Source organism: Electrophorus electricus, chromosome 4 (genome assembly GCF_041902795.1).
Source record: "Electrophorus electricus isolate QZ-2024a chromosome 4, ASM4190279v1, whole genome shotgun sequence".
NCBI lineage: Eukaryota > Metazoa > Chordata > Actinopteri > Gymnotiformes > Gymnotidae > Electrophorus > Electrophorus electricus.
The window spans coordinates 27622257-27889753 of NC_137500.1; the positions used below are offsets into that span (position 1 = coordinate 27622257).

Here is a 267497-nt window from a genome sequence, read left to right on the forward strand (position 1 = left end):
ACAGGGCCCTGGAAAGCACAGCCACAAATGCGTCTTCATATGTCTGCTTGCATTAGGTTCATGTGAGCGTTTTGTAATACGTTTTGAACGTGCGACGCACTGCTGTCTCTGATCCCACTATAACGCCACCAATGTTTCTATAAATCGCACATTTTGCAAAGTGAAAAAGAGTCCGGGATTTTTGGAATATGTATGAGGAAGAAAATGAAAGAAAATGACCGATTTAGTGCGTGGATGAGCAAAACCCATAATGGATGACATAATGGCCTCGGTCATGCGACGCCATACACGTAGTTAAAATTTACACCAACAGAGGGCGCTGTGACATAACGAGTGAGGGGTCTTTCAGTGTAGCCAGTGTTTCTAATGGGGACCATGGAGTTTTCACTCTAGAGTCTTTTCCCTGGAAAGTACTGAACTTTACAGCAGTAACTCTCAGTTTATGTTTTCATGATTATCCAATTTACAAGATGAAAATGACAGTTGTACGCATAATGGAAACTGAGTTCAGCCCTACAAATTGCACTAAATGATAGTTAAGGTCTGTAAATTGGGGATACTCAATCACACACAAACACACACATGCAAACAAAACACACACAAACACACTTCACCCCATAAAAGGTGCATAACCAACGCATTCTTTATCACCGGTGCATCTTACTTTCCTGCTCATTGTGTCATTATAACGTAACCACAGTGAACTGCACAGAGCGACAATGCAGACGTCTGATCAGGTGCCACATGTCAAACAACCATTAAAACCTGCACACAGGGAGATGACACGGATGCTCGCAGGTCATAGAATGCAGGACCGCATTCCATATAAGGAACAGAGAGGAGCCTGAGCTCAGAGTGGTGGCAAGAGATCAGCGTGGTAGGGATCTTCGGACCGCTCGCCGTCCACGTCAGGGAAAATTCAGCGCTCTGCGGAGTGTGACAACAGCAAGCCAGCAGGGCTGGGTGAGGCTGCCGCTGCAGGACAGCCACAAGTCCAGGACACGCAGGAGTGGGAGAGCGATAAAGACAGACGCAGAGGTGCGCATGACAGCATAGATTCGGAGGTGAAAGAGAAGACAAGTGTGGTCATGCCATCTAATGGACAGTTCCCAACTCTGGTTGTAACGCAGACCAACAAGCCGTTATCAGAAACGATAGTTAACCATCTCTCTCCCCGCTGGGAAATTCCACGCATCTTTTAAAATGTCTTTCAGTGTGGCTTATATTTCCGTGGTAGAACATTCCATATATGTTCTCACAGGTGCAAAGCATGTCACCCTTCAGCTGCTGGGAAGGCCTCGGGGTTACAAACAGAAGGCATCAAATACTTCACAAGTTCCCCATGACAGCAGGCACAGAACACACAGCATGCGAGAAATTCACGAAATGCCATAAAATGGCATGAGAGGAATTGGTAAGAAAAAAACAAACAAACAAACAAAAAAAAAAACACACAAAATGTCTTGCTTGCAAACAAATCTGCAAAGTACCTGTGGCAAAGTGCTACCACCAGCCGAGAGCTACTGAAAACACATGCAGCACTTGAGAAGAAGTGAAATTCCACAGGGTGCCTTAATAGATTCATTAGGAATGACAGATCTCTGCCCATCACTAAGCTCTGAATGAATGCTACAAGTATTGGAGGGAAACGTCCACTCGGTCAGTTCTTGTAGAGTAGGCATCCTCCGCAATGCTGCACCTGAGTGGACACGGTTCTGTTGCTGTTTGTTCTGGATGTTGTACCTCACTGATGTGTTTTTTTTTCTTTTTATATTTTGTATGCTAGCCTTGGCATTTCTGTGGTTATCAGTGGCATTTGCTTGTGTGGGTATTTTCAGATTTGGGTTCATGTTTTGTGCATGTTTTCTGGGGGATTTTTGTTTGATTGTTTCTAATGTAAATAAGTCACGTGGCTATGCAAAAAAACAGCTACCACAGTTGTACATTTGCGCGCACACACACACACACACACACACACACACACACACACACAGAGTATCAGGGCTGGAACGCTCTTTGATAATGTGGGTGTGTACATACGAGTGTGTATGAGTTCTAAAAGCTGTCCATTGTTGATTAGGCACAGGGTTTAAACACGTGAAACACTGTGGTCATGTGGCACATGCTGTTCAGTTAGAGCTGGGGGGTGGGGAGCTAAAGCCGTGTACAATAAGGATAATCTAGTACATAGCACAGGCAAGGTCTATTAGAGCTATTATTTATTTATTTATTTTAACTTTTGTACACACACACGGTAAAAAATGAAATGCCCAGTCATCAAGACATGGTCTAAATTTTAAGATTCAGTAGTAATTTTTGTTGTATATTTTGTCCACCTTGGTTTCACGAGGCCTCCTAAAGCGGGATGTAGCTGGTCTAGTTTCGGCATCCTGGAGAAGTGTGCTGTCGTGTGACATGAGACCAGCATCTGGAGGGCTAATGGACACTGGCCTTTGGAAGCTTTTCAGCTGTTGTGGAATAGGACAGGTGCGATCTCCGGTTTCACACCACATCGTGCACCCAGCCCTCGTCTGGCAGTGTGTTCAGGCCACCTTTGGAACATCAGCACAGGACACTACTGCAGTGCTGACTCATGATATCGAATGAGCCAAGAATGAGACGAGAGAGAGGGAGAGGGTTCTTTGTTCACCAGGACTACCACTGACGTGCGCTTTGACCTCTGCAGAATGAGAGGCTCAGCCCAACCCTGCGTGCTCGTCAGAAAAAAAAAATAAAAAATCACCAAGACACTGACCGTGTGTCCTGGGCACAAGGACGCCTTTGTGTCTCTGCCTACGTAGTGGTGATGTACATCCCTGCTAACACAAAAGCCCTGCTACGTTGGGTCCATGTGACACGGCGCTCCTCCACGAGGTGCACCACACACGCCTGCGGGGGCGTGGCGTGCCCACAGGTGGAGGCGGCATTGGATGGGTGCGCTTTACAGAACGGCCTTCTCCTCAACAACCGCAGCGGGCCGGGAGTATGCAGACCCAGTGCATTCTATCCCATCATATCACTCTGAGTGTGACTTTGGTCACCTTGCTGGGAAACCAAAGAGGTTTTGCATCTGAAATGTTTCACATTCCAGGCAGGTGTACCACGAGGTCCATCTAGAATTCTCTACTTTTCACTAATCTCTTCATCTGTCACTTCATCATCAATATTTAGCATCTGCATATTATTTATTTATTTGTTTATTTAGCTCTTGTGTCAGGGAGGAGATGAAGGTGTTGGTTGGTAATATTAGAACATGTCAAACATTCTCAGCTCCCTCAGTGTCGTTACTATCTGTGGTGTGGCATATGTGCTGATATGATAGAACGCAAGAGGCTTGTGAGAAGCACGAGAGTAATTCAAAAGAAGAAGTCGCTACGTGAACACAGCTAAGAATAGTGCAGGTGCTGTCAAACAGGTGGGGGTGAATAAGCAGTTAAGCTAAAGAAGCGGTCTTAGAAACGGGCATGCTATCGTGGTTTCTATTTTAGTATACCAAACAGCATATACGGGCATGCCACGTGGCTAAAAGCAAATGACTGACTATTTGTCTCAACTGCTTGAGGGCTGTTCAGAGTTGTGGCAGCTGAACAATGTCTTTGAAGTGGGCTCAGTGGGACAAGCCTGTATTCTCACATTAGGCTTAGTGTAATCATAGCACACACACACACACACAGACCTGATTTCTTATTGGGTCACACTGGCTGAGAGGCTCTTTGTTTTAAATGTATGTCATGTCCTGTTCTGGCTTTATTTGTTTTTTTCATTGAACAAGGCCAAAAATAAGCCCAATCATTCTTTAATGATTGTCCACGATAACCAGCACAAAAACAAAGACAAACAAATCCACTGGATACGCTGCATTAAATATATGAGAATGTTTTTTGTCTGACTGACCTGCTTTGAGTCTATGAGTCAACAAAGGCTTGAAAAGAATAATGAATGATAATGAGCTGTCAAGGGCAACATGACTACTATCACAGCCTTCGTTGTCACAACAATGATGACAACAAACAACAACATCATCATCATCATCATCATCAGAGAGAGAGAGAGAGAGAGAGAGAGAGAGAAACCTCAAGCCCTGCTTGTGTGGGCCTGCCCCAGACAGCCCTTGTCTTGGCACGTGTCCCAGTTCCTTACCTTTCTTTGTCTGGGTCTTCTCCATCCTCCCCTCCTTGCCTTCCTTCTCCTCCCTCTCCTTCCATCGCCGTACTTGCTCCTCTCTCATCTTCAGGAAGAGGACCTTCTTCTGTTCCTCATTCAGGGCCTCCAGCACATCCGGGTCGATGTACATGTCAGTCAGGATCTGCTGCAGCATGCTGGGAGGTGCGTGCGGCGGGGCACGTTCCTGACCACCGATGGGAAATGGAGGTGGTGTTCCGTGGGGTACGACCAAAAATTCAGCTTCCAGGCCGCGTGCAGTTCACTTCCTCTGGGTCTCCTTCTCCTTCCGGGGTAAAGCTACCTCTGGCCTCCTGTAGTTTGTCCTCCCGCAGGCGTCGTCTGGATTGTGTTGACTCTGCTCATTCCTCTCACACTGGGACCACACGTCTGTCCTCTGATGTGTCTGTGTGTGTGTGTGTGTCTGTGTGAGAGAGCGCAGGTGTGAACGAATGGAGCCATTACAACATCTGTTACTACTGTGTACAGCCTGTCCTCTCTGAGTTTCACTCTGAAAGAAACAGTTTAACCAACACGGCTAACCTTAACAAAAGACACACAACTAGCCTACATGCCACCAGTTAGGACTATAGTGTTCCCACCAATCAAACAAATCTTCTAATAGGTGCCTATTCGCTCCTGTTCACTGTTAACCACTAAAGAAATGTTTTTCATTCCTAAGATCTTTTTAAATCAGTAATTGCCAACCTCTCATTTTAACTAACTGTGCAGACAAACACTGAATGGGGGTGATACTACTGTAGTGCTAGCGTGGAGTTCACCAACAGCATTTACACAGTGACCACCCCTCTCGTTTCAGGTTATTGGGAAGCCCTTTGTTTCCAAAGCAGGGGAAACTGCTTTGCTGGTTGGAGTGTTCCGTTCATGCGACCCTGGCTGCCTCGTCTAACTGTGCGTGTGTGCGTGTGTTGACAAAGACGGATTGTAGCAGCCGAGCCGGGTGTGTGGCCCCTGCCCAAGCCTCACAGCTGCGTCTGCTGACTTTCAGAATGAACCCCGCTCTTCTGTCTCTCCCTCACTTTATATACTCATCCCTCGTGATTATCCGCCCGTCCATCCATCCATCCATCTGTCCATCCAACAGCTATTTTCATAGACTGCCCTCTTTCTGCTTGTCAGGTCAGCGCACTATAAATATAACTTTTCATACTGTTTCCCACTGTCAGTATTTCTGCTGTTCTGTTTCTGTCTCTCTTCGCTGTTGGTCACCCACACCAGAGGAGCCGTCTCCATGCCTCTCCACTCCAGAGAGCGTGCTCTCCACGAGCTCGCCTGCAAAGCTACCGCAACCGCAGTGACGTTTTGGGTTTACTCTGACGTTATCTTAACACTTCAGCGTGACAATCCTGTACCTGCACACAGAAAAGCTCTGACTTGAAGCTAAGCAAGAAGGAGCTTGATGAGGAACCATTACACAAGGATTAGGAAACGTTAAGAAACGCTCTGACTGTAATCCCTTTGCCAACATTCAGACACGTTCATGTCAGAAAGACAATGGACGTACCCGTTATAAAACTTTTACACAACGATTGACAGAAGAGACATAAAGTTGCCTGGAAAAGGAGTGAAAAAAGTAAAAGGAGACAAGGACAGCAGTGATCAAAGCATCGAACACAGCCAAAACAAACTTATCTCTTCCCAAACGGAGACCTGACAGGATTAGCGGTGCAAAGGGAAAGAAACAAACAAAGAGAAAGTCATGCACGAGAAAGAAAACCTGTTCATATAACAAAGTGTTCTCTGAGGGCTAGACAGCAAGGAGTGTAAACACATACTCACATTTTAAGTAAAAGATGCAGAGTCAACGGGAGCAAAGTTTGTCAGAGGACTCGCAAACGTGTGCGCGCCTCTCTCTCCCTTTGTATGTGGTTGGGTGGCGTGACATCATCGCATTCCTCTTTGTTTCACACACCCGCCCCCCACCCCTCTCTCCCTCTCTCCCTCTCTCCCTCGCTCTCTCTCTCTCTCTCACAAATACTTTTCTTTGGCACCTCACAAATTCTCCTCATATTACGTTGCATTTATTTCACCACTCTGCTCTCTTGGCAACCCCGAACCCCAGCCGTGTGCTCCTCGGCACAGGGAGCAAAGGGAGCTCTTTGGGCAAACTGAAATTCAAATAGCATTACCCTGAATTCAAATAGCATTACCCTTCCCCAAAGCCAGCATCTCTGTTAATCAGGCTGAATGGGTGTTAATGCTTCATGTGTGGATGTGTGAGTGGGGGGAGTGGCCTGGGGGTGGAGAATCAAACCTGTGGGCGGAGCAGGGGCATGGAGCAGGGGCATGAATCTGGTTTACCTAGGTCACGTGGGCCCATCTTTATCTAGTCTCTAGCAGTCTGAGTGCTCACCTCACCCCTGCTCGCTTAATCACTTAGTGTGTGAAAGGCAAAAGTTAATTGTAATGGCAGTGTTAGCTCAGTGGTTAACTTACTGGACTAATAATCAGAAGGTTCCCAGTTTAAGTCCCACCACTGCCAATTTGCCACTGTTGGGCCCCTGAGCAAGACCTTTAACCATAATTGTAAGTTGCTTTGGATGAAAGTGTCCTTTAAATGTAATGGATGCCACATCCGAACTAGCAAGTATTTAACGTACATTAGACCTCTTAAAACATGTCTGTGTGATTAGTTAGGGTTACAGGGATCAGTAGTATGTTATAGAGTAAGTGGGAAATAAAGAATGAAGAGACTTTTGAAAGTGATGACATAACATAAGAGATACTAACAATGATTCAGAAATACATGAGGGTGGGAATGTCCAGGATTTGGATGTGAGATATCCATCACAGTGGAAGTGAGTGAAGTGTTTTGATGAAAAAAACAAAAAGGGTAAAGACCAGGAGATTCAGTTACATATTAAAGGGCTTTCCTGTTCCTTCCCGAAAAACACACCAGATCCAATTAATCAGCGGAGCTGATTCTGTTCTGAGCAGGAACAAAACTGTGCAGGCAGGTAAATTCTTACGATGAAGGCAGGTGAGAATCTGCAAGATAGATCAAATTAATGGCTAAAAAGACTGTTAATATATGCTGTGGTGTTTGAAATGCGCCAAGGACGTGTCAGAGAGGTTTAGCAGAGAGGAAAATACCTGTTTGGCCTGACATGCCAGCTCAGAGCTAGTTGTTGTGTCGTCACTCGGTGACTTTACTGTAAACGGGGCCCCGCCTCTTTTTCAATCTCAGTTTGTTTTGTATGCTTTAAGAGACTTGCACGCCCAGTCTGTGGCCGACACACTCATTTTAATAGATAACACGTTGCTTTTCTATGTAACAGTAAAAGTAAACACAAGGCTGTGTAGTTTATATATGCTAAAAAAAATTCCAGAGGAAAGCGTTTCCTTGAGGTGTTTCCAATGAGTGCTAAATTAAATCCTTCCTTGTATACTTAGTGTAGGAGTTTATCTGCTGTCACGTCCTCAGCCCTTCATCGCGGCTCAGTTTCACACAACAGGATTGCTGGTAGCCAGCATGTTCTTTCTTTCTTTCTTTCTTTCTTTCTTTCTTTATTTATTTATTTATTTATTTTGGGTAGTGGACCTCTCTTCATTCAGAGGTGATGTGTGTAAAAACCACACCCACGCTTCTGTTCCTGATAAAAGTGTAGCAGCCCAATACCCACAGCCGTAACTCCACCATGTCAGTGTTGCTGCTGGTGTTAGAATGGGCCTCCACCTGAACAGGAACCAGTCAGGACTCCTCCTGCAGTCAGAAGCTGACCAGTTCAGAACAGGGTCGAGAGTGGCTGACAAATTGGGCCTGGAAACAGGTCCCAGTCTGTGATTGTACACCTATAAAATGTACTTGTGTGATGGGTGTACCTGATGGCTAAAGTGGCCAGGTAAGCGGGAGAGTCATTTACATTAAAACCGTATCAGTATTACACCTTGTTAGTCTGCTGTGTGACATGGGTGACTGGTACAGGACACACACTGTTGAGCGTATTCTGAAACAACAGGAAGTGGGCTTGTTTACATGTTTAGCATTGTCTGAGTAACAGGCAGAGTGATCGTGTGACTAGTCTTTACTGTTTTTGTGATTGCACTTTTTTTTTGTTTTTAGCACGCACACACACAAACTCTCTGAGGATGGTTACCTAGAGTGTTGCAAGACGGGTGTTTCATGGAATTTTGAGATTGCTGTTACACAATACATTTTGCTCATTGTTCAGTAAACCCTACAGCACTGACTGTTTTGAATGTATGTTTTTCCACACCAGACCACAGCCCTGAAAAACCCACACTAAACATTTATTTTGGTACAATATCAAAGTGGTGTGGACACACACCTGTGTAGCCTTTAAGGTCTGCATTAAGGTCTGGTCTAATTGGTCTGGTCTCACTGTGACATAACCAAGACTTAATGCTGGTCAGGTCATTTTGTATTAAAAGTAAGACATATTGAAACACAAAGCATCATGGGACACCAGTGCTTCAAGGTCACCTTCATATCAGGGTGCATAGTAGTTGTACAAAGTAGTTGTATTTGTATGTTTGACTGCTCATAAAAGTCAATTTTTTTCCCATTAACAACAGTCGTGAGTCAAGGCAGCTTGGCCTTCGGGGACGGTAACACAGTAGAGATACGTCATATTAGCACTCCACAATAAAGTGTCTTAGTTCTGATCCTAGACCAGGACCCCCTCCCCCAAAGTTTCAGGCATGCCTGTGACGCACTGTTGCGTCACTGAGAAGGGGGGACTTTCTGAACTGAACTGATAATTTCAGTTTAACAAAACCATCTTACCTGAGGGCAAATTTTGCAACAAGTGATGGCTTTCAGAGGAAGAGTCACTCTCAACGTAGACTATAAATAGTTTTATTTAAATAGGACAGAGAATGTCCCTTTCTGTGGTATATAGGTGTAGACACAAGCATATGTACCAACACTAAACATAGCATTGACATGTCAGTGTGTTTTGGTTCAGCTACAAAACAGAAGACTTTTGTCCAGAGTTGCTCATTTGAACCCCTGCTACCTTTTGTTAAGTTGATTTATTTTGATTTATTTAACTGTGTGATCACATTAAATCAGTTTTTCCAACTTCAAAAGGGATTGAGCTCTGTTGTCTCCTGTCCCCAGAGTTCTTTATTATTTGAAAAAATCTCCCCAGTATGTGCAGGGGTAAGATATCATTCATAGGGCAGGTGACCTGTGGAAACAAACGTAATACCATACGCAGAACTCTGACTCATACGGGATGTTTTCACCGCCTTCATTCTCCTGTCTTCTGTAACTCATCCTCACCTAAAAGCTTTTACTGAGACTCTGACTCATTTGATATAGATCCATTTATTTACTGTGATTAATTAACTGAGCAATCTTTTGCTTAATTCAGTGAATTAGATTGTGTTGTATACCAAATACACAGCAATGAATTTCAGCATAGTAGCAATGATTGATAATCTGTAGATTACAATTTACAAATGAACAATTTTTGTAGTTGCATTTTGTATTGTTTATTGTTTTAGAGAAATAAAATACAAAATTGTACACACAGTCTGCTATGGTCAAACTGGATATTTTCTTTCAGTTACATTGTTTATATGTAAAAAGTACATGTGAATACTGTAAAATGGTTAAGAAAGAGCTAAAGTGATCACTGCTACTATGCTGAAATTCACCCAGTCCACCTAATGCTTCAACTACTCACACAGAAAAATAGCCAAGTTTGTTGGCCTTAGACAAAATTCTAAGCAATAAATGTCTAAATAAAACTGTTTAATTCTAAGCCTTTAAATGTAATACTCTTTGTAGCTCAGACACAAATACATTTGTATTTGGCCTTTATCATTTGTATAACTTGTAGTTGAGCTGATCTTAAATAACAAATTCACCCATTTTCTGTCCATGCACGGTGAGACCAAGACAGACTGTAGCACAGTCTCTTGAGTCATGTTTTGGCCCACAGATGGGAAGCCACTCCTGTTGACAAAAGGGTAGTGTCACTGATACTTAAAAAAAAAGAGAATTACTGGGAATTACTTAGGAATTATTTGTTAGGCCTGTTTATAATAATAATAATAATTATTATTATTATAAATAATAATAATAACAACAATAACAACAACAACAACAATAATAATAAAATAGTAATTGTAATTATTAACAATACATTCTTAATTTAAATATTAATTAAATTATTGCTTTTACTTACTAAAATATTATTTTACTATAATAAGTATAATAAATTAATGTAATAATAATTATTATTTAAAAATAATAATAATTTAATAAAAATAATTTATTTTATTTTTCACAATGTGCCATGAGAACCATTCTTGTTAATTACTATAAATAGATGACAGGAAAGAACAGAATATTGTGACAAAATTGTGAGGTAAGTAAGCGTTGTCTCCTAAATAATAACATGAAATGAATCAAAAAGCTCATGTTGAATAGCTCATGGATGCCACCTGCTGGTTCAATTTTAAAGTGTAATTCACACACGTCAATAAACACATCAGTACTAGAATTCTATGAAAAGTAACACAGTTGTGACAAGTAAAATTGTGTCTGGTTCTGATCCTAAAGTGACATGGGCACTTTACTGTCCTACATGGTATGACATGGGCACTTTACTGTCCTACATGGTATGACATGGGCACTTTACTGTCCTACATTGTATGACATAGGCACTTTACTGGGCTACATGGTATGACATAGGCACTTTACTGTCCTACATTGTATGACATAGGCAGTCTACTGTCCTACATTGTATGACATAGGCACTTTACTGGGCTACATGGTATGACATAGGCACTTTACTGTCCTACATTGTATGACATAGGCACTTTACTGGGCTACATGGTATGACATAGGCACTTTACTGGGCTACATGGTATGACATGGGCACTTTACTGGGCTACATGGTATGACATGGGCACTTTACTGTCCTACATGGTATGACATGGGCACTTTACTGTCCTACATGGTATGACATGGGCACTTTACTGTCCTACATTGTATGACATAGGCACTTTACTGGGCTACATGGTATGACATAGGCACTTTACTGTCCTACATTGTATGACATAGGAACTCTACTGTCCTACATTGTATGACATAGGCACTTTACTGGGCTACATGGTATGACATAGGCACTTTACTGTCCTACATTGTATGACATAGGCACTCTACTGTCCTACATTGTATGACATAGGCACTTTACTGGGCTACATGGTATGACATAGGCACTTTACTGGGCTACATGGTATGACATAGGCACTTTACTGGGCTACATGGTATGACATAGGCACTTTACTGGGCTACATGGTATGACATGGTATGACACTTTTCTGTGCTGGCTGCGAAAACAGACAGCAAGAGTATCTAAGGCACCTGCTGCTCACAGCAACCTCCAGTTTACCAAAATCCACTGCATTGCTCAATCTGTGACCTTTCCGTACCCTTGGGATTAATAGTGTCATGTGATATAACAAGTGTTATACTCACACAGTTTTTCTTTGTAGTTAAGAGTTCTGGTTGCAAAGCCACTGCCAAGCCTTCAGTTGCTTTAGAGTCAGCTAGTTAATGCACTCTTCACATTGCTTAATGCTATGGTACAAAAGTATTGGGTTCATTTGAAAATGGCCAGTCCATGTTTGCTGTAAGATCTGTTGGTATGTATATTAAATGCTATATAGTTTGTTTTAGTTTGTTTTAAAGAGACACAAATAATGCGCTTGTAAGATGTGATACATATATTATTGAGCGATTTGATTAACATCTAATGTCAGTAGCATAAGCTATGTAGTGCAGGAGCTAGTTAGTGAGCTAACAGTCAAACATAGTTAGAACCTGAGTAATATATCCTTAATTAGCTAATATATTTGTGGATTTCAGCAATATATGGACATGAGGGAGGTCTCGCCCTGCCTGCGGGTATAAAAAACATGGCTGTGCTTCAATCGTCAGTAGACATTCACTTTTTATGCCCTCAACATACTGATGTGGACTTGGCCAGATTTGTCTTTGACTTACTTACAAATGTCCATATAAGGACACATCCTGTTGGATCAACCTCCACCACATGTCATTATCCAAGGAAATACGGTCACTTTAGTACTATTGCTTAACTCACTAATCTCTAATCTTGCAGATTTAGCTGCCTATTCATGTTATCTTTGCTAACATCACTGCTTCCTTCCTGGATTTCCCAGGCTAATTTCAGCCCACCCACCTGTGTTTACCACTATTAGTAATTAGCTTCTATTGGCATGTCTAAACCCTTTAACCCTTTTGTTCTCTGTGAACCAGCAATCATGGATCTGTCTGGCTGCTTATGGTGATACTTGTCCCTTTTGCGTCATTTGCTTGGTAGTAAAACACAGACAGGAAACTATTGCTTTACTGGAATACTTCAGCAATTGCCTTGCTTTACCTATCAAGGCTCTGTGCCATAGACTTAAAGTAGCTGCCTCCCAAATCTTTGACTCTGATCAGCACGGCTACTGTGGGGGACACTACAGTAACTTCACAGTTTAGACAGGCTCAGATATGCTGACCAAGCTGATCCCTGCCTCACTTCTGGACAGAATGAAGAGTCTATGAGGTTATCCTGCTTTGGTCAGCATGGTGACTTGCTGGTTAGCATGTTATCCTCTCAGCACTAAGGTCTCAGGTTGGTGTCCCCTTCTGAGTGGAGTTTCCTTGTTCTCCCAATGTCCGTGGGGGTTTCCTCCAGGGTCTCCAGGTTTCTCCCACTGTCCAAAAACATGGTCGTTAGCCTGTTGGATCAACCTCCACCAGATGTTTGTCCTGGTGTGAGTGTGTGTGAATGACTGTGTGTCTGTATGCCCAGTGATGGATGGCGCTCTGTCCTGGGTGATATCCTCCTTCCCCTTGCCTATGCCCAATATCCCCAGGGAAGCTGTAGTTTCTGGCTGAGAGTATGTTGTGTGTGATTGGCTGTTGCTTCTCACCGGTGTGTGTTGATTAAATGTAAAAGCGGAATGTTGATTATAAAGCATCCATAGGCATGAGAAAGATACTATTAAGGTGTGTCAATAATTCACAGTTTTTACTATTCTCCTTAAGGTTGGTGAACGACTTGTTGCTCATCTCAACATTGACTCGCCAGCTCTGTTAAACTCTGCTGACCAGGAGAGGTGAAGGTAAACTAGGCCCTCCCTCTGCTGTGGGAAATAGCTCTTTCCTGTCCTCCCTGCATGTGCAAAAACACATAAAACACCACTAGAGTGACCCACTCTACATGAAGCACAACCTCTTTGGTTTGAAAGTAAAAGGTTAGGAGCTCCCAGGTCTGCTGGCACCACCCAAGCCTGTCCTTCCTATGAAAATGGATTGTTTCCTTGCCCCTATTTAACAACCCCCCTGCAGAGCCTGCTCCCTTGTGGGGAGAATCTCGTCGCTCTGATTGGCCTACCAGGCTGTGCATACGAAGGACAAGAGCAAGCAGCTGGAAAAGGGGCCAGTCCTGCAATTGCTCCATGACACTCTGTGTTGTGAATGAACCCGCATGTATAAAGTGAGTGTTCACTGACTGTCCAAAGGTGCATGATGTACAAGGCACAACCTGCACCTAACTGTTAATCAGAGTGTTTGTCTATAACACCTCTTGTACAAGCAATTTCATCACCACTTCACTGCGATATTTATTTATTCATACTACAATAATTTTGTACTTCTGCTGCTCAGACTGCCTTCTGTACTCCCTTACGTATATTGTAGTCTACTCACTGCTGTTTGTGTAAAATTGTAATTTAAACTGTAATGCCATTCTACCAACCATTTAATTTTGTAAATGTATGTTCTGATGCTTTGGGAAGGCTGTCAGAGAAACGTTGTTATACACACATATAATGACAATAAAGACTCTTACCTGCTTACAGATGTGTCCTTTGGTTCAATCTCTCAGGTCTGCCAGACAGTGAGAAAAGGTCACACTGCAGATGCCCCTGTGGATCTGGGTCAGATGTCCCTGTGGATCTGGGTCAGCAGCCCCTGTGGGTCTGGGTTAGATGCCCCTGTGGATCTGGGTCATACTTTCTTTTGTCCAGTTGTAGCTCTCATGCAGTAGAACAAAGATGATGAGACACTGATATTTTGCCTGCCTAGACATGCAATGCCATATCCACTGCCTCCCACACACACAAGCCCCTCCTACATGGGGCTTAACCAGCTCCTCCCACACAGACTTTACCAGCTCCCACACGTAGAGCACAATGTGGCTCTGGCATGTCTAAGCTTTGCATCAAGAGCCAAAGCTAGCAGCCTAACTCTTCACTCAAGCCCTGGGTAAAGGTCCTTTGACCAGGGCTGTAAGAACACATGTGCAGCAACACAGGCAGGTGTGGGCACTCCAAATAGCATGTTTATGCATTATAGTGACCAAGCCAAGACTCACTGTTACTAATTTGTCATTCACAATATAAAGCACAGTGGTAGTGTTATTTTAAAATGCAAAACAAAAGTACTAATGGATTTTCAGTAGCTGCGACCCACACTGTCTGCATGACTGTGATGACACTCAGGATGCTGTTACAAGACACTGTTCTGAAAAGTGCACAAGCAGTAGCACCACACCATTGGCACAACACCACTCCACATTTCCACTAAAGACTAAAGTCCAGAATGATTTTGATGTGAAAAACCAGCTGCTGGGAGTGATAGTGTTCTCAGCAACTCCTCATGTTGCCACCAGCTTTGTCACTAGGTGGCAGTGTTGCACCTCATATGGGCTCTAGTATTTACGGCCCCCCTCCTGACTTCACTGGAAGGCATTCAGACCACAAACAAGCCTGTTAAACCATGCCAGCCCCCTACTGGGTGCTCAAAACGACAGCCAACGGTTACAAGTTCCAGTTCGATGCAACCTCACACCCCCCTCTCCTATGTGTAGGTGAAGTTATTTTCTCTCAGACTGAGGAGAGCTCTGCTCAAGGTGGAGGAAATATCCTCTTTTGGAAAAAGGAGTGATTCAGATGGCTTCCATTCCAGGTACAGGCAGCTAGTAGAGCTGTTCACCTCTTGTGTAAACACCCACTCTCCTCTTTTCTTCTCACTACAGGACAGAGGTGACCCCTTTGACATAGACAAACTAGAACAGATTACATCTCCTGCTCTGCAAGAACAGAAACAAGAAGAGGCCTCACATCCTTTCAAACAATATAAAATTGGGCTTGGGTGCAGTACATCTTATAAACACTCAATAGGCTGCTATTTGAATCTGTGATCAAAGGTATTCAATCTATTTCTTATCTTGAACTTCCTTGCTTGAGTGTCCTGGCTTTGTGTAGAAGACAGAAGGAATCAATGGTAGCAAAACTGTTATGCATGAGTGAAAGACTGACAGTTATTTGACCAAGTATGTTACCTGAGTCTCGTTGGAATGTACACACGTCTGAAATGTAATGTACTAACAAGGCTGGACAAGTACCCAAGACTAATTAAGAAGTATTTTAAATAGAACTACAACATTAAAATACAAAAGATAAAATGAAGAATAGAGAAAAATACACATATGTGAATATATGTTTGGGTATAAGGAAAGAACATAACAAAACATAACAAACAAAATTTACAGCCTATTATAGAATCATTTGAACATTTTTACAGTTTTGCATTAGTGTGCAGAGGTGGTATAGCCACAGCTTGGGCAACAGTACTGGGGCTTTGGAGATTCAGTTTAGAGTACAAGGTGTTTACTGCAGTTAATGAGCACCGTAGCTCTAGGGAAAAACCTTTTTAGCATGTCTGGTTGTGCTGATTTTCACTACCAGCAGGCAGTGGCTGGAAGTGACTAAACTCCAGGGAGAGAGGGCCCAGCTGTAGCCTCGGCAATGTGTTTCGTGACACTGCTGTTGCACTTGCTGAGTCCTGTTTGTCAGGAAATCCATGATCCACTGGCAGATGTGATATGGACCTGACAGTCTGGATAGTTTGACCTTAAAGAGCTCTGGCACTATGGTGTTTAAAGCTGAGCAGAATTCCCTAAACAGAACTGGAACGTCCCTGGACTATCAGAATGCTGGAGCTCTGAGTGCAGGGCTAGGCCGACTGCATCATCAGCAGATCTGTTTGCTCTGTATGCCAACTGCAGGAGATGCAGCAGAGGGTTAATCCTATCCTGCAGGTGGGTGTTCAAAAACATTCTTTACTACATCTAGACTTGTAATATTTGTCTTTTGAGGAAATGGCATGATGGTGGAAGATGTTTGCTGTCCATGCTGTAAAAATCAATGACATGCATGCAGAGAATAAAATATGACACAAATTTATGGCCAAAGTGACAGACAATGGGAACAATATTGCTAAGGCTTTCCCTGCAAGACATGATTTGACATGAAATGAGAAGGTGGCATCAGATGGATGATGGAATAAGGTTCCCAGATATGTATCTGCAGAGATACGATGAGGAATTTAATTTTTTTCATTACCCCACATCATAGACAAACTCAACCTGATCACCACCAGAGTGGTGGGAGGAAGCCATGTTGGAGAGTGCACAGAGCACAATGGGAAAGTATGTTTCTGTAGGAATGCAATATGAAAAACGTACTGTTCCATGCATCACAAGATGGTGTTCAATAGGCTTCAGCCTACTGATCTATTGATCTTCTTCAGGGGGAGAAAAGGTGCAAACTTGGGTTTCTCGTTTTTAATGTACATTATCCTGTGTGAGCCCCCCAGATGTAAGAGGACAAAACTGTGATTTTCATCAAGAGTGACAAGCTTGTTGATGTTCTCCCCTCTAAAAAGTGTCCCATGTGCTCCTATTGGGTGTTTACAGTTGGTCTTCTCACACAGGATGTGCCAGGCACTGCCTTTACTGTGTAACATATGCTTGTGAAGAGGGTAGGGCCCCCAAAGCACTGGACTGGTGGTCCTGTCTGTCATGCAGGACTTGGTGCAATTGAATGCTTCTACAGTTCAGGCACAGGTGTAGATGGACCTTTTCACTCAGTGTTTCAAAGAACTGGGGGTACGGCACTATTAACCCATCTTTAATTTATGTTATGTCTTTCCAGTGCTCAATTTCATTTAACAATATATACAGAACAGGAAACTACAAACATGGGATTACAGCTAACTAGTAGGACATTGGCTAATTGGCAGGTCATCCAGCTCATCTTCATTCCGAAGTGTCTCAGTGCTTTTTTGGCTGTTTGGCCTAATGTTATAGCTATCAATGAGCTATCACAATTAGCCACATGTCAGAAAAACTGATACAACCTCCTATCCAAATGACTTTACTTCACAACTGTTTGTATATCTGTTTGTCAGACACTAATCCATTTCCTCTGAGAATAGGTGACTTGCAGTGCAATTTAGTGACAGTGATGGGGTGACGTGACAAATTTTGGTTTTGCTCAGTTTTATGCAAAGTAAGTATAACTGTGAAGTAACATTCCAATTGATTTGTGTATGTAAATTATTTCAATGAATCATATTGGTATAAATTGTTTATTGTCTATAGATGCTAAGCTTATATTGTTGACACCCAAAATCTTTAAGACCCCATAATTATGGTTTGACTGTGTTGAGAATAATGTATATTTTTATGCAGAGATAAATCAAAAAGAAAACAGTGGATAAGAGTGCCAGAGACAGTCTCTGATGAATGCAGCTAAGCAGTCTGATAGCTAACTCGATAAGTCAAAGTTGCCTTTATTAGGTCTAGAAGTGAAAGTTTTGCATTTACAGAAGTGGGTAGACGCTCATCAGTACAACAGGAAGTGTGGTTCCTGGGAAACAATCCCATGGTCCTTGAGTTGCCACACCTTGTTCAATCCACAGGACGTAAACATGAGCATGGGACAGTGTTATCTCAGTGGTTAACATAATTAGCAACGTCAGAAGGTTGCCAATTCAAATCCCACTACCACCAGGTTGCCACTGTTGGGCCCCTGAGCAAGACCCTTAACCTTCAATTACTCAAGTTGTTTTCAGTCATAATTGTAAATCAGCATCAGCTAAATGGTGTAAATGTAATGAACTCTGACCACTGGATTAAGGAGCCAGCTCTCTGCCAGAGCCCCCATTTAACCTTCCTAGGTGACGGTCTCTGTCACGCACTTAAATCTTCTTAAACATTCTGGCACTAACGTAAGCTCATACAGGCCATAGCTGAGTGGTAACCAACACACGCTGGCTTGACTTCGACGGTTAGTTACCCAGTTACCATTTTACAGTTAGTTAGCCGCCAGCTAACTAGAAGAAAGTGAAAGAAGTGGTTTTCATACTGGAACACAGGCTGGAAACCCTTAATTTTCAGACCAAACTAAAGTGCTCTGGAGTCCAACAGCCACGGTATAGTGTCATCTCTCAAATATTTGGTTAAAGTAACTGCCAATTTAATCTGAAGTGCAATTCGAAGAAAAGTGGCCAACAGCTAGCAAAAGAATACAAAAAGAAGCAAGTCCAGTATCTGCTATTTTCGTGGATATGCTACTTGGTTATAAAAGACAGATCACAAAGATCTGAAAAGTCTTTCTGAGACGGTTGTAAAACATCAGAGCAGCTTCAAGTGAGTCCTCGACTTTGCTGAGTGCTGATCCGTGCATTGGCCATATTGTTGTGCTGGATCGATTATTATAACGTAGATGGTGACGAGAGTCATGGTCTGGAATATAGCTGCTGCTGCTGCTGCTCGCTCGCTCTCTCTCTCTCTCTCTCTCTCTCTCTCTCTCTCTCTGCGTATGTGTACGAGACCTGCTAGAAGGACACAGAATGATACATGGCTTCATAAAACACTTCTAATGACAACGTGTCGTCCTTCAATCAGGAAGCATGACATGCTAGGTTAGCTAACACACATCAGTAGCAAGAGAGCACTGGTTTTCCGGGTGTGTAATCCATGTATTGATATGGTTGGTTGCCTACCATTTATTTAAATATAAAAACGCCACTGCACACGACTGTGATTAATTTCTTTTTGTGTAGAAATCACCTGTCAGATTTCTGAGCTGCTGGGAGACGTGGGAGTTCAGGCTGATTATAAATGAATGAATGAATGAATGAATGAATGAATGAATGAATTATTTATTTATTTATTTATTTATTTATTTATTTATCTATCTGGGAGGGGTAATAACAGGGTCAGTTGTACTGTCAGCGACAATTTAAATGAAAGCACTTGAAAATTCATTCCATTTAATCATTGTCTAATTTGTCTCTGACACAACATATGCAATGCTGGGAAACTCAAATAAAACTAAATCACTTTTATTATGACATCACTTTAACACAGGTGTGAAGGTGAGTGGCAAGCCTGGTGCTTAGTCCCTCGCAGTATGTAAATATGCAATATATGCCAACAAAGTACAGATTAGATGCATATTAACATTTTTTTCAATGATTTATTTCCAATTCAAAAAGATACAATTATCAAATCATGCAATATTAATACAAATTGTTCAATGAGCAGATTCAATACTCATAAATAAACAAATAACACAAGTAAACACCTCTACAGACACAGTCAACATTATCTGTCCCCATACCACATCCAAACACTGCAGATTCCTCACAAATAGAGACTACAATTACTTAAAAATAACTAAAAACCACACATCTTTAATTAAAATACAAAGGCTAACCTAAAATAAGGAACCCCCTCCAATTTATCCTCCAACCCCAAAAAACCTCTAAAACCCATGTTATTAAAAACAAAACAAAACAGGATTTCTCTTTGGGGGGGTTCCTCCTTCTTCCCCTCTGGAGAGTACAGGCATATAACCAAGGGGCCCCGAACCCTTGGAGGACAAAATCCTTTTCTAGAGATCCTTCAGAGTATCAGCCGGCTGATATGCATATTATCATATTTTATTCAAACTTTATTCCATTAATTTCAACAAAAACACATACATCACTTACTCCACACAAAGAAACTGCCTTTCAAATTTTTAAAACACACCAAAACCATTAAATAATCAAACTACAAATAATACATCAAAATCTTACAACTTAAAATATTAAAACACTAATAATACTAAAATACTAGAAAAAACGCCCCTCCCTATTTTGGCTAAAAAACTTCATCAAATACAAAATGTCTGCAGGATTTTAAAAGCATGAAATACACCAAACCCATAAAATCATTTAAAATTGCTAAAACAAGAACCCCCCTCTTATTTATCCCTCATGCCTACAAACCCGTGTTGTTCTAAAAGACAACTTCTGTCCTCTTCCCTGACTTCCTTGCTTTCTTCCCCTCGCTATCCTCCATAGTATCCAAGTCAATCACCAAGGGGGAGATAGACGGGAAACTCCCCGTACTGTTTGGCTTGGGAGTAGAGGATGGGGGGCCTCTGGGCACCGCCTCCTCCATCTGGCAAGCCCTCCTCGCCTTGGCTACAAGTGGACAGTCCCCGGGGGTCTTTCGGCCAGTCCTCACACACTTCCACAAGACTGCTGCCGGGGCCACCTTCTCCGCTTGGGACTGCCCGGACTCCGAAGAACCATTTTCCTGAAAGGAAGAAGACTGGACAGTTGAGGGAGTCGTTTCCGTCCCCCCCCCACCTCCCAGGGTTGCTGCCTCCTCCTCCGGTCTCGCCTGTCCTGCCCCTTCCTCCAGCCGTGGGCTCTCTGGAACCACCTCAGGGGCCGCGGCTCCTCCGCTTCCGCCCCTAACCACCGCGGCAGCATAAGTCCTCCCTTGGTTAGGGCAGGAGCGGGCCAAATGCCCCTCGCCGCAGCATTCCTGGCACCTGCAGGGACCCTTACAGTCCCATGTCATATGTCCTCTGTCCAGGCAGTTCAAACACATCATGTCCAGGTAGTCCTCTGTCTTATGCCCGTGGCCCCGGCAGCTACTGCAGAAGACCGGCTGGTCCCTATAAAAAAGATACCCCCCGGTTACCGCCAAGAATGAATGGGCTGGGGGGTGCACCCACCCCCTTACCCTCCTCCTTAAAAGTCACTTGGAATTGGCGGTGCCCATTCCAAACTCCCAGCTCATCACGGACCATCCTCTCCCCTGGATGTACGACACCAAACTGCTGGAGGAACCTGCGGATAAGATCTGTAGGCACGTGGGGATTAAACATGTGGGTGGTCGCCATATGCCGGTTCCCATCCCACAGAGGTTCCACTATGTAGTGATTGCTCACGGGGTGGCGTTGGAGCTCCACCCTCCGCTCCAGGACCCGACGGTAGATCTCCGTGGAGGAAACCGTGACGTTGTAGAACCCCAGGGGCCCATTCCGCTAGGCACAAATGAGGTCCCCCGGCATCAGCCCCAGAGCACCGAAAAGGGCCTCCAGTATGAACGGGACCCTCTCTGTAAAGGGGGTCCTGTCCTCCGGGTTCCCCCAGTGGAACCTGGCCGTATTGAGCAGGCCTCCACCTCCTGCTCCCAAGCCAGCTCCCACCGAGGTAGTCCCCTCGGGCTCCGAGGCCTCCATCTGTTCTCCTCCAACCATAGGATCCGGACCGGAGATCCTCCACAGGACCTCAAACCCGATGACGCCGCTGAGATCTTGTGGCTTCTCCAGGGGCTGCTTCTTCTGGCCTGGACGAGCTGGGCCTAAAAACAAAGAGAATAAGAACAAAATCCCACCAAATAAAATCAAGCTTGTGGTATCAAAAATGACACCACACTTGAGCTTAGCCAAAAGGCTGAGAAACAATATTATATATTATTATAATATTATATTATATTATATATTATATTAACATATACCTTATTTCACTTTATTTTTTCAAAAAAGCTATAAATATATAAGTTGTGGAATCCAGTTCTGGTAAGTAAAGTGCAGAGTGGGGGTGTGAATTGTATAAAGAGATAATGATGATGACTCAGGAGAGATGTGTGAGTGATGGTGTCATGGACCAACGAATGCTAGGGTCATGGGTCAATAGAGGTTGTTCAGTGATGTCATAATAAAAGTGATTAAGTTTTATTTGAAGCCTGCTGGACTGGGACAGAAGATTTTATGCCTTCATATTTCTTCATCCAGTAGCTGTGAACCATGTCAGGGTCTGGAGCTGTCCAGCTTTTCATGCTTCAGACCCTCTCTTCACTTCAGAGGGCAGCCAGAACTGGTAATCTGTGCTTGACAGTATCCAAGGCCTCAGGTATAAACAGGAATGGACAGGTATGGACATATATGTAATTATTAAAATATATAATATATTACAATATATAAATAGTATATACCTAAACAATATATACAGTATATACCTAAACAATATATTATATTGTTGAGATATTATTGCTTTTGGCTTTTTCCCATGCATTATTGTTTTTTATACCATTCATTTGATTATGACTATAGCTTCCCCCAAAAATGATAGTCATTTTCATCGCTTCTCGGCCTTTTGGCTAAGATCAAGTGTAGTATATGTTCTTATCAGTTCGGATTTTACAAACAGATTTTACGCTTGTGGAGAACGCTGCTGCGCTTGGGCTTTTTAATAGCTTTTAGTGAGGCCAAGGGTGATCTTATGTGCAGATCTAGGACGCTTGCCCTCTGGTTCCGCATGTGATCCCTTGGTCTCTTTTATTGTTTTATTTGATTTTTAGCATTTTATGGTGTTTTTTGTTTGTTTTAGCCCCAGCTCATCCTGACGACGAGGACAATGACAACAACGAGGCCAGCAGGGGGAGGACCTCCAAGGACAGAGGAAGCTGCCGGCGTGGGGGACCAGCACCAGCTCCAGCTCCAGCTCCGGGACCAGCCAGCGATGGCAATGGGGTGGCTCCTTGCTGCACAGTGCAGGCAGCAGAGGCCCCGGCAGAGACCCTGACAGTCAGCAGGACCTCCCTGGCGGGACCGGGTCTGAGAGCAGGCGGAGGCCTGCTCAACACGGCCCGGTTCCGCTGGAGGAACCCGGAGGAGGGGGCCCGCTTTACAGAGCAGGTCCCCATCATATGGGAGGTCCTGTTCGACTGCTTCGGGCTCCACCCCGGGGCCCTCATTTGTGCTCAGCGCAATGGTGGGCAGCACTACTTTGTTGTGACAATGGCGAGTGATGCCGCCTACAGGAGGGTCCTGGAGCTGGAGGAGAAATTGAGGGACCATCCGCTGGGGAAGTACTATGTACTTGAGCCCTTGTGGGACGGAGACCGGCAGATGGTCACCATTCACTTCTTCAACCACCACGTCTCAGCAGCAGAAGTGAGACAATTCATGGCCAGATATGGGGATGTCCTCCCAGGAGAGTGTATGGTCCGGGATGAGCTGGGGATTTGGAACGGGTGTCGCCAGCTTTTAATGACATTTAAAAAGGACAACAACGGCGATGTACCCCCCGGGTGTACCCCCCGCCTACTTCTCGGTGGCGGGGAATAGGGCGTACCTGTTCTTTAGGGGGCAGCCTGCTTTCTGCGGTTTGTAGGAATTGCTGGGGGCCGGGGCACCTGGCCAAAGACTGCAAGAACCCTCACTGGTGCAGGGCATGCGAGGGGGAGGGACATTTGGCGCACTCCTGCCCCGGACAGGCAAGATCCTATGCCACATTATTGGCAGGGGGCGGGAGTGCGGCCCTGAACGCCAGGAAGTTCGGGGGGGAGGAACTGGAGTCTGTTGAAGAGATAACCCCCCCGGAGCAAGTAGAAGAAGACCTTCCCCCACCCGCGGCCCTTATGACGTCATCACAGGCGGAGGCCAGGACCCCGGCCCTGAGCCAAACCCCTCGGCCTTCGGAGGCTTTTTTCCCAAAAGTGGAAGAAAGGTAAAGCCTACTGGAGCATGGGTGGCGTTCATTCTTCAGGCATGGGAATCTTGTTGGGGGACCACGCCTTTGAGAAGGTAAGACCCTTCATTATCATTCAAGGGACGGCGATGGGGATGGACGCCACCTGGAAAGGCCAACACCTGAGGGCAATATGTGCCTATGCTCCGGTAGAGGCCTCTGCCCGAATTGCTTTTTTTGATGCACTGGCCCCGTTCTGTGTCATAAACAGACACCTTTTTATAGCAGGTGACTTTAACGTTTTTTTGGAAGGGTGTGTGGATGTCAGCTGTAAACATTTCCGAAAGCTGCTTCGCGAATTCAGCCTTACGGACTGTTTTAAGAAGTGCAACCCCGGAGATCCGGGCCACACCTGGCATAACAGTCGAGGAGCATCAAGCCACCTAGATTACATCTTGGCGTCGCCCTCCGTGGCTTTTAAAAAGGTCTCCTTGACTCCACGATGGTACTCTGACCACTCGGTGGTAGAGGCCAGTGCTTCCATTAATGCACCTGCAGTAGGCAGGGGTTATTGGAAGCTTAACATGCAGGTCTTGGAGGAAGCAGAGTTCTAATCTATTTTTAAAGACCACTTTGTGGCCTGGTGAGGCTGCAAAGATGGTTATCCCTCTCCATCGGTTTGGTGGAAGCACGTGAAAGAGTGGGTTCGTGCTCTAACCATCCATTATTGCCGCCGGCGCAAGGCCGAAAGGCTGGGTCGAGTCCGGGAGTTGGAGAGGCAACTTAAACCACAATACGCTGGTTGGAATAACAGAAGGGAGCTTGACCTCGACAGAGTGCAGGCCCTTAGAGCGGAGCTCAGGGCTCTGCACGAGGGGTCGGCGGCAGCTCTCCTGTTCAATGCCAGATTGCAGCTGGCTGAGGAAAACGAGCGCTGCACGGCTTCCTTTTTTCAAAAGGTCCTACAGGCTTGTGAAGAGCGATGTTTTACATTGCTCAAAGACTTGGACCCAGCCCAGATGATGGGGATTGCACATGATTTTTATTGTAAACTTTTTAACAAAAGATGCACAGACAATGAAGTAGGGGAGCAGTTTTTGACCAATTTTAATGTTTGCCTTCCGAGCATCATCTGGGACAGCTTAGAGGCCCCCGTTACTCTGGCAGAATTGATGGGGGTACTTGGCAAGATGTAAGGTCCCTGGCCTGGATGGACTCCCGGTAGAGTTTTACTCTACCTTTTGGGATGCCCTAGGGCCAGAGAGAGTGGAGGTAGCCGAGGATGTGCACCAGCAGGGTCTGCTCACTGAGAGCATGCGGTCCGGGGCACTCTCTTTTGTATAAGAAGGGCGATCCTACAGATCTCGCCAACTGGATGCCCCTGACTATGCTTTGCGTTGATGTAAAAATCTTTGCAAAGGCCCTGACCGAACGTCTGAAATGAGCCATGTCACTCTTGGTTCACGGCGACCAGACCTGTGGGGTCCCAGGGAGATCGGCAACCTGAAACCTCCATTTAATCAGGGATGCCATCTCCTGGGTTGAGGACAGAAATGTCCCTCTGGCGCTTGTGAGCTTAGACCAGGAGAAGGCGTTTGACCAGGTGGACCACAGCTTCCTGGAGAGGGTGTTGATGAAGCTAGGGTTTGGGCCCTTTTTCTTAAGGTGGTTTAAGACATTGTACGCTGGGGTGGGAAGCCGTGTCTCCATCAACGGCTACCTCAGCGAACTAGTCCTGCAAGTGAGTGGAGTTAGACAGGGATGTCCTCTTTCTCCCCTCCTCTACGCGCTTTACATCGAACCACTTGCGGCCGCCATAATGGCCCACCCGGAAATAGATGGTCTCCCCCTCCAGGGGGGCAGAGGTGCTGTGGTAAAGCTGGCCCAGTACACTACGTTGTTCGTGTGCTCGGACCAGTCGCTCAGGCACGCCTTGGACATAGTGCGGGCGTTCAGAGAAGCCTCCGGTGCCACACTAAACCTCGGCAAGTCGGTTGCCAAGTATTTCGGCTGCTGGAGGTATAGGAGGGCGAGCCCACCAGCGACGGGCCCTTGAAAATCTTGGGGGTCCACTTCACATCTGAAGGGGCTGCCCGGGTAAACTGGGAAGAGCGTCTTGCTCTTGCCTGTAAAAAGTTGGGGCTGTGGAAGTCCAGGTCCCTGTCCTTCCTAGGCAAAGTATTAGCATTGAAAGTCGATGTGCTTCCCTCACTGCTCTACTTGGCCCATGTGTATCCTATGCCTCGCGCTATGTAGCGAGGCTTAACCAAAGACGTTTTCAATCTCGTCTGGGGGGGGCAAGTATGATTATGTTAAGAGGGAAGTTATGTACCTGGGAAAGGACAAGGGTGGGAGGGATGCCCCTGAATTCCCTCTCAAGCTAGACTACCTGTTCTTCGCACAGCTCTGTGCGCGGTTGGCTGCTCCCCTCGAGCACCCCCATCAGTATTTTATTCAGTTGTGGCTGTCCTGGCCATTGCGTAAAGTGATAAGCACGTGGTCTAACTCCGGCCCCAAGACTGAGATGCTGCTGGAGCACTATGACCATATGGTGAGATGGAGCAAGTCGCTTCCAGCGGGTATGCGGCCCGAGTCCCTTACCAAGCACAGGTTACTGTATCAGACTATGCTTGAGGCACAGGGGACTTGCACGGTTGTGGGCCTGGATGAGGACACTTGGTCCAGAGTACAGCTGAAAGGTTTAGACAACCGGCTGCAGGACCTGAATTGGCGGTGTGTTCACGGAAAGCTGCCAGTCAGGGATGTCCTGTACAGGCATGGGCTCACCAGACACCTGCACTGCCCAAGGCCCAACTGTGCCGGGGAAGAAACTCTCCGGCATGTGTTTTGGGACTGAGGGTATGCACGGGATGTCTGGAGTAAGGTAGCCGACCTGTGCAGGGCATTAGACCCGCAGTTTCAATTGACCTTTGAGAAGGTCATATGGGGGTGGCCCCAGGACACCAGGCCATCCTTCGCGCCCCGGATATGGGAGCTGGTAAGCATTTCCAAAAAAGAACTATGGAATGCGAGGACCAGCCTCATCCAAAAAGGAACGCACCTGGATACCTGGGGATTACATAAAAAGGTATGTGCGGATTTGAAATTTAGGATGGAGCATGACGTCATCCGGTGGGGCTACCACGCGGCGAAGGAGAGGTGGAAGGGCCTCTTTGAGCTGTAGGCCCCCCGGAGTCTTTATAGGCTTTTAGTTGAAAAAAGGTTTTAAACTTAGCTGAGACTCTGCTCCAGCCGGTGGTCTGTTAGGTGGTTTTTAACCACCATGGTAGAATTAGCTAGATAGAACATTGTTTTAGGTATACTTGTATGTCCTGTTTTTTAGTAATAAGTGTGTGTACTTATGTTTAAAAACAAGCACTGTACTAACAGTACTAAAACATTTCTAGCACTTATTTTTATTGTATGGGTTTTTAGTGTGTGTGTTATCCGTTTTATTAACATTGGGCATATTTTTAGCTTAGACATTGTTTTATTTCTACCATGGTGGTAGTATCTTAGAATCTTAGGACTGTTCTTATTGTCTGTCTTTTATGGAGAGGCCGTTTTAACAGTTTTATTGTTTTACTCGGTTGCCCAGGCGCAGCCGGGCCGAGGAGCGATCTTTTATGGGACATTTTACCACGGTCTTTTATACGAACTTTTTAGTATATGCCCCCCGTGTAATTGGTACACGGGGGGCTGTGGTATATTAATGTCCTGGACTTTTAAATATTGTATTTTATGTGGATTGATGACTTTTATTATTATTAATGTTTTATTTGTATTGTATGATTTATTGAATAAAATAAATCCGAAGCGTGATCATTGCTGGTTGAAAACTTTACCCAATACCCCACTTGGATGACTTGAAAAATAGTCAGCCATGGCAATTTTTGCTAGTCTCTTTGGAGACTTGTCAAATTGTGAAAGTCGTTATTGTTACTGATTTGTTTTTTGTTTGGAAAGTCATAGTGTTATTGTTGGTTGTTCTTCTGTTTATTGCTTTCTTGTGTTTGTGCTGGTGAGATTTTGTTTGTTTTTATAATTCACTGTCCACTGTGTTGGGTGCACAGTCTATGCAAGTTTACAATCCCATTATATTTCTTGAGCAGTTTAGTTGATTCTTTTTTTGTTTTGTTGAGGTAATTTGGGAATGATGGTATCTTAATGGCAAGTGTCTCCTTTCTGTCTGCTGGCTTCTTGAGCTATTATTTACCCTGGCAAATGCCTGTACTCACTTGTATGGGCAGCATGCACATGATGTTCCATATTTCATTCCTCCTGTACTCATTGTTCCCTCCTTGACTCCGCCTTTACAGTGCTATAATTTCCATGATCCTTTTTGCTGTTGCCCATGCATTATTGTTTTTTTATGCCATTAGTTTGATCATGACTATAGCTTCCCCCCAAAATGATATTTATACATTTGATGTTTTTTGGCTACTTGAACATACAGCAATTCATTTGTGCATGATGTCAAAACAGATTCCATTCATGAGTTTCTCTGTGCGGATCCTATGTACTTTTCCTTCTGGATTGCTGTCTTATTCTTTCGCAGAGGCAATATCGTAGCTTATGAGGTTTATCCGAAGCGTGATCATTGCTGTTTGAAAACTTTACCCAATACCCTGCTTGGCTGACTTGAAAAATAGTCAGCCATGGCAATTTTTGCTAGTCTCCTTGGAGACTTGTCAAATTGTGAAAGTCATTATTGTTACTGATTTGTTTTTTGTTTGGAAAGTCATAGTGTTATTGTTGGTTGTTTTTCTGTTTATTGCTTTCTTCTGTTTGTGCTGGTGAGATTTTGTTTGTTTTTATAATTCACTGTCCACTGTGTTGGGTGCACAGTCTATGCAAGTTTACAATCCCATTATATTTCTTGAGCAGTTTAGTTGATTCTTTTTTTGTTTTGTTGAGGTAATTTGGGAATGATGGTATCTTAATGGCAAGTGACTCCTGTCTGTCTGCTGGCTTCTTGAGCTATTATTTACCCTGGCAAATGCCTGTACACACTTGTATGGGCAGCATGCACATGATGTTCCATATTTCATTCCTCCTGTACTCATTGTTCCCTCCTTGACTCCGCCTTTACAGTGCTATAATTCCCATGATCCTTTTTGCTGTTGCCCATGCATTATTGTTTTTTTATGCCATTAGTTTGATCATGACTATAGCTTCCCCCCAAAATGATATTTATACATTTGATGTTTTTTGGCTGCTTGAACATACAGCAATTCATTTGTGCATGATGTCAAAACAGATTCCATTCATGAGTTTCTCTGTGCAGATCCTATGTACTTTTCCTTCTGGATTGCTGTCTTATTCTTTCGCAGAGGCAATATCGTAGCTTATGAGGTTTATCCGAAGCGTGATCATTGCTGTTTGAAAACTTTACCCAATACCCTGCTTGGATGACTTGAAAAATAGTCAGCCATGGCAATTTTTGCTAGTCTCTTTGGAGACTTGTCAAATTGTGAAAGTCATTATTGTTACTGATTTGTTTTTTGTTTGGAAAGTCATAGTGTTATTGTTGGTTGTTCTTCTGTTTATTGCTTTCTTCTGTTTGTGCTGGTGAGATTTTGTTTGTTTTTATAATTCACTGTCCACTGTGTTTGGTGCACAGTCTATGCAAGTTTACAATCCCATTATATTTCTTGAGCAGTTTAGTTGATTCTTTTTTTGTTTTGTTGAGGTAATTTGGGAATGATGGTATCTTAATGGCAAGTGTCTCCTTTCTGTCTGCTGGCTTCTTGAGCTATTATTTACCCTGGCAAATGCCTGTACTCACTTGTATGAGCAGCATCCACATGATGTTCCATATTTCATTCCTCCTGCACTCATTGTTCCCTACTTTGACTCCGCCTTTACAGTGCTATAATTCCCATGATCCTTTTTGCTGTTGCCCATGCATTATTGTTTTTTTATGCCATTAGTTTGATCATGACTATAGCTTCCCCCCAAAATGATATTTATACATTTGATGTTTTTTGGCTACTTGAACATACAGCAATTCATTTGTGCATGATGTCAAAACAGATTCCATTCATGAGTTTCTCTGTGCAGATCCTATCTACTTTTCCTTCTGGATTGCTGTCTTATTCCTTCGTAGAGGCAATATCGTAGCTTATGAGGTTTATCCGAAGCGTGATCATTGCTGGTTGAAAACTTTACCCAATACCCCGCTTGGATGACTTGAAACATAGTCAGCCATGGCAATTTTTGCTAGTCTCTTTGGAGACTTGTCAAATTGTGAAAGTCGTTATTGTTACTGATTTGTTTTTTGTTTGGAAAGTCATAGTGTTATTGTTGGTTGTTCTTCTGTTTATTGCTTTCTTGTGTTTGTGCTGGTGAGATTTTGTTTGTTTTTATAATTCACTGTCCACTGTGTTGGGTGCACAGTCTATGCAAGTTTACAATCCCATTATATTTCTTGAGCAGTTTAGTTGATTCTTTTTTTGTTTTGTTGAGGTAATTTGGGAATGATGGTATCTTAATGGCAAGTGTCTCCTTTCTGTCTGCTGGCTTCTTGAGCTATTATTTACCCTGGCAAATGCCTGTACTCACTTGTATGGGCAGCATGCACATGATGTTCCATATTTCATTCCTCCTGTACTCATTGTTCCCTCCTTGACTCCGCCTTTACAGTGCTATAATTTCCATGATCCTTTTTGCTGTTGCCCATGCATTATTGTTTTTTTATGCCATTAGTTTGATCATGACTATAGCTTCCCCCCAAAATGATATTTATACATTTGATGTTTTTTGGCTACTTGAACATACAGCAATTCATTTGTGCATGATGTCAAAACAGATTCCATTCATGAGTTTCTCTGTGCGGATCCTATGTACTTTTCCTTCTGGATTGCTGTCTTATTCTTTCGCAGAGGCAATATCGTAGCTTATGAGGTTTATCCGAAGCGTGATCATTGCTGTTTGAAAACTTTACCCAATACCCTGCTTGGATGACTTGAAAAATAGTCAGCCATGGCAATTTTTGCTAGTCTCCTTGGAGACTTGTCAAATTGTGAAAGTCATTATTGTTACTGATTTGTTTTTTGTTTGGAAAGTCATAGTGTTATTGTTGGTTGTTTTTCTGTTTATTGCTTTCTTCTGTTTGTGCTGGTGAGATTTTGTTTGTTTTTATAATTCACTGTCCACTGTGTTGGGTGCACAGTCTATGCAAGTTTACAATCCCATTATATTTCTTGAGCAGTTTAGTTGATTCTTTTTTTGTTTTGTTGAGGTAATTTGGGAATGATGGTATCTTAATGGCAAGTGACTCCTGTCTGTCTGCTGGCTTCTTGAGCTATTATTTACCCTGGCAAATGCCTGTACACACTTGTATGGGCAGCATGCACATGATGTTCCATATTTCATTCCTCCTGTACTCATTGTTCCCTCCTTGACTCCGCCTTTACAGTGCTATAATTCCCATGATCCTTTTTGCTGTTGCCCATGCATTATTGTTTTTTTATGCCATTAGTTTGATCATGACTATAGCTTCCCCCCAAAATGATATTTATACATTTGATGTTTTTTGGCTACTTGAACATACAGCAATTCATTTGTGCATGATGTCAAAACAGATTCCATTCATGAGTTTCTCTGTGCGGATCCTATGTACTTTTCCTTCTGGATTGCTGTCTTATTCTTTCGCAGAGGCAATATCGTAGCTTATGAGGTTTATCCGAAGCGTGATCATTGCTGTTTGAAAACTTTACCCAATACCCTGCTTGGATGACTTGAAAAATAGTCAGCCATGGCAATTTTTGCTAGTCTCTTTGGAGACTTGTCAAATTGTGAAAGTCATTATTGTTACTGATTTGTTTTTTGTTTGGAAAGTCATAGTGTTATTGTTGGTTGTTCTTCTGTTTATTGCTTTCTTCTGTTTGTGCTGGTGAGATTTTGTTTGTTTTTATAATTCACTGTCCACTGTGTTTGGTGCACAGTCTATGCAAGTTTATAGTCCCATTATATTTCCTGAGCAGTTTAGTTGATTCTTTTTTGTTTTGTTGAGACAATATCGGAATGATGGTATCTTAATGGCAAGTGACTCCTTTCTGTCTGCTGGCTTCTTGAGCTATTATTTACCCTGGCAAATGCCTGTACTCACTTGTATGAGCAGCATCCACATGATGTTCCATATTTCATTCCTCCTGTACTCATTGTTCCCTACTTGACTCCGCCTTTACAGTGCTATAATTCCCATGATCCTTTTTGCTGTTGCCCATGCATTATTGTTTTTTTATGCCATTAGTTTGATCATGACTATAGCTTCCCCCCAAAATGATATTTATACATTTGATGTTTTTTGGCTGCTTGAACATACAGCAATTCATTTGTGCATGATGTCAAAACAGATTCCATTCATGAGTTTCTCTGTGCAGATCCTATGTACTTTTCCTTCTGGATTGCTGTCTTATTCTTTCGCAGAGGCAATATCGTAGCTTATGAGGTTTATCCGAAGCGTGATCATTGCTGTTTGAAAACTTTACCCAATACCCTGCTTGGATGACTTGAAAAATAGTCAGCCATGGCAATTTTTGCTAGTCTCCTTGGAGACTTGTCAAATTGTGAAAGTCATTATTGTTACTGATTTGTTTTTTGTTTGGAAAGTCATAGTGTTATTGTTGGTTGTTCTTCTGTTTATTGCTTTCTTCTGTTTGTGCTGGTGAGATTTTGTTTGTTTTTATAATTCACTGTCCACTGTGTTTGGTGCACTGTCTATGCAAGTTTAAAATCCCATTATATTTCTTGAGCAGTTTAGTTGATTCTTTTTTTGTTTTGTTGAGGTAATTTGGGAATGATGGTATCTTAATGGCAAGTGTCTCCTTTCTGTCTGCTGGCTTCTTGAGCTATTATTTACCCTGGCAAATGCCTGTACTCACTTGTATGAGCAGCATCCACATGATTTTCCATATTTCATTCCTCCTGCACTCATTGTTCCCTACTTTGACTCCGCCTTTACAGTGCTATAATTCCCATGATCCTTTTTGCTGTTGCCCATGCATTATTGTTTTTTTATGCCATTAGTTTGATCATGACTATAGCTTCCCCCCAAAATGATATTTATACATTTGATGTTTTTTGGCTACTTGAACATACAGCAATTCATTTGTGCATGATGTCAAAACAGATTCCATTCATGAGTTTCTCTGTGCAGATCCTATCTACTTTTCCTTCTGGATTGCTGTCTTATTCTTTCGTAGAGGCAATATCGTAGCTTATGAGGTTTATCCGAAGCGTGATCATTGCTGGTTGAAAACTTTACCCAATACCCCGCTTGGATGACTTGAAACATAGTCAGCCATGGCAATTTTTGCTAGTCTCTTTGGAGACTTGTCAAATTGTGAAAGTCGTTATTGTTACTGATTTGTTTTTTGTTTGGAAAGTCATAGTGTTATTGTTGGTTGTTCTTCTGTTTATTGCTTTCTTGTGTTTGTGCTGGTGAGATTTTGTTTGTTTTTATAATTCACTGTCCACTGTGTTGGGTGCACAGTCTATGCAAGTTTACAATCCCATTATATTTCTTGAGCAGTTTAGTTGATTCTTTTTTTGTTTTGTTGAGGTAATTTGGGAATGATGGTATCTTAATGGCAAGTGTCTCCTTTCTGTCTGCTGGCTTCTTGAGCTATTATTTACCCTGGCAAATGCCTGTACTCACTTGTATGGGCAGCATGCACATGATGTTCCATATTTCATTCCTCCTGTACTCATTGTTCCCTCCTTGACTCCGCCTTTACAGTGCTATAATTCCCATGATCCTTTTTGCTGTTGCCCATGCATTATTGTTTTTTTATGCCATTAGTTTGATCATGACTATAGCTTCCCCCCAAAATGATATTTATACATTTGATGTTTTTTGGCTACTTGAACATACAGCAATTCATTTGTGCATGATGTCAAAACAGATTCCATTCATGAGTTTCTCTGTGCGGATCCTATGTACTTTTCCTTCTGGATTGCTGTCTTATTCTTTCGCAGAGGCAATATCGTAGCTTATGAGGTTTATCCGAAGCGTGATCATTGCTGTTTGAAAACTTTACCCAATACCCTGCTTGGATGACTTGAAAAATAGTCAGCCATGGCAATTTTTGCTAGTCTCCTTGGAGACTTGTCAAATTGTGAAAGTCATTATTGTTACTGATTTGTTTTTTGTTTGGAAAGTCATAGTGTTATTGTTGGTTGTTTTTCTGTTTATTGCTTTCTTCTGTTTGTGCTGGTGAGATTTTGTTTGTTTTTATAATTCACTGTCCACTGTGTTGGGTGCACAGTCTATGCAAGTTTACAATCCCATTATATTTCTTGAGCAGTTTAGTTGATTCTTTTTTTGTTTTGTTGAGATAATATGGGAATGATGGTATCTTAATGGCAAGTGACTCCTTTCTGTCTGCTGGCTTCTTGAGCTATTATTTACCCTGGCAAATGCCTGTACTCACTTGTATGAGCAGCATCCACATGATGTTCCATATTTCATTCCTCCTGTACTCATTGTTCCCTCCTTGACTCCGCCTTTATAATGCTATAATTCCCATGATCCTTTTTGCTGTTGCCCATGCATTATTGTTTTTTTATGCCATTAGTTTGATCATGACTATAGCTTCCCCCCAAAATGATATTTATACATTTGATGTTTTTTGGCTACTTGAACATACAGCAATTCATTTGTGCATGATGTCAAAACAAATTCAATTCTTGAGTTTCTCTGTGCAGATCCTATGTACTTTTCCTTCTGGATTGCTGCCTTATTCTTTCGCAGAGGCAATATCGTAGCTTATGAGGTTTATCCGAAGCGTGATCATTGCTGGTTGAAAACTTTACGCAATACCCCGCTTGGATGACTTGGAAAATAGTCAGCCATGGCAATTTTTGCTAGTCTCTTTGGAGACTTGTCAAATTGTGAAAGTCATTATTGTTACTGATTTGTTTTTTGTTTGGAAAGTCATAGTGTTATTGTTGGTTGTTCTTTTGTTTATTGCTTTCTTATGTTTGTGCTGGAGAGATTTTGTTTGTTTTTATAATTCACTGTCCACTGTGTTGGGTGCACAGTCTATGCAAGTTTACAATCCCATTATATTTCTTGAGCAGTTTAGTTGATTCTTTTTTTGTTTTGTTGAGATAATATGGGAATGATGGTATCTTAATGGCAAGTGACTCCTTTCTGTCTGCTGGCTTCTTGAGCTATTATTTACCCTGGCAAATGCCTGTACTCACTTGTATGGGCAGCATCCACATGATGTTCCATATTTCATTCCTCCTGCACTCATTGTTCCCTACTTTGACTCCGCCTTTACAGTGCTATAATTCCCATGATCCTTTTTGCTGTTGCCCATGCATTATTGTTTTTTTATGCCATTAGTTTGATCATGACTATAGCTTCCCCCCAAAATGATATTTATACATTTGATGTTTTTTGGCTACTTGAACATACAGCAATTCATTTGTGCATGATGTCAAAACAGATTCCATTCATGAGTTTCTCTGTGCGGATCCTATGTACTTTTCCTTCTGGATTGCTGTCTTATTCTTTCGTAGAGGCAATATCGTAGCTTATGAGGTTTATCCGAAGTGTGATCATTGCTGGTTGAAAACTTTACCCAATACCCCGCTTGGATGACTTGAAACATAGTCAGCCATGGCAATTTTTGCTAGTCTCTTTGGAGACTTGTCAAATTGTGAAAGTCGTTATTGTTACTGATTTGTTTTTTGTTTGGAAAGTCATAGTGTTATTGTTGGTTGTTCTTCTGTTTATTGCTTTCTTGTGTTTGTGCTGGTGAGATTTTGTTTGTTTTTATAATTCACTGTCCACTGTGTTGGGTGCACAGTCTATGCAAGTTTACAATCCCATTATATTTCTTGAGCAGTTTAGTTGATTCTTTTTTTGTTTTGTTGAGGTAATTTGGGAATGATGGTATCTTAATGGCAAGTGTCTCCTTTCTGTCTGCTGGCTTCTTGAGCTATTATTTACCCTGGCAAATGCCTGTACTCACTTGTATGGGCAGCATGCACATGATGTTCCATATTTCATTCCTCCTGTACTCATTGTTCCCTCCTTGACTCCGCCTTTACAGTGCTATAATTTCCATGATCCTTTTTGCTGTTGCCCATGCATTATTGTTTTTTTATGCCATTAGTTTGATCATGACTATAGCTTCCCCCCAAAATGATATTTATACATTTGATGTTTTTTGGCTACTTGAACATACAGCAATTCATTTGTGCATGATGTCAAAACAGATTCCATTCATGAGTTTCTCTGTGCGGATCCTATGTACTTTTCCTTCTGGATTGCTGTCTTATTCTTTCGCAGAGGCAATATCGTAGCTTATGAGGTTTATCCGAAGCGTGATCATTGCTGGTTGAAAACTTTACCCAATACCCCGCTTGGATGACTTGGAAAATAGTCAGCCATGGCAATTTTTGCTAGTCTCTTTGGAGACTTGTCAAATTGTGAAAGTCATTATTGTTACTGATTTGTTTTTTGTTTGGAAAGTCATAGTGTTATTGTTGGTTGTTCTTCTGTTTATTGCTTTCTTATGTTTGTGCTGGAGAGATTTTGTTTGTTTTTATAATTCACTGTCCACTGTGTTGGGTGCACAGTCTATGCAAGTTTACAATCCCATTATATTTGTTGAGCAGTTTAGTTGATTCTTTTTTTGTTTTGTTGAGATAATATGGGAATGATGGTATCTTAATGGCAAGTGACTCCTGTCTGTCTGCTGGCTTCTTGAGCTATTATTTACCCTGGCAAATGCCTGTACTCACTTGTATGGGCAGCATGCACATGATGTTCCATATTTCATTCCTCCTGTACTCATTGTTCCCTACTTGACTCCGCCTTTACAGTGCTATAATTCCTATGATCCTTTTTGCTGTTGCCCATGCATTATTGTTTTTTTATGCCATTAGTTTGATCATGACTATAGCTTCCCCCCAAAATGATATTTATACATTTGATGTTTTTTGGCTACTTGAACATACAGCAATTCATTTGTGCATGATGTCAAAACAGATTCCATTCATGAGTTTCTCTGTGCAGATCCTATGTACTTTTCCTTCTGGATTGCTGTCTTATTCTTTTGCAGAGGCAATATCGTACCTTATGAGGTTTATCCGAAGCATGATCATTGCTGGTTGAAAACTTTACCCAATACCCTGCTTGGATGACTTGAAAAATAGTCAGCCATGGCAATTTTTGCTAGTCTCTTTGGAGACTTGTCAAATTGTGAAAGTCATTATTGTTACTGATTTGTTTTTTGTTTGGAAAGTCATAGTGTTATTGTTGGTTGTTCTTCTGTTTATTGCTTTCTTGTGTTTGTGCTGGTGAGATTTTGTTTGTTTTTATAATTCACTGTCCACTGTGTTGGGTGCACAGTCTATGCAAGTTTACAATCCCATTATATTTCTTGAGCAGTTTAGTTGATTCTTTTTTTGTTTTGTTGAGGTAATTTGGGAATGATGGTATCTTAATGGCAAGTGTCTCCTTTCTGTCTGCTGGCTTCTTGAGCTATTATTTACCCTGGCAAATGCCTGTACTCACTTGTATGGGCAGCATGCACATGATGTTCCATATTTCATTCCTCCTGTACTCATTGTTCCCTCCTTGACTCCGCCTTTACAGTGCTATAATTTCCATGATCCTTTTTGCTGTTGCCCATGCATTATTGTTTTTTTATGCCATTAGTTTGATCATGACTATAGCTTCCCCCCAAAATGATATTTATACATTTGATGTTTTTTGGCTACTTGAACATACAGCAATTCATTTGTGCATGATGTCAAAACAGATTCCATTCATGAGTTTCTCTGTGCGGATCCTATGTACTTTTCCTTCTGGTTTGCTGTCTTATTCTTTCGCAGAGGCAATATCGTAGCTTATGAGGTTTATCCGAAGCGTGATCATTGCTGTTTGAAAACTTTACCCAATACCCTGCTTGGATGACTTGAAAAATAGTCAGCCATGGCAATTTTTGCTAGTCTCCTTGGAGACTTGTCAAATTGTGAAAGTCATTATTGTTACTGATTTGTTTTTTGTTTGGAAAGTCATAGTGTTATTGTTGGTTGTTTTTCTGTTTATTGCTTTCTTCTGTTTGTGCTGGTGAGATTTTGTTTGTTTTTATAATTCACTGTCCACTGTGTTGGGTGCACAGTCTATGCAAGTTTACAATCCCATTATATTTCTTGAGCAGTTTAGTTGATTCTTTTTTTGTTTTGTTGAGATAATATGGGAATGATGGTATCTTAATGGCAAGTGACTCCTTTCTGTCTGCTGGCTTCTTGAGCTATTATTTACCCTGGCAAATGCCTGTACTCACTTGTATGAGCAGCATCCACATGATGTTCCATATTTCATTCCTCCTGTACTCATTGTTCCCTCCTTGACTCCGCCTTTATAATGCTATAATTCCCATGATCCTTTTTGCTGTTGCCCATGCATTATTGTTTTTTTATGCCATTAGTTTGATCATGACTATAGCTTCCCCCCAAAATGATATTTATACATTTGATGTTTTTTGGCTACTTGAACATACAGCAATTCATTTGTGCATGATGTCAAAACAAATTCAATTCTTGAGTTTCTCTGTGCAGATCCTATGTACTTTTCCTTCTGGATTGCTGCCTTATTCTTTCGCAGAGGCAATATCGTAGCTTATGAGGTTTATCCGAAGCGTGATCATTGCTGGTTGAAAACTTTACCCAATACCCCGCTTGGATGACTTGGAAAATAGTCAGCCATGGCAATTTTTGCTAGTCTCTTTGGAGACTTGTCAAATTGTGAAAGTCATTATTGTTACTGATTTGTTTTTTGTTTGGAAAGTCATAGTGTTATTGTTGGTTGTTCTTCTGTTTATTGCTTTCTTATGTTTGTGCTGGAGAGATTTTGTTTGTTTTTATAATTCACTGTCCACTGTGTTGGGTGCACAGTCTATGCAAGTTTACAATCCCATTATATTTCTTGAGCAGGTTAGTTGATTCTTTTTTTGTTTTGTTGAGATAATATGGGAATGATGGTATCTTAATGGCAAGTGACTCCTGTCTGTCTGCTGGCTTCTTGAGCTATTATTTACCCTGGCAAATGCCTGTACTCACTTGTATGGGCAGCATGCACATGATGTTCCATATTTCATTCCTCCTGTACTCATTGTTCCCTACTTGACTCCGCCTTTACAGTGCTATAATTCCTATGATCCTTTTTGCTGTTGCCCATGCATTATTGTTTTTTTATGCCATTAGTTTGATCATGACTATAGCTTCCCCCCAAAATGATATTTATACATTTGATGTTTTTTGGCTACTTGAACATACAGCAATTCATTTGTGCATGATGTCAAAACAGATTCCATTCATGAGTTTCTCTGTGCAGATCCTATGTACTTTTCCTTCTGGATTGCTGTCTTATTCTTTTGCAGAGGCAATATCGTACCTTATGAGGTTTATCCGAAGCATGATCATTGCTGGTTGAAAACTTTACCCAATACCCTGCTTGGATGACTTGAAAAATAGTCAGCCATGGCAATTTTTGCTAGTCTCTTTGGAGACTTGTCAAATTGTGAAAGTCATTATTGTTACTGATTTGTTTTTTGTTTGGAAAGTCATAGTGTTATTGTTGGTTGTTCTTCTGTTTATTGCTTTCTTATGTTTGTGCTGGAGAGATTTTGTTTGTTTTTATAATTCACTGTCCACTGTGTTGGGTGCACAGTCTATGCAAGTTTACAATCCCATTATATTTCTTGAGCAGTTTAGTTGATTCTTTTTTTGTTTTGTTGAGATAATATGGGAATGATGGTATCTTAATGGCAAGTGACTCCTTTCTGTCTGCTGGCTTCTTGAGCTATTATTTACCCTGGCAAATGCCTGTACTCACTTGTATGGGCAGCATGCACATGATGTTCCATATTTCATTCCTCCTGTACTCATTGTTCCCTCCTTGACTCCGCCTTTACAGTGCTATAATTCCCATGATCCTTTTTGCTGTTGCCCATGCATTATTGTTTTTTTATGCCATTAGTTTGATCATGACTATAGCTTCCCCCCAAAATGATATTTATACATTTGATGTTTTTTGGCTACTTGAACATACAGCAATTCATTTGTGCATGATGTCAAAAAAGATTCCATTCATGAGTTTCTCTGTGCAGATCCTATGTACTTTTCCTTCTGAATTGCTGTCTTATTTTTTCGCAGAGGCAATATCGTATCTTATGAGGTTTATCCGAAGCGTGATCATTGCTGGTTGAAAACTTTACCCAATACCCCGCTTGGATGACTTGGAAAATAGTCAGCCATGGCAATTTTTGCTAGTCTCTTTGGAGACTTGTCAAATTGTGAAAGTCATTATTGTTACTGATTTGTTTTTTGTTTGGAAAGTCATAGTGTTATTGTTGGTTGTTCTTCTGTTTATTGCTTTCTTGTGTTTGTGCTGGTGAGATTTTGTTTGTTTTTATAATTCACTGTCCACTGTGTTGGGTGCACAGTCTATGCAAGTTTACAATCCCATTATATTTCTTGAGCAGTTTAGTTGATTCTTTTTTTGTTTTGTTGAGGTAATTTGGGAATGATGGTATCTTAATGGCAAGTGTCTCCTTTCTGTCTGCTGGCTTCTTGAGCTATTATTTACCCTGGCAAATGCCTGTACTCACTTGTATGGGCAGCATGCACATGATGTTCCATATTTCATTCCTCCTGTACTCATTGTTCCCTCCTTGACTCCGCCTTTACAGTGCTATAATTTCCATGATCCTTTTTGCTGTTGCCCATGCATTATTGTTTTTTTATGCCATTAGTTTGATCATGACTATAGCTTCCCCCCAAAATGATATTTATACATTTGATGTTTTTTGGCTACTTGAACATACAGCAATTCATTTGTGCATGATGTCAAAACAGATTCCATTCATGAGTTTCTCTGTGCGGATCCTATGTACTTTTCCTTCTGGATTGCTGTCTTATTCTTTCGCAGAGGCAATATCGTAGCTTATGAGGTTTATCCGAAGCGTGATCATTGCTGTTTGAAAACTTTACCCAATACCCTGCTTGGATGACTTGAAAAATAGTCAGCCATGGCAATTTTTGCTAGTCTCCTTGGAGACTTGTCAAATTGTGAAAGTCATTATTGTTACTGATTTGTTTTTTGTTTGGAAAGTCATAGTGTTATTGTTGGTTGTTTTTCTGTTTATTGCTTTCTTCTGTTTGTGCTGGTGAGATTTTGTTTGTTTTTATAATTCACTGTCCACTGTGTTGGGTGCACAGTCTATGCAAGTTTACAATCCCATTATATTTCTTGAGCAGTTTAGTTGATTCTTTTTTTGTTTTGTTGAGATAATATGGGAATGATGGTATCTTAATGGCAAGTGACTCCTTTCTGTCTGCTGCCTTCTTGAGCTATTATTTACCCTGGCAAATGCCTGTACTCACTTGTATGAGCAGCATCCACATGATGTTCCATATTTCATTCCTCCTGTACTCATTGTTCCCTCCTTGACTCCGCCTTTATAATGCTATAATTCCCATGATCCTTTTTGCTGTTGCCCATGCATTATTGTTTTTTTATGCCATTAGTTTGATCATGACTATAGCTTCCCCCCAAAATGATATTTATACATTTGATGTTTTTTGGCTACTTGAACATACAGCAATTCATTTGTGCATGATGTCAAAACAAATTCAATTCTTGAGTTTCTCTGTGCAGATCCTATGTACTTTTCCTTCTGGATTGCTGCCTTATTTTTTCGCAGAGGCAATATCGTAGCTTATGAGGTTTATCCGAAGCGTGATCATTGCTGGTTGAAAACTTTACCCAATACCCCGCTTGGATGACTTGGAAAATAGTCAGCCATGGCAATTTTTGCTAGTCTCTTTGGAGACTTGTCAAATTGTGAAAGTCATTATTGTTACTGATTTGTTTTTTTTTTGGAAAGTCATAGTGTTATTGTTGGTTGTTCTTCTGTTTATTGCTTTCTTATGTTTGTGCTGGAGAGATTTTGTTTGTTTTTATAATTCACTGTCCACTGTGTTGGGTGCACAGTCTATGCAAGTTTACAATCCCATTATATTTCTTGAGCAGTTTAGTTGATTCTTTTTTTGTTTTGTTGAGATAATATGGGAATGATGGTATCTTAATGGCAAGTGACTCCTGTCTGTCTGCTGGCTTCTTGAGCTATTATTTACCCTGGCAAATGCCTGTACTCACTTGTATGGGCAGCATGCACATGATGTTCCATATTTCATTCCTCCTGTACTCATTGTTCCCTACTTGACTCTGCCTTTACAGTGCTATAATTCCTATGATCCTTTTTGCTGTTGCCCATGCATTATTGTTTTTTTATGCCATTAGTTTGATCATGACTATAGCTTCCCCCCAAAATGATATTTATACATTTGATGTTTTTTGGCTACTTGAACATACAGCAATTCATTTGTGCATGATGTCAAAACAGATTCCATTCATGAGTTTCTCTGTGCAGATCCTATGTACTTTTCCTTCTGGATTGCTGTCTTATTCTTTTGCAGAGGCAATATCGTACCTTATGAGGTTTATCCGAAGCATGATCATTGCTGGTTGAAAACTTTACCCAATACCCTGCTTGGATGACTTGAAAAATAGTCAGCCATGGCAATTTTTGCTAGTCTCTTTGGAGACTTGTCAAATTGTGAAAGTCATTATTGTTACTGATTTGTTTTTTGTTTGGAAAGTCATAGTGTTATTGTTGGTTGTTCTTCTGTTTATTGCTTTCTTATGTTTGTGCTGGAGAGATTTTGTTTGTTTTTATAATTCACTGTCCACTGTGTTGGGTGCACAGTCTATGCAAGTTTACAATCCCATTATATTTCTTGAGCAGTTTAGTTGATTCTTTTTTTGTTTTGTTGAGATAATATGGGAATGATGGTATCTTAATGGCAAGTGACTCCTTTCTGTCTGCTGGCTTCTTGAGCTATTATTTACCCTGGCAAATGCCTGTACTCACTTGTATGGGCAGCATGCACATGATGTTCCATATTTCATTCCTCCTGTACTCATTGTTCCCTCCTTGACTCCGCCTTTACAGTGCTATAATTCCCATGATCCTTTTTGCTGTTGCCCATGCATTATTGTTTTTTTATGCCATTAGTTTGATCATGACTATAGCTTCCCCCCAAAATGATATTTATACATTTGATGTTTTTTGGCTACTTGAACATACAGCAATTCATTTGTGCATGATGTCAAAACAGATTCCATTCTTGAGTTTCTCTGTGCAGATCCTATGTACTTTTCCTTCTGGATTGCTGTCTTATTCTTTTGCAGATGCAATATCGTACCTTATGAGGTTTATCCGAAGCATGATCATTGCTGGTTGAAAACTTTACCCAATACCCCGCTTGGATGACTTGAAAAATAGTCAGCTATGGCGATTTTTGCTAGTCTCTTTGGAGACTTGTCGAATTGTGAAAGTCATTATTGTTACTGATTTGTTTTTTGTTTGGAAAGTGATAGTGTTATTGTTGGTTGTTCTTCTGTTTAATGCTTTCTTCTGTTTGTGCTGGAGAGATTTTGTTTGTTTTTATAATTCACTGTCCACTGAGTTGGCTGCACAGTCTATGCAAGTTTACAATCCCATTATATTTCTTGAGCAGTTTAGTTGATTCTTTTTTTGTTTTGTTGAGGTAATTTGGGAATGATGGTATCTTAATGGCAAGTGACTCCTGTCTGTCTGCTGGTTTCTTGAGCTATTATTTACCCTGGCAAATGCCTGTACACACTTGTATGGGCAGCATGCACATGATGTTCCATATTTCATTCCTCCTGTACTCATTGTTCCCTCCTTGACTCCGCCTTTATAATGCTATAATTCCCATGATCCTTTTTGCTGTTGCCCATGCATTATTGTTTTTTTATGCCATTAGTTTGATCATGACTATAGCTTCCCCCCAAAATGATATTTATACATTTGATGTTTTTTGGTTACTTGAACATACAGCAATTCATTTGTGCATGATGTCAAAACAGATTCCATTCATGAGTTTCTCTGTGCAGATCCTATGTACTTTTCCTTCTGGATTGTTGTCTTATTCTTTCGCAGAGGCAATATCGTAGCTTATGAGGTTTATCCGAAGCGTGATCATTGCTGGTTGAAAACTTTACCCAATACCCTGCTTGGATGACTTGAAAAATAGTCAGCCATGGCAATTTTTGCTAGTCTCTTTGGAGACTTGTCAAATTGTGAAAGTCATTATTGTTACTGATTTGTTTTTTGTTTGGAAAGTGATAGTGTTATTGTTGGTTGTTCTTCTGTTTATTGCTTTCTTCTGTTTGTGCTGGAGAGATTTTGTTTGTTTTTATAATTCACTGTCCACTGAGTTGGCTGCACAGTCTATGCAAGTTTACAATCCCATTATATTTCTTGAGCAGTTTAGTTGATTCTTTTTTTGTTTTGTTGAGGTAATTTGGGAATGATGGTATCTTAATGGCAAGTGACTCCTGTCTGTCTGCTGGCTTCTTGAGCTATTATTTACCCTGGCAAATGCCTGTACTCACTTGTATGGGCAGCATGCACATGATGTTCCATATTTCATTCCTCCTGTACTCATTGTTCCCTACTTGACTCCGCCTTTACAGTGCTATAATTCCCATGATCCTTTTTGCTGTTGCCCATGCATTATTGTTTTTTTATGCCATTAGTTTGATCATGACTATAGCTTCCCCCCAAAATGATATTTATACATTTGATGTTTTTTGGTTACTTGAACATACAGCAATTCATTTGTGCATGATGTCAAAACAGATTCCATTCATGAGTTTCTCTGTGCAGATCCTATGTACTTTTCCTTCTGGATTGTTGTCTTATTCTTTCGCAGAGGCAATATCGTAGCTTATGAGGTTTATCCGAAGCGTGATCATTGCTGGTTGAAAACTTTACCCAATACCCTGCTTGGATGACTTGAAAAATAGTCAGCCATGGCAATTTTTGCTAGTCTCTTTGGAGACTTGTCAAATTGTGAAAGTCATTATTGTTACTGATTTGTTTTTTGTTTGGAAAGTCATAGTGTTTTTGTTGGTTGTTCTTCTGTTTATTGCTTTCTTATGTTTGTGCTGGAGAGATTTTGTTTGTTTTTATAATTCACTGTCCACTGTGTTGAGTGCACAGTCTATGCAAGTTTACAATCCCATTATATTTCTTGAGCAGTTTAGTTGATTCTTTTTTTGTTTTGTTGAGATAATATGGGAATGATGGTATCTTAATGGCAAGTGACTCCTGTCTGTCTGCTGGCTTCTTGAGCTATTATTTACCCTGGCAAATGCCTGTACTCACTTGTATGGGCAGCATGCACATGATGTTCCATATTTCATTCCTCCTGTACTCATTGTTCCCTCCTTGACTCCGCCTTTACAGTGCTATAATTCCCATGATCCTTTTTGCTGTTGCCCATGCATTATTGTTTTTTTATGCCATTAGTTTGATCATGACTATAGCTTCCCCCCAAAATGATATTTATACATTTGATGTTTTTTGGCTACTTGAACATACAGCAATTCATTTGTGCATGATGTCAAAACAGATTCCATTCATGAGTTTCTCTGTGCAGATCCTATGTACTTTTCCTTCTGGATTGCTGTCTTATTCTTTCGCAGAGGCAATATCGTAGCTTATGAGGTTTATCCGAAGCGTGATCATTGCTGGTTGAAAACTTTACCCAATACCCCGCTTGGATGACTTGAAAAATAGTCAGCCATGGCAATTTTTGCTAGTCTCTTTGGAGACCTGTCAAATTGTGAAAGTCATTATTGTTACTGATTTGTTTTTTGTTTGGAAAGTCATAGTGTTATTGTTGGTTGTTCTTCTGTTTATTGCTTTCTTATGTTTGTGCTGGAGAGATTTTGTTTGTTTTTATAATTCACTGTCCACTGTGTTGGGTGCACAGTCTATGCAAGTTTACAATCCCATTATATTTCTTGAGCAGTTTAGTTGATTCTTTTTTTGTTTTGTTGAGATAATATGGGAATGATGGTATCTTAATGGCAAGTGACTCCTTTCTGTCTGCTGGCTTCTTGAGCTATTATTTACCCTGGCAAATGCCTGTACTCACTTGTATGGGCAGCATGCACATGATGTTCCATATTTCATTCCTCCTGTACTCATTGTTCCCTCCTTGACTCCGCCTTTACAGTGCTATAATTTCCATGATCCTTTTTGCTGTTGCCCATGCATTATTGTTTTTTTATGCCATTAGTTTGATCATGACTATAGCTTCCCCCCAAAATGATATTTATACATTTGATGTTTTTTGGCTACTTGAACATACAGCAATTCATTTGTGCATGATGTCAAAACAGATTCCATTCATGAGTTTCTCTGTGCGGATCCTATGTACTTTTCCTTCTGGATTGCTGTCTTATTCTTTCGCAGAGGCAATATCGTAGCTTATGAGGTTTATCCGAAGCGTGATCATTGCTGTTTGAAAACTTTACCCAATACCCTGCTTGGATGACTTGAAAAATAGTCAGCCATGGCAATTTTTGCTAGTCTCCTTGGAGACTTGTCAAATTGTGAAAGTCATTATTGTTACTGATTTGTTTTTTGTTTGGAAAGTCATAGTGTTATTGTTGGTTGTTTTTCTGTTTATTGCTTTCTTCTGTTTGTGCTGGTGAGATTTTGTTTGTTTTTATAATTCACTGTCCACTGTGTTGGGTGCACAGTCTATGCAAGTTTACAATCCCATTATATTTCTTGAGCAGTTTAGTTGATTCTTTTTTTGTTTTGTTGAGATAATATGGGAATGATGGTATCTTAATGGCAAGTGACTCCTTTCTGTCTGCTGGCTTCTTGAGCTATTATTTACCCTGGCAAATGCCTGTACTCACTTGTATGAGCAGCATCCACATGATGTTCCATATTTCATTCCTCCTGTACTCATTGTTCCCTCCTTGACTCCGCCTTTATAATGCTATAATTCCCATGATCCTTTTTGCTGTTGCCCATGCATTATTGTTTTTTTATGCCATTAGTTTGATCATGACTATAGCTTCCCCCCAAAATGATATTTATACATTTGATGTTTTTTGGCTACTTGAACATACAGCAATTCATTTGTGCATGATGTCAAAACAAATTCAATTCTTGAGTTTCTCTGTGCAGATCCTATGTACTTTTCCTTCTGGATTGCTGCCTTATTCTTTCGCAGAGGCAATATCGTAGCTTATGAGGTTTATCCGAAGCGTGATCATTGCTGGTTGAAAACTTTACCCAATACCCCGCTTGGATGACTTGGAAAATAGTCAGCCATGGCAATTTTTGCTAGTCTCTTTGGAGACTTGTCAAATTGTGAAAGTCATTATTGTTACTGATTTGTTTTTTGTTTGGAAAGTCATAGTGTTATTGTTGGTTGTTCTTCTGTTTATTGCTTTCTTATGTTTGTGCTGGAGAGATTTTGTTTGTTTTTATAATTCACTGTCCACTGTGTTGGGTGCACAGTCTATGCAAGTTTACAATCCCATTATATTTCTTGAGCAGTTTAGTTGATTCTTTTTTTGTTTTGTTGAGATAATATGGGAATGATGGTATCTTAATGGCAAGTGACTCCTGTCTGTCTGCTGGCTTCTTGAGCTATTATTTACCCTGGCAAATGCCTGTACTCACTTGTATGGGCAGCATACACATGATGTTCCATATTTCATTCCTCCTGTACTCATTGTTCCCTACTTGACTCCGCCTTTACAGTGCTATAATTCCTATGATCCTTTTTGCTGTTGCCCATGCATTATTGTTTTTTTTATGCCATTAGTTTGATCATGACTATAGCTTCCCCCCAAAATGATATTTATACATTTGATGTTTTTTGGCTACTTGAACATACAGCAATTCATTTGTGCATGATGTCAAAACAGATTCCATTCATGAGTTTCTCTGTGCAGATCCTATGTACTTTTCCTTCTGGATTGCTGTCTTATTCTTTTGCAGAGGCAATATCGTACCTTATGAGGTTTATCCGAAGCATGATCATTGCTGGTTGAAAACTTTACCCAATACCCTGCTTGGATGACTTGAAAAATAGTCAGCCATGGCAATTTTTGCTAGTCTCTTTGGAGGCTTGTCAAATTGTGAAAGTCATTATTGTTACTGATTTGTTTTTTGTTTGGAAAGTCATAGTGTTATTGTTGGTTGTTCTTCTGTTTATTGCTTTCTTATGTTTGTGCTGGAGAGATTTTGTTTGTTTTTATAATTCACTGTCCACTGTGTTGGGTGCACAGTCTATGCAAGTTTACAATCCCATTATATTTCTTGAGCAGTTTAGTTGATTCTTTTTTTGTTTTGTTGAGATAATATGGGAATGATGGTATCTTAATGGCAAGTGACTCCTTTCTGTCTGCTGGCTTCTTGAGCTATTATTTACCCTGGCAAATGCCTGTACTCACTTGTATGGGCAGCATGCACATGATGTTCCATATTTCATTCCTCCTGTACTCATTGTTCCCTCCTTGACTCCGCCTTTACAGTGCTATAATTCCCATGATCCTTTTTGCTGTTGCCCATGCATTATTGTTTTTTTATGCCATTAGTTTGATCATGACTATAGCTTCCCCCCAAAATGATATTTATACATTTGATGTTTTTTGGCTACTTGAACATACAGCAATTCATTTGTGCATGATGTCAAAACAGATTCCATTCTTGAGTTTCTCTGTGCAGATCCTATGTACTTTTCCTTCTGGATTGCTGTCTTATTTTTTTGCAGAGGCAATATCGTACCTTATGAGGTTTATCCGAAGCATGATCATTGCTGGTTGAAAACTTTACCCAATACCCTGCTTGGATGACTTGAAAAATAGTCAGCCATGGCGATTTTTGCTAGTCTCTTTGGAGACTTGTCGAATTGTGAAAGTCATTATTGTTACTGATTTGTTTTTTGTTTGGAAAGTGATAGTGTTATTGTTGGTTGTTCTTCTGTTTAATGCTTTCTTCTGTTTGTGCTGGAGAGATTTTGTTTGTTTTTATAATTCACTGTCCACTGAGTTGGCTGCACAGTCTATGCAAGTTTACAATCCCATTATATTTCTTGAGCAGTTTAGTTGATTCTTTTTTTGTTTTGTTGAGGTAATTTGGGAATGATGGTATCTTAATGGCAAGTGACTCCTGTCTGTCTGCTGGTTTCTTGAGCTATTATTTACCCTGGCAAATGCCTGTACACACTTGTATGGGCAGCATGCACATGATGTTCCATATTTCATTCCTCCTGTACTCATTGTTCCCTCCTTGACTCCGCCTTTACAGTGCTATAATTCCCATGATCCTTTTTGCTGTTGCCCATGCATTATTGTTTTTTTATGCCATTAGTTTGATCATGACTATAGCTTCCCCCCAAAATGATATTTATACATTTGATGTTTTTTGGCTACTTGAACATACAGCAATTCATTTGTGCATGATGTCAAAAAAGATTCCATTCATGAGTTTCTCTGTGCAGATCCTATGTACTTTTCCTTCTGAATTGCTGTCTTATTTTTTCGCAGAGGCAATATCGTAGCTTATGAGGTTTATCCGAAGCGTGATCATTGCTGGTTGAAAACTTTACCCAATACCCCGCTTGGATGACTTGGAAAATAGTCAGCCATGGCAATTTTTGCTAGTCTCTTTGGAGACTTGTCAAATTGTGAAAGTCATTATTGTTACTGATTTGTTTTTTGTTTGGAAAGTCATAGTGTTATTGTTGGTTGTTCTTCTGTTTATTGCTTTCTTGTGTTTGTGCTGGTGAGATTTTGTTTGTTTTTATAATTCACTGTCCACTGTGTTGGGTGCACAGTCTATGCAAGTTTACAATCCCATTATATTTCTTGAGCAGTTTAGTTGATTCTTTTTTTGTTTTGTTGAGGTAATTTGGGAATGATGGTATCTTAATGGCAAGTGTCTCCTTTCTGTCTGCTGGCTTCTTGAGCTATTATTTACCCTGGCAAATGCCTGTACTCACTTGTATGGGCAGCATGCACATGATGTTCCATATTTCATTCCTCCTGTACTCATTGTTCCCTACTTGACTCTGCCTTTACAGTGCTATAATTCCTATGATCCTTTTTGCTGTTGCCCATGCATTATTGTTTTTTTATGCCATTAGTTTGATCATGACTATAGCTTCCCCCCAAAATGATATTTATACATTTGATGTTTTTTGGCTACTTGAACATACAGCAATTCATTTGTGCATGATGTCAAAACAGATTCCATTCATGAGTTTCTCTGTGCAGATCCTATGTACTTTTCCTTCTGGATTGCTGTCTTATTCTTTTGCAGAGGCAATATCGTACCTTATGAGGTTTATCCGAAGCATGATCATTGCTGGTTGAAAACTTTACCCAATACCCTGCTTGGATGACTTGAAAAATAGTCAGCCATGGCAATTTTTGCTAGTCTCTTTGGAGACTTGTCAAATTGTGAAAGTCATTATTGTTACTGATTTGTTTTTTGTTTGGAAAGTCATAGTGTTATTGTTGGTTGTTCTTCTGTTTATTGCTTTCTTATGTTTGTGCTGGAGAGATTTTGTTTGTTTTTATAATTCACTGTCCACTGTGTTGGGTGCACAGTCTATGCAAGTTTACAATCCCATTATATTTCTTGAGCAGTTTAGTTGATTCTTTTTTTGTTTTGTTGAGATAATATGGGAATGATGGTATCTTAATGGCAAGTGACTCCTTTCTGTCTGCTGGCTTCTTGAGCTATTATTTACCCTGGCAAATGCCTGTACTCACTTGTATGGGCAGCATGCACATGATGTTCCATATTTCATTCCTCCTGTACTCATTGTTCCCTCCTTGACTCCGCCTTTACAGTGCTATAATTCCCATGATCCTTTTTGCTGTTGCCCATGCATTATTGTTTTTTTATGCCATTAGTTTGATCATGACTATAGCTTCCCCCCAAAATGATATTTATACATTTGATGTTTTTTGGCTACTTGAACATACAGCAATTCATTTGTGCATGATGTCAAAACAGATTCCATTCTTGAGTTTCTCTGTGCAGATCCTATGTACTTTTCCTTCTGGATTGCTGTCTTATTCTTTTGCAGATGCAATATCGTACCTTATGAGGTTTATCCGAAGCATGATCATTGCTGGTTGAAAACTTTACCCAATACCCCGCTTGGATGACTTGAAAAATAGTCAGCCATGGCGATTTTTGCTAGTCTCTTTGGAGACTTGTCGAATTGTGAAAGTCATTATTGTTACTGATTTGTTTTTTGTTTGGAAAGTGATAGTGTTATTGTTGGTTGTTCTTCTATTTAATGCTTTCTTCTGTTTGTGCTGGAGAGATTTTGTTTGTTTTTATAATTCACTGTCCACTGAGTTGGCTGCACAGTCTATGCAAGTTTACAATCCCATTATATTTCTTGAGCAGTTTAGTTGATTCTTTTTTTGTTTTGTTGAGGTAATTTGGGAATGATGGTATCTTAATGGCAAGTGACTCCTGTCTGTCTGCTGGTTTCTTGAGCTATTATTTACCCTGGCAAATGCCTGTACACACTTGTATGGGCAGCATGCACATGATGTTCCATATTTCATTCCTCCTGTACTCATTGTTCCCTCCTTGACTCCGCCTTTACAGTGCTATAATTCCCATGATCCTTTTTGCTGTTGCCCATGCATTATTGTTTTTTTATGCCATTAGTTTGATCATGACTATAGCTTCCCCCCAAAATGATATTTATACATTTGATGTTTTTTGGCTACTTGAACATACAGCAATTCATTTGTGCATGATGTCAAAAAAGATTCCATTCATGAGTTTCTCTGTGCAGATCCTATGTACTTTTCCTTCTGAATTGATGTCTTATTTTTTTGCAGAGGCAATATCGTAGCTTATGAGGTTTATCCGAAGCGTGATCATTGCTGGTTGAAAACTTTACCCAATACCCCGCTTGGATGACTTGGAAAATAGTCAGCCATGGCAATTTTTGCTAGTCTCTTTGGAGACTTGTCAAATTGTGAAAGTCATTATTGTTACTGATTTGTTTTTTGTTTGGAAAGTCATAGTGTTATTGTTGGTTGTTCTTCTGTTTATTGCTTTCTTATGCTTGTGCTGGAGAGATTTTGTTTGTTTTTATAATTCACTGTCCACTGTGTTGGGTGCACAGTCTATGCAAGTTTACAATCCCATTATATTTCTTGAGCAGTTTAGTTGATTCTTTTTTTGTTTTGTTGAGATAATATGGGAATGATGGTATCTTAATGGCAAGTGACTCCTGTCTGTCTGCTGGCTTCTTGAGCTATTATTTACCCTGGCAAATGCCTGTACTCACTTGTATGGGCAGCATGCACATGATGTTCCATATTTCATTCCTCCTGTACTCATTGTTCCCTACTTGACTCCGCCTTTACAGTGCTATAATTCCTATGATCCTTTTTGCTGTTGCCCATGCATTATTGTTTTTTTATGCCATTAGTTTGATCATGACTATAGCTTCCCCCCAAAATGATATTTATACATTTGATGTTTTTTGGCTACTTGAACATACAGCAATTCATTTGTGCATGATGTCAAAACAGATTCCATTCATGAGTTTCTCTGTGCAGATCCTATGTACTTTTCCTTCTGGATTGCTGTCTTATTCTTTTGCAGAGGCAATATCGTACCTTATGAGGTTTATCCGAAGCATGATCATTGCTGGTTGAAAACTTTACCCAATACCCTGCTTGGATGACTTGAAAAATAGTCAGCCATGGCAATTTTTGCTAGTCTCTTTGGAGACTTGTCAAATTGTGAAAGTCATTATTGTTACTGATTTGTTTTTTGTTTGGAAAGTGATAGTGTTATTGTTGGTTGTTCTTCTGTTTATTGCTTTCTTCTGTTTGTGCTGGAGAGATTTTGTTTGTTTTTATAATTCACTGTCCACTGAGTTGGCTGCACAGTCTATGCAAGTTTACAATCCCATTATATTTCTTGAGCAGTTTAGTTGATTCTTTTTTTGTTTTGTTGAGGTAATTTGGGAATGATGGTATCTTAATGGCAAGTGACTCCTGTCTGTCTGCTGGCTTCTTGAGCTATTATTTACCCTGGCAAATGCCTGTACTCACTTGTATGGGCAGCATGCACATGATGTTCCATATTTCATTCCTCCTGTACTCATTGTTCCCTACTTGACTCCGCCTTTACAGTGCTATAATTCCCATGATCCTTTTTGCTGTTGCCCATGCATTATTGTTTTTTTATGCCATTAGTTTGATCATGACTATAGCTTCCCCCCAAAATGATATTTATACATTTGATGTTTTTTGGTTACTTGAACATACAGCAATTCATTTGTGCATGATGTCAAAACAGATTCCATTCATGAGTTTCTCTGTGCAGATCCTATGTACTTTTCCTTCTGGATTGTTGTCTTATTCTTTCGCAGAGGCAATATCGTAGCTTATGAGGTTTATCCGAAGCGTGATCATTGCTGGTTGAAAACTTTACCCAATACCCTGCTTGGATGACTTGAAAAATAGTCAGCCATGGCAATTTTTGCTAGTCTCTTTGGAGACTTGTCAAATTGTGAAAGTCATTATTGTTACTGATTTGTTTTTTGTTTGGAAAGTCATAGTGTTTTTGTTGGTTGTTCTTCTGTTTATTGCTTTCTTATGTTTGTGCTGGAGAGATTTTGTTTGTTTTTATAATTCACTGTCCACTGTGTTGAGTGCACAGTCTATGCAAGTTTACAATCCCATTATATTTCTTGAGCAGTTTAGTTGATTCTTTTTTTGTTTTGTTGAGATAATATGGGAATGATGGTATCTTAATGGCAAGTGACTCCTGTCTGTCTGCTGGCTTCTTGAGCTATTATTTACCCTGGCAAATGCCTGTACTCACTTGTATGGGCAGCATGCACATGATGTTCCATATTTCATTCCTCCTGTACTCATTGTTCCCTCCTTGACTCCGCCTTTACAGTGCTATAATTCCCATGATCCTTTTTGCTGTTGCCCATGCATTATTGTTTTTTTATGCCATTAGTTTGATCATGACTATAGCTTCCCCCCAAAATGATATTTATACATTTGATGTTTTTTGGCTACTTGAACATACAGCAATTCATTTGTGCATGATGTCAAAACAGATTCCATTCATGAGTTTCTCTGTGCAGATCCTATGTACTTTTCCTTCTGGATTGCTGTCTTATTCTTTCGCAGAGGCAATATCGTAGCTTATGAGGTTTATCCGAAGCGTGATCATTGCTGGTTGAAAACTTTACCCAATACCCCGCTTGGATGACTTGAAAAATAGTCAGCCATGGCAATTTTTGCTAGTCTCTTTGGAGACCTGTCAAATTGTGAAAGTCATTATTGTTACTGATTTGTTTTTTGTTTGGAAAGTCATAGTGTTATTGTTGGTTGTTCTTCTGTTTATTGCTTTCTTATGTTTGTGCTGGAGAGATTTTGTTTGTTTTTATAATTCACTGTCCACTGTGTTGGGTGCACAGTCTATGCAAGTTTACAATCCCATTATATTTCTTGAGCAGTTTAGTTGATTCTTTTTTTGTTTTGTTGAGATAATATGGGAATGATGGTATCTTAATGGCAAGTGACTCCTTTCTGTCTGCTGGCTTCTTGAGCTATTATTTACCCTGGCAAATGCCTGTACTCACTTGTATGGGCAGCATGCACATGATGTTCCATATTTCATTCCTCCTGTACTCATTTTTCCCTCCTTGACTCCGCCTTTACAGTGCTATAATTTCCATGATCCTTTTTGCTGTTGCCCATGCATTATTGTTTTTTTATGCCATTAGTTTGATCATGACTATAGCTTCCCCCCAAAATGATATTTATACATTTGATGTTTTTTGGCTACTTGAACATACAGCAATTCATTTGTGCATGATGTCAAAACAGATTCCATTCATGAGTTTCTCTGTGCAGATCCTATGTACTGTTCCTTCTGGATTGCTGTTTTATTCTTTCGCAGAGGCAATATCGTAGCTTATGAGGTTTATCCGAAGCGTGATCATTGCTGTTTGAAAACTTTACCCAATACTCTGCTTGGATAACTTGAAAAATAGTCAGCCATGGCAATTTTTGCTAGTCTATCTGGAGACTTGTCAAATTGTGAAAATCATTATTGTTACTGGTTTGTTTTTTGTTTGGAAAGTCATAGTGTTATTGTTGGTTGTTTTTCTGTTTATTGCTTTCTTCTGTTTGTGCTGGTGAGATTTTGTTTGTTTTTATAATTCACTGTCCACTGTGTTTGGTGCACAGTCTATGCAAGTTTACAATCCCATTATATTTCTTGAGCAGTTTAGTTGATTCTTTTTTTGTTTTGTTGAGGTAATATGGGAATGATGGTATCTTAATGGCAAGTGACTCCTTTCTGTCTGCTGGATTCTTGAGCTATTATTTACCCTGGCAAATGCCTGTACTCACTTGTATGAGCAGCATCCACATGATGTTCCATATTTCATTCCTCCTGTACTCATTGTTCCCTACTTGACTCCGCCTTTACAGTGCTATAATTCCCATGATCCTTTTTGCTGTTGCCCATGCATTATTGTTTTTTTATGCCATTAGTTTGATCATGACTATAGCTTCCCCCCAAAATGATATTTATACATTTGATGTTTTTTGGCTACTTGAACATACAGCAATTCATTTGTGCATGATGTCAAAACAAATTCAATTCTTGAGTTTCTCTGTGCAGATCCTATGTACTTTTCCTTCTGGATTGCTGCCTTATTCTTTCGCAGAGGCAATATCGTAGCTTATGAGGTTTATCCGAAGCGTGATCATTGCTGGTTGAAAACTTTACCCAATACCCCGCTTGGATGACTTGGAAAATAGTCAGCCATGGCAATTTTTGCTAGTCTCTTTGGAGACTTGTCAAATTGTGAAAGTCATTATTGTTACTGATTTGTTTTTTGTTTGGAAAGTCATAGTGTTATTGTTGGTTGTTCTTCTGTTTATTGCTTTCTTATGTTTGTGCTGGAGAGATTTTGTTTGTTTTTATAATTCACTGTCCACTGTGTTGGGTGCACAGTCTATGCAAGTTTACAATCCCATTATATTTCTTGAGCAGTTTAGTTGATTCTTTTTTTGTTTTGTTGAGATAATATGGGAATGATGGTATCTTAATGGCAAGTGACTCCTGTCTGTCTGCTGGCTTCTTGAGCTATTATTTACCCTGGCAAATGCCTGTACTCACTTGTATGGGCAGCATACACATGATGTTCCATATTTCATTCCTCCTGTACTCATTGTTCCCTACTTGACTCCGCCTTTACAGTGCTATAATTCCTATGATCCTTTTTGCTGTTGCCCATGCATTATTGTTTTTTTATGCCATTAGTTTGATCATGACTATAGCTTCCCCCCAAAATGATATTTATACATTTGATGTTTTTTGGCTACTTGAACATACAGCAATTCATTTGTGCATGATGTCAAAACAGATTCCATTCATGAGTTTCTCTGTGCAGATCCTATGTACTTTTCCTTCTGGATTGCTGTCTTATTCTTTTGCAGAGGCAATATCGTACCTTATGAGGTTTATCCGAAGCATGATCATTGCTGGTTGAAAACTTTACCCAATACCCTGCTTGGATGACTTGAAAAATAGTCAGCCATGGCAATTTTTGCTAGTCTCTTTGGAGACTTGTCAAATTGTGAAAGTCATTATTGTTACTGATTTGTTTTTTGTTTGGAAAGTCATAGTGTTATTGTTGGTTGTTCTTCTGTTTATTGCTTTCTTATGTTTGTGCTGGAGAGATTTTGTTTGTTTTTATAATTCACTGTCCACTGTGTTGGGTGCACAGTCTATGCAAGTTTACAATCCCATTATATTTCTTGAGCAGTTTAGTTGATTCTTTTTTTGTTTTGTTGAGATAATATGGGAATGATGGTATCTTAATGGCAAGTGACTCCTTTCTGTCTGCTGGCTTCTTGAGCTATTATTTACCCTGGCAAATGCCTGTACTCACTTGTATGGGCAGCATGCACATGATGTTCCATATTTCATTCCTCCTGTACTCATTGTTCCCTCCTTGACTCCGCCTTTACAGTGCTATAATTCCCATGATCCTTTTTGCTGTTGCCCATGCATTATTGTTTTTTTATGCCATTAGTTTGATCATGACTATAGCTTCCCCCCAAAATGATATTTATACATTTGATGTTTTTTGGCTACTTGAACATACAGCAATTCATTTGTGCATGATGTCAAAACAGATTCCATTCTTGAGTTTCTCTGTGCAGATCCTATGTACTTTTCCTTCTGGATTGCTGTCTTATTTTTTTGCAGAGGCAATATCGTACCTTATGAGGTTTATCCGAAGCATGATCATTGCTGGTTGAAAACTTTACCCAATACCCTGCTTGGATGACTTGAAAAATAGTCAGCCATGGCGATTTTTGCTAGTCTCTTTGGAGACTTGTCGAATTGTGAAAGTCATTATTGTTACTGATTTGTTTTTTGTTTGGAAAGTGATAGTGTTATTGTTGGTTGTTCTTCTGTTTAATGCTTTCTTCTGTTTGTGCTGGAGAGATTTTGTTTGTTTTTATAATTCACTGTCCACTGAGTTGGCTGCACAGTCTATGCAAGTTTACAATCCCATTATATTTCTTGAGCAGTTTAGTTGATTCTTTTTTTGTTTTGTTGAGGTAATTTGGGAATGATGGTATCTTAATGGCAAGTGACTCCTGTCTGTCTGCTGGTTTCTTGAGCTATTATTTACCCTGGCAAATGCCTGTACACACTTGTATGGGCAGCATGCACATGATGTTCCATATTTCATTCCTCCTGTACTCATTGTTCCCTCCTTGACTCCGCCTTTACAGTGCTATAATTCCCATGATCCTTTTTGCTGTTGCCCATGCATTATTGTTTTTTTATGCCATTAGTTTGATCATGACTATAGCTTCCCCCCAAAATGATATTTATACATTTGATGTTTTTTGGCTACTTGAACATACAGCAATTCATTTGTGCATGATGTCAAAAAAGATTCCATTCATGAGTTTCTCTGTGCAGATCCTATGTACTTTTCCTTCTGAATTGCTGTCTTATTTTTTCGCAGAGGCAATATCGTAGCTTATGAGGTTTATCCGAAGCGTGATCATTGCTGGTTGAAAACTTTACCCAATACCCCGCTTGGATGACTTGGAAAATAGTCAGCCATGGCAATTTTTGCTAGTCTCTTTGGAGACTTGTCAAATTGTGAAAGTCATTATTGTTACTGATTTGTTTTTTGTTTGGAAAGTCATAGTGTTATTGTTGGTTGTTCTTCTGTTTATTGCTTTCTTGTGTTTGTGCTGGTGAGATTTTGTTTGTTTTTATAATTCACTGTCCACTGTGTTGGGTGCACAGTCTATGCAAGTTTACAATCCCATTATATTTCTTGAGCAGTTTAGTTGATTCTTTTTTTGTTTTGTTGAGGTAATTTGGGAATGATGGTATCTTAATGGCAAGTGTCTCCTTTCTGTCTGCTGGCTTCTTGAGCTATTATTTACCCTGGCAAATGCCTGTACTCACTTGTATGGGCAGCATGCACATGATGTTCCATATTTCATTCCTCCTGTACTCATTGTTCCCTCCTTGACTCCGCCTTTACAGTGCTATAATTTCCATGATCCTTTTTGCTGTTGCCCATGCATTATTGTTTTTTTATGCCATTAGTTTGATCATGACTATAGCTTCCCCCCAAAATGATATTTATACATTTGATGTTTTTTGGCTACTTGAACATACAGCAATTCATTTGTGCATGATGTCAAAACAGATTCCATTCATGAGTTTCTCTGTGCGGATCCTATGTACTTTTCCTTCTGGATTGCTGTCTTATTCTTTCGCAGAGGCAATATCGTAGCTTATGAGGTTTATCCGAAGCGTGATCATTGCTGTTTGAAAACTTTACCCAATACCCTGCTTGGATGACTTGAAAAATAGTCAGCCATGGCAATTTTTGCTAGTCTCCTTGGAGACTTGTCAAATTGTGAAAGTCATTATTGTTACTGATTTGTTTTTTGTTTGGAAAGTCATAGTGTTATTGTTGGTTGTTTTTCTGTTTATTGCTTTCTTCTGTTTGTGCTGGTGAGATTTTGTTTGTTTTTATAATTCACTGTCCACTGTGTTGGGTGCACAGTCTATGCAAGTTTACAATCCCATTATATTTCTTGAGCAGTTTAGTTGATTCTTTTTTTGTTTTGTTGAGATAATATGGGAATGATGGTATCTTAATGGCAAGTGACTCCTTTCTGTCTGCTGGCTTCTTGAGCTATTATTTACCCTGGCAAATGCCTGTACTCACTTGTATGAGCAGCATCCACATGATGTTCCATATTTCATTCCTCCTGTACTCATTGTTCCCTCCTTGACTCCGCCTTTATAATGCTATAATTCCCATGATCCTTTTTGCTGTTGCCCATGCATTATTGTTTTTTTATGCCATTAGTTTGATCATGACTATAGCTTCCCCCCAAAATGATATTTATACATTTGATGTTTTTTGGCTACTTGAACATACAGCAATTCATTTGTGCATGATGTCAAAACAAATTCAATTCTTGAGTTTCTCTGTGCAGATCCTATGTACTTTTCCTTCTGGATTGCTGCCTTATTCTTTCGCAGAGGCAATATCGTAGCTTATGAGGTTTATCCGAAGCGTGATCATTGCTGGTTGAAAACTTTACCCAATACCCCGCTTGGATGACTTGGAAAATAGTCAGCCATGGCAATTTTTGCTAGTCTCTTTGGAGACTTGTCAAATTGTGAAAGTCATTATTGTTACTGATTTGTTTTTTGTTTGGAAAGTCATAGTGTTATTGTTGGTTGTTCTTCTGTTTATTGCTTTCTTATGTTTGTGCTGGAGAGATTTTGTTTGTTTTTATAATTCACTGTCCACTGTGTTGGGTGCACAGTCTATGCAAGTTTACAATCCCATTATATTTCTTGAGCAGTTTAGTTGATTCTTTTTTTGTTTTGTTGAGATAATATGGGAATGATGGTATCTTAATGGCAAGTGACTCCTGTCTGTCTGCTGGCTTCTTGAGCTATTATTTACCCTGGCAAATGCCTGTACTCACTTGTATGGGCAGCATGCACATGATGTTCCATATTTCATTCCTCCTGTACTCATTGTTCCCTACTTGACTCCGCCTTTACAGTGCTATAATTCCTATGATCCTTTTTGCTGTTGCCCATGCATTATTGTTTTTTTATGCCATTAGTTTGATCATGACTATAGCTTCCCCCCAAAATGATATTTATACATTTGATGTTTTTTGGCTACTTGAACATACAGCAATTCATTTGTGCATGATGTCAAAACAGATTCCATTCATGAGTTTCTCTGTGCAGATCCTATGTACTTTTCCTTCTGGATTGCTGTCTTATTCTTTTGCAGAGGCAATATCGTACCTTATGAGGTTTATCCGAAGCATGATCATTGCTGGTTGAAAACTTTACCCAATACCCTGCTTGGATGACTTGAAAAATAGTCAGCCATGGCAATTTTTGCTAGTCTCTTTGGAGACTTGTCAAATTGTGAAAGTCATTATTGTTACTGATTTGTTTTTTGTTTGGAAAGTCATAGTGTTATTGTTGGTTGTTCTTCTGTTTATTGCTTTCTTATGTTTGTGCTGGAGAGATTTTGTTTGTTTTTATAATTCACTGTCCACTGTGTTGGGTGCACAGTCTATGCAAGTTTACAATCCCATTATATTTCTTGAGCAGTTTAGTTGATTCTTTTTTTGTTTTGTTGAGATAATATGGGAATGATGGTATCTTAATGGCAAGTGACTCCTTTCTGTCTGCTGGCTTCTTGAGCTATTATTTACCCTGGCAAATGCCTGTACTCACTTGTATGGGCAGCATGCACATGATGTTCCATATTTCATTCCTCCTGTACTCATTGTTCCCTCCTTGACTCCGCCTTTACAGTGCTATAATTCCCATGATCCTTTTTGCTGTTGCCCATGCATTATTGTTTTTTTATGCCATTAGTTTGATCATGACTATAGCTTCCCCCCAAAATGATATTTATACATTTGATGTTTTTTGGCTACTTGAACATACAGCAATTCATTTGTGCATGATGTCAAAACAGATTCCATTCTTGAGTTTCTCTGTGCAGATCCTATGTACTTTTCCTTCTGGATTGCTGTCTTATTCTTTTGCAGAGGCAATATCGTACCTTATGAGGTTTATTCGAAGCATGATCATTGCTGGTTGAAAACTTTACCCAATACCCCGCTTGGATGACTTGAAAAATAGTCAGCCATGGCGATTTTTGCTAGTCTCTTTGGAGACTTGTCGAATTGTGAAAGTCATTATTGTTACTGATTTGTTTTTTGTTTGGAAAGTGATATTGTTATTGTTGGTTGTTCTTCTGTTTATTGCTTTCTTCTGTTTGTGCTGGAGAGATTTTGTTTGTTTTTATAATTCACTGTCCACTGTGTTGAGTGCACAGTCTATGCAAGTTTACAATCCCATTATATTTCTTGAGCAGTTTAGTTGATTCTTTTTTTGTTTTGTTGAGATAATATGGGAATGATGGTATCTTAATGGCAAGTGACTCCTGTCTGTCTGCTGGCTTCTTGAGCTATTATTTACCCTGGCAAATGCCTGTACTCACTTGTATGGGCAGCATGCACATGATGTTCCATATTTCATTCCTCCTGTACTCATTGTTCCCTCCTTGACTCCGCCTTTACAGTGCTATAATTTCCATGATCCTTTTTGCTGTTGCCCATGCATTATTGTTTTTTTATGCCATTAGTTTGATCATGACTATAGCTTCCCCCCAAAATGATATTTATACATTTGATGTTTTTTGGCTACTTGAACATACAGCAATTCATTTGTGCATGATGTCAAAACAGATTCCATTCATGTGTTTCTCTGTGCAGATCCTATGTACTTTTCCTTCTGGATTGCTGCCTTATTCTTTCGCAGAGGCAATATCGTAGCTTATGAGGTTTATCCGAAGCGTGATCATTGCTGGTTGAAAACTTTACCCAATACCCCGCTTGGATGACTTGGAAAATAGTCAGCCATGGCAATTTTTGCTAGTCTCTTTGGAGACTTGTCAAATTGTGAAAGTCATTATTGTTACTGATTTGTTTTTTGTTTGGAAAGTCATAGTGTTATTGTTGGTTGTTCTTCTGTTTATTGCTTTCTTATGTTTGTGCTGGAGAGATTTTGTTTGTTTTTATAATTCACTGTCCACTGTGTTGGGTGCACAGTCTATGCAAGTTTACAATCCCATTATATTTCTTGAGCAGTTTAGTTGATTCTTTTTTTGTTTTGTTGAGATAATATGGGAATGATGGTATCTTAATGGCAAGTGACTCCTGTCTGTCTGCTGGCTTCTTGAGCTATTATTTACCCTGGCAAATGCCTGTACTCACTTGTATGGGCAGCATGCACATGATGTTCCATATTTCATTCCTCCTGTACTCATTGTTCCCTACTTGACTCCGCCTTTACAGTGCTATAATTCCTATGATCCTTTTTGCTGTTGCCCATGCATTATTGTTTTTTTATGCCATTAGTTTGATCATGACTATAGCTTCCCCCCAAAATGATATTTATACATTTGATGTTTTTTGGCTACTTGAACATACAGCAATTCATTTGTGCATGATGTCAAAACAGATTCCATTCATGAGTTTCTCTGTGCAGATCCTATGTACTTTTCCTTCTGGATTGCTGTCTTATTCTTTTGCAGAGGCAATATCGTACCTTATGAGGTTTATCCGAAGCATGATCATTGCTGGTTGAAAACTTTACCCAATACCCTGCTTGGATGACTTGAAAAATAGTCAGCCATGGCAATTTTTGCTAGTCTCTTTGGAGACTTGTCAAATTGTGAAAGTCATTATTGTTACTGATTTGTTTTTTGTTTGGAAAGTCATAGTGTTATTGTTGGTTGTTCTTCTGTTTATTGCTTTCTTATGTTTGTGCTGGAGAGATTTTGTTTGTTTTTATAATTCACTGTCCACTGTGTTGGGTGCACAGTCTATGCAAGTTTACAATCCCATTATATTTCTTGAGCAGTTTAGTTGATTCTTTTTTTGTTTTGTTGAGATAATATGGGAATGATGGTATCTTAATGGCAAGTGACTCCTTTCTGTCTGCTGGCTTCTTGAGCTATTATTTACCCTGGCAAATGCCTGTACTCACTTGTATGGGCAGCATGCACATGATGTTCCATATTTCATTCCTCCTGTACTCATTGTTCCCTCCTTGACTCCGCCTTTACAGTGCTATAATTCCCATGATCCTTTTTGCTGTTGCCCATGCATTATTGTTTTTTTATGCCATTAGTTTGATCATGACTATAGCTTCCCCCCAAAATGATATTTATACATTTGATGTTTTTTGGCTACTTGAACATACAGCAATTCATTTGTGCATGATGTCAAAACAGATTCCATTCTTGAGTTTCTCTGTGCAGATCCTATGTACTTTTCCTTCTGGATTGCTGTCTTATTCTTTTGCAGAGGCAATATCGTACCTTATGAGGTTTATCCGAAGCATGATCATTGCTGGTTGAAAACTTTACCCAATACCCCGCTTGGATGACTTGAAAAATAGTCAGCCATGGCGATTTTTGCTAGTCTCTTTGGAGACTTGTCGAATTGTGAAAGTCATTATTGTTACTGATTTGTTTTTTGTTTGGAAAGTGATATTGTTATTGTTGGTTGTTCTTCTGTTTATTGCTTTCTTCTGTTTGTGCTGGAGAGATTTTGTTTGTTTTTATAATTCACTGTCCACTGTGTTGAGTGCACAGTCTATGCAAGTTTACAATCCCATTATATTTCTTGAGCAGTTTAGTTGATTCTTTTTTTGTTTTGTTGAGATAATATGGGAATGATGGTATCTTAATGGCAAGTGACTCCTGTCTGTCTGCTGGCTTCTTGAGCTATTATTTACCCTGGCAAATGCCTGTACTCACTTGTATGGGCAGCATGCACATGATGTTCCATATTTCATTCCTCCTGTACTCATTGTTCCCTCCTTGACTCCGCCTTTACAGTGCTATAATTTCCATGATCCTTTTTGCTGTTGCCCATGCATTATTGTTTTTTTATGCCATTAGTTTGATCATGACTATAGCTTCCCCCCAAAATGATATTTATACATTTGATGTTTTTTGGCTACTTGAACATACAGCAATTCATTTGTGCATGATGTCAAAACAGATTCCATTCATGTGTTTCTCTGTGCAGATCCTATGTACTTTTCCTTCTGGATTGCTGTCTTATTCTTTCGCAGAGGCAATATCGTAGCTTATGAGGTTTATCCGAAGCGTGATCATTGCTGTTTGAAAACTTTACCCAATACCCTGCTTGGATGACTTGAAAAATAGTCAGCCATGGCAATTTTTGCTAGTCTCCTTGGAGACTTGTCAAATTGTGAAAGTCATTATTGTTACTGATTTGTTTTTTGTTTGGAAAGTCATAGTGTTATTGTTGGTTGTTCTTCTGTTTATTGCTTTCTTATGTTTGTGCTGGAGAGATTTTGTTTGTTTTTATAATTCACTGTCCACTGTGTTGGGTGCACAGTCTATGCAAGTTTACAATCCCATTATATTTCTTGAGCAGTTTAGTTGATTCTTTTTTTGTTTTGTTGAGATAATATGGGAATGATGGTATCTTAAGGGCAAGTGACTCCTTTCTGTCTGCTGGCTTCTTGAGCTATTATTTACCCTGGCAAATGCCTGTACTCACTTGTATGGGCAGCATGCACATGATGTTCCATATTTCATTCCTCCTGTACTCATTGTTCCCTACTTGACTCCGCCTTTACAGTGCTATAATTCCTATGATCCTTTTTGCTGTTGCCCATGCATTATTGTTTTTTTATGCCATTAGTTTGATCATGACTATAGCTTCCCCCCAAAATGATATTTATACATTTGATGTTTTTTGGCTACTTGAACATACAGCAATTCATTTGTGCATGATGTCAAAACAGATTCCATTCATGAGTTTCTCTGTGCAGATCCTATGTACTTTTCCTTCTGGATTGCTGTCTTATTCTTTTGCAGAGGCAATATCGTACCTTATGAGGTTTATCCGAAGCATGATCATTGCTGGTTGAAAACTTTACCCAATACCCTGCTTGGATGACTTGAAAAATAGTCAGCCATGGCGATTTTTGCTAGTCTCTTTGGAGACTTGTCAAATTGTGAAAGTCATTATTGTTACTGATTTGTTTTTTGTTTGGAAAGTGATAGTGTTATTGTTGGTTGTTCTTCTGTTTATTGCTTTCTTCTGTTTGTGCTGGAGAGATTTTGTTTGTTTTTATAATTCACTGTCCACTGAGTTGGCTGCACAGTCTATGCAAGTTTACAATCCCATTATATTTCTTGAGCAGTTTAGTTGATTCTTTTTTTGTTTTGTTGAGGTAATTTGGGAATGATGGTATCTTAATGGCAAGTGACTCCTGTCTGTCTGCTGGCTTCTTGAGCTATTATTTACCCTGGCAAATGCCTGTACTCACTTGTATGGGCAGCATGCACATGATGTTCCATATTTCATTCCTCCTGTACTCATTGTTCCCTCCTTGACTCCGCCTTTACAGTGCTATAATTCCCATGATCCTTTTTGCTGTTGCCCATGCATTATTGTTTTTTTATGCCATTAGTTTGATCATGACTATAGCTTCCCCCCAAAATGATATTTATACATTTGATGTTTTTTGGCTACTTGAACATACAGCAATTCATTTGTGCATGATGTCAAAACAGATTCCATTCATGTGTTTCTCTGTGCAGATCCTATGTACTTTTCCTTCTGGATTGCTGTCTTATTCTTTCGTAGAGGCAATATCGTAGCTTATGAGGTTTATCCGAAGCGTGATCATTGCTGGTTGAAAACTTTACCCAATACCCTGCTTGGATGACTTGAAAAATAGTCAGTCGTGGCAATTTTTGCTAGTCTCTTTGGAGACTTGTCAAATTGTGAAAGTTGTTATTGTTACTGATTTGTTTTTTGTTTGGAAAGTCATAGTGTTATTGTTGGTTGTTCTTCTGTTTATTGCTTTCTTGTGTTTGTGCTGGTGAGATTTTGTTTGTTTTTATAATTCACTGTCCACTGTGTTGGGTGCACAGTCTATGCAAGTTTACAATCCCATTATATTTCTTGAGCAGTTTAGTTGATTCTTTTTTTGTTTTGTTGAGGTAATTTGGGAATGATGGTATCTTAATGGCAAGTGTCTCCTTTCTGTCTGCTGGCTTCTTGAGCTATTATTTACCCTGGCAAATGCCTGTACTCACTTGTATGGGCAGCATGCACATGATGTTCCATATTTCATTCCTCCTGTACTCATTGTTCCCTCCTTGACTCCGCCTTTACAGTGCTATAATTTCCATGATCCTTTTTGCTGTTGCCCATGCATTATTGTTTTTTTATGCCATTAGTTTGATCATGACTATAGCTTCCCCCCAAAATGATATTTATACATTTGATGTTTTTTGGCTACTTGAACATACAGCAATTCATTTGTGCATGATGTCAAAACAGATTCCATTCATGAGTTTCTCTGTGCGGATCCTATGTACTTTTCCTTCTGGATTGCTGTCTTATTCTTTCGCAGAGGCAATATCGTAGCTTATGAGGTTTATCCGAAGCGTGATCATTGCTGTTTGAAAACTTTACCCAATACCCTGCTTGGATGACTTGAAAAATAGTCAGCCATGGCAATTTTTGCTAGTCTCCTTGGAGACTTGTCAAATTGTGAAAGTCATTATTGTTACTGATTTGTTTTTTGTTTGGAAAGTCATAGTGTTATTGTCGGTTGTTCTTCTGTTTATTGCTTTCTTCTGTTTGTGCTGGTGAGATTTTGTTTGTTTTTATAATTCACTGTCCACTGTGTTTGGTGCACTGTCTATGCAAGTTTAAAATCCCATTATATTTCTTGAGCAGTTTAGTTGATTCTTTTTTTGTTTTGTTGAGGTAATTTGGGAATGATGGTATCTTAATGGCAAGTGTCTCCTTTCTGTCTGCTGGCTTCTTGAGCTATTATTTACCCTGGCAAATGCCTGTACTCACTTGTATGAGCAGCATCCACATGATTTTCCATATTTCATTCCTCCTGCACTCATTGTTCCCTACTTTGACTCCGCCTTTACAGTGCTATAATTCCCATGATCCTTTTTGCTGTTGCCCATGCATTATTGTTTTTTTATGCCATTAGTTTGATCATGACTATAGCTTCCCCCCAAAATGATATTTATACATTTGATGTTTTTTGGCTACTTGAACATACAGCAATTCATTTGTGCATGATGTCAAAACAGATTCCATTCATGAGTTTCTCTGTGCAGATCCTATCTACTTTTCCTTCTGGATTGCTGTCTTATTCTTTCGTAGAGGCAATATCGTAGCTTATGAGGTTTATCCGAAGCGTGATCATTGCTGGTTGAAAACTTTACCCAATACCCCGCTTGGATGACTTGAAACATAGTCAGCCATGGCAATTTTTGCTAGTCTCTTTGGAGACTTGTCAAATTGTGAAAGTCGTTATTGTTACTGATTTGTTTTTTGTTTGGAAAGTCATAGTGTTATTGTTGGTTGTTCTTCTGTTTATTGCTTTCTTGTGTTTGTGCTGGTGAGATTTTGTTTGTTTTTATAATTCACTGTCCACTGTGTTGGGTGCACAGTCTATGCAAGTTTACAATCCCATTATATTTCTTGAGCAGTTTAGTTGATTCTTTTTTTGTTTTGTTGAGGTAATTTGGGAATGATGGTATCTTAATGGCAAGTGTCTCCTTTCTGTCTGCTGGCTTCTTGAGCTATTATTTACCCTGGCAAATGCCTGTACTCACTTGTATGGGCAGCATGCACATGATGTTCCATATTTCATTCCTCCTGTACTCATTGTTCCCTCCTTGACTCCGCCTTTACAGTGCTATAATTTCCATGATCCTTTTTGCTGTTGCCCATGCATTATTGTTTTTTTATGCCATTAGTTTGATCATGACTATAGCTTCCCCCCAAAATGATATTTATACATTTGATGTTTTTTGGCTACTTGAACATACAGCAATTCATTTGTGCATGATGTCAAAACAGATTCCATTCATGAGTTTCTCTGTGCGGATCCTATGTACTTTTCCTTCTGGATTGCTGTCTTATTCTTTCGCAGAGGCAATATCGTAGCTTATGAGGTTTATCCGAAGCGTGATCATTGCTGTTTGAAAACTTTACCCAATACCCTGCTTGGATGACTTGAAAAATAGTCAGCCATGGCAATTTTTGCTAGTCTCCTTGGAGACTTGTCAAATTGTGAAAGTCATTATTGTTACTGATTTGTTTTTTGTTTGGAAAGTCATAGTGTTATTGTTGGTTGTTTTTCTGTTTATTGCTTTCTTCTGTTTGTGCTGGTGAGATTTTGTTTGTTTTTATAATTCACTGTCCACTGTGTTGGGTGCACAGTCTATGCAAGTTTACAATCCCATTATATTTCTTGAGCAGTTTAGTTGATTCTTTTTTTGTTTTGTTGAGATAATATGGGAATGATGGTATCTTAATGGCAAGTGACTCCTTTCTGTCTGCTGGCTTCTTGAGCTATTATTTACCCTGGCAAATGCCTGTACTCACTTGTATGAGCAGCATCCACATGATGTTCCATATTTCATTCCTCCTGTACTCATTGTTCCCTCCTTGACTCCGCCTTTATAATGCTATAATTCCCATGATCCTTTTTGCTGTTGCCCATGCATTATTGTTTTTTTATGCCATTAGTTTGATCATGACTATAGCTTCCCCCCAAAATGATATTTATACATTTGATGTTTTTTGGCTACTTGAACATACAGCAATTCATTTGTGCATGATGTCAAAACAAATTCAATTCTTGAGTTTCTCTGTGCAGATCCTATGTACTTTTCCTTCTGGATTGCTGCCTTATTCTTTCGCAGAGGCAATATCGTAGCTTATGAGGTTTATCCGAAGCGTGATCATTGCTGGTTGAAAACTTTACCCAATACCCCGCTTGGATGACTTGGAAAATAGTCAGCCATGGCAATTTTTGCTAGTCTCTTTGGAGACTTGTCAAATTGTGAAAGTCATTATTGTTACTGATTTGTTTTTTGTTTGGAAAGTCATAGTGTTATTGTTGGTTGTTCTTCTGTTTATTGCTTTCTTATGTTTGTGCTGGAGAGATTTTGTTTGTTTTTATAATTCACTGTCCACTGTGTTGGGTGCACAGTCTATGCAAGTTTACAATCCCATTATATTTCTTGAGCAGTTTAGTTGATTCTTTTTTTGTTTTGTTGAGATAATATGGGAATGATGGTATCTTAATGGCAAGTGACTCCTTTCTGTCTGCTGGCTTCTTGAGCTATTATTTACCCTGGCAAATGCCTGTACTCACTTGTATGGGCAGCATCCACATGATGTTCCATATTTCATTCCTCCTGCACTCATTGTTCCCTACTTTGACTCCGCCTTTACAGTGCTATAATTCCCATGATCCTTTTTGCTGTTGCCCATGCATTATTGTTTTTTTATGCCATTAGTTTGATCATGACTATAGCTTCCCCCCAAAATGATATTTATACATTTGATGTTTTTTGGCTACTTGAACATACAGCAATTCATTTGTGCATGATGTCAAAACAGATTCCATTCATGAGTTTCTCTGTGCGGATCCTATGTACTTTTCCTTCTGGATTGCTGTCTTATTCTTTCGTAGAGGCAATATCGTAGCTTAGGAGGTTTATCCGAAGCGTGATCATTGCTGGTTGAAAACTTTACCCAATACCCCGCTTGGATGACTTGAAACATAGTCAGCCATGGCAATTTTTGCTAGTCTCTTTGGAGACTTGTCAAATTGTGAAAGTCGTTATTGTTACTGATTTGTTTTTTGTTTGGAAAGTCATAGTGTTATTGTTGGTTGTTCTTCTGTTTATTGCTTTCTTGTGTTTGTGCTGGTGAGATTTTGTTTGTTTTTATAATTCACTGTCCACTGTGTTGGGTGCACAGTCTATGCAAGTTTACAATCCCATTATATTTCTTGAGCAGTTTAGTTGATTCTTTTTTTGTTTTGTTGAGGTAATTTGGGAATGATGGTATCTTAATGGCAAGTGTCTCCTTTCTGTCTGCTGGCTTCTTGAGCTATTATTTACCCTGGCAAATGCCTGTACTCACTTGTATGGGCAGCATGCACATGATGTTCCATATTTCATTCCTCCTGTACTCATTGTTCCCTCCTTGACTCCGCCTTTACAGTGCTATAATTTCCATGATCCTTTTTGCTGTTGCCCATGCATTATTGTTTTTTTATGCCATTAGTTTGATCATGACTATAGCTTCCCCCCAAAATGATATTTATACATTTGATGTTTTTTGGCTACTTGAACATACAGCAATTCATTTGTGCATGATGTCAAAACAAATTCAATTCTTGAGTTTCTCTGTGCAGATCCTATGTACTTTTCCTTCTGGATTGCTGCCTTATTCTTTCGCAGAGGCAATATCGTAGCTTATGAGGTTTATCCGAAGCGTGATCATTGCTGGTTGAAAACTTTACCCAATACCCCGCTTGGATGACTTGGAAAATAGTCAGCCATGGCAATTTTTGCTAGTCTCTTTGGAGAATTGTCAAATTGTGAAAGTCATTATTGTTACTGATTTGTTTTTTGTTTGGAAAGTCATAGTGTTATTGTTGGTTGTTCTTCTGTTTATTGCTTTCTTATGTTTGTGCTGGAGAGATTTTGTTTGTTTTTATAATTCACTGTCCACTGAGTTGGCTGCACAGTCTATGCAAGTTTACAATCCCATTATATTTCTTGAGCAGTTTAGTTGATTCTTTTTTTGTTTTGTTGAGGTAATTTGGGAATGATGGTATCTTAATGGCAAGTGACTCCTGTCTGTCTGCTGGTTTCTTGAGCTATTATTTACCCTGGCAAATGCCTGTACACACTTGTATGGGCAGCATGCACATGATGTTCCATATTTCATTCCTCCTGTACTCATTGTTCCCTCCTTGACTCCGCCTTTACAGTGCTATAATTCCCATGATCCTTTTTGCTGTTGCCCATGCATTATTGTTTTTTTATGCCATTAGTTTGATCATGACTATAGCTTCCCCCCAAAATTATATTTATACATTTGATGTTTTTTGGCTACTTGAACATACAGCAATTCATTTGTGCATGATGTCAAAAAAGATTCCATTCATGAGTTTCTCTGTGCAGATCCTATGTACTTTTCCTTCTGAATTGCTGTCTTATTTTTTCGCAGAGGCAATATCGTAGCTTATGAGGTTTATCCGAAGCGTGATCATTGCTGGTTGAAAACTTTACCCAATACCCCGCTTGGATGACTTGGAAAATAGTCAGCCATGGCAATTTTTGCTAGTCTCTTTGGAGACTTGTCAAATTGTGAAAGTCATTATTGTTACTGATTTGTTTTTTGTTTGGAAAGTCATAGTGTTATTGTTGGTTGTTCTTCTGTTTATTGCTTTCTTGTGTTTGTGCTGGTGAGATTTTGTTTGTTTTTATAATTCACTGTCCACTGTGTTGGGTGCACAGTCTATGCAAGTTTACAATCCCATTATATTTCTTGAGCAGTTTAGTTGATTCTTTTTTTGTTTTGTTGAGGTAATTTGGGAATGATGGTATCTTAATGGCAAGTGTCTCCTTTCTGTCTGCTGGCTTCTTGAGCTATTATTTACCCTGGCAAATGCCTGTACTCACTTGTATGGGCAGCATGCACATGATGTTCCATATTTCATTCCTCCTGTACTCATTGTTCCCTCCTTGACTCCGCCTTTACAGTGCTATAATTTCCATGATCCTTTTTGCTGTTGCCCATGCATTATTGTTTTTTTATGCCATTAGTTTGATCATGACTATAGCTTCCCCCCAAAATGATATTTATACATTTGATGTTTTTTGGCTACTTGAACATACAGCAATTCATTTGTGCATGATGTCAAAACAGATTCCATTCATGAGTTTCTCTGTGCGGATCCTATGTACTTTTCCTTCTGGATTGCTGTCTTATTCTTTCGCAGAGGCAATATCGTAGCTTATGAGGTTTATCCGAAGCGTGATCATTGCTGTTTGAAAACTTTACCCAATACCCTGCTTGGATGACTTGAAAAATAGTCAGCCATGGCAATTTTTGCTAGTCTCCTTGGAGACTTGTCAAATTGTGAAAGTCATTATTGTTACTGATTTGTTTTTTGTTTGGAAAGTCATAGTGTTATTGTTGGTTGTTTTTCTGTTTATTGCTTTCTTCTGTTTGTGCTGGTGAGATTTTGTTTGTTTTTATAATTCACTGTCCACTGTGTTGGGTGCACAGTCTATGCAAGTTTACAATCCCATTATATTTCTTGAGCAGTTTAGTTGATTCTTTTTTTGTTTTGTTGAGATAATATGGGAATGATGGTATCTTAATGGCAAGTGACTCCTTTCTGTCTGCTGGCTTCTTGAGCTATTATTTACCCTGGCAAATGCCTGTACTCACTTGTATGAGCAGCATCCACATGATGTTCCATATTTCATTCCTCCTGTACTCATTGTTCCCTCCTTGACTCCGCCTTTATAATGCTATAATTCCCATGATCCTTTTTGCTGTTGCCCATGCATTATTGTTTTTTTATGCCATTAGTTTGATCATGACTATAGCTTCCCCCCAAAATGATATTTATACATTTGATGTTTTTTGGCTACTTGAACATACAGCAATTCATTTGTGCATGATGTCAAAACAAATTCAATTCTTGAGTTTCTCTGTGCAGATCCTATGTACTTTTCCTTCTGGATTGCTGCCTTATTCTTTCGCAGAGGCAATATCGTAGCTTATGAGGTTTATCCGAAGCGTGATCATTGCTGGTTGAAAACTTTACCCAATACCCCGCTTGGATGACTTGGAAAATAGTCAGCCATGGCAATTTTTGCTAGTCTCTTTGGAGACTTGTCAAATTGTGAAAGTCATTATTGTTACTGATTTGTTTTTTGTTTGGAAAGTCATAGTGTTATTGTTGGTTGTTCTTCTGTTTATTGCTTTCTTATGTTTGTGCTGGAGAGATTTTGTTTGTTTTTATAATTCACTGTCCACTGTGTTGGGTGCACAGTCTATGCAAGTTTACAATCCCATTATATTTCTTGAGCAGTTTAGTTGATTCTTTTTTTGTTTTGTTGAGATAATATGGGAATGATGGTATCTTAATGGCAAGTGACTCCTGTCTGTCTGCTGGCTTCTTGAGCTATTATTTACCCTGGCAAATGCCTGTACTCACTTGTATGGGCAGCATGCACATGATGTTCCATATTTCATTCCTCCTGTACTCATTGTTCCCTACTTGACTCCGCCTTTACAGTGCTATAATTCCTATGATCCTTTTTGCTGTTGCCCATGCATTATTGTTTTTTTATGCCATTAGTTTGATCATGACTATAGCTTCCCCCCAAAATGATATTTATACATTTGATGTTTTTTGGCTACTTGAACATACAGCAATTCATTTGTGCATGATGTCAAAACAGATTCCATTCATGAGTTTCTCTGTGCAGATCCTATGTACTTTTCCTTCTGGATTGCTGTCTTATTCTTTTGCAGAGGCAATATCGTACCTTATGAGGTTTATCCGAAGCATGATCATTGCTGGTTGAAAACTTTACCCAATACCCTGCTTGGATGACTTGAAAAATAGTCAGCCATGGCAATTTTTGCTAGTCTCTTTGGAGACTTGTCAAATTGTGAAAGTCATTATTGTTACTGATTTGTTTTTTGTTTGGAAAGTCATAGTGTTATTGTTGGTTGTTCTTCTGTTTATTGCTTTCTTATGTTTGTGCTGGAGAGATTTTGTTTGTTTTTATAATTCACTGTCCACTGTGTTGGGTGCACAGTCTATGCAAGTTTACAATCCCATTATATTTCTTGAGCAGTTTAGTTGATTCTTTTTTTGTTTTGTTGAGATAATATGGGAATGATGGTATCTTAATGGCAAGTGACTCCTTTCTGTCTGCTGGCTTCTTGAGCTATTATTTACCCTGGCAAATGCCTGTACTCACTTGTATGGGCAGCATGCACATGATGTTCCATATTTCATTCCTCCTGTACTCATTGTTCCCTCCTTGACTCCGCCTTTACAGTGCTATAATTCCCATGATCCTTTTTGCTGTTGCCCATGCATTATTGTTTTTTTATGCCATTAGTTTGATCATGACTATAGCTTCCCCCCAAAATGATATTTATACATTTGATGTTTTTTGGCTACTTGAACATACAGCAATTCATTTGTGCATGATGTCAAAACAGATTCCATTCTTGAGTTTCTCTGTGCAGATCCTATGTACTTTTCCTTCTGGATTGCTGTCTTATTCTTTTGCAGAGGCAATATCGTACCTTATGAGGTTTATTCGAAGCATGATCATTGCTGGTTGAAAACTTTACCCAATACCCCGCTTGGATGACTTGAAAAATAGTCAGCCATGGCGATTTTTGCTAGTCTCTTTGGAGACTTGTCGAATTGTGAAAGTCATTATTGTTACTGATTTGTTTTTTGTTTGGAAAGTGATATTGTTATTGTTGGTTGTTCTTCTGTTTATTGCTTTCTTCTGTTTGTGCTGGAGAGATTTTGTTTGTTTTTATAATTCACTGTCCACTGTGTTGAGTGCACAGTCTATGCAAGTTTACAATCCCATTATATTTCTTGAGCAGTTTAGTTGATTCTTTTTTTGTTTTGTTGAGATAATATGGGAATGATGGTATCTTAATGGCAAGTGACTCCTGTCTGTCTGCTGGCTTCTTGAGCTATTATTTACCCTGGCAAATGCCTGTACTCACTTGTATGGGCAGCATGCACATGATGTTCCATATTTCATTCCTCCTGTACTCATTGTTCCCTCCTTGACTCCGCCTTTACAGTGCTATAATTTCCATGATCCTTTTTGCTGTTGCCCATGCATTATTGTTTTTTTATGCCATTAGTTTGATCATGACTATAGCTTCCCCCCAAAATGATATTTATACATTTGATGTTTTTTGGCTACTTGAACATACAGCAATTCATTTGTGCATGATGTCAAAACAGATTCCATTCATGTGTTTCTCTGTGCAGATCCTATGTACTTTTCCTTCTGGATTGCTGCCTTATTCTTTCGCAGAGGCAATATCGTAGCTTATGAGGTTTATCCGAAGCGTGATCATTGCTGGTTGAAAACTTTACCCAATACCCCGCTTGGATGACTTGGAAAATAGTCAGCCATGGCAATTTTTGCTAGTCTCTTTGGAGACTTGTCAAATTGTGAAAGTCATTATTGTTACTGATTTGTTTTTTGTTTGGAAAGTCATAGTGTTATTGTTGGTTGTTCTTCTGTTTATTGCTTTCTTATGTTTGTGCTGGAGAGATTTTGTTTGTTTTTATAATTCACTGTCCACTGTGTTGGGTGCACAGTCTATGCAAGTTTACAATCCCATTATATTTCTTGAGCAGTTTAGTTGATTCTTTTTTTGTTTTGTTGAGATAATATGGGAATGATGGTATCTTAATGGCAAGTGACTCCTGTCTGTCTGCTGGCTTCTTGAGCTATTATTTACCCTGGCAAATGCCTGTACTCACTTGTATGGGCAGCATGCACATGATGTTCCATATTTCATTCCTCCTGTACTCATTGTTCCCTACTTGACTCCGCCTTTACAGTGCTATAATTCCTATGATCCTTTTTGCTGTTGCCCATGCATTATTGTTTTTTTATGCCATTAGTTTGATCATGACTATAGCTTCCCCCCAAAATGATATTTATACATTTGATGTTTTTTGGCTACTTGAACATACAGCAATTCATTTGTGCATGATGTCAAAACAGATTCCATTCATGAGTTTCTCTGTGCAGATCCTATGTACTTTTCCTTCTGGATTACTGTCTTATTCTTTTGCAGAGGCAATATCGTACCTTATGAGGTTTATCCGAAGCATGATCATTGCTGGTTGAAAACTTTACCCAATACCCTGCTTGGATGACTTGAAAAATAGTCAGCCATGGCAATTTTTGCTAGTCTCTTTGGAGACTTGTCAAATTGTGAAAGTCATTATTGTTACTGATTTGTTTTTTGTTTGGAAAGTCATAGTGTTATTGTTGGTTGTTCTTCTGTTTATTGCTTTCTTATGTTTGTGCTGGAGAGATTTTGTTTGTTTTTATAATTCACTGTCCACTGTGTTGGGTGCACAGTCTATGCAAGTTTACAATCCCATTATATTTCTTGAGCAGTTTAGTTGATTCTTTTTTTGTTTTGTTGAGATAATATGGGAATGATGGTATCTTAATGGCAAGTGACTCCTTTCTGTCTGCTGGCTTCTTGAGCTATTATTTACCCTGGCAAATGCCTGTACTCACTTGTATGGGCAGCATGCACATGATGTTCCATATTTCATTCCTCCTGTACTCATTGTTCCCTCCTTGACTCCGCCTTTACAGTGCTATAATTCCCATGATCCTTTTTGCTGTTGCCCATGCATTATTGTTTTTTTATGCCATTAGTTTGATCATGACTATAGCTTCCCCCCAAAATGATATTTATACATTTGATGTTTTTTGGCTACTTGAACATACAGCAATTCATTTGTGCATGATGTCAAAACAGATTCCATTCTTGAGTTTCTCTGTGCAGATCCTATGTACTTTTCCTTCTGGATTGCTGTCTTATTCTTTTGCAGAGGCAATATCGTACCTTATGAGGTTTATCCGAAGCATGATCATTGCTGGTTGAAAACTTTACCCAATACCCCGCTTGGATGACTTGAAAAATAGTCAGCCATGGCGATTTTTGCTAGTCTCTTTGGAGACTTGTCGAATTGTGAAAGTCATTATTGTTACTGATTTGTTTTTTGTTTGGAAAGTGATATTGTTATTGTTGGTTGTTCTGTTTATTGCTTTCTTCTGTTTGTGCTGGAGAGATTTTGTTTGTTTTTATAATTCACTGTCCACTGTGTTGAGTGCACAGTCTATGCAAGTTTACAATCCCATTATATTTCTTGAGCAGTTTAGTTGATTCTTTTTTTGTTTTGTTGAGATAATATGGGAATGATGGTATCTTAATGGCAAGTGACTCCTGTCTGTCTGCTGGCTTCTTGAGCTATTATTTACCCTGGCAAATGCCTGTACTCACTTGTATGGGCAGCATGCACATGATGTTCCATATTTCATTCCTCCTGTACTCATTGTTCCCTCCTTGACTCCGCCTTTACAGTGCTATAATTTCCATGATCCTTTTTGCTGTTGCCCATGCATTATTGTTTTTTTATGCCATTAGTTTGATCATGACTATAGCTTCCCCCCAAAATGATATTTATACATTTGATGTTTTTTGGCTACTTGAACATACAGCAATTCATTTGTGCATGATGTCAAAACAGATTCCATTCATGTGTTTCTCTGTGCAGATCCTATGTACTTTTCCTTCTGGATTGCTGTCTTATTCTTTCGCAGAGGCAATATCGTAGCTTATGAGGTTTATCCGAAGCGTGATCATTGCTGTTTGAAAACTTTACCCAATACCCTGCTTGGATGACTTGAAAAATAGTCAGCCATGGCAATTTTTGCTAGTCTCCTTGGAGACTTGTCAAATTGTGAAAGTCATTATTGTTACTGATTTGTTTTTTGTTTGGAAAGTCATAGTGTTATTGTTGGTTGTTCTTCTGTTTATTGCTTTCTTCTGTTTGTGCTGGAGAGATTTTGTTTGTTTTTATAATTCACTGTCCACTGAGTTGGCTGCACAGTCTATGCAAGTTTACAATCCCATTATATTTCTTGAGCAGTTTAGTTGATTCTTTTTTTGTTTTGTTGAGGTAATTTGGGAATGATGGTATCTTAATGGCAAGTGACTCCTGTCTGTCTGCTGGCTTCTTGAGCTATTATTTACCCTGGCAAATGCCTGTACTCACTTGTATGGGCAGCATGCACATGATGTTCCATATTTCATTCCTCCTGTACTCATTGTTCCCTCCTTGACTCCGCCTTTACAGTGCTATAATTTCCATGATCCTTTTTGCTGTTGCCCATGCATTATTGTTTTTTTATGCCATTAGTTTGATCATGACTATAGCTTCCCCCCAAAATGATATTTATACATTTGATGTTTTTTGGCTACTTGAACATACAGCAATTCATTTGTGCATGATGTCAAAACAGATTCCATTCATGAGTTTCTCTGTGCGGATCCTATGTACTTTTCCTTCTGGATTGCTGTCTTATTCTTTCGCAGAGGCAATATCGTAGCTTATGAGGTTTATCCGAAGCGTGATCATTGCTGTTTGAAAACTTTACCCAATACCCTGCTTGGATGACTTGAAAAATAGTCAGCCATGGCAATTTTTGCTAGTCTCCTTGGAGACTTGTCAAATTGTGAAAGTCATTATTGTTACTGATTTGTTTTTTGTTTGGAAAGTCATAGTGTTATTGTCGGTTGTTCTTCTGTTTATTGCTTTCTTCTGTTTGTGCTGGTGAGATTTTGTTTGTTTTTATAATTCACTGTCCACTGTGTTTGGTGCACTGTCTATGCAAGTTTAAAATCCCATTATATTTCTTGAGCAGTTTAGTTGATTCTTTTTTTGTTTTGTTGAGGTAATTTGGGAATGATGGTATCTTAATGGCAAGTGTCTCCTTTCTGTCTGCTGGCTTCTTGAGCTATTATTTACCCTGGCAAATGCCTGTACTCACTTGTATGAGCAGCATCCACATGATTTTCCATATTTCATTCCTCCTGCACTCATTGTTCCCTACTTTGACTCCGCCTTTACAGTGCTATAATTCCCATGATCCTTTTTGCTGTTGCCCATGCATTATTGTTTTTTTATGCCATTAGTTTGATCATGACTATAGCTTCCCCCCAAAATGATATTTATACATTTGATGTTTTTTGGCTACTTGAACATACAGCAATTCATTTGTGCATGATGTCAAAACAGATTCCATTCATGAGTTTCTCTGTGCAGATCCTATCTACTTTTCCTTCTGGATTGCTGTCTTATTCTTTCGTAGAGGCAATATCGTAGCTTATGAGGTTTATCCGAAGCGTGATCATTGCTGGTTGAAAACTTTACCCAATACCCCGCTTGGATGACTTGAAACATAGTCAGCCATGGCAATTTTTGCTAGTCTCTTTGGAGACTTGTCAAATTGTGAAAGTCGTTATTGTTACTGATTTGTTTTTTGTTTGGAAAGTCATAGTGTTATTGTTGGTTGTTCTTCTGTTTATTGCTTTCTTGTGTTTGTGCTGGTGAGATTTTGTTTGTTTTTATAATTCACTGTCCACTGTGTTGGGTGCACAGTCTATGCAAGTTTACAATCCCATTATATTTCTTGAGCAGTTTAGTTGATTCTTTTTTTGTTTTGTTGAGGTAATTTGGGAATGATGGTATCTTAATGGCAAGTGTCTCCTTTCTGTCTGCTGGCTTCTTGAGCTATTATTTACCCTGGCAAATGCCTGTACTCACTTGTATGGGCAGCATGCACATGATGTTCCATATTTCATTCCTCCTGTACTCATTGTTCCCTCCTTGACTCCGCCTTTACAGTGCTATAATTTCCATGATCCTTTTTGCTGTTGCCCATGCATTATTGTTTTTTTATGCCATTAGTTTGATCATGACTATAGCTTCCCCCCAAAATGATATTTATACATTTGATGTTTTTTGGCTACTTGAACATACAGCAATTCATTTGTGCATGATGTCAAAACAGATTCCATTCATGAGTTTCTCTGTGCGGATCCTATGTACTTTTCCTTCTGGATTGCTGTCTTATTCTTTCGCAGAGGCAATATCGTAGCTTATGAGGTTTATCCGAAGCGTGATCATTGCTGTTTGAAAACTTTACCCAATACCCTGCTTGGATGACTTGAAAAATAGTCAGCCATGGCAATTTTTGCTAGTCTCCTTGGAGACTTGTCAAATTGTGAAAGTCATTATTGTTACTGATTTGTTTTTTGTTTGGAAAGTCATAGTGTTATTGTTGGTTGTTTTTCTGTTTATTGCTTTCTTCTGTTTGTGCTGGTGAGATTTTGTTTGTTTTTATAATTCACTGTCCACTGTGTTGGGTGCACAGTCTATGCAAGTTTACAATCCCATTATATTTCTTGAGCAGTTTAGTTGATTCTTTTTTTGTTTTGTTGAGATAATATGGGAATGATGGTATCTTAATGGCAAGTGACTCCTTTCTGTCTGCTGGCTTCTTGAGCTATTATTTACCCTGGCAAATGCCTGTACTCACTTGTATGAGCAGCATCCACATGATGTTCCATATTTCATTCCTCCTGTACTCATTGTTCCCTCCTTGACTCCGCCTTTATAATGCTATAATTCCCATGATCCTTTTTGCTGTTGCCCATGCATTATTGTTTTTTTATGCCATTAGTTTGATCATGACTATAGCTTCCCCCCAAAATGATATTTATACATTTGATGTTTTTTGGCTACTTGAACATACAGCAATTCATTTGTGCATGATGTCAAAACAAATTCAATTCTTGAGTTTCTCTGTGCAGATCCTATGTACTTTTCCTTCTGGATTGCTGCCTTATTCTTTCGCAGAGGCAATATCGTAGCTTATGAGGTTTATCCGAAGCGTGATCATTGCTGGTTGAAAACTTTACCCAATACCCCGCTTGGATGACTTGGAAAATAGTCAGCCATGGCAATTTTTGCTAGTCTCTTTGGAGACTTGTCAAATTGTGAAAGTCATTATTGTTACTGATTTGTTTTTTGTTTGGAAAGTCATAGTGTTATTGTTGGTTGTTCTTCTGTTTATTGCTTTCTTATGTTTGTGCTGGAGAGATTTTGTTTGTTTTTATAATTCACTGTCCACTGTGTTGGGTGCACAGTCTATGCAAGTTTACAATCCCATTATATTTCTTGAGCAGTTTAGTTGATTCTTTTTTTGTTTTGTTGAGATAATATGGGAATGATGGTATCTTAATGGCAAGTGACTCCTTTCTGTCTGCTGGCTTCTTGAGCTATTATTTACCCTGGCAAATGCCTGTACTCACTTGTATGGGCAGCATCCACATGATGTTCCATATTTCATTCCTCCTGCACTCATTGTTCCCTACTTTGACTCCGCCTTTACAGTGCTATAATTCCCATGATCCTTTTTGCTGTTGCCCATGCATTATTGTTTTTTTATGCCATTAGTTTGATCATGACTATAGCTTCCCCCCAAAATGATATTTATACATTTGATGTTTTTTGGCTACTTGAACATACAGCAATTCATTTGTGCATGATGTCAAAACAGATTCCATTCATGAGTTTCTCTGTGCGGATCCTATGTACTTTTCCTTCTGGATTGCTGTCTTATTCTTTCGTAGAGGCAATATCGTAGCTTATGAGGTTTATCCGAAGCGTGATCATTGCTGGTTGAAAACTTTACCCAATACCCCGCTTGGATGACTTGAAACATAGTCAGCCATGGCAATTTTTGCTAGTCTCTTTGGAGACTTGTCAAATTGTGAAAGTCGTTATTGTTACTGATTTGTTTTTTGTTTGGAAAGTCATAGTGTTATTGTTGGTTGTTCTTCTGTTTATTGCTTTCTTGTGTTTGTGCTGGTGAGATTTTGTTTGTTTTTATAATTCACTGTCCACTGTGTTGGGTGCACAGTCTATGCAAGTTTACAATCCCATTATATTTCTTGAGCAGTTTAGTTGATTCTTTTTTTGTTTTGTTGAGGTAATTTGGGAATGATGGTATCTTAATGGCAAGTGTCTCCTTTCTGTCTGCTGGCTTCTTGAGCTATTATTTACCCTGGCAAATGCCTGTACTCACTTGTATGGGCAGCATGCACATGATGTTCCATATTTCATTCCTCCTGTACTCATTGTTCCCTCCTTGACTCCGCCTTTACAGTGCTATAATTTCCATGATCCTTTTTGCTGTTGCCCATGCATTATTGTTTTTTTATGCCATTAGTTTGATCATGACTATAGCTTCCCCCCAAAATGATATTTATACATTTGATGTTTTTTGGCTACTTGAACATACAGCAATTCATTTGTGCATGATGTCAAAACAAATTCAATTCTTGAGTTTCTCTGTGCAGATCCTATGTACTTTTCCTTCTGGATTGCTGCCTTATTCTTTCGCAGAGGCAATATCGTAGCTTATGAGGTTTATCCGAAGCGTGATCATTGCTGGTTGAAAACTTTACCCAATACCCCGCTTGGATGACTTGGAAAATAGTCAGCCATGGCAATTTTTGCTAGTCTCTTTGGAGACTTGTCAAATTGTGAAAGTCATTATTGTTACTGATTTGTTTTTTGTTTGGAAAGTCATAGTGTTATTGTTGGTTGTTCTTCTGTTTATTGCTTTCTTATGTTTGTGCTGGAGAGATTTTGTTTGTTTTTATAATTCACTGTCCACTGTGTTGGGTGCACAGTCTATGCAAGTTTACAATCCCATTATATTTCTTGAGCAGTTTAGTTGATTCTTTTTTTGTTTTGTTGAGATAATATGGGAATGATGGTATCTTAATGGCAAGTGACTCCTTTCTGTCTGCTGGCTTCTTGAGCTATTATTTACCCTGGCAAATGCCTGTACTCACTTGTATGGGCAGCATCCACATGATGTTCCATATTTCATTCCTCCTGCACTCATTGTTCCCTACTTTGACTCCGCCTTTACAGTGCTATAATTCCCATGATCCTTTTTGCTGTTGCCCATGCATTATTGTTTTTTTATGCCATTAGTTTGATCATGACTATAGCTTCCCCCCAAAATGATATTTATACATTTGATGTTTTTTGGCTACTTGAACATACAGCAATTCATTTGTGCATGATGTCAAAACAGATTCCATTCATGAGTTTCTCTGTGCGGATCCTATGTACTTTTCCTTCTGGATTGCTGTCTTATTCTTTCGTAGAGGCAATATCGTAGCTTATGAGGTTTATCCGAAGCGTGATCATTGCTGGTTGAAAACTTTACCCAATACCCCGCTTGGATGACTTGAAACATAGTCAGCCATGGCAATTTTTGCTAGTCTCTTTGGAGACTTGTCAAATTGTGAAAGTCGTTATTGTTACTGATTTGTTTTTTGTTTGGAAAGTCATAGTGTTATTGTTGGTTGTTCTTCTGTTTATTGCTTTCTTGTGTTTGTGCTGGTGAGATTTTGTTTGTTTTTATAATTCACTGTCCACTGTGTTGGGTGCACAGTCTATGCAAGTTTACAATCCCATTATATTTCTTGAGCAGTTTAGTTGATTCTTTTTTTGTTTTGTTGAGGTAATTTGGGAATGATGGTATCTTAATGGCAAGTGTCTCCTTTCTGTCTGCTGGCTTCTTGAGCTATTATTTACCCTGGCAAATGCCTGTACTCACTTGTATGGGCAGCATGCACATGATGTTCCATATTTCATTCCTCCTGTACTCATTGTTCCCTCCTTGACTCCGCCTTTACAGTGCTATAATTTCCATGATCCTTTTTGCTGTTGCCCATGCATTATTGTTTTTTTATGCCATTAGTTTGATCATGACTATAGCTTCCCCCCAAAATGATATTTATACATTTGATGTTTTTTGGCTACTTGAACATACAGCAATTCATTTGTGCATGATGTCAAAACAGATTCCATTCATGAGTTTCTCTGTGCGGATCCTATGTACTTTTCCTTCTGGATTGCTGTCTTATTCTTTCGCAGAGGCAATATCGTAGCTTATGAGGTTTATCCGAAGCGTGATCATTGCTGTTTGAAAACTTTACCCAATACCCTGCTTGGATGACTTGAAAAATAGTCAGCCATGGCAATTTTTGCTAGTCTCCTTGGAGACTTGTCAAATTGTGAAAGTCATTATTGTTACTGATTTGTTTTTTGTTTGGAAAGTCATAGTGTTATTGTTGGTTGTTTTTCTGTTTATTGCTTTCTTCTGTTTGTGCTGGTGAGATTTTGTTTGTTTTTATAATTCACTGTCCACTGTGTTGGGTGCACAGTCTATGCAAGTTTACAATCCCATTATATTTCTTGAGCAGTTTAGTTGATTCTTTTTTTGTTTTGTTGAGGTAATTTGGGAATGATGGTATCTTAATGGCAAGTGACTCCTGTCTGTCTGCTGGCTTCTTGAGCTATTATTTACCCTGGCAAATGCCTGTACTCACTTGTATGGGCAGCATGCACATGATGTTCCATATTTCATTCCTCCTGTACTCATTGTTCCCTCCTTGACTCCGCCTTTACAGTGCTATAATTTCCATGATCCTTTTTGCTGTTGCCCATGCATTATTGTTTTTTTATGCCATTAGTTTGATCATGACTATAGCTTCCCCCCAAAATGATATTTATACATTTGATGTTTTTTGGCTACTTGAACATACAGCAATTCATTTGTGCATGATGTCAAAACAGATTCCATTCATGAGTTTCTCTGTGCGGATCCTATGTACTTTTCCTTCTGGATTGCTGTCTTATTCTTTCGCAGAGGCAATATCGTAGCTTATGAGGTTTATCCGAAGCGTGATCATTGCTGTTTGAAAACTTTACCCAATACCCTGCTTGGATGACTTGAAAAATAGTCAGCCATGGCAATTTTTGCTAGTCTCCTTGGAGACTTGTCAAATTGTGAAAGTCGTTATTGTTACTGATTTGTTTTTTGTTTGGAAAGTCATAGTGTTATTGTTGGTTGTTTTTCTGTTTATTGCTTTCTTCTGTTTGTGCTGGTGAGATTTTGTTTGTTTTTATAATTCACTGTCCACTGTGTTGGGTGCACAGTCTATGCAAGTTTACAATCCCATTATATTTCTTGAGCAGTTTAGTTGATTCTTTTTTTGTTTTGTTGAGGTAATTTGGGAATGATGGTATCTTAATGGCAAGTGACTCCTGTCTGTCTGCTGGCTTCTTGAGCTATTATTTACCCTGGCAAATGCCTGTACTCACTTGTATGGGCAGCATGCACATGATGTTCCATATTTCATTCCTCCTGTACTCATTGTTCCCTCCTTGACTCCGCCTTTACAGTGCTATAATTTCCATGATCCTTTTTGCTGTTGCCCATGCATTATTGTTTTTTTATGCCATTAGTTTGATCATGACTATAGCTTCCCCCCAAAATGATATTTATACATTTGATGTTTTTTGGCTACTTGAACATACAGCAATTCATTTGTGCATGATGTCAAAACAGATTCCATTCATGAGTTTCTCTGTGCGGATCCTATGTACTTTTCCTTCTGGATTGCTGTCTTATTCTTTCGCAGAGGCAATATCGTAGCTTATGAGGTTTATCCGAAGCGTGATCATTGCTGTTTGAAAACTTTACCCAATACCCTGCTTGGATGACTTGAAAAATAGTCAGCCATGGCAATTTTTGCTAGTCTCCTTGGAGACTTGTCAAATTGTGAAAGTCGTTATTGTTACTGATTTGTTTTTTGTTTGGAAAGTCATAGTGTTATTGTTGGTTGTTTTTCTGTTTATTGCTTTCTTCTGTTTGTGCTGGTGAGATTTTGTTTGTTTTTATAATTCACTGTCCACTGTGTTGGGTGCACAGTCTATGCAAGTTTACAATCCCATTATATTTCTTGAGCAGTTTAGTTGATTCTTTTTTTGTTTTGTTGAGATAATATGGGAATGATGGTATCTTAATGGCAAGTGACTCCTTTCTGTCTGCTGGCTTCTTGAGCTATTATTTACCCTGGCAAATGCCTGTACTCACTTGTATGAGCAGCATCCACATGATGTTCCATATTTCATTCCTCCTGTACTCATTGTTCCCTCCTTGACTCCGCCTTTATAATGCTATAATTCCCATGATCCTTTTTGCTGTTGCCCATGCATTATTGTTTTTTTATGCCATTAGTTTGATTATGACTATAGCTTCCCCCCAAAATGATATTTATACATTTGATGTTTTTTGGCTACTTGAACATACAGCAATTCATTTGTGCATGATGTCAAAACAGATTCCATTCATGAGTTTCTCTGTGCAGATCCTATGTACTTTTCCTTCTGGATTGCTGTCTTATTCTTTTGCAGAGGCAATATCGTACCTTATGAGGTTTATCCGAAGCATGATCATTGCTGGTTGAAAACTTTACCCAATACCCTGCTTGGATGACTTGAAAAATAGTCAGCCATGGCAATTTTTGCTAGTCTCTTTGGAGACTTGTCAAATTGTGAAAGTCATTATTGTTACTGATTTGTTTTTTGTTTGGAAAGTGATAGTGTTATTGTTGGTTGTTCTTCTGTTTATTGCTTTCTTCTGTTTGTGCTGGAGAGATTTTGTTTGTTTTTATAATTCACTGTCCACTGAGTTGGCTGCACAGTCTATGCAAGTTTACAATCCCATTATATTTCTTGAGCAGTTTAGTTGATTCTTTTTTTGTTTTGTTGAGGTAATATGGGAATGATGGTATCTTAATGGCAAGTGACTCCTTTCTGTCTGCTGGCTTCTTGAGCTATTATTTACCCTGGCAAATGCCTGTACTCACTTGTATGAGCAGCATCCACATGATGTTCCATATTTCATTCCTCCTGTACTCATTGTTCCCTACTTGACTCCGCCTTTACAGTGCTATAATTCCCATGATCCTTTTTGCTGTTGCCCAAGCATTATTGTTTTTTTATGCCATTAGTTTGATCATGACTATAGCTTCCCCCCAAAATGATATTTATACATTTGATGTTTTTTGGCTACTTGAACATACAGCAATTCATTTGTGCATGATGTCAAAACAGATTCCATTCATGAGTTTCTCTGTGCAGATGCTATGTACTTTTCCTTCTGAATAGTTGTCTTATTCTTTCGCAGAGGCAATATCGTAGCTTATGAGGTTTATCCGAAGCGTGATCATTGCTGGTTGAAAACTTTACCCAATACCCCGCTTGGATGACTTGAAAAATAGTCAGCCATGGCAATTTTTGCTAGTCTCTTTGGAGACTTGTCAAATTGTGAAAGTCATTATTGTTACTGATTTGTTTTTTGTTTGGAAAGTCATAGTGTTATTGTTGGTTGTTCTTCTGTTTATTGCTTTTTTCTGTTTGTGCTGGTGAGATTTTGTTTGTTTTTATAATTCACTGTCCACTGTGTTTGGTGCACAGTCTATGCAAGTTTACAATCCCATTATATTTCTTGAGCAGTTTAGTTGATTCTTTTTTTGTTTTGTTGAGATAATATGGGAATGATGGTATCTTAATGGCAAGTGACTCCTGTCTGTCTGCTGGCTTCTTGAGCTATTATTTACCCTGGCAAATGCCTGTACTCACTTGTATGGGCAGCATGCACATGATGTTCCATATTTCATTCCTCCTGTACTCATTGTTCCCTACTTGACTCCGCCTTTACAGTGCTATAATTCCTATGATCCTTTTTGCTGTTGCCCATGCATTATTGTTTTTTTATGCCATTAGTTTGATCATGACTATAGCTTCCCCCCAAAATGATATTTATACATTTGATGTTTTTTGGCTACTTGAACATACAGCAATTCATTTGTGCATGATGTCAAAACAGATTCCATTCATGAGTTTCTCTGTGCAGATCCTATGTACTTTTCCTTCTGGATTGCTGTCTTATTCTTTTGCAGAGGCAATATCGTACCTTATGAGGTTTATCCGAAGCATGATCATTGCTAGTTGAAAACTTTACCCAATACCCTGCTTGGATGACTTGAAAAATAGTCAGCCATGGCAATTTTTGCTAGTCTCTTTGGAGACTTGTCAAATTGTGAAAGTCATTATTGTTACTGATTTGTTTTTTGTTTGGAAAGTGATAGTGTTATTGTTGGTTGTTCTTCTGTTTATTGCTTTCTTCTGTTTGTGCTGGAGAGATTTTGTTTGTTTTTATAATTCACTGTCCACTGAGTTGGCTGCACAGTCTATGCAAGTTTACAATCCCATTATATTTCTTGAGCAGTTTAGTTGATTCTTTTTTTGTTTTGTTGAGGTAATTTGGGAATGATGGTATCTTAATGGCAAGTGACTCCTGTCTGTCTGCTGGCTTCTTGAGCTATTATTTACCCTGGCAATTGCCTGTACTCACTTGTATGGGCAGCATGCACATGATGTTCCATATTTCATTCCTCCTGTACTCATTGTTCCCTACTTGACTCCGCCTTTACAGTGCTATAATTCCCATGATCCTTTTTGCTGTTGCCCATGCATTATTGTTTTTTTATGCCATTAGTTTGATCATGACTATAGCTTCCCCCCAAAATGATATTTATACATTTGATGTTTTTTGGTTACTTGAACATACAGCAATTCATTTGTGCATGATGTCAAAACAGATTCCATTCATGAGTTTCTCTGTGCAGATCCTATGTACTTTTCCTTCTGGATTGTTGTCTTATTCTTTCGCAGAGGCAATATCGTAGCTTATGAGGTTTATCCGAAGCGTGATCATTGCTGGTTGAAAACTTTACCCAATACCCTGCTTGGATGACTTGAAAAATACTCAGCCATGGCAATTTTTGCTAGTCTCTTTGGAGATTTGTCAAATTGTGAAAGTCATTATTGTTACTGATTTGTTTTTTGTTTGGAAAGTCATAGTGTTTTTGTTGGTTGTTCTTCTGTTTATTGCTTTCTTATGTTTGTGCTGGAGAGATTTTGTTTGTTTTTATAATTCACTGTCCACTGTGTTGAGTGCACAGTCTATGCAAGTTTACAATCCCATTATATTTCTTGAGCAGTTTAGTTGATTCTTTTTTTGTTTTGTTGAGATAATATGGGAATGATGGTATCTTAATGGCAAGTGACTCCTTTCTGTCTGCTGGCTTCTTGAGCTATTATTTACCCTGGCAAATGCCTGTACTCACTTGTATGGGCAGCATGCACATGATGTTCCATATTTCATTCCTCCTGTACTCATTGTTCCCTCCTTGACTCCGCCTTTACAGTGCTATAATTTCCATGATCCTTTTTGCTGTTGCCCATGCATTATTGTTTTTTTATGCCATTAGTTTGATCATGACTATAGCTTCCCCCCAAAATGATATTTATACATTTGATGTTTTTTGGCTACTTGAACATACAGCAATTCATTTGTGCATGATGTCAAAACAGATTCCATTCATGAGTTTCTCTGTGCGGATCCTATGTACTTTTCCTTCTGGATTGCTGTCTTATTCTTTCGCAGAGGCAATATCGTAGCTTATGAGGTTTATCCGAAGCGTGATCATTGCTGTTTGAAAACATTACCCAATACCCTGCTTGGATGACTTGAAAAATAGTCAGCCATGGCAATTTTTGCTAGTCTCCTTGGAGACTTGTCAAATTGTGAAAGTCATTATTGTTACTGATTTGTTTTTTGTTTGGAAAGTCATAGTGTTATTGTTGGTTGTTTTTCTGTTTATTGCTTTCTTCTGTTTGTGCTGGTGAGATTTTGTTTGTTTTTATAATTCACTGTCCACTGTGTTGGGTGCACAGTCTATGCAAGTTTACAATCCCATTATATTTCTTGAGCAGTTTAGTTGATTCTTTTTTTGTTTTGTTGAGGTAATTTGGGAATGATGGTATCTTAATGGCAAGTGACTCCTGTCTGTCTGCTGGCTTCTTGAGCTATTATTTACCCTGGCAAATGCCTGTACACACTTGTATGGGCAGCATGCACATGATGTTCCATATTTCATTCCTCCTGTACTCATTGTTCCCTCCTTGACTCCGCCTTTACAGTGCTATAATTCCCATGATCCTTTTTGCTGTTGCCCATGCATTATTGTTTTTTTATGCCATTAGTTTGATCATGACTATAGCTTCCCCCCAAAATGATATTTATACATTTGATGTTTTTTGGCTACTTGAACATACAGCAATTCATTTGTGCATGATGTCAAAACAGATTCCATTCATGAGTTTCTCTGTGCAGATCCTATGTACTTTTCCTTCTGGATTGCTGTCTTATTCCTTCGCAGAGGCAATATCGTAGCTTATGAGGTTTATCCGAAGCGTGATCATTGCTGGTTGAAAACTTTACCCAATACCCTGCTTGGATGACTTGAAAAATAGTCAGCCATGGCAATTTTTGCTAGTCTCCTTGGAGACTTGTCAAATTGTGAAAGTCATTATTGTTACTGATTTGTTTTTTGTTTGGAAAGTCATAGTGTTATTGTTGGTTGTTCTTCTGTTTATTGCTTTCTTATGTTTGTGCTGGAGAGATTTTGTTTGTTTTTATAATTCACTGTCCACTGTGTTGAGTGCACAGTCTATGCAAGTTTACAATCCCATTATATTTCTTGAGCAGTTTAGTTGATTCTTTTTTTGTTTTGTTGAGATAATATGGGAATGATGGTATCTTAATGGCAAGTGACTCCTGTCTGTCTGCTGGCTTCTTGAGCTATTATTTACCCTGGCAAATGCCTGTACTCACTTGTATGGGCAGCATGCACATGATGTTCCATATTTCATTCCTCCTGTACTCATTGTTCCCTCCTTGACTCCGCCTTTACAGTGCTATAATTCCCATGATCCTTTTTGCTGTTGCCCATGCATTATTGTTTTTTTATGCCATTAGTTTGATCATGACTATAGCTTCCCCCCAAAATGATATTTATACATTTGATGTTTTTTGGCTACTTGAACATACAGCAATTCATTTGTGCATGATGTCAAAACAGATTCCATTCATGAGTTTCTCTGTGCAGATCCTATGTACTTTTCCTTCTGGATTGCTGCCTTATTCTTTCGCAGAGGCAATATCGTAGCTTATGAGGGTTATCCGAAGCGTGATCATTGCTGGTTGAAAACTTTACCCAATACCCCGCTTGGATGACTTGAAAAATAGTCAGCCATGGCAATTTTTGCTAGTCTCTTTGGAGACCTGTCAAATTGTGAAAGTCATTATTGTTACTGATTTGTTTTTTGTTTGGAAAGTCATAGTGTTATTGTTGGTTGTTCTTCTGTTTATTGCTTTCTTATGTTTGTGCTGGAGAGATTTTGTTTGTTTTTATAATTCACTGTCCACTGTGTTGGGTGCACAGTCTATGCAAGTTTACAATCCCATTATATTTCTTGAGCAGTTTAGTTGATTCTTTTTTTGTTTTGTTGAGATAATATGGGAATGATGGTATCTTAATGGCAAGTGACTCCTTTCTGTCTGCTGGCTTCTTGAGCTATTATTTACCCTGGCAAATGCCTGTACTCACTTGTATGGGCAGCATGCACATGATGTTCCATATTTCATTCCTCCTGTACTCATTGTTCCCTCCTTGACTCCGCCTTTACAGTGCTATAATTTCCATGATCCTTTTTGCTGTTGCCCATGCATTATTGTTTTTTTATGCCATTAGTTTGATCATGACTATAGCTTCCCCCCAAAATGATATTTATACATTTGATGTTTTTTGGCTACTTGAACATACAGCAATTCATTTGTGCATGATGTCAAAACAGATTCCATTCATGAGTTTCTCTGTGCGGATCCTATGTACTTTTCCTTCTGGATTGCTGTCTTATTCTTTCGCAGAGGCAATATCGTAGCTTATGAGGTTTATCCGAAGCGTGATCATTGCTGTTTGAAAACTTTACCCAATACCCTGCTTGGATGACTTGAAAAATAGTCAGCCATGGCAATTTTTGCTAGTCTCCTTGGAGACTTGTCAAATTGTGAAAGTCATTATTGTTACTGATTTGTTTTTTGTTTGGAAAGTCATAGTGTTATTGTTGGTTGTTTTTCTGTTTATTGCTTTCTTCTGTTTGTGCTGGTGAGATTTTGTTTGTTTTTATAATTCACTGTCCACTGTGTTGGGTGCACAGTCTATGCAAGTTTACAATCCCATTATATTTCTTGAGCAGTTTAGTTGATTCTTTTTTTGTTTTGTTGAGGTAATTTGGGAATGATGGTATCTTAATGGCAAGTGACTCCTGTCTGTCTGCTGGCTTCTTGAGCTATTATTTACCCTGGCAAATGCCTGTACACACTTGTATGGGCAGCATGCACATGATGTTCCATATTTCATTCCTCCTGTACTCATTGTTCCCTCCTTGACTCCGCCTTTACAGTGCTATAATTCCCATGATCCTTTTTGCTGTTGCCCATGCATTATTGTTTTTTTATGCCATTAGTTTGATCATGACTATAGCTTCCCCCCAAAATGATATTTATACATTTGATGTTTTTTGGCTACTTGAACATACAGCAATTCATTTGTGCATGATGTCAAAACAGATTCCATTCATGAGTTTCTCTGTGCAGATCCTATGTACTTTTCCTTCTGGATTGCTGTCTTATTCTTTCGCAGAGGCAATATCGTAGCTTATGAGGTTTATCCGAAGCGTGATCATTGCTGGTTGAAAACTTTACCCAATACCCTGCTTGGATGACTTGAAAAATAGTCAGCCATGGCAATTTTTGCTAGTCTCTTTGGAGACTTGTCAAATTGTGAAAGTCATTATTATTACTGATTTGTTTTTTGTTTGGAAAGTCATAGTGTTATTGTTGGTTGTTCTTCTGTTTATTGCTTTCTTATGTTTGTGCTGGAGAGATTTTGTTTGTTTTTATAATTCACTGTCCACTGTGTTGAGTGCACAGTCTATGCAAGTTTACAATCCCATTATATTTCTTGAGCAGTTTAGTTGATTCTTTTTTTGTTTTGTTGAGATAATATGGGAATGATGGTATCTTAATGGCAAGTGACTCCTGTCTGTCTGCTGGCTTCTTGAGCTATTATTTACCCTGGCAAATGCCTGTACTCACTTGTATGGGCAGCATGCACATGATGTTCCATATTTCATTCCTCCTGTACTCATTGTTCCCTCCTTGACTCCGCCTTTACAGTGCTATAATTTCCATGATCCTTTTTGCTGTTGCCCATGCATTATTGTTTTTTTATGCCATTAGTTTGATCATGACTATAGCTTCCCCCCAAAATGATATTTATACATTTGATGTTTTTTGGCTACTTGAACATACAGCAATTCATTTGTGCATGATGTCAAAACAGATTCCATTCATGAGTTTCTCTGTGCAGATCCTATGTACTTTTCCTTCTGGATTGCTGTCTTATTCTTTCGCAGAGGCAATATCGTAGCTTATGAGGTTTATCCGAAGCGTGATCATTGCTGTTTGAAAACTTTACCCAATACCCTGCTTGGATGACTTGAAAAATAGTCAGCCATGGCAATTTTTGCTAGTCTCCTTGGAGACTTGTCAAATTGTGAAAGTCATTATTGTTACTGATTTGTTTTTTGTTTGGAAAGTCATAGTGTTATTGTTGGTTGTTCTTCTGTTTATTGCTTTCTTATGTTTGTGCTGGAGAGATTTTGTTTGTTTTTATAATTCACTGTCCACTGTGTTGAGTGCACAGTCTATGCAAGTTTACAATCCCATTATATTTCTTGAGCAGTTTAGTTGATTCTTTTTTTGTTTTGTTGAGGTAATTTGGGAATGATGGTATCTTAATGGCAAGTGACTCCTGTCTGTCTGCTGGCTTCTTGAGCTATTATTTACCCTGGCAAATGCCTGTACTCACTTGTATGGGCAGCATGCACATGATGTTCCATATTTCATTCCTCCTGTACTCATTGTTCCCTCCTTGACTCCGCCTTTACAGTGCTATAATTTCCATGATCCTTTTTGCTGTTGCCCATGCATTATTGTTTTTTTATGCCATTAGTTTGATCATGACTATAGCTTCCCCCCAAAATGATATTTATACATTTGATGTTTTTTGGCTACTTGAACATACAGCAATTCATTTGTGCATGATGTCAAAACAGATTCCATTCATGAGTTTCTCTGTGCGGATCCTATGTACTTTTCCTTCTGGATTGCTGTCTTATTCTTTCGCAGAGGCAATATCGTAGCTTATGAGGTTTATCCGAAGCGTGATCATTGCTGTTTGAAAACTTTACCCAATACCCTGCTTGGATGACTTGAAAAATAGTCAGCCATGGCAATTTTTGCTAGTCTCCTTGGAGACTTGTCAAATTGTGAAAGTCGTTATTGTTACTGATTTGTTTTTTGTTTGGAAAGTCATAGTGTTATTGTTGGTTGTTTTTCTGTTTATTGCTTTCTTCTGTTTGTGCTGGTGAGATTTTGTTTGTTTTTATAATTCACTGTCCACTGTGTTGGGTGCACAGTCTATGCAAGTTTACAATCCCATTATATTTCTTGAGCAGTTTAGTTGATTCTTTTTTTGTTTTGTTGAGATAATATGGGAATGATGGTATCTTAATGGCAAGTGACTCCTTTCTGTCTGCTGGCTTCTTGAGCTATTATTTACCCTGGCAAATGCCTGTACTCACTTGTATGAGCAGCATCCACATGATGTTCCATATTTCATTCCTCCTGTACTCATTGTTCCCTCCTTGACTCCGCCTTTATAATGCTATAATTCCCATGATCCTTTTTGCTGTTGCCCATGCATTATTGTTTTTTTATGCCATTAGTTTGATCATGACTATAGCTTCCCCCCAAAATGATATTTATACATTTGATGTTTTTTGGCTACTTGAACATACAGCAATTCATTTGTGCATGATGTCAAAACAGATTCCATTCATGAGTTTCTCTGTGCAGATCCTATGTACTTTTCCTTCTGGATTGCTGTCTTATTCTTTTGCAGAGGCAATATCGTACCTTATGAGGTTTATCCGAAGCATGATCATTGCTGGTTGAAAACTTTACCCAATACCCTGCTTGGATGACTTGAAAAATAGTCAGCCATGGCAATTTTTGCTAGTCTCTTTGGAGACTTGTCAAATTGTGAAAGTCATTATTGTTACTGATTTGTTTTTTGTTTGGAAAGTGATAGTGTTATTGTTGGTTGTTCTTCTGTTTATTGCTTTCTTCTGTTTGTGCTGGAGAGATTTTGTTTGTTTTTATAATTCACTGTCCACTGAGTTGGCTGCACAGTCTATGCAAGTTTACAATCCCATTATATTTCTTGAGCAGTTTAGTTGATTCTTTTTTTGTTTTGTTGAGGTAATTTGGGAATGATGGTATCTTAATGGCAAGTGACTCCTGTCTGTCTGCTGGCTTCTTGAGCTATTATTTACCCTGGCAAATGCCTGTACTCACTTGTATGGGCAGCATGCACATGATGTTCCATATTTCATTCCTCCTGTACTCATTGTTCCCTACTTGACTCCGCCTTTACAGTGCTATAATTCCCATGATCCTTTTTGCTGTTGCCCATGCATTATTGTTTTTTTATGCCATTAGTTTGATCATGACTATAGCTTCCCCCCAAAATGATATTGATACATTTGATGTTTTTTGGCTACTTGAACATACAGCAATTCATTTGTGCATGATGTCAAAACAGATTCCATTCATGAGTTTCTCTGTGCAGATCCTATGTACTTTTCCTTCTGGATTGCTGTCTTATTCTTTCGCAGAGGCAATATCGTAGCTTATGAGGTTTATCCGAAGCGTGATCATTGCTGGTTGAAAACTTTACCCAATACCCCGCTTGGATGACTTGTAAAATAGTCAGCCATGGCAATTTTTGCTAGTCTCTTTGGAGACTTGTCAAATTGTGAAAGTCATTACTGTTACTGATTTGTTTTTTGTTTGGAAAGTCATAGTGTTATTGTTGGTTGTTCTTCTGTTTATTGCTTTCTTATGTTTGTGCTGGAGAGATTTTGTTTGTTTTTATAATTCACTGTCCACTGTGTTGAGTGCACAGTCTATGCAAGTTTACAATCCCATTATATTTCTTGAGCAGTTTAGTTGATTCTTTTTTTGTTTTGTTGAGATAATATGGGAATGATGGTATCTTAATGGCAAGTGACTCCTGTCTGTCTGCTGGCTTCTTGAGCTATTATTTACCCTGGCAAATGCCTGTACTCACTTGTATGGGCAGCATGCACATGATGTTCCATATTTCATTCCTCCTGTACTCATTGTTCCCTACTTGACTCCGCCTTTACAGTGCTATAATTCCTATGATCCTTTTTGCTGTTGCCCATGCATTATTGTTTTTTTATGCCATTAGTTTGATCATGACTATAGCTTCCCCCCAAAATGATATTTATACATTTGATGTTTTTTGGCTACTTGAACATACAGCAATTCATTTGTGCATGATGTCAAAACAGATTCCATTCATGAGTTTCTCTGTGCAGATCCTATGTACTTTTCCTTCTGGATTGCTGTCTTATTCTTTTGCAGAGGCAATATCGTACCTTATGAGGTTTATCCGAAGCATGATCATTGCTGGTTGAAAACTTTACCCAATACCCTGCTTGGATGACTTGAAAAATAGTCAGCCATGGCAATTTTTGCTAGTCTCTTTGGAGACTTGTCAAATTGTGAAAGTCATTATTGTTACTGATTTGTTTTTTGTTTGGAAAGTGATAGTGTTATTGTTGGTTGTTCTTCTGTTTATTGCTTTCTTCTGTTTGTGCTGGAGAGATTTTGTTTGTTTTTATAATTCACTGTCCACTGAGTTGGCTGCACAGTCTATGCAAGTTTACAATCCCATTATATTTCTTGAGCAGTTTAGTTGATTCTTTTTTTGTTTTGTTGAGGTAATTTGGGAATGATGGTATCTTAATGGCAAGTGACTCCTGTCTGTCTGCTGGCTTCTTGAGCTATTATTTACCCTGGCAATTGCCTGTACTCACTTGTATGGGCAGCATGCACATGATGTTCCATATTTCATTCCTCCTGTACTCATTGTTCCCTACTTGACTCCGCCTTTACAGTGCTATAATTCCCATGATCCTTTTTGCTGTTGCCCATGCATTATTGTTTTTTTATGCCATTAGTTTGATCATGACTATAGCTTCCCCCCAAAATGATATTTATACATTTGATGTTTTTTGGTTACTTGAACATACAGCAATTCATTTGTGCATGATGTCAAAACAGATTCCATTCATGAGTTTCTCTGTGCAGATCCTATGTACTTTTCCTTCTGGATTGTTGTCTTATTCTTTCGCAGAGGTAATATCGTAGCTTATGAGGTTTATCCGAAGCGTGATCATTGCTGGTTGAAAACTTTACCCAATACCCTGCTTGGATGACTTGAAAAATAGTCAGCCATGGCAATTTTTGCTAGTCTCTTTGGAGACTTGTCAAATTGTGAAAGTCATTATTGTTACTGATTTGTTTTTTGTTTGGAAAGTCATAGTGTTTTTGTTGGTTGTTCTTCTGTTTATTGCTTTCTTATGTTTGTGCTGGAGAGATTTTGTTTGTTTTTATAATTCACTGTCCACTGTGTTGAGTGCACAGTCTATGCAAGTTTACAATCCCATTATATTTCTTGAGCAGTTTAGTTGATTCTTTTTTTGTTTTGTTGAGATAATATGGGAATGATGGTATCTTAATGGCAAGTGACTCCTGTCTGTCTGCTGGCTTCTTGAGCTATTATTTACCCTGGCAAATGCCTGTACTCACTTGTATGGGCAGCATGCACATGATGTTCCATATTTCATTCCTCCTGTACTCATTGTTCCCTCCTTGACTCCGCCTTTACAGTGCTATAATTCCCATGATCCTTTTTGCTGTTGCCCATGCATTATTGTTTTTTTATGCCATTAGTTTGATCATGACTATAGCTTCCCCCCAAAATGATATTTATACATTTGATGTTTTTTGGCTACTTGAACATACAGCAATTCATTTGTGCATGATGTCAAAACAGATTCCATTCATGAGTTTCTCTGTGCAGATCCTATGTACTTTTCCTTCTGGATTGCTGTCTTATTCTTTCGCAGAGGCAATATCGTAGCTTATGAGGTTTATCCGAAGCGTGATCATTGCTGGTTGAAAACTTTACCCAATACCCCGCTTGGATGACTTGAAAAATAGTCAGCCATGGCAATTTTTGCTAGTCTCTTTGGAGACCTGTCAAATTGTGAAAGTCATTATTGTTACTGATTTGTTTTTTGTTTGGAAAGTCATAGTGTTATTGTTGGTTGTTCTTCTGTTTATTGCTTTCTTATGTTTGTGCTGGAGAGATTTTGTTTGTTTTTATAATTCACTGTCCACTGTGTTGGGTGCACAGTCTATGCAAGTTTACAATCCCATTATATTTCTTGAGCAGTTTAGTTGATTCTTTTTTTGTTTTGTTGAGATAATATGGGAATGATGGTATCTTAATGGCAAGTGACTCCTTTCTGTCTGCTGGCTTCTTGAGCTATTATTTACCCTGGCAAATGCCTGTACTCACTTGTATGGGCAGCATGCACATGATGTTCCATATTTCATTCCTCCTGTACTCATTGTTCCCTCCTTGACTCCGCCTTTACAGTGCTATAATTTCCATGATCCTTTTTGCTGTTGCCCATGCATTATTGTTTTTTTATGCCATTAGTTTGATCATGACTATAGCTTCCCCCCAAAATGATATTTATACATTTGATGTTTTTTGGCTACTTGAACATACAGCAATTCATTTGTGCATGATGTCAAAACAGATTCCATTCATGAGTTTCTCTGTGCGGATCCTATGTACTTTTCCTTCTGGATTGCTGTCTTATTCTTTCGCAGAGGCAATATCGTAGCTTATGAGGTTTATCCGAAGCGTGATCATTGCTGTTTGAAAACTTTACCCAATACCCTGCTTGGATGACTTGAAAAATAGTCAGCCATGGCAATTTTTGCTAGTCTCCTTGGAGACTTGTCAAATTGTGAAAGTCATTATTGTTACTGATTTGTTTTTTGTTTGGAAAGTCATAGTGTTATTGTTGGTTGTTTTTCTGTTTATTGCTTTCTTCTGTTTGTGCTGGTGAGATTTTGTTTGTTTTTATAATTCACTGTCCACTGTGTTGGGTGCACAGTCTATGCAAGTTTACAATCCCATTATATTTCTTGAGCAGTTTAGTTGATTCTTTTTTTGTTTTGTTGAGGTAATTTGGGAATGATGGTATCTTAATGGCAAGTGACTCCTGTCTGTCTGCTGGCTTCTTGAGCTATTATTTACCCTGGCAAATGCCTGTACACACTTGTATGGGCAGCATGCACATGATGTTCCATATTTCATTCCTCCTGTACTCATTGTTCCTTCCTTGACTCCGCCTTTACAGTGCTATAATTCCCATGATCCTTTTTGCTGTTGCCCATGCATTATTGTTTTTTTATGCCATTAGTTTGATCATGACTATAGCTTCCCCCCAAAATGATATTTATACATTTGATGTTTTTTGGCTACTTGAACATACAGCAATTCATTTGTGCATGATGTCAAAACAGATTCCATTCATGAGTTTCTCTGTGCAGATCCTATGTACTTTTCCTTCTGGATTGCTGTCTTATTCTTTCGCAGAGGCAATATCGTAGCTTATGAGGTTTATCCGAAGCGTGATCATTGCTGGTTGAAAACTTTACCCAATACCCCGCTTGGATGACTTGAAAAATAGTCAGCCATGGCAATTTTTGCTAGTCTCTTTGGAGACCTGTCAAATTGTGAAAGTCATTATTGTTACTGATTTGTTTTTTGTTTGGAAAGTCATAGTGTTATTGTTGGTTGTTCTTCTGTTTATTGCTTTCTTATGTTTGTGCTGGAGAGATTTTGTTTGTTTTTATAATTCACTGTCCACTGTGTTGGGTGCACAGTCTATGCAAGTTTACAATCCCATTATATTTCTTGAGCAGTTTAGTTGATTCTTTTTTTGTTTTGTTGAGATAATATGGGAATGATGGTATCTTAATGGCAAGTGACTCCTTTCTGTCTGCTGGCTTCTTGAGCTATTATTTACCCTGGCAAATGCCTGTACTCACTTGTATGGGCAGCATGCACATGATGTTCCATATTTCATTCCTCCTGTACTCATTGTTCCCTCCTTGACTCCGCCTTTACAGTGCTATAATTTCCATGATCCTTTTTGCTGTTGCCCATGCATTATTGTTTTTTTATGCCATTAGTTTGATCATGACTATAGCTTCCCCCCAAAATGATATTTATACATTTGATGTTTTTTGGCTACTTGAACATACAGCAATTCATTTGTGCATGATGTCAAAACAGATTCCATTCATGAGTTTCTCTGTGCGGATCCTATGTACTTTTCCTTCTGGATTGCTGTCTTATTCTTTCGCAGAGGCAATATCGTAGCTTATGAGGTTTATCCGAAGCGTGATCATTGCTGTTTGAAAACTTTACCCAATACCCTGCTTGGATGACTTGAAAAATAGTCAGCCATGGCAATTTTTGCTAGTCTCTTTGGAGACTTGTCAAATTGTGAAAGTCATTATTGTTACTGATTTGTTTTTTGTTTGGAAAGTCATAGTGTTTTTGTTGGTTGTTCTTCTGTTTATTGCTTTCTTATGTTTGTGCTGGAGAGATTTTGTTTGTTTTTATAATTCACTGTCCACTGTGTTTGGTGCACAGTCTATGCAAGTTTATAATCCCAATATATTTCCTGAGCAGTTTAGTTGATTCTTTTTTGTTTTGTTGAGACAATATCGGAATGATGGTATCTTAATGGCAAGTGACTCCTTTCTGTCTGCTGGCTTCTTGAGCTATTATTTACCCTGGCAAATGCCTGTACTCACTTGTATGAGCAGCATCCACATGATGTTCCATATTTCATTCCTCCTGTACTCATTGTTCCCTACTTGACTCCGCCTTTACAGTGCTATAATTCCCATGATCCTTTTTGCTGTTGCCCATGCATTATTGTTTTTTTATGCCATTAGTTTGATCATGACTATAGCTTCCCCCCAAAATGATATTTATACATTTGATGTTTTTTGGCTACTTGAACATACAGCAATTCATTTGTGCATGATGTCAAAACAGATTCCATTCATGAGTTTCTCTGTGCGGATCCTATGTACTTTTCCTTCTGGATTGCTGTCTTATTCTTTCGCAGAGGCAATATCGTAGCTTATGAGGTTTATCCGAAGCGTGATCATTGCTGTTTGAAAACATTACCCAATACCCTGCTTGGATGACTTGAAAAATAGTCAGCCATGGCAATTTTTGCTAGTCTCCTTGGAGACTTGTCAAATTGTGAAAGTCATTATTGTTACTGATTTGTTTTTTGTTTGGAAAGTCATAGTGTTATTGTTGGTTGTTTTTCTGTTTATTGCTTTCTTCTGTTTGTGCTGGTGAGATTTTGTTTGTTTTTATAATTCACTGTCCACTGTGTTGGGTGCACAGTCTATGCAAGTTTACAATCCCATTATATTTCTTGAGCAGTTTAGTTGATTCTTTTTTTGTTTTGTTGAGGTAATTTGGGAATGATGGTATCTTAATGGCAAGTGACTCCTGTCTGTCTGCTGGCTTCTTGAGCTATTATTTACCCTGGCAAATGCCTGTACACACTTGTATGGGCAGCATGCACATGATGTTCCATATTTCATTCCTCCTGTACTCATTGTTCCCTCCTTGACTCCGCCTTTACAGTGCTATAATTCCCATGATCCTTTTTGCTGTTGCCCATGCATTATTGTTTTTTTATGCCATTAGTTTGATCATGACTATAGCTTCCCCCCAAAATGATATTTATACATTTGATGTTTTTTGGCTACTTGAACATACAGCAATTCATTTGTGCATGATGTCAAAACAGATTCCATTCATGAGTTTCTCTGTGCAGATCCTATGTACTTTTCCTTCTGGATTGCTGTCTTATTCCTTCGCAGAGGCAATATCGTAGCTTATGAGGTTTATCCGAAGCGTGATCATTGCTGGTTGAAAACTTTACCCAATACCCTGCTTGGATGACTTGAAAAATAGTCAGCCATGGCAATTTTTGCTAGTCTCCTTGGAGACTTGTCAAATTGTGAAAGTCATTATTGTTACTGATTTGTTTTTTGTTTGGAAAGTCATAGTGTTATTGTTGGTTGTTCTTCTGTTTATTGCTTTCTTATGTTTGTGCTGGAGAGATTTTGTTTGTTTTTATAATTCACTGTCCACTGTGTTGAGTGCACAGTCTATGCAAGTTTACAATCCCATTATATTTCTTGAGCAGTTTAGTTGATTCTTTTTTTGTTTTGTTGAGATAATATGGGAATGATGGTATCTTAATGGCAAGTGACTCCTGTCTGTCTGCTGGCTTCTTGAGCTATTATTTACCCTGGCAAATGCCTGTACTCACTTGTATGGGCAGCATGCACATGATGTTCCATATTTCATTCCTCCTGTACTCATTGTTCCCTCCTTGACTCCGCCTTTACAGTGCTATAATTCCCATGATCCTTTTTGCTGTTGCCCATGCATTATTGTTTTTTTATGCCATTAGTTTGATCATGACTATAGCTTCCCCCCAAAATGATATTTATACATTTGATGTTTTTTGGCTACTTGAACATACAGCAATTCATTTGTGCATGATGTCAAAACAGATTCCATTCATGAGTTTCTCTGTGCAGATCCTATGTACTTTTCCTTCTGGATTGCTGCCTTATTCTTTCGCAGAGGCAATATCGTAGCTTATGAGGGTTATCCGAAGCGTGATCATTGCTGGTTGAAAACTTTACCCAATACCCCGCTTGGATGACTTGAAAAATAGTCAGCCATGGCAATTTTTGCTAGTCTCTTTGGAGACCTGTCAAATTGTGAAAGTCATTATTGTTACTGATTTGTTTTTTGTTTGGAAAGTCATAGTGTTATTGTTGGTTGTTCTTCTGTTTATTGCTTTCTTATGTTTGTGCTGGAGAGATTTTGTTTGTTTTTATAATTCACTGTCCACTGTGTTGGGTGCACAGTCTATGCAAGTTTACAATCCCATTATATTTCTTGAGCAGTTTAGTTGATTCTTTTTTTGTTTTGTTGAGATAATATGGGAATGATGGTATCTTAATGGCAAGTGACTCCTTTCTGTCTGCTGGCTTCTTGAGCTATTATTTACCCTGGCAAATGCCTGTACTCACTTGTATGGGCAGCATGCACATGATGTTCCATATTTCATTCCTCCTGTACTCATTGTTCCCTCCTTGACTCCGCCTTTACAGTGCTATAATTTCCATGATCCTTTTTGCTGTTGCCCATGCATTATTGTTTTTTTATGCCATTAGTTTGATCATGACTATAGCTTCCCCCCAAAATGATATTTATACATTTGATGTTTTTTGGCTACTTGAACATACAGCAATTCATTTGTGCATGATGTCAAAACAGATTCCATTCATGAGTTTCTCTGTGCGGATCCTATGTACTTTTCCTTCTGGATTGCTGTCTTATTCTTTCGCAGAGGCAATATCGTAGCTTATGAGGTTTATCCGAAGCGTGATCATTGCTGTTTGAAAACTTTACCCAATACCCTGCTTGGATGACTTGAAAAATAGTCAGCCATGGCAATTTTTGCTAGTCTCCTTGGAGACTTGTCAAATTGTGAAAGTCATTATTGTTACTGATTTGTTTTTTGTTTGGAAAGTCATAGTGTTATTGTTGGTTGTTTTTCTGTTTATTGCTTTCTTCTGTTTGTGCTGGTGAGATTTTGTTTGTTTTTATAATTCACTGTCCACTGTGTTGGGTGCACAGTCTATGCAAGTTTACAATCCCATTATATTTCTTGAGCAGTTTAGTTGATTCTTTTTTTGTTTTGTTGAGGTAATTTGGGAATGATGGTATCTTAATGGCAAGTGACTCCTGTCTGTCTGCTGGCTTCTTGAGCTATTATTTACCCTGGCAAATGCCTGTACTCACTTGTATGGGCAGCATGCACATGATGTTCCATATTTCATTCCTCCTGTACTCATTGTTCCCTCCTTGACTCCGCCTTTACAGTGCTATAATTTCCATGATCCTTTTTGCTGTTGCCCATGCATTATTGTTTTTTTATGCCATTAGTTTGATCATGACTATAGCTTCCCCCCAAAATGATATTTATACATTTGATGTTTTTTGGCTACTTGAACATACAGCAATTCATTTGTGCATGATGTCAAAACAGATTCCATTCATGAGTTTCTCTGTGCGGATCCTATGTACTTTTCCTTCTGGATTGCTGTCTTATTCTTTCGCAGAGGCAATATCGTAGCCTATGAGGTTTATCCGAAGCGTGATCATTGCTGTTTGAAAACTTTACCCAATACCCTGCTTGGATGACTTGAAAAATAGTCAGCCATGGCAATTTTTGCTAGTCTCCTTGGAGACTTGTCAAATTGTGAAAGTCATTATTGTTACTGATTTGTTTTTTGTTTGGAAAGTCATAGTGTTATTGTTGGTTGTTTTTCTGTTTATTGCTTTCTTCTGTTTGTGCTGGTGAGATTTTGTTTGTTTTTATAATTCACTGTCCACTGTGTTGGGTGCACAGTCTATGCAAGTTTACAATCCCATTATATTTCTTGAGCAGTTTAGTTGATTCTTTTTTTGTTTTGTTGAGGTAATTTGGGAATGATGGTATCTTAATGGCAAGTGACTCCTGTCTGTCTGCTGGCTTCTTGAGCTATTATTTACCCTGGCAAATGCCTGTACACACTTGTATGGGCAGCATGCACATGATGTTCCATATTTCATTCCTCCTGTACTCATTGTTCCCTCCTTGACTCCGCCTTTACAGTGCTATAATTCCCATGATCCTTTTTGCTGTTGCCCATGCATTATTGTTTTTTTATGCCATTAGTTTGATCATGACTATAGCTTCCCCCCAAAATGATATTTATACATTTGATGTTTTTTGGCTACTTGAACATACAGCAATTCATTTGTGCATGATGTCAAAACAGATTCCATTCATGAGTTTCTCTGTGCAGATCCTATGTACTTTTCCTTCTGGATTGCTGTCTTATTCTTTCGCAGAGGCAATATCGTAGCTTATGAGGTTTATCCGAAGCGTGATCATTGCTGGTTGAAAACTTTACCCAATACCCTGCTTGGATGACTTGAAAAATAGTCAGCCATGGCAATTTTTGCTAGTCTCTTTGGAGACTTGTCAAATTGTGAAAGTCATTATTATTACTGATTTGTTTTTTGTTTGGAAAGTCATAGTGTTATTGTTGGTTGTTCTTCTGTTTATTGCTTTCTTATGTTTGTGCTGGAGAGATTTTGTTTGTTTTTATAATTCACTGTCCACTGTGTTGAGTGCACAGTCTATGCAAGTTTACAATCCCATTATATTTCTTGAGCAGTTTAGTTGATTCTTTTTTTGTTTTGTTGAGATAATATGGGAATGATGGTATCTTAATGGCAAGTGACTCCTGTCTGTCTGCTGGCTTCTTGAGCTATTATTTACCCTGGCAAATGCCTGTACTCACTTGTATGGGCAGCATGCACATGATGTTCCATATTTCATTCCTCCTGTACTCATTGTTCCCTCCTTGACTCCGCCTTTACAGTGCTATAATTCCCATGATCCTTTTTGCTGTTGCCCATGCATTATTGTTTTTTTATGCCATTAGTTTGATCATGACTATAGCTTCCCCCCAAAATGATATTTATACATTTGATGTTTTTTGGCTACTTGAACATACAGCAATTCATTTGTGCATGATGTCAAAACAGATTCCATTCATGAGTTTCTCTGTGCAGATCCTATGTACTTTTCCTTCTGGATTGCTGTCTTATTCTTTCGCAGAGGCAATATCGTAGCTTATGAGGTTTATCCGAAGCGTGATCATTGCTGTTTGAAAACTTTACCCAATACCCTGCTTGGATGACTTGAAAAATAGTCAGCCATGGCAATTTTTGCTAGTCTCCTTGGAGACTTGTCAAATTGTGAAAGTCATTATTGTTACTGATTTGTTTTTTGTTTGGAAAGTCATAGTGTTATTGTTGGTTGTTTTTCTGTTTATTGCTTTCTTCTGTTTGTGCTGGTGAGATTTTGTTTGTTTTTATAATTCACTGTCCACTGTGTTGGGTGCACAGTCTATGCAAGTTTACAATCCCATTATATTTCTTGAGCAGTTTAGTTGATTCTTTTTTTGTTTTGTTGAGGTAATTTGGGAATGATGGTATCTTAATGGCAAGTGACTCCTGTCTGTCTGCTGGCTTCTTGAGCTATTATTTACCCTGGCAAATGCCTGTACTCACTTGTATGGGCAGCATGCACATGATGTTCCATATTTCATTCCTCCTGTACTCATTGTTCCCTCCTTGACTCCGCCTTTACAGTGCTATAATTTCCATGATCCTTTTTGCTGTTGCCCATGCATTATTGTTTTTTTATGCCATTAGTTTGATCATGACTATAGCTTCCCCCCAAAATGATATTTATACATTTGATGTTTTTTGGCTACTTGAACATACAGCAATTCATTTGTGCATGATGTCAAAACAGATTCCATTCATGAGTTTCTCTGTGCGGATCCTATGTACTTTTCCTTCTGGATTGCTGTCTTATTCTTTCGCAGAGGCAATATCGTAGCTTATGAGGTTTATCCGAAGCGTGATCATTGCTGTTTGAAAACTTTACCCAATACCCTGCTTGGATGACTTGAAAAATAGTCAGCCATGGCAATTTTTGCTAGTCTCCTTGGAGACTTGTCAAATTGTGAAAGTCGTTATTGTTACTGATTTGTTTTTTGTTTGGAAAGTCATAGTGTTATTGTTGGTTGTTTTTCTGTTTATTGCTTTCTTCTGTTTGTGCTGGTGAGATTTTGTTTGTTTTTATAATTCACTGTCCACTGTGTTGGGTGCACAGTCTATGCAAGTTTACAATCCCATTATATTTCTTGAGCAGTTTAGTTGATTCTTTTTTTGTTTTGTTGAGATAATATGGGAATGATGGTATCTTAATGGCAAGTGACTCCTTTCTGTCTGCTGGCTTCTTGAGCTATTATTTACCCTGGCAAATGCCTGTACTCACTTGTATGAGCAGCATCCACATGATGTTCCATATTTCATTCCTCCTGTACTCATTGTTCCCTCCTTGACTCCGCCTTTATAATGCTATAATTCCCATGATCCTTTTTGCTGTTGCCCATGCATTATTGTTTTTTTATGCCATTAGTTTGATCATGACTATAGCTTCCCCCCAAAATGATATTTATACATTTGATGTTTTTTGGCTACTTGAACATACAGCAATTCATTTGTGCATGATGTCAAAACAGATTCCATTCATGAGTTTCTCTGTGCAGATCCTATGTACTTTTCCTTCTGGATTGCTGTCTTATTCTTTTGCAGAGGCAATATCGTACCTTATGAGGTTTATCCGAAGCATGATCATTGCTGGTTGAAAACTTTACCCAATACCCTGCTTGGATGACTTGAAAAATAGTCAGCCATGGCAATTTTTGCTAGTCTCTTTGGAGACTTGTCAAATTGTGAAAGTCATTATTGTTACTGATTTGTTTTTTGTTTGGAAAGTGATAGTGTTATTGTTGGTTGTTCTTCTGTTTATTGCTTTCTTCTGTTTGTGCTGGAGAGATTTTGTTTGTTTTTATAATTCACTGTCCACTGAGTTGGCTGCACAGTCTATGCAAGTTTACAATCCCATTATATTTCTTGAGCAGTTTAGTTGATTCTTTTTTTGTTTTGTTGAGGTAATTTGGGAATGATGGTATCTTAATGGCAAGTGACTCCTGTCTGTCTGCTGGCTTCTTGAGCTATTATTTACCCTGGCAAATGCCTGTACTCACTTGTATGGGCAGCATGCACATGATGTTCCATATTTCATTCCTCCTGTACTCATTGTTCCCTACTTGACTCCGCCTTTACAGTGCTATAATTCCCATGATCCTTTTTGCTGTTGCCCATGCATTATTGTTTTTTTATGCCATTAGTTTGATCATGACTATAGCTTCCCCCCAAAATGATATTGATACATTTGATGTTTTTTGGCTACTTGAACATACAGCAATTCATTTGTGCATGATGTCAAAACAGATTCCATTCATGAGTTTCTCTGTGCAGATCCTATGTACTTTTCCTTCTGGATTGCTGTCTTATTCTTTCGCAGAGGCAATATCGTAGCTTATGAGGTTTATCCGAAGCGTGATCATTGCTGGTTGAAAACTTTACCCAATACCCCGCTTGGATGACTTGTAAAATAGTCAGCCATGGCAATTTTTGCTAGTCTCTTTGGAGACTTGTCAAATTGTGAAAGTCATTATTGTTACTGATTTGTTTTTTGTTTGGAAAGTCATAGTGTTATTGTTGGTTGTTCTTCTGTTTATTGCTTTCTTATGTTTGTGCTGGAGAGATTTTGTTTGTTTTTATAATTCACTGTCCACTGTGTTGAGTGCACAGTCTATGCAAGTTTACAATCCCATTATATTTCTTGAGCAGTTTAGTTGATTCTTTTTTTGTTTTGTTGAGATAATATGGGAATGATGGTATCTTAATGGCAAGTGACTCCTGTCTGTCTGCTGGCTTCTTGAGCTATTATTTACCCTGGCAAATGCCTGTACTCACTTGTATGGGCAGCATGCACATGATGTTCCATATTTCATTCCTCCTGTACTCATTGTTCCCTACTTGACTCCGCCTTTACAGTGCTATAATTCCTATGATCCTTTTTGCTGTTGCCCATGCATTATTGTTTTTTTATGCCATTAGTTTGATCATGACTATAGCTTCCCCCCAAAATGATATTTATACATTTGATGTTTTTTGGCTACTTGAACATACAGCAATTCATTTGTGCATGATGTCAAAACAGATTCCATTCATGAGTTTCTCTGTGCAGATCCTATGTACTTTTCCTTCTGGATTGCTGTCTTATTCTTTTGCAGAGGCAATATCGTACCTTATGAGGTTTATCCGAAGCATGATCATTGCTGGTTGAAAACTTTACCCAATACCCTGCTTGGATGACTTGAAAAATAGTCAGCCATGGCAATTTTTGCTAGTCTCTTTGGAGACTTGTCAAATTGTGAAAGTCATTATTGTTACTGATTTGTTTTTTGTTTGGAAAGTGATAGTGTTATTGTTGGTTGTTCTTCTGTTTATTGCTTTCTTCTGTTTGTGCTGGAGAGATTTTGTTTGTTTTTATAATTCACTGTCCACTGAGTTGGCTGCACAGTCTATGCAAGTTTACAATCCCATTATATTTCTTGAGCAGTTTAGTTGATTCTTTTTTTGTTTTGTTGAGGTAATTTGGGAATGATGGTATCTTAATGGCAAGTGACTCCTGTCTGTCTGCTGGCTTCTTGAGCTATTATTTACCCTGGCAATTGCCTGTACTCACTTGTATGGGCAGCATGCACATGATGTTCCATATTTCATTCCTCCTGTACTCATTGTTCCCTACTTGACTCCGCCTTTACAGTGCTATAATTCCCATGATCCTTTTTGCTGTTGCCCATGCATTATTGTTTTTTTATGCCATTAGTTTGATCATGACTATAGCTTCCCCCCAAAATGATATTTATACATTTGATGTTTTTTGGTTACTTGAACATACAGCAATTCATTTGTGCATGATGTCAAAACAGATTCCATTCATGAGTTTCTCTGTGCAGATCCTATGTACTTTTCCTTCTGGATTGTTGTCTTATTCTTTCGCAGAGGTAATATCGTAGCTTATGAGGTTTATCCGAAGCGTGATCATTGCTGGTTGAAAACTTTACCCAATACCCTGCTTGGATGACTTGAAAAATAGTCAGCCATGGCAATTTTTGCTAGTCTCTTTGGAGACTTGTCAAATTGTGAAAGTCATTATTGTTACTGATTTGTTTTTTGTTTGGAAAGTCATAGTGTTTTTGTTGGTTGTTCTTCTGTTTATTGCTTTCTTATGTTTGTGCTGGAGAGATTTTGTTTGTTTTTATAATTCACTGTCCACTGTGTTGAGTGCACAGTCTATGCAAGTTTACAATCCCATTATATTTCTTGAGCAGTTTAGTTGATTCTTTTTTTGTTTTGTTGAGATAATATGGGAATGATGGTATCTTAATGGCAAGTGACTCCTGTCTGTCTGCTGGCTTCTTGAGCTATTATTTACCCTGGCAAATGCCTGTACTCACTTGTATGGGCAGCATGCACATGATGTTCCATATTTCATTCCTCCTGTACTCATTGTTCCCTCCTTGACTCCGCCTTTACAGTGCTATAATTCCCATGATCCTTTTTGCTGTTGCCCATGCATTATTGTTTTTTTATGCCATTAGTTTGATCATGACTATAGCTTCCCCCCAAAATGATATTTATACATTTGATGTTTTTTGGCTACTTGAACATACAGCAATTCATTTGTGCATGATGTCAAAACAGATTCCATTCATGAGTTTCTCTGTGCAGATCCTATGTACTTTTCCTTCTGGATTGCTGTCTTATTCTTTCGCAGAGGCAATATCGTAGCTTATGAGGTTTATCCGAAGCGTGATCATTGCTGGTTGAAAACTTTACCCAATACCCCGCTTGGATGACTTGAAAAATAGTCAGCCATGGCAATTTTTGCTAGTCTCTTTGGAGACCTGTCAAATTGTGAAAGTCATTATTGTTACTGATTTGTTTTTTGTTTGGAAAGTCATAGTGTTATTGTTGGTTGTTCTTCTGTTTATTGCTTTCTTATGTTTGTGCTGGAGAGATTTTGTTTGTTTTTATAATTCACTGTCCACTGTGTTGGGTGCACAGTCTATGCAAGTTTACAATCCCATTATATTTCTTGAGCAGTTTAGTTGATTCTTTTTTTGTTTTGTTGAGATAATATGGGAATGATGGTATCTTAATGGCAAGTGACTCCTTTCTGTCTGCTGGCTTCTTGAGCTATTATTTACCCTGGCAAATGCCTGTACTCACTTGTATGGGCAGCATGCACATGATGTTCCATATTTCATTCCTCCTGTACTCATTGTTCCCTCCTTGACTCCGCCTTTACAGTGCTATAATTTCCATGATCCTTTTTGCTGTTGCCCATGCATTATTGTTTTTTCATGCCATTAGTTTGATCATGACTATAGCTTCCCCCCAAAATGATATTTATACATTTGATGTTTTTTGGCTACTTGAACATACAGCAATTCATTTGTGCATGATGTCAAAACAGATTCCATTCATGAGTTTCTCTGTGCGGATCCTATGTACTTTTCCTTCTGGATTGCTGTCTTATTCTTTCGCAGAGGCAATATCGTAGCTTATGAGGTTTATCCGAAGCGTGATCATTGCTGTTTGAAAACTTTACCCAATACCCTGCTTGGATGACTTGAAAAATAGTCAGCCATGGCAATTTTTGCTAGTCTCCTTGGAGACTTGTCAAATTGTGAAAGTCATTATTGTTACTGATTTGTTTTTTGTTTGGAAAGTCATAGTGTTATTGTTGGTTGTTTTTCTGTTTATTGCTTTCTTCTGTTTGTGCTGGTGAGATTTTGTTTGTTTTTATAATTCACTGTCCACTGTGTTGGGTGCACAGTCTATGCAAGTTTACAATCCCATTATATTTCTTGAGCAGTTTAGTTGATTCTTTTTTTGTTTTGTTGAGGTAATTTGGGAATGATGGTATCTTAATGGCAAGTGACTCCTGTCTGTCTGCTGGCTTCTTGAGCTATTATTTACCCTGGCAAATGCCTGTACACACTTGTATGGGCAGCATGCACATGATGTTCCATATTTCATTCCTCCTGTACTCATTGTTCCTTCCTTGACTCCGCCTTTACAGTGCTATAATTCCCATGATCCTTTTTGCTGTTGCCCATGCATTATTGTTTTTTTATGCCATTAGTTTGATCATGACTATAGCTTCCCCCCAAAATGATATTTATACATTTGATGTTTTTTGGCTACTTGAACATACAGCAATTCATTTGTGCATGATGTCAAAACAGATTCCATTCATGAGTTTCTCTGTGCAGATCCTATGTACTTTTCCTTCTGGATTGCTGTCTTATTCTTTCGCAGAGGCAATATCGTAGCTTATGAGGTTTATCCGAAGCGTGATCATTGCTGGTTGAAAACTTTACCCAATACCCCGCTTGGATGACTTGAAAAATAGTCAGCCATGGCAATTTTTGCTAGTCTCTTTGGAGACCTGTCAAATTGTGAAAGTCATTATTGTTACTGATTTGTTTTTTGTTTGGAAAGTCATAGTGTTATTGTTGGTTGTTCTTCTGTTTATTGCTTTCTTATGTTTGTGCTGGAGAGATTTTGTTTGTTTTTATAATTCACTGTCCACTGTGTTGGGTGCACAGTCTATGCAAGTTTACAATCCCATTATATTTCTTGAGCAGTTTAGTTGATTCTTTTTTTGTTTTGTTGAGATAATATGGGAATGATGGTATCTTAATGGCAAGTGACTCCTTTCTGTCTGCTGGCTTCTTGAGCTATTATTTACCCTGGCAAATGCCTGTACTCACTTGTATGGGCAGCATGCACATGATGTTCCATATTTCATTCCTCCTGTACTCATTGTTCCCTCCTTGACTCCGCCTTTACAGTGCTATAATTTCCATGATCCTTTTTGCTGTTGCCCATGCATTATTGTTTTTTTATGCCATTAGTTTGATCATGACTATAGCTTCCCCCCAAAATGATATTTATACATTTGATGTTTTTTGGCTACTTGAACATACAGCAATTCATTTGTGCATGATGTCAAAACAGATTCCATTCATGAGTTTCTCTGTGCGGATCCTATGTACTTTTCCTTCTGGATTGCTGTCTTATTCTTTCGCAGAGGCAATATCGTAGCTTATGAGGTTTATCCGAAGCGTGATCATTGCTGTTTGAAAACTTTACCCAATACCCTGCTTGGATGACTTGAAAAATAGTCAGCCATGGCAATTTTTGCTAGTCTCCTTGGAGACTTGTCAAATTGTGAAAGTCATTATTGTTACTGATTTGTTTTTTGTTTGGAAAGTCATAGTGTTATTGTTGGTTGTTTTTCTGTTTATTGCTTTCTTCTGTTTGTGCTGGTGAGATTTTGTTTGTTTTTATAATTCACTGTCCACTGTGTTGGGTGCACAGTCTATGCAAGTTTACAATCCCATTATATTTCTTGAGCAGTTTAGTTGATTCTTTTTTTGTTTTGTTGAGGTAATTTGGGAATGATGGTATCTTAATGGCAAGTGACTCCTGTCTGTCTGCTGGCTTCTTGAGCTATTATTTACCCTGGCAAATGCCTGTACACACTTGTATGGGCAGCATGCACATGATGTTCCATATTTCATTCCTCCTGTACTCATTGTTCCTTCCTTGACTCCGCCTTTACAGTGCTATAATTCCCATGATCCTTTTTGCTGTTGCCCATGCATTATTGTTTTTTTATGCCATTAGTTTGATCATGACTATAGCTTCCCCCCAAAATGATATTTATACATTTGATGTTTTTTGGCTACTTGAACATACAGCAATTCATTTGTGCATGATGTCAAAACAGATTCCATTCATGAGTTTCTCTGTGCAGATCCTATGTACTTTTCCTTCTGGATTGCTGTCTTATTCTTTCGCAGAGGCAATATCGTAGCTTATGAGGTTTATCCGAAGCGTGATCATTGCTGGTTGAAAACTTTACCCAATACCCTGCTTGGATGACTTGAAAAATAGTCAGCCATGGCAATTTTTGCTAGTCTCCTTGGAGACTTGTCAAATTGTGAAAGTCATTATTGTTACTGATTTGTTTTTTGTTTGGAAAGTCATAGTGTTATTGTTGGTTGTTCTTCTGTTTATTGCTTTCTTATGTTTGTGCTGGAGAGATTTTGTTTGTTTTTATAATTCACTGTCCACTGTGTTGAGTGCACAGTCTATGCAAGTTTACAATCCCATTATATTTCTTGAGCAGTTTAGTTGATTCTTTTTTTGTTTTGTTGAGATAATATGGGAATGATGGTATCTTAATGGCAAGTGACTCCTGTCTGTCTGCTGGCTTCTTGAGCTATTATTTACCCTGGCAAATGCCTGTACTCACTTGTATGGGCAGCATGCACATGATGTTCCATATTTCATTCCTCCTGTACTCATTGTTCCCTCCTTGACTCCGCCTTTACAGTGCTATAATTCCCATGATCCTTTTTGCTGTTGCCCATGCATTATTGTTTTTTTATGCCATTAGTTTGATCATGACTATAGCTTCCCCCCAAAATGATATTTATACATTTGATGTTTTTTGGCTACTTGAACATACAGCAATTCATTTGTGCATGATGTCAAAACAGATTCCATTCATGAGTTTCTCTGTGCGGATCCTATGTACTTTTCCTTCTGGATTGCTGTCTTATTCTTTCGCAGAGGCAATATCGTAGCTTATGAGGTTTATCCGAAGCGTGATCATTGCTGTTTGAAAACTTTACCCAATACCCTGCTTGGATGACTTGAAAAATAGTCAGCCATGGCAATTTTTGCTAGTCTCCTTGGAGACTTGTCAAATTGTGAAAGTCATTATTGTTACTGATTTGTTTTTTGTTTGGAAAGTCATAGTGTTATTGTTGGTTGTTTTTCTGTTTATTGCTTTCTTCTGTTTGTGCTGGTGAGATTTTGTTTGTTTTTATAATTCACTGTCCACTGTGTTGGGTGCACAGTCTATGCAAGTTTACAATCCCATTATATTTCTTGAGCAGTTTAGTTGATTCTTTTTTTGTTTTGTTGAGGTAATTTGGGAATGATGGTATCTTAATGGCAAGTGACTCCTGTCTGTCTGCTGGCTTCTTGAGCTATTATTTACCCTGGCAAATGCCTGTACTCACTTGTATGGGCAGCATGCACATGATGTTCCATATTTCATTCCTCCTGTACTCATTGTTCCCTCCTTGACTCCGCCTTTACAGTGCTATAATTTCCATGATCCTTTTTGCTGTTGCCCATGCATTATTGTTTTTTTATGCCATTAGTTTGATCATGACTATAGCTTCCCCCCAAAATGATATTTATACATTTGATGTTTTTTGGCTACTTGAACATACAGCAATTCATTTGTGCATGATGTCAAAACAGATTCCATTCATGAGTTTCTCTGTGCGGATCCTATGTACTTTTCCTTCTGGATTGCTGTCTTATTCTTTCGCAGAGGCAATATCTTAGCTTATGAGGTTTATCCGAAGCGTGATCATTGCTGTTTGAAAACTTTACCCAATACCCTGCTTGGATGACTTGAAAAATAGTCAGCCATGGCAATTTTTGCTAGTCTCCTTGGAGACTTGTCAAATTGTGAAAGTCATTATTGTTACTGATTTGTTTTTTGTTTGGAAAGTCATAGTGTTATTGTTGGTTGTTTTTCTGTTTATTGCTTTCTTCTGTTTGTGCTGGTGAGATTTTGTTTGTTTTTATAATTCACTGTCCACTGTGTTGGGTGCACAGTCTATGCAAGTTTACAATCCCATTATATTTCTTGAGCAGTTTAGTTGATTCTTTTTTTGTTTTGTTGAGGTAATTTGGGAATGATGGTATCTTAATGGCAAGTGACTCCTGTCTGTCTGCTGGCTTCTTGAGCTATTATTTACCCTGGCAAATGCCTGTACACACTTGTATGGGCAGCATGCACATGATGTTCCATATTTCATTCCTCCTGTACTCATTGTTCCCTACTTGACTCCGCCTTTACAGTGCTATAATTCCTATGATCCTTTTTGCTGTTGCCCATGCATTATTGTTTTTTTATGCCATTAGTTTGATCATGACTATAGCTTCCCCCCAAAATGATATTTATACATTTGATGTTTTTTGGCTACTTGAACATACAGCAATTCATTTGTGCATGATGTCAAAACAGATTCCATTCATGAGTTTCTCTGTGCAGATCCTATGTACTTTTCCTTCTGGATTGCTGTCTTATTCTTTTGCAGAGGCAATATCGTACCTTATGAGGTTTATCCGAAGCATGATCATTGCTGGTTGAAAACTTTACCCAATACCCTGCTTGGATGACTTGAAAAATAGTCAGCCATGGCAATTTTTGCTAGTCTCTTTGGAGACTTGTCAAATTGTGAAAGTCATTATTGTTACTGATTTGTTTTTTGTTTGGAAAGTGATAGTGTTATTGTTGGTTGTTCTTCTGTTTATTGCTTTCTTCTGTTTGTGCTGGAGAGATTTTGTTTGTTTTTATAATTCACTGTCCACTGAGTTGGCTGCACAGTCTATGCAAGTTTACAATCCCATTATATTTCTTGAGCAGTTTAGTTGATTCTTTTTTTGTTTTGTTGAGGTAATTTGGGAATGATGGTATCTTAATGGCAAGTGACTCCTGTCTGTCTGCTGGCTTCTTGAGCTATTATTTACCCTGGCAATTGCCTGTACTCACTTGTATGGGCAGCATGCACATGATGTTCCATATTTCATTCCTCCTGTACTCATTGTTCCCTACTTGACTCCGCCTTTACAGTGCTATAATTCCCATGATCCTTTTTGCTGTTGCCCATGCATTATTGTTTTTTTATGCCATTAGTTTGATCATGACTATAGCTTCCCCCCAAAATGATATTTATACATTTGATGTTTTTTGGTTACTTGAACATACAGCAATTCATTTGTGCATGATGTCAAAACAGATTCCATTCATGAGTTTCTCTGTGCAGATCCTATGTACTTTTCCTTCTGGATTGTTGTCTTATTCTTTCGCAGAGGTAATATCGTAGCTTATGAGGTTTATCCGAAGCGTGATCATTGCTGGTTGAAAACTTTACCCAATACCCTGCTTGGATGACTTGAAAAATAGTCAGCCATGGCAATTTTTGCTAGTCTCTTTGGAGACTTGTCAAATTGTGAAAGTCATTATTGTTACTGATTTGTTTTTTGTTTGGAAAGTCATAGTGTTTTTGTTGGTTGTTCTTCTGTTTATTGCTTTCTTATGTTTGTGCTGGAGAGATTTTGTTTGTTTTTATAATTCACTGTCCACTGTGTTGAGTGCACAGTCTATGCAAGTTTACAATCCCATTATATTTCTTGAGCAGTTTAGTTGATTCTTTTTTTGTTTTGTTGAGATAATATGGGAATGATGGTATCTTAATGGCAAGTGACTCCTGTCTGTCTGCTGGCTTCTTGAGCTATTATTTACCCTGGCAAATGCCTGTACTCACTTGTATGGGCAGCATGCACATGATGTTCCATATTTCATTCCTCCTGTACTCATTGTTCCCTCCTTGACTCCGCCTTTACAGTGCTATAATTCCCATGATCCTTTTTGCTGTTGCCCATGCATTATTGTTTTTTTATGCCATTAGTTTGATCATGACTATAGCTTCCCCCCAAAATGATATTTATACATTTGATGTTTTTTGGCTACTTGAACATACAGCAATTCATTTGTGCATGATGTCAAAACAGATTCCATTCATGAGTTTCTCTGTGCAGATCCTATGTACTTTTCCTTCTGGATTGCTGTCTTATTCTTTCGCAGAGGCAATATCGTAGCTTATGAGGTTTATCCGAAGCGTGATCATTGCTGGTTGAAAACTTTACCCAATACCCAGCTTGGATGACTTGAAAAATAGTCAGCCATGGCAATTTTTGCTAGTCTCTTTGGAGACCTGTCAAATTGTGAAAGTCATTATTGTTACTGATTTGTTTTTTGTTTGGAAAGTCATAGTGTTATTGTTGGTTGTTCTTCTGTTTATTGCTTTCTTATGTTTGTGCTGGAGAGATTTTGTTTGTTTTTATAATTCACTGTCCACTGTGTTGGGTGCACAGTCTATGCAAGTTTACAATCCCATTATATTTCTTGAGCAGTTTAGTTGATTCTTTTTTTGTTTTGTTGAGATAATATGGGAATGATGGTATCTTAATGGCAAGTGACTCCTTTCTGTCTGCTGGCTTCTTGAGCTATTATTTACCCTGGCAAATGCCTGTACTCACTTGTATGGGCAGCATGCACATGATGTTCCATATTTCATTCCTCCTGTACTCATTGTTCCCTCCTTGACTCCGCCTTTACAGTGCTATAATTTCCATGATCCTTTTTGCTGTTGCCCATGCATTATTGTTTTTTTATGCCATTAGTTTGATCATGACTATAGCTTCCCCCCAAAATGATATTTATACATTTGATGTTTTTTGGCTACTTGAACATACAGCAATTCATTTGTGCATGATGTCAAAACAGATTCCATTCATGAGTTTCTCTGTGCGGATCCTATGTACTTTTCCTTCTGGATTGCTGTCTTATTCTTTCGCAGAGGCAATATCGTAGCTTATGAGGTTTATCCGAAGCGTGATCATTGCTGTTTGAAAACTTTACCCAATACCCTGCTTGGATGACTTGAAAAATAGTCAGCCATGGCAATTTTTGCTAGTCTCCTTGGAGACTTGTCAAATTGTGAAAGTCATTATTGTTACTGATTTGTTTTTTGTTTGGAAAGTCATAGTGTTATTGTTGGTTGTTTTTCTGTTTATTGCTTTCTTCTGTTTGTGCTGGTGAGATTTTGTTTGTTTTTATAATTCACTGTCCACTGTGTTGGGTGCACAGTCTATGCAAGTTTACAATCCCATTATATTTCTTGAGCAGTTTAGTTGATTCTTTTTTTGTTTTGTTGAGGTAATTTGGGAATGATGGTATCTTAATGGCAAGTGACTCCTGTCTGTCTGCTGGCTTCTTGAGCTATTATTTACCCTGGCAAATGCCTGTACACACTTGTATGGGCAGCATGCACATGATGTTCCATATTTCATTCCTCCTGTACTCATTGTTCCTTCCTTGACTCCGCCTTTACAGTGCTATAATTCCCATGATCCTTTTTGCTGTTGCCCATGCATTATTGTTTTTTTATGCCATTAGTTTGATCATGACTATAGCTTCCCCCCAAAATGATATTTATACATTTGATGTTTTTTGGCTACTTGAACATACAGCAATTCATTTGTGCATGATGTCAAAACAGATTCCATTCATGAGTTTCTCTGTGCAGATCCTATGTACTTTTCCTTCTGGATTGCTGTCTTATTCTTTCGCAGAGGCAATATCGTAGCTTATGAGGTTTATCCGAAGCGTGATCATTGCTGGTTGAAAACTTTACCCAATACCCTGCTTGGATGACTTGAAAAATAGTCAGCCATGGCAATTTTTGCTAGTCTCCTTGGAGACTTGTCAAATTGTGAAAGTCATTATTGTTACTGATTTGTTTTTTGTTTGGAAAGTCATAGTGTTATTGTTGGTTGTTCTTCTGTTTATTGCTTTCTTATGATTGTGCTGGAGAGATTTTGTTTGTTTTTATAATTCACTGTCCACTGTGTTGAGTGCACAGTCTATGCAAGTTTACAATCCCATTATATTTCTTGAGCAGTTTAGTTGATTCTTTTTTTGTTTTGTTGAGATAATATGGGAATGATGGTATCTTAATGGCAAGTGACTCCTGTCTGTCTGCTGGCTTCTTGAGCTATTATTTACCCTGGCAAATGCCTGTACTCACTTGTATGGGCAGCATGCACATGATGTTCCATATTTCATTCCTCCTGTACTCATTGTTCCCTCCTTGACTCCGCCTTTACAGTGCTATAATTCCCATGATCCTTTTTGCTGTTGCCCATGCATTATTGTTTTTTTATGCCATTAGTTTGATCATGACTATAGCTTCCCCCCAAAATGATATTTATACATTTGATGTTTTTTGGCTACTTGAACATACAGCAATTCATTTGTGCATGATGTCAAAACAGATTCCATTCATGAGTTTCTCTGTGCAGATCCTATGTACTTTTCCTTCTGGATTGCTGTCTTATTCTTTCGCAGAGGCAATATCGTAGCTTATGAGGTTTATCCGAAGCGTGATCATTGCTGGTTGAAAACTTTACCCAATACCCCGCTTGGATGACTTGAAAAATAGTCAGCCATGGCAATTTTTGCTAGTCTCTTTGGAGACCTGTCAAATTGTGAAAGTCATTATTGTTACTGATTTGTTTTTTGTTTGGAAAGTCATAGTGTTATTGTTGGTTGTTCTTCTGTTTATTGCTTTCTTATGTTTGTGCTGGAGAGATTTTGTTTGTTTTTATAATTCACTGTCCACTGTGTTGGGTGCACAGTCTATGCAAGTTTACAATCCCATTATATTTCTTGAGCAGTTTAGTTGATTCTTTTTTTGTTTTGTTGAGATAATATGGGAATGATGGTATCTTAATGGCAAGTGATTCCTTTCTGTCTGCTGGCTTCTTGAGCTATTATTTACCCTGGCAAATGCCTGTACTCACTTGTATGGGCAGCATGCACATGATGTTCCATATTTCATTCCTCCTGTACTCATTGTTCCCTCCTTGACTCCGCCTTTACAGTGCTATAATTCCTATGATCCTTTTTGCTGTTGCCCATGCATTATTGTTTTTTTATGCCATTAGTTTGATCATGACTATAGCTTCCCCCCAAAATGATATTTATACATTTGATGTTTTTTGGCTACTTGAACATACAGCAATTCATTTGTGCATGATGTCAAAACAGATTCCATTCATGAGTTTCTCTGTGCAGATCCTATGTACTTTTCCTTCTGGATTGCTGTCTTATTCTTTTGCAGAGGCAATATCGTACCTTATGAGGTTTATCCGAAGCATGATCATTGCTGGTTGAAAACTTTACCCAATACCCTGCTTGGATGACTTGAAAAATAGTCAGCCGTGGCAATTTTTGCTAGTCTCTTTGGAGACTTGTCAAATTGTGAAAGTCATTATTGTTACTGATTTGTTTTTTGTTTGGAAAGTGATAGTGTTATTGTTGGTTGTTCTTCTGTTTATTGCTTTCTTCTGTTTGTGCTGGAGAGATTTTGTTTGTTTTTATAATTCACTGTCCACTGAGTTGGCTGCACAGTCTATGCAAGTTTACAATCCCATTATATTTCTTGAGCAGTTTAGTTGATTCTTTTTTTGTTTTGTTGAGGTAATTTGGGAATGATGGTATCTTAATGGCAAGTGACTCCTGTCTGTCTGCTGGCTTCTTGAGCTATTATTTACCCTGGCAAATGCCTGTACTCACTTGTATGGGCAGCATGCACATGATGTTCCATATTTCATTCCTCCTGTACTCATTGTTCCCTACTTGACTCCGCCTTTACAGTGCTATAATTCCCATGATCCTTTTTGCTGTTGCCCATGCATTATTGTTTTTTTATGCCATTAGTTTGATCATGACTATAGCTTCCCCCCAAAATGATATTTATACATTTGATGTTTTTTGGTTACTTGAACATACAGCAATTCATTTGTGCATGATGTCAAAACAGATTCCATTCATGAGTTTCTCTGTGCAGATCCTATGTACTTTTCCTTCTGGATTGTTGTCTTATTCTTTCGCAGAGGCAATATCGTAGCTTATGAGGTTTATCCGAAGCGTGATCATTGCTGGTTGAAAACTTTACCCAATACCCCGGTTGGATGACTTGAAAAATAGTCAGCCTTGGCAATTTTTGCTAGTCTCTTTGGAGACTTGTCAAATTGTGAAAGTCATTATTGTTACTGATTTGTTTTTTGTTTGGAAAGTGATAGTGTTATTGTTGGTTGTTCTTCTGTTTATTGCTTTCTTCTGTTTGTGCTGGAGAGATTTTGTTTGTTTTTATAATTCACTGTCCACTGAGTTGGCTGCACAGTCTATGCAAGTTTACAATCCCATTATATTTCTTGAGCAGTTTAGTTGATTCTTTTTTTGTTTTGTTGAGGTAATTTGGGAATGATGGTATCTTAATGGCAAGTGACTCCTGTCTGTCTGCTGGCTTCTTGAGCTATTATTTACCCTGGCAAATGCCTGTACTCACTTGTATGGGCAGCATGCACATGATGTTCCATATTTCATTCCTCCTGTACTCATTGTTCCCTACTTGACTCCGCCTTTACAGTGCTATAATTCCCATGATCCTTTTTGCTGTTGCCCATGCATTATTGTTTTTTTATGCCATTAGTTTGATCATGACTATAGCTTCCCCCCAAAATGATATTTATACATTTGATGTTTTTTGGTTACTTGAACATACAGCAATTCATTTGTGCATGATGTCAAAACAGATTCCATTCATGAGTTTCTCTGTGCAGATCCTATGTACTTTTCCTTCTGGATTGTTGTCTTATTTCTTCGCAGAGGCAATATCGTAGCTTATGAGGTTTATCCGAAGCGTGATCATTGCTGGTTGAAAACTTTACCCAATACCCTGCTTGGATGACTTGAAAAATAGTCAGCCATGGCAATTTTTGCTAGTCTCTTTGGAGACTTGTCAAATTGTGAAAGTCATTATTGTTACTGATTTGTTTTTTGTTTGGAAAGTCATAGTGTTATTGTTGGTTGTTCTTCTGTTTATTGCTTTCTTATGTTTGTGCTGGAGAGATTTTGTTTGTTTTTATAATTCACTGTCCACTGTGTTGAGTGCACAGTCTATGCAAGTTTACAATCCCATTATATTTCTTGAGCAGTTTAGTTGATTCTTTTTTTGTTTTGTTGAGATAATATGGGAATGATGGTATCTTAATGGCAAGTGACTCCTGTCTGTCTGCTGGCTTCTTGAGCTATTATTTACCCTGGCAAATGCCTGTACTCACTTGTATGGGCAGCATGCACATGATGTTCCATATTTCATTCCTCCTGTACTCATTGTTCCCTCCTTGACTCCGCCTTTACAGTGCTATAATTCCCATGATCCTTTTTGCTGTTGCCCATGCATTATTGTTTTTTTATGCCATTAGTTTGATCATGACTATAGCTTCCCCCCAAAATGATATTGATACATTTGATGTTTTTTGGCTACTTGAACATACAGCAATTCATTTGTGCATGATGTCAAAACAGATTCCATTCATGAGTTTCTCTGTGCAGATCCTATGTACTTTTCCTTCTGGATTGCTGTCTTATTCTTTCGCAGAGGCAATATCGTAGCTTATGAGGTTTATCCGAAGCGTGATCATTGCTGGTTGAAAACTTTACCCAATACCCCGCTTGGATGACTTGTAAAATAGTCAGCCATGGCAATTTTTGCTAGTCTCTTTGGAGACTTGTCAAATTGTGAAAGTCATTATTGTTACTGATTTGTTTTTTGTTTGGAAAGTCATAGTGTTATTGTTGGTTGTTTTTCTGTTTATTGCTTTCTTGTGTTTGTGCTGGTGAGATTTTGTTTGTTTTTATAATTCACTGTCCACTGTGTTGGGTGCACAGTCTATGCAAGTTTACAATCCCATTATATTTCTTGAGCAGTTTAGTTGATTCTTTTTTTGTTTTGTTGAGGTAATTTGGGAATGATGGTATCTTAATGGCAAGTGACTCCTGTCTGTCTGCTGGCTTCTTGAGCTATTATTTACCCTGGCAAATGCCTGTACACACTTGTATGGGCAGCATGCACATGATGTTCCATATTTCATTCCTCCTGTACTCATTGTTCCCTCCTTGACTCCGCCTTTACAGTGCTATAATTCCCATGATCCTTTTTGCTGTTGCCCATGCATTATTGTTTTTTTATGCCATTAGTTTGATCATGACTATAGCTTCCCCCCAAAATGATATTTATACATTTGATGTTTTTTGGCTACTTGAACATACAGCAATTCATTTGTGCATGATGTCAAAACAGATTCCATTCATGAGTTTCTCTGTGCGGATCCTATGTACTTTTCCTTCTGGATTGCTGTCTTATTCTTTCGCAGAGGCAATATCGTAGCTTATGAGGTTTATCCGAAGCGTGATCATTGCTGTTTGAAAACTTTACCCAATACCCTGCTTGGATGACTTGAAAAATAGTCAGCCATGGCAATTTTTGCTAGTCTCCTTGGAGACTTGTCAAATTGTGAAAGTCGTTATTGTTACTGATTTGTTTTTTGTTTGGAAAGTCATAGTGTTATTGTTGGTTGTTTTTCTGTTTATTGCTTTCTTCTGTTTGTGCTGGTGAGATTTTGTTTGTTTTTATAATTCACTGTCCACTGTGTTGGGTGCACAGTCTATGCAAGTTTACAATCCCATTATATTTCTTGAGCAGTTTAGTTGATTCTTTTTTTGTTTTGTTGAGATAATATGGGAATGATGGTATCTTAATGGCAAGTGACTCCTTTCTGTCTGCTGGCTTCTTGAGCTATTATTTACCCTGGCAAATGCCTGTACTCACTTGTATGAGCAGCATCCACATGATGTTCCATATTTCATTCCTCCTGTACTCATTGTTCCCTCCTTGACTCCGCCTTTATAATGCTATAATTCCCATGATCCTTTTTGCTGTTGCCCATGCATTATTGTTTTTTTATGCCATTAGTTTGATCATGACTATAGCTTCCCCCCAAAATGATATTTATACATTTGATGTTTTTTGGCTACTTGAACATACAGCAATTCATTTGTGCATGATGTCAAAACAGATTCCATTCATGAGTTTCTCTGTGCAGATCCTATGTACTTTTCCTTCTGGATTGCTGTCTTATTCTTTTGCAGAGGCAATATCGTACCTTATGAGGTTTATCCGAAGCATGATCATTGCTGGTTGAAAACTTTACCCAATACCCTGCTTGGATGACTTGAAAAATAGTCAGCCATGGCAATTTTTGCTAGTCTCTTTGGAGACTTGTCAAATTGTGAAAGTCATTATTGTTACTGATTTGTTTTTTGTTTGGAAAGTGATAGTGTTATTGTTGGTTGTTCTTCTGTTTATTGCTTTCTTCTGTTTGTGCTGGAGAGATTTTGTTTGTTTTTATAATTCACTGTCCACTGAGTTGGCTGCACAGTCTATGCAAGTTTACAATCCCATTATATTTCTTGAGCAGTTTAGTTGATTCTTTTTTTGTTTTGTTGAGGTAATTTGGGAATGATGGTATCTTAATGGCAAGTGACTCCTGTCTGTCTGCTGGCTTCTTGAGCTATTATTTACCCTGGCAAATGCCTGTACTCACTTGTATGGGCAGCATGCACATGATGTTCCATATTTCATTCCTCCTGTACTCATTGTTCCCTACTTGACTCCGCCTTTACAGTGCTATAATTCCCATGATCCTTTTTGCTGTTGCCCATGCATTATTGTTTTTTTATGCCATTAGTTTGATCATGACTATAGCTTCCCCCCAAAATGATATTGATACATTTGATGTTTTTTGGCTACTTGAACATACAGCAATTCATTTGTGCATGATGTCAAAACAGATTCCATTCATGAGTTTCTCTGTGCAGATCCTATGTACTTTTCCTTCTGGATTGCTGTCTTATTCTTTCGCAGAGGCAATATCGTAGCTTATGAGGTTTATCCGAAGCGTGATCATTGCTGGTTGAAAACTTTACCCAATACCCCGCTTGGATGACTTGTAAAATAGTCAGCCATGGCAATTTTTGCTAGTCTCTTTGGAGACTTGTCAAATTGTGAAAGTCATTATTGTTACTGATTTGTTTTTTGTTTGGAAAGTCATAGTGTTATTGTTGGTTGTTCTTCTGTTTATTGCTTTCTTATGTTTGTGCTGGAGAGATTTTGTTTGTTTTTATAATTCACTGTCCACTGTGTTGAGTGCACAGTCTATGCAAGTTTACAATCCCATTATATTTCTTGAGCAGTTTAGTTGATTCTTTTTTTGTTTTGTTGAGATAATATGGGAATGATGGTATCTTAATGGCAAGTGACTCCTGTCTGTCTGCTGGCTTCTTGAGCTATTATTTACCCTGGCAAATGCCTGTACTCACTTGTATGGGCAGCATGCACATGATGTTCCATATTTCATTCCTCCTGTACTCATTGTTCCCTACTTGACTCCGCCTTTACAGTGCTATAATTCCTATGATCCTTTTTGCTGTTGCCCATGCATTATTGTTTTTTTATGCCATTAGTTTGATCATGACTATAGCTTCCCCCCAAAATGATATTTATACATTTGATGTTTTTTGGCTACTTGAACATACAGCAATTCATTTGTGCATGATGTCAAAACAGATTCCATTCATGAGTTTCTCTGTGCAGATCCTATGTACTTTTCCTTCTGGATTGCTGTCTTATTCTTTTGCAGAGGCAATATCGTACCTTATGAGGTTTATCCGAAGCATGATCATTGCTGGTTGAAAACTTTACCCAATACCCTGCTTGGATGACTTGAAAAATAGTCAGCCATGGCAATTTTTGCTAGTCTCTTTGGAGACTTGTCAAATTGTGAAAGTCATTATTGTTACTGATTTGTTTTTTGTTTGGAAAGTGATAGTGTTATTGTTGGTTGTTCTTCTGTTTATTGCTTTCTTCTGTTTGTGCTGGAGAGATTTTGTTTGTTTTTATAATTCACTGTCCACTGAGTTGGCTGCACAGTCTATGCAAGTTTACAATCCCATTATATTTCTTGAGCAGTTTAGTTGATTCTTTTTTTGTTTTGTTGAGGTAATTTGGGAATGATGGTATCTTAATGGCAAGTGACTCCTGTCTGTCTGCTGGCTTCTTGAGCTATTATTTACCCTGGCAATTGCCTGTACTCACTTGTATGGGCAGCATGCACATGATGTTCCATATTTCATTCCTCCTGTACTCATTGTTCCCTACTTGACTCCGCCTTTACAGTGCTATAATTCCCATGATCCTTTTTGCTGTTGCCCATGCATTATTGTTTTTTTATGCCATTAGTTTGATCATGACTATAGCTTCCCCCCAAAATGATATTTATACATTTGATGTTTTTTGGTTACTTGAACATACAGCAATTCATTTGTGCATGATGTCAAAACAGATTCCATTCATGAGTTTCTCTGTGCAGATCCTATGTACTTTTCCTTCTGGATTGTTGTCTTATTCTTTCGCAGAGGTAATATCGTAGCTTATGAGGTTTATCCGAAGCGTGATCATTGCTGGTTGAAAACTTTACCCAATACCCTGCTTGGATGACTTGAAAAATAGTCAGCCATGGCAATTTTTGCTAGTCTCTTTGGAGACTTGTCAAATTGTGAAAGTCATTATTGTTACTGATTTGTTTTTTGTTTGGAAAGTCATAGTGTTTTTGTTGGTTGTTCTTCTGTTTATTGCTTTCTTATGTTTGTGCTGGAGAGATTTTGTTTGTTTTTATAATTCACTGTCCACTGTGTTGAGTGCACAGTCTATGCAAGTTTACAATCCCATTATATTTCTTGAGCAGTTTAGTTGATTCTTTTTTTGTTTTGTTGAGATAATATGGGAATGATGGTATCTTAATGGCAAGTGACTCCTGTCTGTCTGCTGGCTTCTTGAGCTATTATTTACCCTGGCAAATGCCTGTACTCACTTGTATGGGCAGCATGCACATGATGTTCCATATTTCATTCCTCCTGTACTCATTGTTCCCTCCTTGACTCCGCCTTTACAGTGCTATAATTCCCATGATCCTTTTTGCTGTTGCCCATGCATTATTGTTTTTTTATGCCATTAGTTTGATCATGACTATAGCTTCCCCCCAAAATGATATTTATACATTTGATGTTTTTTGGCTACTTGAACATACAGCAATTCATTTGTGCATGATGTCAAAACAGATTCCATTCATGAGTTTCTCTGTGCAGATCCTATGTACTTTTCCTTCTGGATTGCTGTCTTATTCTTTCGTAGAGGCAATATCGTAGCTTATGAGGTTTATCCGAAGCGTGATCATTGCTGGTTGAAAACTTTACCCAATACCCCGCTTGGATGACTTGAAAAATAGTCAGCCATGGCAATTTTTGCTAGTCTCTTTGGAGACCTGTCAAATTGTGAAAGTCATTATTGTTACTGATTTGTTTTTTGTTTGGAAAGTCATAGTGTTATTGTTGGTTGTTCTTCTGTTTATTGCTTTCTTATGTTTGTGCTGGAGAGATTTTGTTTGTTTTTATAATTCACTGTCCACTGTGTTGGGTGCACAGTCTATGCAAGTTTACAATCCCATTATATTTCTTGAGCAGTTTAGTTGATTCTTTTTTTGTTTTGTTGAGATAATATGGGAATGATGGTATCTTAATGGCAAGTGACTCCTTTCTGTCTGCTGGCTTCTTGAGCTATTATTTACCCTGGCAAATGCCTGTACTCACTTGTATGGGCAGCATGCACATGATGTTCCATATTTCATTCCTCCTGTACTCATTGTTCCCTCCTTGACTCCGCCTTTACAGTGCTATAATTTCCATGATCCTTTTTGCTGTTGCCCATGCATTATTGTTTTTTTATGCCATTAGTTTGATCATGACTATAGCTTCCCCCCAAAATGATATTTATACATTTGATGTTTTTTGGCTACTTGAACATACAGCAATTCATTTGTGCATGATGTCAAAACAGATTCCATTCATGAGTTTCTCTGTGCGGATCCTATGTACTTTTCCTTCTGGATTGCTGTCTTATTCTTTCGCAGAGGCAATATCGTAGCTTATGAGGTTTATCCGAAGCGTGATCATTGCTGTTTGAAAACTTTACCCAATACCCTGCTTGGATGACTTGAAAAATAGTCAGCCATGGCAATTTTTGCTAGTCTCCTTGGAGACTTGTCAAATTGTGAAAGTCATTATTGTTACTGATTTGTTTTTTGTTTGGAAAGTCATAGTGTTATTGTTGGTTGTTTTTCTGTTTATTGCTTTCTTCTGTTTGTGCTGGTGAGATTTTGTTTGTTTTTATAATTCACTGTCCACTGTGTTGGGTGCACAGTCTATGCAAGTTTACAATCCCATTATATTTCTTGAGCAGTTTAGTTGATTCTTTTTTTGTTTTGTTGAGGTAATTTGGGAATGATGGTATCTTAATGGCAAGTGACTCCTGTCTGTCTGCTGGCTTCTTGAGCTATTATTTACCCTGGCAAATGCCTGTACACACTTGTATGGGCAGCATGCACATGATGTTCCATATTTCATTCCTCCTGTACTCATTGTTCCTTCCTTGACTCCGCCTTTACAGTGCTATAATTCCCATGATCCTTTTTGCTGTTGCCCATGCATTATTGTTTTTTTATGCCATTAGTTTGATCATGACTATAGCTTCCCCCCAAAATGATATTTATACATTTGATGTTTTTTGGCTACTTGAACATACAGCAATTCATTTGTGCATGATGTCAAAACAGATTCCATTCATGAGTTTCTCTGTGCAGATCCTATGTACTTTTCCTTCTGGATTGCTGTCTTATTCTTTCGCAGAGGCAATATCGTAGCTTATGAGGTTTATCCGAAGCGTGATCATTGCTGGTTGAAAACTTTACCCAATACCCCGCTTGGATGACTTGAAAAATAGTCAGCCATGGCAATTTTTGCTAGTCTCTTTGGAGACCTGTCAAATTGTGAAAGTCATTATTGTTACTGATTTGTTTTTTGTTTGGAAAGTCATAGTGTTATTGTTGGTTGTTCTTCTGTTTATTGCTTTCTTATGTTTGTGCTGGAGAGATTTTGTTTGTTTTTATAATTCACTGTCCACTGTGTTGGGTGCACAGTCTATGCAAGTTTACAATCCCATTATATTTCTTGAGCAGTTTAGTTGATTCTTTTTTTGTTTTGTTGAGATAATATGGGAATGATGGTATCTTAATGGCAAGTGACTCCTTTCTGTCTGCTGGCTTCTTGAGCTATTATTTACCCTGGCAAATGCCTGTACTCACTTGTATGGGCAGCATGCACATGATGTTCCATATTTCATTCCTCCTGTACTCATTGTTCCCTCCTTGACTCCGCCTTTACAGTGCTATAATTTCCATGATCCTTTTTGCTGTTGCCCATGCATTATTGTTTTTTTATGCCATTAGTTTGATCATGACTATAGCTTCCCCCCAAAATGATATTTATACATTTGATGTTTTTTGGCTACTTGAACATACAGCAATTCATTTGTGCATGATGTCAAAACAGATTCCATTCATGAGTTTCTCTGTGCGGATCCTATGTACTTTTCCTTCTGGATTGCTGTCTTATTCTTTCGCAGAGGCAATATCGTAGCTTATGAGGTTTATCCGAAGCGTGATCATTGCTGTTTGAAAACTTTACCCAATACCCTGCTTGGATGACTTGAAAAATAGTCAGCCATGGCAATTTTTGCTAGTCTCCTTGGAGACTTGTCAAATTGTGAAAGTCATTATTGTTACTGATTTGTTTTTTGTTTGGAAAGTCATAGTGTTATTGTTGGTTGTTTTTCTGTTTATTGCTTTCTTCTGTTTGTGCTGGTGAGATTTTGTTTGTTTTTATAATTCACTGTCCACTGTGTTGGGTGCACAGTCTATGCAAGTTTACAATCCCATTATATTTCTTGAGCAGTTTAGTTGATTCTTTTTTTGTTTTGTTGAGGTAATTTGGGAATGATGGTATCTTAATGGCAAGTGACTCCTGTCTGTCTGCTGGCTTCTTGAGCTATTATTTACCCTGGCAAATGCCTGTACACACTTGTATGGGCAGCATGCACATGATGTTCCATATTTCATTCCTCCTGTACTCATTGTTCCTTCCTTGACTCCGCCTTTACAGTGCTATAATTCCCATGATCCTTTTTGCTGTTGCCCATGCATTATTGTTTTTTTATGCCATTAGTTTGATCATGACTATAGCTTCCCCCCAAAATGATATTTATACATTTGATGTTTTTTGGCTACTTGAACATACAGCAATTCATTTGTGCATGATGTCAAAACAGATTCCATTCATGAGTTTCTCTGTGCAGATCCTATGTACTTTTCCTTCTGGATTGCTGTCTTATTCTTTCGCAGAGGCAATATCGTAGCTTATGAGGTTTATCCGAAGCGTGATCATTGCTGGTTGAAAACTTTACCCAATACCCTGCTTGGATGACTTGAAAAATAGTCAGCCATGGCAATTTTTGCTAGTCTCCTTGGAGACTTGTCAAATTGTGAAAGTCATTATTGTTACTGATTTGTTTTTTGTTTGGAAAGTCATAGTGTTATTGTTGGTTGTTCTTCTGTTTATTGCTTTCTTATGTTTGTGCTGGAGAGATTTTGTTTGTTTTTATAATTCACTGTCCACTGTGTTGAGTGCACAGTCTATGCAAGTTTACAATCCCATTATATTTCTTGAGCAGTTTAGTTGATTCTTTTTTTGTTTTGTTGAGATAATATGGGAATGATGGTATCTTAATGGCAAGTGACTCCTGTCTGTCTGCTGGCTTCTTGAGCTATTATTTACCCTGGCAAATGCCTGTACTCACTTGTATGGGCAGCATGCACATGATGTTCCATATTTCATTCCTCCTGTACTCATTGTTCCCTCCTTGACTCCGCCTTTACAGTGCTATAATTCCCATGATCCTTTTTGCTGTTGCCCATGCATTATTGTTTTTTTATGCCATTAGTTTGATCATGACTATAGCTTCCCCCCAAAATGATATTTATACATTTGATGTTTTTTGGCTACTTGAACATACAGCAATTCATTTGTGCATGATGTCAAAACAGATTCCATTCATGAGTTTCTCTGTGCAGATCCTATGTACTTTTCCTTCTGGATTGCTGTCTTATTCTTTCGCAGAGGCAATATCGTAGCTTATGAGGTTTATCCGAAGCGTGATCATTGCTGGTTGAAAACTTTACCCAATACCCCGCTTGGATGACTTGAAAAATAGTCAGCCATGGCAATTTTTGCTAGTCTCTTTGGAGACCTGTCAAATTGTGAAAGTCATTATTGTTACTGATTTGTTTTTTGTTTGGAAAGTCATAGTGTTATTGTTGGTTGTTCTTCTGTTTATTGCTTTCTTATGTTTGTGCTGGAGAGATTTTGTTTGTTTTTATAATTCACTGTCCACTGTGTTGGGTGCACAGTCTATGCAAGTTTACAATCCCGTTATATTTCTTGAGCAGTTTAGTTGATTCTTTTTTTGTTTTGTTGAGATAATATGGGAATGATGGTATCTTAATGGCAAGTGACTCCTTTCTGTCTGCTGGCTTCTTGAGCTATTATTTACCCTGGCAAATGCCTGTACTCACTTGTATGGGCAGCATGCACATGATGTTCCATATTTCATTCCTCCTGTACTCATTGTTCCCTCCTTGACTCCGCCTTTACAGTGCTATAATTTCCATGATCCTTTTTGCTGTTGCCCATGCATTATTGTTTTTTTATGCCATTAGTTTGATCATGACTATAGCTTCCCCCCAAAATGATATTTATACATTTGATGTTTTTTGGCTACTTGAACATACAGCAATTCATTTGTGCATGATGTCAAAACAGATTCCATTCATGAGTTTCTCTGTGCGGATCCTATGTACTTTTCCTTCTGGATTGCTGTCTTATTCTTTCGCAGAGGCAATATCGTAGCTTATGAGGTTTATCCGAAGCGTGATCATTGCTGTTTGAAAACTTTACCCAATACCCTGCTTGGATGACTTGAAAAATAGTCAGCCATGGCAATTTTTGCTAGTCTCCTTGGAGACTTGTCAAATTGTGAAAGTCATTATTGTTACTGATTTGTTTTTTGTTTGGAAAGTCATAGTGTTATTGTTGGTTGTTTTTCTGTTTATTGCTTTCTTCTGTTTGTGCTGGTGAGATTTTGTTTGTTTTTATAATTCACTGTCCACTGTGTTGGGTGCACAGTCTATGCAAGTTTACAATCCCATTATATTTCTTGAGCAGTTTAGTTGATTCTTTTTTTGTTTTGTTGAGGTAATTTGGGAATGATGGTATCTTAATGGCAAGTGACTCCTGTCTGTCTGCTGGCTTCTTGAGCTATTATTTACCCTGGCAAATGCCTGTACTCACTTGTATGGGCAGCATGCACATGATGTTCCATATTTCATTCCTCCTGTACTCATTGTTCCCTCCTTGACTCCGCCTTTACAGTGCTATAATTTCCATGATCCTTTTTGCTGTTGCCCATGCATTATTGTTTTTTTATGCCATTAGTTTGATCATGACTATAGCTTCCCCCCAAAATGATATTTATACATTTGATGTTTTTTGGCTACTTGAACATACAGCAATTCATTTGTGCATGATGTCAAAACAGATTCCATTCATGAGTTTCTCTGTGCGGATCCTATGTACTTTTCCTTCTGGATTGCTGTCTTATTCTTTCGCAGAGGCAATATCTTAGCTTATGAGGTTTATCCGAAGCGTGATCATTGCTGTTTGAAAACTTTACCCAATACCCTGCTTGGATGACTTGAAAAATAGTCAGCCATGGCAATTTTTGCTAGTCTCCTTGGAGACTTGTCAAATTGTGAAAGTCATTATTGTTACTGATTTGTTTTTTGTTTGGAAAGTCATAGTGTTATTGTTGGTTGTTTTTCTGTTTATTGCTTTCTTCTGTTTGTGCTGGTGAGATTTTGTTTGTTTTTATAATTCACTGTCCACTGTGTTGGGTGCACAGTCTATGCAAGTTTACAATCCCATTATATTTCTTGAGCAGTTTAGTTGATTCTTTTTTTGTTTTGTTGAGGTAATTTGGGAATGATGGTATCTTAATGGCAAGTGACTCCTGTCTGTCTGCTGGCTTCTTGAGCTATTATTTACCCTGGCAAATGCCTGTACACACTTGTATGGGCAGCATGCACATGATGTTCCATATTTCATTCCTCCTGTACTCATTGTTCCCTACTTGACTCCGCCTTTACAGTGCTATAATTCCTATGATCCTTTTTGCTGTTGCCCATGCATTATTGTTTTTTTATGCCATTAGTTTGATCATGACTATAGCTTCCCCCCAAAATGATATTTATACATTTGATGTTTTTTGGCTACTTGAACATACAGCAATTCATTTGTGCATGATGTCAAAACAGATTCCATTCATGAGTTTCTCTGTGCAGATCCTATGTACTTTTCCTTCTGGATTGCTGTCTTATTCTTTTGCAGAGGCAATATCGTACCTTATGAGGTTTATCCGAAGCATGATCATTGCTGGTTGAAAACTTTACCCAATACCCTGCTTGGATGACTTGAAAAATAGTCAGCCATGGCAATTTTTGCTAGTCTCTTTGGAGACTTGTCAAATTGTGAAAGTCATTATTGTTACTGATTTGTTTTTTGTTTGGAAAGTGATAGTGTTATTGTTGGTTGTTCTTCTGTTTATTGCTTTCTTCTGTTTGTGCTGGAGAGATTTTGTTTGTTTTTATAATTCACTGTCCACTGAGTTGGCTGCACAGTCTATGCAAGTTTACAATCCCATTATATTTCTTGAGCAGTTTAGTTGATTCTTTTTTTGTTTTGTTGAGGTAATTTGGGAATGATGGTATCTTAATGGCAAGTGACTCCTGTCTGTCTGCTGGCTTCTTGAGCTATTATTTACCCTGGCAATTGCCTGTACTCACTTGTATGGGCAGCATGCACATGATGTTCCATATTTCATTCCTCCTGTACTCATTGTTCCCTACTTGACTCCGCCTTTACAGTGCTATAATTCCCATGATCCTTTTTGCTGTTGCCCATGCATTATTGTTTTTTTATGCCATTAGTTTGATCATGACTATAGCTTCCCCCCAAAATGATATTTATACATTTGATGTTTTTTGGTTACTTGAACATACAGCAATTCATTTGTGCATGATGTCAAAACAGATTCCATTCATGAGTTTCTCTGTGCAGATCCTATGTACTTTTCCTTCTGGATTGTTGTCTTATTCTTTCGCAGAGGTAATATCGTAGCTTATGAGGTTTATCCGAAGCGTGATCATTGCTGGTTGAAAACTTTACCCAATACCCTGCTTGGATGACTTGAAAAATAGTCAGCCATGGCAATTTTTGCTAGTCTCTTTGGAGACTTGTCAAATTGTGAAAGTCATTATTGTTACTGATTTGTTTTTTGTTTGGAAAGTCATAGTGTTTTTGTTGGTTGTTCTTCTGTTTATTGCTTTCTTATGTTTGTGCTGGAGAGATTTTGTTTGTTTTTATAATTCACTGTCCACTGTGTTGAGTGCACAGTCTATGCAAGTTTACAATCCCATTATATTTCTTGAGCAGTTTAGTTGATTCTTTTTTTGTTTTGTTGAGATAATATGGGAATGATGGTATCTTAATGGCAAGTGACTCCTGTCTGTCTGCTGGCTTCTTGAGCTATTATTTACCCTGGCAAATGCCTGTACTCACTTGTATGGGCAGCATGCACATGATGTTCCATATTTCATTCCTCCTGTACTCATTGTTCCCTCCTTGACTCCGCCTTTACAGTGCTATAATTCCCATGATCCTTTTTGCTGTTGCCCATGCATTATTGTTTTTTTATGCCATTAGTTTGATCATGACTATAGCTTCCCCCCAAAATGATATTTATACATTTGATGTTTTTTGGCTACTTGAACATACAGCAATTCATTTGTGCATGATGTCAAAACAGATTCCATTCATGAGTTTCTCTGTGCAGATCCTATGTACTTTTCCTTCTGGATTGCTGTCTTATTCTTTCGCAGAGGCAATATCGTAGCTTATGAGGTTTATCCGAAGCGTGATCATTGCTGGTTGAAAACTTTACCCAATACCCAGCTTGGATGACTTGAAAAATAGTCAGCCATGGCAATTTTTGCTAGTCTCTTTGGAGACCTGTCAAATTGTGAAAGTCATTATTGTTACTGATTTGTTTTTTGTTTGGAAAGTCATAGTGTTATTGTTGGTTGTTCTTCTGTTTATTGCTTTCTTATGTTTGTGCTGGAGAGATTTTGTTTGTTTTTATAATTCACTGTCCACTGTGTTGGGTGCACAGTCTATGCAAGTTTACAATCCCATTATATTTCTTGAGCAGTTTAGTTGATTCTTTTTTTGTTTTGTTGAGATAATATGGGAATGATGGTATCTTAATGGCAAGTGACTCCTTTCTGTCTGCTGGCTTCTTGAGCTATTATTTACCCTGGCAAATGCCTGTACTCACTTGTATGGGCAGCATGCACATGATGTTCCATATTTCATTCCTCCTGTACTCATTGTTCCCTCCTTGACTCCGCCTTTACAGTGCTATAATTTCCATGATCCTTTTTGCTGTTGCCCATGCATTATTGTTTTTTTATGCCATTAGTTTGATCATGACTATAGCTTCCCCCCAAAATGATATTTATACATTTGATGTTTTTTGGCTACTTGAACATACAGCAATTCATTTGTGCATGATGTCAAAACAGATTCCATTCATGAGTTTCTCTGTGCGGATCCTATGTACTTTTCCTTCTGGATTGCTGTCTTATTCTTTCGCAGAGGCAATATCGTAGCTTATGAGGTTTATCCGAAGCGTGATCATTGCTGTTTGAAAACTTTACCCAATACCCTGCTTGGATGACTTGAAAAATAGTCAGCCATGGCAATTTTTGCTAGTCTCCTTGGAGACTTGTCAAATTGTGAAAGTCATTATTGTTACTGATTTGTTTTTTGTTTGGAAAGTCATAGTGTTATTGTTGGTTGTTTTTCTGTTTATTGCTTTCTTCTGTTTGTGCTGGTGAGATTTTGTTTGTTTTTATAATTCACTGTCCACTGTGTTGGGTGCACAGTCTATGCAAGTTTACAATCCCATTATATTTCTTGAGCAGTTTAGTTGATTCTTTTTTTGTTTTGTTGAGGTAATTTGGGAATGATGGTATCTTAATGGCAAGTGACTCCTGTCTGTCTGCTGGCTTCTTGAGCTATTATTTACCCTGGCAAATGCCTGTACACACTTGTATGGGCAGCATGCACATGATGTTCCATATTTCATTCCTCCTGTACTCATTGTTCCTTCCTTGACTCCGCCTTTACAGTGCTATAATTCCCATGATCCTTTTTGCTGTTGCCCATGCATTATTGTTTTTTTATGCCATTAGTTTGATCATGACTATAGCTTCCCCCCAAAATGATATTTATACATTTGATGTTTTTTGGCTACTTGAACATACAGCAATTCATTTGTGCATGATGTCAAAACAGATTCCATTCATGAGTTTCTCTGTGCAGATCCTATGTACTTTTCCTTCTGGATTGCTGTCTTATTCTTTCGCAGAGGCAATATCGTAGCTTATGAGGTTTATCCGAAGCGTGATCATTGCTGGTTGAAAACTTTACCCAATACCCTGCTTGGATGACTTGAAAAATAGTCAGCCATGGCAATTTTTGCTAGTCTCCTTGGAGACTTGTCAAATTGTGAAAGTCATTATTGTTACTGATTTGTTTTTTGTTTGGAAAGTCATAGTGTTATTGTTGGTTGTTCTTCTGTTTATTGCTTTCTTATGTTTGTGCTGGAGAGATTTTGTTTGTTTTTATAATTCACTGTCCACTGTGTTGGGTGCACAGTCTATGCAAGTTTACAATCCCATTATATTTCTTGAGCAGTTTAGTTGATTCTTTTTTTGTTTTGTTGAGATAATATGGGAATGATGGTATCTTAATGGCAAGTGATTCCTTTCTGTCTGCTGGCTTCTTGAGCTATTATTTACCCTGGCAAATGCCTGTACTCACTTGTATGGGCAGCATGCACATGATGTTCCATATTTCATTCCTCCTGTACTCATTGTTCCCTCCTTGACTCCGCCTTTACAGTGCTATAATTCCTATGATCCTTTTTGCTGTTGCCCATGCATTATTGTTTTTTTATGCCATTAGTTTGATCATGACTATAGCTTCCCCCCAAAATGATATTTATACATTTGATGTTTTTTGGCTACTTGAACATACAGCAATTCATTTGTGCATGATGTCAAAACAGATTCCATTCATGAGTTTCTCTGTGCAGATCCTATGTACTTTTCCTTCTGGATTGCTGTCTTATTCTTTTGCAGAGGCAATATCGTACCTTATGAGGTTTATCCGAAGCATGATCATTGCTGGTTGAAAACTTTACCCAATACCCTGCTTGGATGACTTGAAAAATAGTCAGCCGTGGCAATTTTTGCTAGTCTCTTTGGAGACTTGTCAAATTGTGAAAGTCATTATTGTTACTGATTTGTTTTTTGTTTGGAAAGTGATAGTGTTATTGTTGGTTGTTCTTCTGTTTATTGCTTTCTTCTGTTTGTGCTGGAGAGATTTTGTTTGTTTTTATAATTCACTGTCCACTGAGTTGGCTGCACAGTCTATGCAAGTTTACAATCCCATTATATTTCTTGAGCAGTTTAGTTGATTCTTTTTTTGTTTTGTTGAGGTAATTTGGGAATGATGGTATCTTAATGGCAAGTGACTCCTGTCTGTCTGCTGGCTTCTTGAGCTATTATTTACCCTGGCAAATGCCTGTACTCACTTGTATGGGCAGCATGCACATGATGTTCCATATTTCATTCCTCCTGTACTCATTGTTCCCTACTTGACTCCGCCTTTACAGTGCTATAATTCCCATGATCCTTTTTGCTGTTGCCCATGCATTATTGTTTTTTTATGCCATTAGTTTGATCATGACTATAGCTTCCCCCCAAAATGATATTTATACATTTGATGTTTTTTGGTTACTTGAACATACAGCAATTCATTTGTGCATGATGTCAAAACAGATTCCATTCATGAGTTTCTCTGTGCAGATCCTATGTACTTTTCCTTCTGGATTGTTGTCTTATTCTTTCGCAGAGGCAATATCGTAGCTTATGAGGTTTATCCGAAGCGTGATCATTGCTGGTTGAAAACTTTACCCAATACCCCGGTTGGATGACTTGAAAAATAGTCAGCCTTGGCAATTTTTGCTAGTCTCTTTGGAGACTTGTCAAATTGTGAAAGTCATTATTGTTACTGATTTGTTTTTTGTTTGGAAAGTGATAGTGTTATTGTTGGTTGTTCTTCTGTTTATTGCTTTCTTCTGTTTGTGCTGGAGAGATTTTGTTTGTTTTTATAATTCACTGTCCACTGAGTTGGCTGCACAGTCTATGCAAGTTTACAATCCCATTATATTTCTTGAGCAGTTTAGTTGATTCTTTTTTTGTTTTGTTGAGGTAATTTGGGAATGATGGTATCTTAATGGCAAGTGACTCCTGTCTGTCTGCTGGCTTCTTGAGCTATTATTTACCCTGGCAAATGCCTGTACTCACTTGTATGGGCAGCATGCACATGATGTTCCATATTTCATTCCTCCTGTACTCATTGTTCCCTACTTGACTCCGCCTTTACAGTGCTATAATTCCCATGATCCTTTTTGCTGTTGCCCATGCATTATTGTTTTTTTATGCCATTAGTTTGATCATGACTATAGCTTCCCCCCAAAATGATATTTATACATTTGATGTTTTTTGGTTACTTGAACATACAGCAATTCATTTGTGCATGATGTCAAAACAGATTCCATTCATGAGTTTCTCTGTGCAGATCCTATGTACTTTTCCTTCTGGATTGTTGTCTTATTTCTTCGCAGAGGCAATATCGTAGCTTATGAGGTTTATCCGAAGCGTGATCATTGCTGGTTGAAAACTTTACCCAATACCCTGCTTGGATGACTTGAAAAATAGTCAGCCATGGCAATTTTTGCTAGTCTCTTTGGAGACTTGTCAAATTGTGAAAGTCATTATTGTTACTGATTTGTTTTTTGTTTGGAAAGTCATAGTGTTATTGTTGGTTGTTCTTCTGTTTATTGCTTTCTTATGTTTGTGCTGGAGAGATTTTGTTTGTTTTTATAATTCACTGTCCACTGTGTTGAGTGCACAGTCTATGCAAGTTTACAATCCCATTATATTTCTTGAGCAGTTTAGTTGATTCTTTTTTTGTTTTGTTGAGATAATATGGGAATGATGGTATCTTAATGGCAAGTGACTCCTGTCTGTCTGCTGGCTTCTTGAGCTATTATTTACCCTGGCAAATGCCTGTACTCACTTGTATGGGCAGCATGCACATGATGTTCCATATTTCATTCCTCCTGTACTCATTGTTCCCTCCTTGACTCCGCCTTTACAGTGCTATAATTCCCATGATCCTTTTTGCTGTTGCCCATGCATTATTGTTTTTTTATGCCATTAGTTTGATCATGACTATAGCTTCCCCCCAAAATGATATTTATACATTTGATGTTTTTTGGCTACTTGAACATACAGCAATTCATTTGTGCATGATGTCAAAACAGATTCCATTCATGAGTTTCTCTGTGCAGATCCTATGTACTTTTCCTTCTGGATTGCTGTCTTATTCTTTCGCAGAGGCAATATCGTAGCTTATGAGGTTTATCCGAAGCGTGATCATTGCTGGTTGAAAACTTTACCCAATACCCCGCTTGGATGACTTGAAAAATAGTCAGCCATGGCAATTTTTGCTAGTCTCTTTGGAGACTTGTCAAATTGTGAAAGTCATTATTGTTACTGATTTGTTTTTTGTTTGGAAAGTCATAGTGTTATTGTTGGTTGTTCTTCTGTTTATTGCTTTCTTATGTTTGTGCTGGAGAGATTTTGTTTGTTTTTATAATTCACTGTCCACTGTGTTGGGTGCACAGTCTATGCAAGTTTACAATCCCATTATATTTCTTGAGCAGTTTAGTTGATTCTTTTTTTGTTTTGTTGAGATAATATGGGAATGATGGTATCTTAATGGCAAGTGACTCCTTTCTGTCTGCTGGCTTCTTGAGCTATTATTTACCCTGGCAAATGCCTGTACTCACTTGTATGGGCAGCATGCACATGATGTTCCATATTTCATTCCTCCTGTACTCATTGTTCCCTCCTTGACTCCGCCTTTACAGTGCTATAATTCCCATGATCCTTTTTGCTGTTGCCCATGCATTATTGTTTTTTTATGCCATTAGTTTGATCATGACTATAGCTTCCCCCCAAAATGATATTGATACATTTGATGTTTTTTGGCTACTTGAACATACAGCAATTCATTTGTGCATGATGTCAAAACAGATTCCATTCATGAGTTTCTCTGTGCAGATCCTATGTACTTTTCCTTCTGGATTGCTGTCTTATTCTTTCGCAGAGGCAATATCGTAGCTTATGAGGTTTATCCGAAGCGTGATCATTGCTGGTTGAAAACTTTACCCAATACCCCGCTTGGATGACTTGTAAAATAGTCAGCCATGGCAATTTTTGCTAGTCTCTTTGGAGACTTGTCAAATTGTGAAAGTCATTATTGTTACTGATTTGTTTTTTGTTTGGAAAGTCATAGTGTTATTGTTGGTTGTTTTTCTGTTTATTGCTTTCTTGTGTTTGTGCTGGTGAGATTTTGTTTGTTTTTATAATTCACTGTCCACTGTGTTGGGTGCACAGTCTATGCAAGTTTACAATCCCATTATATTTCTTGAGCAGTTTAGTTGATTCTTTTTTTGTTTTGTTGAGGTAATTTGGGAATGATGGTATCTTAATGGCAAGTGACTCCTGTCTGTCTGCTGGCTTCTTGAGCTATTATTTACCCTGGCAAATGCCTGTACACACTTGTATGGGCAGCATGCACATGATGTTCCATATTTCATTCCTCCTGTACTCATTGTTCCCTCCTTGACTCCGCCTTTACAGTGCTATAATTCCCATGATCCTTTTTGCTGTTGCCCATGCATTATTGTTTTTTTATGCCATTAGTTTGATCATGACTATAGCTTCCCCCCAAAATGATATTTATACATTTGATGTTTTTTGGCTACTTGAACATACAGCAATTCATTTGTGCATGATGTCAAAACAGATTCCATTCATGAGTTTCTCTGTGCAGATCCTATGTACTTTTCCTTCTGGATTGCTGTCTTATTTTTTCTCAGAGGCAATATCGTAGCTTATGAGGTTTATCCGAAGCGTGATCATTGCTGTTTGAAAACTTTACCCAATACCCTGCTTGGATGACTTGAAAAATAGTCAGCCATGGCAATTTTTGCTAGTCTCCTTGGAGACTTGTCAAATTGTGAAAGTCGTTATTGTTACTGATTTGTTTTTTGTTTGGAAAGTCATAGTGTTATTGTTGGTTGTTTTTCTGTTTATTGCTTTCTTCTGTTTGTGCTGGTGAGATTTTGTTTGTTTTTATAATTCACTGTCCACTGAGTTGGGTGCACAGTCTATGCAAGTTTACAATCCCATTATATTTCTTGAGCAGTTTAGTTGATTCTTTTTTTGTTTTGTTGAGATAATATGGGAATGATGGTATCTTAATGGCAAGTGACTCCTTTCTGTCTGCTGGCTTCTTGAGCTATTATTTACCCTGGCAAATGCCTGTACTCACTTGTATGGGCAGCATGCACATGATGTTCCATATTTCATTCCTCCTGTACTCATTGTTCCCTACTTGACTCCGCCTTTACAGTGCTATAATTCCTATGATCCTTTTTGCTGTTGCCCATGCATTATTGTTTTTTTATGCCATTAGTTTGATCATGACTATAGCTTCCCCCCAAAATGATATTTATACATTTGATGTTTTTTGGCTACTTGAACATACAGCAATTCATTTGTGCATGATGTCAAAACAGATTCCATTCATGAGTTTCTCTGTGCAGATCCTATGTACTTTTCCTTCTGGATTGCTGTCTTATTCTTTTGCAGAGGCAATATCGTACCTTATGAGGTTTATCCGAAGCATGATCATTGCTGGTTGAAAACTTTACCCAATACCCCGCTTGGATGACTTGAAAAATAGTCAGCCATGGCGATTTTTGCTAGTCTCTTTGGAGACTTGTCGAATTGTGAAAGTCATTATTGTTACTGATTTGTTTTTTGTTTGGAAAGTCATAGTGTTATTGTTGGTTGTTTTTCTGTTTATTGCTTTCTTCTGTTTGTGCTGGTGAGATTTTGTTTGTTTTTATAATTCACTGTCCACTGTGTTGGGTGCACAGTCTATGCAAGTTTACAATCCCATTATATTTCTTGAGCAGTTTAGTTGATTCTTTTTTTGTTTTGTTGAGATAATATGGGAATGATGGTATCTTAATGGCAAGTGACTCCTTTCTGTCTGCTGGCTTCTTGAGCTATTATTTACCCTGGCAAATGCCTGTACTCACTTGTATGAGCAGCATCCACATGATGTTCCATATTTCATTCCTCCTGTACTCATTGTTCCCTCCTTGACTCCGCCTTTATAATGCTATAATTCCCATGATCCTTTTTGCTGTTGCCCATGCATTATTGTTTTTTTTATGCCATTAGTTTGATCATGACTATAGCTTCCCCCCAAAATGATATTTATACATTTGATGTTTTTTGGCTACTTGAACATACAGCAATTCATTTGTGCATGATGTCAAAACAGATTCCATTCATGAGTTTCTCTGTGCAGATCCTATGTACTTTTCCTTCTGGATTGCTGTCTTATTCTTTTGTAGAGGCAATATCGTAGCTTATGAGGGTTGTCCGAAGCATGATCATTGCTGGTTGAAAACTTTACCCAATACCCCGCTTGGATGACTTGAAAAATAGTCAGCCATGGCAATTTTTGCTAGTCTCTTTGGAGACCTGTCAAATTGTGAAAGTCATTATTGTTACTGATTTGTTTTTTGTTTGGAAAGTCATAGTGTTATTGTTGGTTGTTCTTCTGTTTATTGCTTTCTTATGTTTGTGCTGGAGAGATTTTGTTTGTTTTTATAATTCACTGTCCACTGTGTTGGGTGCACAGTCTATGCAAGTTTACAATCCCATTATATTTCTTGAGCAGTTTAGTTGATTCTTTTTTTGTTTTGTTGAGATAATATGGGAATGATGGTATCTTAATGGCAAGTGATTCCTTTCTGTCTGCTGGCTTCTTGAGCTATTATTTACCCTGGCAAATGCCTGTACTCACTTGTATGGGCAGCATGCACATGATGTTCCATATTTCATTCCTCCTGTACTCATTGTTCCCTCCTTGACTCCGCCTTTACAGTGCTATAATTCCTATGATCCTTTTTGCTGTTGCCCATGCATTATTGTTTTTTTATGCCATTAGTTTGATCATGACTATAGCTTCCCCCCAAAATGATATTTATACATTTGATGTTTTTTGGCTACTTGAACATACAGCAATTCATTTGTGCATGATGTCAAAACAGATTCCATTCATGAGTTTCTCTGTGCAGATCCTATGTACTTTTCCTTCTGGATTGCTGTCTTATTCTTTTGCAGAGGCAATATCGTACCTTATGAGGTTTATCCGAAGCATGATCATTGCTGGTTGAAAACTTTACCCAATACTCTGCTTGGATGACTTGAAAAATAGTCAGCCGTGGCAATTTTTGCTAGTCTCTTTGGAGACTTGTCAAATTGTGAAAGTCATTATTGTTACTGATTTGTTTTTTGTTTGGAAAGTGATAGTGTTATTGTTGGTTGTTCTTCTGTTTATTGCTTTCTTCTGTTTGTGCTGGAGAGATTTTGTTTGTTTTTATAATTCACTGTCCACTGAGTTGGCTGCACAGTCTATGCAAGTTTACAATCCCATTATATTTCTTGAGCAGTTTAGTTGATTCTTTTTTTGTTTTGTTGAGGTAATTTGGGAATGATGGTATCTTAATGGCAAGTGACTCCTGTCTGTCTGCTGGCTTCTTGAGCTATTATTTACCCTGGCAAATGCCTGTACTCACTTGTATGGGCAGCATGCACATGATGTTCCATATTTCATTCCTCCTGTACTCATTGTTCCCTACTTGACTCCGCCTTTACAGTGCTATAATTCCCATGATCCTTTTTGCTGTTGCCCATGCATTATTGTTTTTTTATGCCATTAGTTTGATCATGACTATAGCTTCCCCCCAAAATGATATTTATACATTTGATGTTTTTTGGTTACTTGAACATACAGCAATTCATTTGTGCATGATGTCAAAACAGATTCCATTCATGAGTTTCTCTGTGCAGATCCTATGTACTTTTCCTTCTGGATTGTTGTCTTATTCTTTCGCAGAGGCAATATCGTAGCTTATGAGGTTTATCCGAAGCGTGATCATTGCTGGTTGAAAACTTTACCCAATACCCCGGTTGGATGACTTGAAAAATAGTCAGCCTTGGCAATTTTTGCTAGTCTCTTTGGAGACTTGTCAAATTGTGAAAGTCATTATTGTTACTGATTTGTTTTTTGTTTGGAAAGTGATAGTGTTATTGTTGGTTGTTCTTCTGTTTATTGCTTTCTTCTGTTTGTGCTGGAGAGATTTTGTTTGTTTTTATAATTCACTGTCCACTGAGTTGGCTGCACAGTCTATGCAAGTTTACAATCCCATTATATTTCTTGAGCAGTTTAGTTGATTCTTTTTTTGTTTTGTTGAGGTAATTTGGGAATGATGGTATCTTAATGGCAAGTGACTCCTGTCTGTCTGCTGGCTTCTTGAGCTATTATTTACCCTGGCAAATGCCTGTACTCACTTGTATGGGCAGCATGCACATGATGTTCCATATTTCATTCCTCCTGTACTCATTGTTCCCTACTTGACTCCGCCTTTACAGTGCTATAATTCCCATGATCCTTTTTGCTGTTGCCCATGCATTATTGTTTTTTTATGCCATTAGTTTGATCATGACTATAGCTTCCCCCCAAAATGATATTTATACATTTGATGTTTTTTGGTTACTTGAACATACAGCAATTCATTTGTGCATGATGTCAAAACAGATTCCATTCATGAGTTTCTCTGTGCAGATCCTATGTACTTTTCCTTCTGGATTGTTGTCTTATTTCTTCGCAGAGGCAATATCGTAGCTTATGAGGTTTATCCGAAGCGTGATCATTGCTGGTTGAAAACTTTACCCAATACCCTGCTTGGATGACTTGAAAAATAGTCAGCCATGGCAATTTTTGCTAGTCTCTTTGGAGACTTGTCAAATTGTGAAAGTCATTATTGTTACTGATTTGTTTTTTGTTTGGAAAGTCATAGTGTTATTGTTGGTTGTTCTTCTGTTTATTGCTTTCTTATGTTTGTGCTGGAGAGATTTTGTTTGTTTTTATAATTCACTGTCCACTGTGTTGAGTGCACAGTCTATGCAAGTTTACAATCCCATTATATTTCTTGAGCAGTTTAGTTGATTCTTTTTTTGTTTTGTTGAGATAATATGGGAATGATGGTATCTTAATGGCAAGTGACTCCTGTCTGTCTGCTGGCTTCTTGAGCTATTATTTACCCTGGCAAATGCCTGTACTCACTTGTATGGGCAGCATGCACATGATGTTCCATATTTCATTCCTCCTGTACTCATTGTTCCCTCCTTGACTCCGCCTTTACAGTGCTATAATTCCCATGATCCTTTTTGCTGTTGCCCATGCATTATTGTTTTTTTATGCCATTAGTTTGATCATGACTATAGCTTCCCCCCAAAATGATATTTATACATTTGATGTTTTTTGGCTACTTGAACATACAGCAATTCATTTGTGCATGATGTCAAAACAGATTCCATTCATGAGTTTCTCTGTGCAGATCCTATGTACTTTTCCTTCTGGATTGCTGTCTTATTCTTTCGCAGAGGCAATATCGTAGCTTATGAGGTTTATCCGAAGCGTGATCATTGCTGGTTGAAAACTTTACCCAATACCCCGCTTGGATGACTTGAAAAATAGTCAGCCATGGCAATTTTTGCTAGTCTCTTTGGAGACTTGTCAAATTGTGAAAGTCATTATTGTTACTGATTTGTTTTTTGTTTGGAAAGTCATAGTGTTATTGTTGGTTGTTCTTCTGTTTATTGCTTTCTTATGTTTGTGCTGGAGAGATTTTGTTTGTTTTTATAATTCACTGTCCACTGTGTTGGGTGCACAGTCTATGCAAGTTTACAATCCCATTATATTTCTTGAGCAGTTTAGTTGATTCTTTTTTTGTTTTGTTGAGATAATATGGGAATGATGGTATCTTAATGGCAAGTGACTCCTTTCTGTCTGCTGGCTTCTTGAGCTATTATTTACCCTGGCAAATGCCTGTACTCACTTGTATGGGCAGCATGCACATGATGTTCCATATTTCATTCCTCCTGTACTCATTGTTCCCTCCTTGACTCCGCCTTTACAGTGCTATAATTCCCATGATCCTTTTTGCTGTTGCCCATGCATTATTGTTTTTTTATGCCATTAGTTTGATCATGACTATAGCTTCCCCCCAAAATGATATTGATACATTTGATGTTTTTTGGCTACTTGAACATACAGCAATTCATTTGTGCATGATGTCAAAACAGATTCCATTCATGAGTTTCTCTGTGCAGATCCTATGTACTTTTCCTTCTGGATTGCTGTCTTATTCTTTCGCAGAGGCAATATCGTAGCTTATGAGGTTTATCCGAAGCGTGATCATTGCTGGTTGAAAACTTTACCCAATACCCCGCTTGGATGACTTGTAAAATAGTCAGCCATGGCAATTTTTGCTAGTCTCTTTGGAGACTTGTCAAATTGTGAAAGTCATTATTGTTACTGATTTGTTTTTTGTTTGGAAAGTCATAGTGTTATTGTTGGTTGTTTTTCTGTTTATTGCTTTCTTGTGTTTGTGCTGGTGAGATTTTGTTTGTTTTTATAATTCACTGTCCACTGTGTTGGGTGCACAGTCTATGCAAGTTTACAATCCCATTATATTTCTTGAGCAGTTTAGTTGATTCTTTTTTTGTTTTGTTGAGGTAATTTGGGAATGATGGTATCTTAATGGCAAGTGACTCCTGTCTGTCTGCTGGCTTCTTGAGCTATTATTTACCCTGGCAAATGCCTGTACACACTTGTATGGGCAGCATGCACATGATGTTCCATATTTCATTCCTCCTGTACTCATTGTTCCCTCCTTGACTCCGCCTTTACAGTGCTATAATTCCCATGATCCTTTTTGCTGTTGCCCATGCATTATTGTTTTTTTATGCCATTAGTTTGATCATGACTATAGCTTCCCCCCAAAATGATATTTATACATTTGATGTTTTTTGGCTACTTGAACATACAGCAATTCATTTGTGCATGATGTCAAAACAGATTCCATTCATGAGTTTCTCTGTGCAGATCCTATGTACTTTTCCTTCTGGATTGCTGTCTTATTTTTTCTCAGAGGCAATATCGTAGCTTATGAGGTTTATCCGAAGCGTGATCATTGCTGTTTGAAAACTTTACCCAATACCCTGCTTGGATGACTTGAAAAATAGTCAGCCATGGCAATTTTTGCTAGTCTCCTTGGAGACTTGTCAAATTGTGAAAGTCATTATTGTTACTGATTTGTTTTTTGTTTGGAAAGTCATAGTGTTATTGTTGGTTGTTTTTCTGTTTATTGCTTTCTTCTGTTTGTGCTGGTGAGATTTTGTTTGTTTTTATAATTCACTGTCCACTGAGTTGGGTGCACAGTCTATGCAAGTTTACAATCCCATTATATTTCTTGAGCAGTTTAGTTGATTCTTTTTTTGTTTTGTTGAGATAATATGGGAATGATGGTATCTTAATGGCAAGTGACTCCTTTCTGTCTGCTGGCTTCTTGAGCTATTATTTACCCTGGCAAATGCCTGTACTCACTTGTATGGGCAGCATGCACATGATGTTCCATATTTCATTCCTCCTGTACTCATTGTTCCCTACTTGACTCCGCCTTTACAGTGCTATAATTCCTATGATCCTTTTTGCTGTTGCCCATGCATTATTGTTTTTTTATGCCATTAGTTTGATCATGACTATAGCTTCCCCCCAAAATGATATTTATACATTTGATGTTTTTTGGCTACTTGAACATACAGCAATTCATTTGTGCATGATGTCAAAACAGATTCCATTCATGAGTTTCTCTGTGCAGATCCTATGTACTTTTCCTTCTGGATTGCTGTCTTGTTCTTTTGCAGAGGCAATATCGTACCTTATGAGGTTTATCCGAAGCATGATCATTGCTGGTTGAAAACTTTACCCAATACCCCGCTTGGATGACTTGAAAAATAGTCAGCCATGGCGATTTTTGCTAGTCTCTTTGGAGACTTGTCGAATTGTGAAAGTCATTATTGTTACTGATTTGTTTTTTGTTTGGAAAGTCATAGTGTTATTGTTGGTTGTTTTTCTGTTTATTGCTTTCTTCTGTTTGTGCTGGTGAGATTTTGTTTGTTTTTATAATTCACTGTCCACTGTGTTGGGTGCACAGTCTATGCAAGTTTACAATCCCATTATATTTCTTGAGCAGTTTAGTTGATTCTTTTTTTGTTTTGTTGAGATAATATGGGAATGATGGTATCTTAATGGCAAGTGACTCCTTTCTGTCTGCTGGCTTCTTGAGCTATTATTTACCCTGGCAAATGCCTGTACTCACTTGTATGAGCAGCATCCACATGATGTTCCATATTTCATTCCTCCTGTACTCATTGTTCCCTCCTTGACTCCGCCTTTATAATGCTATAATTCCCATGATCCTTTTTGCTGTTGCCCATGCATTATTGTTTTTTTTATGCCATTAGTTTGATCATGACTATAGCTTCCCCCCAAAATGATATTTATACATTTGATGTTTTTTGGCTACTTGAACATACAGCAATTCATTTGTGCATGATGTCAAAACAGATTCCATTCATGAGTTTCTCTGTGCAGATCCTATGTACTTTTCCTTCTGGATTGCTGTCTTATTCTTTTGTAGAGGCAATATCGTAGCTTATGAGGGTTGTCCGAAGCATGATCATTGCTGGTTGAAAACTTTACCCAATACCCCGCTTGGATGACTTGAAAAATAGTCAGCCATGGCAATTTTTGCTAGTCTCTTTGGAGACCTGTCAAATTGTGAAAGTCGTTATTGTTACTGATTTGTTTTTTGTTTGGAAAGTCATAGTGTTATTGTTGGTTGTTCTTCTGTTTATTGCTTTCTTGTGTTTGTGCTGGTGAGATTTTGTTTTTTTTTATAATTCACTGTCCACTGTGTTGGGTGCACAGTCTATGCAAGTTTACAATCCCATTATATTTCTTGAGCAGTTTAGTTGATTCTTTTTTTGTTTTGTTGAGGTAATTTGGGAATGATGGTATCTTAATGGCAAGTGTCTCCTTTCTGTCTGCTGGCTTCTTGAGCTATTATTTACCCTGGCAAATGCCTGTACTCACTTGTATGAGCAGCATCCACATGATGTTCCATATTTCATTCCTCCTGTACTCATTGTTCCCTACTTGACTCCGCCTTTACAGTGCTATAATTCCCATGATCCTTTTTGCTGTTGCCCATGCATTATTGTTTTTTTATGCCATTAGTTTGATCATGACTATAGCTTCCCCCCAAAATGATATTTATACATTTGATGTTTTTTGGCTACTTGAACATACAGCAATTCATTTGTGCATGATGTCAAAACAGATTCCATTCATGAGTTTCTCTGTGCAGATTCTATGTACTTTTCCTTCTGGATAGCTGTCTTATTCTTTTGCAGAGGCAATATCGTAGCTTATGAGGTTTATCCGAAGCGTGATCATTGCTGTTTGAAAACTTTACCCAATATCCTGCTTGGATGACTTGAAAAATAGTCAGCCATGGCAATTTTTGCTAGTCTCTTTGGAGACTTGTCAAATTGTGAAAGTCATTATTGTTACTGATTTGTTTTGTGTTTGGAAAGTCATAGTGTTATTGTTGGTTGTTCTTCTGTTTATTGCTTTCTTCTGTTTGTGCTGGTGAGATTTTGTTTGTTTTTATAATTCACTGTCCACTGAGTTGGCTGCACAGTCTATGCAAGTTTACAATCCCATTATATTTCTTGAGTAGTTTAGTTGATTCTTTTTTTGTTTTGTTGAGGTAATTTGGGAATGATGGTATCTTAATGGCAAGTGACTCCTGTCTGTCTGCTGGCTTCTTGAGCTATTATTTACCCTGGCAAATGCCTGTACTCACTTGTATTGGCAGCATGCACATGATGTTCCATATTTCATTCCTCCTGTACTCATTGTTCCCTCCTTGACTCCGCCTTTACAGTGCTATAATTCCCATGATCCTTTTTGCTGTTGCCCATGCATTATTGTTTTTTTATGCCATTAGTTTGATCATGACTATAGCTTCCCCCCAAAATGATATTTATACATTTGATGTTTTTTGGCTACTTGAACATACAGCAATTCATTTGTGCATGATGTCAAAACAGATTCCATTCATGAGTTTCTCTGTGCGGATCCTATGTACTTTTCCTTCTGGATTGCTGTCTTATTGTTTCGCAGAGGCAATATCGTAGCTTATGAGGTTTATCCGAAGCATGATCATTGCTGGTTGAAAACTTTACCCAATATCCTGCTTGGATGACTTGAAAAATAGTCAGCCATGGCAATTTTTGCTAGTCTCTTTGGAGACTTGTCAAATTGTGAAAGTCCTTATTGTTACTGTTTTGTTTTTTGTTTGGAAAGTCATAGTGTTATTGTTGGTTTTTCTTCTGTTTGTGCTGGTGAGATTTTGTTTGTTTTTATAATTCACTGTCCACTGTGTTTGGTGTACAGTCTATGCAAGTTTACAATCCCATTATATTTCTTGAGCAGTTTAGTTGATTCTTTTTTGTTTTGTTGAGATAATATGGGAATGATTTTATCTTAATGGCAAGTGACTCCTTTCTGTCTGCTGGCTTCTTGAGCTATTATTTACCCTGGCAAATGCCTGTACTCACTTGTATGAGCAGCATCCACATGATGTTCCATATTTCATTCCTCCTGTACTCATTGTTCCCTACTTGACTCTGCCTTTACAGTGCTATAATTCCCATGATCCTTTTTGCTGTTGCCCATGCATTATTGTTTTTTTATGCCATTAGTTTGATCATGACTATAGCTTCCCCCCAAAATGATATTTATACTTTTGATGTTTTTTGGCTACTTGAACATACAGCAATTCATTTGTGCATGATGTCAAAACAGATTCCATTCATGAGTTTCTCTGTGCAGATCCTATGTACTTTTCCTTTTGGATTGCTGTCTTATTCTTTCGCAGAGGCAATATCATATCTTATGAGGTTTATCATGATCATTGCATGTCATCCTTTCGCCCCCGGCGGCACGTACTTCGTTTCCAATGTTGTTCCAATCTGTTCCAAATAGTTCTAAAAGGCCCGCGTGGTCTCATTGGCCAGTTCCAAATTCTTCTGCAAAGTCATCAGAACACCATTGTCCTGTTCCAATATTATTCGCGATTTGTCATTGGCTCTCCCGTTGCCGGCTCGTCACACTCTCACACTTCTATCTGCTGTCGCTTCTCACGGCGTGCGGTAAGTATCGCTAAGGAGCTAAGGGTTTTTCCCTTCCATTCGTTTTTCAAACGTTTCACACAGTCATTTTCTTTAACTGGCTTTTATTCACCGTCTAACTACCTCGGGAATGTACTGTAAAAGTGACATTTCATGGGCCAGATTAGCGCCCGCTTTATGTGCGAAAATACCGTGTGGTTTATGTGCGAAATACCGGGTGGTTTATGTGCGAAATACCGGGTGTCCGACCATCTGTCTGGCTAGATGGCATTAAAATGACTGAGTGATGAAATGTGACCAGGTAGTTTGCATGCTCGTCTGGAGTGAGTGGTACTTTACAACTCCAGATCGACCGTGTGTGTTGCTGTATTGTATGTATTGCGGACGCGCAGCGTAGTACCGCGTTCATCGTAAGTGTTCATTCACTAAGCCAACCGCGACCGTTTTGTCGGCCTTATTCTGTACGTGACACTGATGTGTGTGTCTTCTTCTTCTTTCTACAGTTTGGGTATTAAATAGCGATTCAAGTAAGTAGCCTGTCAAAGTTTTGCTCGCGCGCGCGGCATTGTCTTTTGTCTCCGCAGACTTACGAGATCGCAGCGCGCGTGCGTGCGCACGACGCTTATGTCTTTTCCTCTCCTGTCTCCTTTTGGCCAGAATGGATTACAAGCCCACATTCAGGCGAGAGACCTCCGGCGAGCTCACCCTCCAGCCTTCGCCCGTGGCCGTGGAGCAGTCCGACGCCTACAAGCGGCGGCCGGCCCCGTCTCGGGCTTGGAGCGCCGAGAGGGTGAGGGAGGAGGCCAAGGAGCACGGTCCAGTTCGGGCAGTACCGGGGTCAGGTATTCAAATGGCTGCTGATGCACGATGTGGGATATGCCGTCATGGTGTTGGCGGCCCATCAACGGGAGCGCGAGGGTGGCGCCACTTCCATCTACCCTGCCATGGCGAACAAGGATGCCCTGGTCCAGTACGCGAGCCTCTTCCCCGACGTGACGAGAGCCGTCGGGGAGCGCCGGACCAGGGACGGGTCCTCCTCTCCTGGTCGGTAGGACCAGTGTCTCGTGGGCTTCGGGTGAACACCAGAGCGTCTCGTACAGGGACCTGTACGAGGGTAAGGACAGGGAGAAGAGGAGGTATGTAATGTAGTCATGCAGGACAAATGCAGCAGCGTTGGAACGTGGAAGGTTTTGCGGCGTGACAGGTGCGTTTTTTTTAAATCCAGCTACGTCCAGTGGATCCGGCGGCAGGAGGTGAGTCCTGGGAGCAAGATGGAGGCGCTGCAAAAGTACATCCAGCACAGAGACGCGAAGGAGAGCGGCCGTCCGCAGACACGCTCCGCGACCGCCTCCCCGTCTGTGCCTGCTCGGGCCCCAGCGCCCAATCTTTCAGGTGCGTGCGTGTGGATGGCCGAGTCATTGAGTGCCTTTGAACGTGCCTCCTCCCTTCCGGTGCCTGAAATAGCCCCTTGTGTCCGTACGCAGGTGTCTCTGGACGTCAGAGTTCCACAGCCAGCTGCTCCGCGTCGGAAGGCTCAGGTGCGCGGCCGGCGTCGGAAGGGTCCTGTGTTCGGCTGCTGTCCGTGGAACTCGCACGGCCGGAGACGGCACAGGAGCCTTCTGATGTGGAACTGGACACTGAAGGTGAGTTGTCCTACCGAATGGACTGAGTGAACTACACAGGTATAAAATTGAAGCTCTGTCTTGTTGTTTGTCTTGACTGTAACTTTTTTTGTTGTTTTGCATTGTAATGCAGCTATAATGGGAAGGACTTGGAAGCTGTAAGGTAGGTGATGCGAGACGATGGCGTTAGAATAGTCTCTGTTTCACCCTGCATGGTCATTAATTCATTCTTCACTTAATCATTAAATCACTAAAAGCATGTTAAACTGTGCTCTTCATGTTCGTTGGCTAAAACGGTGTCATCTTCTTCATTTCATCTGCTTATTTCCTTAACATAGCTGCACATAACGGCCTAGATTTGCTTGACGCTGCTGTCATCGTCGAGGGGCGGGTCTGAGAGCGGCTCACGCTTCGGTAGCACTCGATGCTTTTAGGTTTCGGTAGCGTTAGATACCTTCGCCCGACGCCTTCTTCCACAGCAGACTGTTCCTGTGGATGCCCTACCGCATGTGGGCATTCAAGCTGCTGTGCATGCAGCCCGAGTGCCGTCGGCTGGGCCATAAGCTGACGGCCTGCGGGCTGTACAAGACCGTCCAGAGGGTCTTGGACTTCAGTGATTGGTACTTCATGGCCACTGAGTACCTGGAGTGCCGCCGCTGTAAGAAGAAGGTGGCGGGCTGGTCACAGGACATATTGGAGCAGCTGGACCCCGTCCATCGGGAGAAGTTCCCAGCGGTCCTGACCTACAGGTGTGTGTGTGTGTGTGTGTGTGAGAGAGAGAGAGAGAGAGCACGAGATTTTGTGATGGAATAATGTGTGACCTGCTGGTTGATCTGTGATTGTGTTGACGTTCTTTAGGCTGTCCTGCGACAAGGAGGTCGTTTGCCTGATGTGGGATCGCACTCTGGGGAACAGTCTGACCTCGCTGTACAGGCACCTGTGCGTCAGGCACAGACAGCAGTGGCTGGCCAAGTCCTCCGAGTACCTCTCTGTGCTCAAGAAGCTTCTGGCCCCGGGCACCGACCCCAACACCATCACCCACCAGCTGCCCCCGATGGTGCCGGTGCCCACTCCAAAATGGCTGCTCACAGTGTACGTGCAGGACGTGCTGTCACGGCTCGAGGAGATGAAGGCCAGGGTCACCTCCACCTACGGAGCCATTTTGAAGATGGACTCCACAAAGAAGGTAAGCTTGGGCACAACCTGCACGCACGCGCGCCGCTGAACAGTAACCTCTACAATATGCTTGATTGTCACGTGTGCGACGTGCGTCGTGTGCCCTTTGTTCCTTTAGGTGACCAAGAAACTTGCCGGCGCCGCTGCCAGCACGGCTGCCAGCACGGCGGCATGGGCTACAAACATGGGGAGCGAGTTTGGGCAGGTCCTCATCAGTGTCCTCACGGCAGCGGAGGGCGAGGGCCTACTGCCCATGTGCATCAAGCTGATGGAGCAGTACCGGCGAGCCGGAGAGGCCCCTCCCCAGCTCCTCTAGGTGGCCTGTGACTGCTGTTCCAGCGTGGGCAAGGGCAAGGCCGCTGCCATGTTCCACGAGTGGGACCAGCTGGTTGTCAGGCTGGACGTGTGGCACTTCCTGCGACGGTTCGCGGCGGGTGTCACCACGGACAGTCACCAGCTGTACAGCCTCTTCACGGGCCGCCTCTCCTTCTGCGTCTTCGAGTGGGACGCCGAGGATGTGGCCCGTCTACAGGAGGCCAGGCAGCCGGAGCTCGGGGAGGCACCGCGGTCCAGAGGCCGCTTGACTGACGCCGGGTATTCCGGCAGACCCACGGCCAAGGAGCTGGCTCGGCACTGTCGGCGCCACACGCGTGGGGCCCAGGAGACCGAGCTGCTCGTCCAGGAGCTGCTGGAAGACTACATGGATGTGACGGACACCATGGGCATCAGCCTTCTGGACCGCGAGAAGATGGAGGACATCTGGCAGACCCAGAGGCGCCACCTCCACTGCATTCTGGACCCTCCTGGTGTTCAGCTGTACAGGAGGGTGGGGCAGGTGACCGGGGGAGGGGTCGTCCTGCCTGTGTATCGCTGCGCACGCGGTTCCACGTCCCTGGAGTTGTTCCACCTGCACCTGAACCGCTTCGTACCTGGTAAGTTCCTCTCTTGCGCTCGCTCTCTGTATGCATGTCAGCACTGTTTACTAAAAGCCTCCTTTCCTCGACTGCTGCAGGTACAAGTGCGAGTGCCCTGCACTTCCAAGCGTACCTGCTTGAAGGGATGGTGAGGTGGAACGAGGACCGTGCGGCAGCGGCAGTGGAGGGAAGCGATCCTACTCAGGTTTGCTACAGCGGCCAGTTGCAGCACTGCGCCAACCAGCTGAGCCAGCAACTCCTTGGGCTCCAGCTGGCTGAGGATTACACTAGGCCTGGAGAGTATACAGGTAATCCCCCCCCCCCCACCTCTCATATTCTCGCTCTCACTCACACACACACACACTTAACCCTTTTTTCCCTTTGTGATGTATTAAACACTTGTATAGGTGAGCTCATCGGGGTGGAATATCTGTACTCTCAGACCGGCGTAGTGCTGCAGGAAGACCTCGGCAGGGATCCAGACGTTCCAGATGGGATCAGCGATGAGGACCTTCCAGAGCTGGAGGACGAGGGCTTCGAGGACGTGGACGTGGGATTCGATGAGTTTGCGGACCCCACTTGCTCCGAGCACAGTCTCGAACCACTGCCACCTCTCCATCGCGCAGCGGTGGAACCTCGTACTCCAGCTGCCTCGTCGCGGACCCGGCCGGACCCGGCCGAGTCCTCGGCGTCCGGGATGACCAAGGAGACTGTCCCTGACTGCCAGGTTGCTACCCAGACTCAGGCTTTGTGTGGGGATGAGGAGGATGTAAGTACACTGTAGTTCTTTCTGTTCACTTTGTATTTACATGTACAGCGCAACACAAGTCCTAAGCACTCCAAAAAAAGGTGTTCAACCATATGAGAGCAGTAAACGTTTGTGTGCTTCAGTCCAAAAGTGTATGTTTCTTTCCTTTATTTCTAGGAGAGCCTGGGACCTGATGGTGTTCCAGGCTACCATCACGTAGTAAACCTGGCCGACAGTCTGGTGGACCTGCGTCACCAGGCCTTTGTGACACAGCAGAGGGTAGACAGCATCGTCGCTCTCTGGGACAAACTGCCAGAGAGTGACAAGGGCGGCGTTGCCTACCCACCACGTCACAGAGACCGACTTATCAAGGGACGGTTTAAAAGCAGCTACTCTAAGACCTCTGTTGTAGCTGGAACAGAGAGTCGAGCGGTAAGCGCACTCTCCATAAACCAATGAGTTTCCTTAGCTGTGTGAATAATTGATTCTGTCGGTCTGTGTGTGCTTTTGTATCTTCACAGCTGCTTCCTTGGACAAGGCAGCGGGCCTACTCAGTGGCCCAGCGTCAGCTGCCTGGTGGAGGCCGTGTGCCTGGCGCTTTGTCAGACCGTCGCTGGCGTCAGGATGAACAGGTGGGCTGCCGTCATGAGGGACGTAGTCCTTGGCAGCCACGGCCTCATGACCCGGACCCGTATTCAACTTTTTGAGTTGAATCAGCGGACACTGACCCAGTGGTGAGTTTAGGGGGTTTTATATTGACCTCATTGGCACTGTGGACTAGACAAGGCTGAGTACTAATAGGCTGTGCTGCTGTTTTTGTTACAGGTGCAACGCCAAGAAGAAAAAGCAGGAACAGGATGTTCTGCACCTGAGCAGTGGCCAGTCCAGCACTCCCATGGTGGCCCTGGAACCTCTCCCTCCCGCGCTGAGTAAGCTCCCGGAGCGTCCGACTCATGGGCACCCTGCCTTTGACTTTAACATACAGGAGGATGCGTCTGGGCAGGCTTCTCAGCGCGTCCGAGGCCAACCTCCTCTTCCTCCTGGTGAGACCCCGACGAGCTCCGGTCTGGAAGGCGACGCTGCTTCTGCCACCGTCGCCACTCCTGCTGCCCCTGCCAGGCCCAAAGTGCCCCAGATTATGGCGTGGCATTGGAAGAAAAAGGCAGAGGCCGAGGCTGCCGCTGCTGCCGCCGCCACTGCGGATGGACAGGCCGTCCCCACGAAGCGATGCAAGCACGAACACTATGCCTGCAAGCAGTGTGGCCAACCTAGAATTAAAGAGTTTGGCCATAGCAGGTTTCGTGGGGTGCACTTCTGCGCTGCGGCAGCGGGGAAGACCGTGGAGCAGTGGATGGAAGAGATGAAGAGAGGAGATGCTGGACAGGGTCAGTGATCTGCTGACCACCCCACTCACCCCATTGTTTATACTTGTACATAGTTTTATATGTATTCCTGCTTTAATTATTTATTCTGTGTGTATATTTATTCCTATTTTAATTATTTATTCTGTGTGTTGTTCATAATCATTTGTACTTCACAAAGTGAACGATTTATTGTGCATTCTGTTGCTCATTAACGAAGTGAATGGACACCGATTGAAACTACTTTAAGAAAGTGAATAACTTTTTGGTAATGAGACACAATCTCACAAATGATGCACTTGCTTTGATTGATATTATTTATTTCATGAACAATAAACAACTATTCAAACAGTTCGGTTTCTTGTGTAGATATGATTCGGTTCAAATAACTTTATTGAACTTTATTAATCTTATTCTTACATATAGAAGATATTGAAAAGCCAGTCTAACAGCATGAAACACAGCTACTTGACATGCATGCTCAACTGCACATGGCTACTTAATATGCGAAACAACAGCCGGCCCTCTGTTGCCATAGTCCCGCCTCCTTGCCAGAGAGGTCACAGAGGTCACCTGGCCAGGAATTTGGACAGATTCTGGGTTCTGGGTGAACCGTGGGTCCGGGAAGGCCAGGGACGGCACGGATGGGGTCAGGCGCCTCCGGAAGGGCCAAGGGGAGGGCCGAAGCGGCTCTGGAGGGGCCCTGGACTGGCCACAGAGAAGATTGGCCCCCAACCTGCGAAAAGGGGCCATGCTAATCTTCTCTGTATCGATCCAATTTTAGTATATGTGCTGCCGTAACGAGCACAAGTAAGGAAATGGGCTCGTCCGGGATGATCATTGCTGGTTGAAATCTTTACCACATATCCTGCTTGGATGACTTGAAAAATAGTCAGTTCTGTGCACGGTTGTTTTATACGTCAATGTTTTATACATTTGTGGTTGTTCTGGGCATTACGTAAATTGCTGAGTTCGTGGTCCAACTCCGGTCCCACGGACGAGAAGCTGCTGGAGCACTCTGATCATTTGTTTGGATGGAGCAAGTCCCTCCTGGTGCGTCTACAACCCGAGACCCTTGTCCAGCATAGGGTTTTATATACATCAGTGCTTGAAAGACAGGGGACTCGCATGGCTGTGGGCCTGGACGAGGACACATGGTCCCGAGCACAACCGAAAGGATTAGACAACCGGCTGCAGGATCTGAATTGGCAGTGCATGCATGGCAGGCTGCCAGTCAGGGATGTTCTGTACAGGCACAGGCTCACTAGACACCCGCGTTGCCCACAGCCCGACTGCGCTGGGGAAGAAACCCTCAGGCATGTTTTCTGGGATTATGGGTATGCGCGGGAGGTCTGGAGTAAGGTAGTCGGCCTGTGCGGGGCATTGGACCAGCAGTTTACTTTGACTTATGAGAAGGTCATACGGGGGTGGCCCCAGGATACCAGGCCTTCCTTCGCATCCCGGATATGGGAGCTGGTCAGCATCGCCAAAAAACAGCTTTGGAATGCGAGGACCAGTCTCATCCAAAAAGGCGTGCACCTGGATACCTGGGGATTCTATAAGAAAGTCTTTGCGGACTTGAAATTCAGGATAGAGCATGATGTCATTCGGTGGGGCTACCACGTGGCGAAGGAGAGGTGGAAGGGCCTCTTCGAGCTGTAGGGCACCCGAGGTTTTTAGGGTTTTAGTTGAAAAAGGTTTTAAAATTTAGCTGAGACTCTGCTTCATCCGGTGGTTCCCACGAACCACCACTTATTATTGTTTCATCCACTATGATAGAGCCACATAATGAAACATTGTTTTAAGGGAAAGTTGTAGGTCCAGTTTTTACTAATAAGTGTTTGATTTATGTATTTTATATTTTAAACTAACATTATTAACACTTTTTTATCATGGGTTTTTATTGTTTTATTACTGCATGGTCCTTTTAATTAACAATGGATTTACTGTTTAAACTTAGGCTCTGTTTTAACTCTATCATGGTGGTAATATCTTAGTATTTTAGTGTTTTAGTAGTATTTTATATTTTGTCTTTTATGGAGAGACCGTTTTAATGTCTTAATGTTGTGTTGTTCGTTTGCCCAGGTGCAGTGGGCCAAGAGTGATCTTTTAATGGACATTTTATCACAGACACTTTTTACAGACTTTAAAATACCCCATGTAATTGTTACAAGGGGATACCATGATATTTTATTTGTCCTGGATTTTTAATGAATTTTTATGAATGATGTTCAAGTTCAAGTTCGGTTTATTCCTCACATACATAGTCATACACAGTATAACGCGCAGTGAAATGGTGGAGAGTGCTCTGTCCAAACTGAGAAAGAGAAACAGGGGTGCATGATGTTGTATTTTATGTCAGATTTATGAATAAATAAATCGCAAAAAAATAAAAATAAAATTGAGGCATGATCAAAGTATGAATCGCTTTTCAGCCTATTGGCTAAAGTCAAGTGTAGTATCATTTTTGATACTGTAATTTTGATTTTTTTGGAGAGATTTTATTGCATGATTTTAATTGTTCTTATCCTTTGTGTTTTAGGCCCAGCTCGTCCGGACCAGAAGCAGCAGCCCCTGCAGCACCTACAACACCTCGGTGGTGTCGCTGGGCTGGAGGCCCTTCGGAGTATCTCTGGTCTGGACCTTGCAGTTGGAGGAGAGCAGATGGCGGATGGTGGACTCCCGATGGTAGACTTAGGAGCCCTGAGCTGGCCGTTGGGGCCTCAGCGGAGGCCTCGGAGCCCGAGGGGACCACCTCAGCGGGACCTGGTTCGGGAGCCGGTGGTGGCGGCCTGCTCAATACGGCCAAGTTCCGCTGGGGGAACCTGAAGGATGGGACCCTCTTTACGGTAGAGGGTCCCGTTCATGTGGGAAGTCCTTTTTGGGTCTCTGGGGCTGACGCCGGGAGACCTCAATTGTGCCTAGTGGAATGGGCCCCTGGGGTTCTATGACATCATGCTTTCCTCCACGGAGATCTACCATCGGGTCCTGGAGTGGAGGGTGGAGCTCCATCGCCACCCCGTGGGCAAAAACTACATGGTGGAACCTCTGTGGGATGGGAACTAGCGAATGGTGACCACCCACATGTTTAATCCCAATGTGCCCACGGATCTTATCAGCAGGTTTCTCCAGCAGTTTGACGCAGTATATCCAGGGGAGAGGATGGTCCGCGACGAGCTGGGAATATGGAACGGGTGCCGCCAGTTTTAAAGGACTTTTAAGGAGGATGGCAAGGGGGGGGGTGGGCAGAGGCCTCCAAAGGTGCCAGCAGTGCCACGGCGAGGGACATCTTGCCTGCTCCTGACCAAACCAAGCAAGGACCTATGCTGCTGCAGTGGTTAGGGGCAGGAGCGGAGGAGCCGTGGCCTTTGAGGGAGTTTCAGAGAGCCTGTGGAAGAATGGGGAGACTGGGCCGATGATGCAGAAGGAGAAGGCAGCAACTGCTGGCGAGGAGGAGGCGATGGAGTCGTTCTCCTCCATGGTCCAGTCTTCTGCGCACCAGAGAAGCAGATCTTCGGAATCCGGGCAGTCCCAGACTACAGAGGAGGTGGCCCAGGCGGTGGTCCGCAAGGTGAGGACTGGCTGGAGAACCCCCGGGACCATCAGCGAGTTACCAAGGCAAGGATGGCAAGCTGGATGGAGGAGGTGGCACCCAGAGGCCCCCCCTTCCTCTCCCCCCAGGCATGACAGTACAGGGAGTTTCCCGTCTCTCTCACCTTTGGTCATCAACTTGGACACTATTGAGGATACTGGGGAGGAGGCTGTGAGGGAACCCGGCAGGAGAACTGAGGTTTTTTTTAAATAACACGGGTTTCCGCAAGTTTATAGGCCTGGGGGAGAAATTGGAGGGAGGTTTTAATAATCTTAAATGATTTTATTTGGTGTTTTACATGCTTTTAAAATCCCGCAGTTATTTGATTATTGGATGAATGTTTTAGCCAAATTGGGAGGGGTGTATTTTTATTTTAATATTTCAGTGTTTTAGTATGTTTTCAAAGTTTGAAAGACAGTTGCTTTATGTGGTTTATGTGATGTATGTGTTTGATAAAGTTTTATTGTATGGAATTTTATTGGAAAAAAATTTTTTTTGTTAGTCTCTTGGAGACTTGTCAAGTTGTGATAGTCATTGTTTTTATTGGTTTGTTTCTTGTTATGGCCACCTGTATATCTGCATTCTGTGTTCCAGGTTTTGCCTCTTCCTCTCTGGTGTCCCCATCCTGATCCACACCAGGTTTTCCAGTAAGCAGAGGAACAAAATAAAAGGAAGAGGAAGCGACAAAAGCTTTGGCTTGAGGACTCATTGGAGTTGTTGATTTTGACTTGTTGCATTTTGAGTTTGTTAGACTTTAGATTTGCCCCTTGATTTACAGTTTGTTTTTGGTTGATTGCTGGATAATATATGGTTCTTGTATCTTGTATGTATTGTCCTGTATATAGTTTCACACTGTTGGTAGGGAGTGGCTGCCATTTTGTTTGGGTGTGGGTTTATCTTTGTTCTAACAGTGTAGTCAGTGTAAGTTTCTTTTTGTTAGCTTAGTCAGTTGTTGTTTTGTTTCTAGTGTGGTTTTGATTGTTGTGTTGGCCTTGGTCACTCCTGACTCGATTGCGCCAGTTTATTGACTTTAAACACCAAAACTTGTAAATACACTAGATCTTTGCTGTCAGCTTTGTCTGGTTATTCATCCCATTACTCATTTCTACTGTTGTACTACTCAAAACCCCATGTTACGGCCTCCCAGCCTAGACAGGGTCGTAACATAATTCGGGGCTCATCCTTTGTTCTTTTTTCTTTGCCCCTTTTGTGTGTTTTGGTGGGGTTTTTTTCTGTGTTGGTTGGTGGTTTTCTCTTGTGGGTGAGGTGGCTGTGTGTGTTGTGTGCAGTTTGGGTTTTTCCATGGTGTGTTGGGAGCATTTTTGTTAGGATGGCAAGTTTTGATTTATTCTTTGTCCTACCCTGGAGCAGTTTGACATGTGTAGAAAGGCAGACCTGTTAATACTAGCGGATTTCTTTGATGTTGTGGTGACCCGTTCATCCACAAAACTGGAAATCAAGGAAGTCTTAGAGGCCTGCTTGGTACAAGAGGGAATTTTGCCAGAACGAGGTGTTCCTGTTGGTGTTGTGGTGAACCTGACACAGGGCATGTCAATAGTGGAAACCAGAGATGACTCTCTGGTCAGCTCAGGCATAGAGCCTCAGGTCATCCAGTTTTCTGGTGGTGACCCAATGCTGGCTTTGAAACTAAAGGAAGCGTAGCTGGAAATCAAGAGGCAGGAGTGTGAGACAGAGCTACTGAGGGTGCAAGCCTTACAGCTTGAGGTTGAAAAGGCAGATAAGGAGGCAGTGATCCAGAGGCAGAGCATGGGTCCAGAGGGTCCTATTCCTCGTCCCCGGAAGTTCTACTCCCCTATGCCAGATGGCTTGGCTAACGGCAGTACCCCGGTACCAAAACCACGCCTGCCAAGATTTCCCACTACTTCTGTATCCGCTACACCGGTGGCACATGGATTTTTATGTCAGCCGGAAGATAGGTTTGGTACCAGCGTTTTGGGATGATGAGGTAGACGCATTTTTCTATGTTTGAACGTAATGCCACAGCATTAAATTGGCCTATGGATCTTTGGCCACTCATGCTCCAGTGCAAGTTAGTGGGAAAAGCGCAAGAGGTTTGCTCATCGTTAACTTTAGAGCAGAGCTTTAACTATGATGTTGTGAAGGCCGCAATACTGTGTGCTCATGAATTGGTGCCAGAAGCCTATAGGCAGAATTTCTAGCATTTGATAAAATCCCCCAACCAGACACAGAGTTTGCAAGGGAGAAAACTTGTTTATTTGAGAAGTGGTGTAGTGCAAGTAGTGTGAAAACATTTAACCAGCTAAAAGAACTGATGTTACTTGAAGAGTTTAAAAATCGTCTCCCAGAAACAATTGTTGTTGTTTACTTGAATGAGCAGAACGCGAGCACAGTGACGTCTGCTGCTACTATGGTGGATGCATTTGTTCTAACTCACAAAACTGAGTTTGCTCTGCGTACCTATGCAACTACAAATTTGCCTAGTCCTAGTCCCTGCAAAACCCTGAAACCACCACAAACACCTGTTTCCTCTCTCACAGTGGAAACAAGGGAGTGTTTCTATTGTCATGAAAAAGGGCACATCATTGCATCTTGTCTGGCCCTACAGCACAAAGCAACAAGCAGTTAAGAAAATAAATGCGATGAATGTTCTACCCTCAGATACAATTGAATGTGTAGAACCTGCTTTTCAGCCCTTTATTTTCCAAGGTTCTGTCTCTCTCACTGATGATGATGATGATGAGGGGCAATGGCCAATCACAGGATTAAGGGATACTGGTGCTGCTGTATCCCTGATATTGGGAAATGTGTTGCCATTGTTGTCGTCAGACACATACAGAGGTAATGATGTGTTGGTGCAGGCTGTAGGACTAAGTATTATGAGGCTCCCTGTACATAGTCTGTGCCTACGCTCAAGTGTGTATTCAGGGCCAGCTAAAGTGGCAGTACAATCTGAACTGCCCGTCCGTGGTGTATCATTCATTTTAGGTAATGACATAGCTGGTGGTATGGTGTTCTCTGTGCCTGAGGTAATAGAGAATCCTGTGGAGATTAGTGAGTCTGCACAAGAGGCATTAGGCACATTTCCTTCTTGTGTTTTGACCCATGCTCAGGCACGTGGTGTGGTTCCCCTGAAAGGAACATTCATGTCTGATGTGCCAGTAGGTGGTGATGCACCTGTGTTTGCAGCGGCTAAAGAAAAAGTTGGGCCGATTGTTCCTGATCCTGAGATGCCAGATCTCATGTCACAAAAGGAGCTGGCTGTGGCTCAGAGAGCAGACAGCACCCTTTTACGTCGCTTCACCCTCACAGATAAACAAGGAGAAAAAGCTACAGGATATATGAGTATTACCTTAAAAACGAAGTGTTAATGCAAAAATGGTCTTCAACTGACCCTAGTGAAGAGTGGAACACAGTGACGCAAATAGTGGTACCAGCTAAATATTGTGCCCATATTTTGTTTTTAGCACATGATCACCCCTTGTCAGGTCATTTGGGTGTGCGAAAGACCACACCGCGGATTTGGAGACATTTCTTTTGGCTGTCAATCCGAAACGACGTAATGAATTACTGTCGGTCTTGTAATACATGCCAACTGGTTGGTAAACCAAACCAGGTTATTCCCCCTGCACCTTTGGTTCCAATTCCTGTGGTGGGCAAACCCTTTGAATGAGTTCTCATAGATTGTGTAGGTCCCCTGCCAAAGACACGGGCAGGACATCGTTATTTGTTGACGTTAATGTGCACCATCACTAGGTACCCAGAAGTGAGCCCCCTTCGTTCACTTAAATCTAAAGCTGTGATTAAAGCATTGATTAAGTTCTGTACTACCTTTGGCCTACCTAAATGTATCCAATCTGACAGAGGGACTAATTTAATCTCAAACCTATTCACCCAACCAACATGTGAGTTAAATATCCAACACCACTTCTCCAGTGCATATCACCCTGAGTCTCAGGGTGCATTGGAAAGGTTTTCATCAGACTTTCAAAAATATGCTGAGGTTGTACTGTGCTGAGTATGATAAAGATTGGGATGAAGGTGTTCCTCTGCTCCTTTTTGCTATCCATGACACAGTTCAAGAGCCTTTGGGGTTCAGCCCTAATGCATTACTTTTTGGACGCACAATGTGTGGTCCATTGACGGTTTTAAATGTCCAGTGGTTGTCACCCAGTCCCCAAAATAGTGTCCTCCTTTATGATTTTGCTGCCAAATGACATAATCGATTGCACTTTGTTCTACAACTAGCTAAACACAACCTTAATGATTCTCAGGCAGCTATGAAAGCAATTTATGACTGAAAAGCTGTTGGTCGTTCATTTGAGGTTGGTGACAAGGTATTAGCCCTTTTGCCTATGTCAGGAGCTTCCTTAAGTGCACGCTTTGCAGGTCCCTATGTGATACAGAAAAGATTGTCCCCCACTCAATTATGTTTTGGCTACCCCTGATCGTAGACGAAAGACACGTATGTGTCATATCAATTTGCTAAAGCGCTATTTGGATCGAGATGTGGTTTCCTCATCATCATCAATCCCTCATACCCTGGCTACGGTTACGGTTGCTGCTGAGTATTCCCCTGAACAAGACGGGTTACACCTGGCTCGCAGCTGTCTACCATGTGCACATGTACCCAATTCAGAAGCCCTACAATGTCTCCCAGAGAAGCTGTCAGACTTGTCACCCTCAGCTAGGAATGACCTCCTTCCTCTGATTGAGAGATACCCATCACTATTTTCTGATACCTTTTTGTGTACTCCTGTTGTTCAGCATGATATAGATGTAGGCTCACACCCTCTGATTAAACAATATCCCTATTGGGTAAACCCCCTGTAAACATGCTTTGTTGGAACAGGAAACAACATATCTGCTTGATAATAGTTTAGCCATCCATAGTAATATCCCTTGTTGTTCCCCCTGTCTTCTGGTTCCGAAACCTGAAGGAACCTTTCGCTTTTGCACAGATTATCGTAAAGTGAATGATATTACAGTACAGGATTCATTCCCCATGCCTCGTATGGAGGACTGTGTTGAAAGAATAGGATCTGCTAATTTCATGAGTAAGCTCGACCTCCTAAAGGGTTATTGGCAAGTGCTGCTTAGTCCTCATGCCTCAGACATTTCAACGTTTGCCACCCCTGATAAATTCCTGCAGTACACGGTTATGCCTTTTGGTCTCAAAAATGCACCTTCAACCATTCAGCGACTTATGAATATTGTGTTAGGTGATGTCCCGAATTGTGAAGCCTACCTGGATGATGTAGTTGTTTATATGCATACGTGGAATCAACACCTGCAAACATTAGAAATGCTTTTTGAAAAGTTGCAGGATGCTTCGCTTGTTTTGAATCTAGACAAATGCGGTTTCTACTGTTGTACTACTCAAAACCTCATGTTACGGCCTCCCAGCCTAGACAGGGTCGTAACACTTGCTTGGAAGGTCATAGCATTATTGCCGATTGTTCTTTTATTGTATTGCATTGTGTTTTTAGTGCATCCTTGCGTTTTTCTTTGAGGTGAGATTTTGCCTGTGCTTTTATAATTCAGTGTCCAATATGTCTGTTGCAATTTGGCACACTGTGTATGGAAGTGTACAATCCCATTAGATGTATATCTTGTAATGAAAGTTTGTCATTGGACATATTCACATATATGGGAAAGGGTGGAGTTAAAAGTTGTGCTGCAGCCAGCCACTAGATGTCATCAGGCATATAGCTAATGGCCTCACTTTTCAATCTCTGTCATCCAGTCCACTATATAGTCTATATACAGTCTATGGAATGATTTCACATAGTGATGGTAGAGACATGCAACAAAACAAAAAATCTGGGTGCTATGGTAACTGAGACACCAGAGTGGAGAACCATTATACCATTACATTATCACCTAGGATCAGTGTAGTGAACACAATTAACTTGCCATTTAGTATCAATGCAGTCATGAGCTTTCTTTCCAAATGTTCTTATATAAATATTTCATGTTTATAGTTTTAACCATATTGAATTCAATTTGTATAAAGTTTTCTTTTTTTACTCTTTTTCTGTGTTTTTTGAGTAGACTGAAACTAACAGTAATCGTCATATTTTAGTCTCTTTCTATTTACAATAAATTAAACTTCTATTGAACACCCAGTGTTCTTGTTGCTTACCGATGGTCCTGATTTGGGTGAGATTTCCACAGTGGCAGAGTCTGAGTTTCCCTTGCTTAGCCTACACGGGCACAACTGGCCACTTATATGTATGTATCTTCTGTTTCTTTACTGCCAAGTTCTGCCAGGTAGCTTATGAAAGTAGTATGGTTGGTAAGTACACACTTTAAAAGCTTCCTTACTAAATTACCATTAGGGATAGTTAATACATTTTAAGGGGTTGATACAAAGAGGCATAAGTCCAGCACAACTAGTGGAATTAGTCCAATTCACATGATTTACATAATTCATAATCAGTGTTCATAATCAGTTTAGGAATTTATTTATGCTCAGTTGTTTGAGTTTATGTTCAGTTGATTAAGCAGGTTTTTACAATGCTCTAGTGACAGCTTTTCTAACTGAATACATGCATGTTAAAGTTATGTTACATTCATTTACATGTATCTTTTATTACATGTGAACTGATGATGTCTTCAAGGCAGCAAATGTACAACTTTGCACAATCATGGACAAAAAGGTGTTTTTTATTTTAAATTTAAAAATGTAATCTGATGAATGCAAAGTCATGCAAAAACTATACATTGGTTATGTAAAAACTACATATCATATTACTTTTAAAGATTTCAAAGTCATAGAATTTATCCTATTACAGATGGCTACATTTTAAATCTTTATGTGAAGTATGTTATGTATAAGTGTGGGTGTGTGGGTATAGTTATGGTTGATCAGACGAATTGTTACTTGCCTGCAAGAAAAAAAAATCGTTCTTAGTAGATTATATACTACACAGAACCATAATTAGCATGGCAAAAATCTATAAATATTACCTGCCTTTTTAATGTATAGTTTTACAATACCAAAATAATTATGAGTTAATTTGGTTACCTGCAAGCAAAACATTGTCCTTAAAGTATCCTGGATTGGAAACATTTCCAGGTGGCTTATACTGACCAACTACAAAGACAGTGTTTTCATCAGTGGCTAAGCCAACCCCGACTTCTTGACTTGATTTCCATACAACCTGGGTGAAGTGTCCTGCAAATTATATTGTGTTAGTTTTCTGCACATTAAGATGTCTTTAATACATTCTGCACTTTCACTGAATTATCATCTTTAAACTGAGATATTGTTTGTGAAGAAGGGATAATGAAACATAAACTCCTTTAGGTTGAATAGCATAATCTATTCAGTGACGATTACTAAAATCAATTCTACCTGTGTTTGGCTGAAATCCTGGTTTGCTGAAGTTGTAGTCTTTAATCTCACTGTACCACTTATCCACAGGCTCGTTTCCTAATGTGAGAACCCCCCCCCCCCCCAAAAAAAAGAAAGAAAATGCAGCAAAATGAAAGGTTGTTCAGAAGCAGTCATGCAGAAGAGGTTATTGACTTATAACTGAAGTAAAAAATGCAATGATGTTTGTGAGGAAGGTTTTGCTGGTTTGTTACAGCTCTCACAGTATATCCTTCAACTTGTGGTCCAAAGCCCCAACACACCCTGTCATAACTATCCCAGGCATGTGTGTCCCAGCCTGTCAATACTATAATTACCATCCACTGAAGTTCTTGAGGAAAACCTTTTTCATAATGTACTTCTATTAAAGGAATGTTCCAGTGGGTTTGGTTTAAGAAGTACAGAGTGCACAGCACAAAACTCCTCCCATAGACTTACAAAGCATAATTCCAAGAATGTAAAATACGTTTAGAATCTCTAATATACGACCAACACAGCAATTTACGTTGAGACCTGATGAAGAAAAGGGTTTGGATACATTTTATATTATATAGGTATTATTTTACTGAACTTGTTTAAATGTTGAAGTTGCTGATGTGTTTCTGCATGTTATTTCTTTATAATTTGTGCAATCCTGGAATTATGCCCTATGGAAGTCTATGGGAGGTCATTTATTAACTAGAACCATTTTAAACTACCATGAATGCTGAATACATTTATTTAGGTTTAAAGATGGAGAATTCCTTTAATGTTTATTTACTAAGAGGTCAATATACAATCAAGCAATTAATATGTACACTTCTATTGGTGATGTTCATTACGCTGCATGTAATGTAGTGCTTTAAAGTCTAGACCTACCTGTGCATTTCTTTGGAGTGGAGCTCCAGGCGTAGAAGAGATTTTCTCCATTGTCAGTGTTACTGTGCTGCAAGGCTTTAGTAGACAGTAAGTGATCAGCCCAAGCCTGGGCTGAGACACACAGCTCCTGATTCAAGGTCAAAGCTGGAGCTCCATGTTTCTTCCTGTACTCATTATGGATGGCAAGGAATTTATTCTTAAAGGCCTCATCTGTTTGGAGAGAAATAAATGCCATCAGTCTTGAATAACAAATGTTTCAGAAAGTCTTGAATGTTAACTATAAAAAATAAAGAGCACAATTGACTTAGCAAAAATTACTATGACAGTATATTAACCTGCCATGACTGTCAGTTCAGTGATGCTGCAAAAAAAAGAGATATAAACAAATAACATTGATCAATTTTTTCTCTTCATTAATGCATTCAGTTACATATGACACTGAAAGAAGATCAATATTATTGATAGTATGGCAACTTACCGTCTCTCCGGTCTTAGGCTTGCCTACTACTGCTGGCTTTAAGGATCAGCACGGCATATATATATATATATATATATATATATATACCATATATGTTTCCACCTCTCCTCATAGGCTTTTAAAGGTGGAGACTTTGATGGTCCTGGTTTAGATTGGATCTTAAAACTGGTCCCTCCAGTTCAAGGTCATCAACAGATCTTCTTTCATAAGATATAATGATGTCTGTTTTAATTGAGACATAGAGAAAATCATCCATTTCATATGACTGAAAGTATAAAAGAATATAGTTTTTTCTTTGTTGTGTTATATTGACAATTAGATTCAGACTACTTATTTAGCGTTGTCTGAGAATATACTCCTCTCTTGCTAGTATGACATATCTCACAACTTCTGCTATTAAGTAGTGTTAATTCTTAATATTTTGTATTATATATTTTTACACAAATGATATATTACACATATATTAATAAAACTCAATAAAAGTACAATTAAGGAAAATAATTTCAAATAGTATCTTTTAGCCATGTTCAAATAGGCATAATAATTATTATTATTATTTAAATCACTAATGCTACATATTGGCTACCTGCCAGAAATCCTATATGGAGGTTATGTAGGAATCAGATCTCATTACAGTTTTTTGAGACTCACAATAACTTCTCAAAAAGAAGTTATTTTTGAGAGGAAAAAAAACAACCAAGCAATTAAAAATGTTCTATTAGTACTGATGGGGCTGGTGTTAAATTAATATTGGTCTTCCAAGTTCTTGAGTTTCTTTGCTCTGCTTCAAATCTGAACATGGTCGATGCATGCTTTTGCCATTTTCATTTTTCCCCGTTTTCCACATTTTTAAAGTTTACTTGTGCTGACTACAACAAAATACATTTTCCTAATAATTACACTAATATGTACAATTGGCAAGTTTTCAGTACCCTATTTGTAAAAAGGTCAGCATTCACCATTTGTAAATAGAATATTCTCCATCATTTCATTATTAGTTTGCTCTTATGTCCTTTTCCTGACATGTGAAATACGCTTGTATTATGAATTGAAGCTCATTGGCATTTGTAGCTCATTGTCATGACATTACAAAGGTTTGTTTCTCCAGGATTTGGCATTAATCCTGGGCATTAACTCTTTGTGCGTCACTGAGGTTTGTGATTTTTGGTTGACAACAACAGAGCAAAACACTAACGGTCTGCTGGTGCCTGAGGAGAAATTTACCACACGAGGTAGATAGCCTTAGCAGGACTACCTCCATAGTTTTCACCAGAGACAGCAATTCAGAATATCAACAATTCATAATTCTTGTTGAAAATGTCACTGACATATCATCTAAGGACCAAAGTAGTATCATCCTTGTACTAACCAAATTATATGTACATTTTGTAACTAGCAATGTATAAGTATAAGCGAACATTCCAGGAACCCTTAAAAGCAGTACTGAAATATTTACAACAGACCTTTATAGAACCTGCAAACATCTATACAAATTAGCAGGCAATATGTCTTAGATTAAATAGGATTCCTAGTCTGGTATACTTGTTGTGAGTATATGGTAGGAGTAACTGTCACACTGTCACAGAAATGCTGATGAATGGAATATGCAATTGGTGGTGACTGGGTGTTTTAATTGTCAAACCAGTCACTTTATGAGCCAGTCTGTGGTGGTAGTAGTAAAACTTAGACCAACTGTGAAGGCATGTGGTTCTTATTGGAGTCCCATATTGTTATTTTCTTACTCACATGGGAGTGTGTCTTCAGGTTCACAGTCAAAGATGAATCTGGTCCTACCTCAGATTAAACAAAGAACCTCATATTTCATGCATGTCAGTGCTTTCTGCTGTGTCTTAAGTAGGTTGGTGTGTTGAAATGTCCTTTGTGTTGGTAGTCAGCTGATGGAAAACACACTTCAATGACAGACCATGTAAAATGGTCAGACATTTGTGATCCCAAGAATTAGTGGTTGTGCAAGTAGAACATATCTTCAGACAAACAGCTAAGATAGACTTAATGATGCAATCAACAACACAGTAGGCAATGGTCCAGCTTTACTTTTCTTAAAACAGTTTTTTCCTATGCAAAATGCAATATGCAATATACATGTGGTTTCTAATGAAGAACCACTTAACACAAATTTTTCATTTTTCTGGCAGTTGTATATTATTGTGTTCAGACAGAACTAAATGTATTTATAGTTATTCTGCTTCCCTGGTTCATTGACCCCAGTCTCATAAAGGCCATGGCAGATGACCTGTGTGGTAGCTAATATAAACAATATGGAGGGCCACAGCGTAATAAAGCTTCATGACATCTGGTGAGTTTAACAAGGGCCATTCACTGTGAACCTTTCTTCCCATGAGATTATGAACAGTCTGTGAGCATGTTTCTTTGGTATAAAGCTGGAGGAGGAGGTGAGATAAATATGTTCCTTTCAAATTCACAGATAGAATTCTAGAAAATAGATAAATTAGATACAAACATTTTTTTAAGGATTAAGATTTTTTTTTTTTCAAAAGTAAACCTTCAATGTAAACATAAATGAATGTAGGTATAAACCCTTATAAAATGCAAGCCTGAGGCGAAAGCGGACAGAAAAAACTCCCTTGGCAGAATATGCCAAGAATCTTGGGAGTCCAAGACTCACCCAGACCGTCTCCTCCCTGGGTGACACTGGGTAGCAGTGGGTATTTGTTCATAAACAAATAAATCATAACAGAGAGAGACATGTAGTCACTCCATATAATATGATGGTCCAGTTATACTAAATTATAATAATATGTGGAGTCCAGATGGTTTGCTAATTTACAAGCAAATACCATTGACAATAGTGGATGTTATGTGAGGTAGAGCAGGTCCAGGATGAAGGATGACAGCAATCACCCAGACCCAGAATAAGGAGCAAAACAAGAAATGCCAGGTAGGTCCAGAAAGGCGGAACCAGAGCGAGGCACCATTCAAGAATCCTGTACTGGCATGACTTCAGACGGGTTCATAGAGAGTAGAGCAGGAATGTGGACTTTCAAACGTTTGTAGGGTGTTTGTTCAATTACGGATCAATATAAGTAATACTAATCACCTGGACATGCAAAGTATAATGCAAAATTATACATAATTACAACCTATTACAATAATCCAGCTTTTATATGCATGTTGATGTTTTATATGTTTATATTTATTCATATGAGCTATATTAATAAATACCTAATCTTGATCTTTTTATGATCCATCTGTTCCATCCTTTTGTGCACTAAAAATGCATATATAAAATAAATATTAATATGAATCATAAATGATAGATTATACATATATTTGAGCAGATAATTTTTATTCCACCATTGCTCTGTAACTCATAAACCAATTCTGGAGGATTAATGGAGGATTCTGGGATATATTACGAACTGCCTGGTGATTTGACTAAAGTCAAGTGAGGTCCTCTGAAAATGTTATATAAATATTAGTGGCCAACCCTGACTTTTATTGTGTCACATGGCACTTAATTGGTCTGCTGAAAGACAGACAAAAATATTTGGGGTGGCCTAAGAAAGCCATCATCATTATGTTACATAACACATACAGGGCTAAGGCAAAGTTTGTTGCCTGAGACATTTTATGTTCAATGACCAAAGCAAAGAAACATAGCAAGTGCTTCCAAATACATTAAGAAATAGAAATTCTATGAAGTGTTATGATTTTGTTTTTTTAAATTTGTGGTTTCTAGTCTCTGTTTTCCTTCAAATGCTTTTCTGGCTTCCACCCCACACCCCCAGTGTAATCTATATAATCTCATGTGGGTGTACCTTAACCCTGTCATAATAAGCATGCATTGTGCAATTTCATCACAGTGCTGCCCAAAACACAGAATACTGTTCCCAGCCTATAGACAGAACAAAACAAAAGTGCTAAACCATCTGCTGTTATAATAAACGTGTTTCATCACAATGGGATAGATTAAACTGAGCTTCCACTATTTTCAATGAATGAATGATATTAAAAGAGAGATTTGAAACATAATTTAGAGTATCACATCAATTAACCAAGGGTTTTAGAGAGTTACAACACAACATGTTGACTGATGTTTTGATAAACACTAATGCCTGTCATTTAGAAAGAAGCTTTGCTACATATTTATATGTTATGTTATTAAGAGATATGATGATAAACCTCATCTAAATGATATAGGGAGAATTAAGAATATCAAATTTAACTAAACACACTGGAGCGTCTGTTCAAAACAACTCAGAGGCTTGAGGCATCTTTGGCAATTGTTCGCATTTTTGGAATTTCCATCTTTAGAAATTGTCAAGATTTGTCTTTTCTCACTATGGACAATCCGGAAATACTGTGAAATAGCCCATAACAAAGCAGTGAATGGCAGCTTTATGAACTGACGCTTTAACTGCACAGCTACCGGGATTGGCCATGTTTACCTGTGTAGGTTTCTGTTTCTTTCCACTGTGCAAAGTTGCTTTCACTGAGCAGCTGCTTTTGTAATGCTCCACTTCTGAGACACTTATCTGTTCCTGACGGTGTCCCTTAAAACATCACCAAATTCAGAATGCTCTGACAGCTTCTTAAAACTGCCATGAAATATCACAATATCTCCTTCCTCCTGATTCCTTCTGTGTAACCGGACTATTGCCAGCATTTATGGTGAAAATAATGGGAGACAATATCACCATCTGCATACATTGTTCCATCAGGCTGTGCAGCAGGCTGAAGGTTTTAGGTCTCATAACACTGAGGAAAGTCAACAGTCTTATGTTTCAGTGCTATATGTCTAGATACTCAAATCTTTTATTTGCAGCTGTTGTCATGTCCTGTTATATTATTGTCATGTCCTGTTGCCATTTCCTGTTATATTATTGTCATGTCCTGTTGTCATGTCCTGTTATATTATTGTCATGTCCTGTTGTCAGGTCCTGTTATATTATTGTCATGTCCTGTTGCCATGTCCTGTTACATTATTGTCATGTCCTGTTGTCATGTCCTGTTATATTATTGTCATATCCTGTTGTCATGTCCTGTTATATTATTGTCATGTCCTGTTGTCATGTCCTGTTATATTATTGTCATGTCCTGTTGTCATGTCCTGTTATATTATTGTCATGTTAAATGTCATGGGAAATCTTTTTAGTGATTGCATTGCTTGTGTTCTACTGCTCCTCTCCCTGTGTACAAGGACATCACTGTCAGCCATACTCCACTGTTCAACACACTTGTCACTGGGACCAGTGAAGCCAGCCATTTTTAACACCAGCGCTGCACTTCAGACACTCAGATTGCAAAGTCCAAAAGTTCACAACTGCACTTCTTTTACACTGTTGCCCAAGTCCACCGACTGCATTCCAATACTGACAATACATAAATGTTTATTGGCATTTACTGGCAAATCCTGGCTATATCATAGCAGGAAAAAAAAACAACATATCTGAAAATTATTTTCCTCTCTGCAGTTACAGTAATACTGAAGAGTCAAAATACATCACAAAAATAAATGTTTGGGATTATAGTGCTAATATTAGCTGTTAGTTTTTGTCACTTTTTATGCATAACAGTATGTCATATGATGGCAGAAACCACATACGTCTACTTGAGGTTGTTCAAAGCTTAAAGATAATCCATTTTGAAATTCTTGCTAATTTTTACAATTTTTTTTATTTAGAAATTTTTGCTAATCAGACTCCATCGTTTCCCTTCAATCCCACCCCCTCCATGCACAGCCTTTTACACACCTTAAATCAGTCTTGCTAGTGAATAAGGTGACTTGGCTTTGGAAAGGCTTTGAGCTGGGACAGAAGTAGAGCTACACCTTATTTATCACCTTACCGGTGCTCAAGAGTGCGTTATATATATATATATATAAAAGAAACGAAACGAAACGAAACGAAACGAAATCTGGTGCATAGAACAAGACACAACAGCTGCTTATTAGTCAAAACTATAATCACCATACTGATTAACACTTACTGATTACAACACTGAAAATGTTTGAAAATGACCAGTAAGATAAGATTTTTAATGTTTTTTTAATATATTATATACTATGTTTATATATATATATATATATATATATATATATATATGCGCTCTGGACATAATTGCAGACTGCCATCACATGCACCATGCTGCAAAAAAAATGCAGAGCGCTTTTTGTACATCTACACACAGATCCTCAGTGGTCTCCAGATCAGGTAAAGAACTGTGCACATATACACATCTAATGCATTACTCATTAACATTTTTAGAATGACACATGAACACTACTATTGTCCTACAAGTGAAGTCATGTTTTTAGCTTTGTTGAGTGATGTACCTGAAGAAAGTGTGTCAGTACATCCCTGTTTGTGTACCATCGCTCTCTCTCTCTGCATATGCCATGAGTGTCATGACAAAAGGAATGATGCCTGCATATAACACCTTCAGCTAAGAGGACAGTGAGCCCTACGGGGACCCACTTGAGGAGCTCTTTAGACAGCACACCGTGAACGGGAAGTCACAACAGGGGATTACATCTCTGCATTAGTACCTTATCAAGAAAGGTAGTATGTTCTTCTCAGTACCAAGCGTTGAGTACATTATAGTTATAAAACATTCCAAAAATGCTGTCAGTTTAAATTAAATAATAAACAGAGTGATGCTATGAATCTTGGTAACTTGTCATTACATTAAGTACATTAAGTGCTTGAGCAGTTTATCATTACCGTATAACACAACATGACTTCAGTTCAGAACTGTGTCTCTGTCAAAAAAGAGCTACCTGTCAAAGAAAGTTTTCCTTCTATTGTAAATTAAGTTTATTTGACAAAATTCTTAGAGTGGTCAAATCATGTACAAGATTGCTGTGTTGTGGCCTGTGTTTACACCAGTCAGGTAACTGATGAAAAGTGCTTGTGTGCCCAGAGTGCTTCACACTTATAGCTGTCAGTGGAATCAATCTAGATGTTAATCACTATAGCATCCTATTAGGTATAATCAAACAACTAACATGATATGCAAATTGTAGATAAAAATACTGGAGGAGATTCTAACATGGAGGGAACTTATAAAACTGACATGTCATAGTTGCCAAAAAAATTGCTGTAAAAAGGACAAAGAGTGACAAAAAAATATACCTCTGTCATTAAATCTATTCATATATACTTCTATAGGAATGATACGTTTTTATTATAGGTTTCAGTGGATCCTTTAATAAATGCATATTCAATAAATCCATCAATATTGTGTTCAGTAAATAACAATAAATATCAATAATAATATCAATAAACCCTTCAATGACTTATTTATGATTTTAAAAAAGTATTTGTTATTATTTATAAATGGATTTGGAAATATACATTTGGATTTATTGTAGGATTTATCTTATTAGACTTGTTATATAATAACAGATTTATTGACATTTTTTTCTAAAATTTTTTTATTGTTTATATTATTATTAACTTTTCTTTTTATGGATGATCAGAGTCCTTATTTGGGCATTTTGACTCAGAGACATTTTACCTCCACATTTCAATCACTGTCATTCTGTCCCTTCATTGTTGGATCAACATGATTTTTTGAATGGCCCTTATCATGGAAAATAATTTCCCTCATCCTGCAGTCCTTATGGAATCTAAGATGCAGATAACTATTTCTTAGATGTAACGATAACTCATTTACATATCTTTGTCTATTCAGCCTACAGCAGTTTAGCCCTGCCCCCTCAGGTGCGTTCCAGCCATTCTCAGGTGTGTTCCTGTAAAAATTAATGACTGTTTTTGGTATGGAAAGCCATGGAAACCTAAGTAGACATCTTGGAAAAATGTCATAATAAAATAAAAATGTAAAATTCAGATTTATTCACAAAGTGATTTACCAGGCACATGTAATAGTTTGAATAGTAATGGCATAAGCAATTGTAACATTGGGAGTTACCAGATACAGCTGTTGAATTATTATTATAATTAATCATACTGCAGTAGGATAAATTCAAATTTTTTCTGTAAATTGTAGTATATTGTAAATCCATAACTTGGTAGGTGTAGTTATGGCTGATCAGGCTCTTTATTTGTCTGCAGAATAAAGAAAAACATATTAGAATATTAGAAATTTGGTTAATTTAACTGTTACATACCACATCGAAGCAATGAACACTAAAATTACAAATGTGTACGACAATAACAAAAAAAAAAATCAGGCCGTTTCTTTTGGTTACCTGCAGGCAATACATTGTCTTCGTAGTATCCTGCATTAGTTATATTGCTAGGCGGCTTGTACTGACCAACCACAAAGACAGTGTTTCCATCAGTGGCTATGCCAACCCTGACTTCTTGACTTGATTTCCATAAAATCTGGGTGAAGTGTCCTGCAAATGTTTTGTGCATAGCAAAAGGTTTTTAAAAACCTGAAAAAACTAAGATATTTTTTACAGAAGGAGGACAAATAACATCATGTTAAATTAAATTAAATTTTCTTTCACTTGTGCAGTGTAGTCATTCCTATAGTGAGTTGTAAAATCCGCACCTGCTTTGGGCTGAAATCCAGGTTTACTGAAGTCATAGCCTTTAATCTCAATGTACCACTTATCCACAGGTTCATTTCCTATTGCATGTATTAAAAAGAAATTTTAAAGCATGAGAAAATGCTGTTTGCTCATGATACTGAATGGTCAGTAATGTATTGTTGAAAAATGTCAGGATTGGCCCCTCCTAGTGTCCTGTCTCCATGGTTACACTGTCTCATGTCTTTGTTTTGCTTTACTCTCCTGTTTTGGTTCAGTTCTCTAATTTGGTTTTCTCCACCCCTCATGAGTTTCACCTGTGTCTTGTTTAGCCCTCATTAGCACATGGATTTATTCCTATGTTCCTCCATCTGGTCGCTGTTGTCCTAGCTCTATTTGTTTTGCACAGCCTGTTCTTTGGACTAGTCTGTTTTCTGTTCTTTATTTTAGTTTGCTTGTTTGTTGTTTTTGTGTTTTACTTTCTGATTCATCATGTATACTGGATTTCTTTGTGTTGGTAAATTGATTCTGGACTGTGACTATGACCATGATGTGGGATTTGCCCTTAAGAAATCTCGCTCTGCTCACCCTTTGCGTCCCCCTCCCGTTCACTCTGCATTAAAAAAGCAAAAGATGTAGAGAAAAATCATAGTTGTACAGAAGAGAGCTTTCTGATCTAAACATACAGTAATGTTTGCGAGGAAGGATTGGCTGGCTTGTTCCAGTGTCTTAACAATGATATTTTCAGCATGTGGTCAAAAGCATGAAAATTATAAAACATTGTCAATGAAAGATTAAACATTATTTCACACACTTCCTTAGTGATGTTTGTTGTTCAGCATGTAATGTAGTGCTTTAAAATCTAGACCTACCTGTGCATTTCTTCGGAGTGGAGCTCCGGGCGTAGAAAAGGTTTTCTCCATTGTTAGTGTTACTGTGCTGCAAGGCTTTAGACACACAGCTGAGACACACAGCTCCTGATTCAGGGTCAAAGCCGGAGCTCCATGTTTTTTCCTGTACTCGTTATGGCTGGCAAGGAATTTATTCTTAAAGGCCTCATCTGTTTGGAGAGAAATAAGCTTGAGTAACAAAATAAATCTCAAGATTCATGCCAGTATAAAAAAGGGAACACTCTGTTTAACAAGAATGCAACTTGACCCCCCCATAACATCCATTATTCTTCATAGATAATATAAGAATAAAGTCGAAGAATGAGGCAAATCAATATCACAGTTCACTTACCTGATGTTATGCTGCAAAAAGTGAGGTATAAACAGATTATTTATTGGTAAACGGATTAGTTTTTTTTGTTTGTTTTTTTTGCTCTTCATTAATACATTCAGTTGATTATTACAAGCCGTATAGCACCTTACCTCGTCTCTTCTCGTAGCCTTGACTCTGGACCCCTGCAGTCTTTTCTTTTAACACACCTTCTGTTGGCTTGACATTACAGCACAGTGTGTTTATATATATATATATATTTGCCAACTTTCTTCCTATGAGCTTAAAGGTGGAGCCTGATATTCTCCAGCCTCCTGAGTAGAACATATCTTAAAACTGGTTCCTCTAGTCAACTATTCTTTCCTTACAAAAGATAAGACACAAGTATGCCAATGTAAGAGATAAAGATTCTGACTCCTTTGACGTAATTCACCAGGAAACAGAGAACAATGTGCCATTAGCTGTGTTGTTGGTCGACCAAGTATTCTGAGAATTCCATCCTCTCTTCCCATTGTGTAATGTTCCATACCTTGTGTTGTTAAGTGGTATTAGTTCCTAACATTACATTTAATTTCTGTTTAACATTTTAAAGATCAAATTCCCAAACTTCCGTTAATTGTAGTCACACGTGCAAATATAATAAAAGTGACCAAAAACTCTCAGCACTCTTTTTGTCTATTTTGCTGAAATAATGAAAAAATTCTAATATGTTGCTTGCCCAAGAACCCCAAATGTAATTGATCAACCAAAAGAGATATTTGGTGTCCTTCAGTTTTTTAATAAGAAAACATGGAAAGCTTATACACACCAATCAGTGTCATAACACACTTTAAAATGGAATAAAAACAAGTGCATAATTTGAGTCTTATGGCAGCTAATACTACTGTGTTGAGTTCTACACCCTCATAAACCACATACGCAAGCCCACAGTGTTCTTTTTTCTGAATCTTTCTGCTAATTCTAACTAACAAGTGTCCAGCGAAAGCCCTGCACCAGTGTCTTTCTCATTTCCAGCCTTGATGTTGTCCGTTTGTGAGAATTTTGAAGGGTACAATAGCTGAGTGCTCAGACATCTTTTCCTCCATCTTTCTGTTTAACCTCAGCAGATAAGCTCCCAGTGCAAGGCCCACTCTTCCACATCTTTCTCATGTCCTGCCATTTTTCGTCCTTTCATTCACTGCAAAATGCAGATGTCCATGCACCACTTCTGAGTACACATGGTGATGTAATGTATAAAAGGTTCCGCACAAAGCATGTACGCTGTGAAGGAAATTAGGAACTTACAGAGAGAACTGCAATATGCAGTGCCAGAAAATGTTGATCAGCTACCACAAAGTCAGAGTGGGCTGGCGTACATTTCCAGGATCTGACTGTACTAGTGCTGTGTGGTATGGAGTCTATACTTGTATACTGGCATTGGCTTAACAGAGTTGTTTTTTAACTTTAAAGTTTTCATTAATGGTATCTGGAGTAACATGACCCACACATTCACATTTACACAGAAGGAACAAAAGTAAAATTCCCACGAAGCTGAACTTGTTACATCGTAAACAGAGCCCTCCATTAGATGAAGGCTGATTGCATGGCTGGCTGGACAAGAGCGTTCCATAACTCTGCTTCAGGTTTCAAACATATTTGGTGCCTCCTTGTAAATGAAGGAGTAAACAAGGCCTTGCTCATGCTTCAAGAATTTACAGATGCACATTCCAGAGAGCAGAATGCTGGTGGTTTTCCAGAGAAGCACATTCCAGGGTGCAGAATGTTTTATCTCGAGATAATGCTCATGCTCATCGATGATGTTCGGAAGATAGTGCCAGAAGCAGAACGCGTACCTCACTGTAAGGAACAACACTCAGGAGTGCCGTGGATGCCGACCCTGATTTCCAATAAGACCTGGCATCATTTGTTGAGCCAACTCCAAAACAAGAGTTATAGTGAAGTGTAGTAGGTCAAGAACAGAGTAGCAGATGAAGTTGTAAGTCCAAAGCGTACATCCTGTACAGAGAAGGAACCAAGCACACCACAGGGAGAGGCTGCACATGGAACACCAGATGTGTTAACCGAAGTGGAAGAAGACTTGGGGAAGCTGTTTATTCATTTAGTTTACAAAATACTGACGTAATAGATGTTGTTGTTCTGGCCCATAAGCTTCTTCTAACAGAATGCCATGTTTAAAATGGCACATGCTGCCAATATCTGCACTAAGGAAGGATCTTTGATTGTGCTGTGACCTGTATTTTGTGAACTCCTTTATTTTTGTTATTACCCATGGCATATCATTTACTTTGATGTTTTACAGACCTTTTACTTTGATCTTTTACAAGCTCTTTTACAAGCTCTTTTACAGATCGTTTTCAGTTTAGAGGTGTGAATATTCTACATTCCAGGCTGAAAGCTGTCTCACCGGCTGGTGTACAGGGATAGTGCAGAGAGCACAGGAACAGACACAAAGGACTCGGCTAGCTCCTGGAAAACGCTGACCTCTATTGTAGCATCTTAATTTCTCTGTGTTGTGTTTTCATCTATATAATTTTTTTCTTTTATGTATTATTTTTTATTTGTATTTTATCATTGTACTTCTATCTGATTGTCATTCTAAAGCACTTTATAAATTTGTTTTACTAAATATGCTATATAAACAAAATGTGTTATTGTTGTTTTGTATTGTTTTATGTTAATCAGGGCTAATTCAGTCAGTCCATGATAGTATTTTCACATTATAATTTCATGTACAGTTAGGATAGATATTGTAAATATAGAAGTATTGGCTATGTTTATTCGACAGCAAGCATAGCCACTGTTATGGGACTGTGGGGTCCAGGCTGGTGGTGGAACCACAGAAAGTTCTCTTTTCTCTGAGATGTGTACCACAAAGTCCACGGGTCCGGATAGTCCCAAGCTGTGCCTATTACTCTGCTTCGGAGGAAATTTGTCCGGCTGACAATAATGGTTTTACACCTGTAGCTTTAACTTCATGACATGACCATATTCACAGGACTGAAGTGAGTTGAGGGGTGGCTTGGTGTTTAAGGTGTTGAACTAGTAATCAGAAGACCCACCACTGCCAAGTTGCCACTGTTGGGCCCCTGAGCAAGATCCTTAACCCTCAATTACTCAAGTTATACACAGTCACAATTGTAAGTTGCTCTGGATAAAAGCTTCTGCTAAATTCCTATAAATGTGAAGTACTCAGAGAGGGTAGAGATGTTTAATACCATCACCCATCTTCTGAAGCACCTATAAGAGACCAAAGCTTACGTACATTCACTTTGTTTAATTTTAGCTCCCAACTGAATACTCCTTAAGGCGCTTTATCAGTGAAGAAACTGGAATTGATCAGTGAAAATCCTTTTTATTATTAAATGGTATCTTTCTTTTTAACTAATCATAGCACCATTCAAAATATAACAACACTCCTTTTGTCCCTGAATCTGTCAGCAGGAGGTTGTGTGAGCGCACCCATTCTTAGGAACGAACATGTGAGCAAACGCCTATGTAATTATATAGAGGTTTTCAAATGACAGGGATATTTTAAGCCTCTGTGCAAAGATTCTGGTATTTTCCATTATCATTCTGAAATAGCAAACTTTGTCCAGTGGTGTGATGCTTATCAGAGAAAATGATATCTGATCACCAGGTCTTGCATGATCTCAGTCCAGTCATTACCCATGACAGTCCCACTGTTCTTACAAACACCCGGATGTGCCTATTGATAATACATTTAGCTAGACAACCCATGCTGAGAGTCTGTGTTCCAGGATAAAGCTGAGTTTATATTTGTTGCGAAGACTCAGGATTAGTCAGGAATTAAAGTTTCTGTTCTATAAGGGTTTTTTTAAAGAGAATGATCAGTTATGCAGTACAGGCATGGCATGGTAATGTTTCATTACAGTTAAAACCTCAGGTTGCCTCCCTTGTTAAGATCACTATGGAGATTAGATGGGAAAGGAAATTTAAAATCCTTATAGTCTTTTATTTCTATGCTGAGAGGTGCACAGAAAATAGTGTCAGAGTGTCAGTTCCTGTGTTCTGGCTGAAGATACAGGATGCTGAGGTGGAAACCGATTCAACACTTATATGTTCCAGCTTTAATTAAGACTTTAAATAATCAGACATAGAGAACTCAATACTGTGAGACCTGTTTAATATGATGGAAACTGCAATCTTGTGGATATTTTGCGATATTGTGGTAATTATGCCATACTGTAGTAACTGCAATACTATAAGAACTGTGCAATACACTGGGAAGTGTGCAATATTCTATTAACTGCACAATACTCTGGGAACTGTGCAATAATGTGAGATCTGTGCAGTATTGTGGGACTGTGCAATACTGTCAGATGCTGTGCAGTATTGTGGGACTGCACAATACTATGAGATTTGTGCAGTATTGTGGGACTGTGCAATACTGTCAGATGCTGTGCAGTATTGTGGGACTGTGCAATACTGTGTGAATGTAATACTATGGAACTTTGCAAAATGGTGGATACTGTGCAGTATTGTGGCTTTGTCCGCTATGGTATTTGTTATGAATTATGTTGGTATGCCATTGCAGTGCTATTCTAAGGGTGCTGCTATTTTTAAATATTTTTGGTATTCTACATGTGATTTTGTTTGTGTGTGTGTATATATGTATTAATGAAATGTTTGTAAATGTATACGTTATTATTATTTCAGCTATACTGGGTCCCCACAAAATTTCCTTTAGGGGATAATAAAGTATACCATATGTCAAATATCAAATGCTCTAGTTTCATTTCTCACAGTTGCCAGTTATGTATAAGGACAATGTGATGATTTTAATGCAATGACTGTATACATTTTAGATTTGTTTGGGAAGAGGTCAACTGCATGTTGTATGTGTAGTTTACTCCATTAGGTGGCAGCAGACCCACAGTTTATGATGCTTTTGAACACATCTGTATTCTTCCCAGTTCTGATGTCATAAAAGTCATCTTCCAAACATGTGTTCTCAGCACATTTGCCTATAAATGGTGTTAGACCTTTGTTGAATGCCTCAGTTGCAATGATCAGTAGTGCAACTAGTTTGTTAGTAAAATAACAGCCAAAAGATGAGAAGATGCTGCAGCTGTATGTGGCACAGTGCCTGTGCTTTTTCAGGATGCCATCAGTCTTCTGTTTGTCCTTCTGCTTGGTTTTCCACCCCTGTGTTTTTCTGTCAACAACTACAAGACGAAAAATAAGTGAAGGCACTCCTTCATGCCCTGTGGTGTTTATTTCTTAGCACATAGACAATACAAAGAGTGTGTTCGAGCCAGATTACCAGAAGAGAGAGTTTTTCCACTGTGACATTTCTTGCACTTAACTTGCCATAAGGCAAAGACAGCTCGTGCTATCGTGCAAGGTTTGGATAGATTCTGTTGACTGAAGGAGTAGTGTGCATGTTCAGGAACAAAATAAAGTATGCAGTAAAAAAATAAAATATGCAATAAAAATAAAGCATGCAGTAAGACATCTGCAGTTAGAATCCTTTGGCAGTTGCAGCTAATGGGTTTGAATAGGTCCAAAATGATAGGGTTAGTAAATGATAAATTTATATTATAAATGTAAACACCATATTTCCTTCTCCTGCAGACAGGATGAAACTAGCAGCAGAACTAGTGAACTTATTCTGTTCTGTCCGTCTGGCCATTATAAATCTCATTGGACTTTAATCTGAAATGTTGTGTCAGCAGTAAGATGTCTAGATGGGCGAGCACATCTACTCTACTTAGCATGTTTTTTGATGATGTCACCGTTTTGTGGAGAGGTACAGGTTGTGATTATGAGTGGAATTTGCTGGATACAGGTTCCTATCATCATATGCCAAATGTCCATAGACTAAGTGAAAGAGGTCCTACAGTCAGTCATCTTAAGAAGAGAACCTGCCACAAAGTAGTTTTCAAAAAGCAAAACCCCACAGTTTACCCTGGTTAGACCTGTTGAAGCAGTGTTTTAATACCTTTCATCTGTTGCTGCATTCTGGTGTTTTATGTAAGATTTTTTACATGATGTTCTGAAACAGCAAACTTTAAAATGCTACTCTTTTAAGCACTCACTAGTCAAGCACAAAATCTAACCTTATATTTTAGATTGATAAACTATGACTAGAACAAGTGCTTGACATATTCTTACCCACATTTCAAAACCATTTCAAGTTAATTTAACAAAATGGTTTAGTCTCAATTCCAATATTCTAGTTCTAAGAATTACAAACCAGAGTATAGATTATACTGGATAATTTTCTTCTAAATCTATGAAAACATGAAAAAGAAGGGAATGATTGTTATAACACAGAAAGGTTTGTAATCAAGGACAATTAATTTGGCAGCTATGGTTTTCATGTAATTGTGTCGCTGTATGTTTTGGGGATGGTATCACTCATCTGCTTCGAGGTTTCTGACTTCCTGTACCAGTTGTGATATTCTACATTCAGATCACAGTATGGCAGCACTGACCTGTATCATCACTGGCTTTATAAGGTAATGATAAACTGGCTGGATAAACTTAATGTATGATGTATTATGTACTTCCACATATTTCATCATTTATTCTCTTTTAGTAGCATTGATATTTTTGTCAGCACAAGAGGAATTATTTAGTACTGCCAACAAGATAACTGCCATTTTGGTCCTTGGTGGTTTACAGTAAATTACCATTCAATCCTTTTGTGTAAAAGCTTTCCAACAGAACATCTAAGATCCAACAATCCAACTAACCCCAAGTTGGTGGTGATGTAAATGGGGATCTAAATTAGTCGAGCAAATGTATTTATTTTCACAGTATTGCTGGCTTTAAGGAGGCTCACTTCACCTCCAAACTAAAGTCACCTGTGAATATGCCACAGCTACTGTACCTCCATGGTCCCATCAGCTCCACCCCATCCCTGTTACTTGATAAATGTTTGCCCCTGTATAGTTCCTGCATTTTCCTGTGTTCTCAGAGAAATCATAACATTTTAGTATAAATACAGCATAGTCACATGTTGGGGCCTTGGATCTGATATAGAGTAAAATGATTTGGCCTCTTCAAAATAGTTTACAGTCTTTTTCTGAAATTGAATGGACATCTTGGTGTTCAAAAGTTAGACCAGAGACCTCAAGCCATAAGTGATCCTAAGCATTACAAGTAATGTCAGTAAAATTACACATATTCACCATCGACTTAGAAATATGTGTATGTACCTACACTCACTGGCACCTCACTGGGTACACCTTTCACCATCTACCTTGTAGCACTATACAGCTGTTGGCCAAATATTCTTTGTGTTGTGGGCCATGCTCAGCACTGCAGTGGCTGGCATACTGATTGCATGGTAGTAGATGTTGCACTGGTGCACATTTATCAGGTTCAGCAGCATGGCCTGTATTATTTTTTTTCTTTCATCCTGTCCTGTGGTCAGAAACTGAAATGCTAAAGTGCTAATAAAGTGCCTAAGGACAGCTAACACAGACGATGCATGGCTACAGACTGGCTATATAGTTTCTAACTCTACACATACAAAGGGTGCTTATACAAGGTAGTTGTTAGACTGCACAACAACACACATATCATATTTACAGTGTACTGTGCTCTATAGTCTGATTGGCATGTCCTGGGTGTTCTGATGGCTTGATCAGTAATTAAATAGCTCGGATGAGCCCAAAGGCAATCAGTCTCTCAGCCAGAGCCACACAGCTTGAGGCACCCTTGCCAGCTGGCTTAATATAGGCCTTCAGGTGATTGGTGGATCTCTCAAGCTTGTGTCACTCTCAGTTGCACTGATACTGAATAAGGACACTAACAAAATGGCAATGGAAACCAGTGGAACCAACAAGCACTTTGCAAATGAGTGACATTTCTACTGATTCATTGCGCTGTTGTTTCTAGAATAATGTTGTTTTAAACAAATATATAAATAAACAAATATCTATGAAATATCTAAAAAAAAAAAAAACGTTTGTTACTTCAGTACAGTTTTTAATGTAAGACACTGGTCTGGCTAGGAAGTAGTTTTTATTATCTTAGATTACTGTAAATAACTTGACCTATATAACCTATATGTTTTTGATGTGAGTGGTTACAGATACAGATCTTTTACATGATGTGGCATTTTAATGGTTAAATTCATCTACTCTTTCAATAGATGTTCCAGATTTCCTGATTCAGCAGCAGACTGCCATTGCTTGTCTGTGATCAAATGAATGAACCTCCCTAGAGAAAATGACCTCTGGAGTCTCTGATAGTTTTCAGTATATAGATAATTCACTGTTTGCTAAGAAGCTTAAAATTCTTCAGCATTTTAATATACTGGAGTAAAGAGAAAAAAGAAATTAAAGAAAACTCTCTTGGCCAAAGGACAACAACAACAACAACAACAACAACATCCAACCTGTGCTTATGAAGAATTTGTGACATATTAGCTTCTATTGTTCATTTGAAATTTTGCACACAGTATCTCTGCAAGATGACACAATTTGTTGCAATTGTTGATATGCTATATCGTCTCGGCTAAAAAGCCTGTCTCACCCTCTGGATATATCTTTTTCCTTTCCTTTTCCTGGCTCTTCAGGACTGAGGCAAATGTTGTTATTCTTGAGCTATACCACTCTTCTAGTTAGGGATCATAGCCCAAGGGCCCCTATCACCACCGGGACAACCTTGTGGTTACTCTTCCACAATCTCTCTATTCACTGTTTCAGTGCCGTTTATTTCTGATACTTCTTCCCGTGAATGTTTCCATCACTTGGGATTGCCAGGTCTAATATCACTGCTGTCTTGTCTCTCTTCTCTACTATCAGTACGTCTGGTTGCATGCCATTACTCGCCTGTCTGTCTAGATCTGGAGGTCCCACAGAATAATAACCTTGTTATTTTCCACCACTTTCTGTGGCTCCTCCCATAAGAACTTGAGGGTATCCAGTTTATATGGTTTACACAGGTTTCTGTTTCTGATCCCTGCCTCTCACCAGAACCCTGCTCCTGCTACTAGATGTATAATCTGCATCCTTAATTTGATTGACCTAGTGCATCGTGCTTGTTCTTGTGCTACTATGATTAGTACCTCTGTGCTGTCATTCTGTCCTGTCTTTTGCAGCCATTGGTAAGATGGTCTTATGTCAGCCATCCCTGCTTCTTGTCAGTGGTACATTCCATGGAAGGGCTCATCCTACCTTGGCACTTCCTTTTGTTTCCCTATCCTCTTTCTGTTTGAAGCACTCTCTCATCAGCTCACACTTGGTAACTTTTTGTTTTACTTCAGTATACTTTGTACGACTCTTATCTTCTCCATCCAGCTGGTGTACAGCCTTTGGCTGTAGGATTTGGGATGGAGTGTTCCTTGCATATTGAAGAGGTTTTTGGTCATTCTTGGTTTCTGGGCATACTTGTATACTGCTTGAATATCATTAATTGTTATTCAGCTGTCTCATGAATACCTGCCTTACCCTGTGGGGTCCTTGGATGTTGTTATCCTTCTGGATTTTCCTTTATTGTTTGTTGTTGTTGATTAAAGCAATGCTCAGGGTGATCTGCCTGGAATTGGAATCCTGTTGGTTCATTTGATATTAGTTGGTGCTTAGAGCCTCTCGTATTGTTCAATGCTGCCTTTGCTGGTAGTCGTGCTTTTCATCTGCCTGACACATGAATCAAATTCTGGTCTTCTTGAAGTAGTAGGGACAGCATGGAGGAGAACTATGGCCACATGTATCCATATGTAACATAGATCCAATAATGTAATGGATTGACTTCACAACTTTTAATTCTGGTGAGAAACCAGTGCATGTAACATGCCGGTACCTCAGTACCAGTACCACATTCTTAGAACAGGTACCACATCCTCAATACCAGTACCACATCCTCAGAACCAGTGCCACGTCCTCAGAACCAATACCACGTCTTGAGAACCAGTACCACATCCTCAGTACCAGTACCACATCCTCAGAACCAGTACCACATCCTCAGTACCAGTACCACGTCCTCAGAACCAGTACCATGTCCTCAGGACCAGTACCACATCCTCAGGACCAAGCTGAGCTTCAGTAGGCTTCACTAATTCAAGATAAAACAAACCAAAGGCTTTAGAACACAACCTGGGATTTGATCATTTATTTGCAATTTTAATTGCCAAAGCAGATGAAGATAATTGCACCACAAGCACAACTAGAAGTAACTTAACTACAACTTTTAAAACCAAACTGGTTGGATATAATTATTTTAACATAATCAAATATAAATTAATGTTCTGTGATTTTATTAATTCCAGTGTCTGAGAAGTTTATGCATTTATCCATGTCCTAGTGTAATTTTGGAGATTCTCTCTCTCTCTCTCTCTCTCTCTCTCTCTCTCTCTCTCTCTCTCTCTCTCTCTCTCTCTATCTCACTCACACAAACACACACACACACACACACACACACACACACACACACACACACACACACACACACACACACACACACACACACACACACACACACATCTTCTGGTAATAGCCTGCATTTTTATTTAGGAAACAGCAGATGAACAGGGCATGTGGGAAGGTGTCCAGCCGCTGGTCAACTCTTCTGATTCAAAGGTGGTTATAATTGTGGCTGCTGTGCCCATTCTGCGCTGGTCTGTACCCAGAGGCCTTGGCAGAGACCTGACGGTGGTGGAATATTTATCCCCAAAAATGAATATTTTCCCTAGAATACTAATGTGGGCAACAATGAAGGAAACTTAGTGGGGACCAATTAGCCTGATATTATTTGCATAGCAATTCATGGTGAACTTTTGAACTATTTGGTCCAATTACTTTCAGGTTATTTTTTATAAAATATCAATACAGAATGTTCCTTTTATATGATGACACTTCAGTTCTTCAATTCAGGCCAGATGCTCCCACAGCCTGTTCCAGGAAATACCAAAATATGTTTTGACATTCTTGGTTTGTATTGCATTCTAGTAACTCCACTTGGACATAATTTCGGTTTCAGTTATTCTAAATGTACTAATCATGCATGGCACTACTTAAGGCCCCAGTGTTCATGCTTATTCAAGGCCACTAGCTACTGACTGGGTATTGAACACTCTTAAATATCAGTTAGAAAGCAAATGCTTTCTGGAAACAAATAGCCCTATAGTGCACAACCTCCGAAAATGAACTGTATAAATGTTAACTAGTCACTGTAACTCTGCTTGTCTTAACTAAATTAAGCCTCATTAATACATTACTTCTTTTTAGCTATTTTAATGGAAACTCATCGCAGAATTACTTTTGTATTCAGGGTCATGTGTGGATTAAAAAGGAGAGTTAATGTAGAGAACTCTTGCTAATACTGTGGTAACCAGCTTCTGACTATCCACAGAAGACACCAAAGGTTGACTTGTTTATGGCATAGATAACCTTTTGACCTTTTTCCTCCTGTGCCTCTATTACATGGTGCCAGCAGGGCCTTTGCTGAGGTCATAATCTCTGCCGCTTAATAAAGTGGCTCACTAGGGGAGTCACACCCCTTGCCTGGTGGCATCCTGTCCTCACACCACCTGCAAACCTGCAGAAGCAGCTCAGCAGATGCGTCTGACGACCATCGAGAGGCTGGACCAGAGATGACCAGTGTGCTCTGAAGGTGAGAATGACACTGCCGCTGTAATGTCCAGCCATGTGATCCTGACTGGAGGAGACCTTGGAAATATACAGTGAGGAAACTCTGAATGGCCTTTGTGATATTTTAGTCCTTAATGTGAGTAATTTAAGGAATCATTTCTAATCATTTTTATGACGTTTTGAGAGGCTTTTTGAGCAAAAGCTTATGTTCAATAGTTAAAGGGGAAATCCTTCACTGCAATAAAAGCAGCAAAATATCCACTTAAATGCTGGATGGGCACAATTTCAAAAGATTGACTGTTTTAATCATTCCAGATCACAATAAATCTAGGCCATATAAGGAGTGTTGGGGTCAGCAGTCTGAAAAAATTAGAAAGTAAATAGTTTACATTACATGTACTTCCAATCACACAGTATTTCTCTCAGTATGAGGAGTAGACTGATTTCTGACTATGAAGAAAGTGTGGATGAAACTGGGAAAAAGTTCCCATGAGGCCACAGCTAAAATGTAGCTTTTATTTATGGGACAGATAATAAACTGTCTATCATTCCTGGCAAATACATCTCACATGCATACAAGAGTCTGTGCAGTGGCTCTCTGTGATGCTATGATTGCGCATTTCATTTGTGTTGCATAATACACCTGAGCGGGTCACTTAACCTACACAGAACCTGCACGTTTACCACCCTTACAACCTCCTCACCCAATCTTCCTCTTATCTGAAGATCAAGGAAATTGGATTTACAGTATGAGTCTCTCACAGATGACCTGTCCAGAGGTTCAATGATGTTCAGAGAGGTGTCTACGGATATCAGACCAGTGAGTATATCACACCAGGAGACATCTTCCAGGACTATGACCACTAAATATAGAGGAGGAATTAACATTCTTATCTACTTTCAAATACATAAAGTTTAAAATCTGTTGTCTCAGCTTGCTAGATCAAACTTTTTTAATCTTCTAAAAGGGCAACTTTGTAGGGATGCCAGAGAGTCCTAGAGCGAGACTGAATAACACACAGAATCACCCAGGTTTTCAGTGGCTTGTTCTAAGGTTAGATGCACCAAGTAGAGTGACATTTCCTCGTCCTGCCAGGCCATCTGATCTGCTTCCTCCTTCCCAGAGATGTTAGGGGAGGCAGATACACAGTGGCTGGCAGTGATGTCTCTGGGGATGACACCTGTGCCACAGTCTTAAGCATAAAGGTTTTTGATTTGCCTGCAGGACTGTGAGTAATGCTGACATGCAAAGGACCACTGTGTCTCCTGAATGGATGCTAAAGTCCTGGTTGCAGAGAAGTGATGGGAAAAGTGGGTCTGTTGCTAATATATTAAAATGTTTCATTAGCAGCTGAAATATTTAATTGTGCACTGATACTAAGTCTGTTGTTCAAATAGCCTTCCACATGCCACTGAAGATAGAAGACTTCAATAAGGTGTCATCCATAACCAGTACAATTACTGGAAATGAGCCACAAATGTTTACAGGCCTTTAGGCCTTTTAGACTGCACAGGTCTTACGACTCTGTGGAGTTTCTCTCCACATTTCAAATAAATCAGACACCAAGCAATCTTAAAGGAGAGTTACTGAAGCTCCCTTCCGTGACTGAGGAGAGTTCTGAACGAAGCTCGAGCTCCACACTCAGTGCTGTTTGTTCCTGGGTGTTTTGAAGAGGGAGAGCTCCAGGTCCAGTGCTTCAGGCATGGACCAGACTGCCTAAATATGATGTCCTCCAGTGGGGACTCACTATAAAGACACTTGAAGGGCAGCATAAGTTGGATAAAATCCAGTCCCTGCTTAATGTGGAGGCAGTGCAATGTTACGAGAGTGAAACGTTCTAACTTTTGGAAAGCTCCCAGCAGCATTAGATGGAAATACAGGGAAAGGAATAGGACCAGGAATACATGCAATATTTTACTGAAGCTTAATTATAGCTGATGATGGTGGAAAACTTGCTGCATTCCTCATTCATTATGGTGGTGGGTTCAGGATAAAGGTGCTGTGTTATGCTCCCTGTCCTCTCCACTAACTCCTGTGTGCATTACCTGGCCTCTGTTGCTCATTACCCTGCAGACTAGGAACAAGCTTTTCCTTTCCACCATGTATTTGTGACATTGTTTCTTTTATCTCTAACACGTTAAACCCAAAGTTTTTTCTGATTGTTTCTGTGTTTTGAACTCGTCCTCTGTTGTTTGTTTGTTTGTTTGTGTCTGTTTTGTTTTGTACCTTTTTTGGTGAATTTATAGTCTGTTAGATTGTGGACTTTTACCTTGGCTTATTCAACACTTACATGTTCCTCAAGTCTCTTCATTACAGAAAGTGCAACATGTCCTACACACACAGCCCACCTATGTCTCAGTCCTGTATCCTGGATTTGTGAAACTAGATACAGCTTTGGCCAGTAATGCAGGACTATTAGGAAATATAACAAGCACAAGCAGGCAGTACAGCGCAGGTTCATTAAATACTTATCACGTGACCTTCATTCTGTTGGTCCTATCCTAATTTATATTTACATTTGGCAGATGTTTTTATCCAGACTTGCGTGTTTTAGCAGTATGAGACAGTGTGCATGCTTCCTTACAAAGGAACCCGTGACCTTCATGCTACACGTTCTTATGTGCTTACCAGCTCACCTATCCCTGATGTCATGGCTGCCATGGCTCCTCCCACCACCCCTGATACCCCCCACTGTAGCCCAATGCACCGCCCCTCCAGGCAACTACTTCTCTGTTGCTCTTGATGGTCGCTCTGGTTTTGGACATGTGCACACCATCGGGTCTTTTCTAGAAGACTAGGACTTCTAAAAAATCACACTATACATTGATTGATCATTGTTTCATTTTATTTAGTTTTTTCTCTCTTTCAATACTTATTCTGCTCTTTACTGTCTAAATTGTTACTACTGTAGTCTCCGTTTTCACCCAGAGGAGGATGCCCCCTCCCCTTTGAGTCTTGCTTCCTCTCAAGGTTTCTTCCTCATGCTCTGGGGAGTGTTTCCTTGCCACTGTCGCCCTTGGCTTGCTCACTGGGCGCTTGGACATTTGTTAAGATGCTTTGTGACAACTGTTGTATAAAGTGCTATATAACTAAATCTGACTTGACTGGACTCTACCTGCTCTATTAGATGAATCACAGGAAAATGAACAAAAAAGAACAGTAAAGCTGAGCTCAGAAGCCCAACCATCCGACTCTGTGCTTGTGTGTTTGTGCGTGTACATGGATCACATTTGATTTGTTTGTTTGTTTTCTCCCTATTTAATTTGAAGCACACCTACAATCTGTTTAGACTATTTGAATTCATACCAGAACAACCTGGCAGTGTTCTGATAGTGGTGTGAGGTTCTCTGTCCTGAATGCTGTCTTATTTGTGTTTATTTGTCTTCTGGTAATCCATCTGAGCTTGAGACATTGTTCATTCAGCACATGTAATAATATTTACTATTTATTTACTAATAGTATCTCCTTAGTAACAGGCTACAAGTTATTTAAGCAAGTAATCAGAAGCCAAATCTAAGCACCCATATTTGTTTTTATGTGTAAAAAAATTTGTTATTTTATGTATAAATAAATCTATTGTTGTAGTATTAAAATAAATGTATAAATTATCTGAATTCAGTTTCTAAGCATTCAGTGGCAATTTGCTGATTTATTATTATTATAATTCAAGACACACTGAAGGAGAATAGTGAAGTTTAAGGGTTCAAATACACCAAGTATAATAATAACAATAATAGTAGCAACATATAATGATCAATTAACTAATTGCAGTTGCAGGATAGAATGATGTCACAGTGCTTTATTTAACAGCCAGATGTAGAATTACAGATTATGAAATTAGAGAATTCTCTACCAGAGTTTTGTCTCTGGGGTGTAAAAGCTTGTAAAATAAAGGTAACAGGAAACTAAATAAAAACAAACACACAGTAAGAGCCATTTATTCCAGAAAGCTCCATAGCAGCGTTGATATCATACCATCCTCCTGCATAGCACACAGCCTTAAGGTTTCTGTCAAAGCATTTGCTGCAGTCACAGACATCCTAAACCCACATGGTGTTAAACTGCAATAAGCATGTAGTATGTGCACTGGTTCCTGTAACAGCTCCATACTGTGCAGGAGGACACACATTACAGAGGTGCCAGATGGGCTTGTGTACAGAGAAGCTGCCTCACTAGGCTGCTCAGAAAAGAGGCAGGGGCTTATCATTGACGCAGGGACAAAGAAAGAAAGGCAACGAGAGCGAGAGAGAGAGAAAGAAAGGAAGCAAAAGGAACAGACGTTTGCTAAACCCTGGAACTGAAAAGCGGCCATATATAGTGTCTAGGAAGGTGGCCGTGGTCCAGAGGGCTGAGTGAATGCAGGCATTGTGTCACTGCGACAGACTGGTGGCCTCTGGAATCAGACGAAGGCTCAGAAAATAGAGCGTATCCCCGCATAATGCTGATGTCCATCGAGATGAGACTGGGACTGTATCTTTCACATTCTACCAGTATATTAGCAGGAAGCTGATAGATTCCAATGGCTACAGAAATGCCATTAGAGTCATCGTAATGGCTTTTCTTGCTTTGGCAGAATAGATTTTGTCTCCTTCAGATTGTAAATGTTATAGTGCGCTTAAACTTGCAGGACTTAGCTGGCAGGGGGATGTTGTTATGACGTTTGGGAGATGGCATCTCAGCAGGGTTGTAATGGTGGATTTACGGTACTTTTCAGTAGCTGTCGGTGCCCTGCTGTGTTCTGCATTCGTATAAATTCCAATCTCATTGTCAGGGACAAACAATAGGTCCTGACTTTATTTTGTTACAGCTAAAACATCCCTAAGACAGGTTTTAGGTTTATCAAGGATTACTGTGATAAGATTATTTCTCCATTTTTAGTATATGTTTTACCATTATCTTAGTGTTTTTGAGGTGGCATGTACTTGTTTTCACTACTGTTAAGATCTTAGCCACTTCCCTGAATGTTGGTGGGTTTAATCCCATGATGCTGGGAGAAGTAGTGCATTTCACTCAGCATGATATTATTATGCCCTGGGGTAAGAAAACCCTCATCTCTTAGTGTGGCAGGGCCCAGGGCCTGCCAGCCTGAGAACATTTTAAGAGGCTGATGGAAAACAGAAAAGATATCTTTCCATCCAACTGGACCAATAAAGTATTTTAGTAAAAGGTGGTGTGGAAGGTATAACCTTGTTATGTTCCTGCTCTTCTATGAGTTATGTAGGCTATACACGCGATGCTGGGCTCTGAGCTGCACCCTGCTCTGGGAAAAAGTCACCATTCAAAGTTGCTTTAGAATCAGCTACCTTTATCCAGAGCCGAATCTTTGCTGTTATTAGCCAAAAAGTGACACTGGTCTGAGAACAGCACGAAAAGGCAACTTTTAATCACATCTCTAATACTAAAATATGTTTATAATGCAGATGATCAGTCCAGCTCCACTGCCAGTACCCTGGAATCACCAGTGATGAACACAATGGAGTTTGTTCCCCGTTAAATATTTGTTGAAATTGTTAAATGTAGTTCATTGATTAATATGCTGTTCATATGTTGTTTATATCTTATAGATTTAACACTTCCAACAATGTGTCGTACAACCTTTGTCTTTTTTATTTGCCCAGAATTAATTACAATGAAATTAGTAAAACCTTATAGAATAAATGAAACGGCTCTACACATGATTTAGTATAAGTCCAGTACAAATCTGCACTGCTATATAATACATACACCACTATGGGGTGCTGTTCAGTGTTGCAGCACTGAATCTGTGCATCTTATCCATAGTTCTTGGTGATGTTTTAATGTTTAATGGGTTTTATTTGAACCACCTGAATAAACAGAACTTGTTCAGGGCTTGGAGCTGTTGGACTCACAAAGCTGCCTCAGACTGGCTAGTCTGTCCTAGCGAGTGCCGTGTTTTTGCCCCGGGTACCATTTGGCCAAAGGATCAAAGCTGTCTGAGTGGAGCAGACAAACCTTCACGTCCGTGTGATCTTCAAACGCACCGTGCATGTTCTAAGAGAGCACCTTTATTAGCGCAGCAGTGAGCTAGAAGACGTGATGGAGGCTGCTGGGAAATCTTTTTAAATGTGCCACATGTCAATCAGCCTTCTTGCTGTTCACTTGTTGTTGCTTATAGCATTCACCAGTTTGTATATAGTCACTAAAGGTTATATAAACATGATTATTTGTTCAGTTTCTTTTTACAGACTAGCCAAAATGATCCTGATTTGTCATACCATAGTGTGGAACTGTTTTGTCTTGTACATGGCAAACAGCCAAGAAACATGCCATTATCATTGCTGTTGGGGCAGTGGTGTCTCTTTGGTTAAGGTACTGGACTAGTCATCAGAAGGTTGCCAATTTAAGTCCCACAACTGCTAAGTTGCACCCCTGAACATTTGTGTTCAGTCATAATTGTAAGTTGCTTTGAGTGAAAGTGTCTGCTAAATGCTGTAAATATCGTGGCTCTGATGTGAATTGTGCATTTGCTGAGGCCAGACCAATGGTCTGTGGCAGGTGGTTATACACAGAGTGTGGCCTGGAGCAATGCTTTATCTTGCATTCCTGCAGCAGCCAGGAAAGATCACTTTACACACGTGTCAACAGGTGAAAATGTAAATATGAACATAAGAAAATCAATAATAAATTCACAAACATAAGCATTTTATTAGGTAGAAATATTTTCTTTGAAAAATTATTTTAATCAATTAAATCAAAATGTTTTATGAACATTGTCTTTGCTAGTTAAAAACATTGTACTTGTAGTCAGATCACAAAATAACCACAAAAACTTAAAACAGCTCGCAAGGTCAGGGAGTGGGAGTTTCAGAGGAATTAATTTATTATAGATGCAATAACTTCTTCTGGGGGACTTTTATTAACTTTGAAAGCTTTATCACATAATTTGTCTGCGTGTGTGTGGGCGGGGGGGGGGGGTGATCGAGGGCAAGTATGATTCATCTTGACTAACACAAACACATTATATTATTTTACGATTAGATCCTGTGTCATTTATTTTTAGAGTTTATTTATCACCAAAAAAATATACATACACGATTCCGTATCCCGTTAGGTACGCGGCCTTACTGTGCACGCCATGTCTTTATATCCTAGTCCTCTGTCTCAGGCCTGGCGAACACATTTATGAATGCCAGGGACGTTTCCTTAATGAGGAAATGCGTCAGATGATCTGTTTGCTCTTTCTCCTAGGCAACAGTGTCCTCCCCAGTCCCCATCTCACCCCGTCCTCCTCGCCCAGAGTCGTCAATAACCAGGCGACAGAGGGAAGAGGCCTCATTTCTGTTGGCAGCCAGATCAGATTACGGTGCGAATGAAATAGCAACACTGACGTGCACATCTAATCAGTGACTCCCCCATTTACCACCCGTCCTCCCACTGCCCCCCAAGTAGATTCTCAAAGAAAGCAATTAAAAAGCAGAAGAATTTCAATCAAATTAAGCCCTGCAGTTAAACAAACCAATTTCTGAGAGGGTTGTTTTACTTTGTCCAGTGAAATGTGTTCAGGCAATAGCCAGAATTTCTGAAATATGCAGCATGCATTTCCCTTAGGGTGCAAACAGAGCCTGCAAAAAAAAATTCAAGATCAAAACAAGCCGTTTGTCACTTTTCTTTCACTAGTAACCAGGAAGCTGTTGTCCCTGCAGGTAAGAATGCTTTTTTTAGAGGTCCAGGATTTGCAGCACTATTGACTGGTTTCTAAAGAACAACAAGTGACTGTCAGCGTCACGGCACTTTCTCATAGACATGACGTGAGCTGACAGCATGTAATTAGGACGACAACAAATTCAAAACAGTAGCGACTTGAAGTCTCAGTGTAGTGTTGCATCCTTAAATGGCTTTCTGTTGAACATGTTCTGGACCACACAGGTTTGGAAGCTCACATGCTAATGCAAACCGGCCTGATCTCAGACACTACTGATATACAACGTTTTCTATATGTTCTCATTCTCAGAGGGGTACATTGCTAAATTACTCTTTTCTCTGCTCAATCACACCCCATTTGATACAGGAAGGGTTCGATAACTGGGTGAAGAGTTAAATGGGTAAGAAAGCACACAGTACAGAGAGTTATAACAGTGTTGTCTAGTACACAACGTGGTTAAAGAACCAACAACGTGACCGAAAATAGTAGGACAAATTACAATGTCTTAGATATTGCAAATTAATTGCCATCAACAGCTGCCTAAAGCCTGTAACCTGTAATCTGACCTGGTAAAATGGTTCAATGTGTGTGTGTGTAGTATGCCTTAGAAGAAGCCTATTTTAGAACAGAATAGAAGGCTATTTTATTTTGCCTTCTATAGATCAACAGGATGCAGAATTCATGTGAAGCTGTCACAGTCTTCAGGAGCATCTGCCAGTGTGTTCTGCTGCATTCTGTGCAGCGTGGATGTCCTCACAGGTCCCATGTCCAGGAGATATGGACCAATCTGTCGTGCAGCCCTTTTGACATTCTGCCTGTTGCGGAGGGGTTCCTTTAGTCCAGACTCCAGTAAGTGAAAAGTGTGATGAGTGAGTTCAGTCTAGGTGATTTCAGAATGTTTCCCCTTTTTGCCTGCAAGATGCTCTACTGTTATTTTACCTGCATGAATGCCACTGTTACACTTTGTACAGTACATATAAAACCTCCTTAACGCTGATGAAAACCCTCCCATGTACACACTTGCTTTTTGTATTTTATAAAATTACAAAATATACAATGTGATAAAATATTCTAATGATCAATAAATAGTTTCATTTATTATTATTACTAATGGCAATAAGCCACTCTTCCACCAAGCAATGTAGTTTGGTAACAGTAAGTTATAGTTGCAAAAGTGTATTTTCTTTAATACTTTCTTATGTCTCAGACCTGAAGTAACAAATCTGGCCAGTGTAGTATGCCTTCCTTAAATAGAGGACTGCCTTAAAACAGAAGACTAGCTTATACATGTCAGTCTATACGTGAGTCTATACATGGACTAGGTACAAAAGCTGACCTTTTGTGCATACCTGTTCTTGATTTGACAATTTGTGACCAAATCTAGCACACCATAAGGTATTAAAACAGAGGTTAATTTATTACAGCAGGGGCACAGAGTGACAGGGAGCAGAAGTTAATGAAGTTAATCACTTTTTCAAATAAGGAACACATTGACCAAATTCATGTTTTTAATTAAACATGAAGGTTATATTTTCAAGGCTGTGAAGTCTTGTGGCCTGGTCTGCAACTCATGTCTGTTCTGCTACTCATGTCTGGAATATATTTGCTTTAGCTGTACTGATATTCAAATGAATGTTCTCAGACATTTACACTTTCCAATACGATAATACACAACTGCGTTTGTATGCCTGTTCATATTTCTCTCTCTTTCTATTTGTCTTTTTTAGTCAGTAACACACACACACACACACACACAAACACACACACACACACACACATTTTGTGGAAAACATCAACAATCCAAGTTCCAGCTCTGACACCAGTGAATAAACAGACATGTCATTATTCATAAGAAGAAGAAATGCTGGGGGCCAAAGCTGAGGGCCAACACTTGGGGCCAATGCAAGCAAATGGGCATTTGTTTCTCTTCATACATAGTGAGATAAAAATCTTTCAAACTTTCTTTCCTGACATGAGAGAGTGGAACTCTGAATAAAACTTCGGTACACAGATAAGGACTAATGTAGTTGTTCCCTTCAGTAGCAGGGATCGTAGAGGCCTGGATTCATTCTAGCAGTGTCACGATCAGTCCATTCCATGTTCCGTGTTTTCCATGTCTTATGTTCAGTTACGTTCCATAGTTTCATTTTGTCCTCACATTGATTCCGCACACCTGTCCTTCGTTTCTAGTTCATGTATTTAAACCCTGCTGTGTGTCTTGGTCATTGCTGTTCGTGGTTTGTTTGTTGGTTTTGCTGTTTCATGGTTTGAATTAATGTTTGAGGGTTGTTTCTTTGTGTTTATCTTATCCTTCATGTTTCCTAGTCCTGAGTGTTCCCTGGTCTTAGTTCCTAGCCTGCTTCCCTAGTTAGCCTTCGTGTGTTTTTGTTTTGTAATGTTTCCCAGTACTCTCCATGTCAGCTCTGTGACCCTGGACTGCCTTAATGACCCTGAGTTTGGATTTGCCCCTATTAAATCTCGCTCCTCCCAGCACATGTGTCCGCCTCCTTACCGCTCATTGTTACAAGCAGATCTCATTATATGCACTTTTACAGGCCTAGTTCTTCCTGGCCAGGCTGTGCTGGCCTTGTTTCACAATTAGCCACCTGCTGCAATACAGGGGTGACCGTCTGTGCTGTAAACATCATGTATTGAAAGCGATTAGCCACACAATTGCCATCAGGCTTTATTTATTTATTTATTTGTTTGTTTTGTTTATTTTTGTTGGTTGGTGGAAGAGATTATCCCCACAGGAAATGAGACAGCACACACTGGCAAAAAGACTGAACACAGTCTGGGGATAAACGTATGATCGGAGACTTTTTAAAAGTCTTATCATACGCTGCAGAGTGAATTCTGATTTGTAGCAAATACATACATAAGTTTTGTAAAGGCATGAAAAGGTACTGCAGGTATTAAGACCTGTTGGGGCACAAACAGCCAAAATAAATGGTACATGGAACATTTTAGCTCTACCCAATGGTAAACACGTCTTCCTCTGGATGTCCTTGTCTAGTGTCTCTAACTGAGCTGTTATATATTCATTGCCATGCCACGTTAGGATCATTCTTCAGTATTGAGGGTCGCCACGATTCACCTGGACTAAGGATCAATAGCTCTGACGCCGCATTTTTGCACATCGTCTCCATTTTGCAGGCTGTATGTTTGTACCAAACTCAAGCTCTGTCTGCATTTCTGCATGAGATCTTGAAAACACCTACAAAGCAATGGCCACTGAGGCGTTCCACAGTAAATGTACATACCATTTCTTGCAAAATAAAACTTTGTAAAAACATAAGAAAGGTACTGCAGGTATGAAGGCAAGGAGTATCTATTTTTAGGCAGTGCTGTCGAGGTACAGACACCCTAAGGGAAATGGGAACAAGCTTGTGTTTTTCAGAGGTGCTTCAGGTTCTGTTTAGAGGGATGAGGTAAGTGTCTGCTCACTTCTGCCTCGTCATTCTGTGACGTGTTACCCCAGTCTCATTTTTCTGACTTTGCAGAGTGACTCGAGTGATCTGTGTGTTTCTGCACTGTGGCCCTTCCTCTACATCAGAATCTGTTGCTAAATTGTGACAATACAAGCAAATCTGACATATTATAGATGTCTCTGTCCACATAACTGTATAACAAATTAAAGCCCACGACTTGTCAAGGTTGAGATCTGCTCACTTGGTCCTCTATGTATCCTATAGGCAAGGTCTTATCAGGTCTGTCTTGGCTTAGCCAAGTCTGGGACCTTGTGCAATTTACCATATTAAATTTTAATTGGATATTTCTGCTGAAATGAAATGAATTGTCCTAATGTGCACAAGGTAATACCAAGGACCGTTAAAGTCTGTCAGTCTATTGACTCACTGGTGTGGGGTTCTATACAGCTCAATGTTCCCAATGCTCTAACATTTACTTGTCAAACTAATAGCAGCTCCTTCATTAGCTGAGTCAGATATGATACACCTGCGCTGTGGAGCGGTGTCACTGCACTGCGCTGTGAAGAGGTGTTAGTGCACTGCACTATGAAGAGGGCTCACTGCACTGAACTGTGAAGAGGTGTCACTGCACTGCACTGTGGAGCGGGGTCACTGCACTGAATGGTGGAGAGTTGGCACTGCACTGTGCCATGTAGAGGTGTCACTGCGCTGTGCTGTGGAGAGGTTTCACTGCACTGCACTGGAGTTGAGATCATATATTTGCTATTATGCAGTCCAGTTCAAAAGTTTGTTAAAATCAATTCAGTTCAGTTTAAGCCAAATTGGCAAGGACATTCTTGTATCCATCTAAAAATGCATTTATGTCTTGCTAAATTGTTTAAAGCATGTTTATGCACTGACTAAATGAAACATGTATATGCAACCTTTTTACAGTTAGAAAATGCCAAATTACATCAATATTTATAAATAATTTGCAAATGCAAAATTGACTTGCTATATATATATATATAATTTCTTTTTTTTCTTATACATTCCTGCACCGAGCTTCACTTTCCCAGCATCTCCAAGTAGCACAGCTGTTTGCATGTTTTGCTGTCACCCTGAAATTGTTCATTTGCATCCTGCTGTAGTTCCACAGGCTTCCTATAACCCCTCTCCCAAAACTCCAGTTCTACCCAAGCCGGTCTGGGGGAAAAAATATCAATTGAAGATTTCCCAGTGCACTCTAAAGACATTTACCAAAAAAGTAAACGGAGTTATCTGGAGTGCAGAGAGTCTGTGTTACTAAAGGACTTTTCTGAAGTGTGGAGAGTCTCAGTCACTAAACCGCCTTGAAATTGAGGCAAGTCAGAAAATGAAAGTGACGAGAATTTAACCAGGGAAGGGTTGTGGCATTTGATTGTTATTTTATTCAATGGCCTCTGATTCAGTTCATTTCAAATTTGTCTGCAATGTATGACAGCTACAAAACGGCAACTCATGTTCTCTCCATTACATCATAAGTGCATATGACTAACTTTATTTTTAAGGAAATAAGTTTCATCCTTCACAGAAAACAAGCTTATCCCCCAGTATTTTGTCCCTGTGAAGACATGTGAACTACTGGATAATTATCAGCATGTCCTTCATCACCTGAACCAGGTGTGAAGGAACAGGAAAGAAAGATGTGTGCATAATGAAAGAGTGTAAAACCAGACGTGAGAACTCCTGCTTAACTCTCCTCATCTCCTTGGAAAGGTGCCGTGCCGGACAGCTTCCAGTGAGACCCCAAATAAAGAAAAAGTAATCAGATCTTAGAACAAGAGTCACTAAATTTGGGCTGAATCTCAGTGGGATACAGGAACAGAAACAAATGAATTTAGTCAAAGAACGACACCCTAGAGCTCTAGGACACTCCAACATTAACGGGTATGAATGCAGCTACTGCGTAGGTCTCCCAAATGCATCGCCCTAAGGCCATCACTAAATGGCAGAGCAAGTATCACACTGAATATTTCCCTCTCTTAAGATATTAACTCTAAGACATTTTTAGGAAACATGGCCCAAATAAATCATGTTATAGTTTTTAAATTTAAAATTGCAATTTACCACAATTTACAAGTTAAAACTAAAAAAAAGAATATATCAGGCAGTTCCCCAATTCATGTCCACATTAGTGGGATAAAATATCTCAAATCAATTACCAATTAACATGCTTGAAAGATCTGTCATTGTCAACTTCTTTGTGGGTGTACGTGTGTGAGTGCATGTGTGCATGCATGTGTCTGTATGTGTGTGTTCAATTACTTCACTAAAAAGGAGTTCATTTTTTCCCCTTAACAAATCCTTCCCTCCCTCCATCTCTCCCCTGACAGTACAATAATTAAACATATTGGCAACCAGCCTGTCCACTTCCTGGTCCAGCACACCTGCCCGCACCATGGAAACCACCCATGGCGGAAGAGAATTCACGCTAGGATTAGAAGACCACGGGTGAAAAAAAAAAAAAACCTCTGAAAGACACGCAATAGTATTTACATTTTTTTTCTCTTACAGTGTATGAGAGACATACAACACAACTAACTTAAAAATATCATTCTTAGGTTAAAAGAATCTATGTATTGCTTCATGTGCAGTTTTTATTTAGAACGAAAACAGTATGTGCAGAAAAGCCTTCTACCAGAAGCTTTACTGACACAAGTCCTAGTTCACTAAAGTTTAAAATACATGAGGAAATTCAGAGTAAGAGTTATCAACCATATCATGTTATCATTCATATTATTATTCAACCAATTAGTGCTCACAGTTACTTGTTTGTCCATTTTTAAATATTAAAATGAATCTAATAACAATAAAACATAATAATCCATAATCCTGAAGTATCTTTAATGGGTTTTACATGTTTGTGTTATTCCTGCTGCGAAAGTTGTAGGTGTAACACCAAGATTTTTCCTGAGGCTACTACAGATCACCACTCTGGTTCCTGGCCCACCTGGCCTGCTTGCTGCTTGTCTCTTTTACTTTGGTTATCCAAAAACTCCTCGGTTGTCTATGACAGTAGCAGGACCTTTTGTATACTTATTCGTCAATTTTGAATTAATCTGTTTTAACATGTCTAATGTGTTTGGTGAAGCACAGAGTTTTACACCGTGAGCGTTCTCTCCATATCCCACAGATTTACACAGCCACGCCCACTAGCCTTCCTCTGATGACAGATGCACAGACATTTGCTTGTTTCACTCAAACCTCAAGGTTATCATCCTGCCTCTGTTGGGATAGGGTGTGTTTCTTCAGGAAGCCTTAGGGAGAGATTAGTTCAGTGAGACAAACTCGCTGCGAAAAGGGCAAGACGAAGTCAGGGACCTTTTCTGAAGGTCTGCTCAGGTGAGTGATACTTCCAGCTAAAGCAAAGGTTGCATTTTACAAACATACTGCAGCATTTAAAGATTAGGAAAAAACATTACTGCTTGAGGAAAAGTGCTTTATTTCAACCTTAACGGCTGTAGAAAGACAGCAAACAGGCAGAGAAAGGCCTGTGGAACTGGCAAAGGGGGGTGTCACTGAAAGATGACATCCCTAACACACCAACTACAACCCTCAGCGAAACCAAATATCAACAGTTTACAATAGCACATTTAAACTAAATAAAGTCCTCTGATGGGCTCTCCACTCTCCTAATTGAGCTACTCTTTAAATCCAGTGGCCAATGCCAAATCATATAAATATAATATATAAATATACATACAAATATTCATACAAGGTGGCGTTTGATAGACCCAGGGTTTGTTTTGCAGTTACATGTCAGAAAGACAGCCTTCATGTCGGAAAATGTGTGAAAGTGTTGTAGCAGCTTGTTTTTTTAGATTTTGTTGTTGAATGGCAGTGGGTTTTTTTTTTTTTTTGGTGTGTGTGTGTGTGTGTGTGTGTGTGTGTGTGTGTGTGTCAACCCCCCTTGCATTATTTAAGATGGTTTGTGAAACTTAGTTTAATTAATATTTTGTGTCATATTTTGTCTCTCGCACGCGTGCTTTTCTAGTATTTCCGTGCATGAATTCTTAGAATTACCGTCATTTTTATGACTATTCATTTACGACTATGATTAATGAGGAGGAGGGGGAATGTGGTGACCGATTATAGCTGCTTTAGCTTAGTAGGCTCGAGCGGATTCTCTCCTCTGCATGTAACTTGTTCAAACTACTGCTTGCGGCGGCGGCTCTGCTACCCAAGCAAGGTGAGACTCGGCACGCCCGAGCGACTGAAACAAGAAGAGGGGACAGCGCAGGGGTCTGTATGTCAGCGAAAGGTAGGGAATCCAAGTATCAGAAAAGGGTATCGTTTTCCGAGGGAGAAGATGAACAGTGCTGGAAAGAGGAAAACGGCGGCGTGGATGCACATCACGTGAAGTCTGTGAAGACTTTTAGAGAGTCGTCGGGGTGCTATCGATACAACGTGTGAGTACGTCTGAGAACCGTGATAATTTGAATAAGCAGCCCCTTATCGATTAGGTGATATTTGCACCACACATAAAATTGTTACAAAACTGTGAACACGAATGCTCTACTGGCTTTCTTAATCAAAATTCTTGAAATAATACGACTTTTAATGCATTCTCCGAAATATAAATCTCAATTTTATAATATTTGAGATCTCCAGTGCGGCTGTTTAGCAGTAATTCGTGTGAATTCTGTTTGAATATGCAGTTTGCGGTTTTTATTCTGCATTATTGTTGAATCAGTTGACAGCATCGAAAAGGCATTCATGAAGTAACTGTAAGCTGTCTGGATAATTATTCAGAACAAAGCGATTATCGCTCAGCCCTGACGTATAGACCTTGCAGCGCCATCCAGTGGATATTTGTAAATATTCGCACTTGTCAGTTTAACATTTCAGAAATCGAACAGTAATATCGTGCTAATGAAAGTCAGGGGTACTGCCGCTGCTGCTAGTGGTGATATGTTGACCTCGGTGAGTTGCAAAGATTGCGATAAATGACCTTAGCTGACATTAAAGAGTAAGTCGTAGACAATATACATTAGACGGAAACAGATGAGTACAGTACAGCTATCTTTCATAGCCTGTATGTAGCACATGAAGTTCGCTGTTACCCACCACTACAAACTAGCGCGTGCGTTCATTATGTTTGCTCGTGTCTAACGGCTCGTGCTCTGCTCCAGGGTAAATCTCTAAAGCCGCGTGTCAGGATGGGAGTGTAGAGGCGGAGCGGGGACACGTGCCTGGTCCCGGAGGTGTCAGTCATGCAGGCCTTGTTCAGCACGCAAAACTCGCCCTCTGCCTCAGCTCGCCCCTGCTGAATAACCGTCAGGTGGATTATACTGTTCCAGCGTCAGGAGGGCTAATTAATGTTTGGTATGAATCCCCATGGGACTTTACACTGAATGACAATTATATGCAAATCTACTTTAGGTAATTGTTTCATCAAAGATTTGGAGACCAGGGCATCTTGTCACAAACTGTCACACTGTTAACATTTCCAACATCAGGGTGTACAACTTAAAGGTTTTATGAATCTGTTTTATGAATTTGCTATTTTATCCTGTCTGGGAAATGCAAAACACAGAGGGAGTGGAGGTGAGCCCAGATTTGCTTTTGTTAAATGGTTTTAAAAAATAAATAAATAATGGAACATTACAGTTTTTGTAATTTTCTTTTAGTCAAAATTCTCCACAATTATGCATTTATACTTGGTAGAAAAGGAAATAAGTTGTTATACGTTTGCTAATGTCCTGCACTAAAATTTACAATAACAGCAAACATGGCAAGTTTGGAGCAAGTTGTCACAGCAATAACCCACAGGCCTCACCACCATCCCAGCTCCACCCAACGGCAACTACCCCAACCCCACCCAACGGCAGCTACCCCAACCCCACCCAACGGCAGCTACCCCAACCCCACCCAATGGCAGCAACCCCAGCCCCAACCAATAGCAGCAACCCCAGGCCTGCAGCAATCCCAGCCCCAACCAATAGCAGCAACCTCAGGCCTGCAGCAATCCCAGCCCTAACCAATAGGAACAACCCCAGCCCCTCCAGGCCCATTACCAAGCCCCACCCATTAACCTCATCATTTCCCAGCAACGCCAGCTCCAAGCACCAAGCACGGATATTTGGCCAAACTCAAAAGCTGTTAAAAGCTTAGCAGGCCAAGAAACAGTGCTGTTCTTACAGATACACCTGTGAAGAGGGCAGTTAACGCTGAAAGGCAGACACAACCCAAACCGAATCTTTGCCAAAATAAATGGAAGGCGAGGACAAATCAAAAATGCCAAAGAAGAAAAGAAGGTGGGTACGAAAAGAAAGGCTCTAGATGACCCTTCATCAGATGATGATGATGATGATGAGTACCTGCGCCGTTCTCGAGCAGCTGAAATGAGAACTGGTTCCAGTGGGTCACATGCGAACAGTAAGCCCATGTAAAGCACAGCCAGGCTGGGCGATTTATTTGTGTGAGTCTGATGAGTCTGATTAGAGAAATCTGAGGTCAGATAACCTAGAGCCTACTGGAATAAAAGAAATCCAGATAGCATTGCAGTTTTGTTTGAATACTTGCAATGATTTATTTGAAATATTGTTTGTCCAGTTGTAGTTGGCACTGTGTTAACTAGCCGTATCACACCTGATCTAGTAATGATAATGAAGCTTTCTGATTAATCTAGCCTTTTTCTGGAGAGGCATTTCATTTCATTCAATTTCAAGTAAAAAGTAATATTAATAATAAATTATAATAATAACTGAAAAATGAAATGTTTTTATTTGTTGCAAAATTGGTTGCTTGCAAAATGGTTTGATGACAAAATTGCTGCTGCAACTTGTCACAAGTGCACATTCCTTATTTAAAGGTTTAAAAGTCAGTACAGAGAGAAGAATTGAAAATGTAAGAATACAAAATATTTGCCTGAGCAGTTTGTAAAAAGGGGAGTGACCAGGTGCCCTGGTTTACCCTACACTACATGAGTCAGATTTTTTCCTTAATCTTACAATTTATTTGAATTCCTGTCTTCAATAGAAGTTCATATAGTGTTTTAGCATCCATCTGAGAGAAAGAATATTAATAATCAAAAGAAAGCCTCAAATCAAAAGTTAATGACGTCAGCTGAGTTGTTTTAGGTCAAGCAGTTCAGCTGTGGGGTTAAACTGGAGAGTTACATTTGACAGCTAGAGTCATTGAAGTGTGTCAGACTGGTCAAATTGGTCCCACGTCTCATGTCCCACAATATTTCATTTTTAGTGTCAGTATAGGCTGTAAAAAATGTGTCATCCAGTTTATGAAGTTTGTTTAATTCATCCAACTGCTTGCGTATTTCTTAGCTTTTGAGCTCTGCTTTGGTGCTTAAATTTCCTGAGTATCTTCACAGCTACAACAGTACACCACAGAACAATACAGATCCTCCTCTAACCTTAACCTAGTGTTTATGCTACACTACCTTTTTGCATTTCAACAAATATATGTCTGACTTCACTAGAAACATTGCTGCATGATGTGCATTTTTGGATAAAATATGTGTTTTGATATATTGTAATGGAATTATTTTCATGTTTTAGGATTTTAGAGTTATAAATAATAGTGTGTGTGTGTGTGTGTGTGTGTGTGTGTGTGTGTAATGAATATATCATGTCTGACCACTCAGTCACTGCACCGTGGGGTCCAGTTCGATCAGCCCCCCTGCCCTCTCAGGCGTGACCCCAGGCACTGACTTTACGTCAGCCTATGCTGGTAATCTGGTCAAATTTGTATCACAATGCACCTCCCATGATGGAAGACTTGCAGGCATACTTATAAATGTGGTGTGGGATATTCTTAGTCATCCATGTAGCTTTAGGTGTCAGTCCTGAAACAGGATGTCCAGTTTAGGCTGTAATAACAAATGTGCACTGTTACCCATCAAAAGCCAACATTCATATCAGCTCACTTAATGCCAGTAATTTGTGCATGCTGTCTTGACTGAAATTGAAATGGATTTTTTCACGGACGTTGCCTTCTCTCCTGAATGAATGGGCATGAGGTCTGGATCGTGATGGATTCTGCAGGCAAGACCATAGTGTCTGTGTCTGTGTGTGTGTGTGTGTGTGTGTGTGTGTGCCGTTATAAAAACTTTGGATTTGCCTATAATAAAGGGCGCTCTTCTCCGCACATGCGTCCGCCTCCTCACCACTCACCGTTACAGAATGAACAGGCAAGCCGTAGGGAACAAGACAGGGTTTAAATACATGAACTAAACGAGGGACGGAGAAAACGAAACTATGGCAAGGAACAAAAATGCACAAGACAGGGAAAACACGGATCACGGAAGCTTGGAGGGACTAATCGTGACAGCCGCGTTCTACGTTATTATGCACATTGGATTTGAGTGTCATAAAGATTTAATTTTTTGTTTTCCAATTGAACTCATGGATGGTATTGTGTCCCAGGGTTCTTTGGATCACTGAAATCAATCTCAGACACCTGTAATAATTAGTTTGCCAAGTGAACCCAATTAAAGGAAAGCTACTTAAGAAGGACGTTCCACATTATTAAGCAGGTCACAGGTTTCAACTAATATAGGAAAGAAAAAGGATCTCTCTGCTGCGAAAAATGTCAAATAGTGCAGTACCTTGGCTAAGGTATGAAAACTTAGGTGTGCTCATCATACTGTGAAGAGATTTGTGGCTGATTCAGATCACAGACGGGTTTGTGCAGATAAAGGCATAATGAGGAAGGTTTCTGCCAGACAAATTCATCGGATTGAGACAGCAGCTGTTAAAATGCCATTACAAAGCAGCAAACAGGCATTTGAAGCTTCTGGTGCCTCTGGAGTCCCACGAACCTCAAAGTGTAGGATCCTCCCGAGGCGTGCAGTTGTGCATAAACCTACTATTTGGCCACCCCTAACCAGTGCTCACAAGCAGAAACGGTTGTAGTGGGCGCAGACATACATGAAGACTAATTTTCAAACAGTCTTGTTTACTGATGCGTTCCGTGCAACCCTGGATGGTCCAGATGGATGGAGTAGTGGATAGTTGGTGGATGGTCACCATATTCCAACAAGGCTGCGACGTCAGCAAGGCAGTGGTAGAGTCATGTTTTGGGCTAGAATCATAGGGGAAGAGCTGGTAGGCCCCTTTAGGGTCCCTGAAGATGTGAAAATGACCTCAGCAAAGTATATAGAGGTTATGACTGACTACTTTCTTCCATGGTACAAAAAGAAGAACCGTGCCTTCTGTAGCAAAATCATCTTCATGCATGACAATACACCATCTTATGCTGTAAGAATATCTGTCATTGGCTGCTATGGGCATAAAAGGAGAGAAACTCCTGGTATGGCCACCATCCTCCCCTGACCTCAATCCTATTGAGAACCTTTGGAGTATCCTCAAGCAAAAGATCTATGAGAGTGGGAGGCAGTTCACATCAAAACAGCAGCTCTGGGAGGCTATTCTGACATCCTGCAAAGAAATTCAAGCAAAAACTCTAGAAAAACTGACAAGTTCAATGGATGCAAAAAATGTGAAGGTGATATCAAAGAAGGAGTCCTATGTTAACATGTAACTTTAAGATTTTTTTTATTTTAATTGAAATAACTTGATTTCATTAAATGTGACTTCTTAATGCTGCAAATTCAACAAATGACCATTTTCAGTTCTTTACAGCCTATAAAATGTTTTGAAACTGTTGTGTATAATAATTTGGAACAGTGCATTTTGAGTTTCTTTATTTTTGAAAAAATTCTGTTACCATTGTGAGGTTTGTTCAATAAAATTCGATTTATACTCTTAATGGTTGATGACTTGAAAATTATACTGACTGTCATTTGCATTGACCATTTAGGAAAATCAGAGAAAAATGTCATTTGCATAATAATTCGGAATGTGGTGTAATGTTGATCCAAATTAGCCGTGGACAGCACTGAAGGCGTTCACATCAGGCTCCAAGTGAAATGGCTCTCGACTCCCGAACCTCCAGGCAGCTCACTTCCTCCCTCCAGCGAAGCCCTTGTGGAGGCTAGCTCATGCAGTCCAGAGACCTGCAGTGTGATTTGTATGTATTGCATTTTGCATTCGTTTACTCTGGAACTGTGTTTGAGCTCTGGGGTGTTTGGAGAATGAGCAGGTGTGCACTGAGGACGTTTGATATTTCAGGTGAGGTTCTATGGAAGAGGTTCTGCATGACTGCTGGATGTCAATAAAATGGGAAACGAATGTAGAGATAAAGGGAGAATATAAGAGTTAATATGAAGGTACTGAGTAGGGGAAGGAAAGGGTTAATGTCCAAACCTAAAGGATGCATGCCACTCAGGATGTGGTCACTTAGACGTTTGCATGGATTTTGCGTGTGTTTGCGTATTGCTGTGTGTTGCAGCATTTAAGAGTGGAGTGTTTATAGTGCACTAATGGACTTGCTGGAGTTTTATGGGGTTTAACAATGACTGACTGTAGTGTTTGTCAGCTGTGGGGTTTCTGGTTCAATTTCAAACGTAGAAAAGCCCTTTGTATACTGATTTTGTCTTTAAGTGGTTTAAGCAATTACACCAACACATGATATAGTATATGCAAATAATGTCACCATTGATAGTTTGATGGAGGCTACTTTGGACACACAGAAAGATAAAGAATTTGAAGAACTAAGAAATTTTAAAAATCTGGTTGCTTCCATTAGTTCTAGTGTGCAGGGGTGGGCATTGGTCTTCTACAACCCGCACCTGCACACAAACTCAAAATAAAGCCTTATCACTGTTCCTAATAGTTAGCAGAATCTCCACCACACAGTGCAATAGATTTTTATCTGTAAAACAGCAGACTCTCTGATAGTGGGCTGTTTTATCTGCAGCGTACCCCAAGACAGACACTTTTACAGTGACTCATCGAACTGTCTCAGACGTGACCAAGGTGGCAACCTGTGGTCTGATTGTGGCATCTGTTGTGTTTCATTAAAATGCTATTAAAGTCAGGAGGAGTTCACACTGTCTACAGGGTTCTGTACCCAGAATGCCATTCTCAGCCCCACCCCCACCGCCCCCTTCTGTGTGCTAATATCCTGAACCAAATATCCGTCATCTGCTCCTGGTCAGATGCAGCAACTTGTTTGACCGGTGTCAAAGTGTTATATCACATCACTTCATCCTGACATTAGCAGCCAAGGGAGCTGTTTCTCCGTGCATGAGCTCAGTGGGTCCGTAACTGTCTGACGAGCTTATTGTTAGTTGCACTTTCCTTTTACACTTTCTGCACGTTGTGTTTTGTTGCTAAGGCAGAACGGGCATCGTATGCAAATTTGATCAAGTCTCTTTGTCTTTCAGGAAGACCTTTGACTCCTTCTCCGCCCGGAGGATGACCCTGCCACGTGAGAAGGGTCGGCGCCAGGCGGTGCGCGGGCCGGCGTTCATGTTCACCTCGCGGGGGAGCAGCCTGACGCTGGAGGAGGAGCGCTTCCTGGACGCTGCCGAGTACGGAAACATACCTGTGGTGCGCAAGATGCTGGAGGAGTCGTGCACGCTTAACGTCAACTGCGTGGACTACATGGGGCAGAACGGGCTGCAGCTCGCCGTGGGCAACGAGCACCTGGAGGTGACAGAACTGCTTCTGCGCCGTGAGAACCTGGCACGCGTTGGCGACGCCCTGCTGCTGGCCATCTCCAAGGGCTATGTGCGTATCGTGGAGGCCCTGCTGGGCCACCCGTCGTTCGCAGGCGGCGAGCGGCTCACGCGAAGTCCCTGCGAGCTGCAGGAAGACGACTTCTACTCATATGACGAAGACGGCACTCGCTTCTCACCCGACATCACACCCGTTATCCTGGCGGCGCACTGCCAGAAGTACGAGGTGGTGCACATGCTGCTGATGAGGGGCGCCCGCATCGAGCGCCCGCACGACTACTTCTGCAAGTGCTCTGACTGCACGGAGAAGCAGAAGAAGGATTCTTTTAGCCATTCGCGCTCCCGGATCAACGCATACCGAGGGCTGGCCAGCCCTGCGTACCTGTCGCTCTCCAGTGAAGACCCTGTCCTCACTGCCCTGGAGCTCAGCAATGAACTTGCCAAGTTGGCCAACATCGAGAAGGAGTTTAAGGTAGTGCAGCTGTCTTGGTTACGTTATACATGAGGTTATATTCCAGCAGTAATTCAGAGTTTAGCATATGCTTTAGTTTTTTCCCAAAAGTAACAGCTTTGTGGTGTTAATATTTGAACATGAAAATCAGTCATTCATGCAAAATGTATGCAACCTTTTGAATGTTGGTATTGTGTTTCTTTGTGTGTTGGTATTGTTTATGTGTTTCTTTGTGTGCTAGTATTGTTTCTGTGTGTTTCTTGGTATGTTGGTGTAGTGTTTCATTGTGTGTTGGTATTGTGGTATTGTGCTTCTTGGTGTGTTGGTATTGTGTTTCTGTGTGTGTTGGTATTGTTTCATGGTGTGTTGGTATTGTGATTCTGTGTGTGTTGGCATCGTGCTATAGTGTTTCTTTGTGTGTTGCTGGTGTTTCTGTGACTAGGTGTTTCAGTGTCTAACTGGAAAATGCGTTCAACTCCATAACACAGTTAACGTGAATGGAGGTGATTCCCAGTGTGCACCAGCATCACTGCTGCCTGTGTGCTGGTTGCTGGAATGATTGTGAAGGTAAACAGAGCCTTGGACAGTAGAACATTCAGCAGGCATTACAGTCTCTACGTCACAGCTCAGCTCTGAGAATGTTGTTTTGGACAGAAACTATTACTGCTGAAAGATCCAGTGTATTACTGTGCCCTGCACTAACACCAAAACTGCCCCTCATTGATTGGGTTCTGATGTCTGTCATGCGGAGAGAGATATTGGTTTGGCTGTAATGCTGGGTAGGGTGCCTGTTGATCTGAAGAGGTGACACAATCCTTGCCGGGAGCAATAATGTTTGGCAATAAAAATAAGATCACCACGTGCTGGTCACAGGAGTTTGAGGGTAGTGCATGCTGAGATGAGTCTGGTGTCTGATCACGTCTGTACTAGAACCGGCAGACATATCACATGCACATTTGTTGAATTAGAAATATTATGAAAGCAAAGATGACCTGATTTTTTTTTTAAAAAGGTCATGTCTGGACATTTGGACATATGGTGTACATGTAATGCGTGTGCGCATGCGTGCGTACGCACACACACACACACACACACACACACACACACACACACGCACACATACACACACACGCACACATACACACACACGCACACACACGCACACACACATACACACACGCACACATACACACACACACACACGCACACACACACACACACACACACACACACACACACACACACACACATATATACATATATAGTTTATATATATAGCACTTACAATTGTATTTCCAGTATAATTGTGTACTTAAAGAACTTGGCAAATACCTGCATGAGGGCAGGTAATAAACATGACCTCTGACCAGTCAAAACCAGAGCTTATAAAGGCTGATCTAATGTTGAAGGGGTACAGGACTCCAGTATAGTCAAAGAACTTTAGGGTAAAATATTGGAGCCAGTAGTGGCAGATTTACAGCTGTAACTGTGAAATGCACGAAGCTCGGACCTTCTGTGTCCTGTAAGTGTATCCGAACTGTAAGGTTCAGGCTCACCCTCTGAGAGAGAGGATGGTGCTCTGGGCATGCATGACTAAATGCTCTCTTCTCACACTGACACACGTAGCTGTGAGGTGACTTGCTGAGAAGCTTCGGGCTGCATGCTAACTTTTTCTACAAGAGCTCCTGGTGGGTGTTCGGTCATTCCACTCTGAAATATTTGGGATCCTTTAACATTTTACATTGATTAAATCATGGGATCCAGTAAACTAGGTGGTTCAGAAATATATTTACCTGACTTGCAATTATGTCCGAACACCACTTTAGTAATTGAGGGTTAAGGGTCTTGGTCAGGGGCCCAACAGTAGCAACAGGACTTGAACCAGCAACATTTTAATAAATAGACCAGTATTTTAACCACTGAGCTACCAATATAACAGCAGTCATATCATTGTAGTAATAGTAATTATTGTAGTAGTAATGGTAATTGCCAAACAATTACAGAAGAAGCATTTTGTGCATAATTATAGGAGAGGAAAAGAAGCAAATGTGTTCTGCACTTTGTCTGATGAGGTTTTGGGAAACTGACTCTTGTAAATAGTGAATCGAGGCCCGTGAGGACTCTTGCTTCTGCGTACATATTTTGGCAATCTTATCTGTCTTTTGACACTACGAATGGAACTGCATGTATATTTTTATGTAAAATGTTTAAAAATGCATGACAGCATAATGTATTTTTAATTTCAGTCATTGATAAAATGGAGCAGAGTTCTGGTGTGTAATGTTGTTATAAAATAATCTATGAAGCATATAATTTGTGGCAATGGTTTTTAGCTTTCAGGGGTATTTCATTAGGAGGGCTAAGGCATGTAACGAATGCCCCTACTCCCCTCTGCAGATAGTGTTATCTCATTTTCTCATTGTAGAATTGCTAGTAATCATTTCCCTGGAATAACCAAGGGAGGTTTTGATGAGGTAGGAACTCTCCATTCTCCCATTGATTTCAAAGGCTTTTAAACAAAATATGTTCTCAAGGACATTTTTCTTTCTTGCGGTCCTTAATTGAATTTTGCAACAAAGTTGTCTCACTTATTGAAGGAACGTATATTTTAGAGTGCATTGGAGAAAAGGAATAGAGCAATTTTTATCAGTGCTAAGGGCAAGACTTAAGACCGGAGTGTCTGTGTATGGCCTCACTGTTTTCTTTATGGATGTGGAAAACCATGTACTGGGGAAGGAAAAGATGTACGTCTCCTGCTACTAACTTATCCTGCTCTCTCTCTCTCTCTCTCTCTCTCTCTCTCTCTCTCTCTCTCTCTCTCTCTCTCTCTCCAGAATGACTACAGGAAATTGTCTATGCAGTGCAAAGACTTTGTGGTGGGTGTGTTGGACCTGTGTAGGGACACGGAGGAGGTGGAGGCTATCCTGAACGGAGACATCTCAGCTGAGCTGGAGGAGGGACAGCATCACCGCACCCTCCTCAGCAGAGTCAAACTGGCCATCAAATATGAAGTCAAGAAGGCAAGCAACTGTAGCCTATTTATCAATCACCCCCAGCTCCCTGACTCTGAACCCCATTATGAATCAATTCCAGCTCCCTGACACTGAACCCCCGTTATGAATCAATCCCAGCTCCCTGACACTGAACCCCTTAATAAATCAAACCCAGCTCCCTGACTCTGAGCCCCATTATGAATCAATCCCAGCTCCCTGACACTGAACCCCCATTATGAATCAATCCCAGCTCCCTGACTCTGAGCCCCATTATGAATCAATCCCAGCTCCCTGACACTGAACCCCCATTATGAATCAATCCCAGCTCCCTGACACTGAACCCCTTTATGAATCAATCCCAGCTCCCTGACACTGAACCCCCGTTATGAATCAATCCCAGCTCCCTGACACTGAACCCCTTTATGAATCAATCCCAGCCCCCAGCCTCTGGACCCCGTTATCAATCCCCTTCTGCTGTGTGTTATATTTGTGTGATTAGTACTGCTCCTTTCCACACCATATGATCAGTCTGTGCTCAGTCTCTCCTTTTGCAGTGACTGTACAGTCAGACATGCTTACTAATGTATACATTATATGTGTTTATTAGACACAATTTGCAGGTGTATAGTTAGTGCCTATAAAACCTCTGTTGCACAATCCAGTATCCAGTTCTTTATCAGCAGTGCGTCTCTGAGCACAGAACAGATGACCCTTCTGCTGAGATACTCACACCAGAGCTTCTACTGTGTCACTACCATGTCAGTGTCATAACATCTGGTCACCAGTGGCCTTGCAGTCAAAAACACGCCAGTGATGAATGGAAACAGACTGTCAAACTGCATGGCAACTGGTCTATGTAATCATGTGACAAGTGAGTGTAGGTACAAGGTAGATGTTTGTGATCAGGAAAGTGGGAAAACTACATTCCTGTCTGCTGCCTGTGAACGTCCCGCCCAAGCGTCCTTCAGGGTAATTTCAGAGCAATAGCAGGACAACATTCAGGCAGAATAGTACAGGGTACTGCCCAGCACAGTGTACAGTATAGCCACATCGAATTTAGGTGGTGATGGTCTGCTATGCTCGTATCCTTCATTTAATTACAGGACAGATGTAGTAACTCACATACATCCACACACACGCGTGCACACACACACGCCCACACTCAAACACTCACACATGCAGGGATTGCGGGGATGACACCGGGGTTTAATCAGCAGCTAAGTGAAATGAACGCGACACAAAGCATGATCGGGGTAGAGTGCTCTGATGAAGGGTTCCTCTTCACCAGAGACGCCACCCTCCAAGGAGCAGGTTGCAGTACTGACATATAAATGTGTGTTCCTGTAATGAGGCAATGCTGTGAAAAGTGATTGTGATTACACTCACAGTTATGTACCACAGCAGACGCTGGTGAGGAGAACACCCAGACTGATCAAATGTAATGGACATAAAGGACAATTTTGTTACATTTTGAAAAAGATTTTTTTAACCTACGACGCAGTACCGGGTTTGTAAGGCCATTTTATTGAACATTTTCTGAAGTTTTGTACAAAATCAGAACTTTAGCAGCTTTCTAAGGAGATGATCTTATGTTGTTCAGTACTGATCATGAAGTACGTTTATTAATAAAGAATAGTACATTTATTAATGCAGATAACACTTCACTGATTTTAGGCTTACCTAATATAAACAGGTCTTTCTTTCTTGATAAGTGGACAGTATCAATCAAAGTGACAGAAAATGTGCAGTGCAGGTTCCCTTCTACCTCAAACCTGCCACAGTGATATTCAGCCATCACTGATTTGCTGTCAGGTGTTTCTAATGGCTCCTGTCCTCTGGGTGTGAGGAGGCAGCAGAGACATGAGAGCACTCTCCCTAGCGTCTCCATTGTCATGGTTACCCTGTCTCATGTGTTTGTTTTGCTTTGCTTCCTGAGTTTCCCCGCTTTTGTTTGTAACCCCTGTTCCTGGTTAGCCCTCCTTAGCCCAGGTATTTAATCCCTGTGTTCGTGCAGTCTTGTGGCTGGTTAATGTGACTCCATGTCGCTGTAGTATTCGCTGGTCATGTTTTTAAACCTCTGGAAGTCTTTTCTTCTGCTTGTGTAAGTTGTGTTCCTTCTTGCTTCCCCTATTCTCTTATTCTGTGATTTTGTCTCTTTTTTTACTACGTATTCCCAGACTCTCCGTGTTGGCTCAGTGACCCTGGACCGTACTAACAATTAAAATTCTGGATTTTTCCCTAATAAGTCTCACTCTTCTCATATGCATCTGCCTCTTGACCGCTCCACGTTACAGTCATGCAGCCTGGCAGTTTCCCTTCAGTCCTCTGTTCAGTGGCGGAGCAAAACAAACAAACAAAAATAAATACAAAGTGCTTGCACCAAGATTTGCAAAATATTTTATCAGCTAGATTGGCTGTGAGACTCTTGCTGGATTCAGTAGACACTTGTTCTTACCACTTTTAAGACCTTATATAGTCTTCATTCCTCACTCCTTCACACTTACACTTCACTCCTTCACACTTACACTTCACTCCTTCACACTTACACTTCACACATACACTTCACTCCTTCACACTTACACTTCACTCCTTCACACTTACACTTCACTCCTTCACACATACACTTCTCCTCACTCCTTCACTCCTCACTACTTCACTCCGGATGATGAACATTATTTTTCAGGATTTGTTTTAAATGATGAACATTCCAGAAAGGGCCACACGTCCGACTATCCAGACTACATCCGGACAACATTAAAAAAAAAAACACTTACACAATCTCACCTTCTTTACAATAGTTATTCATAGCTGGTGAACTCTCACCTGAATTCACATTTTTAGGGTAATTAGCCAGACATAGTTTGAAATCACTGATATATCAAGCAGCAGAGCGTATGTAGGACAGATGTGAATTTAAGTCCTGTTATTCCCATCAGATGCACACAATTAACCTACTACCTCTAATCAGAGCTATGTGCACCAGAGACTGAGCTGCATCTTTGCCCTGAACAGAGGGCACACTGTGGTACAGATCACGACCCTTGAACGGAGGGCACACTGTGGTACAGAGCGCAACCCCTGAACCGACGGCACACTGTGGTACAGAGCACGACCCATGAACGGAGGGCACACTGATGTACAGAGCACGACCCCTGAACAGAGGGCACACTGAGGTACAGAGCACGACCCCTGAACAGAGGGCACACTGAGGTACAGGGCACAACCCCCGATTCACCTTTCCAGCCTCTGTTCCATTCTGAGATAGCCAAGGGGGCGTGGGGGGCTTCCACGCTGAGTGGCCTGGCTCTGTCTGACTTGGCCCAGTTAGGACACCTGTGGGGAGGTGGAGATTACACTGGAGCAGACACCAGTCATCTGATTAGAGCTAAATTGTTGATTTGCAGATGGCAGTTGATGTTTAATAGTGGAAGGTACTAAATACTGAGTATTTACTTTTAAATGTTTTTACTCTGCATGTTTTCATTTTTAACTGATTGCAATTTCATTTAAATGCGTACATACATACACACATGCCTATATACACACGTGCACACACACACACACACACACTCACACACTCACAAGCATGCATACATACATACACACATATATACATGTACATCTCTGGAAAAAAATTAATAGACCAAAGTAAAATTGTCAGTTTCTCTGCTTTAACTGTTTATATGTACACATTTGAGTAAAACAACAATAAAAAATGTATTCCATAAAAATTTCTCCAAAATTCCAAATAAAAATATTTAGACATTTAGTCATTTATTTTCAGAAAATGACAACTGGTGTCAAAATAAACACAAAGATGCAGATTTTTCAAATAATTCATATTCTTCAAATAGTTCTTATTCTTTTTTTAAAACACCAGCATAATATTGTTTTAATTTGGGAAGAGTTCAGAAATCAATATTTGGTGTTATAAACCACATATTCAATCACAGTTTTCGTGCGTCTTGGCATGCTCTCTGGTACGTCTTCCACATTGTGTTTTAAATAAGGTTTGGATCAGGTGATCATCTAATCAGGACCTCATTAATCACACTTGGGAACTGTATGGCTGCTGTACATTTTGGAATGAGTGCTCGTCCTCTTTCCCAGAGCTGTATATTTAATTCTGCCTTTCCTTCCATCCAAGCACTCCTGCATGCTGTCCCCATATCCCAGCATTCCTCTGCACTGCGCTGCTCTCGCGGTCTTCCCATCAGCTCTACAACCTGCCAGGAACCAGTTATTTACATTTTCAATGTCAGTCTCGGAATGACCAGTGCTAAATCCATAACCATGGAGAAGTCTTAAGAAAGAGCATTTTAATGAAGAAAGCACCTTTAGCTGAAGCCAGTTCTTTGAAATAATTACTTAAGCGAGTAACACTTCTGCTTTATAATAAATGTTCAGTACTGTTCCTACAAATTATGATAATGCAAGGATCTATATCTTTTATATAGCGCTCGCATGTTATAGATATCTGTCATTTGTGATATTTTTCATTTAATTAATGATAAGATAATAATGAAGGGGATATGTAATGATAGCTAGATTAGTTCTATGGCTAATTCACTGTGCCCATTTTCCTCAATGTTTTACAACCTCACTTGTGCTCTGACGTTTTTTCGGACACCGAGCTCACCTCCTTATGACGACGCCGATGGCGATGGTGAAGACTAATGTTCAGGAGGACCCCTCCCGCTTTCCTTTGCTGCCACTGTTGGTAACAGCACGGCGGTTTTCATTTATAGCATGGTCATCGCTACGTCGCGTTCTCTCCTCTGGAAGAGATGAGGTCCAGCCCCTCTCTTACTCACTCTGTCCTCAGCCCTGTCCGCTCCATTGATTCTCTGAGTCGAGAGCCATTTCTCAGCACTTCAGGACTCTCAGCACTTGACCTGGGGCACTCCCAGCGTGCAGGCCCAAACGCTGACAAGCGTCCTCTCCCTGTCTCCTCCATTCCCCAGAGCTGTGATCCATCTCCCCGGAATCAAATCAGGGCTGTTAATGGGATTTCTTTCGACCGTTGTCTGTTTCTCTAGATTTCCTACTTAACATGCAAGCGACTAGACGTCTGTCTGAGCAAACCATGCGCGTCCATGTGGTCCGTGTTTATGAACTTTCGCCTCTTCTGTTGCCATGGTACCGAGACAGTGCAAAATCAGCAAGATGATGTCATCACCCTGAGAAACTCCTGCTGAACCTGGAACCCGACCCAACGCGTGCACTGACCTGAGCACTGATAGTAACCATCCACAGGGTTCACAAAGAGTTTGGCAGTGTAATGATACATAAAATGTATAAATTAAGGAAAGAATTGTGAGTGTTGGTCTTTCTGTGATCTGAACAGAATCATACTGATCCAGATTACAAGTCTGAAACAAAGTCTTATTTTTGTGGCTGGAGCAAGATCACAATTAATTTTCAGAAAGAAAATAGTGTGACTAAAGTATATATTTGAACAACTATATTTCTTAATTTTTTAAGTGTACATACTGTAAATTAAAAAGACTTTGCTCAGACTTTGTAAACATGAGCACTGATTAGCTTCTAATTCCACCTCTAGCTAATGTTAGCAATATGATCAAATATGATGCTAAATGTTGAACATTTCTAACTTTCCTGAAGCAAATTTGTCATCAGTAAACAGATTGGTCTGATGACTGGAGACTTCGGGGTTGTGTGCAGTGAGTGACTTCCTGTTCAGGAGATCTAGAGCACTGTACCACCAGGCTGTGGCTACTTCCTGTCTGCAGTGTTCCTTGAATCATTCAGTTATGTGTTTTACGTCTTTGTCTCTCTATTGTCTTTTCCCTTCATTGCCTATGCATTAAGATGCAGAGTCACATTAATTTGCTAGAGAATATTTTAAATAATTAATTTTGTCTAATTTAATGGCAGTATGATATAGTTTTAATGAATATGTTTATTCTTTTGAAGGGATTGATTTCATATTTGCTGCACTGTAGGCTAATGGGCGCATCACGTGTGGAAAAAGCACACGCAGGGTCTTGGCCTTCCCTGAAAGACAAGGTGATAAGCCTGTAAGCGTGTCCCCTACGCTCCAGGCGCCGTCATTCCGATCCTCCCCCTCACCACCACCTCACTTCCACACCCTCTTTCCCTCAGAATTCAAGAGAAACAGTGGAAACACTAAAATGTTTTGTACATCTACACTCCATACACACTGTAAGTGATTCTATTATTTTTTATTTTTTTGGAATGGTCACAGATTTATTGCAGATAAAGATTTGAGTTATTTATTTATTTATTTATTTATTTCATTTATTAATGAAAAACCTGATTGATTTTGATTAGTTTGATTAAGTTGTTTTAATTGGTTTGACTATATTGCTTCCACCATTTATTTGTTCATTTACTCATGTTCTGAATTCTGTAAAGACTGCAAGCAAAAAAGTTCAAAACTAGAATGGAAGAGGTTCTTCAGTCCTGATGAAATTGCAGAATAATGTTGGAGAGATGGTGTATCCTGAGATACACCTCAATTCTGGGTCATGACTGTACAGTTATATAGTTCACTACAGAAATTACCTCTGTTTGAACCCCCCCACCTCTCTCTCTCTCTCACTCTCTCTCACACACACATGCCCACACACATGTCTCTCCTCTCTGCAGTTTGTGGCTCATCCTAACTGTCAGCAACAGCTGTTGACTATCTGGTACGAGAACCTGTCTGGTCTGCGGGAGCAGGCCATTGCTGTGAAGTGTCTGGTGGTGCTGGTAGTGGCCCTGGGCCTCCCGCTCCTGGCTGTGGGCTACTGGTTTGCTCCATGCAGTAAGGTAAGACCCAGTTAAGGACTAGACCTGTTAGCCTAAAGCTATGTTATTTTGTGGGGACTCTGAGAAAAGATGCGTAAAATATATGTTACTAATCCCTGGGAATACATGTGACTCTACCTGTTACTGAACCCTGGGAATACACATGACTCTACCTGTTACTAATCCCTGGGAATATATGTGACTCTACCTGTTACTAATCCCTGGGAATACACGTGACTCTACTTGTTACTGAAGCCTGGGATTACACCTGACACTACCTGTTACTAATCCCTGGGAATACACATGACTCTACCTGTTACTAATCCCTGGGAATAGACCTGACTCTACCTGTTACTAATCCCTGGGAATACACCTGACTCTACCTGTTACTAATCCCTGGGAATACTCCTGACTCTACCTGTTACTAATCCCTGGGAATACACCTGACTCTACCTGTTACTAATCCCTGGGAATACACCTGACTCTACCTGTTACTAATCACTGGGAATACACCTGACTCTCATCTTGTAAACTGCTATTTTTCTTTCTTTGTGCAGTTCAGAGTATATCATGTATGTGGCAGTGTCCTCTGCACCAGTAGATGGAGAAATGAAGGTTATGTTAGATTATTGGATCTTTGATACAGTTATTGAGCAGCACCACATATATTACTGATCATATATTGGTGTTCCTTCTCCACTGAGATCATTATTTGTTTCTTCATTGATGGTAATTTACATCTTTTTTTAGCACTAACATGCCACATCAGTGGAACTGCAGCACTCGTAGGACAAAATGATGACCTTCTACGTCTGCTCAGACTGTACAATGATCTCATTTATGATGCATGTCAAATAGGAAGTGGAAACCCAGCCTAAGAGGAAAATGTCACCGTTTGTTTTCACCTCGATGTCATGGGTTGTTATGATGTCATTCGACTCTTCTTCCTGCTGACCATAGATGTCACTGTGAGCAAATGTTATGATGGAATAGTGGATTAAAATAAACTCCACCATGCCATTCCAACAAAATTTCCAAGAAGCTGGGACGTGTGTGTTTGTGTGAACCATGTGGATTGTAGAAGACCTATTGAATATGTAGACTTCATATTTAACGTAACTGCTAACTGTTGCCTCAGTAAGCATGAGTTCTTTAGTTTGTGTGCAGCTGCCTCTGTTATTGTCTGCAATCTCTGATATTTGTCTCTTGGAAACGTGTACAGATAAAGGGGGCTTTTGAAAACGGACCCGAGAACAGGAGCCAGGAGACTGACTGCATGTGTTCTGTGGGTCAGCAGGACTGTGGACAGATTTGCCACTGAAAGACAAATATCCAAAAATCAGAGGAATAAGACATTGTATGCTGCCGAAAACTCAATGGTGCATGGACTGTAGTCGCCAAAATGAGACTGATTGAAATTGCAAGATAGTCATGTCTCAAATTAAATTAATTTCAATAGCTCAAGACAATACACAAGTCCTGAGTCAAAGGTTAGTTTTGTTGACATTATAAGTAAATTAAATAATTCCAGATGAAAGGTTTTGGTTTCTGTGTTCCCAGCAGAAGCAGAGTTTATGATGTGTTTGTTCATTGCTGAAGGCCTGAGCTAATGAGCTGAGATAATGGCACTTCCAAAGAGGTGTCTGTGGTCCTGTCTGGTATCAGTACTGCTTTAAATCAGGCAGTATAAGGAATTGATGTAGAGGGTGAAAAGTGCTTGCATTTTTACCTGCACTACCTGATGCAATATTGTGTGTTTGTGTGTGTGTGTGTGTGTGTATATCTGTGTGTGTGTGTGTGTGTGTGTGTATATCTGTGTGTGTGTGTGTGTGTGTGTGTATATCTGTGTGTGTGTGTGTGTGTGTGTGTGTGTATATCTGTGTGTGTGTGTGTGTATATCTGTGTGTGTGTGTGTGTGTGTGTGTGTGTGTGTGTGTGTGTATATCTGTGTGTGTGTGTGTGTGTGTGTGTGTGTGTGTGTTTCCTCAAGCTGGGTAAAGTCCTCCGCAGCCCCTTCATGAAGTTTGTGGCGCATGCGGCCTCCTTCATCATCTTCCTGTGTCTGCTCGTCTTCAACGCGTCGGACCGTTTCGAGGGCATCACCACCTTGCCCAACATCACGGTGACGGATCACCCGCTCCAGATCTTCAGGGTGAAGACCACTCGCTTCACCTGGACAGAGATACTCATTATGATCTGGGTGGCAGGTGGGCAGCAGCCTCCCCGCACGCAATCACACTTCACGATTCATATCAGTCAGTTTTAGTATTATATTCAAACAACTTTTAACTTCCAAAGTTGCTTTATCCAAATAATGTTTTCCAAAGCCAGCCATTGATCTTAGCATTCAGTGAGAATCTTCACACCAGGTTTAACTGTTAGGTGAAATTTATTATGTTTTGCATTTTGTGAAATAACATTTTTATCAGAGAACATTTGCATGAAGCATTTGATAGTCACAAAGGTCACACTGAAGATCTTCTGAAGTTCCAAGATGTGGAACACGAGGAAACTGTGAAGCTTCTGGATGGGCCCCCAAAGCATTGAAACATTAAAGTTATTCTGAATATTAGAGTGTGCACTTTGCCTGTTTTGAGATGATCTTTGTGTTCTGGTAGTTTACAGAGTTTCCAAGTAGGTTGAGGATCTAATGAGTCCTGCTGTTTTGCTGAGGTTTGCGCTCTTCCCACTAATGGGTACCCACATCAAAAGCCTGGTGCCTGGGTGCTGAGTGGCTGGGTGTGGAAAGACATCACTCAGAAAACTGGTGACATGTTCGACCATCAAGGATGAAAACAGGCCATGGTGGTTACTGCACTGCTGCGAGACAAATTCGACTGGCGAGATTGGATGTTAAAGTTTCCCCTGTAGTGCTGCATGTTCAAAAAATATAAACTTAGTTCGGGACACTCCAAGACCTTTTCAGAGAAGGTGTTTAGTGTGTATGGAGAAAAGATTGGTCCTGTAGTGCAGGGGACTCATTTTATTGCATAGATACACAGTACTAATAGAAGCTCTCTAAAACATTTTCAAAACACTGTTTTAAAGTAATGATTTAAAAGAGGGCAGTATAGCTCAATGGAAAAGATCATCATTTTGAGGTTTGATAAGGTGTCCTGCATCTTTCCAAACCTTTTATGGTGCAGACGTTGTCTCAGTATGGATGAGACACTGGAGACCTGTGAACTCTGTTAAATCTCTTCTGTGTAAAGCCCTTGTAAAGTACAATAGAAATAAAATTATTTTTATTATTATTATATGCCTTTGTGTTCAGAGGAAACAGGAAGTGTGTGTATACCCAAGCACGGGCATTTAATCTGTTGCTGAAGGACCAGTGTTCCGTAGTGCAGGGGTTGATTCCATTACATGTGTTCCGTAGTGCAGGGGTTGATTCCATTACATGTGTTCCCTAGTGAAGGGGTTGATTCCATTACATGTGTTCTGTAGTGCAGGGGTTGATTCCATTACATGTGTTCAGTAGTGAAGGGGTTGATTCCATTACATGTGTTCAGTAGTGAAGGGGTTGATTCCATTACATGTGTTCAGTAGTGCAGGGGTTGATTCCATTACATGTGTTCAGTAGTGAAGGGGTTGATTCCATTACATGTGTTCAGTAGTGAAGGGGTTGATTCCATTACATGTGTTCCGTAGTGAAGGGGTTGATTCCATTACGTGTGTTCAGTAGTGAAGGGGTTTATTCCATTACGTGCATTCAGTAGTGAAGTGGTTGATTCCATTACATGCGTTCAGTACTGAAGTTGTTGATTCCATTATGTGTGTTCAGTAGTGAAGGTGTTGATTCCATTACATGTATTCAGTAGTGAATGGATTGATTCCATTACGTGTGTTCAGTAGTGAAGGCGTTGATTCCATTACGTACGTTAAGTAGTGAAGTGATTTTGAAATACAAACTCAAGCAACAGCCCAGGAATACATCAGCTAAACCTACATTTACTACTATGTAAATGCGTAGTGTCTTTCATGAGCAGTTTCTCTCTGTGCTTTAAGTCATCCTGGATCTGATTAAATATCATCTTGTCAGTTCTTAAGCAGAGATGAATTGTAATAAAGCATATTACTCTCAGCAGTGACATAAATACTCACTCAAAAGGGAAGGACACGACCTAGTAAATACCATGCAAGAACACCCTTATTGATTTATTTTTTTTTTATTATCCATTGACTCCACACACACGCACACACCCAGAGAGAGAGAGAGAGAGAGAGAGAGAGAGAGAGAGAGAGAGAGAGAGAGAGAGAGAGAGAGAGAGAGAGAGAGAGGAGAGAGAGAGAGAGAGAGAGAGAGAGAGAGAGAGAGAGAGGAGATGGACTCAGTCAGTGAGACAGAACTCTCTTTTGGTTGCTCAACCACTTTTTAACTGGTGAGGAGTAAGTGCACAGCATTCTGCAGTGGACCACATCCAAGTCCTTTTCCCTCTCCACCCTATCGCTAACCCTGTCCCCACCCCCATGTAGGCATGATGTGGTCGGAGTGCAAGGAGCTGTGGACAGAGGGGCCGCGGGAATATGTCTTGCAGCTGTGGAATGTTCTGGACTTTGGCATGTTGTCCATCTTCATCGCAGCGTTCACCGCACGGTTCTTCGCCTTCCTGCAAGCCATGAAGGCACAGGAGTATGTGGACGAGAAGATCCACGCCCCCGACCTGTCCGTGGTCACACTGCCACCTGACATCAAGTACTTCACGTACGGTGAGGGGGGGCTAGATGCTCTGGGTGTTCTGGGTCTTCTGCTGGACAGTTTGCATTTATAGAGGTTTTTCTTTTTTTTGTCTGCAGTTTATTACCGATTAATTTCATGTACCTCGACACTTAACTAATTAGGCTGGGTGGACAGATTACTTGTAACGTGCAACGATCAGGAGGCAGACACACACGCTGTGAAGAGTGAGATTTATTAAGGGAAAATCCATAATCAGAGTCATTAGAACGGTCCAAGGTCAGTGAGCCAACACAGCGTACAAGAACACATGTGAACAAAAAGAAATGAGAGCACACAATAAAGGGGAAGCAGGCTAGAATAATAACACAAGTGGAGAGGTCATGACAGAGGCCTGGAATAACAATAACACAGACAAGGCATGGATTAACAGACAGCACCTAGGATTTAACACAATGACCAGCAACACACTGAGGCCAACACAGGGATTAAATACATGGGTTAATGAGAACTAAACAAGATACAGGTGAAACTCATAAGGGGTGGAGAAAACGACACTAATAAACAGAACCACAACAAGGAAGTTAAGCAAAACAAAGACATGAGACAGGGTAACCATGGAGACAAGGATGCTAGGCGGGACCAGCTGTGACATTACTCACCTAAATAATTAACAGTTCATTCTAAATATCAGTTCAATAATGTATAAAAAAAAGTTTCAAACTAAAAAAAACTTTGATAAACTTAGTAAGTATTTTTATCTAAGCAAACTTTTTACATTTTAAACTGTCTCTGACCTAATTAGGAAGTCAAGCAACTGAAATTGGGGTCAGCAGTTGGAATTAGTAAAACTGAGATCAGAATCACTATCTTATCATGCACAGGGTTGCCAGAGTGGATGTTTATCCCTACAGCGAGTAGTGAGCCCAGCATGTGTATGTCCTTCCAGCCCGGGATAAGTGGCTCCCCTCCGACCCGCAGCTGATCTCGGAGGGGCTGTACGCCATCGCCGTGGTGCTGAGCTTCTCCCGCATAGCCTACATCCTGCCTGCCAACGAGAGCTTTGGCCCACTGCAGATCTCCCTGGGCCGCACCGTCAAAGACATCTTCAAATTTATGGTGCTCTTCATCATGGTCTTCCTCGCCTTCATGATCGGCATGTTTATCCTCTACTCGTACTACCTGGGAGCCAAGGTTAACCCTGCTTTTACCACGTGAGTGACAGGGACGTCAGCATGTCTATGAATCTTTTCTCACCATATTTCTTTTCTACATGAAAACCTGCAATAACCTAGTGTGGAGAAATAAGGTGTTTGTTACAGGGCGAGGCCAGGAAATTGGGAAGCATGATTTGCAAAGGCAATTAAGTAATATTAGGAGAGGGAAAGGTTGGGATGGGCCATTACCCCCATGCCGCGTTGTGTGGGCCACAGTCCCTGGGTCCCTCCATCCTTACTCCTTCAAATGGAACCTAGCAGAGAGGCATGAGAGTGCCAAGCAGAGGATCCAATTTCACACCGTCGCTCATCTTCAGCAAGGACACAGCACCGTTAAAGAGGGCAGGACTGTGTCTGTCTGTCTGTCTGTCTGTGTGTGTGTGTGTGAGAGTGTGAGTGTGAGAGACTGAGAGAGAGAGAGAGAGAGCGTTCACCAACATACCTGAGACAGTGCTATCACAGTGTTGGTTATCATGCAGACCTGCCGATACACATATACACAAAGAAATATTGCTGCACTCTCAGCAACAGTGCACAGATTTCCTTTAAGAGTCCCCTCTGGAAGGCACTCGTCCCCCCGGTTCTGAATCCAGGTGACTTGCACATTCGGTTCCCAGAATGCTAAGTACTTCAGTGGCTGACTATGGGATGCCATGTGTGCCAATTTTAAATAATAAGAGAATTTATTTAAATTTAGATAATAAGTGAAATACATAAACATATAAATGAGTAGTATGATATGTATAAATCAATAAATTGTGAAATATCTAAATAAAACTTATCTAATTATTTTAAGTGCAAGATTTAAAATAATGTAGTCACTTTTAATTTAATAAGTAAAGTTCTTGTTTCAAAACATCTTTTCATAAAACTTTTATATTGTAATGGGAACATTCTGAATGGCTCTTAGTTCATGTTTACTTTCATAATGCCTCTTATCACAACAGTTTCTCTACCTTTTCAATCAAGTCTAATTTCTTTATCCCATTGGCTAATGATCTACTGTTGATTGCTTTTGCCTGAGTAGCAGAAGCTTGCTGAGGAATACAAAGTGACTTGGAGACTAAGGAGAGCTTTATTTGTGTAGTGTAGGAGATGTGGTAGTACGTCTGGCAGCGGAAATGCTTCAGAGTAACCTGATACATGTTGGGGTTTTTATGTTGAAGCCACACATTTCTGCACAGTTATTACAGTATATATGATTCAAACTTTGTGGACACTTGTTTAGCTTACATTTAGCAGGCTAGTAGAGTCAGACTGGTGAATATGTAAGTCAGTCAGCCACCTGCTGTACACAGATATGGACCCATTGGCGAACTGTTTAAGCACAAAGTCTCAGCTAGATATAATGTGGCAGTTACTGGAGAAATTTAAAAGAAATATGAAAGAAAATATGAAATGGCAATAAACAGAAAAGGAAACTTGGTAAATATCCGTTTGGAACTGTTATAATTGGAACATTCCCGTTATGAAATGAACAAGGCTATTTTGAGATAAGCACTGCAGTAATTAAATAAAAGTGACTACATGGTTGAATTAAATTAAATATATATGAAATCTATATGTTCACACTCTCACACTTTCTCTCTGTGTCTGTCTTGCTCTTTCTGCAGAGTTGAGGAGAGTTTTAAGACCCTGTTTTGGTCCATATTTGGCCTGTCTGAAGTCTCCTCGGTGGTACTGAAGTATGATCATAAGTTCATTGAGAACATTGGCTATGTGCTTTATGGGATATACAACGTTACCATGGTAGTGGTTCTACTCAACATGCTGATTGCTATGATCAACAGCTCCTACCAGGAAATCGAGGTGAGCTGACCCACTCTCTGCACACCTGTGTGTCCTTTCTCTCATCCCTGTCTGCAGTGTGGCAGGGCCACGACAGCATCTTTGTCAAAAGATACTTTTGAGATGTTCGTACATGTACATTACCCACAAACACAGACAAAGGTCGTGAAGACATTGGTGCAATGCAGAAGCACGTGTAGCACATGTTTGACACTACTTATATTCATTACACAGTTCACAATACAAAAATGTCCAAAAAAAAAAGTTTAACCTCAACCCACAGCATTTTTAATATGTTTAGTCTACAGACAGAAAGTAACACAGGGCAGTGTGTAGCTCAGGGGTTAAGGTATTTCACTTGTAATTGGAAGGTTCTTGGTTCAAGTCCCACCACTGCCAAATTTCTACTGTTGGTCCCCTGAGCAAGACCCTTAACCCTCAAGCTGTAAACAGTCGTAATTGTAAGTCGCTCTGGATAAAAGTGTAAGCTAAATGCTGTAAACGTAATAGGTCCACATGGAGAGATCTGGCCATGCAGAGGTCAGATGCTACTCCCAAAGATGGGGGAGGGAAGGCAAGCTTTGTTGTTATCACACAGGTCTGAAATCAGCCGAAACTTTAAGAGAGCAAAGTGTTTTAAAGGTTTAGTCAGAACGTCACAGCACGTGTTAGGCAGCTGGAGGGAAGGATCTGACTGGAAATCATGAGAAGCATGATACTGATTAGACGTGAGTTTGCGTACCACCTGAAAATGCTCTGAAAAAAGTTGAGGTTGGCTACGAGTCACAATAACACTGAAATATAATTCTGCAGATTATTATGAACATACTAATCCTAACAGTAGAATTAGAGAGAGAGAGAGAGTGTGAAAAGAGGTGTTAAAGGGAAGGGTAGAGGACAGATGAGAGTATGGGGACAGAATGGGCCACCTTGGAGACTGCTGATAACATTGGATTTCTACACTGCTGTAATCTGTTAGAGGTTATTGGTCCTTCAGTTATTTGTTGACAGAAACTTTTTTGTTCAGCCTGTAGAGAAAACAGGAGCAGAAAACTGCACATTCTTATAATTCCCCCACAGTCTGATTAGAACATCAGAAAGCATGTAATAATGTTTAGGTGGATGACTGGAATAAGAGCTGGGTCTCAGCGTCCGTCCAAAGCTCATGACATGTCTCCTGCGGGACCGCTGAATCTCCACGTCCCTCCCAGGCTCCTGACATGTCTCCTGCGGGACCGCTGAATCTCTGCGTCCCTCCCAGGCTCCTGACATGTCTCCTGCGGGACCGCTGAATCTCCGCGTCCCTCCCAGGCTCCTGACATGTCTCCTGCGGGACTGCTGAATCTCCGCGTCCCTCCCAGGTTCCTGACATGCCTCCTGCAGGACTGCTGAATGAGTTCATTGTGGTTTCTAGTGTCTTATCTGGAAGACTTTGTCCAGATCACTTTTATTTGTCACGATAGAAAATAGATGTTTTACAACAGATGTGATAACGCACCTTTCCTGATCCGCATGCTGGCCACAAGCGAACAAGACAAGGGTGACCAGGGAAACAAAAGAAAACGTGAGGTGGCATGCCAGGACAGGAGCTCAGAACAGGAAGCAATCATCCTCTGATTTCAGTGTAGTTAGAGGCAGACCCATGAATCTGTGTGCTGCTCTCACAAGCGCCTCTGTCTCCCAGGATGACTCTGACGTGGAGTGGAAGTTTGCCAGGTCCAAGCTGTGGCTGTCCTACTTCGACAACGGCAAGACGCTGCCCCCCCCCTTCAGCATCGTGCCAAGCCCAAAGTCCTTTGTCCACTGTGCCACTAAGATGGCAAACCTACTGCGCTGTCGCAGACGACGACTCAACAAGGGTGTGGAGCTCGGCATGGAGAACTCCAAGTCCAGAGTACGTGCGCGTGTGCGTGCGTGCGTGTGTGTGTGAGAGAGAGAGAGAGAGAGAGAGAGAGAGAGGGAGAGAGAGAGAGAGAGAGAGAGGAGAGAGGGAGAGAGAGGGAGAGAGAGAGAGAGAGGAGAGAGAGAGAGAGGGAGAGAGAGAGAGAGAGAGAGGAGAGAGGAGAAGAGAGGAGAGAGAGAGAGAGAGAGAGAGAGAGAGAGAGAGAGAGAGAGAGAGAGAGAGAGAGAGAGAGAGAGAGGGGGGGGGGACAATGACAGAGTGTGTGGGTCTCTCTCTCGCTCTCTTTTCTTTTTCATCTAGCTTGCTGTCCCTCATCCTTCCAGCTCTGTGGTGTTTCTATTTAAGTGTATCCGGCCAATTTGAAAATCTACTAAATGTGCAGGGTTGTGCATGTCAGTGGTACAGCACACCCAATCTCCCCAGTCAGGCCAGTCTGGTTCTCTTACCTATATCACCACCCTATTAGCGTTTGCATAAAGGCAAAATGTTATTCCAAAGTAGGCATAAAGCCCTGTTATCGTTCTGTCCCAGAGGGATTCGGTGCTGTCACAGTTCTGTATGTGGCAAACAGGGACAGTTCCTGTTAAGTACTGGGACAGTTAGCGTTTATACGGTCATAGAGATCGAAGGTGTCGTGAGAAACTGTATCACTGTAATGTATGAGTGGACAGATCCTGCATGTTTGCTGTACTGTATGTATCTTCTTTAATCTGGATTGGATGGATATCTTTCTCTGGGCTAATTTAATTGAAATGCTAAGGCCAGTTTTGAAGAGAACTGATGAAATGGTTTCTTGATACCTGTGCATTTTTAAGAAAATGTTTATAATTGCTTAGAATTAGCAACATTTTTTAAGACGTCATCCTTAAAACACCCGCATGAATCAGCATCTTTCATGAAGTTTTTCAGCCCTGGGGATAATATGAATCATGTACGATTTACGGTGTACAATTTATGATGAGTAGAAGTTGTAGTTATAGTAGTAGTGTTGGTAGTAGTTGTAGGTGTTGTAGTTGTTGTAGTAGTAGTAGTTGTAGTTGTAGTAATCTTTGCTAAGATTTTTGCACCACTCAACTTTTTAGCAGTGTAGGACTCGACCTAGTGGTCCAACATTTTCTAACAACTGGTAGGCCTTGGTTTAGCATTTATATTGGAAACCTAATGCACAAAGGGTGCCTATTTTGTGAATTTCAACAGAATGTGGACACACTGAGACTGATATTGATATGTATCTGCATCTATGTATGTATCCCATTGGGCCTGTCCCATACTGGGTAGCAGTGTAGGGTGCCACCTAGTGGCTAACATTTTCATTACTGGTAGGCGTTGCTTATTTGGATTTATTTGGAAACTTAATGAATAAACTGGGGCTTATTCATAATTTCCTCTAAATGTAAATAAATTTAGACTGATATGTTTAATGATGAATACCATTTGACCGGTCCTATACTGACTGTTTTTGTATGCACATGTGTGTGTGTGCGTGTGTGTTTGTCCACAAACACTGGTAATATAAATAGCTGTGTGTATGCATGTTCATGTAAACGTGCATGAGTTTGAGGTAATGCAACCCGTGTCCTGACTAGCTGCCTGCCAGGACTCGTCTGCTTCTGACAGCCTGTATGTTTCACAGCTGAACCTCTTCACGCAGTCCAACATGCGCATGACCGAGTCTCACAGCTTCAGCAGTATCCTAAACCAGCCCACACGCTATCAGGCAAGGCAGCTGATCTCCTCACGCCCACGCTCCTCTGCCCTCTCCTCCTGACCTCTGACCTTCTCCTCCATCCTTTCGGTGTGCTTATTCTCCTCTCCTCACGTTTTCCCATTCTCCGCCCCATCTCCCCTCCTCTTCTCTCAGCTTACTCTTCTCACTTACTGGTTAATAAACCCCAATAAAACCCCAGAAAAGAAAGAGCCAGTGGCCTTAAGCGTCTGCGACCGTGGCGCCCTGATCAATCTCCTCATCTTCCCACAGCAAATCATGAAGCGTCTGATTAAGCGCTACGTCCTGAAGGCTCAGGTGGACAAGGAGAACGATGAAGTCAACGAAGGTAAAGAGGAATTCAGAACCACATTCCGTCTCTCTCAGGACTTAGACCTGTATTTATGGAAGCCTTGATCCATGCATAGAGGTGTACATATTATTTATGGAAGGCAGGAACTGATGACAACCTCGGGGAAAGTAGGGAATTACAGGAAATTGCACAATTCACATAGCAGTCCATATTTAATTATGCAGATACATAATTACTGCATATGCAACATACACATGACAACCAGTCCAGCTTAAACAGTGTTTTGTCTGATGTCTTTATTGACATACTTGAGCAGACCAGTTAATTAACCTGTTAACCTAACCTGTATTTGTGTTTATTGCTCCCAATAAATATTTGCAGCCTTTAATGTGTTAATCCCCCCCTTTAGATGAAACTGTAACTCATTCTGGGTTTTGTCCAGTTACGAGCTCCAAACAGCTGTAAAACCATTGCACACATTTACACATTCAAAAGGAGCCTAGAACAGATGGCACACTGCCTATGGCACAGTGGCCTTTGGGGCATTATTATTAGACCACACCGAACAAGCCCAGAACATTTTAGAGACCACAGAGAGTTTCCTGCCTTATAATGGCTGGTTAATGAGTGGGTTTAAATGTCCAGGAGCCAGTCTCAATTACATACTGAGTTGGGCCCATTTTTACAGAGACCAAGCTTAAGAAAACCAGATAACACTTACAGGTTTTAACGCCCTTTGGATTCATGGCAATCGATTGCTTCCAGAGGGAGTTAGCTGAGAGGTCAGGGAGACCTGAGCCATCCTAAATCATCATAATGTCAGCCATACTGGCTGGCATTACATTGACATGTCGGTGCATCCAATTTCTTTACCCAACGGGTGAACAGGTCAACATCAAAGTGCAATTTGTGGCAGTGTCTGGACACAACATTAACCCTTTATGGATATTAGTGACCAGTAACAGGGCGGGATATGAGTCTTACCTGAACACACTGGCTTGCTCACTGGGGGGTTGGACTCAGGCATTTGTAAAGCAGCTTTGTGACAACAACTGTTGTAAACAGAGCTATAGAAATAAATTTGAATAGACATTTTCAAGAAGACTGTGGGTGCCCCCCATTTGCATACTTAACATGAATACTAGCTGCACTGCTCAAAAAGATGTAAGGGAACACTTAATCATCACAGTAAAATAACAAGTCAGTTAAACCACAATCCATGCTTAGAATCAGTTGATTTTTGAGTATTGTGTCAATATACACTATTGTCCCATAATGCACTGCGAAATGGGAAGAGAGGAGCTTTTCATGACTAGAAATGTTTTGAATAAATGGTGCACCAGTGTGGCAACAATGGCAGCATCATAACTGGTGTGTAAATGTGCATGCAACGGAAAATTCTGTAAAAATAAGCACATTAATTAGTCAGTTTAAAACATTGTGACACATTCAGTATGGAATTTGTGTAAAACTGTTAGTTAGTATAAGCTAGCCACCATAGCCACATAGGCATAATGTGGCTATGCTAATAACCATATCAGTATGATATATAAAGTGCAATATTCACTGTAAATAGTAGAGTCGTACTCTCCTGTGGGAGAATGTTAAAAGATAGTTACTGACCATTTTATTTGTTTTAAAGTAAATCAATCTCTCAAAGTAGCCTTCAGAGTTGCGGCGTAGTATGACACATGTGGACATAGCAACAATTAATCAGTTTTTGTTATTGTTTGTTTTTGTTAGTACAAAGCGATGCAGTTCATAAATGTGCACTAGCCTGCCAAACGCATACTACTAAGACCAATACAAAGAATGTACCTTGCATTATTAGTGTGGCATGTAGTGGCATGTATTTTAAGTGTGAAGTATTGACTTGTATTATTAGTGTGCAGTATTAGTATGTATTATTAGTGTGCGGTATTAGTGTGTACTTTTAGTGTGTAGTATTGGTGTGCAGTATTTGTGTATATTATTAGTGTGCAGTATTAGTGAGCAGCATTAGTATGTATTTTTAGTGTGCAGTAATGGTGTGTGGTATTGGTGTGCAGTATTGGCATGTATTTTTAGTGTGCAGTATTAGTGTGTATTATTGGCATGTATTATTAGTGTGCAGTGTTAGTGTGTATTATTGTGCAGCATTGCTGTGTATTATTGTTGTGCAGTATTGGTGAACAGTATTAGTGTGTGTTATTAGGGTGCAGTATTAGTGTGCGGTATTAGTGTGTATTTTTAGTGTGCGGTATTAGTGTGTATTATTGGTGTGTAGTATTAGTGTGCAGTATTGGCATATATTATTAGTGTGTAGTATTAGTGTGCGGTATTAGTTTGTATTTTTTATGTGCGGTATTAGTGTGCATTTTTAGTGTGCCGTATTGGCATGTATTATTAGTGTTCAGTATTAGTGTGTATTATTAGTATGCGGTATTAGTGTGTGGTATTAGTTTGTATTTTTATGTGTGGTATTAGTGTGTATTTCTAGTGTGCAGTATTGCTATGTATTATTAGTGTGCAGTATTGGCATGTATTAGTGTTCAGTGTTAGTGTGTATTTTTAGTGTGCAGTATTGGTATGTATTATTAGTGTGCAGTATTGGCATGTATTAGTGTGCAGTATTAGTGTGTATTTATAGTTAGTGCAGTATTCGCACGTATATTGTAGTATTAGTGTGTATTATTAAGGTGCAGTATTAGAGAGCAGTATAAGTGTGCAGTATTTGTGTACAGTATAAGTGTGCAGTATTGGTGTACAGTATAAGTGTGTAGTATTGGTGTACAGTATAAGTGTGCAGTATTGGTGTACAGTATAAGTGTGTAGTATTAGTATGTAGTATTAAGGTGCAGTATTAGAGAGCAGTATAAGTGTGCAGTATTGGTGTACAGTATAAGTGTGCAGTATTGGTGTACAGTATAAGTGTGTAGTAATAGTGTGTAGTATTAAGGTGCAGTATTAGAGAGCAGTATAAGTGTGCAGTATTGGTGTACAGTATAAGTGCGCAGTATTAGTGTGTAGTATTAAGGTGCAGTATTAGAGAGCAGTATAAGTGTGCAGTATTGGTGTACAGTATAAGTGTGTAGCATTAGTGTGTATTATTAAGGTGCAGTATTAGAGAGCAGTATAAGTGTGCAGTATTGGTGTACAGTATAAGTGTGTAGTATTAAGGTGCAGTATTAGAGAGCAGTATAAGTGTGCAGTATTGGTGTACAGTATAAGTGTGTATTAATAGTGTGCAGTATTAGTGTGTATTTTTAGTGTGCAGTATTCGCACATATATTGTAGTATTAGTGTGTATTATTAAGGTGCAGTATTAGAGAGCAGTATAAGTGTGCAGTATTGGTGTACAGTATAAGTGTGCAGTATTGGTGTACAGTATACGTGTGTAGTATTAGTGTGTATTATTAAGATGCAGTATTAGAGAGCAGTATAAGTGTGCAGTATTGGTGTACAGTATAAGTGTGTAGTATTAGTGTGTAATATTAAGGTTCAGTATTGGTGTACAGTATAAGTGTGCTGTATTGGTGTACAGTATAAGTGCAGTATTGGTGTGTATTATTAAGGTGCAGTATTAGAGAGCAGTATAAGTGTGCAGTATTGGTGTACAGTATAAGTGTGCAGTATTAGTGTGTAGTGTTAAGGTGCAGTATTAGAGAGCAGTATAAGTGCAGTATTAGAGAGCAGTATAAGTGTGCAGTATTGGTGTACAGTGTAAGTGTGTAGTATTAGTGTGTAGTATTAAGGTTCAGTATTGGTGTACAGTATAAGTGTGCTGTATTGGTGTACAGTATAAGTGTGCAGTATTGGTGTGTATTATTAAGGTGCAGTATTAGAGAGCAGTATAAGTGTGCAGTATTAGTGTGTAGTGTTAAGGTGCAGTATTAGAGAGCAGTATAAGTGTGCAGTATTGGTGTGCAGTATGTGTGTAGTATTAGTGTGTATTATTATAAGTGTATTATTAAGGTGCAGCATCAGAGAGCATTGTAAGTATGTAGTACACAGTTGGGATGCACCGTGTGACTTACAATGTGGAAAACGGTCTATAGATTTGCGTACTGGAGGATTCATAAATCTGAATTTTGGGGGTGCATGCCATTTCCTGTTATTTGTGAATAAACACACTTTTACTCTGGAATACATGCAAAACTTTATAAACGAGGCACCTTGAGTTAAAAAAATATACTCAGAAATACAGAAACATGCACTCTCTTTATGGTCTTGGTGTGTTTGTGTGTTGTTAAAAATAAACAGGTGAGCTGAAGGAGATTAAACAGGACATATCCAGTCTTCGTTATGAGTTACTGGAGGACAAGTCCCAGGCCACCGAGGACCTTTCTCTGCTCATCCAGAAACTCAGCGAAAAACTCAACCTGGGTGCTGTCCATGCACCTTGACCCGGGCGTGGAAAGCCCCTCCCTCATTCCACAGTGAGCAGACCTTCAACATAAGCCTGGACCCTGAAGAATTCTACTCTGAACTCTGACCCTCAGCTGCACTCTGGCCAAACCCCTCAACAGTGTCTTGACCGGTCCATCAACTTAGACTGCTTGACAGATCTAAGTTCTGCCTTTGTCTCTCTGACGACAGCTCAGACACATGCAAACGCAATAACTCTGTCCAGGACCTACCCACTAGTTGCAAATACAATGCAAACATAATTACATGACACATTCATGTCTGCTGTAACATGGCAAGTGTGTCAGCCTGTATGTTCAGAGTGACACTGCTGAATTTCTAATCTCATGCACTCACACTGTATTTTTGTTTAGAGTCAGTACAGGCTAACAACAGGAAATCATATTTACATATTTATTTGATTGTTTGTAACACATAGCCCTCAAAGAATATTGACTAAAATAGGTTTAGAGAATTTCAGAAAACACAGCCAGTTATCTCTTCTGACCAGATATAATTTGTGACCCACTGAAAACTCTTTGGTACACGTTTTTACATTTTTTTTACATTCCACTTTTCCCTGTTGTCTTTTCCATCTGCATGCTTATCTCTACATTTTCATAGCGAAGTTCTTTATTTGAATCATATGAACTGAGATGCAATTCCATATTTACAGGACAGTGCAGGAGATCTAACAAAACCTGAGACACAGCAACATTTGTAAGAATGGCTGAAGTCTGTTCTATCTTTAGTTCCTCAATTCTCCTCCATTTCGTTTCATTTACAGAGCTCTGAGAGTGAGACTGACCAACCGCCCAGCGATCCAGTCATGCTTAGACCTGTTTTAAATATGACAGATAATGGATGGAGCTTCTTTGATTTCTCTGAAAAAATTACACAACAGATGTGAGTAGTGCAAGGGATTCAATCAGTAGCTATTGTACATCTTGTGAACCTGCAGTTCCTCGTGTGGAAAAGCAACACACAGGTGACACCCCACGAGTCTTGGTGGCTTGTCTTGCTCTGAGGTCTCACTTGTAAAAGTCAGGGAGGGTCTTCTGAGAGAAAGACAACATCATCACATCAGTGGTCAGACCTGGAGGTACCTCATACACCGAGAATAATGATTAGTTGGTACACAAGTTCAGTGAACTTGTTTTTCGTTTCCCTATTTATTTGTCTAATTTATTTATTTCTGTGGCTTTGTGCAATTTTTTTTTTTCATGCATTGTGTTGTTGCATACAGCTGTGACTCTGTATGGTAGCCCGAGTATATTATCCCTGTAGAATAGCCTAAAACCAATATACTAGTATTTTCAAACAAATTAGAACTGGCAGGGATATAATTTGACATATTTAATGAATACATGTATGTGCCCATCATAGTAAACGTGTCGTTCATAGATCATTTTGCTTTTAATCTGCAAATAATTAAAAAACAGAAGCGGTTTGGGATACAGGAGTGGGGAACACACCAGTCGAGGGTCAATGAGCACCTGAAAGCATTTAATCCAAAGGATTAGGATTAAGGAGTCACAGGATTGACGCATAATATCTTGTCAATGCATTAATGATGTGGTATTGATAGGAATTATAAATCCTAATTTCAGAGATGATCGTAGATATTACACGCTGCTAGCGGAATATTTCTCAGGTGACGACTGCACAGATCACATTCTGAACTGACTAAATTTAGATCAACAAATTAACTGTTGTAGTTCCTTTAATATATTGACATACAATATTTTTTAAATTCCACTTAAGTTTATTATTGTTGTAAAAGGTGAAAATAAACACCTGGTGTGTACAGTTATAGCCTGTACAGTAACTAAGACTGTACGTCTGCGTTGATTTGGTGGATCACAGATTCGCTCAACAACTGAGGAATATTCAAGAATATTGAAAGTGTATTTAACTGAAAACAGTCTGGATTATTTTCTCCTTTCTTTTTCCATTCTCGTCTCCATCATTGCTAGATGTTTAAGATATGCATTTTCTTGTGATGTCTTTAGTTCAATTTGATCCATAAGAAATATTATAAAACATTACAGAAATATGAAGAATTATACAAATATGGTTGTATTATGAAAATATTAAGACCAAATTGAAATATGCATAATTCAATTTGTAACATGTTTTCTACATAAAACAACTTTAAGGGGAAAAAAAAAGTCTCCCAATTTCTCAAACATACAAAGATACCGACCAGCATTCAGAGGTACACAGAGCAGATGGCTTATAATAATGGTGAACTGGTCACACATTACTACCCTTTTATCAGCTTTGAAAATGGGCCAAAAATGTTCAGTCATACTTGAAGCTGTTATGGGAGTATAGCACTCATCTGTTCTATATAAGTGATCTTTTTCTTGAAATTTTTGGTCAGTGCCAATGTAAACATCAATTGGTTTTAGAAATCACAACGTTAATTATATTAGGTTGGATAAAGTTAATAACAAGCAAGTAACAACAAGCATGCCCAGTACGTGTGTGTGAGTGTGTGCGTGTTTGTGTATGTGTGTGTGTGTATGCATGCAAGTGCATGTGTGTGAGTGTGCGTGTGCACGTGTGAGTGTGCATGTGTGAGTGTGCACGTGTGTGTGTGTGTGCACGTCTATGTGTGTGTTTGTGTGTGTGTGTGTGCACACGTGTGTGTGTGTGTGTGTGTGTGTGTGTGTGTGTGTGTGTGTGTGTGTGTGCGCGTGTGTGAGTGGGGGGGGCGGGGGGGTCGACTCCAGAGGAGGAACAGAAATGGGTGGAACCTGAAAACATCAGCTTAACTCCTTCTCTGAACACTTGACCTCAACCTTCCTCCAACACAGACTGGTGGGCTAAGACAAGCAGCAATGTTTGCATTTGTGTACTTTGTGTTTTGTTTTTTTTCTGGAGGGAGGGGCTCCCGCTCAGTCAGACCAAGCACGAGAATAAGAGCATGTGTGAATTCCCAAGTTCCTGTCTGTATTCCACAGGCACTGCTAACTCTGCACCAGAGCACCGCAATCTCTAGTGTGCTGTTATGGAGCAAGGCATCGTTTTGCATCATTTTCCTTCAACTATTAGAGACCACATTCCCCCCTTAGCTGCTTGTATTTGTGAATAACACTAAAGAATTCCCCCCCTGTATCTGAACAGTGTACTGTGTTCTTGGCAGAGCTCCAGTCATAGGCTGATTGATGGCCATTCTACTCCACTGTGACCTCATCTACCATGCCATTGTTACGTTGCTATGACAGCTGTTACACAACAGTACATGAGTACCAGGCTGCTAAGAAGATGACTAGAACACCACCTCCTTTACATCGCCAGTGTAAATAAACAGTACAGTGAACACTGAGTATTTCACCAACAAAAGATAATGGTCAAACAGCAGCTCAGAAACAGTGGTGCAAAAAACAGAACTCCATAATTTATCTGACACTTTTTTATCCAACAACTTATAATTATGACTGAACATAACTTGAGGGTCAAGGGTCTTACGTGCTGATTATTAGTCAAGCACCTTAACTGGTGAGCTAACAATGGCCCCTACTAGTTGTTACATTTTGTTGATAGCAGTGGTAGTATGTATGTACTTTAAAGCGCACAGAAGTTCATGTCTGGAGAAATAAAACAACAGAACATACAAAACTGTGGCACAGCTCGAGACGAACATACTTCCTGTCTAAAACCCTGTATTTAAGACATTAACCTTGTATTACACATGAAATCTTAGATGAGGGCAGGATCTCCTGCTTATGGCTGGTGACACAGTACTACACTCGGTCATATTTTAATGCTGTTTATGTGCACGCTTATGGGTGGCAGCAGTGTCTGGTCTCAGAGGTGATCCTCAGATACTTGCCCAAGAGGAAACCCAGCTGGAAAAAGGGGCCCTATAACAAAGTCCATGGAGAGAGGGAGCGCAGCGATATGTGAAGAACATGATGTAAGATGTTGGTGTTGTATGGCGTGCATAACACTCTCCACGAGATATTAAGTACAGTGCTTTTTAGACATGGCAGACATAAACATAACAGGTGTGTAAGTGTGTGTGTGTGTGTGTGTGTGTGTGTGTGTGTGTGTGTGTGCGCGTGTGTGTTTGCATCAGTGCATGCTTGAACATGCTTAGATATTCATCATACATATTGTGCTTCATATTTTTACAGCAAGTGAACATGCCCCTAGTATAGAGAGACAAAAAAGATAAGTGTGACTGAGGCATTTTGCATTATGGTATGAAACCATCAGTGTGGTAACCACACCTAATCTGCATTAGCTTTACTATAGTGTTTGGTGTTTCATGTATTAGCTTTACTATAGTGTTTGGTGTTTCATGCATTAGCATTACTATAACGTTTGGTGTTTCATACATTAGCTTTACTATAGCATTTGGTGTTTACTTCATTAGCATTGCAATAGTGTTTGGTGTTTAATTCATTAGCATTACTTTAGCGTTTAGTGTTTATTGCATTAGACTTACTATAGCGTTTGATATTTCATGCATTAACTTTACTATAGCATTTGGTGTTTAATGCATTATCTTTATTGTAGTGTTTGGGATTTAATGCATTAAATCTGGGCATAATTCACTCCCAGTACAAGTGATGTGAACTGGAATACTGCAGTACTGGATGTCCAGTGATAACCCTGGCACTCCTGACCATTTGTCAAATATTTTGACCAGTATTTTAACATAACTTTTTTAAATTATGAACATTTTAGTTAAATCAACTGTATTACAAGTTAACAAACATATTTCTAATATACGTTAATGAACTGAGTAATGAACTGAACTGTAGATCACAGAAGAGCTGTAGTGTGGGTCAACAGGTGTTAAAAGTCATTACATCACCCTAAATATGAAACCAGTGTTCCCTACATTTTAGGTTAGTTTAAAAACAAAGGAAAGAGGGATCGTGATTGCAAATTTAAGGTCACAGTGATGAAATCAGAATTGCAGAAAGCAACCACATAATCTTCTCAAAAACGCTCAAACAGCAGCAACTTAAATACAAATAAATACTACATAAACATCAAAGCTACACAAAGGCCGCTTAATAACCCAAACTGAACAAATACTTTAGGAAAGCCAAAGAAACCAATAAGGTAGGCTGGGTTTCCCTCTTTTACCTGCTACACACAGACAGGATTATGTACATACAGGACTTCTCAAACAACATCTTGTCAGCACTGCATGTAACTAAATACTAATGCTGGTGTGAACGGAACTGTCCCTAAAAGCTGTGATTTCACTAGAAAACAGCATTCCATAAAGGAGTGTAAAAACAGGATTTCAGTAACCTCACTGCACTTGTAGATGAGTTTAACATTATGTTCCCACTACTTCCATAATTGTAGTGTAGAATATGTGTAATATTTTTGTATAGTACTACAGCTCTTGGTGCGCCCTCTCATTCTGCTGTTTCTCATTTGTCTGTGTAATACCACACCACTAGGACTCCAGATCTATTTGGGATTACAATTACAGCGCCGCATAGTTTGTAATTAGCAATATGAACAGTTCACATCATATCTACCCTTTTACCTAGTTAATGACTCTTCCTTAAGGATCACCCCATTTGTCAACAATTACTCTATTACATGGTGAAAATCATGTGATTATCACCCCATAACAGATAGGGCAGGGCGGGAGCAGGGGCATAGTGTATTTCCCCGAGGGATAGTGTTTCCTTTAATCTGTGGTTTGAAAATAAACAGCACTGTGTGCGTGCCCGAGTCTTTCCCGTCCGTTCACAGGCTTATGGAGACGGCCCTTTTCAGGAAGGGTCGCTATATTGTAATCAGCAACTAACCATTTCATCAGGGTCCGGCTGTATTAACTAACCTGTAGCCTTCTTCACAAGGATGCAGACTGTTCCGTCGTCTCTACATAATGCAGAAACATGCTGTTACACTCTATGCTCGTGTGTGTGTGTGTGTGCACGGTCTGCATCAGCTGTGCAGATACAATTTCCACTGGTTCGAAGTTGTTCTGCGAAGCTCTCAGTAAGCTTTCTGCTCTTGGTTTCTCCGCTATGCGGCGAAGTGCATACAATGCAAAGAGACGCAAAGACTACACAGAGATACAGTGCAAGCGGTGCAATACCCAGCTCATAGAGCAATGCGTGCGGAGGACTGTGTAACAACAACGGATCCATTCGTGCTGTATATTTGAGTGGCTGTATATTAGACCGCATCATATCGGCTGTCATCCGTGTTTGTTGTGCAGGGCAGAGTTTACTTGTGATGTTCAAACAATAAGCCGTTGGTCCGTGATATCTAAGCACCTAAACCGGTCAGCATGACTCAACAAAAATTCTAAGCGGACATTGCGTTATAAAAGGAAGCGACGAGAGTCAGGCTAGCTTGGTTTCGGCGTAGGCACCCCTCAGATAGCGCGACACGCACTTCCACCAGCGCGACTTTTCAAGAGTGAGTAACACCGCGTTTTTCTATGATTGGTCTTTGATAGAAACCTTTTCATAACATTTAGTTTGTTTTGCATAATAAAATAAGTACTCCGAACTTTTGCATAACATTTAGTCTGTTACGGACGGTATGCTATGCGTGGGTGTAAGTGTTCCTTTATTCGTAAACTTGCAATGAACCCGCACGTTCAGTAGGTTATATACTATATATGCTATATACTTGTCTGAGCAGAAAAGCAAAAGTAATAGAGTTCCTGAAATTTTAAAATAAAAGTGTTTTGTGTTGTAAAAGTGAACAGTTCTAGCTGAATTCTGAAGCTCAATGGCGCCTGAAAGGAAAAAACTCATTTGGCTTTAAGCCACTGACGTTACATAACTCGGTGTGAAAGGGCGTTTAGTCGGAACAGGAATTTTGACAAATTCGAGTTAATTGAGAAGTCGAAATTCCATACAGTTATTTTAGATTTCTGTGTTTATTTTAGCTTCTCTTACAGTATGCATTTACACCAGGTGGTAAATTACATTTACCACAGGTGGAGTTTTTAAGATCTGTGTGTGTGTGCGTGCGTGCGTGCGTGTGTGTGTGTAGTGACAGGGTTCACGATCACCTACTTCGCCGTGAGAGGTAAGTGACCACCTGCTTTGCAGCTCATCAGTCACATAACTACACCTTGGCGTTCAGGCTGCCCGTGCACTTAGTGTGATGACACAAAATGTTGCGGAATGACGGTACACGGCTTCTAAATATCATGAAGAATTACAGTAAAATGTAGTGAAACAGTTTTGAAGAAACATTTCATTATAATGACCATTGTGTGTTAAAGCACAGGTGAATCTGTTGGCCATACTATAGTAGATCTGACTCTGTACCAAAGCAAATCGGACATCACCATATCCTTTTGAAATATCTGTCCTGATTTTAATCGGCCACTACAAAAGAGGTAAAACAATTTTTAAAGAAGAAATCCAGTTCTGTGATAGTAAGAATATTATTACTTTAATTATATGACATTGTCACGATGCATTATATTGCCACGTAGCTGTTAACGGACCGTATCTTTCGTCAGGAATTTGTTCAAACGCATGGCTGTCAGAGTTGCTGAAAGGTGTGATGAATGAAGGATGATGAGATGGGGTTTCCATAACAATGACCTCTTGACCCTGTGCTAGGAAGATGCGGTGCGATGCGGATCATGCTGTCTGACCAGGGCCAGGAGTGGAAGGAGGTGGTGGTGACCTTCGATGAGTGGATGAAGGGAGACCTGAAGAAAACCTGTGTGAGTGTCTCACAAAAGCCATAGAGACTTGATGCATTCCAGCATTTATATGTTAATATATTCCAGAAGTGTTCTAGGCCAACATTCCTGATTTGAGTGATTTTAAAACAATACAAAACTTCCTCACTGATATTCCTCCAGACATCCACCTCCCCAAATTAGAATATTGTAGGTCATGAATGAAATTGCAACAAAAAACATGTAGTTTGAAAGGAAATATAGTGTTTTGTTTAGTACATTTTTCTGTGGTACAGTTTGTCGCCATAAAACTTTTTAATGACTTGATTGTCTTTTATTTTTGTAGGTTTTTGGGCAGTTGCCCAAGTTTGAAGACAATGGCCTGATTTTGTATCAGTCAAATGCTATTTTGAGGCACCTTGGACGCAAACTTGGTATTGACCTCATTTACATCTGTTACACATTAACTTTCATTAACAACATGTGCATGTAAACATGCAATTCAGGGCATTTATATCTAGTGCCAGAAATGTAGCCACCAAAACCAAAGATCAGACGTAATTGTTTTGCATGCATTGATGAACAATGGTGGAGAAAATTCCTTCTCCTAAATGAAACACTCCTTTGTGCTTTAATGGAATATTGTCCAAACCTCTGAACAAAATTCAAGTGGCTCACTTCCTTTCCTTTCATTCCCTCTGCTCTAAAAAGGTGACACACAGGAATGTGGAATTTGACACATGCCGTCCTTTGCCCCACTATATTCGAGGACATGCAGTGGTTTTCCCAAAGACCTCCGTTGAATTCCAAAAACAATTCAACATCCCAAGCACAATCCCCGGAACAGCGTTTTCGCTTAGGTATAATGTCAAGCAGCCTAACTGAACGAGAGCTGGATGTTCCTTATGTTGGTGCGGCACTTGCGTGTCCGATGAGCGTTCCTGGTTTGGGTGGAATTCTTGTTCTTAGGTGGCTCAGCATGTAATCATCAGTAAGGTTATGACTCTGTACTAGACCGAACGAAACTTTACTTCGTTGTTTAACAGTAGCCTACGAAGGCTCACGAACATGCAGTCCATCCCAAATGCAACATGCTGATTGTAGTTCAGTCGACCGTTTCAGTTGTCTGCACCAGTTTCACTCTCCTCTGGCTTACCTACATTGTTGCTGCTTTTTTTGTGCTTTCTACCTTAGGTTAGCGACCTCGGGTTTTTGTGAAAGACGACATATAAATCTAACCTATTGTTGTTGTTTTTATTTTACGCATTTGGTAGATGCCCTAAGCAAGTGTAGTTAGTCTTGCCCACTACACTACCAACCTCCTCAACTGACCAGTTCTCCAACATGCAACAGAAAACAGACCGAGAACACGTTTCACTGCCAACACGTCTTAACAGTAGTTTCCTTTCACTTGCATGTACAGGCGCGAATGGGGAGACTGAACGTGAAGCCTCCCTCGTCGACATGGTGGCCGAGGGAGTCGAAGAGATTCGTACTAAATATCTGAAAATGATTTACCAGGAATATGTAAGCCCTGTTTTGATTTTTAAAGCTATATTTCCACAGCAAATGCAGCATATCTCCCATATCTGTTGTAGCATCATATTTTCACTAGTCAGTTTACATCTGATAATATTGACACTAAAAATGCAACATGTCCTGGAGCAGGAGGTCACCTCAGGTTCCCACATGCGTGGATTAACCATAGCTAGGGATTAGAGCGGCAGTTCATACTTTTATTTTGACATGCGTCGTTGTCTCTGTTGATGTTCAAAAAACGGTTTGACAGATTATTTGCCAAAATCTTTAAGGTTAACACAAGACTTTAAATTATCAAAATGGCACCACAGTAATCAGACAAGCTCCAAGTTTACCATTTACAGTTTCCACACTAAGTGCACATATTTCATGCAGGACTGCTGCTGTTGTAGAAAATGGAACTTGTAGGGTGTCTTGATGAGGTTTCAACAGAAATCTATTATCTTCACCCTTTTGTATCAGTATTAGTCAGAAAAAGGAGATAAGTGAATGTCTGTGGAGGGCTGTACAAATGGCAGGAGCCTTGGGGGTCTCAAATACAGCTTTTTAGATTATTTTTTTTTGTTGCCTTTTCTTCCACAGGAGACTGGAAAAGATGCCCACATCAAAGACTTGCCGAACCACTTCTGCAAGTTTGAGGCTATCCTGGTCAAAAATCAAAGTGGCTTCCTCGTTGGAAATTCGGTAAAGCATCCCTATGGATCTGTGCTTCTGGGTCCTGCATGGTCCAGAATTATCCCTGCTCTCATCTGACTGAAGTCCCTGTTGAACATCAGGCAGGATGGAGCAAGGATAACACGAACGTGTGGGATGGTGCATATTCTGGGACTGGGAATTGGAACTGAGAATTCCCACCATTTCTAGAGCTTTCCCGTTATTGTTCTGGAGCGAAACAGTGAGTGAGTGTGTGTCCTGTTTGTCTGCTCTCAGATCTCCTACGCAGACTACAGTCTGTTTGAGGTCTTGCTGAACCATCAGGTGCTGAGCCCAACATGTCTGGACTCCTTCCCTTCCCTGAAGAAGTTTGTGGAGATGATGTCTGCCCGCCCCAAAATCAAGACATTTCTCCAATCAGACGCCTACAAGAAACTGCCAATCAATGGAAACGGCAAGCAGTAATTCACATGATGCCTTATAAACATTGATGTCTATTAAAACGAGTTGTAAACTTAATATATTCAATATGGTTGATGCTTTGAATAGCAAAGCTTTCCAGTTTCTATACATAGTTAAATTTTGGTCAAATTTGACAGATTTTTGACTGTTCATTTATTGAAAATAAAAAATATATATTACATGTGCAGTTTGTGTTTGCAGTAGCCTGAAATATTCAGATTTGTCTTTATTCTGCATTAGCAGAAAAAAGTGGACTGAAGTTCAACTTGTGCAGGTCAGTGACCACATTTGGTACCTACAACTGAAGAAAAGTTGAGAGCATGTAGTCCTTAACTTCCTTCTGCCACCTGGTGGTTCCTTGCATGCATGGCATGTTCTCACCCTGTTGAAATGATCACTTCTGTCCAGCTTGGCTTATTTGGACCCCTGTGGGTCCACCAGAGAACAAAGGGAATAATTTTCTCTCATTAACTAATTTTTGGATCATTATATTTTGTAGTTGGAACTTATGGGCATCTCATATTTCTAACAAACTTTATTATGAGATATTAAGTGGCAGAAACATGGAGGAATGGAAATGGATTAGTGAACATTGGCAAAGGTAGAATGAGAGAGTCCACTTAAAGGCAGTGTTTTTAACTAGAAGAAGCGGAATTCTGTTTCTTTGAGGATCGGGAACTCTGACCATGGATATGAAAGCTTACAGAACTGCGCTGGACTCAGACTGTGATACAAAACACAAGCCTGACAAAAACCCAACAGTAATGAAAAATCAAGGGTGCTTCCATTTTTTTTTATTATTTAACATTTTTTTTATGAACCTATTGAATCTTCTTATGTGAAATCAAAGTCAGCAAGATCATGGTACACAGCTAGAGACATGGCACACAGAAAGGACATAAATAGACAAGATATTCTGCTATAAACCAGTCGGCACACAGTGATTAAAGGCTCTAGAGCTTTTCACATGCTCATCAAGTTGTCCATAAATTAGGGCAACTTACTTTCTGGACATCATGAAGAGCCGGGTTGCCCATGTGACAACCGTTTGCAATCCGCAGGTATAAAAACGAGTGTAAAAGTGTTTCATTTAGAAAAGAGGACCACACTTTTCACAACCTGTCCAGAACTAGATTCTTTTAAAACTTTTCCCATTTGCATTAAAGAAGAGAAAGAACTGAGTCACAACCACCACAAAATAAATTAACTAAACTTAAATGATATTAATAACTCAAACAAAAATTCTTTTTATCCAATGCGTTGATATATTACTACTACGCAAACAAATATTACTTCTGGACAGAAATGAGAAAATACCATTACACAAAATGACAAAATATAAAGAATACACTCAAATGTTCTTAATACTGTTTGGATGAAATGGCTACAGTGAAGAAAATGTTTGACACACGACGTTGGGCAGGAATCGGCCCAGATCATGACAGTAAGCAGGTAAGTGTCGAAAACTTCCGCATTTACAAAGTGGCACATGGAGGACGAAGTTAGCGGCAGGTACACTTGGTAGCGATCATCTCCTCATACTCCTTATAGGCAATAGAGCCATCATTTTCAATGGTCAAAACACTTAAAGGGTCATACTCAGAAGGAACGCACGAGGGTCTGGGCACAGAGGAATCAAGTTTCTCATAAATGATGTTCTGCACCATCGTGTGCACCGGCGACCCATAGATGTAACCCACCACCCTCGGACAAGTGCCCTTGCAATACCTGGGGTTGTACTTGTGGGGCGCTATGATCCAGTGGTCCAGTTTCAGCTGGCTGAAGCTTACCCGGAAGTCATGCAGGTCACAGTCGTCTGTGGGGGACAGATCGTACAGGCCGCCATCCACGTTCCACTCAGGTGCCTGGGTGCTGTTTGGAGGGCTCCGCCGGTCCCTCCACGCCTGCTGCGCCGGTCCATACCGCCAGCCATGCTGCATGGACATCTCATTCCAGCGGTTCACCCTGATGCTTGCTGCCCTGTCCGGTGTGGACCCCCTCTGGTATGCCACCTCGCTGGTGTCGTTCAGGTAGAGAAGAAGAGATGGGGCCATGTGGAGCTTAACGGGGCCCCTGGGAGCATGGCTGCTCCCTACAGGGTGGCTGGCCTCCAGGCAGGTCAGGTTGATGAGCAGATGGATGTCCTTTTTATGGCTCTGGATGACGGGGTGGAGGAAGGACGTCACGTCCACCTCCATCCAGCGCCGTCGGCCGGCGCTCTTCGAGTGCACGTGGAAGCTTACAGGCCGGGCTGGGCTGAGAGGGCGGGGCAAGCAGACGCACACACTGTGAGCCGGCAGGGTCTGCTCCGTCACGTGCAGGTAGCAGATGGAGGCCAGCGAGGGGGCGTGGCTGTGGTTGACGGAGTACAGCAGGACGGATTTGAGCAGTTGCTCCTGAGATCGCACACGGTGTAGACTGTAGGAAATGTCCTGCATGAAAACGTCTGAGAAACAACACAGGTCTGAGAGAAATGAGACAGCTGTGAAAGAAAGATCTTTCACCATCCTCAATCGTTCAACAAACAACTTATGGGAATATGGACCATAAAGAGCATACACGTGTGTGTGTGTGTGTGTGTGTGTGTGTGTGTGTGTGTGTGTGTGTTTGGTTTTTCTAAGTCAATCTGCTGACAAAAACATTTGAAAAAGCTCCAATCTGTAACTGCGTAAATGGGGTTACTGTGACCCTAGTTTATGACTTTGGGATTCTCCATCCCAACCACACAAGCAGGTTCGATACTCAACTAAATGTGCACAGCAAAATGGAGACTCTCCTGTAAACCTAAAGAAGGAATATAGAGTTATGTGAAAGAGTTCGACATGCAAGATTCTATCATTTTAAACTGTTGTTTGTAAAAAAACAAACAAACAAACAAAAAAAAACCAACAGATTGCTTATGACAAAGTTTCTTTAAGCATTTTAAATTGAGCAAAAATCACTGACAGTTGATGCAAGTAGATTATCTTTGATTTGGTCAGTTTCCAAGACTAAGATTAAGCCCAAATCCAAATTAAAAAGAACACTTCTTAGGAGCCAGTGTTTAATATACTTTTTCATTTCATCTCATCATAGAAAGTACACTCACACAGATATGCTTTAAGATACTGCATTGATGTTAGCATCTCTTGTCGGTGTAGCTTTCACTCTTTAATGACAAAATGCCAAATATCCAAGCAAGCTGCTGGATGACATGATTTTCTCCTTCTGCCGTCAGTTGATATTGACAGCGTAATGCAAACATACGCGTAGCTTTTAAAGATCCATATAACAGAACACCCAGCTGAGGAATCCTTATCCTGTCCTACGTGAGACGTCTAACTCTGCCACCATAAGTCCAGGTAACATAGCTACGCAGAGGACAAAGATCATAGAGATTGAGGACAGATCAAAAGAAAACACCAAACTGGACAAGCCAGAGATCCTCCAGGACTCTGAGTGACTATGAACTGGGTTTCCTCACTGCCGCTATGACACTGATCTTAGATCAATATTTTCTGAATATGTAACCACTAAATAAATATCTAGAAATCAAAAATAGTAGCATCTAATTCAATTCTCTATATATGTTTTACATTGATGTTTTACTTTTTTTGTAACAAAGCAGACATGGACTTTATCCTGTCTGACAACGTACATCTTTTCAGCAGATATGATGTGAGCCACATACAGTAGCAGAACGCCCCCTCGCTCGAGGCTCACCTCCGCTTTGCTCGAGACACTCCTGTCGTGGCGTAATCAGACGAACGGTGTTGTACAGATGTGACGCTTCGTGGCTTCGCTCATGTTTGGAGGATACCTTGTACAGTCTTTTCATAAAACGTACATATCTAGAGTCAGGTCTGGTCCGTGGAGTGTACACTCCCCATGGCTCTTGTTTCGACAATGCTTTCAGCAAAGCGGTCAAAATGTTACCGCGATGAGCCAAGCTGAGCGGTTCCACAGATTCGCTTTCAAAAGTTTGGCCTGACCTGAGTGTTATTACACCGATCACGAGGAGTATTAGGATCCCGTTCAGGTAACATAGTGGGCAGCTCGACTGAGCCATCGTCAGTAAATCCATCAAACTTGAACACCTCCTTCACCAAAACTTTGGAGTCTCCAGCCAAACATCACTTCCGTCGCGCTACAGGTGTTTGTAATCATTGCAAACTTTGGTGAGCGGAATCTCTGGCTATGACGTCTGCCAATGCAGCCCCAATGCTGGAGTGGCGGGTCTGGCAATAAATAAATGGGGGGGGGGCGTTGTTTGTTTGTTTTTTTAATCTCCAGCATTACGTACAGTGTCGAGATGCTCGCCATGTGGCTATTCCGGAAAGCTTGGATATCCAGATGGGAACATTTGATCTGTATGCGTCGACCAGGAGCTGAAGCGCCATCAGACGTCACGGAACCCGCGGATCCCCACGCGGACAGGGACGTCCCCGCGATTTCTGCCATAGCCTATAATAACCGCGAGCGGGTCTCTGGCTCGTGCTACTAACCCTGTAGCATTACGCACAAGTATTAACATTTACATTTAAGTTAAAATGTCTTAGACGTTGGAGATGTTATCTCTAAAATACTATATTTTAATATATCAATAAATGTCCTGTGGGAAGAAACCCCCCCAATTCTAGATTAGAGAGAGAGAGAGAGAGAGAGAGAGAGAGCCTTATTTTGCATTTAGATTTACATAAACTACAGGCGGATTCAGCTGTGGCCAGTTACAAGGAGGGTTAGGAGGTCTGTCATTGTATATCTGCAGCTCAAGAGTGAACACCATGCCTGTCTGAGTGAGCCGTCTGTACCAGCTAGACAGTGAAGAGGGGACGACGTCCCAGGAGGCAGGGACACATGTCTGTGAAATTAGAACCATATCACTGACAGGACAAAAGAAACAATTGCAACACTTACCAGGCTGGCTTTGGCTAATATGTGTGCTATGCCAAAAACACCTGAAACAGGGTGACAGGGTGACTTGTACATACAGACATACACACTCATGCTCCTGACTACACGCAGTGTGGACGTAGATGTGTTATTCCTGGAAAATTTGAAAAAGTGTTTGTGCTAAACAAATGGAACAGACAACTCTGCTTTAGCAAGTCAGTGTAAGTGCTTTATTAAATGTTACATGAACTACAGCTGTCTAAAATAAATTCTGTTAAATAAGCAACAGAATTTACAAACATAGACTGAGTTTCAGTTGTTCACTAAACAACTTAGAAGAATTAGCTGTTATCTAATAGCAAATCTAATATTTTTACTATCAAATTAAAACAGATTAAAAAACATTTCATTACTCAAAGACAAAACATTAGAGAATATTCAAGGTAAACAGACAATGGTTAAAGCCAGATATGACTACTCAATATTTTAAACATCTATGTGCAAATTATTTATTTCACAGCTTAAGGTCCTGATCACAGATCAAAATCAGGAGTGAAAGACAAGCTAGAGAAAACATCTATTTGAGGATATGCTATTTAATTTGGGAAGTTAATTGTAGGGGAACATTCTGGAAATGAATGTATAGTCTGTCCTGTCCTCATCTTGGTCAAGGCTGGTCAAGCTGCTTCAAGGCTGAGTGGAATCTTGGTCTGCATCTGAGTGTGTTTCTGTGCTTGGACTGAAATAGTTTACTCAAAGTGCTGAACCCTTTGGGCAGATCGAAAAAGTGCTGCTCATTGTCTGAGGGCTTGTAATCCCCAGCACGAGGGTCTCCGAGCATCTCTCTCACCTTGCGTGAGGCATCCTGGTGTAGGTAGTGATGGGGCTTTTTGCCACTGTTGTCACGTATGTTGCAGTTGGCACCATAATCGTGCACCAGAACACTCACGACTGATTCATGGCTGTGAATTGCAGCGATGTGTAGTGGGGTGTAGCCGTCGTAGCTCTTGACGTTAACGTCAACCCCTGGCCCACCTTGCTGTGAAAAAAGAAGGATCTTGTGCACCGTTTCACTGTTTCCTTGTTTAGCAGCCCAGTGAAGTGCAGTGAAGCCAGACATGAAGTTTCTCCTCTCTGCCAGCTTGATGTCCTGGAGCAGAAGCTGGCAGATTTGATCCCGCTGTCCTGCTGCACACTTCACAAGCCAGTCGTGTTCTCTTGTCTCCAGAGGGAAGATGGCTGACTGCTTTGCATCCAAACCTGGTTTGGTGTCCTTGTTGAGACTTTTCTGGGCTGGAGAAGCAGGTGCCACAGAGTGCCTCCGCTTGGTCCCGGGTGATGCGTACAGGTCATGTCCGTCAGTCACATCACTCAGACATGCTGCCACAGTTCTTTCAGCAGATACCTGCTGGTTCAGAGGCTCGGAGGACACCAATAGCTGCTGAGGGGTCGACTTCTCGGTGTGGGCTTTATGGTGGGTTTTCACCCTATTTCTGCTTGGATACTTATGCTGTGAATGTGGTGAGAACGGGGATTTTATTGCCACAACTGCAAAAACATCCCCCTTTTTAGCTACTTTAGTATTATTAGATAGATTATGTATGGTCAAGAAGTCTTCCTGTCTGGATCTAGGTTTTGTAACCAGGGGTGGAATCACAGGATTACAGTCAGCAGAACTGTTGACTTGAAATTCGGGTTTTGCGGAATTGCTAATACAGCAGACAGAATTTCGGCTTGTGCAAAAATTGGAATTATTATTTAAAAGATCTGCATTGTGTATAGTGTCAGACTCACTTGTCGAAAACCCGCTCAGTTCTGAGACGCCTGATGACTCCGGGGAGGAATGTATGCGTGCTGAACTATGCTTGATTTCGGCTTCGAGGGAGTTTCTTTCGCCTTTGAGAAGTTCTTTGTATTTCTTCTTCACAACGACGTATTTTTCGTCATCTATTTGTTTAACTACAGCGACAGTGTTTACAAAACCCTTGAATAGATCCCTGTTTCCTGCCTTTTCCAACGGATCGCTGCAGTTGATGAATTCTTTAAAGTTATTCAGAAGTTCTGAATTCTTCACTTTTCCGCCGTGGTCCAACAGAAATGCTAATACTCTTCCCTGTGTCAGTGCCATTTATGGTTCCCAAATGTGGCAATGTATTATCCCAGTCGACCGTTATCAGGGGATGTTTTCTGCAACCTGCTTCTTCCGGTTATCCCCGAAATCCAGTTTCCTGACCAAGTTCGCCCTCCACCCTACCGCCAGCGTGAACGCGCACTGAACCACACTGGGGATACGCGTGAACGACGAACCGTTGTCCAGAAAAGGTCGGTCGACTGTTCCGTAACTTGTTTACTTAACTGGATCAATTAGCCTTTGTATTCAAATATGCCCCACCCCACTTTTAAGCATAAATAATTATTATATATTAATAAGAAATCTTAATTTTATGCCCTGGTGTCCACTGTAACCTATAGAGAGGTTATTTAACTCATGTTTAATGTTTGTTCAAAACACACACTCACACACACCCTTCCATTTTCTTCACAGACCTTCTACCAGAGGGTGTGTTGTCGTATTTTGGGTGATCTTAGGAGCTGTTGGAGCCACGTTAAGTGTCTCAGCCCCAAGGTCCTGATCTCCACTCAACAACCTTGGTTTTAACCTTCCACACTCTAATTCTCAGTCCCTTGTATTTTTCCACCTTCTCATATTCCTTATTTTGCATGTATCCATCACTTGGAAATTAACTGCAGTTAGTCCTTTTTTGCACAGGTATGCAAAAACATATAATTTGATACAGCCAAACTATTAGCATATTACGAATAAAATAAATCTTTTATAAAAATGCTTCCTTTGTTAGTTAAAGGCAACAATAATTTAAAAAAAAAGAAGATGTTTTAACAAAGTGGATGAGGACAGACTCCAGTAATAAAAGGAAGCAAATTAATCAGTTCTCCAAAAACACTGACAATAATACATAGGTGATACACTGAAGTTTATTGACTGAATGTTATGTAACTACAGAACATGTCAAACCCACACCAACGTCTTGTTCACTCCAGAATTCAGCCGAAACCTCGTGGTAAGAGGCGCAATAACTACAAAACCAGCCACGTGCACACTAACGAGTAAACACACTGATGTTGCACAGGGCCTCCACTTCAGCTCTACTCTGGCCTTTCTAATCCTTCAGAGTAAATCTATAAAAAAGGCACAGTACCAACCTCCCCTGTTCAGAACTCCCCCTGCCCCCCTTGGCATCTTTAACAGGATAATGTGAGAACGCGCAGGGCGGGACCATATCACGAGTTTATTATTCTGATAAAGGTACACATCCCAGAGGATACTGTAGAAGCATGTACACGTCTCCCTAGTGGCTGGTTAGAATACATCGTAAAACTGTCAGGGACTCTGCAAATTATTTTTAACCTGGTCTCATTATAGTCAGTTTCCAGGATATGTCCTTCCAATACAGGGACTAGGCTCTGGGCTCAATGTGACACAAACAAGAAACCCAAGCGCATGCCTGAAAAAACACAAGCATCTTCCCCTCAGAAGGTTTTCAAGTATACATGATTTTCAAATGCCCTTCTTCTTCTGGCTTTCATGAACTATTTTTACATTTTACAGCATTTATCTGATGCTTTTATCCAAAGTTACTTACAATTATGACTTGAGTACAACTTGAATAATTGAGGGTTATGGGTCTTGCTCAGGGGCCCAACAGTAGGGCTTGAACTGGCAACCATCTGAGTACTAGTCCAGTACCTTAACCACTGTATTTCATCCACATGGAGCAGGGTGAGCTGTAGTGTTTCCACTGTGAGAATCTGACCTTTCAGTAGAGTTGGGATAATGAAGGACACCGTAGGCAAATCTGTGCCTCTCCAGTTTTACACCGTGCCCATGTAATATGTAACATTAACACCGGATGCATCATTAACTGTCTGAAGTTAAAGGACCAGCTCAGCCCGTTATGCTATTATTGTCTAAATCTACGTTGGTCTGCCCTTTTCAGTCATGCGAGACTCTACGTGGATTGTGTTGTATTGGTGGGACCCAAATTCAGTTTCCTGTGATGTCACACCTACGGTCAGAATTGTCCACATGAGGACAGTGTCACTTATCGCCTGTCATGTCAGCCATTTTTTGTTACCCCATTTCTAAAACATAATTCAGCGTTTATTCCAACAATACTGTTTCGGTTTCTAATTTGTGACCAGTCCGAGTCGTCCCTGATAAGAGCTGATAAGAGATGTTAGTTGTGTCCTGACAAACAGTAGCAGAAACCCCCAAGACTGACACTGATACCGTTATGTTGCTAGTTATAGTTTAAAATAAAATAAAATAAAAATAAAATAAAAAACTAACTGGAAAAAGCTTTGTACTTTAAAGTCTTTTCCTTAGAGGATACTCAGTGTGCTGCTCTTACAAATGAACTCCTGGATCTCTACTGATTCCGACATGCACAATGTTCCAGTCACCGGGCCAAAAGGATTCAGTTCGGGGTTTGTTTTTTAAGGATAATTATGCACCGTTTTTAACAAGTAGCTCTTGTCATTTGCTCAACTTGTTGCTTCTTTTTCTTCCTTTTAAATAAATCGCAAAATCTTTTCTTTGGAATGTTTCATGTCTAGATAGTTGTCTTATCTGGACTAGGCTTAGTGCACAAAGTTCAGTCACTTCACCAGGGCCCTGAAAGGGCCAACATGGAGTTCATGGCCCCTGAGCAGATGCCATGAACTACAGCATGTTGTAATCAGTGTGACTCTGATGTTTAATTAAGCACCAAGCTGTGTTTATCAGGCCTGGACTACTGTAATGCATCCCATTCAGCAGGAGACAAGACTGACACTAAAAATATTTGGATAAATAAATCAAATTTTAACTTATATCGCTAGCTAAAATTGATCCATTACTTACATGATAAAGTATAAATAAAGGATATTATAAATATTCTTTTAATTAAAATCCTAAAGCTCAATAATATTCACAGAAATAAAAGGCTTCAATAGATTGGTTAAAATATGTCGTGCCCGAAATTCTTTGGGTTGACGTAGATTGTCTCTAGAGGGTGACCATCCCTCGTTTGGATGGGTTCCCCGCCTTTCCCGTCTTTCCCCGGGACGTGGCCCAAAGCTCCCTGCGCGTACAAACAGGGTTCCACAGGGACTGGAGGATGACCACTCCAGGGAAATTAACCACCGAGACATGTTGGCAACAAAGAGCCGCTCTGCTCCCTGCACTAGCCCCGCCCCCTCCGGCAAAGTCCCACCCCTCACACGACCTCCTCGTCGCAGTGTGTTCCGGACATGAGCAGCGAGTGCTTGTCAGCCTCGTTCAGGGCCATGCCGTTGAGGGAGTGCCTGTCAGAGCGCAGGGAGCTGATGGAGGCTCGGCTGTAGTTGACAATGCGGTCCAGCAGGCTCAGCTTGGGCGAGGGTCGCCGTAGCTCGCCCATGCCCACGTGAACGCTCACGTCCGATAGGCTGCCCTGCAGGCACTGGCCAGCCAACCGCTGTTCCAGCTTCTCAGCAGTTGGTTTAGTGTAACTACGGAAATAGGGACAAGGGGAGAGCAGACGTTACCCATGTTAGGAAACACACCGGGGTTTATCAGAGCTTCCTGAAAGGTCAGCTAACATGAGCTATACAGCTCTGGAAAAACATTAAAAAGACCGCTGCAAAATTACACATTTCTCTGATGCTACTGTTTATATGCAAGAGTAAAATGGACATTTTTGTTTTATTCTATAAAGTACAGACATTATTCAACTATTTAGAACTAATGAAATGTCATTTAGAGCATTTATTTGCAGAAACTGAGCCAAGCTTTAGTAACAGGGCTATGCTATAACCTGTGATGTATCTCTCACCATTTAAGCATAAGTGAGGAGAGGACCACAGAGACAGAGGAAGCAGCCATGGCAGCAGAACCCATCCAGGGCTGCAGGACCAGGCCTACAGGCAGAAACAGACCTGCACACGCACGCAGACACACACACACACACACACACACACACACACACACACACACACACACACACACACACACACACACACCTGTGTAACAGTACCAAGATCAGTACAGCAGAGTCAGCGTGGCCTCAGAGCCATTCACGTGATTAACATGTGATCTTGCAGCCAAAATAAATGGAGGTTTAGGCAAATGTCTTACAAAACAGCATCTTTAGCCTGCTGCTAATTTTTATGGTTGTGGGTCTTTTCCTAATAAGAATAACTTAATTTTTTTTTTTTTTGTAAAAAAAACTTTTAAATTATTCAGATGAACTTTCTGCAGAGCCACAGTACACCCCGAGATGACAGCATCAACAGTCACTCCTGTCTTCTAACAAGGGGGTAGGACTATAACAACCAAACTAAACTTAAAAGCAAAAAATGAAACACTGCTCGACCATTCAGATTTTAGGACCATAACTGTCCATTTTATAAAATAAAACGCTTCACACTGGTGAGGACTTATCGATCATCTCTCAACATCCTGATAACATCCTGAAGCTTTATGATATAACCAGCGCCAGCTGCACCCACAAGGTGGCGCCCTTTGCCCACTCGCTGGTCATCACTGACTGGCTACTCTCTAATTAAACAAAAGTCAGTGGAAGCCAGAGTTGGTCTTGGTCCCGGTGGCTGGAGCGTGTCCCATAGTGCTGTGCAGCCAAATGTCTGGGTATCCAAATACTTTCCTGATAAACGAGGATTCATGAATTCATTGTAAAACTAAGGTGAACATAGTTAATGCACAACATCATTGTTAAAATGATTTCTTCAGTTGTCAGGGTTTGGGGGCTGATGTGGTCTGACATCTAGTTGGCAAATACATTAAAAAATGTTACATTTACTTTCAAAGCAGAAACGTTGAACTTTTAAAGTCATGTGCACTTATGCATGTGCTCACCAGCCGCTATAGGAATTCCCACCAGATTGTAGATCAGTGCAAACACAAAGTTAATCCGGATTCTCTTCACTGTCTTCTTTGACAGGTCAATGCTGCCAACCACATCAAGCAGATCATTCTGTGAAGAAAGAGGTTCACAGAGTATCAGCACAACACAGCAATATACGGCACAAGATTAACTAACATTAATGGAAAGTTCTGTGCGTTCCAGCATGGCAGATGTATACACTCACCCTGATGAACACAAAGTGGTGGTGTGGTGCGTGTATGTTCCAGCGTGGTGGATGTATACACTCACCCTGATGAGCACCACGTCCGCTGCCTCGATGGCCACATCAGTGCCCGTGCCAATGGCAATGCCCACGTCGGCCATGGCGAGCGCGGGCGAGTCGTTCACCCCGTCACCCACCATGGCCACACGTTTCCCTGCCTGCTGCAGCTGCTCCACCTTTGCCACCTTGTGGGAGGGCAACACCTCTGCAAACACCTTCCTGATGCCCACCTGCCAGACACCAGGGGCATCACTTCAGCGCCAGCCAGGGCCTGTCTATGTCTATGGAGCTGGGCACTAAATCTCCACAGTCTGGACGAGGTACAGGGACGTTTTAAAGTAGATTTATGAGGGCTGCATATGATTATGTAACAGGTGCATATGTTGTGATGTCAAAGCTGTTTTCACCGTCACTGTATTTAATGATATTTTTAAAAGGGTTTGGAGTCACACATCACCACCTGCTGAACAAAGTTAAGTGTTTTTTGCATAAAACTGCAGCTTCATTTCTCAGAGAAGTGCCAAGTTTAGGAGAACAGAGGGTTGAGCCGTCTGGGAGTTCACAGTGTTGCTTTTCAGAGCGGGCTCGCAGAGGAGAGGTGTGAACGTTAAACTGAACACAACATGGGCACGGCTGAGCGGTGGGTGGGGGTGTAGGTGGGGTTGTGTACGGGGTTTGAGGGTGGGGGTGTAGGGTTGGGTTGTGTACAGGGTTTGAGGTTGGGGTTGTATAGGGGGTTGTGCACCTGGGCGGCGATAGCTCGCGCCGTCTTGCTGTTGTCGCCGGTCATCAGCACCACCTCCAGGCCCATGGAGGTGAGGGTGTGGACCGCCAACTCCGCCTCCGGCTTCACCATGTCTGCTATGGCAACCATGGCACACAGCACGCCTGAGCAGGATGGGAAACACACAGGGGAACATGACACAGAGGCACGTGGGAGTTGCACACAGAACATGCTGTCACACGTGCGGGATAAATGTGTTGTCACCTAACAAAACCAAAACCCAACCCTGAAGCCGGGATCTAGTCCTGAATGCGGGACACATAAACCCCGGTGTAGGGACGGTGAAGATAAAGTAGACTCTACTCACCGTCCACAGCCACCAGCACAGACGTGCGTCCTCTCCGCTCATGCTCCGTCATGGCCTCGTCCACCTCAGGACGGATGTGCAGCGCGTTACGTCTCATCCACTCCCTGTTCCCAATCAGAACCGTATACGAGGCTGTCTGCAGCAAAGCTGACACACACACACCCCTAGCTTTACTACTGAGGACAGTAAATTGTGATATGATGAAGAACTTACACATTACAATAGAAACAACTTGAGGCCTCTCAATGTGAAAAGAGAGATGGCACATTAATGATAAAAAGGTATTTAAGTAATCACATTTGCAAATTTGCAATACAATGTTAAGTTTTTGGGAAATTTGAATATCATCCCCCCCATTTTCCCCCTTCAGTCCAGTAGGCAATCATAAAGTACAACAGTATAGTCTTCAGTACAATACAACATGGTGAAGGTATTGGACTAGTAATCAGAAGGTTGCAGTTTCAAGCCCCACCACTGCCAGGTTGCCATTGTTGGGTCCTTGAGCAAGTCCCTTAACCCTCAATTACACAAGTTCTGTTCAATCATAATTGTAAGTCTCTTTGGATAAAAGCGACAGATAAAACACTGTAAATGTACATGTAGTAATAGCTGTGATCAGCATTAATACATAAGGCACCACCAAGGTGCAACGAGACCGTCCCGCCTGCTGTTAAGTTCTCCATTTCAACACGGTAGCAGATTCCCAGTAGTAGCTTTGGTGTGTGAACCTTGGTTTGTTTGATAGTTAATCCAGATAGGTTCAGCCTTTTCAGTTTCTCTAATGCAAAGTTTCCTGTCCAGAGATAACAGGCAGGTGAAAGGCATGGGGCTGGGGGCATGTGAGGTCAGACCACAGACATTCTCCACCTCTAGTGAACTACTGTTTGAGCAGGTGATAAAGATTCAGAAAACTCTTATGTGCTGAAAAGGCTCTATAGTTCAACCAGTTAGACTAAGGAGACTGATGTTTTTGAGGAATTATATTATATCAGCATGAGGTTGATGGAGACACTGTGAACATCAGGTCCTAACCTAACTGGCTTTAGCTAACGGTCCAGTAACGATGACGGTGATAGGTTGGTGCCTCTGCCAGCATTAAACAGGTCTGACCACTTGCCACTGGTGAGAAGATGAGCAGTGGGGTTCTTTTATGATAACTGGACCCATTGGATAAACCCAGTATTCCACAAAACCCAAAACAATTTAACAGATTAAACATGTATCCCCCGATCAAGAAGCTACTTCTGCGTGTAATCCATCTTTTTCAAAGATAGGGATTATGTTATGCGATCTTAAGGAAGGTTTCCATAAATGTCTTTCCTCCCCGAGATAAACCTGTCATGATATTTCCCTAGCCTGTTCCCACATTAGTTATGGTTTGAATTCGACATGTTTCTGAGCACATTTACAGTGAAGTTGAAGAGTTTTGAAAAGGGGAATTATAAGTAAACAAAGATTAGCTACAAGGAGGCCCAACACTGTGTGTTCTCAGCATTCTCACCATTATAAAGGATACTAGAGTTGATTAGACATCATTTTTAAATGAATATAACACTCAGTTACAGGAGATCCATAGGTGAGTAAATGTTGGAGTGGCCGGCCATAAGTGGGGCGTGACAGACTCACTGAGCGGCTCTGGGTCGATGAGCGGGTGTGCGATGGTGCTGGTTCTGGGGTCCTCGATGAGCGGGTGTGCATTGACACTGGTTCTGGGGTTGTTGATCTGTACCAGTGTGGGGCCAAGCTGCTTCTCCTCACTGTCTCTGTCTTCCATCCTCAGAAGGTGCTTGGTGTTACTCACCCGACACCTGACACCGCAGCCTGGCACCGCCTGGAAGTCCGTGCAGATGCCCAAAGATTCCGTGCCCAGCTCCTGAATACGGAAGTTACCTAGTAACCAAGCTCCACCTGACTCCGCCCACCCAACAGCGGGCAGGATAGACAGGCGCGTGAATCTAAGTGGCAGTGAGGATGGTAAACACACGGGCAAACCTGTTTGCAGAAGCGGGTAATGGCAGCCCCTAGTGGATGCTCGCTGTTGTTCTCCGCCGTGCCCACAATGGCCAGGAGTCCTGAGCGGGGCATCCGGTTCCCCTCCACCAACACCTTCACCTGCACCACCCTGGGCGCGCCGTATGTGATGGTGCCCGTTTTGTCAAACACCACGGACTGAATCTGTGAGAAAGAGCGCACTTCATTCCCTTCTCCCACTCCACACATTCTGTGTACATCTGTACATTGAAAACAGTAAAAACAAACCAAAAACAAAAACACTTTCTTGTGTGACTGAACACAGCCACTCAAACACTCCACACAGGATATATTAAAATAAACAAATGGATAATAATAAAAAAAAAAAAAAGACAGATACAACAGGCCTACTGTTAAGACATAAGCCTCCTGTGAAGTAAAGCCTTTAGATCTCAGTGATGTGACAAATCTGTCTGGATGCAGTCCTCTCGGACCCGTGCGGTCCGTCCCACCCTCACCTTATGCGCCATTTCCAGGGGTTCTCCTCCTTTGATGAGGATCCCGTTCTGAGCGCCAACCCCTGTGCCCACCATCACTGCTGTTGGGGTTGCCAGGCCCAGAGAGCAGGGGCAGGCAATGCACAGCACAGTAATGGAGGCCTGGAAGGCAAAGCGTACGATGGCCTCCGTCTCAGACACGCTCTTATCGTATCCCTGCAGAGACATCCACAATTGAGTTCAAAGCTCAGGGTCATGGCACCTTACAGGTCCACCATGTAAACATAAAAGAGCTAACCTTTCCACAGTACAACAATCTTTACTATACATTGAGGTCAGAGTACAGATTCATGTACTGCTGTTATGTAATGCAACAGACTTATCATAAAATCCACAAACTGCACCCTACAGGTTATAATCCAGGCTAATCTTCCACCGTGTATCAAGACCATACACATTCATTCAGGAGAAGACCATTTAACAGGCAAAGAGGTGTGTCTGGAATGGTTGGGCCCAGATTGGGGGGGGCTGTTTGCATTGTTTTCCCTGCAACACTCACAGGGAAGTATTTCTTCACCAGAGAGAAGTTAACAAAGCCGATGGCGATCCAGGAGACGAGGGTCAGCACAGAGACAGCCACGATGAAGGGCACGAAATAGCCGCTGATCTTATCGGCAAACTGCTGGATAGGAGCCTGGAGTGAGGCGTGGAGTGCACAGAGGACAGGCAGGTCAGAACACAGACTCGGGAGGGACGTGGTTTTGGTACGCACATGCCAGTAAACACGCTCGATAAAGCAAGCACAAGCGTTTGACAGCAAATACAGCTGCTGTTGCACTCAAATAAGACAGAGAAGCTCAGAGAACAGGAAAAAGAGAGGAAGCTATCACAAATCTGTCAGCAGTGTTGCCACTGGAATCTGAAGAGACAATGTGAAAATGACAAAAATAAATATGCAAATAAATAAATAAATAGATAGATATCTCACAACATAAAAAACGAACTGAAACTACTGCAAGTCACTTTATTCTTTAGCAGACGCCTACATATTTGGCACGTTAAACCCAGCACATATCTACTTAAGGTAACACAAAGCCGTGTTGTAGAAACATTTCGTCTCCTAATCATGGGATGGTATAGGAGCTCCTCTGATGGCCACACCTTTGAGGTCTGTGCATCCTCCACCAGCTTGACGATCTGGGAGAGGGTGGTGTCCATGCCCACGTGCGTGGCTCGGATCAGGAGGGAGCCATTCTGGTTGATGGAGCCAGCGATGACTGTGCTGCCAGGTTTCTTAGTGACGGGCATGGCTTCACCTAGAGAACCACAGAGTGCTTTAACTATCATCTCCCACTGGGCAGTAGTAGCTCAGTGGTTAAGGTACTTGACTTGTAATCAGAAGGTTGCAGGTTCAAGTCCCACCACTATGTTTCCACTGTTGGGCTCCTGAGCAAGACCCTTAACCCTCAAATGACTAAAGTTATACTCAGTCATAATTGTAACTTTGGATAAAACGCATCAGCTAAATGCCGTAAATGTCTCCTCATGTTTCAACACCCAGACAGCACTGGGATAAAGTCAATTCATATTACAGTTTAACTTTGTTAACCAAGTCAAAAAACAAAGTTAATTATTGATTAATTACCAATTAATTAGGGACTACCTCGCAATTGCTGGAAAATGAGCTGGACAGTTAAACAGACTTTTAGGACTTTTTTTAACCTCTTTTGTAACCTCTGTGCGTTACACGTAGGACATGACGTCCAAGGCTAACCTGTGATGAGGGACTCGTCTGCCATCGAATGTCCCTCAATCACCGTCCCATCGACCGGAAACTTTCCCCCGGGGACCACCTTCACCACATCACCCCTCTGAACCAGGTCCACATCCACCTGCTCCTCACTGACACAGACAGGGGGAGGGAGCAAGGGGCAGAGAGAGAGAGAGTGAGAGGGGGGAGAGAGAGAGAGAGAGAGAAAAAGAGAGATAGGGAGAAAGAGAGAGAGCGCGAGAGAGAGAAAGAGAGATAGGGAGGAAGAGAGAGAGAGAGAGAGAGAGAGAGGGAGAGAAAGAGAGAGATAGGGAGGAAGAAAGAGAGAGAGAGAGAGACAGACAGGGAGTATGAAACAGAGGAAGGAATAATGAAGGACAAAAGGAGAAAAAGAAAGATTTGATCTTTTGTTTCTCCTCTTATGTTCTGAACAGACGCAAGCACGTTCAGTCCCTCCGTCCATCACTCACACACTTACACACACACACACACACACTCACAGCAGAGTGTTCACCTCCCACACACCTGAGCCGTAAA

The 267497-nt window shown here is 40.1% G+C and overlaps 9 protein-coding genes, 159 non-coding genes and 2 pseudogenes across 183 annotated transcripts in view; 164 read left to right on the forward strand and 6 right to left on the reverse strand.

Annotated features, from left to right (window-relative positions):
* The window catches only part of zgc:92242 (SH2 domain-containing protein 4A), a 10175-nt gene extending 4066 nt beyond the window's left edge, over positions 1-6109 (reverse strand). The window contains exons 1-4 of one of the 3 annotated variants that reach the window (XM_035523866.2): positions 5962-6109; positions 5687-5832; positions 4141-4585; positions 1-8 (exon numbers count right to left, since the gene is read on the reverse strand). The exon at positions 1-8 is cut by the window's left edge and continues 140 nt beyond it. In XM_035523866.2, coding sequence (XP_035379759.1) covers positions 1-8; positions 4141-4318 — 186 coding nt within the window. In that variant the 5' untranslated portion in view covers positions 4319-4585; positions 5687-5832; positions 5962-6109. The remainder of the gene's footprint in view (positions 9-4140; positions 4586-5686; positions 5833-5961) is intronic. The other 2 variants (XM_081713034.1, XM_035523865.2) reach the window with 2 other exon arrangements.
* Positions 6110-22452: 16343 nt separating this feature from the next.
* LOC113581752 (U2 spliceosomal RNA) lies at positions 22453-22596 on the forward strand (annotated as a pseudogene).
* A 4962-nt stretch (positions 22597-27558) lies between these two features.
* Positions 27559-27697, forward strand: LOC145657793 (U4 spliceosomal RNA). The gene has a single exon (XR_014123668.1). It is a non-coding gene; the product is annotated as a U4 spliceosomal RNA (small nuclear RNA).
* A 634-nt stretch (positions 27698-28331) lies between these two features.
* On the forward strand, positions 28332-28472 carry LOC113581754 (U4 spliceosomal RNA). The gene has a single exon (XR_003411101.3). It is a non-coding gene; the product is annotated as a U4 spliceosomal RNA (small nuclear RNA).
* Positions 28473-29106: 634 nt separating this feature from the next.
* Positions 29107-29247, forward strand: LOC113569415 (U4 spliceosomal RNA). Its single transcript, XR_003409760.2, has one exon. It is a non-coding gene; the product is annotated as a U4 spliceosomal RNA (small nuclear RNA).
* Positions 29248-29882: 635 nt separating this feature from the next.
* On the forward strand, positions 29883-30023 carry LOC118240999 (U4 spliceosomal RNA). Its single transcript, XR_004775772.2, has one exon. It is a non-coding gene; the product is annotated as a U4 spliceosomal RNA (small nuclear RNA).
* Positions 30024-30657: 634 nt separating this feature from the next.
* Positions 30658-30798, forward strand: LOC145657701 (U4 spliceosomal RNA). Its single transcript, XR_014123576.1, has one exon. It is a non-coding gene; the product is annotated as a U4 spliceosomal RNA (small nuclear RNA).
* Positions 30799-31432: 634 nt separating this feature from the next.
* Positions 31433-31573, forward strand: LOC118240998 (U4 spliceosomal RNA). Its single transcript, XR_004775771.2, has one exon. It is a non-coding gene; the product is annotated as a U4 spliceosomal RNA (small nuclear RNA).
* A 633-nt stretch (positions 31574-32206) lies between these two features.
* Positions 32207-32347, forward strand: LOC145657702 (U4 spliceosomal RNA). The gene has a single exon (XR_014123577.1). It is a non-coding gene; the product is annotated as a U4 spliceosomal RNA (small nuclear RNA).
* Positions 32348-32982: 635 nt separating this feature from the next.
* LOC145657674 (U4 spliceosomal RNA) lies at positions 32983-33123 on the forward strand. The gene has a single exon (XR_014123550.1). It is a non-coding gene; the product is annotated as a U4 spliceosomal RNA (small nuclear RNA).
* Positions 33124-33757: 634 nt separating this feature from the next.
* Positions 33758-33898, forward strand: LOC145657703 (U4 spliceosomal RNA). Its single transcript, XR_014123578.1, has one exon. It is a non-coding gene; the product is annotated as a U4 spliceosomal RNA (small nuclear RNA).
* A 634-nt stretch (positions 33899-34532) lies between these two features.
* Positions 34533-34673, forward strand: LOC145657683 (U4 spliceosomal RNA). The gene has a single exon (XR_014123559.1). It is a non-coding gene; the product is annotated as a U4 spliceosomal RNA (small nuclear RNA).
* A 635-nt stretch (positions 34674-35308) lies between these two features.
* Positions 35309-35449, forward strand: LOC145657697 (U4 spliceosomal RNA). Its single transcript, XR_014123572.1, has one exon. It is a non-coding gene; the product is annotated as a U4 spliceosomal RNA (small nuclear RNA).
* Positions 35450-36083: 634 nt separating this feature from the next.
* LOC145657812 (U4 spliceosomal RNA) lies at positions 36084-36224 on the forward strand. The gene has a single exon (XR_014123686.1). It is a non-coding gene; the product is annotated as a U4 spliceosomal RNA (small nuclear RNA).
* Positions 36225-36858: 634 nt separating this feature from the next.
* On the forward strand, positions 36859-36999 carry LOC145657747 (U4 spliceosomal RNA). The gene has a single exon (XR_014123622.1). It is a non-coding gene; the product is annotated as a U4 spliceosomal RNA (small nuclear RNA).
* A 634-nt stretch (positions 37000-37633) lies between these two features.
* LOC145657704 (U4 spliceosomal RNA) lies at positions 37634-37774 on the forward strand. Its single transcript, XR_014123579.1, has one exon. It is a non-coding gene; the product is annotated as a U4 spliceosomal RNA (small nuclear RNA).
* A 634-nt stretch (positions 37775-38408) lies between these two features.
* LOC145657813 (U4 spliceosomal RNA) lies at positions 38409-38549 on the forward strand. The gene has a single exon (XR_014123687.1). It is a non-coding gene; the product is annotated as a U4 spliceosomal RNA (small nuclear RNA).
* Positions 38550-39183: 634 nt separating this feature from the next.
* On the forward strand, positions 39184-39324 carry LOC145657748 (U4 spliceosomal RNA). The gene has a single exon (XR_014123623.1). It is a non-coding gene; the product is annotated as a U4 spliceosomal RNA (small nuclear RNA).
* A 634-nt stretch (positions 39325-39958) lies between these two features.
* On the forward strand, positions 39959-40099 carry LOC145657691 (U4 spliceosomal RNA). The gene has a single exon (XR_014123566.1). It is a non-coding gene; the product is annotated as a U4 spliceosomal RNA (small nuclear RNA).
* A 634-nt stretch (positions 40100-40733) lies between these two features.
* Positions 40734-40874, forward strand: LOC145657705 (U4 spliceosomal RNA). The gene has a single exon (XR_014123580.1). It is a non-coding gene; the product is annotated as a U4 spliceosomal RNA (small nuclear RNA).
* Positions 40875-41508: 634 nt separating this feature from the next.
* LOC145657807 (U4 spliceosomal RNA) lies at positions 41509-41649 on the forward strand. The gene has a single exon (XR_014123681.1). It is a non-coding gene; the product is annotated as a U4 spliceosomal RNA (small nuclear RNA).
* A 634-nt stretch (positions 41650-42283) lies between these two features.
* On the forward strand, positions 42284-42424 carry LOC145657749 (U4 spliceosomal RNA). The gene has a single exon (XR_014123624.1). It is a non-coding gene; the product is annotated as a U4 spliceosomal RNA (small nuclear RNA).
* Positions 42425-43058: 634 nt separating this feature from the next.
* Positions 43059-43199, forward strand: LOC145657792 (U4 spliceosomal RNA). Its single transcript, XR_014123667.1, has one exon. It is a non-coding gene; the product is annotated as a U4 spliceosomal RNA (small nuclear RNA).
* A 634-nt stretch (positions 43200-43833) lies between these two features.
* LOC145657667 (U4 spliceosomal RNA) lies at positions 43834-43974 on the forward strand. Its single transcript, XR_014123543.1, has one exon. It is a non-coding gene; the product is annotated as a U4 spliceosomal RNA (small nuclear RNA).
* Positions 43975-44608: 634 nt separating this feature from the next.
* Positions 44609-44749, forward strand: LOC145657668 (U4 spliceosomal RNA). Its single transcript, XR_014123544.1, has one exon. It is a non-coding gene; the product is annotated as a U4 spliceosomal RNA (small nuclear RNA).
* A 634-nt stretch (positions 44750-45383) lies between these two features.
* On the forward strand, positions 45384-45524 carry LOC145657794 (U4 spliceosomal RNA). The gene has a single exon (XR_014123669.1). It is a non-coding gene; the product is annotated as a U4 spliceosomal RNA (small nuclear RNA).
* A 634-nt stretch (positions 45525-46158) lies between these two features.
* LOC145657706 (U4 spliceosomal RNA) lies at positions 46159-46299 on the forward strand. Its single transcript, XR_014123581.1, has one exon. It is a non-coding gene; the product is annotated as a U4 spliceosomal RNA (small nuclear RNA).
* Positions 46300-46933: 634 nt separating this feature from the next.
* LOC145657814 (U4 spliceosomal RNA) lies at positions 46934-47074 on the forward strand. The gene has a single exon (XR_014123688.1). It is a non-coding gene; the product is annotated as a U4 spliceosomal RNA (small nuclear RNA).
* Positions 47075-47709: 635 nt separating this feature from the next.
* LOC145657775 (U4 spliceosomal RNA) lies at positions 47710-47850 on the forward strand. Its single transcript, XR_014123650.1, has one exon. It is a non-coding gene; the product is annotated as a U4 spliceosomal RNA (small nuclear RNA).
* A 634-nt stretch (positions 47851-48484) lies between these two features.
* Positions 48485-48625, forward strand: LOC145657784 (U4 spliceosomal RNA). The gene has a single exon (XR_014123659.1). It is a non-coding gene; the product is annotated as a U4 spliceosomal RNA (small nuclear RNA).
* Positions 48626-49259: 634 nt separating this feature from the next.
* Positions 49260-49400, forward strand: LOC145657808 (U4 spliceosomal RNA). Its single transcript, XR_014123682.1, has one exon. It is a non-coding gene; the product is annotated as a U4 spliceosomal RNA (small nuclear RNA).
* A 634-nt stretch (positions 49401-50034) lies between these two features.
* On the forward strand, positions 50035-50175 carry LOC145657751 (U4 spliceosomal RNA). Its single transcript, XR_014123626.1, has one exon. It is a non-coding gene; the product is annotated as a U4 spliceosomal RNA (small nuclear RNA).
* Positions 50176-50809: 634 nt separating this feature from the next.
* LOC145657790 (U4 spliceosomal RNA) lies at positions 50810-50950 on the forward strand. The gene has a single exon (XR_014123665.1). It is a non-coding gene; the product is annotated as a U4 spliceosomal RNA (small nuclear RNA).
* A 634-nt stretch (positions 50951-51584) lies between these two features.
* Positions 51585-51725, forward strand: LOC145657811 (U4 spliceosomal RNA). The gene has a single exon (XR_014123685.1). It is a non-coding gene; the product is annotated as a U4 spliceosomal RNA (small nuclear RNA).
* A 634-nt stretch (positions 51726-52359) lies between these two features.
* Positions 52360-52500, forward strand: LOC145657752 (U4 spliceosomal RNA). The gene has a single exon (XR_014123627.1). It is a non-coding gene; the product is annotated as a U4 spliceosomal RNA (small nuclear RNA).
* Positions 52501-53134: 634 nt separating this feature from the next.
* On the forward strand, positions 53135-53275 carry LOC145657669 (U4 spliceosomal RNA). Its single transcript, XR_014123545.1, has one exon. It is a non-coding gene; the product is annotated as a U4 spliceosomal RNA (small nuclear RNA).
* A 634-nt stretch (positions 53276-53909) lies between these two features.
* Positions 53910-54050, forward strand: LOC145657796 (U4 spliceosomal RNA). The gene has a single exon (XR_014123670.1). It is a non-coding gene; the product is annotated as a U4 spliceosomal RNA (small nuclear RNA).
* Positions 54051-54684: 634 nt separating this feature from the next.
* On the forward strand, positions 54685-54825 carry LOC145657791 (U4 spliceosomal RNA). The gene has a single exon (XR_014123666.1). It is a non-coding gene; the product is annotated as a U4 spliceosomal RNA (small nuclear RNA).
* Positions 54826-55459: 634 nt separating this feature from the next.
* On the forward strand, positions 55460-55600 carry LOC145657815 (U4 spliceosomal RNA). The gene has a single exon (XR_014123689.1). It is a non-coding gene; the product is annotated as a U4 spliceosomal RNA (small nuclear RNA).
* A 634-nt stretch (positions 55601-56234) lies between these two features.
* On the forward strand, positions 56235-56375 carry LOC145657753 (U4 spliceosomal RNA). The gene has a single exon (XR_014123628.1). It is a non-coding gene; the product is annotated as a U4 spliceosomal RNA (small nuclear RNA).
* A 634-nt stretch (positions 56376-57009) lies between these two features.
* LOC145657785 (U4 spliceosomal RNA) lies at positions 57010-57150 on the forward strand. The gene has a single exon (XR_014123660.1). It is a non-coding gene; the product is annotated as a U4 spliceosomal RNA (small nuclear RNA).
* Positions 57151-57784: 634 nt separating this feature from the next.
* Positions 57785-57925, forward strand: LOC145657809 (U4 spliceosomal RNA). Its single transcript, XR_014123683.1, has one exon. It is a non-coding gene; the product is annotated as a U4 spliceosomal RNA (small nuclear RNA).
* Positions 57926-58559: 634 nt separating this feature from the next.
* On the forward strand, positions 58560-58700 carry LOC145657707 (U4 spliceosomal RNA). The gene has a single exon (XR_014123582.1). It is a non-coding gene; the product is annotated as a U4 spliceosomal RNA (small nuclear RNA).
* Positions 58701-59334: 634 nt separating this feature from the next.
* LOC145657816 (U4 spliceosomal RNA) lies at positions 59335-59475 on the forward strand. The gene has a single exon (XR_014123690.1). It is a non-coding gene; the product is annotated as a U4 spliceosomal RNA (small nuclear RNA).
* A 634-nt stretch (positions 59476-60109) lies between these two features.
* LOC145657754 (U4 spliceosomal RNA) lies at positions 60110-60250 on the forward strand. Its single transcript, XR_014123629.1, has one exon. It is a non-coding gene; the product is annotated as a U4 spliceosomal RNA (small nuclear RNA).
* Positions 60251-60884: 634 nt separating this feature from the next.
* On the forward strand, positions 60885-61025 carry LOC145657787 (U4 spliceosomal RNA). Its single transcript, XR_014123662.1, has one exon. It is a non-coding gene; the product is annotated as a U4 spliceosomal RNA (small nuclear RNA).
* Positions 61026-61659: 634 nt separating this feature from the next.
* LOC145657817 (U4 spliceosomal RNA) lies at positions 61660-61800 on the forward strand. The gene has a single exon (XR_014123691.1). It is a non-coding gene; the product is annotated as a U4 spliceosomal RNA (small nuclear RNA).
* Positions 61801-62434: 634 nt separating this feature from the next.
* On the forward strand, positions 62435-62575 carry LOC145657755 (U4 spliceosomal RNA). The gene has a single exon (XR_014123630.1). It is a non-coding gene; the product is annotated as a U4 spliceosomal RNA (small nuclear RNA).
* A 634-nt stretch (positions 62576-63209) lies between these two features.
* On the forward strand, positions 63210-63350 carry LOC145657771 (U4 spliceosomal RNA). Its single transcript, XR_014123646.1, has one exon. It is a non-coding gene; the product is annotated as a U4 spliceosomal RNA (small nuclear RNA).
* A 634-nt stretch (positions 63351-63984) lies between these two features.
* On the forward strand, positions 63985-64125 carry LOC145657709 (U4 spliceosomal RNA). Its single transcript, XR_014123584.1, has one exon. It is a non-coding gene; the product is annotated as a U4 spliceosomal RNA (small nuclear RNA).
* A 634-nt stretch (positions 64126-64759) lies between these two features.
* LOC145657786 (U4 spliceosomal RNA) lies at positions 64760-64900 on the forward strand. The gene has a single exon (XR_014123661.1). It is a non-coding gene; the product is annotated as a U4 spliceosomal RNA (small nuclear RNA).
* A 634-nt stretch (positions 64901-65534) lies between these two features.
* Positions 65535-65675, forward strand: LOC145657768 (U4 spliceosomal RNA). The gene has a single exon (XR_014123643.1). It is a non-coding gene; the product is annotated as a U4 spliceosomal RNA (small nuclear RNA).
* A 634-nt stretch (positions 65676-66309) lies between these two features.
* On the forward strand, positions 66310-66450 carry LOC145657710 (U4 spliceosomal RNA). The gene has a single exon (XR_014123585.1). It is a non-coding gene; the product is annotated as a U4 spliceosomal RNA (small nuclear RNA).
* A 635-nt stretch (positions 66451-67085) lies between these two features.
* LOC145657675 (U4 spliceosomal RNA) lies at positions 67086-67226 on the forward strand. The gene has a single exon (XR_014123551.1). It is a non-coding gene; the product is annotated as a U4 spliceosomal RNA (small nuclear RNA).
* A 634-nt stretch (positions 67227-67860) lies between these two features.
* Positions 67861-68001, forward strand: LOC145657711 (U4 spliceosomal RNA). Its single transcript, XR_014123586.1, has one exon. It is a non-coding gene; the product is annotated as a U4 spliceosomal RNA (small nuclear RNA).
* Positions 68002-68635: 634 nt separating this feature from the next.
* On the forward strand, positions 68636-68776 carry LOC145657818 (U4 spliceosomal RNA). The gene has a single exon (XR_014123692.1). It is a non-coding gene; the product is annotated as a U4 spliceosomal RNA (small nuclear RNA).
* A 635-nt stretch (positions 68777-69411) lies between these two features.
* On the forward strand, positions 69412-69552 carry LOC145657746 (U4 spliceosomal RNA). The gene has a single exon (XR_014123621.1). It is a non-coding gene; the product is annotated as a U4 spliceosomal RNA (small nuclear RNA).
* Positions 69553-70186: 634 nt separating this feature from the next.
* LOC145657819 (U4 spliceosomal RNA) lies at positions 70187-70327 on the forward strand. The gene has a single exon (XR_014123693.1). It is a non-coding gene; the product is annotated as a U4 spliceosomal RNA (small nuclear RNA).
* Positions 70328-70961: 634 nt separating this feature from the next.
* LOC145657810 (U4 spliceosomal RNA) lies at positions 70962-71102 on the forward strand. The gene has a single exon (XR_014123684.1). It is a non-coding gene; the product is annotated as a U4 spliceosomal RNA (small nuclear RNA).
* A 634-nt stretch (positions 71103-71736) lies between these two features.
* On the forward strand, positions 71737-71877 carry LOC145657712 (U4 spliceosomal RNA). Its single transcript, XR_014123587.1, has one exon. It is a non-coding gene; the product is annotated as a U4 spliceosomal RNA (small nuclear RNA).
* Positions 71878-72511: 634 nt separating this feature from the next.
* Positions 72512-72652, forward strand: LOC145657820 (U4 spliceosomal RNA). Its single transcript, XR_014123694.1, has one exon. It is a non-coding gene; the product is annotated as a U4 spliceosomal RNA (small nuclear RNA).
* Positions 72653-73286: 634 nt separating this feature from the next.
* Positions 73287-73427, forward strand: LOC145657756 (U4 spliceosomal RNA). The gene has a single exon (XR_014123631.1). It is a non-coding gene; the product is annotated as a U4 spliceosomal RNA (small nuclear RNA).
* Positions 73428-74061: 634 nt separating this feature from the next.
* Positions 74062-74202, forward strand: LOC145657788 (U4 spliceosomal RNA). Its single transcript, XR_014123663.1, has one exon. It is a non-coding gene; the product is annotated as a U4 spliceosomal RNA (small nuclear RNA).
* A 634-nt stretch (positions 74203-74836) lies between these two features.
* LOC145657821 (U4 spliceosomal RNA) lies at positions 74837-74977 on the forward strand. The gene has a single exon (XR_014123695.1). It is a non-coding gene; the product is annotated as a U4 spliceosomal RNA (small nuclear RNA).
* A 634-nt stretch (positions 74978-75611) lies between these two features.
* Positions 75612-75752, forward strand: LOC145657757 (U4 spliceosomal RNA). Its single transcript, XR_014123632.1, has one exon. It is a non-coding gene; the product is annotated as a U4 spliceosomal RNA (small nuclear RNA).
* Positions 75753-76386: 634 nt separating this feature from the next.
* LOC145657773 (U4 spliceosomal RNA) lies at positions 76387-76527 on the forward strand. The gene has a single exon (XR_014123648.1). It is a non-coding gene; the product is annotated as a U4 spliceosomal RNA (small nuclear RNA).
* A 631-nt stretch (positions 76528-77158) lies between these two features.
* LOC145657713 (U4 spliceosomal RNA) lies at positions 77159-77299 on the forward strand. The gene has a single exon (XR_014123588.1). It is a non-coding gene; the product is annotated as a U4 spliceosomal RNA (small nuclear RNA).
* Positions 77300-77933: 634 nt separating this feature from the next.
* On the forward strand, positions 77934-78074 carry LOC145657714 (U4 spliceosomal RNA). The gene has a single exon (XR_014123589.1). It is a non-coding gene; the product is annotated as a U4 spliceosomal RNA (small nuclear RNA).
* Positions 78075-78709: 635 nt separating this feature from the next.
* LOC145657676 (U4 spliceosomal RNA) lies at positions 78710-78850 on the forward strand. Its single transcript, XR_014123552.1, has one exon. It is a non-coding gene; the product is annotated as a U4 spliceosomal RNA (small nuclear RNA).
* Positions 78851-79484: 634 nt separating this feature from the next.
* LOC145657715 (U4 spliceosomal RNA) lies at positions 79485-79625 on the forward strand. The gene has a single exon (XR_014123590.1). It is a non-coding gene; the product is annotated as a U4 spliceosomal RNA (small nuclear RNA).
* A 634-nt stretch (positions 79626-80259) lies between these two features.
* Positions 80260-80400, forward strand: LOC145657822 (U4 spliceosomal RNA). Its single transcript, XR_014123696.1, has one exon. It is a non-coding gene; the product is annotated as a U4 spliceosomal RNA (small nuclear RNA).
* A 635-nt stretch (positions 80401-81035) lies between these two features.
* LOC145657677 (U4 spliceosomal RNA) lies at positions 81036-81176 on the forward strand. The gene has a single exon (XR_014123553.1). It is a non-coding gene; the product is annotated as a U4 spliceosomal RNA (small nuclear RNA).
* A 634-nt stretch (positions 81177-81810) lies between these two features.
* On the forward strand, positions 81811-81951 carry LOC145657823 (U4 spliceosomal RNA). The gene has a single exon (XR_014123697.1). It is a non-coding gene; the product is annotated as a U4 spliceosomal RNA (small nuclear RNA).
* A 635-nt stretch (positions 81952-82586) lies between these two features.
* Positions 82587-82727, forward strand: LOC145657678 (U4 spliceosomal RNA). The gene has a single exon (XR_014123554.1). It is a non-coding gene; the product is annotated as a U4 spliceosomal RNA (small nuclear RNA).
* A 634-nt stretch (positions 82728-83361) lies between these two features.
* On the forward strand, positions 83362-83502 carry LOC145657716 (U4 spliceosomal RNA). The gene has a single exon (XR_014123591.1). It is a non-coding gene; the product is annotated as a U4 spliceosomal RNA (small nuclear RNA).
* A 634-nt stretch (positions 83503-84136) lies between these two features.
* On the forward strand, positions 84137-84277 carry LOC145657717 (U4 spliceosomal RNA). The gene has a single exon (XR_014123592.1). It is a non-coding gene; the product is annotated as a U4 spliceosomal RNA (small nuclear RNA).
* Positions 84278-84911: 634 nt separating this feature from the next.
* LOC145657718 (U4 spliceosomal RNA) lies at positions 84912-85052 on the forward strand. The gene has a single exon (XR_014123593.1). It is a non-coding gene; the product is annotated as a U4 spliceosomal RNA (small nuclear RNA).
* Positions 85053-85686: 634 nt separating this feature from the next.
* On the forward strand, positions 85687-85827 carry LOC145657758 (U4 spliceosomal RNA). The gene has a single exon (XR_014123633.1). It is a non-coding gene; the product is annotated as a U4 spliceosomal RNA (small nuclear RNA).
* A 634-nt stretch (positions 85828-86461) lies between these two features.
* On the forward strand, positions 86462-86602 carry LOC145657797 (U4 spliceosomal RNA). The gene has a single exon (XR_014123671.1). It is a non-coding gene; the product is annotated as a U4 spliceosomal RNA (small nuclear RNA).
* A 634-nt stretch (positions 86603-87236) lies between these two features.
* On the forward strand, positions 87237-87377 carry LOC145657738 (U4 spliceosomal RNA). Its single transcript, XR_014123613.1, has one exon. It is a non-coding gene; the product is annotated as a U4 spliceosomal RNA (small nuclear RNA).
* Positions 87378-88011: 634 nt separating this feature from the next.
* Positions 88012-88152, forward strand: LOC145657745 (U4 spliceosomal RNA). Its single transcript, XR_014123620.1, has one exon. It is a non-coding gene; the product is annotated as a U4 spliceosomal RNA (small nuclear RNA).
* Positions 88153-88786: 634 nt separating this feature from the next.
* LOC145657769 (U4 spliceosomal RNA) lies at positions 88787-88927 on the forward strand. The gene has a single exon (XR_014123644.1). It is a non-coding gene; the product is annotated as a U4 spliceosomal RNA (small nuclear RNA).
* A 634-nt stretch (positions 88928-89561) lies between these two features.
* On the forward strand, positions 89562-89702 carry LOC145657699 (U4 spliceosomal RNA). The gene has a single exon (XR_014123574.1). It is a non-coding gene; the product is annotated as a U4 spliceosomal RNA (small nuclear RNA).
* Positions 89703-90336: 634 nt separating this feature from the next.
* Positions 90337-90477, forward strand: LOC145657824 (U4 spliceosomal RNA). The gene has a single exon (XR_014123698.1). It is a non-coding gene; the product is annotated as a U4 spliceosomal RNA (small nuclear RNA).
* A 634-nt stretch (positions 90478-91111) lies between these two features.
* Positions 91112-91252, forward strand: LOC145657720 (U4 spliceosomal RNA). Its single transcript, XR_014123595.1, has one exon. It is a non-coding gene; the product is annotated as a U4 spliceosomal RNA (small nuclear RNA).
* Positions 91253-91886: 634 nt separating this feature from the next.
* On the forward strand, positions 91887-92027 carry LOC145657670 (U4 spliceosomal RNA). Its single transcript, XR_014123546.1, has one exon. It is a non-coding gene; the product is annotated as a U4 spliceosomal RNA (small nuclear RNA).
* Positions 92028-92661: 634 nt separating this feature from the next.
* LOC145657721 (U4 spliceosomal RNA) lies at positions 92662-92802 on the forward strand. Its single transcript, XR_014123596.1, has one exon. It is a non-coding gene; the product is annotated as a U4 spliceosomal RNA (small nuclear RNA).
* Positions 92803-93436: 634 nt separating this feature from the next.
* Positions 93437-93577, forward strand: LOC145657722 (U4 spliceosomal RNA). The gene has a single exon (XR_014123597.1). It is a non-coding gene; the product is annotated as a U4 spliceosomal RNA (small nuclear RNA).
* Positions 93578-94211: 634 nt separating this feature from the next.
* Positions 94212-94352, forward strand: LOC145657759 (U4 spliceosomal RNA). The gene has a single exon (XR_014123634.1). It is a non-coding gene; the product is annotated as a U4 spliceosomal RNA (small nuclear RNA).
* A 634-nt stretch (positions 94353-94986) lies between these two features.
* Positions 94987-95127, forward strand: LOC145657739 (U4 spliceosomal RNA). The gene has a single exon (XR_014123614.1). It is a non-coding gene; the product is annotated as a U4 spliceosomal RNA (small nuclear RNA).
* Positions 95128-95761: 634 nt separating this feature from the next.
* On the forward strand, positions 95762-95902 carry LOC145657760 (U4 spliceosomal RNA). The gene has a single exon (XR_014123635.1). It is a non-coding gene; the product is annotated as a U4 spliceosomal RNA (small nuclear RNA).
* Positions 95903-96536: 634 nt separating this feature from the next.
* LOC145657684 (U4 spliceosomal RNA) lies at positions 96537-96677 on the forward strand. Its single transcript, XR_014123560.1, has one exon. It is a non-coding gene; the product is annotated as a U4 spliceosomal RNA (small nuclear RNA).
* Positions 96678-97311: 634 nt separating this feature from the next.
* Positions 97312-97452, forward strand: LOC145657798 (U4 spliceosomal RNA). Its single transcript, XR_014123672.1, has one exon. It is a non-coding gene; the product is annotated as a U4 spliceosomal RNA (small nuclear RNA).
* Positions 97453-98086: 634 nt separating this feature from the next.
* Positions 98087-98227, forward strand: LOC145657723 (U4 spliceosomal RNA). Its single transcript, XR_014123598.1, has one exon. It is a non-coding gene; the product is annotated as a U4 spliceosomal RNA (small nuclear RNA).
* A 634-nt stretch (positions 98228-98861) lies between these two features.
* On the forward strand, positions 98862-99002 carry LOC145657799 (U4 spliceosomal RNA). Its single transcript, XR_014123673.1, has one exon. It is a non-coding gene; the product is annotated as a U4 spliceosomal RNA (small nuclear RNA).
* A 634-nt stretch (positions 99003-99636) lies between these two features.
* LOC145657695 (U4 spliceosomal RNA) lies at positions 99637-99777 on the forward strand. The gene has a single exon (XR_014123570.1). It is a non-coding gene; the product is annotated as a U4 spliceosomal RNA (small nuclear RNA).
* Positions 99778-100410: 633 nt separating this feature from the next.
* On the forward strand, positions 100411-100551 carry LOC145657770 (U4 spliceosomal RNA). Its single transcript, XR_014123645.1, has one exon. It is a non-coding gene; the product is annotated as a U4 spliceosomal RNA (small nuclear RNA).
* A 634-nt stretch (positions 100552-101185) lies between these two features.
* LOC145657700 (U4 spliceosomal RNA) lies at positions 101186-101326 on the forward strand. Its single transcript, XR_014123575.1, has one exon. It is a non-coding gene; the product is annotated as a U4 spliceosomal RNA (small nuclear RNA).
* Positions 101327-101960: 634 nt separating this feature from the next.
* On the forward strand, positions 101961-102101 carry LOC145657825 (U4 spliceosomal RNA). The gene has a single exon (XR_014123699.1). It is a non-coding gene; the product is annotated as a U4 spliceosomal RNA (small nuclear RNA).
* Positions 102102-102735: 634 nt separating this feature from the next.
* LOC145657724 (U4 spliceosomal RNA) lies at positions 102736-102876 on the forward strand. Its single transcript, XR_014123599.1, has one exon. It is a non-coding gene; the product is annotated as a U4 spliceosomal RNA (small nuclear RNA).
* A 634-nt stretch (positions 102877-103510) lies between these two features.
* LOC145657778 (U4 spliceosomal RNA) lies at positions 103511-103651 on the forward strand. Its single transcript, XR_014123653.1, has one exon. It is a non-coding gene; the product is annotated as a U4 spliceosomal RNA (small nuclear RNA).
* A 634-nt stretch (positions 103652-104285) lies between these two features.
* LOC145657671 (U4 spliceosomal RNA) lies at positions 104286-104426 on the forward strand. The gene has a single exon (XR_014123547.1). It is a non-coding gene; the product is annotated as a U4 spliceosomal RNA (small nuclear RNA).
* Positions 104427-105060: 634 nt separating this feature from the next.
* Positions 105061-105201, forward strand: LOC145657725 (U4 spliceosomal RNA). Its single transcript, XR_014123600.1, has one exon. It is a non-coding gene; the product is annotated as a U4 spliceosomal RNA (small nuclear RNA).
* A 634-nt stretch (positions 105202-105835) lies between these two features.
* On the forward strand, positions 105836-105976 carry LOC145657726 (U4 spliceosomal RNA). Its single transcript, XR_014123601.1, has one exon. It is a non-coding gene; the product is annotated as a U4 spliceosomal RNA (small nuclear RNA).
* Positions 105977-106610: 634 nt separating this feature from the next.
* LOC145657762 (U4 spliceosomal RNA) lies at positions 106611-106751 on the forward strand. The gene has a single exon (XR_014123637.1). It is a non-coding gene; the product is annotated as a U4 spliceosomal RNA (small nuclear RNA).
* Positions 106752-107385: 634 nt separating this feature from the next.
* On the forward strand, positions 107386-107526 carry LOC145657750 (U4 spliceosomal RNA). Its single transcript, XR_014123625.1, has one exon. It is a non-coding gene; the product is annotated as a U4 spliceosomal RNA (small nuclear RNA).
* A 634-nt stretch (positions 107527-108160) lies between these two features.
* Positions 108161-108301, forward strand: LOC145657763 (U4 spliceosomal RNA). Its single transcript, XR_014123638.1, has one exon. It is a non-coding gene; the product is annotated as a U4 spliceosomal RNA (small nuclear RNA).
* Positions 108302-108935: 634 nt separating this feature from the next.
* On the forward strand, positions 108936-109076 carry LOC145657685 (U4 spliceosomal RNA). Its single transcript, XR_014123561.1, has one exon. It is a non-coding gene; the product is annotated as a U4 spliceosomal RNA (small nuclear RNA).
* A 634-nt stretch (positions 109077-109710) lies between these two features.
* On the forward strand, positions 109711-109851 carry LOC145657800 (U4 spliceosomal RNA). The gene has a single exon (XR_014123674.1). It is a non-coding gene; the product is annotated as a U4 spliceosomal RNA (small nuclear RNA).
* Positions 109852-110485: 634 nt separating this feature from the next.
* Positions 110486-110626, forward strand: LOC145657727 (U4 spliceosomal RNA). The gene has a single exon (XR_014123602.1). It is a non-coding gene; the product is annotated as a U4 spliceosomal RNA (small nuclear RNA).
* Positions 110627-111260: 634 nt separating this feature from the next.
* On the forward strand, positions 111261-111401 carry LOC145657801 (U4 spliceosomal RNA). The gene has a single exon (XR_014123675.1). It is a non-coding gene; the product is annotated as a U4 spliceosomal RNA (small nuclear RNA).
* Positions 111402-112035: 634 nt separating this feature from the next.
* LOC145657728 (U4 spliceosomal RNA) lies at positions 112036-112176 on the forward strand. Its single transcript, XR_014123603.1, has one exon. It is a non-coding gene; the product is annotated as a U4 spliceosomal RNA (small nuclear RNA).
* Positions 112177-112810: 634 nt separating this feature from the next.
* On the forward strand, positions 112811-112951 carry LOC145657679 (U4 spliceosomal RNA). The gene has a single exon (XR_014123555.1). It is a non-coding gene; the product is annotated as a U4 spliceosomal RNA (small nuclear RNA).
* Positions 112952-113585: 634 nt separating this feature from the next.
* LOC145657729 (U4 spliceosomal RNA) lies at positions 113586-113726 on the forward strand. Its single transcript, XR_014123604.1, has one exon. It is a non-coding gene; the product is annotated as a U4 spliceosomal RNA (small nuclear RNA).
* A 634-nt stretch (positions 113727-114360) lies between these two features.
* Positions 114361-114501, forward strand: LOC145657743 (U4 spliceosomal RNA). The gene has a single exon (XR_014123618.1). It is a non-coding gene; the product is annotated as a U4 spliceosomal RNA (small nuclear RNA).
* Positions 114502-115135: 634 nt separating this feature from the next.
* Positions 115136-115276, forward strand: LOC145657764 (U4 spliceosomal RNA). Its single transcript, XR_014123639.1, has one exon. It is a non-coding gene; the product is annotated as a U4 spliceosomal RNA (small nuclear RNA).
* A 634-nt stretch (positions 115277-115910) lies between these two features.
* On the forward strand, positions 115911-116051 carry LOC145657686 (U4 spliceosomal RNA). Its single transcript, XR_014123562.1, has one exon. It is a non-coding gene; the product is annotated as a U4 spliceosomal RNA (small nuclear RNA).
* Positions 116052-116685: 634 nt separating this feature from the next.
* On the forward strand, positions 116686-116826 carry LOC145657672 (U4 spliceosomal RNA). The gene has a single exon (XR_014123548.1). It is a non-coding gene; the product is annotated as a U4 spliceosomal RNA (small nuclear RNA).
* A 634-nt stretch (positions 116827-117460) lies between these two features.
* LOC145657730 (U4 spliceosomal RNA) lies at positions 117461-117601 on the forward strand. The gene has a single exon (XR_014123605.1). It is a non-coding gene; the product is annotated as a U4 spliceosomal RNA (small nuclear RNA).
* A 634-nt stretch (positions 117602-118235) lies between these two features.
* LOC145657680 (U4 spliceosomal RNA) lies at positions 118236-118376 on the forward strand. Its single transcript, XR_014123556.1, has one exon. It is a non-coding gene; the product is annotated as a U4 spliceosomal RNA (small nuclear RNA).
* A 634-nt stretch (positions 118377-119010) lies between these two features.
* On the forward strand, positions 119011-119151 carry LOC145657802 (U4 spliceosomal RNA). Its single transcript, XR_014123676.1, has one exon. It is a non-coding gene; the product is annotated as a U4 spliceosomal RNA (small nuclear RNA).
* A 634-nt stretch (positions 119152-119785) lies between these two features.
* On the forward strand, positions 119786-119926 carry LOC145657776 (U4 spliceosomal RNA). Its single transcript, XR_014123651.1, has one exon. It is a non-coding gene; the product is annotated as a U4 spliceosomal RNA (small nuclear RNA).
* A 634-nt stretch (positions 119927-120560) lies between these two features.
* LOC145657740 (U4 spliceosomal RNA) lies at positions 120561-120701 on the forward strand. Its single transcript, XR_014123615.1, has one exon. It is a non-coding gene; the product is annotated as a U4 spliceosomal RNA (small nuclear RNA).
* A 634-nt stretch (positions 120702-121335) lies between these two features.
* On the forward strand, positions 121336-121476 carry LOC145657692 (U4 spliceosomal RNA). The gene has a single exon (XR_014123567.1). It is a non-coding gene; the product is annotated as a U4 spliceosomal RNA (small nuclear RNA).
* A 634-nt stretch (positions 121477-122110) lies between these two features.
* Positions 122111-122251, forward strand: LOC145657761 (U4 spliceosomal RNA). Its single transcript, XR_014123636.1, has one exon. It is a non-coding gene; the product is annotated as a U4 spliceosomal RNA (small nuclear RNA).
* A 634-nt stretch (positions 122252-122885) lies between these two features.
* On the forward strand, positions 122886-123026 carry LOC145657731 (U4 spliceosomal RNA). The gene has a single exon (XR_014123606.1). It is a non-coding gene; the product is annotated as a U4 spliceosomal RNA (small nuclear RNA).
* A 634-nt stretch (positions 123027-123660) lies between these two features.
* Positions 123661-123801, forward strand: LOC145657765 (U4 spliceosomal RNA). The gene has a single exon (XR_014123640.1). It is a non-coding gene; the product is annotated as a U4 spliceosomal RNA (small nuclear RNA).
* Positions 123802-124435: 634 nt separating this feature from the next.
* On the forward strand, positions 124436-124576 carry LOC145657772 (U4 spliceosomal RNA). Its single transcript, XR_014123647.1, has one exon. It is a non-coding gene; the product is annotated as a U4 spliceosomal RNA (small nuclear RNA).
* Positions 124577-125210: 634 nt separating this feature from the next.
* Positions 125211-125351, forward strand: LOC145657766 (U4 spliceosomal RNA). The gene has a single exon (XR_014123641.1). It is a non-coding gene; the product is annotated as a U4 spliceosomal RNA (small nuclear RNA).
* A 634-nt stretch (positions 125352-125985) lies between these two features.
* Positions 125986-126126, forward strand: LOC145657687 (U4 spliceosomal RNA). The gene has a single exon (XR_014123563.1). It is a non-coding gene; the product is annotated as a U4 spliceosomal RNA (small nuclear RNA).
* Positions 126127-126760: 634 nt separating this feature from the next.
* On the forward strand, positions 126761-126901 carry LOC145657826 (U4 spliceosomal RNA). Its single transcript, XR_014123700.1, has one exon. It is a non-coding gene; the product is annotated as a U4 spliceosomal RNA (small nuclear RNA).
* Positions 126902-127535: 634 nt separating this feature from the next.
* On the forward strand, positions 127536-127676 carry LOC145657732 (U4 spliceosomal RNA). Its single transcript, XR_014123607.1, has one exon. It is a non-coding gene; the product is annotated as a U4 spliceosomal RNA (small nuclear RNA).
* Positions 127677-128310: 634 nt separating this feature from the next.
* LOC145657803 (U4 spliceosomal RNA) lies at positions 128311-128451 on the forward strand. Its single transcript, XR_014123677.1, has one exon. It is a non-coding gene; the product is annotated as a U4 spliceosomal RNA (small nuclear RNA).
* Positions 128452-129085: 634 nt separating this feature from the next.
* On the forward strand, positions 129086-129226 carry LOC145657733 (U4 spliceosomal RNA). Its single transcript, XR_014123608.1, has one exon. It is a non-coding gene; the product is annotated as a U4 spliceosomal RNA (small nuclear RNA).
* Positions 129227-129860: 634 nt separating this feature from the next.
* On the forward strand, positions 129861-130001 carry LOC145657681 (U4 spliceosomal RNA). Its single transcript, XR_014123557.1, has one exon. It is a non-coding gene; the product is annotated as a U4 spliceosomal RNA (small nuclear RNA).
* A 634-nt stretch (positions 130002-130635) lies between these two features.
* Positions 130636-130776, forward strand: LOC145657804 (U4 spliceosomal RNA). Its single transcript, XR_014123678.1, has one exon. It is a non-coding gene; the product is annotated as a U4 spliceosomal RNA (small nuclear RNA).
* Positions 130777-131410: 634 nt separating this feature from the next.
* On the forward strand, positions 131411-131551 carry LOC145657734 (U4 spliceosomal RNA). The gene has a single exon (XR_014123609.1). It is a non-coding gene; the product is annotated as a U4 spliceosomal RNA (small nuclear RNA).
* Positions 131552-132185: 634 nt separating this feature from the next.
* LOC145657744 (U4 spliceosomal RNA) lies at positions 132186-132326 on the forward strand. Its single transcript, XR_014123619.1, has one exon. It is a non-coding gene; the product is annotated as a U4 spliceosomal RNA (small nuclear RNA).
* A 634-nt stretch (positions 132327-132960) lies between these two features.
* LOC145657767 (U4 spliceosomal RNA) lies at positions 132961-133101 on the forward strand. The gene has a single exon (XR_014123642.1). It is a non-coding gene; the product is annotated as a U4 spliceosomal RNA (small nuclear RNA).
* A 634-nt stretch (positions 133102-133735) lies between these two features.
* On the forward strand, positions 133736-133876 carry LOC145657688 (U4 spliceosomal RNA). The gene has a single exon (XR_014123564.1). It is a non-coding gene; the product is annotated as a U4 spliceosomal RNA (small nuclear RNA).
* Positions 133877-134510: 634 nt separating this feature from the next.
* LOC145657673 (U4 spliceosomal RNA) lies at positions 134511-134651 on the forward strand. The gene has a single exon (XR_014123549.1). It is a non-coding gene; the product is annotated as a U4 spliceosomal RNA (small nuclear RNA).
* Positions 134652-135285: 634 nt separating this feature from the next.
* LOC145657735 (U4 spliceosomal RNA) lies at positions 135286-135426 on the forward strand. The gene has a single exon (XR_014123610.1). It is a non-coding gene; the product is annotated as a U4 spliceosomal RNA (small nuclear RNA).
* Positions 135427-136060: 634 nt separating this feature from the next.
* On the forward strand, positions 136061-136201 carry LOC145657682 (U4 spliceosomal RNA). Its single transcript, XR_014123558.1, has one exon. It is a non-coding gene; the product is annotated as a U4 spliceosomal RNA (small nuclear RNA).
* Positions 136202-136835: 634 nt separating this feature from the next.
* On the forward strand, positions 136836-136976 carry LOC145657777 (U4 spliceosomal RNA). The gene has a single exon (XR_014123652.1). It is a non-coding gene; the product is annotated as a U4 spliceosomal RNA (small nuclear RNA).
* A 634-nt stretch (positions 136977-137610) lies between these two features.
* On the forward strand, positions 137611-137751 carry LOC145657741 (U4 spliceosomal RNA). The gene has a single exon (XR_014123616.1). It is a non-coding gene; the product is annotated as a U4 spliceosomal RNA (small nuclear RNA).
* Positions 137752-138385: 634 nt separating this feature from the next.
* Positions 138386-138526, forward strand: LOC145657693 (U4 spliceosomal RNA). The gene has a single exon (XR_014123568.1). It is a non-coding gene; the product is annotated as a U4 spliceosomal RNA (small nuclear RNA).
* A 634-nt stretch (positions 138527-139160) lies between these two features.
* LOC145657805 (U4 spliceosomal RNA) lies at positions 139161-139301 on the forward strand. Its single transcript, XR_014123679.1, has one exon. It is a non-coding gene; the product is annotated as a U4 spliceosomal RNA (small nuclear RNA).
* Positions 139302-139935: 634 nt separating this feature from the next.
* LOC145657781 (U4 spliceosomal RNA) lies at positions 139936-140076 on the forward strand. The gene has a single exon (XR_014123656.1). It is a non-coding gene; the product is annotated as a U4 spliceosomal RNA (small nuclear RNA).
* A 634-nt stretch (positions 140077-140710) lies between these two features.
* On the forward strand, positions 140711-140851 carry LOC145657779 (U4 spliceosomal RNA). The gene has a single exon (XR_014123654.1). It is a non-coding gene; the product is annotated as a U4 spliceosomal RNA (small nuclear RNA).
* Positions 140852-141485: 634 nt separating this feature from the next.
* Positions 141486-141626, forward strand: LOC145657774 (U4 spliceosomal RNA). The gene has a single exon (XR_014123649.1). It is a non-coding gene; the product is annotated as a U4 spliceosomal RNA (small nuclear RNA).
* A 635-nt stretch (positions 141627-142261) lies between these two features.
* LOC145657689 (U4 spliceosomal RNA) lies at positions 142262-142402 on the forward strand. Its single transcript, XR_014123565.1, has one exon. It is a non-coding gene; the product is annotated as a U4 spliceosomal RNA (small nuclear RNA).
* A 634-nt stretch (positions 142403-143036) lies between these two features.
* Positions 143037-143177, forward strand: LOC145657782 (U4 spliceosomal RNA). The gene has a single exon (XR_014123657.1). It is a non-coding gene; the product is annotated as a U4 spliceosomal RNA (small nuclear RNA).
* A 634-nt stretch (positions 143178-143811) lies between these two features.
* LOC145657742 (U4 spliceosomal RNA) lies at positions 143812-143952 on the forward strand. The gene has a single exon (XR_014123617.1). It is a non-coding gene; the product is annotated as a U4 spliceosomal RNA (small nuclear RNA).
* Positions 143953-144586: 634 nt separating this feature from the next.
* Positions 144587-144727, forward strand: LOC145657694 (U4 spliceosomal RNA). Its single transcript, XR_014123569.1, has one exon. It is a non-coding gene; the product is annotated as a U4 spliceosomal RNA (small nuclear RNA).
* A 634-nt stretch (positions 144728-145361) lies between these two features.
* On the forward strand, positions 145362-145502 carry LOC145657806 (U4 spliceosomal RNA). The gene has a single exon (XR_014123680.1). It is a non-coding gene; the product is annotated as a U4 spliceosomal RNA (small nuclear RNA).
* A 634-nt stretch (positions 145503-146136) lies between these two features.
* On the forward strand, positions 146137-146277 carry LOC145657789 (U4 spliceosomal RNA). The gene has a single exon (XR_014123664.1). It is a non-coding gene; the product is annotated as a U4 spliceosomal RNA (small nuclear RNA).
* A 634-nt stretch (positions 146278-146911) lies between these two features.
* LOC145657780 (U4 spliceosomal RNA) lies at positions 146912-147052 on the forward strand. The gene has a single exon (XR_014123655.1). It is a non-coding gene; the product is annotated as a U4 spliceosomal RNA (small nuclear RNA).
* Positions 147053-147686: 634 nt separating this feature from the next.
* LOC145657783 (U4 spliceosomal RNA) lies at positions 147687-147827 on the forward strand. The gene has a single exon (XR_014123658.1). It is a non-coding gene; the product is annotated as a U4 spliceosomal RNA (small nuclear RNA).
* Positions 147828-148462: 635 nt separating this feature from the next.
* Positions 148463-148603, forward strand: LOC118241000 (U4 spliceosomal RNA). Its single transcript, XR_004775773.2, has one exon. It is a non-coding gene; the product is annotated as a U4 spliceosomal RNA (small nuclear RNA).
* Positions 148604-149237: 634 nt separating this feature from the next.
* On the forward strand, positions 149238-149378 carry LOC145657696 (U4 spliceosomal RNA). The gene has a single exon (XR_014123571.1). It is a non-coding gene; the product is annotated as a U4 spliceosomal RNA (small nuclear RNA).
* A 634-nt stretch (positions 149379-150012) lies between these two features.
* Positions 150013-150153, forward strand: LOC113581753 (U4 spliceosomal RNA). The gene has a single exon (XR_003411100.2). It is a non-coding gene; the product is annotated as a U4 spliceosomal RNA (small nuclear RNA).
* Positions 150154-150961: 808 nt separating this feature from the next.
* LOC118240668 (uncharacterized) lies at positions 150962-154148 on the forward strand. Of its 3 annotated transcripts, XM_081713037.1 has the most exons (9): positions 150962-151055; positions 151538-151561; positions 151692-152170; positions 152260-152426; positions 152519-152677; positions 152790-152819; positions 152995-153405; positions 153515-153842; positions 153951-154148. In XM_081713037.1, the coding sequence occupies exons 7-9, from the start codon at positions 153152-153154 to the stop codon at positions 154146-154148; spliced, it is 780 nt and encodes a 259-aa protein (XP_081569163.1). In that variant the 5' UTR covers positions 150962-151055; positions 151538-151561; positions 151692-152170; positions 152260-152426; positions 152519-152677; positions 152790-152819; positions 152995-153151. The 3 variants fall into 3 exon arrangements, with proteins under 3 accessions (XP_081569163.1, XP_081569161.1, XP_081569162.1); XM_081713035.1 differs by having other exon boundaries at positions 152790-153405; XM_081713036.1 differs by lacking the exon at positions 150962-151055 and adding an exon at positions 151077-151444 and having other exon boundaries at positions 152790-153405.
* A 48-nt stretch (positions 154149-154196) lies between these two features.
* LOC118242582 (uncharacterized) lies at positions 154197-156458 on the forward strand. Its single transcript, XM_035534388.2, has 6 exons — positions 154197-154764; positions 154845-155054; positions 155154-155515; positions 155672-155926; positions 156016-156228; positions 156320-156458. Exons 1-5 carry the CDS (start codon positions 154197-154199, stop codon positions 156199-156201), a joined length of 1581 nt encoding a protein of 526 aa, XP_035390281.2. The 3' UTR covers positions 156202-156228; positions 156320-156458.
* Positions 156459-157599: 1141 nt separating this feature from the next.
* On the reverse strand, positions 157600-157663 carry LOC113592130 (U6 spliceosomal RNA; annotated as a pseudogene).
* Positions 157664-176957: 19294 nt separating this feature from the next.
* LOC113592127 (Golgi-associated plant pathogenesis-related protein 1-like) lies at positions 176958-179182 on the reverse strand. Of its 2 annotated transcripts, none has more exons than XM_081713038.1 (6): positions 178993-179182; positions 178492-178679; positions 178208-178232; positions 177643-177720; positions 177335-177484; positions 176958-177191 (listed from the first exon to the last, which is right to left on the reverse strand). In XM_081713038.1, exons 1-6 carry the CDS (start codon positions 179165-179167, stop codon positions 177184-177186), a joined length of 624 nt encoding a protein of 207 aa, XP_081569164.1. In that variant the 5' UTR covers positions 179168-179182; the 3' UTR covers positions 176958-177183. The 2 variants fall into 2 exon arrangements, with proteins under 2 accessions (XP_081569164.1, XP_081569165.1); XM_081713039.1 differs by lacking the exon at positions 178993-179182 and adding an exon at positions 178862-178938.
* A 26454-nt stretch (positions 179183-205636) lies between these two features.
* Positions 205637-240385, forward strand: trpc3 (transient receptor potential cation channel, subfamily C, member 3). 7 transcript variants are annotated; one of them, XM_035523701.2, is made up of 13 exons: positions 205637-205929; positions 212769-213534; positions 216348-216533; positions 223140-223304; positions 225274-225490; positions 227760-227993; positions 228911-229175; positions 230792-230987; positions 232651-232860; positions 234503-234586; positions 234848-234923; positions 239130-239305; positions 240061-240385. In XM_035523701.2, the coding sequence occupies exons 1-12, from the start codon at positions 205769-205771 to the stop codon at positions 239270-239272; spliced, it is 2703 nt and encodes a 900-aa protein (XP_035379594.1). In that variant the 5' UTR covers positions 205637-205768; the 3' UTR covers positions 239273-239305; positions 240061-240385. The 7 variants fall into 7 exon arrangements, with proteins under 7 accessions (XP_035379594.1, XP_035379593.1, XP_035379596.1 ...); XM_035523700.2 differs by having other exon boundaries at positions 239130-240385; XM_035523704.2 differs by lacking the exon at positions 205637-205929 and adding an exon at positions 207643-207777 and having other exon boundaries at positions 239130-240385.
* Positions 240386-245546: 5161 nt separating this feature from the next.
* Positions 245547-249751, forward strand: LOC113588610 (glutathione S-transferase P). The gene is made up of 7 exons (XM_027027877.3): positions 245547-245684; positions 246270-246305; positions 246851-246957; positions 247262-247349; positions 248339-248442; positions 249037-249138; positions 249385-249751. Coding segments are annotated over exons 1-7 (627 nt in total). The 5' UTR covers positions 245547-245683; the 3' UTR covers positions 249574-249751.
* Positions 249752-251072: 1321 nt separating this feature from the next.
* On the reverse strand, positions 251073-253639 carry gdf9 (growth differentiation factor 9). Its single transcript, XM_035523616.2, has 2 exons — positions 253273-253639; positions 251073-252016 (listed from the first exon to the last, which is right to left on the reverse strand). The coding sequence occupies exons 1-2, from the start codon at positions 253631-253633 to the stop codon at positions 251073-251075; spliced, it is 1305 nt and encodes a 434-aa protein (XP_035379509.2). The 5' UTR covers positions 253634-253639.
* A 1218-nt stretch (positions 253640-254857) lies between these two features.
* sowahab (sosondowah ankyrin repeat domain family member Ab) lies at positions 254858-256659 on the reverse strand. The gene has a single exon (XM_081713045.1). The coding sequence runs from the start codon at positions 256568-256570 to the stop codon at positions 255110-255112; it is 1461 nt and encodes a 486-aa protein (XP_081569171.1). The 5' UTR covers positions 256571-256659; the 3' UTR covers positions 254858-255109.
* Positions 256660-257418: 759 nt separating this feature from the next.
* Positions 257419-267497, reverse strand: part of atp7a (ATPase copper transporting alpha) — a 21473-nt gene continuing 11394 nt past the window's right edge. For 3 of the 5 annotated variants that reach the window (XM_027027842.3, XM_081713043.1, XM_081713042.1), the window contains 12 exons: positions 266964-267091; positions 266351-266505; positions 265749-265883; positions 265211-265405; positions 264714-264896; positions 264348-264594; positions 262722-262868; positions 262376-262518; positions 261657-261860; positions 261359-261476; positions 260316-260418; positions 257419-259992 (listed from right to left, as the gene is read on the reverse strand). In XM_027027842.3, coding sequence (XP_026883643.2) covers positions 259719-259992; positions 260316-260418; positions 261359-261476; positions 261657-261860; positions 262376-262518; positions 262722-262868; positions 264348-264594; positions 264714-264896; positions 265211-265405; positions 265749-265883; positions 266351-266505; positions 266964-267091 — 2032 coding nt within the window. In that variant the 3' untranslated portion in view covers positions 257419-259718. Of the gene's footprint in view, positions 259993-260315; positions 261147-261358; positions 261477-261656; positions 261942-262375; positions 262519-262721; positions 262869-264347; positions 264595-264713; positions 264897-265210; positions 265406-265748; positions 265884-266350; positions 266506-266963; positions 267092-267497 lie in introns of those variants that run through there. The other 2 variants (XR_014123333.1, XM_081713044.1) reach the window with 2 other exon arrangements.

What these genes read in the sequence shown, in the direction of transcription:
- trpc3 (XM_035523700.2), top strand. Translation starts at nt 205,769, where the DNA reads ATGTCAGCGAAAGGTAGGGAATCCAAGTATCAGAAAAGGGTATCGTTT. An exon ending in TCAAATATGAAGTCAAGAAG is followed by an intron (nt 216,534 to 223,139) that starts GCAAGCAACTGT and finishes TCCTCTCTGCAG; the next exon opens with TTTGTGGCTCATCCTAACTG. An exon ending in GTTAACCCTGCTTTTACCAC is followed by an intron (nt 229,176 to 230,791) that starts GTGAGTGACAGG and finishes CTCTTTCTGCAG; the next exon opens with AGTTGAGGAGAGTTTTAAGA.
- LOC118240668 (XM_081713035.1), top strand. Translation starts at nt 153,152, where the DNA reads ATGCCCTACCGCATGTGGGCATTCAAGCTGCTGTGCATGCAGCCCGAG. An exon ending in CCAGCGGTCCTGACCTACAG is followed by an intron (nt 153,406 to 153,514) that starts GTGTGTGTGTGT and finishes GACGTTCTTTAG; the next exon opens with GCTGTCCTGCGACAAGGAGG. An exon ending in AGATGGACTCCACAAAGAAG is followed by an intron (nt 153,843 to 153,950) that starts GTAAGCTTGGGC and finishes TTGTTCCTTTAG; the next exon opens with GTGACCAAGAAACTTGCCGG.
- LOC113592127 (XM_081713038.1), bottom strand. Translation starts at nt 179,167, where the DNA reads ATGTTCTACTCAGGAGGCTGGAGAATATCAGGCTCCACCTTTAAGCTC. An exon ending in AGGCTACGAGAAGAGACGAG is followed by an intron (nt 178,680 to 178,992) that starts GTAAGGTGCTAT and finishes CTCTCCAAACAG; the next exon opens with ATGAGGCCTTTAAGAATAAA. An exon ending in ACGGGAGGGGGACGCAAAGG is followed by an intron (nt 177,721 to 178,207) that starts GTGAGCAGAGCG and finishes TACATGCAATAG; the next exon opens with GAAATGAACCTGTGGATAAG.
- LOC118242582 (XM_035534388.2), top strand. Translation starts at nt 154,197, where the DNA reads ATGTTCCACGAGTGGGACCAGCTGGTTGTCAGGCTGGACGTGTGGCAC. An exon ending in CCTGAACCGCTTCGTACCTG is followed by an intron (nt 154,765 to 154,844) that starts GTAAGTTCCTCT and finishes CGACTGCTGCAG; the next exon opens with GTACAAGTGCGAGTGCCCTG. An exon ending in TAGGCCTGGAGAGTATACAG is followed by an intron (nt 155,055 to 155,153) that starts GTAATCCCCCCC and finishes ACACTTGTATAG; the next exon opens with GTGAGCTCATCGGGGTGGAA.
- sowahab (XM_081713045.1), bottom strand. Translation starts at nt 256,570, where the DNA reads ATGGCACTGACACAGGGAAGAGTATTAGCATTTCTGTTGGACCACGGC.
- gdf9 (XM_035523616.2), bottom strand. Translation starts at nt 253,633, where the DNA reads ATGGATTTACTGACGATGGCTCAGTCGAGCTGCCCACTATGTTACCTG. An exon ending in GTGTCTCGAGCAAAGCGGAG is followed by an intron (nt 252,017 to 253,272) that starts GTGAGCCTCGAG and finishes GTTGTTTCTCAG; the next exon opens with ACGTTTTCATGCAGGACATT.
- LOC113588610 (XM_027027877.3), top strand. An exon ending in GCACCTTGGACGCAAACTTG is followed by an intron (nt 247,350 to 248,338) that starts GTATTGACCTCA and finishes TTGCATGTACAG; the next exon opens with GCGCGAATGGGGAGACTGAA. An exon ending in AAATGATTTACCAGGAATAT is followed by an intron (nt 248,443 to 249,036) that starts GTAAGCCCTGTT and finishes TTTCTTCCACAG; the next exon opens with GAGACTGGAAAAGATGCCCA.